At 37.3% G+C, this 272,069-nt stretch overlaps 14 protein-coding genes and 4 long non-coding RNA genes across 23 annotated transcripts; 5 read left to right on the top strand and 13 right to left on the bottom strand.

The window, feature by feature from the left end:
* Positions 1–6,702: 6,702 nt before the first annotated feature.
* Positions 6,703–33,087, bottom strand: LOC139142744 (adhesion G-protein coupled receptor G6-like). The gene is made up of 18 exons (XM_070712854.1): positions 32,934–33,087; positions 31,476–31,595; positions 23,070–23,439; positions 20,612–20,679; positions 18,239–18,458; positions 17,568–17,713; positions 14,598–14,829; positions 13,963–14,131; positions 13,488–13,625; positions 12,746–12,862; positions 12,247–12,298; positions 11,830–11,942; positions 11,479–11,606; positions 10,372–10,643; positions 9,466–9,535; positions 8,851–9,233; positions 8,165–8,242; positions 6,703–7,506 (listed from the first exon to the last, which is right to left on the bottom strand). Exons 2-18 carry the CDS (start codon positions 31,579–31,581, stop codon positions 7,436–7,438), a joined length of 2,733 nt encoding a protein of 910 aa, XP_070568955.1. The 5' UTR covers positions 31,582–31,595; positions 32,934–33,087; the 3' UTR covers positions 6,703–7,435.
* A 29,350-nt stretch (positions 33,088–62,437) lies between these two features.
* LOC139141497 (uncharacterized) lies at positions 62,438–64,976 on the top strand. Its single transcript, XR_011554200.1, has 5 exons — positions 62,438–62,619; positions 63,163–63,231; positions 64,070–64,190; positions 64,356–64,507; positions 64,910–64,976. It is a non-coding gene; the product is annotated as an uncharacterized lncRNA (long non-coding RNA).
* Positions 64,977–65,352: 376 nt separating this feature from the next.
* Positions 65,353–68,943, top strand: LOC139141496 (uncharacterized). The gene is made up of 6 exons (XM_070711094.1): positions 65,353–65,476; positions 65,770–65,819; positions 67,467–67,587; positions 67,906–68,003; positions 68,203–68,302; positions 68,802–68,943. Exons 1-6 carry the CDS (start codon positions 65,474–65,476, stop codon positions 68,928–68,930), a joined length of 501 nt encoding a protein of 166 aa, XP_070567195.1. The 5' UTR covers positions 65,353–65,473; the 3' UTR covers positions 68,931–68,943.
* Positions 68,944–69,505: 562 nt separating this feature from the next.
* Positions 69,506–74,892, top strand: LOC139141650 (uncharacterized). Its single transcript, XM_070711238.1, has 7 exons — positions 69,506–69,660; positions 70,468–70,534; positions 70,974–71,059; positions 71,644–71,770; positions 72,408–72,449; positions 74,251–74,451; positions 74,875–74,892. Exons 1-7 carry the CDS (start codon positions 69,608–69,610, stop codon positions 74,890–74,892), a joined length of 594 nt encoding a protein of 197 aa, XP_070567339.1. The 5' UTR covers positions 69,506–69,607.
* Positions 74,893–77,783: 2,891 nt separating this feature from the next.
* LOC139141495 (uncharacterized) lies at positions 77,784–81,306 on the top strand. 2 transcript variants are annotated; one of them, XM_070711093.1, is made up of 3 exons: positions 77,784–77,894; positions 78,949–79,007; positions 79,739–81,306. In XM_070711093.1, the coding sequence occupies exons 2-3, from the start codon at positions 78,987–78,989 to the stop codon at positions 80,159–80,161; spliced, it is 444 nt and encodes a 147-aa protein (XP_070567194.1). In that variant the 5' UTR covers positions 77,784–77,894; positions 78,949–78,986; the 3' UTR covers positions 80,162–81,306. The 2 variants fall into 2 exon arrangements, with proteins under 2 accessions (XP_070567194.1, XP_070567193.1); XM_070711092.1 differs by lacking the exon at positions 77,784–77,894 and having other exon boundaries at positions 78,924–79,007; positions 79,739–80,214.
* Positions 81,307–89,356: 8,050 nt separating this feature from the next.
* LOC139142742 (death-associated protein kinase 1-like) lies at positions 89,357–120,899 on the bottom strand. 2 transcript variants are annotated; one of them, XM_070712852.1, is made up of 16 exons: positions 120,686–120,899; positions 116,299–116,400; positions 110,372–110,473; positions 109,680–109,781; positions 100,981–101,046; positions 99,979–100,077; positions 99,311–99,412; positions 98,541–98,639; positions 97,659–97,733; positions 96,167–96,209; positions 95,228–95,479; positions 94,606–94,845; positions 93,722–93,915; positions 93,072–93,204; positions 92,287–92,450; positions 89,357–91,865 (listed from the first exon to the last, which is right to left on the bottom strand). In XM_070712852.1, the coding sequence occupies exons 1-16, from the start codon at positions 120,794–120,796 to the stop codon at positions 90,042–90,044; spliced, it is 3,708 nt and encodes a 1,235-aa protein (XP_070568953.1). In that variant the 5' UTR covers positions 120,797–120,899; the 3' UTR covers positions 89,357–90,041. The 2 variants fall into 2 exon arrangements, with proteins under 2 accessions (XP_070568953.1, XP_070568954.1); XM_070712853.1 differs by lacking the exon at positions 100,981–101,046.
* Positions 105,620–106,470, bottom strand: LOC139142741 (uncharacterized). The gene is made up of 2 exons (XR_011554467.1): positions 106,195–106,470; positions 105,620–105,795 (listed from the first exon to the last, which is right to left on the bottom strand). It is a non-coding gene; the product is annotated as an uncharacterized lncRNA (long non-coding RNA).
* On the bottom strand, positions 117,318–118,684 carry LOC139142743 (uncharacterized). The gene is made up of 2 exons (XR_011554469.1): positions 117,902–118,684; positions 117,318–117,506 (listed from the first exon to the last, which is right to left on the bottom strand). It is a non-coding gene; the product is annotated as an uncharacterized lncRNA (long non-coding RNA).
* A 2,189-nt stretch (positions 120,900–123,088) lies between the features above and the next one.
* Positions 123,089–136,151, bottom strand: LOC139142739 (pre-mRNA-splicing regulator WTAP-like). Of its 2 annotated transcripts, XM_070712851.1 has the most exons (8): positions 136,007–136,151; positions 135,093–135,182; positions 134,723–134,761; positions 133,282–133,405; positions 131,368–131,495; positions 130,195–130,367; positions 128,887–129,041; positions 123,089–128,400 (listed from the first exon to the last, which is right to left on the bottom strand). In XM_070712851.1, exons 3-8 carry the CDS (start codon positions 134,750–134,752, stop codon positions 127,604–127,606), a joined length of 1,407 nt encoding a protein of 468 aa, XP_070568952.1. In that variant the 5' UTR covers positions 134,753–134,761; positions 135,093–135,182; positions 136,007–136,151; the 3' UTR covers positions 123,089–127,603. The 2 variants fall into 2 exon arrangements, with proteins under 2 accessions (XP_070568952.1, XP_070568951.1); XM_070712850.1 differs by lacking the exon at positions 135,093–135,182.
* Positions 136,152–139,343: 3,192 nt separating this feature from the next.
* On the top strand, positions 139,344–150,450 carry LOC139142738 (superoxide dismutase [Mn], mitochondrial-like). The gene is made up of 5 exons (XM_070712849.1): positions 139,344–139,485; positions 145,610–145,809; positions 146,726–146,842; positions 148,673–148,852; positions 149,403–150,450. The coding sequence occupies exons 1-5, from the start codon at positions 139,457–139,459 to the stop codon at positions 149,543–149,545; spliced, it is 669 nt and encodes a 222-aa protein (XP_070568950.1). The 5' UTR covers positions 139,344–139,456; the 3' UTR covers positions 149,546–150,450.
* A 945-nt stretch (positions 150,451–151,395) lies between these two features.
* Positions 151,396–153,603, bottom strand: LOC139141649 (tripartite motif-containing protein 2-like). Its single transcript, XM_070711237.1, has one exon. The coding sequence runs from the start codon at positions 153,601–153,603 to the stop codon at positions 151,396–151,398; it is 2,208 nt and encodes a 735-aa protein (XP_070567338.1).
* Positions 153,604–156,630: 3,027 nt separating this feature from the next.
* LOC139142737 (tripartite motif-containing protein 2-like) lies at positions 156,631–159,725 on the bottom strand. The gene has a single exon (XM_070712848.1). The coding sequence runs from the start codon at positions 158,311–158,313 to the stop codon at positions 156,874–156,876; it is 1,440 nt and encodes a 479-aa protein (XP_070568949.1). The 5' UTR covers positions 158,314–159,725; the 3' UTR covers positions 156,631–156,873.
* Positions 159,726–161,132: 1,407 nt separating this feature from the next.
* Positions 161,133–185,253, bottom strand: LOC139142736 (5'-nucleotidase domain-containing protein 1-like). 2 transcript variants are annotated; one of them, XM_070712846.1, is made up of 11 exons: positions 185,095–185,253; positions 183,002–183,093; positions 172,994–173,181; positions 172,120–172,202; positions 171,718–171,811; positions 170,708–170,882; positions 169,782–169,879; positions 168,824–168,948; positions 167,668–167,847; positions 166,963–167,152; positions 161,133–161,731 (listed from the first exon to the last, which is right to left on the bottom strand). In XM_070712846.1, exons 1-11 carry the CDS (start codon positions 185,188–185,190, stop codon positions 161,637–161,639), a joined length of 1,416 nt encoding a protein of 471 aa, XP_070568947.1. In that variant the 5' UTR covers positions 185,191–185,253; the 3' UTR covers positions 161,133–161,636. The 2 variants fall into 2 exon arrangements, with proteins under 2 accessions (XP_070568947.1, XP_070568948.1); XM_070712847.1 differs by having other exon boundaries at positions 171,718–171,808.
* Positions 185,254–190,093: 4,840 nt separating this feature from the next.
* Positions 190,094–194,275, bottom strand: LOC139141494 (uncharacterized). Its single transcript, XM_070711091.1, has 6 exons — positions 194,217–194,275; positions 193,214–193,408; positions 192,866–193,002; positions 191,935–192,209; positions 190,871–191,000; positions 190,094–190,333 (listed from the first exon to the last, which is right to left on the bottom strand). The coding sequence occupies exons 4-6, from the start codon at positions 192,118–192,120 to the stop codon at positions 190,227–190,229; spliced, it is 423 nt and encodes a 140-aa protein (XP_070567192.1). The 5' UTR covers positions 192,121–192,209; positions 192,866–193,002; positions 193,214–193,408; positions 194,217–194,275; the 3' UTR covers positions 190,094–190,226.
* Positions 194,276–196,145: 1,870 nt separating this feature from the next.
* On the bottom strand, positions 196,146–197,551 carry LOC139141493 (uncharacterized). The gene is made up of 3 exons (XR_011554199.1): positions 197,438–197,551; positions 196,494–196,580; positions 196,146–196,215 (listed from the first exon to the last, which is right to left on the bottom strand). It is a non-coding gene; the product is annotated as an uncharacterized lncRNA (long non-coding RNA).
* A 16,745-nt stretch (positions 197,552–214,296) lies between these two features.
* Positions 214,297–226,750, bottom strand: LOC139141492 (sorting nexin-16-like). The gene is made up of 12 exons (XM_070711090.1): positions 226,629–226,750; positions 226,125–226,242; positions 224,002–224,088; positions 222,333–223,755; positions 220,472–220,529; positions 220,155–220,202; positions 219,438–219,653; positions 218,440–218,579; positions 217,196–217,424; positions 216,353–216,476; positions 216,047–216,096; positions 214,297–215,250 (listed from the first exon to the last, which is right to left on the bottom strand). The coding sequence occupies exons 2-4, from the start codon at positions 226,227–226,229 to the stop codon at positions 223,636–223,638; spliced, it is 312 nt and encodes a 103-aa protein (XP_070567191.1). The 5' UTR covers positions 226,230–226,242; positions 226,629–226,750; the 3' UTR covers positions 214,297–215,250; positions 216,047–216,096; positions 216,353–216,476; positions 217,196–217,424; positions 218,440–218,579; positions 219,438–219,653; positions 220,155–220,202; positions 220,472–220,529; positions 222,333–223,635.
* A 5,990-nt stretch (positions 226,751–232,740) lies between these two features.
* LOC139142731 (uncharacterized) lies at positions 232,741–245,774 on the bottom strand. The gene is made up of 12 exons (XM_070712836.1): positions 245,498–245,774; positions 244,227–244,291; positions 243,524–243,637; positions 242,273–242,437; positions 241,138–241,254; positions 240,220–240,343; positions 239,743–239,835; positions 238,118–238,341; positions 235,919–236,029; positions 235,163–235,219; positions 234,855–234,962; positions 232,741–234,579 (listed from the first exon to the last, which is right to left on the bottom strand). Exons 4-11 carry the CDS (start codon positions 242,331–242,333, stop codon positions 234,862–234,864), a joined length of 888 nt encoding a protein of 295 aa, XP_070568937.1. The 5' UTR covers positions 242,334–242,437; positions 243,524–243,637; positions 244,227–244,291; positions 245,498–245,774; the 3' UTR covers positions 232,741–234,579; positions 234,855–234,861.
* Positions 245,775–248,709: 2,935 nt separating this feature from the next.
* LOC139142729 (MFS-type transporter SLC18B1-like) lies at positions 248,710–261,524 on the bottom strand. Of its 2 annotated transcripts, none has more exons than XM_070712834.1 (14): positions 261,340–261,524; positions 259,124–259,702; positions 258,257–258,352; positions 257,860–257,933; positions 256,849–256,996; positions 255,826–255,894; positions 255,348–255,438; positions 254,768–254,904; positions 254,020–254,118; positions 252,786–252,877; positions 252,112–252,207; positions 251,451–251,525; positions 250,997–251,140; positions 248,710–250,384 (listed from the first exon to the last, which is right to left on the bottom strand). In XM_070712834.1, the coding sequence occupies exons 2-14, from the start codon at positions 259,304–259,306 to the stop codon at positions 250,300–250,302; spliced, it is 1,389 nt and encodes a 462-aa protein (XP_070568935.1). In that variant the 5' UTR covers positions 259,307–259,702; positions 261,340–261,524; the 3' UTR covers positions 248,710–250,299. The 2 variants fall into 2 exon arrangements, with proteins under 2 accessions (XP_070568935.1, XP_070568936.1); XM_070712835.1 differs by lacking the exon at positions 261,340–261,524 and adding an exon at positions 260,878–261,183.
* Positions 261,525–272,069: the final 10,545 nt, after the last annotated feature.

Below are 272,069 nucleotides of genomic sequence, written 5' to 3'. Positions count from 1 at the left end.
TCAGCTCTGCCTGGATAGGTGTAAAACTGTATTGTTGACAAGTGAATTCTGGTTTGAACCAGAATTCAAAAGTGTTGTCAAGCAGCATATTAGGTATGTCAAAATGTGTTTGCAATTAAAGAACTTGCAATTGACATACAAACAAAAACAGTGGAAAAATTAAAATTTACAGCTACTCCTTGCCCTTGATAATGGTTTGCAGATAAGAATGGACAGTCAAATTGTTCTAAATGTTTTTCTGGTTGTACTGTGCAGAAATTGTCATAACATCAACGTATAATTTTCCTGCACTGAACAGATAGAAATAACACTTATTGTTGATCTTTGGTATGTACTAATTTGGTCAAATTTGAGTGACATCGTATAATTGCGGTATTTTTAGGCAATTACTGTGGGCATTCCAATGGGAACAAACTGTGCACCACTTCTTGCAGATTTTCATATGAAGCTGAGTTCATTTAATCTCTCAACAAATCCAGCCGTAAGAGAATTTCAAAACGTTTTAATAACACACTCACATATTGATAATCCAAACATATCAAATTATCTGAATCATATAATTATCCAGATGAGTTAGAGATCAAAGAAAAAACAGAAGTGTGAGTTCAGCTTCAAAACTTGATCTGTTTATCATGCTCTGTGAACAAAGCTATATGACAAGAGGAATGGTTTTAATTTTCAAATTATCAACTTTCCCTACTTGTCGAGCAACATTCCATCTGCTCCAGCATATGGTGTATAACTATAAGTTTTACAGCTCCTTAGATACTGTAGAGCTTGCAGGTCATATCATGATTTTCGAGAACGACATGCCTCATTGGTGCAAAAGCTTTTAAGAAATCTGTGGTAGAAATGGGGACGTGGTTTGCAAATATGACACAACTGTTTCGTAAATGATGCATGACAGTATTCTCAACTTTGACCTTATACGGTAGCTTCATTGAGTTGCCAATGATTTTACATTTCAGGGCCATGCTTGACGGGTGGTAGCATGCTAGAAGGGTACGCTTACCCATTCCGGACACCTGGTACCACCACTTGTGATTGTATTCATGGTTCAACATGGCCCTTCATAATCTTGTAATTTTTATTTTGATATTTAAAGCCTCTGTAGCTGTAACTCTTGAAATTTGTTGACCTGAAAAAGGCTTTCTATTTTCTCTGGTTTTCTTTAAATTCTACAAATTTAAAGGATATAGTCTTTTACTACTGAAAAATTAGACAAGTAAATTTAAATTTTAACCGTTATTTTGATTTCCTGCCATTTTTAAAAACTGGTAATATTACAAAGAAAACAAAGCACATCTTGTCCAAGTGGAAAACATTTAGCACTATAGATTAAATGGACTACTCTCTTGTTTGTGTGAAGATGTCAATGCTTATATGCACAACGTAGAGTGTTTTTGCGCTATTTGCATAAGGTTCGCCATTTTATGATTGGGCAAACGTTTATTATTTATCTTGCTCAAATTTGCACATGCAGTCCCAGTGGATAATTTATTGTACTTGTATAAACACCCCTCATTGAGTACATTCCAACGAGCTTGTTTTTTTAGTTTGGAAATAAAATCACAAAACTATGCTAAAAGATACAGCTATTTGGCCTTTGATACTAAAGGGACCTGGTAAAATATTACCTTGTATGATTTGATTGAATTTGTTTTGACGTCATATTGCTCTATTGCCAGGGTTGGACCACGAAATCTAGGGAGGTCTAGGCTTGGTTAAGTCCATGATTTGTGAATGTTTGCGTGGAGGAGTTTCACCCAGATGGAATCTGGCAGAAACTAAGATCGCTACTATACTGTGCAGACAAAAGGTAATGCATCTGATCAAATTTCTGATAGGTTTATATGAAATGGAAGAGACACAAGAGAAATTGAACCAAATGACTCAAAGGAGGTCCTTCTGAACTTCAAAGGAGGTCACACAGTGGCACAGCAAGGAGGGATTGGGATGCTGGGTGGGGTATAGGGGTGGTGTTTAATTGATTCTCAGATTCAAAGAAGTTTCCTTTAAAATCAAGTGTATCATTGGAAGTACCAAACTGTAATACACTTGTTTTTTTAGAGAAGTGATGTGTTCACACTATGACTTTCTTTGTGACCCACTGAGATGTGAGGTATAAAACCTTACATTTGATAAGTACAGTATGTTTATAGTGTGAGATCATCAGTATGGCAGTGGAAGTGTGGTGGACTTTGAGTTGGTCAGAAAAAGAAATCTGCAAGGAGATTACTACACAATGGCAACTGAAGGGACCCATAAAGAAAACAGAGTAAATGTGTCAATCTTTGATCCCATGAGTAGTGATTTTCCATTCACTGATGGTATGAAAAGCAGAAGTCAAGAAACTATAAGAACTTCAAAGGAGATGTTTGACTCTGTTGATCACCATTTTAATCATGGCAATATTTTTTCCTAATGAAGCAATAGATTTTCATTCTAGCATTATTATTAAGTTTTAAGATTGTGGAGATTTCATAATCTCTGGAAACATTAAGCAGTGAGTCATTTAATTATAAATTTTACCATGAAATAAACTTTTTCCATTTTTCAAATCATTCGCTTATAATATGCTAAAACTTCTTTACTATTTCCTTGCTTTGACATAAGATTGGAAGTGAGGAAATTAAACTGAAATCAACATATCATGGTTTAGCAATCACTGGTGTAACTTACACATCTCACAGATACATAAAAATCTACCTTGATCAATGTCAATATATTTCTTCTGATCTTGATAATCAAATTAAAGAACGTGAAAGGTAGGGTGTGTTTATGATGTGTACCTCATTTCAGGTGAAAATGAAATGTATGTGCTATCGTTTGCAATAAATTAGTGTTTCTCCTCATGATCTCAGAGAAAGTTCAGATTTTGACTATCTTTAAAGTTTTGAAATTGTCTAGGTTATCTGTTTCACTGCTCATTATTTAATTACTTTAATCTTCTACAAGGCGATCGAATGCAGTTGAAATAATGAATTTGCAATATTTTAAGTGATAAAAACAAAGCCCTTACAATCAGCTGGCAGTGAGAGTAAAAGAAATGATAGAATTTCTTAGCTTTCTCTTTTGAGGGACTGCTTTTAATTAAATACTTATTTTAAACATTACAATATGAACACCATAGCATCAAAATTATGACAACTCTGTGACTTTTACTGACAAAACTTTAAAAAAAGTTTCAGGGAAGTTTAGTATTAAAGAGCAAAACGAATGTACAACAAACGGTTTGCCAGTATAACGTTAAACTGTCGAAGCAATCATTGCATGTTACATGAACTTTGACCTTATCTTTTCATTTAAGAAGATATAAATGGTGACCCTAGTCTGGTTCTTTGACTCATTTCTACCACTGGCTGCGCTGCAAACGAAAGTTGGGTCAGGTATGGGCTAATGCTCCAGTCAGAAATTTGACTGCATATTAATGAGCACAGTCACCTGCCAAGATCATGTGATCAGAACATCTGTGCAGTGGCAAGCCTGGAAATTAGATGACGAAACATAGAACGGTGAAGTTGTTTGCACGGCTTCACTTTTCTGTCTCAGACTCTGTTGTTCTATTATGGTATTTAGTGGAAAAACGACAATTTCGTCTATGATTTTGTCTGAGACGTCACCTGATGACCTTGGTAACCTTTGGCATGTGCGGCAAAGGCTCAAAAATAAAAACGATTTTTCGTTGTTCTCTCAATATCGACATAGGATGCTTGGTTCGGGAAACTATGGAGGTAAAATGAGTCAATGGGTATACAAAATCTAAATTCACCAAGGTAATGTAGCTCCAAGCTGGAAATAAATTCAACGCAATCACTGCACTAAGGCCGAGTTCACTAAAAATGGTGAGGGGGGCTGGAGAAATTCAGGGGATTCGGAAATTTTTAGGGTAAGTCGAGGGGGGACTTGAAAATTTTGCTCTGCCTATAGGGGGGACCTGAAAATATTTTGACTCCCAACATTTTGATGTCGTCCAGTGGTTATAATGTTAGTCATAATTCAACAAAATCTAGAACTGTTTTGTCGCATTTTATGTCTTTAATCTAAAAAAAATCTTCAAATGCATGAATGCCATTAAATTTTCGTAAAACAATTTGGCCTTGTAATGGGGCAGGAGCTGCAACTGTTGATAATTTTTCAATATGTCTATGCAATGTATCAAACACAGTTCTTGGTGTCTCTCTACAGCATGCTAAAAAACACAATATTCAGTTTGTCAACAAAGCCCGTTTTTCTAAATATTGGTGATCGAATGATACAAATGCAGGGTACAAGTAGGCTGTGTTGGCAAGCTGAATACTGGACAGCTCAACGTGCTGTAGGGAGTAGAACAAGAACGCAATTGTATAAACTGAACAAAAATATTGTCGAAATAAAAAGTTAATACAACTACTGCCCTGCTACTACATACTGGCAGTGACAGTGATACATGTAGCTCTGACTCTGATTTCGGTCATAGGACACTCAATTGACAGTGAAACATACATCTACTTGTACACAAGATCCAGCCAGACAGCAACACATAGAAGACTGGAGGACTAACAGTTACCATGGATTTTTGAATTCTTGCATATGAGACCAATCATATATTAGGAAAAAAGATGGGGCCACCATACTTGATTTTACACAAATGTACGATGAAAAGTCAGTTTTTCAAATCACTTAAAATCAATATATAAAAACATTCAAGTTCATCCAGTGAATGGAATTTTCACATCTCATTGTACAATAACACAAAAATAACACTTTGAACAGTAAAGACTCTAATTTAAGGTAGAGACACACGTTAGATGATACTTATTTTAACTCACTTTTTCACAATAAATTTCACTTTTAGACCCCACAAATTATATATTTTCTGTTAGCCCTATATCTCAACATTATGAAAAATATGTTTATTTTCCGAAATCACAGTGTTTGTGACCATTTCTCCAAAAAATGCGTTTTTGAGTTTTTTACCTAAAAAAAATTAGGTGTTACAGGACTATGGCGACTTGAGATCTTTTAACAGAAATCAACAATGGAGTAGTCTGGGGAAAAAACCGTGTCCCAGATTTTCGGTAAAATTGATTAGAACAAGAGAAATTCTTGCTGAAGTGAACGAAACCCGGTAATTTATTCAAAAACCCAGAGTTGTTACTTCACACCTATTGTGCTAAAACAAAAGGGAATAGAAAAAATCTGGGACACGGTTTTTTCCCCAGACTACTCTATTGTTGATTTCTGTTAAAAGATCTCAAGTCGCCATAGTCCTGTAACACCTAATTTTTTTTAGGTAAAAAAACTCAAAAACGCATATTTTTGAGAGAAATGGTCACAAACACTGTGATTTCGGAAAATAAACATATTTTTCATAATGTTGAGATATAGGGCTAACAGAAAATATATAATGTGTGGGGTCTAAAAGTGAAATTTATTGAGAAAAAGTGAGTTTAAAATAAGTATCATCTAACGTGTGTCTCTACCTTAAATAGAAAGATGTGTGACTAAATGGAATCATTTAATTGTTATCAAATTTGCCATAATAACACCCAAAACATCTGTGATTAAAACATTCATTTTATGGAATATTGTAACCTTCCCGTATTTTCAATTACGTGAAACATTTATAAGTGGCATCTAAGTTGTATATGTCTTGTACTTTTGAAAAAAAAATCAGTAGGTCACTGTGCTCATTTTTCACAATTTGGTAAAACGTAGCCAGAAATACACAAATTTCATACTCTCTCATGATAGTCATTTTGTGTGATTTTCAGCTGGTGCCATTGACCTGGCTAGAGCTTGAAACTCAATGCAGCTTAGACTGACAAACCCAAAAAGTCCACTGATGCTTTTAAAAATGATCAATTTAAGAACTTGTCCTAGGTATATGGCTCTACAACCTGCTGATACGAGGTAGTGTTGAATATCTACGTGCAGAACGACATATTACATGTATATTTTACTCTGCGTGCATTCCTAATATAATATGCGGCTATATGGTAATTGGGGGGGGGCTTGAAAATTTTTTAGGGTATTGAGGGGGATCTGAAAAAATAAGATTTCAATCGCAATTCCTCTAGCCCCCCCCCCACCACCATTTGTTTTGAACGCAGCCTAATACTGTTGACCAATAGCCCCCTGCTGTACCTGCTGTGACCCTATTTTCGTTAGTCTTGTCCCATGACCCATTTCTACCTCTGGCTTCGCTGCTAACGAAAATAGGGTCAGGCATGGACTATTGTAAGCATGGCTATCAATGGTTAATAGTACAAGTGCAGTAATTGCGTAGAATTTATCACTTGGAGCTACCTTCGATTTCGCATGTCCATGGAGTCATTTTAACTCCATAGTTTCCCTAACCAAGCACCCTACGTCGACATTAAATGAAAAACAATAACTTATTTTTTAGTCGTTGCCGTACATGCCAAAGGTCGCCATGGTCAGCAGGTCACGTCTGAGAAAAAATATCAAAAATCACAATCGTCATTTCACCATAAATACCATAATAGAAGAACAGAGTCGGATACTTAAAAGTGAAGCCGTGCAAACAAGTTCAACGTTCGATGCTTCGTCATCTAATATCCGAGCTTGCCACTATACACTGTACATATGACATAATGTGCTGATCACATGATCCTGTCTGAGACTCATAAATATGCAGTCAAAGTTCTGACTGAAACATTGGCCCATACCTGACCCTACTTTTGTTAGCAAAGCAGCCATCGAGCGGTAGAAATGGGTAAGGGAACCAGACTATGATGACCCAGAAAATCTCACATCAGACAGACAATCATACGATCACAGCATATGCAGTCATCAAAATCCAAATTCCTCCCTTGCCTGCTTTCTGTCTACTGCACTCTCTTAAGGAACAGTGAGAAACATTTAAGTTTAAAAAACATTTAAGTAAAGGAAATATGTTTGCTGACAGCCGCTACACTTAGAGTGCAGCACTACAGTTATATTTTGACATTAAGTTGAATTCACCCTACTAAGAACACTGAGACGAACACCCTATAACTGACCTCAGTGGAAGACGTCACAACTCCATGCTACGAGATATATGTTTATTTTGATCATGTGAAGTCTGATATTATTTAAGAAATTGAACTATGAACAAAATGCTGAGTGTAATTCGTGTTTACAGTAAGGTTTAAATTGAAAACGACATACCGGAATGAGAACCTCCAGATCTGATTTGAAGGTAGTAATTACGTCTAGCCTATCGAAAATAATATATGTGAAACTAGAGAAAGCTTTATAATATTACTTCACTATGTCTAGATATGATGTGACACCAGGTCCTATGCATGATCTTAGCGTCGTGTTTATGTAAACATGATGTTTGGAAGATACTCAGCGAAACTATTTTTGCGTATTTGGTATTACAAGTAATGATTAATTGACAGTGGTGCTGATTGGAAAAAATGGCCGGAAGCAGTTCAGCATAGAATTAGTCTTTTTGTGCCTGTCTGCCATTCCTTTCATTACTGTCGATATGATATTGTGCCGAAGTTGATGAATCTGAAAGGAAATACAGGGTAAAATTCAATTCAATAAGTTTATTAATAAGTTAAATCCATTGTGGCGTCTGATTGCTTCGTAACGTCCATCGTTCTGTGCATACATAGGTCAAGCCGAATTCAAAGAGAAAGCTAAAAGCATTTCTTCAAACCTGATAAGACTCATGAAATGTTACTTCATTGGGGGATAATTGTCTTCTGAAAATACTGGACGGGTTTTGAAGGCATGGTAGTATGAAAGTGATAATTGTAACAGTATATAAACGGACAACCGTTCGCAGATATGTAAAGTCTAGTTACCGCAACAGTGTCAATGGTGATGTACATATTGTGGTAACAGTGAATGCAAAATTTGGCACATTTATATCATTGTAATGCTCGCAGCTGTTCCTATTCCATTCATACATTTTGTCAGGAATCTATTTTTTTCATGAAGAAATAGCCACGGAAAGTGTGTTGACTTATAATCAATCCCGTTTAAATCCCCTTATCATATCGAAACGATTGAAGTTCTCTATACCCCGACGTTTTAGTTCAAATAATCGTCGATAACATTGTTATTAATCTAAACCAGCTTATTCTCTGATTCAACACTCCCAAGTATATAACGTTATGTGTAAATACTTTTAAAGATGCATCATCATATCATTACGACTTACCCAGGTTTGTTTCAGTCTTGGTAGTCTCACTCGCTTGGTTTTTCAAAGCGGATGAACTGAGTGTTTTACCAGACTCGTCTGTGTGACAGGATATCATGAATGAAAGATTAGTAATGGTGTGCAGAAGGGTCAAAAGATGAGGAAATTTTCCAGATACTGCAATTACAACTTATGAAAAAAATCAGGGAATGACAGACTTTCCAGTACATAGAGTACGGCAGTCCCGACTATTACTTGCTTGGTTAGTTATCTGTAGAAATGAAGTATTTTTCTTTCATTGGGTCAAGGTTTAACACATGCATGTTATCGGTAAGCACTGTGCTGTAGGCAATTGTCATTTAAAAGTGTCATGTCAACGCCTAACAGTTCGATCGAAGCACTTTCAATCTAACGGTAATGTTTGTAAAAAGTCTTCTGGTGAGAGTGAAGTACATTGCAAAATTGATGCAACCAACTTGTAATAGCCTCCACTGGAATTTGGAGGGCAGATATACATGAGGGAGCCTGGCATAATTTGTGTCTAGATAATCAATACGTAGCGATAACGTCATCTGTACTTGTAGTACAGATATTAGATATGTGAACGTGCGCTATTTAACAGCATCGTCTTATATAATTAGACCTTTGAAATACGCATTTCATATTTCTCTCAATATTATTTAGGCAAATTATTGCAATTCACTCACCTGTTACCGTATATCGAGTCGTCTTGGATTGACAGCAAAACTTCTTCCAGCCATTTTTTATTTCTTTCTTCATCACACAGTGGAACAAGAACATGAAGAGCCCTTGCAGACTGTTGAATATAGCGAATAGGTAGTTAAACACAAGACTTGCTTCACCAACGGCAAAAATTGCAAACACCCACGTCAGGCCAAGCAGTACCATCAACCCGACGGCTGCCCTCAACTGAGACATATAACTGTATCTTTCGTTTGCAGTCATAGCTTTTGAGTTGAGTCCACATATTTGGTAAATGACGAGACAGTAGATGATTGAGTTGAAGATGAGAACCAGACATAGTGGAGCAAGAAGCGCAGCATAGAAAGGATACCTCGACAACCAGCATCTGAGAAAACACAATATAAAGTTAAACAATATTTGTTAAATTGGTAATATTCTGATATCTATACGGACTTCGAAAAACACATAATTATCCCATACTTTATAAGCAAGTCTGTATCTAGATAAAAGTGATAGTTCTCTTTTACATTTTCCATAACTATCAATATGTGTATTTAATGGTGATTTAGGCGAAAGTACAGCACTTTATCAGGTATGAACAACTTTCTAGAACTTACATTTCGCTGTAGTGTCCATAGTTTTCTACGTCCACGGATAGAGTAATAACGACGATTGCCAGTGGAATTCCTGTTGGTTGAGTTACATTCATAAATTGCTGTGCAATGCAATGAAATGTAAATAGTGTACGATGATACGTAATGTAATATTTAATGTAATGATATTTGATGTAGTGCTATGATATGTAATGCAATGAAATATGTAATGTCTTGTATAATATTAATATAATCCTTCATTGAAACTTTGGCCCTTACGGAATCTTGATTTAAATTACAATAAAAGTATCAGTCAAGTACACAACTGTCAGAACAAAAGACAATGAAAAAATCATAAAAAGAAATCTACAAGTAACGTAAAAAGATTTTGTTACTGATAGAGCTAATGTTTAAAGTTAGAGGTTCATAACGTTACGTTAATAGACGTTAAGAGGCAACCAGCAGTGGCAGAGATCAACGCACTATTGAAATGTAAAGGATTTGGTTTCAGGAAGTTGATCAGACCTGTCCTGTAATGTTATTTTGGTTAGGCGTGGCGATGGTAATATTTTTTACGTTTACCATTACAGCTGGGTGAGTTACTCAGCATGTGCTAATGGAATAGTTCAGAGGGTCGCTGTATCTACCCTTTGACCTTATGTTCGGTGTCATATACTCATAAAACAGATTTACTCAGTTGATTTAGTTATTTTAAACAGAATAAAGTGAAATATGTTTCTAACTTGTGTTTGAACATTCTTCGTTAGACATCTTTATCAGCGTGTTGAATTTAGACTGAAATTTTGGTAAAATTTAGTAAAATACCAGTGATATAGTATTTCAGTCTTCTTATTCTCGTTGAAGATATTTTGGTTCAAACAATCAACATACTTTACAGGAAATGCTTAGTACCATATGATCGTCACTCACCCCAACCAACAAGGCAAAACTTGACCATGAAATGGACTATGTAGGTTTCGAAGACTTTCACCAACATCAGATACATGTACACTGCTTGTAGCGACATCCACAGAAAAACGGCCAATAAGAAGAAGTGTAGCAAAGCGGCTATGGTCGTACAAAGTCCGGATCTGATTGGTGCAAAGCCGACGACGAGAGAATCCACTAAAAATACCATCAACGTCAGGAAAAGAGCTGAACATAAGTTGATCAGTATTTTGTTGGCTTTATCGCTCCTTTTTCTGAAACAAAAGATATTACAATTATGTAAAAAGTTCGATGTGTATATCTAAGACAGGGCCTAAAAACACGCCTATCTGTTTAAAAGACATGAATACTAAAGACATAGTACACAAAACAGCCAAATCATTTTCTAATGCAGTAAATTTTGATTTTAATTTTTAAAATCAGACGACTATCATTATTGTAATCGCCTGAGGTATATTATTTTTCATAAAGATGAGTCTTCAACCTCTGATGTGACCTAAATGTAGCCTCTGCTGTTACGCGTTAGCGGCAGGTAGTCGGCTGAAAACATTTACAAGGAACGCGCCCGGTATAAATCTGTTGCTCCGCTAAATCTGATTTTCTCACTGTTTCTTGCATTTTCTCTCTTTTGCTCGAACCTTTACAAAAGCATGTGTCTCATGACATTTAGTATCTTACAGAAAATGCGTCAGGATGTTGATACGTTGTTCAGTGAGGGAAGGGTAAACTTGTTGTGGTCATAGCTGTTTTGGTAGAAGTGCTGTATCTGTTGAAAATCAGTCATGTAAACATGCTTCTTCTGTATATTGATTAGAATTACCAACTGCACGACATTTCACTGTAGCAAATGTTCTTACACTTTCAACTGTAATATAATTATCACGGAAACTATAAATAGTCACGCCTTAATTTTTGCTGCGGATCCGTAGCCCCTACCACTCCCTCAACGCAACCAGCAAAGGGAGTGGTAGGGGCTACGGATCCGCAGCAACTTAATTTAAACATTGACATTCGTCGTGCTCTTTGGCAAGTTGATATGTTTACTCAGTAAAAAGGTCGGCAAACTAAAGATAACTGATATTCATTCACCTGCATCCGATCAAACTGACCAGTGCCAGAGCCAACGCTAGGAGTGATATCCCGCATCCAATGTATGAGACTACAGATAGCGCCTTCTTATTGGCTGAGTCAAAGTGCTGAGTTTCGTCGTATACGTCCTTGTAAAAGAAACAGCGTTCTGTTAGTAATTCGTAATACTCTCCTGAAATGCGCCACATGCAGTTTTAAGACTAAGTTACATGAACCACAAAGGAAAACAACGAAACAATTTTAAATCGAGTCAAGAAAACGTTTGACCTTAAGTTGTAACTTAAATTGAAGAAGTTATATCATAAGCTCAGCGGGTAGAGAATAAGAAGAGAATGGGTTATTCTCACTTACAACCAATACTGCAAAATTGGTCAGATGGTTGCACGCACAGACGATAGTATTCCCGCCGCCAGCTGCATTCGATGAAACAGCACAACCTTCAGTTGACCAAGCACCTCGACCATCTGGTGACAGTGTTTCAGCGTTGAGAGCGGTCACGTAATGGAGAGTACAGAAGACGCAAACAGACAATGAGCAAAAGTAAGGTGGAAAATCTGCAGTAACGATTGTTTAAAGCACTGTTGTGTTTGAATCGTGAACATTCGTTCGTTGCAGTCTCTGTCCGACGGTCGGATTTACAAAAATGCGTTGTTATTTCTTATTGCTTTTATAGTGTAGATTGACTTTGTACAAGCATTTCCATCGATGATGATATACATAATAATTTTGACTGTTCTGGAAATTTACGAAATGACGTGTTATACTCACCATACAGACTAAAGTCCCAAAACACACAGGTGACATTGCTATTGGCTGTCGACTGCAGAAGAAGCATTTTTAATTAAATTATATTTGCATTATCGACAACACCAGACTTATTTGGTAATAACAATCTTTTCAACCATTATGGTACAACACAATAGGTTACTCAGCTTAATTCGGGAACCAGCCATTTCAGCTGGCCTTTAATTAAACACTGCGATTACCGATGACAAGCATTTTTTGGCTTAATAAATGGAAAGGCAAATGTATCCACCGATATAGCCTCATTAATATGTAAGGCGTTTTGTTTGCCATTAATGATTGAAATTTGTCGAAAAAATAAAACCGAGCTAAATTTTCTACTATTGAATATTCATATCGGTTATTCATGATGTTATATGCGGACCTATGGTCTATGACCTTAAATATTTTCGATTTGTTTATTCTACTACCCGTCAGTATGTTTGGAAATTCGATCATATTTTATAGAAATTATCACTGTTACCGAATTTTCGTGCTCCATCTTGATTTCGACGGGTTCCGTCAAGTTTGTTATATTTAAATCCCCGATACTTGCAGCAACGACGGTGCTGAGCCGAGCAGATGTTGTGTTGTCAATGGCCTGCAGAGACGATGCAGAATGATCATTAGGACATTATATAGTATGGCGATACCCAGAGCCACCAGAATGATGCGCCGAACATCCAAATAATCAAAAAAGAAGTTGACTATAAACCATTATGTAGTACGCTACATTGGCTTATTACCGTATTGCCGAGAGAGACTCCAACATATTTCGTTGCTCACGTTGTCACGTTGATACGTACTTTTTGCGACTTCGAGGCATGCCGCTCTGACTCAGTGCATTGTTTATGGAATTGTTGTATATCTCATTAAATTGGCCTGTTTGCCCTTGAGCTTGCTATTCTCTATCGACTTTTTCACTGAGGTCATTTATGGAAAAGAGATTTAGAAGCAATAGTGTGCACGTTGTCTCAAATTCAGCTGGTATAGGTATGCTTCTATTTGCTCTGATGAAGCTAGTTTTAAAATGACTTCAACATAAGCGAAGATACTCAATCGTTCAAGTATTGAAGCACGCAAACATTCTCTGTTGATACAAAAGTCCGACAAATTCCCTAATTGTCCAAACAGATGTACTTTCGACAACAGTCTGCTTTCCACACTTAAACTTGACCTTGCTGTATCTTTCAAATGTCCAAATTTCCTTCTGTGTTGCTACTCACCCGAAAGAAAGAATTTGACTTGTAGGTGATAAACTCTGCTCTTTTGACCAAGTCTCTCTCAGCTTGGTCGAGATTGTCAAACAGTGAAGTGGGCAGTGTGATTGATGTTTCTCCTTTATTTTGACCATTTACTTCTCCCTTCGAAAGTAAAAAGTTGATCATAGAAATAAAATCCCGATTTCATGGAATATGAAATTAAGTATATTAACCCTTTGACAGCTAATATTTTCCCAGCAAAATTTTAGTGCTACATTTTACCAATTTCATGAATTTTTCTGTAATCCTTTTGATTATTTTAGACCAGCATGACAAATCTGAATTGTTCAAAGGCTACAGTTTTGATCCACATTTTTGAAAAATTGCATCTCAAAAGAAATTATCTGAGTTATATTTTAAAAAGGTGACAAAACTAACTTTCTCGGTACTCAAAGAGTTAAGCAGAATAATGTTGTTACGTTTAGGTACTACGACTGACCTCTGTAAGTGACATCTTAAATGTTAAGCCATCAAACTCTGAAGCATCGACTTTTGTTACCATGACGTAAATATTTGGCGTTGTTATGGTTACCGACGTGTTATCAGTATCTTCGAACCCTTTGCCAATGTTTACAGCCAAAGCAAGTCTTTCTATAATTTTGATGAGTCTGAAGGAAGAAAAAATTAAGTTTTTCACAGCAGCGTATCGCTGGCTGTAAGATTGTTCGCGCCTCGAAAATAAAATACAAACTTTTCCCTATACTTTCCTCAAGCAAACTTTCAACGATACTCTTTGAGAATCAAAAATAACAATCGGGCGGCATCTTGCCAATTTTGGTACTAGAGAAAGAGATATGAAATTTAGAATGCCCGCCATCCCTATGTTATATAAAATTCCCCATTTTCAGTAAACCTAGCCGGTGAAAATTGTATTTACTCCATAAGCTTCAAAATGAGCCCTCATGGTGGTACGCTTAAAAATATTGTGAAAATTCGAGAGTCCGAATATCAGTCCCCGAAGTGCATTCTGTCAGATTTATGTTTCACAGAAACCATACAACAGAAAAGAAAATATCTACAATAACAGATACCAACAATTTTTCTTCTTTTTCCTTGTAAATTTCTCTCATTTACCTGGTTGCGGTCTTTCTCTTTCTCTGACCGGCCATCAACACTCCGCGATCAACTTTCAGCAAATTATCCATAATCCGCAGCATTATTTCAGCCACGTTAACCTCCGTTCCTCTTCTCCTGCCTTCTAAGATACTCTTAATGACGTCAATGGAAATCGTGACGTCACTTTCATCGAAACTTTCGGCTTCAGCGGTGAGGTTCTTCAGTTGCGTGAGGACTTTCTTCTTTTGCTCTGGAACATCAAAAGAGTTCAAGCTTTGGTAAAATAGATCAAGACGCCTATAGTTCTCTGTCGGAAATGTACATGCGCCCCGAAAGTGACAGACTCACAATTGTTTCTCAAACATAAGCTTACCTTAATAAAACTTTCAAACATTTTATAACAAAATCAGGAATGAAAATCAGGGGTCACCGTGCAATGTTTAGTCATAGACCCTCGAGATAAACTTTTTCTCGAGGGTCTATGGTTTAGTACTAGAGAAACTTCCAAGTGGTCGATCAAAAATGTTTAGTCATAGACCCTCGAGATAAAACTTTTTCTCGAGGGTCTATGGTTTAGTACTAGAGAAACTTCCAAGTGGTCGATCAAAAATGTTTAGTCATAGACCCTCGAGATAAACTTTTTCTCGAGGGTCTATGGTTTAGTACTAGAGAAACTTCCAAGTGGTCGATCAAAAATGTTTAGTCATAGACCCCCGAGAAAAACTTTTTCTCGAGGGTCTATGGTTTAGTACTAGAGAAACTTCCGAGTGGTCGATCAAAAATGTTTAGTCATAGACCCTCGAGAAAAACTTTTTCTCGAGGGTCTATGGCTTAGTACTAGAGAAACATCCAGTGGTCGATCAAAAATGTTTAGTCATAGACCCTCGAGAAAAACTTTTTCTCGAGGGTCTATGGTTTAGTACTAGAGAAACATCCAAGTGGTCGATCAAAAAATGTTTAGTCATAGACCCTCGAGAAAAAACTTTTTCTCGAGGGTCTATGGTTTAGTACTAGAGAAACTTCCAAGTGGTCGATCAAAAATGTTTGTCATAGACCCTCGAGAAAAACTTTTTCTCGAGGGTCTATGGTTTAGTACTAGAGAAACTTCCAAGTGGTCGATCAAAAATGTTTAGTCATAGACCCTCGAGAAAAACTTTTTTCTCGAGGGTCTATGGTTTAGTACTAGAGAAACATCCAAGTGGTCGATCAAAAATCTTTAGTCATAGACCCTCGAGAAAAAACTTTTTCTCGAGGGTCTATGGTTTAGTAGTAGAGAAACTTCCAAGTGGTCGATCAAAAATGTTTAGTCATAGACCCTCGAGATAAACTTTTTCTCGAGGGTCTATGGTTTAGTACTAGAGAAACTTCCAAGTGGTCGATCAAAAATGTTTAGTCATAGACCCTCGAGATAAACTTTTTCTCGAGGGTCTATGGTTTAGTACTAGAGAAACTTCCAAGTGGTCGATCAAAAATGTTTAGTCATAGACCCTCGAGATAAACTTTTTCTCGAGGGTCTATGGTTTAGTACTAGAGAAACTTCCAAGTGGTCGATCAAAAATGTTTAGTCATAGACCCTCGAGAAAAACTTTTTCTCGAGGGTCTATGGTTTAGTACTAGAGAAACATCCAAGTGGTCGATCAAAAATGTTTAGTCATAGACCCTCGAGAAAAACTTTTTCTCGAGTTTCTATGGTTTAGTACTAGAGAAACTTCCAAGTGGTCGATCAAAAATGTTTAGTCATAGACCCTCGAGAAAAACTTTTTCTCGAGGGTCTATGGTTTAGTACTAGAGAAACATCCAAGTGGTCGATCAAAAATCTTTAGTCATAGACCCTCGAGAAAACTTTTTCTAGAGGGTCTATGGTTTAGTAGTAGAGAAACATCCAAGTGGTCGATCAAAAATGTTTAGTCATAGACCCTCGAGAAAAACTTTTCTAGAGGGTCTATGGTTTAGTACTAGAGAAACTTCCAAGTGGTCGATCAAAAATGTTTAGTCATAGACCCTCGAGAAAAACTTTTTCTAGAGGGTCTATGGTTTAGTACTAGAGAAACTTCCAAGTGGTCGATCAAAAATGTTTAGTCATAGACCCTCGAGAAAAACTTTTTCTCGAGGGTCTATGGTTTAGTACTAGAGAAACATCCAAGTGGTCGATCAAAAATGTTTAGTCATAGACCCTCGAGAAAAACTTTTTCTCGAGGGTCTAGTACTAGAGAAACTTCCAAGTGGCCGATCAAAAATGTTTAGTCATAGACCCTCGAGAAAAACTTTTTCTCGAGGGTCTATGGTTTAGTACTAGAGAAACATCCAAGTGGCCGATCAAAAATGTTTAGTCATAGACCCTCGAGAAAAACTTTTTTCTCGAGGGTCTATGGTTTAGTACTAGAGAAACATCCAAGTGGCCGATCAAAAATGTTTAGTCATAGACCCTCGAGATAAACTTTTTCTCGAGGGTCTATGGTTTAGTACTAGAGAAACTTCCAAGTGGTCGATCAAAAAAGAATCGTGAAAATTTTTGACTCCAAATATCTTTCCCCAAGGCGCATTTTACGTGAAGATACAAGTACACTCTACTTGCAAGTTTTACTTGTGTGCAAAAAGCATTTCATGCATCTTGCCACACTGCCCTTGATTCTAAAGATACATGTGTCATTGTGATATATTATTTTCTTTTTGCCGAAAACAAATCAACCTAGCATAATTATCAAGATGAAAAGTGTCAATAAAATTTCCATGTTTTCAGTAATCCGAAAATTGTTCTTAAAAATTATGAGGTAAATTACTCGCGTTAATCAAAGGTGATTCAGATTATTGTAGTTAAGGTACAGACATAAAATGCTCGCCCTGAAAGATTACATGAAAGACAAATCAGTTTTGTAGTGAATACGTCAACGTTAAAACAGGGATGACATTAATAATTTGCCATAAGAGGTTGTACTGAAAGTCGTGATAGGCGACGAACATCCAATCAGATAATCTGTATCCTCGCACCTCTAGAAATATCACTAGCAAAGTTTGCCAAGTTTGCCAAATTGTTCAATCGATCTCTTCTAGTTGGTCTTTTCAGCGAACAGTCGGAAGTATCCGGGGGTTCCCATTCAGCTTGCAATCGTCCTGCTGGCGAACAAACATATGAACTGAAAAAAAATATGGAGACATCGATTTGAATCCTCTGTAATGAGAACGGCAAGTCATCCATCACAAAGAACCAATCAAGCATCGCGTTATATTTAAGGGATTATTAAGTACATTATTCTAATGTGTAGTCAAATGTAAGTGCAACGCTCCTATTGTCAGTGGACATGGATTTAACTTTAGAAAACTAGTGAGTTGTAACATCCTTTAAAGCAATCAATATAAGTGTACTTATTGAAGTCTTGAAGTTTAGTCCTAAAAATGCAGAAAATGGTTATTTTGGTTTAAATATTAGTCACTAGTTTTTTATTTCCAATTTTCATTATCTCAGTTTTTCTACTGATCGAGGAGATCTGTAAACGATCAACCCTTCCTTGCTTATAAAAGACAAACATGCATTCATTGATAAAACAACATACCGAAGTTATATCTCAAATATTTTGATATTCTTCAAGAAATGAACTCTGAAGACATTCTAATGATAAAACATTGAACTAAAACAGTACGAAAAGTTTAGTTTAGTTTACCACAGCCTGGTTGCGTTGTTGCGTTCCTGTGGACACTGCTTTACTGCGGGTGTGCCAGCTTTCTGAGACGGCCAAAGTATGAAGAGACCGCTGTCGTCCATAATCATTTCCGATTTACAACGGATGGTTTTGTTAGCTTCTCTCTCACAGGAACAATCTGGAAGTCTAGTTACCTTACTGATCAACTTCGAATCTAATGATAATCCAGTTCCTGTCAAATCTAGAAAAAATAACACCATCCAGGCGACTGAATGAGCGCTGGTAAAACAGACATAATATTTTTCGTGATATTTTTAATCAATGCTAATCAAGCATTTCATACCAGGTGTGTTCTAATGCGGTTTGCGTATTAAGTAATTTCTCATCCTACGATTTGCAGCAGTGATTTGAATGATTACAGTCAAGCTAATATACATGGGAGTAAAATGTCACAAGACGTTAGAAAAAAAATTGTTTCCGTTAACAAGCCCTCAGGAAATAGGGTAGGTCGGGAACTTTATTATTATGATTTTTAATTTTATTTCAGTATGACCTATAGCATCAAAATTCAGCAAAATCATGAGTGATTTTTGAAAATGGGGAAACAGTTATGGGACGGAGGCTTTAAATAGGATTATATATTATAGCCAAAACATGGTAATATGTGCCCGAGGGTAGGTAACCTTTTGCCATCCTTACGTCGGGCAAATGGTATCCTGTCCCCCAGGGGTACATAGTCCCTTGTTTGGGCTATAATGTTTTTATTACATGCCTCTCTTACATAGTTTTCAGTCAAAATATTTACGTTTATTGGCAAATGATAATCAATACTATATTTCCATTTTAGACGAAAAAACATTACGAATGGAATGATTTTCATTATCAAATGGCGCATTGATACATTTAAACTACTACTAGTGTTATGCGGTTTATCATAATGTTTTTATGCAACATTTTCCAAAAACCGGATTTCCCATACCAAACATGAAATTTCAAGACTTTTACATCCAAAAGTTGTCAAGTTGAAAATAGTTCCGGGTCACTTTCAGTCCAGTGGTGATTATGCGGCCCGCGAAGAGTTACCATCGAATCCTATGAAGCGAGCGACGTTCGATATATGAGGCATGTAATAAAAAGGATAGGTCGGGTTTCCGGAAACCACATATCGTTTTTAATTGGCCTTTTTAGTGGTGATATTTATCGTATTTATAATACGTTTCTTCTCCATTTAATCCTATTCAATATCTTTTTCAAATCTTTCATATGCTTCCACCACTTGAGAATGCAGACATTCTTCCAGTTAGGGAAGAACGTATTTATGTAAACATAATCCAACACGTTGTCAATATTATATATTGTAGCCAAAACATTGGACTATGTGCCCGAGGGCGGGTGACCATTTGCCCGACGTAAGGAGGGCTAATGGTCTCCTGCCCCGAGGGTACATAGTCCTATGTTTGGGCTATAATATTTTTATTACATGCCTCTCTTACACAGTTTTCACTCGAAATATTTAGATTTAATTTTGCCTTACCAATGCCTTATTTCCATCTTAGACGAAAATCCGTTAACAATAGAACGATTTTCATAATCGAATGGCGCAATGATATATTTAAACTACTGTTATGCGGTATATCAATTTTTTTCTGCAAAAATTTCCAAAACCGGATTTCCTGTGCAAAACATGAAATTTCGACAATTTAACATAAAAAAGTTGTTAAGTTGAACATAGTTCCGGTTCACTTTCAGTCCAATGATGACTATGACGTCATCGATGAGTCACCATTGAATCCAATGGAGTGCGCGACGTTCGATATACAAGGCATGAAATAAAGCGATGTATTGTGTCGCATGCGCGTGCTGAATTTCGTAAATAATCTAGACAGTTTTGCCGTTTCTTTTCCATTATTGATGTAGTCTCTTGCACATTCAGGAGTGGGGAACGCCGCAGGCTTAACCGCACTCGTGGCCATGCTTGCGGCATTCCCCGCTCGCGCCTTCGGCGCTATGCTTGCGACCTCCACCGTATGTGGGCCAGACTATACCAATAATAGAAAAAAGGCACAAGGACTGTCGATAGTCTATAAATTATCATGTGATATAATGGAATTACTGCATCCTATTAAGAATGATCTAATAACATTCTGACTAAAACGAGGCCTCCAAACAACCGTGAGACAGAAATACGCAATGCGTGTGGTCATATAATGATAAGAACAAGCAGCTAAAAACGAAGTATTCCTCGAATTGATCTAGACATTTAACAACCTTATAATAAGTGTTGGATATTTATGCAAAAGAAGGTACCTATGGTCTGTATCATATCATATCATGCTTACTTATGGAACTATATATTCACTGAATAGACATATTCAAGTAAAAGACTAGACTTACTAAAGTGGCATATAAAGGGATTTTTAGTCTCACAACAAGCGTCATCCATCAGAAAAAACTTGTCTTTCCTGTGAATCGAATAAGTTAACGGCATTTTAGCATAAGGGAATCACTTGCAAGCATAATATTACCCGGGCCTCAAAGGATTGTAAAGAAACATTGCGAAAAGTGAGTATTTATTTCCTCAGTGTTTTGTGTAGGATGTAAAAGTTTCCGCTTGCAGCTTCTTGTTCGGTCAACTCAGTGGTCAAGCTCATTGTCAAGTCTCATTTTAGCAAATCATGGCTTCATCGCATACTAGCTGCGATCGAGGAAAGAATATCTGCAGTGATGGCTTGGGACATCTCTGTTTTGTCACGGATTTCGTTGCCATCGCTCTTTTATACGCTATGCAGGAACAAGTTAACGTTCAGATAATTATTTCTTAAATTTTAAAGGAAAATCTACCGGGTCGACTGATTTAGTCCGTGGGCTGGAGGGGCCCACCGTGCACCCCACATCCCTACTACATGGATATTTTTTTGTTCTTTAGGACCTGCTGAACAAGAAAAAAGATGTTAACATTGGATATTTTGGGATGCACTACCTATCTGGGCTGGTTTTTGATTTGCATGTACCGCAAAAATGGCGAAAAATGGGTAGGGTTAGGGGGTACTATATCCTCCCCTACATTAAGTAAACTAGCATGAAATAGCACAAACCATACATTTTTGGAAAGCTCAGATTCTGCTCTTTATGAGCAACACCAATTTTAGCAAAATTACATAGAATAGGACGACTTTAAAATGAATTGTTTTGAAAATTTTGAAATTTTTTACCCAAAATACCATGTAACAATTGTGATTTACTTTTTATTAAGCAAAATTTTGACAGCTTTGTGTGTTTGACTTATTCATTTTCCTATATTAAACAAGAAAAAAAGTGTTAACATTAGATATTTAACTATACAACTACTTCTCTGGAGTCAATTTTGAATTGCGTGTATACTGTATGGGGTGTGCAAAAGCTAAGGGTAGGGGTAAAACCTTCTTTCCTTGATGAAGTAAACTGCCTTGAAATGCCATATACCTTATAGTTTTAGAAAGCTTAGATACTGGTCTTTCTAAAATGCATAAGGTTTTAGTAAAAAAATATGACGTCATAGAATTGGATAGCTTTAAATCGATGTTTTCTTGTAATTCACTATTTTTAACCGGAAGAAAATACAATAACTATATTGTTTTTATCCTTATGAAGCAAATCAAACAGATTTATGGATGATATTTACAAATTGCAATGTGCTGAAGAAGAGAATATATGTCAAAATTGGGTATTTACCATGCATTATTGTCTCTAGTCACTAAAATAGCAAGTTTTGCAAGGAGAAAATGGCAATATGACTATATGTGCACGTTTTAAAGTCTTCTTTTTAAGGCTGTGTATTAGTTCATTGCATAACAATAAAATGCCCATTCACGATATACCAATGTAGCAAAACTTGCTGTTTTAGTGACTAGAGACAATAATGCATGGTAAATACCCAATTTTGACATATATTCTCTTCTTCAGCACATTGCAATTTGTAAATAACATCGATCCGTTTGATTTGCTTCATAAGAGGAAACAATGGTTATCATATTTTCTTCCGGTTAAAAATTATACTGAATTAACAGAGATAATCGATTTAAAGCTATCCAATTCTATGACGTCATATATTTTTACTAAAACCTTATGCATTTTAGAAAGACCAGTATCTAAGCTTTCTAAAACTATAATATATGGCATTTCAAGGCAGTTTACTTCATCAAGGAAAGAATGTTTTACCCCTACCCTTAGCTTTTGCACACCCCATACAGTATACACGCAATTCAAAATTGACTCCAGAGAAGTAGTTGTATAGTTAAATATCTAATATAATGTTAACACTTTTTTTCTTGTTTAATATAGGGGAATGAATAAGTCAAACACACAAAGCTGTCAAAATTTTGCTTAATAAAAAGTAAATCACAATTGTTACATGGTATTTTGGGTAAAAAATTTCAAAGTTTTCAAAACAATTCATTTTAAAGTCGTCCTATTCTATGTAATTTTGCTAAAATTGGTGTTGCTCATAAAGAGCAGAATCTGAGCTTTCCAAAAATGTATGGTTTGTGCTATTTCATGCTAGTTTACTTAATGTAGGGGAGGATATAGTACCCCCTAACCCTACCCATTTTTCGCCATTTTTTTTGCGGTACATGCAAATCAAAAACCAGCCTCGATAGGTAGTGCATCCCAAAATATCCAATGTTTACATCTTTTTTCATGTTCAGCAGGTCCTAAAGAACAAAACAATACCCATGTAGTAGGGATGTGGGGGGTGCACGGTGGGCCCCTCCAGCCCACGGACTAATTGGCATTTGTACTAGTCAAGAAACTATGAAGTTTGTCAATTAGGTACATCAGATCAGAAATAAAAGAACAATTTCAATTTACAAACCATAGTCGACAGCACATTGTATCATGGTTGTAGCAGATATCGTCTCCCTTCATATTCGGCTGGTCATCTGCCCACCTATCAGAGGCGACGCTTAACCCACTTGTCCAAGAACATTGAATTTCGCTACGTGAGGAGCAATTGCAGCCGATCCAGTAGCCATCGTTTTTAGGATTAGCAAGGGCAGTCCCGTTTGACAAATGATCTGTTATATTCTTGTGGACGACATTTGAATCTTGTATCGTGGTCAGTTCAGCATGTATCTTTTGTATTCCACTGCCGATTTGTAGCCCTTTGCAGTAGTCAGCGGCTTCAGCCCACTCCTTGGATTCGGTTATCACGATGAACACGTCTTCAGCTGAGTAAATATGGTCTGTAATCAAATCAGTGAAAATATGCAATATTTCTGGATGAAAAAAATGTAGTTGCTCAACTCTATGTATTGACGTTAAACTAAGTTTTGTACTCATGAATCCAAACTACCTGAAGCATATTTTGTTTTGTCTACAGCTTCTAAGGGAATAATCAGCAAGTTTACACTTAGTGGCTTTTATTATTAATAACACGATTGGAACTAATTTGGAATAATTGGATGATGAATTAATGTCGATTTAATCTGCAAAATTAATCTTATCTGCTTTCCTTTTTACATTTCACACTTGTTTTTATGAGTAATTTGCGATCTTTCAACATTCAGCTATATGGCACCTAACACTTTTGAGAAATTTGCAAAATATGGAAATCCAATCAATAATATCAATCATTATTTATAGCATTTATTAAAAACATAACTACGATAGTGTTGAGATTAACTTTTAGATAAATTCTCAACTAATTTTATTTCCGTTCACAGGGATTATTGTTAACCTAAGAAAGGAAATCGAAACAGTAAGTATCGTGATCCCGTAGGCTATAAAACAAAGGGAAGCTGTATTATTTCTTTTAAATTGAGTTCTTTTTTTTCAAAGCACAGTGTTCTGTTAATCGTGACCTTGCAGCACATATATTACACATATTGCATTATGCAGTGCGATGATGATGTGGCCTCTTATTCGTAAGATATGAGTATTCATGAGGCATGTACATCCGTATCTATCGTCATTCGCCTCACTCTCTGCTCTAATGCTTACTTAGGGAGCCTACATTATTTATGGCCTGGGGGTCGGAGGAATCTGAGGGGGTCACTCAAAAAATCGAAAGCTACAAGGGAGCGTTGCTCAAAAGTGGAGAACAAGAAGAGGGGGCTACTCAATTTTGTTGATATATACTGAAGCATTTAGTGAAGTTATGAATTAATACAAAATAATAGAAAAGAACAGCAATATTTATGCTTGAGATATGTATGTTCATACCCGGTATATGTACACACACACACACACACACACACACACACACACACACACATATATATATATATATATATATATTTATATATATATATATATATATATATATATATAATATTATATATACCAGTATATATATATATATATATATATATATATATATATATATATATATATATATATATATATATATATATATATATATGGCAAGCCAAGTGTTGCAAAATTCGTGAAAACTATTTTCTGTTCATAAAACCATTTTTGTGTTCATGAATTTTATGTTTATGTTCATCAAAACCATTTTTATGTTCATGAAAACTATTTTTGAGTTCATAAAAATCATGTTTATGTTCATGAATTCCATGTTTATGTTCATGAAAACCATTTTTGTGTTCATTAATTTTAAGTTTATGTCCATCAAAACCATTTTTATGTTCATGAATTTTATGTTTATGTTCATGAAAACCATTTTTGTGGACATGAATTTTATGTATGTTTATCAAAACCATTTTTATGTTCATGAAAACTATTTCTGTGTTCATAAAAATGATTTTTGTGTTCATGAGTTCCATATTTATGTTCATCAAAACCATTTTTGTGTTCATGAATTTTATGTTTATGTTCATCAAAACCATTTTTGTGTTCATGAATTTTATGTTTATGTTCATCAAAACCATTTTTGTGTTTATGAATTCCATGTTTATGTTCATCAAAACCATTTTTGTGTTCATAAAAGCTATTTTTGTGTTTATGAAATCCACATTTATGTTCATGAAAAACTAAAATTTGCTCCACTGCCACTTAAAAATATGTCCCCTGCCCCAGTAAAATTAAAATTTCTCCGGCCCTCAAAAAATGCTTCTGGAATAGCTTTTTCGATGAATAGCTCCATTGGCTGCACCTGTAATCTCCACGTTCTCTTGGTGATACGAGACTACCACAGCAAAATGGGACGAACAAACCTGGCAGCCGGGCAATCAGCGACCTGTGCTCGCAGATATGTAACACTACACACCGTGCAAATCGTTTGAAATCACGTGACGAAGTAATTACCAGTCCGTAACTAACACGCGGTTTCACCTCGGAATAAACGTTGCGTTAGCAGCGTTTTTTGTACAGTGTATGCCAAGGATCTGTTCTAGAGAAAATTGTTCATCACCACGTCGTTTTAGGATTTTAGGATATGCTGCGCGGACGGTGTGGTGGAGGCCGTATAATGCCAGGATCGGAACACACAGACCTGTACGCAGGGGTGCATTTGATTATCTTCCTCGAGGCGCCCTTGGGTGGCCCGGGGCGACCTGGTTTCTGTTCGATTATCGTGTGACGTCATTGTCGGGGTACCTCGGGGTAGATTTCACCGCCCCTGCTCGTCAAGTCGGGGAAGTGTGGGGCACTGTATAACAAACATGGCGGACGACAAACAGACAACACTAGTGCTCATGGAGAAATATCGCCCTATTGGTTGGTACAGTTAATCAAAACAATTGACGTGACATGGTGGACTTGTTGAAAATAAACAGGCAAAAAATTGCTAATCTGTGGCGAAATCTTAGATTATGGCTGTATTGTTGTTGTCGTCTGACATTTTGTCCCCCCGGTAATGTTCGATATTCCCACTTCCCCGGGGAGCCCCATCATAACGTCATGACGTCACTTAGGGCTCCCCGAGGATCATAATCGAACGCAGCCCAGGGCTAGGTATGGGGGCCCGTTCTGGTCAAAATTATGTTTTATTAATTTTAGTATGTTAGAATTAATTTTATGTAGACTGGAATTAATTTACTAGCACCTCTAATTAATTGTATGTTTCTTTTAATTAATTTTTATATGCTTTAATTAATTTTGTGTAGTCATGCCGAATTAATTTTGTGTGTTCCAATTAATTATTTCTGCTTATCTTTGCTGTAATTAATTTTATGTAGTCTAGAATTAATTTTGTTAACATTTCAAATTATTTATATGTTTTTTATGTGCCGGAATTAATTTTATGTAGTCTAGATTTAATATATTAATTCCTTCAATTGATTTTGGGTTCAAAATGTTTTCACGTGCTGCAATTAATTTAATGTGTGCTAGAATTAATTTCTACTAGTGTCTTGAATTAATTTTGTGTTCGGTCGAGGTAAGCAATTCCTCCGACCCCCCCCCCCCTCAGGCCGTAAATAATGGCGGCTCCCTTAATAGAACTTCTACAATGGAAAATCAACAACGCCAACTCTGCCAAGTTCCGTGGAGTGATCAACACATCCGGCCACGTTACATGTGTGCTAGTTTTGTGGAACTCTGAACCACATCCGTCCGCTTTTCTCCATGGTTTGAGGACAGAAGCGTAAGACGATCGCGTTTTTATGAACTGTGCAAGTTCGATCAGTAGAGCGATCTATCTTTTTGCAACGTGCTGAAGTAAACCTCTAAAACTCATCCGAAATCTAAACTCGTCTGCTGAAATCGGAGGAAACGTGCGAAGTTGTTGTTTGCAGTGAAAGAGATTATACACGCATGAGCTTGTACAGCTATAGACAGTTATATTTAGACATACTGGAGGAGAAACGTCGGAATAATCAACAGAACCGAAGGAGTTTGTAAGCTTGAACGTATTCGAGATTGATACTGGAGCTACAAACTGTTTAAAGCCATCGTTGTTGTAGAAAGGTGTGTATTAAAGCGTCAATGCCAACCAGAAGACACGTCGTCCACTCTTACCCGGAAAGAAGGCGATGAAAAAGTTCCAATTGACACTTGGAAAAGTAGGTTTTGCGAACAGAACAGCATGTAGCCTCAAGTGAGCTATGAAGTATAATATTCGCTAGTAGCAAGTAACAGAGAGTGAGTTTTAATATGCGATATGAGACGAACAAATTTCGCCACAGTGTTAGTCTTTCGGGTTACGCTGCATGGTGCATCCTGTTTACATAAGTGGGAGTGGCTGTAAGTAACTGACTATTGTTGAAACAATTGCCGCCAGTGAAGATTTTGTAATCTTAGAAGATACTATTCCTCATATTGGTACTCCAATGGCATACAATGAACTTTTGCTCTAGGATTAATACTCCTACGCACAGCATTGAGGCAAGGTCTAGGAATTGTGGGAAATATTATAAGGCTGTTCAAGTCGAATGAGGAATTAAATGTCGCTATCGGAAACGAAAGTTTAAGCCAGAACGATCCGGAAATTCAGTTCAACCAACTCTCGGTTGATACCACTGCAATCAAGGATTGGTAGCACTAAAAGGGGCTTTTACCTTACCAGTCAGTTTTGTATGTTCTATTGTGTACAAATGATGAGTGTCACTGCACAAAACGTTTCGGCGACTACGAAAATGCTCAACAGGGTTATGAAGGTGCGAGAGCTGAAATTAAATGCAAGCCATCTGACAAAGCTCGCGAGCTGAGTAGACAAGAGTTGTGTCCCCGATAAAAGAGAACTGAGACCAATGAAGAGGTCATGTTTCACGAAAAAGGACAGGAATTAAAATACGAAGTTTCTGAATTACAAAGGGCAAGAAATATTGAAACGCTTGAATCTGAAAGAATTCACCGAGAGCTCGGTACGGAAAAGCGCGCAAAGGAACTGAAAGTGAATGGAATGGAATTAATAAGGGTCTTCTTAAAGGGACATTATTTGTATCTTTTGACTTTTTTTTCATTTTTTCGATGACTGAAATCCCTGGTCAAATCAATAGGAGACCTAAATTGTGACTATGGACGGCTTCAAGGATATATAAAACCACCTTCTTGCTGTTTACGGCAAGGTTCAATGTTGGTAAGGGCGTCCGCGCGATTTGAACCAACCGCCATTATTGAACCCAAGCACATGACCAATATTACTACGCATACGTCAACCATCAAAGTACAGCTGGAACGTGAACGGCCTGTGACCTACACACCAACTCAGTACAGCACTATGGATATCGAGAAGCACACGCGCATAAACAAATGCACGTCTCACAATCTACTGTCAAATAGTGAAACTAAGCCAGGGCATTTGCTTGTAAGTTTGATTTTAGTATCGATGACCCGGACTGTGAAACAAATAAAACCTAGACGCAATTGGGTCAATGGTAAAACTAAAACGATGTCAGATTGCTGTGGTGATAGTGAAACAGGTACAGAGTAATGCATTTTCTGTGCATTTGATCGTTGGCAAATCTTCGTCAACTTTCAAGATTTTTAGGGCATTTTCTTGCCATTACGTTGGTTCGTTTTACAAACATGACATGATCACTTGTTGAACTTGTAAACATCACACTCGGACTGAACGCACGGTGCACGCGTCGGTGACATTGTGACACCGCGCCGGGCGAGTGCTGTCATTGATGTACTGCTCGCGAGTGGAGTCACCTCTCGACACACAAGATCTGTTTGAATGTTGTTATTCTCTGTGCATTGTGTAATTATTTGTATCAGTTGAATCGCATTTCGAACCAAAAGTGAGTACATCGCAATGACAGTTGCCTGAGACCCTATACGTCGCTTACGGCCTCCGTGTCTCCGACCCACTCCCAAAAGTGGGCTTTGCGTAAGTATTGAAGCGCAGCTGAGCACATCGTGTACCTAAGCCGTGCGTACAGGTCTGTGTGTTCCCGGCGTTATACGGCCTCCACGCCATATAACGCCGGGAACACACAGACCTGTACGCAGGGCTAATCGTGTACCCAGCCGAGGTGGGTGTGCTCAAAAACGAAACTCAATGCAAGCTTGGGATTAAAAATGGGTTGTTTTTGGTGGAGAAACTGCATGCCGCAACCGAGGTGCTGCCAGCGATTTTGCACAGCCCTGCCACGCAGACGGTGACATGATGTACGTGTCAGTCGTCAAAGTACATTGCTTCAATTTCGCGATCACCTCGACAATAACATGACTGTCTACTGAAGTTTATCCCTTCATTTTACTCTGTTTTCACATTTCTATGCCCACAGGCTTTGGGCAAGTCTACATATGCATATGGAGGAACAAACGGGACGAAAAAAATCCGCCACTATAGGCCTTGTCGTCGACTTCTTGCAGCTTGTAGGCATTTGAAATGCCCATTATAAAATGTGCTCTCTAGCAGCAAAGAATAGTGTATCTAAGAGCAGGATTGGCCGTCAAGATCTCCATGAAAAACTGACCGTCAAAATGTAACTGAGCAAACGGCATCAGTAATAGGGAATCCCGAAACTGCAATACTGCGCTTTCGACTTTCACTTCGCGTGGTTTATTTTTTTTACACGCGGATGCTTACAGCGGCCCAGATAGCAGTTAGCAGTGTGGTCTGATCGCAGGTACTAGGTCACCTTGCCAACTCTGAGGTTAAAAGTAGCCCACCATTAACCCCTGACCCAAGGTTTTTCTATACAGTGTACGCAAACGGGATGGAAGTTGTCTATGGTCGACCGTTTTTTAGACATCTTTCAGTAAGTCGAACAACATTATCAACTGCTCGTTTGCAACAATATAAGGTCAAAAGATACAAATAATGTCCCTTTAAGTTTAGGAAGTTGATAATATTGATTACTTCTTGCTTACGTGTTAAAAGTTAGCTGTGCTCAATAATTGGCCAAAGGCATTGTGGGTACAAAATGTGCCTAATTTATCTGGGAAAGCCATGAATACGTTTTCAAGGTTGTCCAGAGACGGCAGTCAAGATTATGACAAGGTCAATGAAGCAATATACAGAGAGTATGGCCTTACCAGGGAGTCATGCCGTGTTAAAGTCAGAGCTTGGTAATATAGGAATGACGAGCAATTCTCCCTTTGGTGGGCTGATGTGCCATACCTGTTTGACCACTGGATGGAAGTGGCTGGCTTCCCTGCCAAATACGATGATAGCTATGAAAAGTTGCGTGAAATGATCGAGCAAATATTTGAAGGCATGCCTGAACAAATGCGAATATGGCTGAAGGAGAGGGATCCTGAAACTGTAGATGAGTTGAAAAGACCTGGTGGAATAATAAATCTGTTTATAAATTAGATACAGATCAAACTGACATGAAAAAGAAGGGAAACTTCAAGGGATATAGAAGAAACAAACACAGAAGAGAAGGAAAGAAATACGATGATTCGTATCAATGTAGTGTGAAATCGAAGGTGTTGACAAGATGTTACACCTGTGGGAAAGTCGGCCATGTTTCTAAATACTGCACTGAATAATATTCATACAAGTTGACAAAGAATCAGTATTGTTGCCGATGTGTCCAAAGTCGCTGCTAAGTGCTAAATGTCGAAGGTTATTTGTTGCAGTGTGCTGAAAGGAAGAAATTGACTCGAGTAGACGTACTAATATTTTCCAAAATGGGTTTGTCATATGATCAAAACTTAAATAACAAAGTAATAATTATGTTTCGTTATAACACTTCAAAAAATTAGACCTTGAGATTTCTGAGATACAAACACCGGGTAAACACATGACAGTTCGTAGGAATATCATTGCAAAAAGTCAACGCTCGAAACTACACGACGTGTAACGAAAAGGGCCGTACTTACCTGCACGAAATTTTATTGTAACCCCCTTTCAATAATGCTTGCTCAGGTTGTTGTTTTCGATAAAACTCAAATTTATCATCATGTAGACTGAGTATCAAAACTTCAGTTTATGGTTCTGAAATACAGTGAGCTCTGCTATGTGTGTGATGTCTTTTTAACGTGCCTATTTATTATTCCTGACATGATGTGCATCTGACTTGCGACTACCATTAAGATTCACTTTTTGTTGCAATAAATAAAGTAGCATTTTAGATTAATTGCAATTGTTGTATTGTATTCCTCAATGACATCCCTATTAAGTACAGTATCAGCTAAGCCATGGCAACCAGGCAGCAATCGAGACCGTCGAGAATGCCATATCCCATGACGTCACAAATTGTAGCAGATAATGAATACTACTTTCGACGCAATATTTTTTTACTTTTGAAAGTTCAAAACACTTGACAATAAAACAAACCGTTATTCAGATAATGACTAGTATCCGGATGCTGCTTTCATTAACCTACAGTTGAACCAACACATTTTGAACACATCACAATATTTTTTTCTTCCCAGTTTTGTATGATTTCATAATCAGAAGGCTCTTTTACTGTACCTTGACAAGCATGTTCCTTGGCTAACATCGCTTCCACTTTCACCTCTCCGATAAGAAAACTGGCCAATAGGAAGGCCACGGTGACCGTCAGGACAGTGGGTACCATTGCCACAGCGCCACCTATCGTATCGAAGCGTAATGGTATTTAACACGCTTGTTGAGTTGAGTTGGCTCACTACAATGATTAAACTGGGTTGATTTCCGCTGTAATATGATCGGGCCTCTCGGTTGGGAGCAAAGTACCACGTCACGGAAATAAAATGTACGTATGTCGATATAAAACCATACATTGGAATTAATAATAAGTTAAGCGCCGACGGGGGTTTCGACTCTCTCTGACACAAGGCTGTATTAAATACTTATTTAACGCGGAATGAGCCTGGTAAATAATTATTATTGATGATCTTGTAATAGACCGATTCTTTGCCAGTTGTCGGTGGTCGACAACTCATTCCCTTTGAAGTTTTAAAGGAGTTATTTGTTTAGTGAAAACTAAACTTTATAATTTCTTTTTGTCACCGATTTCACAAAGAGGAAGTGAACGATATGGTTTCAAATAAGAGTGAATTTGAGATAATTTGATTCTGTGATACCCTAACATTTGACATATAAAAGAATAGTCAGTTGATGGTTTCCTTCAGGTTTAGCAACGCACAAGAAAATATTTCAAAAAGTTGCGTGATGGTGGTGCATATCACCCACTTTCCCCTTCTTCAAATGCGTAGAAATACACAGTTCATAACCAGACTTGCTAAAGCGATGCATTGTGTCACGGTCCCTTTGATAGAGGGACCGTTCTGTTTTAATATCACACTGTGTAATTAACAAACAAAGAATCACAATCCTTACGTTAATTAAACTGTGGAATAACATCGTACGTGAAAAACATCAAAAGTTGTTTTGGAAAGTTCAATATTGCGCATGACAAATATGACTTTGGAGCAGCTCAAACAGTAGAAAAACGGGAACATTCAAAAAATGTGACTAAGTGAGTTTTAATGTAGAAATAGAATATCTCAATATCTGGAAAGTTGTATTCTGTCATTCATTCAACTTCCGTATTATTTCATTGCTGACAGTTTTGTGATAACACAGAAAGGGAGTTGACGTTTGAATAGTTCGCCTCGTATCACGTCAGTATGAACACATAACAAACGAAGTGAAATCATGTATGACCGACGTCAAAACAACTTATAACTTACTTCCTCATCATTTTTCCAAAATCCAAGGTTGGCTGTAGCATTTCAAAATATATCTGTATTTTGTAGTGATCCAAAAAGGTAATCACTATACGAGTGTCAAATCTTAAGGGCATGAAATACTTTTTGGAAAGAAAGCAACTACAGCATTGCCATAGGAATGAGAGAAGGTTCATCGGCGTCACACTTACTGTGAGGGCAAGATACCATGGAAATCACAAATTGTAGACGCGGGGAAAATCATTTTCTGTTTACTTACCTTAAGCTGTTACCGCTATTTGGCGTATGTTATGAAATCAAGATATCAGAGACGTTTGGATTTTGTCTGCAAATACCTTCACCGGTTAGTTATTAGGACATCCGTCTGTACAGTTACCTCTGTGCCAATATGTACGTCAGCGTCCACTCATATAACAGTCGTCATAGCCCATAAGGGACTCAGTCACGTGAGCCCGCAACTTCTCACTTTCATATCGTTTAAGGTACTAGACAGAAATTACATGGGAGAGGGCCGGTTTTTAGGGGAATGGATCGCCATTTTGACAGCGAGCAATTTTGAAGGATAATGAAATATCACGCATACCTTTGGAGGAAGGGCAATTATTTATGCAACTTTAAGAAGGCAAGATGTGGCTGATGTGGTTCATGTGATAGCTTCCAGTAACGCAAAGTCCATTACTATGACAGTAATCCGACGCCATGACGTTCTGAATAAAACGGCTATGATTAGCTTTAACGTGCATTAATATGAAAAATTTCTATAGAAGTCATCATCTAATACACAAAGGAACAACAAGGAGATAGAGTGTGCACATCAAGTATTTTAACTTTTATTTCACAAGAAAACTTATTTAAAACCCGTAGGTCAATTTTAAGCAAACAGGGAACATAATGTAGCTTTTACTTGACTAGAACCTTCAAAACGTTGAAACAGCAAGCAGATCAGTCTGAATCGTCAGAATAAAACATATTCGGTCATCGGAGTTCTATACTTAGAGAAACATTTTCAATACAGAAAGTAGTTCCCCTCGGAGACTTTGTTTATCTAAATTAGCGTATCGATAATTCAATTTGCATATAGCCTGGTTGTAATATCAGCTTGTCATGCGCAAAATTTTAAAAATATGGAAATCCAATTATCTCTAATTTGTTCAAATCGTGTTATCCGATAATAGTACGATTTTGGTCAATTGTTAAGTAAATATTTCAATTAATTGAGTATCATAAGTATCTCTTTAATATTATTTCTGTGTACTATGGGAAAAACAAATGTCAGAGATTACCTTTAAGCAAAGAAAGACAAGGGATTACTTCGTTTTTTGCAAATTTGCATATTAGCTTGTAAAAATACAGGTTCTATTTTTTGCCGCGCAACATGGAATACGATATGTAATAGTATTTCTGTACAATTAAAAAGCAAACCATAGATGAAAATAAACATTACAGCTGATATTTAATTGCCAATTGTACTTCAAGAAGTTGATAGAATTATCACCTCATTCATTTTTTGTAAAGATAAAAAAATGTTCTTCGAAAGGTTAAAAGTCAAATCAGAAATTATATGTAAATTAAGATATTATTCATATAGAATGTTACACGCAGGGAAAGGGTCACTATTTTTGTGCATGAGAATTAGGGACGGTTGCCATTTTTCGTACTAACACTTTTGAAGGGTCATTCTTTTTCGCGGAAAAATACCCCCCCCCCCCCACTGCAATCTCTCTTTAGTCCCTAAGGTATCCTCCGAAGATTGTTTTGACTCAGTCTCTTCCGGGTTTCAATCAATGCTACACGACTGGAGCACGCACATACTGCCGTATTGGTTACAATTGTAAGTGATATTGCCTCACCCAACCGTGACTACTCACACAAACTTCCTCCAGTTGGACATAAACGAATCAGGTTTAACTTATAACCGGGTGTCGGATTGCACGACTTTTTTTACTCTGCCGTAATCTTTTCTATTACATATTAAGTTTCTGTCCCCTTTACAGTCCGCAATCCTTCGACTGCATTTTTTTTCTCATGTAGGTTCCGAACTCAGGCTACACTAAAGTTTTCATCCTTTGCCAAGAATGTTGTTATTATCAGATGAAAAATAGGGTAAAGCCACTTAGTAAAATAAAAGTGCTCTATTTGGCGTCATTTCTTACTAAGACGAATAAGCCGTACAGCAAAAAATAGTGCATATTCTAAGACGACTCGGTTTACAACTACTTTATTGGTCTCTATAAAAACTAAACAACTTTATAATTATACGGTTTCCTTTCTTCCCAGCAAATGCACAGTATGTTTAATCTTCATTCTATTAGAATTTGCACATTTAATTTTCGCAGGGTCGTCAGGGTCAAAGTTATGACATCTTAGACAGAAGAGGTCCGGGTCCCTTTCTACCATGTCCGTGTCATTTCCAAAATTGGCGACGCCATACCATAATATTTCTTCCTATCATTAGCCAATCCGCGGTCAGAGCGCCATCAGTAAAAATTGTATTTCCTGGCAACCTCTACAAGCTTTCATGATTACGTACGCCATACTGCGTTGAACGCTATCTTGCTGTAAACTCCACCGCAGCACTATTCACATAACTTTTTCGTGTATTATCGTAGATCCGCGACAAAAACATTGCCAGTTGTGGAAGAGGGGTCTGCAAAAACACTTGGCATTGTACATTTCGTGGGACTCCATATGGATGTTGTTTGTGAAATAAACTACGGAGCGGAATTTTAGAAAACTGGCGACGTACATTGCATACATTGCTGACTTTCCGAGAGGCAGGCCCTGTTACAGCCGATAACATAGTAACTAACCGATAACGTATCAAACCCGATAACGTAGTAAAAATTTACTGATAACGTAGTAAATCAACCGATAACGTAGTAACGAACCGATAACGTAGTAAATTTTTCTAACCGATAACGTAGTAAAAATTTACCGATAACGTAGTAATTTTTCCTAACCGATAACGTATCAACAAATTTACGGATAACGTATCAAATCAACGTATCAATGTATTGGATTAAGTGATTCATGGGAATAGAAAAATAAAAAGTTTGTTCTCATCTCGGGGGGGGGGGGGGGGCCCGGGGGCTTAAAAACCCGAAAAAAATACGCGACGATAGTGCATAACACAATGCTGTATAAAACAGAACTGTAAACAAAATAACTTCCACTAACATTCCATTCAGAACTGTACACATATGTCATTGTTATATTAAGCTGACAAAATTGTGCATTGCTGCACTAAAAGTCAAACCGAAGAATTGTTACTACACAAAAATACTAAAGCAACACTGCTGTGCATTTATCTCTGCGTGCATTCCTATGTCGTTTTCACGTTTTTTGTATGCGCGTTCTTGTTGGTTGAAGAATTAATAAAAAAAACTGAGAAGAAAAAAACTGCGTCACCGCATCATTTATGCAATATGTCTAGGATGAGAAACAAACTTTTTATATTTCTTGGCCTTCCCAGAGTTCACTCATACATTTATATTAGGTTCCGGCATATTAATCAGTAATATGCTTACCTTTTTCAAATACACCCGATGGAGATTTTCAAGAACAAGAAAAATCGTCAATTTTACGAATAAATCATTAATATTCTTTGGTTAATCACTAATACGCAGTCACTTCTATCGGTCGACGTATCCAAAAAGTGTGCGGAATTGGCTGTCGGTGATTGCGGTATTGGTCTGCTAGAGCCAAAATCAGTCGCCAGGGGAAAAAGGTCTTCCGTTTTGTAGCTGGTCCGATTACTTCGTTAAAAATATTTTGTGATAATCACATTTATATGCGAAGCAAAGTATACCCACGACTTGCCTGTATAACTTTTGTTGCAGTACGAACGACTTACTTGATCTAAATGTTGCTACACTACTGAAATGGGTTCGGAAAGTTGTTTCTAATCTTGCTTTTACAACCATACTGATTTGTAGCCGATACATATACATTATAGTTTTCTTTCTCGGTAGGATTCTCTGTGTAAACCAACAGCCGCTCATTCCCCTGCCTTTGTTTCATCAGTATCTATACTATCTCTTTGAATTTTACTCAACTATAACTAAACTGTATAGCTACTATAACAAAATTAGAAACAACTTCCAAAACCCATTCCAGAAGTTTAACAACATTTAGATCAACTTAGTCGTTCGTAATACCATGAGAATAGCCGAAACATGATTGATTTGCTACAGAAATTTGTATCAATTTACGCTAAACGGAAAAAAATAAATAGGAGAAAAGAAAATTAAGTACGTGACAATGTGATAACAAATCTATCTATAGATCTATCTATTGACCAATTTATCGAATAGATCGATCGATCTATCGATTAATTGATCTATCTTTCTATCGAATTAATAGATCCTTCATTCTGTCGATCGATCTGCCAATCAATTTATCTATCGATCGATTGATCGATCGATCGACTGACCATCTATCAAACATCAATAGATAGATCGATCGATCTATCCATTGTGTGATCGATTTATTTATCGATACATTGATCGACCTATTAATCTATCTATCTATCTATCTGTCTATATCTCTATCTATCTATCTATCTATCTATCTATCTGTCTATCTATCTAATATTTATCTATCTATAAATCGATAAATCTATCGCTGCCCATGAATCGCTTAATCATATATTATCGGTTAATTGATACGTTATTAGTTGTTTTGATGCGGTATTGGTTGAGTTTTCTACGTTATCAGTTGATTTAATCCGTTATTGGTTCATTGATACGTTATCGGTAAATTTGTTGATACGTTATCGGTTAGGAAAAATTACTACGTTATCGGTAAATTTTTACTACGTTATCGCTTAGAAAAGTTTACTACGTTATCGGTTCGTTACTACGTTATCGGTTGATTTACTACGTTATCGGTAAATTTTTACTACGTTATCGGGTTTGATACGTTATCGGTTAGTTACTACGTTATCGGCCGTGGGCCTTGGGATTCTGTCGCGCGGCTCGCGCCTTGCCTCAACCAAGGCGCTAGCCGCACGTACAGAATAGAAACCCAAGTCCCACCGTGACGGCCAGCAAGGCTACAATTATTGTAGCTGGGCTTCACTTTCAAGTCTCCGACTCTGTTCTTCTATTATGGTATTTAGTGGTGAAATGACGATTGTCGATCTTGATTTTTTTCCTCAGACGTGACCTGGTGACTGTGGTGACTTTTGCCATGTACGAGAGTGACTCAAATATAAATGATTTTACTTTTTCATTCAATGTCGCCATAGGATTCTTGGTTCGGGAAATTATGGAGGTAAAATAACCCCATGGGTATACGAAATCCTAATTCGAAGGTAGCTCCAAGTTGGAAATAAATTCAACGCAATCACTGCACTCTTACTATTGACCAATGATAGCCATGGTTTAACCCTATTTTCGTTAGCAGCGCAGGCAGCGTTAGAAATGGGTCGGCAAGACCGTAGAGGGCAGGCACATCAGTGCAAAGCAGCACAGAGTAATATCATGGACAGAGTGGCAACAGCTATTGTTTAAGGCGTGAAGCGGTTACGTAAGCAATCCATGTTTGCCTCGCCTCACGAAGCTCTTGGCTCTCTTTTCCGAAGAGTGCCGACCATGCACCCTTCGGTAATTTTCGGACTTTCACCAATTGTTAAGCGAAAGTATGTTCGACAAAGCTTGTGTTGTTGTTGTCGTGTGGTGCTGATCGGAATTGATGTGCTGGCGAAAACGGGAGTGTTTTTAGCTTCAGGAAAGTGGGTTTTACCGTTTTAAAAATTCCTCTCATATTTTTATGGATATATAATGAGTGTGTTTGAACCAATTTGAAAGTCTTTTATCGATACTGTCTGGTTTTACTCAATGGTTTACGGTCAGTCATACCGTCTTTTACACGTGCGCCAAGAAAGGACATGTTTATGAAACTGCTGGCGTGTTATGTTTTGATTGGCGTGAGGCAGTGTTTCTGGCCTGAGAGCTCACAAAGTAACTATGGTTGCTACGCGACTGGCAGTACGATGCCATCTCGTCGTATGTTTCGCATAATCTCGTGTAATTATCAACCACAAACCAAGCCTCCAAAAAGTTTAACACCTTTTAAGCTCATTTTAATATGAAAAGCCAATAGTCTACCGAGATGACCATGGAACAAAAGGCATGCAAGTGTTGCCACTCTGTCTATGATATTACTCTGTGAAAGCAGGCAAAGGGGCCGTAAGAGAAACTTGGCACAAAAATGATGTCGTGGACCCAAGGATATGTCCCTGAAGTTCGTGAACGCACCTGAAGGTCGGGTACGAGAAATAAATAAATAAATAAATAAATAAATAAATAAATAAATAAATAAATAAATATAAATTTACAGATAAATCAATCAATCAATGTCTATTGTCTAATTCTAGTGTCTAACCTTTGATTTTTCTAGATTCTCGTTAATGATGTGATTATTTCATTTCGAAATTTTGCGCTATGGCGTAAACTGCCTTTGCGATCGTTGATTTAAACACAGGCACTGCAAAAAGTTCCCTACGTTTAACCTTAAAGCCCTTCCCCTTCTCTGAACAGGGTTTTGGATGTATGAAAATCCGACGAAACATTTCAGAATAAAATCCGAACGCTGTTTGAACATTACAAAATAAAGCCATTTAATAAAGCCATCCCTCTCAACACCACGAATTTCTTTTGTCAAGAACGTTTTTAAATTATCCACTACCCCTCAGTATATTTTGTTTCGTACGAACAACAAACGAAGGTTTGTATATTAATTTAATATTTAAAAGGAGGTGGGATCCACAACAGGTCTTTTGCTATGCACAATATATTCCGACATAACTTGAGTATATTCAAATATTCTTGATGTTTGTTGTTCTTAAACTTATGATCGCAGCCGATGCCGCAGCTTAACATAAGAGAAGGAACGCAACCAAAGTTTATTTGGCAGTTTCCAGTGCCGTAAGTGGAAAACTATCAAACAGGTGAACTATGAACATGCATCAATTGTTGAATTTGCCAAACACAGTTTCTGGGAAAAGGCAACGTTTCAACAACAAAGTCGCGCAGTTGCGCCATTCCAATCCTAACGAGGTTTCTAACTAAAGGGAGGCAGTCGTCGGAACTCTGCTAAAAGGTTTCCAGGGACCTCTACGGCCGATGAAACACAGTATCTTGGGTACGTTGGCGATTGATGAAAGTTAAAACACGTTTGTTAACAATAAATATCGTAAAATTTAAATGTTGAAGCTATGTTGACTTGATACATATAGATATCGTGCATGAAATACATTGTTTGTAAACAAGAAAGCTGCACATGCGTAATTCCGACGACTGCCTCCCTATAATAGGTTGCATTTAATTTGGTAGAATATCAGTTCGGTCACTATATTTATGACAGACACTATAATGATGTACAGGGTGTCATCATTGCGTGTTTAAGTCAGCCATCATGACTTGTCCCTTATTTTATTAACTTAAAGCTTGTCTTCTCTGCATGGCCTTATGAAACGTCAAGCTAGCTCTTTCTGCGATGTTTTGAGTTGCGATTGCAGTAAACTTTGATCTTTTAATAACTCCGAACAAGTAGAAACATGTTGATATTGAAAATTTGCTTGTTAATGTTGATGCAAGGGGATAAATGCCGTAAAAACTTAATTTTAGAAAAAAATATTGAACAAGCTATTCGCTACCCAAGGTAGGCCTTCCTGCTTTTCATGTTCGTGTGTTAATCGCACTTTTATCGATGTACTACTTAACATGTATGTCGTAGGCGGTTATGCACGGCTTGTCAGGAAGTGGCCGAATTGATTAAAATGTAAGACGCACTGTGGGAATTGAGTTCATATCATCATAGTCTATAAAATAGTATGTATTCGTGACAGCTCCGGACTATTGCCATGAGTTAATGAGATAGAAAGCTCGTAGCAATATTATATGGCATTAAATCCTTCGAGTACAACATTTCACTTACAGTAATACAGCAATGTGTATGCGCTGAGTTTGTGACATACTTATTTTGATTAAGGTCAAATACTACTTTTTATAAATATAAAATACGAGCGGAAAAGCATAATTATTCTTGTGACATCCAAGCAAACATTGAACGTCGTGGCGAATAACATCACCAATTAACAAGTCCACTTCGGACTAGTATAAAACCATCTATAAAGTATTCACCAATACAATTCTTGTCATAATCAGAAATTTCGTATAATTTATTTTTACAGATTACATACACTGCCATTTCTTCGCTAATTCTTCGCTAACTATTTTCGAAACACCTGATATCACTTCTTGGTCTTCTGGCCAGAGGTCCATATATCTTTCTTTCATGAATATGATTTTTGTTTGTGTACCGTCTATTTACTGTCTGTTTTGTGCTGTTTTGTGTCTATGTTTACAACTATTGTCTTGCGAATTCTGACCTAATGTCATTGGATTATGGATTGGTATGATTGCGATTATTTTTCTTTATCATAAAAAAGTGATTTTTCGATATTTAAAAAAAAAGGAAGGGCTGAGCACATAACCATGTTCTGTAAGTTTTATTCGAATGGACAAACGACTCTGACATCAACATATTCCCAAAGTTGGGTCAAGTTTTGTTCATCTGCAAGCGACAACAAAACGTTTCTGCAATACAGTTACGACGTCAGAACTGCACTGCCAGACTCCCTGCATCGGCTTAATTCAGACGATGCATCTGATAAACCAAGCAGGGCGTCGGTGCCAGACTTTTTACGTCTAATTTACAATGTCGTATGTAACCTTTCGTGTATTGAAGCAGCCACTGTAGCGGACGACGTAGATTGCTTACTTTCCACTGGCCCCTCGTCAAGCTGCTCTACTCAGTGCCTCTGAGCTGACCATTCTCGATCAGACCGTAGAGGGCGGTCACATTAGTGAAAGGCAGGCAGAAAGGGGTCGCAATTTGTTTTATTGGTTTAATTATTTGTTTTTTTCAGACGCATTGTAATTTTAATGCATTCACAGTTATGTAGATTTGTTTTATTTGTGACTATGTTGAAATAAATTTATCTTTTTCAAAAAAAAATGGGGGTCGCAATATAGTCTGGGCACATCATTCAGAGGCAGACAAAGGAGAGTCTGTGCACAGCATGAATGATGTCGTAGACCAACGGACACGCACATGAGGTTCGGGTACGGTAAATCAATCAATCAATCAATGACAGGCTTCATCACGTATAATTTACAGCTTCACTGAAGAAACGTTTTCTACACAGTGTTAATAATACCTTATGAACCGTCTAGCATTTTCTGCGATGTTTTGAGTTGCGATTATAGCAAACTTTGATCTTTTAATAACTACGAACATGAAGGAATGTCTTGTCAATGTTGATACAATGGGAAAAACATCGTAATTTCAGAAAAGTATTGACTTCCTCATTCCCTACTTAAGCCGAGCTTCCTGTTTTTGTTCATGTAGGCGGTCATGCACGGCTTGTCCGGAAGTGACCGAATTAATAAAAAAACTGTCTCACAAAAGGTGCGACACACCGTGGCAATTAAGCTAATATCATCATAGTCTATATAAAATGGTATGTATTTGGATATTCGTGACAGCTCCGAACTATTGCTATGAGTTGATGATATAGAGGGCTCTTAGCAATATTATATGGCATTAAATTTGCCTTCAGTCACACCGAACCAGGCTAAGGCTACTTAAGAAAATGAATCATAAAACACTCCTAGCAAAACATTTTCAGATCTACTTGTGTGCACTGACTTTGCGACGAACGTATGTCTATAAAGGTCAAATGCAACATTTTGTAAAGATGAAATACGCGCCGAAAAGTACAATTATTCTCGTGACATCCAGGCAAACATAACGTCTTGGCGAACAACATCACCATTTCGGACTATTACAAAACCGTAGACACTTCACCTATGCAATGCTTGGGATAGACATTTTCCTACTGTCGGAATAACCTGTAACTCCGTGTAATTTATTTACAATATTACATTACCATTTCATCATTTTTCTTAATATCGCAGAAAAGTGATTTCTCCATGATTTCGATACTTCGAACAAACGAAGTGCTAAGCGCATAGCCGTGTTCTGTAAGTCTTATTCTAAGGGACAAACGATTCGAAAATCGACATGATTATTACCAAAGCTGTGTGACATGTAAGACAAATATTGCACCTTTCACCAGATCATCGAATTTGACATTCTCGATTGACTGTGTTTATCATCCACAGATCTGTTATTGTCAGACTTTGCTACTTCGGATTCCACTTTGTTTTCAAAAAACTTAAAAAATAAAAACATAAATCATGCATTCACACGAGGACGAGGGATTAAGCTTTGTTAATTTACAAAGACAATATCTGGGGGTTTTCTAATTACATTGCTAATGATACGTTAATGACGATTTACAAATGTCAAATGGATATGAAATTTGATAGTGTGAAGACTGTTAGGAAACGTGAAGCTGTAAACTACAAGCTGTTTTCTCGACAGAGTTAAAATCCATATATATATATATAAAATATATTATATATATATATATATATATATATATATATATATATATATATATATATATATATATATATATATATATACATACATATATAGGGTAGTATAGATAGGGTAATAATGACAATTTTTTTCTGACCATAGTTATCATGAGTTTCCGTATGTATGTATGTATGTATGTATGTATGTATGTATGTATGTATGTATGTATGTATGTATGTATGTATGTATGTATGTATGTATGTATGTATGAAGACACGTTATAAAACAAGTAACTTTATCATTTTGTTTTCCTAGAGTTTAACAGTGACGCGGTGCAGCTGAACTATGAAAATATTGACATTAAACAATAAAACCGGACAGTTTTATTTTTCCTGAATGTTAGTAGTATCCATAGCACCCATTGGTGTCGTAAGTACATGGCGCGGAACCGCAGAACTGAGGCTTCTGTGAATCGTGCGTATTACAAAAAACTGTGATAGCGGAGTATTAACACACTATAAGGCATTCTGCAAGGCATTCTTCGAAGATGGGTAGTCAAGGAAGAATATTGAAGGGACTTATTACACAAGTGATTTTTGTGGTTCTTTGTGTGAACAACTATGTCAAAAGTACCACCGGAGGTAGGTTATATTTTGAATGGAGGTACGCGTACTTTTACCATATTAACTTCAAGCAGAGTGTCTTTCATTGCAAATTACATGTAATTTGTTTTCGTACAAATAGCTTATAGTGAGGATTACGGATTGAAGCAGTTTCATAGAAGACGGGTACGCTTTCGCTTCAGATTTCGATGTTGACACATTGAACTTGAGCTGTATAAGATGCGTTAAGTTTTATCTCGTCATATATGAAGTGCGCTACCAATAACTTGCCAACAAGAAGATCTGTCGGTCACACGTATCATAACAGTTTAAATAGCTCTGCTGGAGGACAGAATTGTCCCGAGGCTGTGTTTCGCCGGCCATGGAGTGGGGATTTGGCCGAGCGGGTTTGTCTGTGGCTTCTCCGCTAGGGTGCCGTACGTTGTGAGTTCGAACCCGATTGAAAACACTGTATATCATTACGATACTGTGATGGTGTAATGTGTAAGGCTATCAAAATAATATCTGCCCTAAAAATTTTGAGCAACCGTTCAGGGCCGTTAACGCGCATTAGTGTGTCTCAACGGATCATTCCTAACCCTGAAAGTTCATCCATGCGCGAGATGCATTTATAAAAGGTGTGCGGTCAAGGTCGGGTAGGACAGCTCTTCGTTCTATGCAACTGCCATACAATTAGAGGGAGGGGTTTTATGAGACTATGGGACCCACACATAACGGCATATTCAATATTTTAAAATATCAAATACACCGAAACTGGTGACCGCGGCCGAAACAGCTTTAGACAAACGAAGGGATGCACCCGAAGTTTATTTGTCAAAGTCTTGCAGTGATTGGAAAGCTACAAAACTTGTGAACTACGAACATGCATTTGATGCTGAATTTGCTTCACAGTAATTTGGTCGAATATTTTTAAGTTTCAAGAAGGTCGGGACCACCCTTCTCTTTAAAATATTCGTAAAAAGAGCATTTTATCGTACATCATAAAAGTAAACTGAATTTAACATGTGGTAATTCAACTAATCAAAAACCCGTATTTCTTTAAGTCGTTCGTATCGAAAAGGGAAATATGTTTTCGTCAGTTTCCTGCTAGCCTAGTGAACTTAAATATCTGATTTTCTTCTCAGAAATGGCCTTCCAAAGTCCCTCTCACATTCAGGCGATTTTGCTTGTATTTTAGAATTGGAAAATCGTAGCTATGACTTCTCAATTGTCTTACAATTTTCGACTTTCCGGCATTAATGACATACAATATCGATTTTTACCTACATGATTAGGAATGGTTCAGTGAACATACGATCCCATAGGTGCTAATTTTAAGGTAGTATGCGCCTCGAAAATGAAAGACTTAAACTTTTGCTCAATTTTTTCTCAAAGAATCTTTCAACCATTCTCGTTCAAAATCAAGAATAAAAATCGAGGTCATTCTACAATATTTTTTCCTTGAGAAACAAATTACTCAAGATTTACCGATATATGAAATTCAAAATGGCCGACACCCCTGTGTTAACTCTATGGAGCAAAATATAATTTTCTAATTTCGAAAAAGCAACAAGGTGGAATTTTGTCTTACACCAAGAACTTTAAAATGAGCTCCTACATGAGGTAGATTGGAAAAGAACTGACTGTGAAAGTTTGAGACTTCGAATATCTGTCTCCGACGCGCATTCTACCTTAATGTCACGAAAGAAAAACATTACGAGATTAATATACTTACTTGCTGAGTGACAATATACACAGACTTTGAACGTCTGTTTTCGTGGAGGATTTTTCAAAGCACATTGACTCCAAAAATCTGGCATCATGACATGGTAGGGATTGTACAAAGGATGAATGTCATCCAGATGTGTACGAAATTTCTTCTTCTCCATCCGAATTCGCAACAGCTTGTTATTAGATAACGATATTTACTCTGGAATGCATACGAGGGAGAAAAGCAAGCAACATTCTGAGCCACAACCTAGAGCTGAAGAATCGTAGGAATTTTAGAATCTAAACATTTGTCTCTGATGTGCATTCAATTGTAAACAAAAGAAGCCGAATTTCTCAAGATCTATTGGATGTTGTGCTCTATTTGACTATTTCATCTTCATGGATTAAGGCCTGTCTTTTGTTCCAGATCCGACTACACTGGAATTAACCAGTGCGACGACTAAAATCCAGATTTCTGAGCCAGTCCCCGAACTGTCTGCTTTGACCGCTTGTATCTGGGTCAAGAGTACAATGACTGAAGGAAAAGCAGCTCTTGTTTCATACGCTGTTGGTGACTCTAAATCAGAAGCTAATGAATTTTTAGTTCTGTACAAAGAAACACAACTCCGTGTCAAGGTGAGAAATGAGAAAAGATTAACAAATCGCTTTCGATTGCATGATTCTGCTTGGCACCATGTTTGTATTGCATGGACATCGACTGATGGCGGCTGGAAATTCTACCATAATGGAGTCATCGGGCATCAGGGCGGACCTATCAAAGTTGGTCCAGTACGCAAAGGGGGCATACTGATTTTAGGACAAGATCAGGACACTTTGGGAGGAGGATTCGATGCAAACCAGGCTTTCATGGGAAGTTTGACGGAATTTAACTTATGGTCCCGAGCACTGAATGGTGATGAGATCGCTGGAGTTACGTTTGAGTGTTCCATTGGCGGCAATGTGTTTACATGGAATAGTAGTAATCTTCAGATAGAGGGTACAGTGGAATTCAGCACCGAGGATCTTTGCAGTAAGTTTATCTTTTTTGTAATTCTTTGAAGAATATTTATAATGACTACACGTTGTTCATTTCACCAAATAAAAGGGAGAAAATCATGCGCTTTCCCCCAGCTTGCAGATGTGATCCCTAATATGCATGGACATGCCAGTTTTTATCAGTCTCACCAATGATTTTTTCAGTGACTTTCGCATCAATGGTTTCCATCAGTCACATTTGATGATTTTATCAGTTATGTTAATTATTTCAACAGCCCTATTGGTGATGATCGAGGCTGGACATTTTAATCCTTCGCCATAACACAGATTCACCTTAAACTCTGAAACCACGGAGAATCAATACTTCTATACGAAAATATGTTTCACTGCAATAGAAGTAAATAGAGATGACTTAAATCAATGTTCTGAAAGTACCACGTTGGATACTTTATATGTCAAACTCAAGAAAACCCGAACAATGGAGACTATTTTTATCATAATTAGATAACTTGCTACAACAGTATCTTTGCATTAGAGACTACCTTGCCGACTATCTAAATATTGCACATTTGTTTCTACTTTATTCAATTAAAATATGTCCAATACAATCGAATATAAAGGCTGTCCTGCGAGGCTATAAAAGGCATTATAGCGTACTTTCTTGTTAAATGTATACCTGGACGTGCAGTAAGTCACTGAGTGTGGAGCAAATCTTGAACAATACCAACTCAGTAAGAGCCATATATTCTGCTATTTAAATTTTGGGGTCATTACAAACACTTATCGGTTTATCTCTGATGTTTACATAGTGGGTGTAATATTTTAAGACTGCAAAATCGTACGAAGAGAACGCTGTTCACTAATCACTCATATTAACTGAAATTCTGTGGTCTGTAGAGGTTTCGTAAGAAGATTTTACGTGGTAATATTGTAGTGTTCTCATTCACTGAATACTTCCAAATTTCAAGTTAACTGCAACAGCTGATTGACAAAGATATCAATGGAAAATTATTTGAAATTTCTTTTTTCAATGATCTCTTACTTGTATTTTCTTCAGTGATTTTGCTCTGCTCCCAAAAGGCGTCATGATCCTAGACTAGTGAATCGGTGTAACCTAAACAATTGCAACGGCCGTTGACATGTCTCTGCGATCTGAATGAGTTAGGCTGCGTTCACAAATGACGCTTTGGGGAGCTGGAGGAATCGCTATTGAAATCTTATTTTTTTCAGATCCCCCTTCAATACCCTAAAATGTTTCAAGTCCCCCGTCTATATGATCAAAATGCCCCCCCCCCCAAATTATCATATAGCAGCATATCCATTAGGGATGCAAGCAAAGAAAATAATAAACATGTATTGGACAGTTCTGCTCGCAGATGTTCAATACTACCTGTTATTAGCAGTTTATAGAGCCATGTTCCTAAGGCAAACTCTTAAAGGGACAAAGTCGGCCATTTTTTCATGAATTTGGTTTGATACGAGATACTATTCATATTGTTTGACATGTTAAAAGATACTGAATAAATGGGTGACCATGCATATATTCGACTCCGGAGTGATACATGATACATGAAACCATCGCGAAAATGAATTACTACCCTTTTCAGTAATAGAGCGCGAAGCCACTGCAGTGAACTGCAATAAAACTGCTCACACTAATTAGTTTCAGCTGTAGCCAGTTGGAAAAGTCGACAACATTGTATGTCCCATGCAGACAGTTTGTCTGGGGAAGTTGAAATAAAAAAAGATTTGTACATGGACCAGTGCATGGTAATGTTACATTGTATCTTAATCTTGAACACAGGGTGCCAATCGTAAACTCTCATTTACAACTCGAGCCTGAGACAGAGCTAGTTTTGCCTTTGTACAAGCAGACTTTTTGGTCTTTATCAAGTAGCCTTGTTCAACACCAAAGTGGCCACGGCTACAGCTGAGACTAATTAGTGTAAGCAGTTTTATTGCGGTTCACTGCAGTGGCTTCGCGCTCTATTACTGCAAATGGCTGTAATGGTCATGACCATTAATTCATTTTTGCGATGGTTTCATTTATCGTGTCTAAAAGTGGGATCGAATATTTCTAGAACTTCAATTTCTAGAACCACAATTTCGCCCTCTTGTAAAAATAACCTACGGAGAACACTGCATTTCATCAGAGCACTGGATACAGACCTGTACATCAGCCCCTGTCAGAGCAATGGAACCCCTTTCCAACACAGACCTGTACCACAGGGTTTAACCAGGGTCTTTTAGAGGGCCAGTCGCAGCAGCAATCTATTTTACTGTATAGATATTTAACTTTCCCATTTATTGGGGGGAGGGGTCACTCAAAATTTCTGTAGCAGAGAGGGGGGTTACTCAAACACGTCATGGTTGGCAGGGGGGTTACTCGAAATTTTGGAGTTTCTAAAGCAATTCCTCCGACCCCCAGGCCGTAAATAATGACAGCTCCCTAACAGCGCCCCCCCCCCAACCGAAGTCTCTACCTTCATATTTCAGTCCCCCTATCCGAGTGCCATATTAATTCTGACTATGGCTTGAGTACAGAGACATGCAATTAAAAGCCGCTAATTGATTAGTTTTCAGTTTTAATCTAATGATTCGTATGGCTTTATTAATTGAATGAGAAATACACATCAAACTCCATTACACTAATAGAACTTCGATATTTTTAATTGGCTTGGCTTGTTCGTGCCCTAGCGAACATGAAGCATAGAATAGACAAGGTCAGTCATGTGTGACGTCGTTTAACACCAGAAAACAAAGGCTCTCTTCCCCTAAGTTCCTACAATGTTATTGACATTGGAAATTTGAAGGCAATCAGCAAAAGAAAACTTGCTTTATTCAGCCTTGATATGAAGTAGGCCTCTCACTGACTATGGTAACTCTTTTCTGCCAACGAGTTCAAATATCCACACATGTAGTCTAACGATACGTTCTGATCGAATTCCTTTCTCGTGGCGTCACGGGCATGATTTCATAGGAGCAGTACAAAGGGAAACTTTCAATTTCAAAAGTGTTGTGTTTATATTTGTGTAACTTGCCCTCAACATTTTGTTCTCCTTCTTGAAGTATTTCAGGAAGGAATTTACATCTGTTAGATCGTGTGTTGTCTCTATACAGACAAAAACGTCACATCACTCATCGGCAAACGACTTCACTTTAAGAAGGATCGATTTCCATCATACCTGAGATTCGAAGGTAGTATACCCACCATGGACGAAGTGTCAATGTGTCTTTGGATAAAGATACCAGAAGATAGAAAAGACAAAGGCTATTCACTCATTTCATATGCAACAACAGATTATGATAATGAGATGTCAATGACTAACTACTGTGTCCTGGACAGTTTTCATGCCTGCAAAGTTTTAGCCAGGCTGGGCAAGAAAAGGGCATATTGGTTTCATACACAACCTACGCTCGCAGTATGGACATTCTGGTGTTTTACTTGGAGAAAATCACCTGAGCAGTACTTACTCTATTTTGACGGACACCCCATACAAGGTGTAAAACACGATACCGACACTGACAATTCTAAGGATATTCCAGGTGGTGGTAATTTGATACTAGGGCTTGACCAGGACAGCGTCAATGGAGGATTCCAGGAAAATGAAGCTTATGTTGGATACCTCGAGGAGTTTAACCTCTGGAATCGTTTTATAAGTGACCAAGAAATAGAGATACTGGCACTGAGGGAGTGTAGATTTGTTTATGAAGATGCGATTGTGTCCTGGACTTCCTCACTATTCGTCCTGAAAGACGTAACAGTTGAAGACATTAACGACGGCACATCGGACAGTTCATGTGAGTAACGCATGGCCAATTAGATACTGTCACAGTGTGTATGTAGCTGTCAGTTTCCTTTGAGTTCAGATATTCACAAACCTTTTATCCTATATGCAATTGTAGCCAAATTCAGTTGTTAAGTTATACTATAGTCAGAATAAGAGCAGTTGGCAAGTGCAAGCCTAACATGTGTGATTGCGTGATAGTTCTTCGAATGCATCCAATCTCTAAATGAAAATGTTCGGGCAAACGTAGTACTCAGATATTTCAGTTTTGCTAATTTTGTTGTTGTTGTATTTTGTTTATTTAAGTGTCCTTTGTGGACTTATCCATCATTTGTTACAAAAGAAGTGCTTTCTATTGCCACATCCAGCCAGCTGGGCTTATAAGACACTAATACATATCACATTGAAGAAAAAAAGAATATATTTTTTGGAGAATGGCTTATAAATGTAGGTGGTAACCACTACTTACATTTATATTATTACATTAGTAACCACTGTAGTTGCCGTCACGTTTCCATCTCATTTCTCTGTGTAAACCAGTCTATTCCCTTTCAAAGTACAGTCTTGACGATTCTCAACAATCTGGTAAATTTCTTGATAAAGGTGACATATGAAATTCTTCTTGCACAAACAGGCCGTCCTCACGACTTAAAGGATGAACTCTCGTATTGGAAACCACTAGCAGCGAGCATCAGCGAAGCTGATTACCATAAACTCGTCGACGGAGAGCTCGACCCCTGCATTTCAAGTCAACATGCGGAAATGTCATTGATAATTGATCTAGACGGACTTCATGTTGTTGAATATATCGTTATCAATGTAACACGTAAGTGTGCTTAGATGCATTTCCCCCTGAAAAGGTTAAACAGAAAGGAAATTGTTTGACCAGATTTAGAATTCGTAGGGGAAAAGCATGCAAAGTGCGAATTGTTGGAGGGACTGTGGGTAAACCCATGTCAAGAAATACCCTTTGAGGAAATGTAATTCTGAACACAGTACGCGTGAAGTGAGTGCGAAAAGAAAAGAAAACTATAACGCGTGATAGTCTTATCTTAATCCCCTGATACTGATAAGACTAAAGACAAACGCTTAGGCCTACATGTCCGTCCGAAGAGATGGGCGGGGATAGGGGTGGATTGGTCTCAGCACAGGTTTCGGAGAAAAAGCAATCTTTACAAAACCAGTGCTACGACGAGACCAAGACACCCAAGGTTGGTGGCATAAATCTTTATTCGCAATATCATAGTCAAAGGTATTAAAATAATAACATGTGCCGCCAACTAAGCTGTTCGTGCAAAAAGGTGTTCGTGGGCAGTTTTTCGGCTGGCGGGCAAAAAAAATTAATCAGAGGGCGTGGAGGAAGAAAATGATATTTACTGTGGGCGGGGAAGAAATTTCATTTTTTCAGTGGGCGGGGAGAATATTTTTGACAGTGGGTACCGGAAAATACGAGGGAGAGTAAAGCCGTGGATGAGAACTTGAGGGGGGATTAAGCGTCTAACTTAGAGGGGAGACAATGTTCTAAGTTATCCCGCTCGCACGGTTTTGCGTTGATCTGGATTGCCTTGTGGGCATCTAGCAGGCAATGGGGAATTTCAGAAATGGAGAAGAGGACAGTGGGGACCTTGAATTGTTGTGGGGAGTGGGCAGACCATAGATACTGGAAAGAGGGAGGGCCAGTGGGAGGGCAGTTACGAACAGCCAGACCTTGCCCTTCAAATTTTGGGTCAAGGTCAAAAATAAGTAAAATCAGTATATCAGCCTTCAAAACATGTATACTGTGATGATTTTGCCAAATTGATGAAATTTACCAGTTGGCGGCACATGAAATAATCAGTACTGAGCAAGAAGAAACGCTTGCTGAAACAGACAACCGTACCCCCTCCCACCCCAACCCCTGGGGACGGACATTTTAGCCAGACCCTATGATAAGACGTTAGGCACTATGTGTGCAGATTAGGCCCATAGTAGCGTACAATCGATTTCGCTCCCATTTCTAGAGCCTTGCAGAGTAACAAAGAAATATGCATTTGAAAGATTGGACAGACGCAGGGTTAATATACTGCATTCCCCGAACAGCCAAATTACTTTCACTCCACAGATCTAGCTATCAAAGACTTTTTGTGTCACAAACTACTGTAGGTTTTCTTCACGTAAAATGAGATGCACAGCTGACATGTTCGCTAAGCCTTTTCTCAATGGGTATCATCCAAATCACATTTTTTTAAGGTAGAATGCGCCTTGGGTACAGATATTCGAGCTCTAAACTTTTTACGACATTCTCTGATATGTCACTTGTGGGAGCTCATTTTGAAGTTCTTTTAGTTAGTAAACTTCACACCGTCTTAGTTTTCACAGTGGTGGCGGCCATTTGTATTTCACAAATAAGTAAATGTTTGGTCCAAAATTTGTACGCTGACCCAATATTTTTATTATTGATTTGGTAAGAGAATGGCTGAACGTTTCATTGAGGAAGTTTGAGCAGAAGTTAATAAGTCTTCAGGTGCATTGTACATTAGAACAAGGCTATGCTCTATTCTCCTCCGTTTTGACCATATGTTTGGTTCAACGTGTTAGTGTTACAGCCCCAGTAGCTGTATCTTTTAGCATTTTATGATTTTACTTTAAAACTAGAGTAAGTTTGTGAGAATGTACTAATTTAAGTATGCGTGCATACACTTAATATTATTAACTCCCAGCTTGGACTATACAATTTTGTGTATAAAGAGTACACTCCGATTAAATGTTTGCCTAAACACTACATCTCAGCCCCGTGCGAAAAAGGAAAAACTGTGGATACTGTGCATATCTGCATTGGAATTTTCGCATAAACTGTTCAGAGTACATAGTGGTGAAAGTTTTCAACTGCGACATTGCATGTTCTGTTTCCTTTGTAATATTACCAACTTTTGAAAATGGCGGGAAATCGAAATGACTCTTAAAATTTGAATTTACTTGTCAAACGTTTCACAAATGAATGGTTTCCTGATGCAGTAAAAGCCCATATCCCTTCAGAGCGTAGAAAAACCCAAGAGAGAATATTATAGGAAGATATTTTCAGGTCAACACATTTCAAGAGATACAGCTAGTGGGGCTTTAATGATAACAGTAAAAACTGAAAGGCTTTAACCGAAACTTTTTGCGAGACCTGCGGATAATTTATGTCTATTTAAAATAAATACAATGATATTATGAGCTTATATAGTTCCTATTTTTGTTACCCTTTCAGCCATGGATGACGATATTACGATAAGTGCTTTTATGTCGGACAACTTAGATAATGATTCAGATAGTTCACGCTGCAGAAACAACAAACTCATCAACAACTGGAATGACCCAGTTGGAAACCCGGAAGTGATGTACTTTTGTCACGATTCATTCGCACAATATGTGAAAATTGCATTCCAGGCGGAGTCGTTTCAGCTTTGTGAAGTTGAAGTGTATTCAGGTACGTGTACTTCATGTGTACACGAGAGTGTGCAAAGATTGAAATTGAAAGACTTACACTTTTGTTTAAACTTTTCTCTAGAGAAACAAATTGTCCAATATTTACAGCCACTTGAATATCAACTGGCTTCCAACTCTATTTTAATAATCTATGGGGAAAATAATATTTGATTTTTTCAACTACGTCGATTAAAGCTGTACTTACTCTAGGGGATTGAAAATGAACTGCCACAAGTGGTAGTCTGGAAGTGCACTGTAAAGTTTCAGTGTCCAAATATCTGTCTCCGCCGCGCCCTCTACTTGAAAAGGGTATGGCCTTTCAATTATACCTTAAGACACCCGTTGATCTAGTAGTTTTATGATTTGGAACTTGAAATCAGGAAAAAGTTATAGCAACGTTTACAAATATGGAGGCAAATACGCGCGGCAATTGTTTATAGCCATAGAGAAATGGAGACGGCGCGAGAAATGGCTGCGAGAGCCAACGGTGTTTAGTATTATAAACGAAGTCTTTGCACTTGAATATTGCCGTTTCATTACGGGTTTCTCAACAGAAAATAAAACTGTCAATGTTTTCCCCCAAATTTTTGGATGAACTTGGATGGCGTTTGATTTACTTTCACATGTTTCAGCAAAACAGCAAGTATAGCTCTGGTGTTTCGTGCCATGGGGCCCATTTGGGGCTATGTCTTTCAGGTTAAACCTGTACATGTTATTTTATGGTAAGCGTCACCAGGCTGGAACTATATGTGAAGCCAGCATTGATCAGGTGTGCCTTCGGGACCACATCTTTTACTCGACTAATGCGACTAAAATTTTCGGAAGACCTGTTTTGCATGAACACTGTTTATTGTCCTCTTTAAGACAGCAGTCCGTTTTGTAATAATCAATTAATTACTCAGAAATTATGAGAGAGATATTCAGTTTCTTTTTCTAAATTTCTCCCTGGAAATTACAGTCTCTATTTACAACTGCACCCGATACAACGACATTACCAACTACACATTGCCTGGAAAGAATTATGGCACAGCTTTGTGGGACTTACCTTATTTAACATGTCACTACACTTCATTCATCAAGCCAACCTGCGACCATCACTCAGGAGATCATTTTCCGATCGGAAAGACGGTTGTCAGCTGTAACTTTAAAGACAACGACAAAAACTCATTCACCAGTACATTTGCTGTATTAATTGAAGGTAGTATATCAGATTAAGTCACTCTGTCAATCTCTGTTTCTCAGTCTCCGTTACCACCCCCTTTTTCTTTCTTTGTGCCCCTTTCTCTCTGTTTTTCTGTCTCTCCCGTACAGCCCAGGAATTCTCGGTGATCGATCACATGAATGTAGCCAGCGAACACACTGAATTAAAATATTCTTGCGCGCTCACAGGCTTAGGCACAGATCTACCACTTTAATTTGTGATTTTAGATCGATATATATAGTCCGGGGTCACTTGTCATGATTTTGGCTTCCGATTTTTTCGTGAACACTCTTGTCAACATATATCATTTGTTCCTTAGTATCTGGAGAGTCCAAAAAACATTGTTGGCATTTTTTCATTCCACTTTGTCAAGGTCAAATTCAAGGTCATTCGTTACTCCGAAAATTTCATAGTTTAAGCATTGTAGTGCATACAAATTCGCTATAATCATTGACTAAATTACTTTATAAATCTTCCATGGTGTACGGGAACTTCACAGCTCATAATAAATTTAAAAAACCTTATTGTTTCTGTTTTTACCATTTTATATGAATTTATATGCAATTACAAGGATATGCCTTTATTGAAGTTATACATCATTTTCCATGCATTGTGTTAAATAATGACACAGAAAGGTTTCTGACATGCAATGTGCTTGGCAACTACAATTATAAACTTTATCTTATCAATTTCACTGCATCTCCATGTAAGCCATCCGCAGTATTTCCAGCTCTGGTAGGTTGTAAAATCCAGACCTCTGTGCAAAATTTCATTAGTGTAGACAGGATTGCTGTGCAGCTAGCAGTGTACTCTTTGCTTGTAGTGGCAGTAAGTCATCCCTTTTCCTCGCATTTCTCTCCAAGTCATGTAAAACGATTTGGATTTTTTCCTAACAATAGCACGGATCAGAGACTTGCTGGTAAACATAGGCTACATGCAGAAGCCATTTATCAAAACTAAGCCTCTGCGCTAAGAAATATAGGCTATTACATATGCCTTTTGAAAATCAACTCCAATACGCACATTGTGTTGTACTATAACCAAGACACCCATAGTTAAAATGTTGATACGGAGTACGAAAAATGATTCATTAACAATAGGTTGATCCTTTATTTAGACACAGGGAGTCCGTAGGTTATTTAGGGTTAAAGACGACGATATAAGTCACATACGGTGTTAGTAGTGTCTCAGAGACCGTTATACAAAGGCTATTTACTCAATATTTTATTGTCACGGAATATTCGACATTTAGTGGTTGCATTTCACATATACAAATTTTACATAACTGACATTCCATGCAAATAACTTCGTCAAAACATTCAGTAAAAAACATATCCTCCGAAAACAGGACGTTATGCCTGATATGTCAGGAAGCAAGTGGTGAGCTTGTGTCAAATCCCACTGCAAATGATACAGTGCTAGAGTTTGTTCACCAGAGAGGTGAATTTTGTGATGATGTCTTTCCAAGAATATGTTCAAGACTCAGGGATGATGATTCCTCTTCCCTTCGAGCTTGTGTGCTATTAGGCATAGGGAATGCTATGCAAATACTTGCCACAAAGGTCTACTCCATTGAGCAAAATTGCGCTATGAAAAAGCATTAGAGCAAGGTGATAGGCTAAGCTCTGTATTAATAGGTAAAGCTCGTTGACGACCCTGTACATCAACTTTACCCTCATCTACAATGGAAAGTGCTGGTTCATCAGAACCCTAAGTTGCTTTCACTAGATCATCAGCTAGTACATACAACAAAAGCATGTGTTTTGTCTGTCAACAATCTATTTTGTCTTTGGGTCCCCGCCATGAGGTTTCTTCATTCAATACTGGGGAAAAACTACAAAGAATAGTAAACCAAGGAAAATCAGACTTGTTAAAAGTTAGACTCAGTGGTGCAATATATCCAAAGGATGCTAGAGCCATTGACATTAAATATCACAGAAGATGTTGGACCAAATACGTTGAAAATGTCTTGCGAAATTTCAACACAAAAGCAGACTTACAGCCATTGTATGTGTTAGACTGGATCTGCAAATGTCGGTAATGACAATACCACAATGCTTGCTGCAGATATCGATTTTTTTTTCATTGTTGGAAAATGCTTTAGCTGAAGGTTTGCTTTTAAACCTGGGTGAAGTACTTGATTCATATTTGGCAATACGTAAGGAACATGGAATTGTGAACCCGTCAATCGGAAATAGGAAATTAAAGAAAATTATAACTGATCACATAAAAATGTGGAATTTGGAAAATCTGCACGACGCAATGCACCAGAATTGGTTTTGCGCTATGCTACTAAAGATGCAGCGATACAGGGAGTTGATGAGGAAGGTACAGAGGAAAAGTAAGAGTACTGTTCAAAGCTGCCAAAATTTTGAGATAAGCAAAATCATTTTCACGAAGCACACCAACCAAAGGCAGTCTTATCAAAGCAATTCTCAGAGCCCATTATCAAACAATGTTATGAAAAAATGATATCACTGCATAACCTGACTTGCCACCTCCAGCAAAATAAGATAAAATCTGGAGGAAAACAAATTTATACCCTGCCCCTGAAGCTGTTGTGCATTTGATCAGATGTTCTTGTAAACACAATATATGCAAAACAAATATCGCCTATCGCAAGAAGAGTGCAATGACATGTACGGAAATGTGTCAATGTGAGGCTGATGAAAACTATTGTTAGAACTGTTCACCTGCTATAAGTGACACTTTTGTTGATGATTTTGATAATGTTAACAAGTATAAAAATATTTTTTGTAAGACACTCATGCAGAGTTCTCAAAATAAGTTTTAAAGTTGCTGTGTGATCGTATTACTTTTATAACTAAACTTACTTCTGATTAGAGATTATGACATTAAAAGTCATTGACCTTTGACCGGAAATATTAGACATCTTACTTCATGAGACAGTTGTATAAGATGATGAATCTGAAATTGCATACAAGATACTAATTGTGATGTTTTAAGATATGAAAGGCATTTCTACGAAAATTAGAAAGAAATTAATACTGACCTCTAATTGACCTTTGGTGAAGAAGTTTTATATATTCAATGCAATAACCGTTTTTTTCCAACAAACCTAAATGTTAATGATTGTAAGGAATAATTCACATCAAAATGCATATTTCCAAAAGGAATTTTGCTGCAAACTGGCCATAAAAAGTCTTTCATGGCTAAGAAAAACCTATTTTAGTTGATTTTCAGGAAATGACATTGAAATGACCTTCAGAGTTGTCAGAAAAAATGCCAACAATATTTTTTGAAAAACTTGGCCATGAAGTAAATCGATGAGCTAGGTTGCCAAAAATCTTCACTCAAAACACACAGAATGACAATTGACCCTGGACTAATATAATAGCAGAACGATGATAATAATACTATTATATCCCTCTCCCTAATTTTATTTATTTCCGTTTTCTTTCTTACCTCTAGATTCCGAAAATCCCGTCATTTCATCACCTTGCTGTGACAAAAAAGTAGCTTTGCCGGTCAACAAATCGCCTTGTGTCAACGTCTCTTGGGAGCATCCCGCGGCATTCGACAACTCTGGGACAGTTTCGTACAACGCAACCGCTACTCCAGGAGACTGTTTCAGCATAGGTTCAACGCAAGTCACATACGTGTTCCAAGATCCAGCAGGCAATCAAGCCACGTGTTCGTTCAATGTTACTGTAAGACTAAGAGGTAATACAAGATTATATTGAGTATTATCACATGAACTGGCCCGAATCGCCACCTATGTGACGTAGAACAGGACGGATAAGAAATCCGAATTACCCTTCTTGTACGTCATCAACCGGAACTTTTTTCCTGCATGCTACCGTTCATACATGCGTCGCGACACAGACAGATTTGTCGTGATCGATTCCTTGCTAACTCTCACGACATTTTTATAATTACAAAAAGGTGACCCGATAAATCCAGACATGGAAACATAGAAGGCATAATTTGTCCAACGAAATTTCGAGTCGTTAAAACAAGAGCTTTCTCGGGCGCCTGTCAATAGCCACGGCCTTTTATATTTTAATGGCTCAGTAAGGTCGCGGCTCGAGTCGAGTCGTGTAGGCTCAATGTGGACGTCGTACTTGGCGATCCTGGTTGGCGATAAAACCGAAACCCACACCTCAACGTAAGTACAGTACAGTATAATTTTCTGGAAAGCGACATAAGAGGCACAAGCATAAAGTCATTCGACTAACAACGATAAATTTCCTTCATTGCACAAAAAATTCCGTAAATTCTCGCTCGGAATCAAACTTGCATCACGGAGTAAAGCTGTAGCGAAGACATAAGCTTATAGGCTGTCGAGCTGTGTGCAGCACTGTGGAATCCGATGTACTTCGAAAGTTGACTCAGACAACACTCGAACAGAGTTTCCGTCAAGTAACAAAATTAGGATGTATCCACGGGCGAGATATGTGTCAATGCAAATTGCCATCATCAACATCAAAGTCCGTAAGACGAAAACAATGACGACCGAGACCGAGAGTTGACACCGGCACAGACCGGTGACGGCAGCGTTGTGGGCACAAACATGCAATGAGGTACACCCTGTGAACGGAATCTTTCGCGCCCGCCAAAACTTGTGTGATATTTTCAAAAGCCACGGCATCTGAGAACTACTGTTTCGATCGTGTCGTTGCATTTACTTCATAAATCCATTCGTAAATATTCTAAATAACTCTGAATACTATGGCTATCCATCGCTAACACGGTGAAAGCTATGTCCGCCGATGGCCGACTTGCCTTGACATCAGTACAGCGCGAGACAATATGATTGACACGTTCACATGACCGAATCCGTACACCTGGTTGGTGGAGATACCATTCGATGTATCAAAAGTTCAGCTTGATGGGATTTATGAGTGAAAGTATCTCCTTGGTAACGGGCCGCTTTACTCTTTAAACGAAAGTAATCCGCGAAAGTAAAACCCAAATCGCGACGAAATTCATGCAATTTGTTAAAATAACTTGATCCATCTACGTTAAAAGAAAAATAAGAAGACTGTTCATGTGATAACTAAAAAATAATCCCATGGCTTTTTTCTCTGTTTGACGTCATCGTATACGAGTGTTTTTCGCGGAGCCGCAAAACTTCTCGCCGAAGCGAGAAGTTGTACGGCTCCGCGAAAAACACTCGTATACGATGACGTCAAACAGAGAAAAATACCATGGGATTATATATAAAAATACAACACAGGAACTCCTATATTATGCTTGTGATGAAGTTCAAATGTAAAATTCGTTTATTTACTTTATCTGCGTATACATTCTCTTAACAAGATACTGTCGAATGCTTACATCGCAGACAGAGCTTATGTTTAATTAGCAATGAGTTGAACATTGAGAACAAACAGATAGTAGGCCTAAGCTTATTTGGAATATTTTCAAATATTTTCCTACAGGAGAATCATTATCCACGTTGTGTTAACGCACTCTTTAATAGTCAAATTTAATTTGTATGTAGCATTTCATGGGTGTGTTTGACGTCACATCATACATGTATATGTTGTGGAATGCCGCGATCTAAAGCTTGAATGGTTCAGCATTTGTTTGCTTGCTAACCGTAAGATTGTTCTGTCACAAAGACCTGATATTCACTTATCTAAATCGTGAATGCGAAGACTGATACACATTCAGAATAATCCTACAAGCTGTTCGCAAGTTAAGTTTGTTTGCCCTCTTTTCTAGGAAACTGTTATGTTAAGCTGAAACATTACAACTCGCTTTGGCAGGGAACAATTCGTCACGGGGACACTATTGAAATTAACTGTAGACGTGGATTTAAGACCGACAGAAATCAATTAGTGAAATGCTACGATGGGGAGATACTCGGAGGAATGCCAAAGTGCATTGGTTAGTACGACAGTTACATGCTTGCTAACCCACTGTTCTTTATACCCTACTGGTGTTTTCGGGTTTCGAATGAATTCGCTTATTTGTTGCCTGTTTGTTTCTAAGCTGCCTTATCATCAGTTTGTATTGTTTAATGCTTGTCTATCTTATGTCAATCGTCTGTCTGTAAGACTCTTCTCTCTGCCTCACCCTTTAACACCATCCACTATTTCCCATCTATTTGTCTGTCAGATCCTCTTCATTGTCTATCCTCCATTGTTCTGCACTTTATATATGCCCATCCGTCTTCCAAGTTTTCCTGTGACTATCTGTCTGTCTATCCTACTGTCTATCAGTCGATCAGTGTACCTGTGTCTGTATGTCCGTTCGTCTCTCTGGCTGTTAATTTATTTCTCATCGTCCGAATAACTATAACTCTATCTCATACTGCATTTTAAATATCCCTCCACCTGTTTCCCCCATATTGGTCGTTTTAACGTCCAGCATTTGACTATATTGTTGAGCACATGTACGTGTGGATATGTGCGCTATATAAGAACCCGTTACTAGTATAAGAACCCGTTATTGTTCTAATTGGCTGTATGAGAGGTTAGCAACAAAGTGCAGGATATGCGCCTATGGCATTGTGCGTAGACAATTGTGTTTCTTCTTTGAACCAATCCTAAACTTTTCAGATATTGATGAATGTCTCGAGGACAAACATGATTGTGACGTCGACAGCGGAACAGAATATTGTCTGAATAATATCGGAAGCTACACCTGTCTATGCTTGCCCCACTACAAACGTGTGGACGGAAAATGCAAACCAAATATCCCAGAGGGTTTGATGAAAGACGAACCGTTGTGCATCTCAGGTAAACATATGATATTTCATCATAAGCAAAACTGCATGAGCTATGTGCCAACCTGCAGGGTATATATCGAGTATTCGCACAGCCAGACCTGTGCTCAATTATACGTAGCCGCGTTCAGAACAAAATGTTTCATTATACTTGGTATGAAATCAGGGAAACGGGAAAACGTAAGCCCTCAGGCATAACTTGCCTGATGATATGTCTTGACTGACAGCACTGCACACTTTTCTTCGTCAATCAGTTAACATCAGGGTCAATAATCGTTTCTGTATACACAGGTGTATTTAAGTAGAACTTTTGTGCTTTTCACTGACAGGAAAAACGAATAACTTTTGTCCACGACAAATTGACAACGTTGGCGTTTTGTGGCCGAAGACCAAGGCGACGTGTATGACTGACTGGCAGCGATGTCCTAAAGGCACAAAAGGTATTTATTATATAGTCACAGTGTACGGTAAATGATTTGTGTCAATGGTAGAACAGTATATGAATGGACATTGGTTACTTTTTAACTGTAGCAAAACCATGAAGTTTATATGACGTTTACAAAACTTTTGCAAACAGGTCTCACCCGCAGAAAATGTGATAAGTTTGGACATTGGACATCAGCTGATTCATCATTTTGCAAATCTGAAGCTCTGGCTGAAGTTCTACACGAGGTAAGCTCACTGCACATTGTCAAAATGTGTACAATTGAGTGAAAGAAGGGTTATATCCCGCGGTTACATCTCACAACAAAATGGCTGTCTTGTCGTAACTCTGTGAACTACGTCACATAATGGACTCATTCCTTTTTCATACTGCATTTTACAGCACATAGGTGTCCCTTTTTCAAATAATATCTGAACAGGTTTCGAATGTAACATCACCTACCAAAGTTATCAAAGTGATCGACTCTACTGCCATTTTCCTGTCAACTTTGAACGTCACGGTCGGTGGTGATTTACTCATAATTGTTGACCTACTTCACCAACTGGAGGAAAGTGATCCCATGTCAACAGACATCCCGATACAAACCAAAGTGAAGTACATTGAAGTGAGTTTGTTCATTTTTTTACATTTATATAAACGTGGTTAGCATATGAGTTATCAATCAGACTCGGCGAAACTACAGGTGTTTAGAGAACTCTGAAACCATTTCAACCTCAAAAGATTCTGAATTCACCTTTGTACCAGTATAAGGTTTGCCTGAAGCTGTATTTGACACATCAGATGTACCAAATAAAGCTGCGCGCGGTGATGACTCATTTTTATGCGATAGACATAAGCAACCTGACATTGCATTCACGCACATCGCATATATCAGATAATAAATGAATAAATTATTAAATACATAAATACATAAATAAATACATAAATAAATATATATATATATATATACACACACACACACACACACACACACACACACAACACATAAGAGTTTGAGATTGTCCTGAGTTGATGCTTCTTCACATTTAAATGTGAGCGTCGATATATATATATATATATATATATATATATATATATATATATATATATATATATATATATATATATATATATATATATATATATATATATATATATTAATTTTCAGAATTATGTTAAAATAGCGGACAACTTATTAGCTGCTGATAAAACAAGCCTCTGGCAAACAATTCATGAGGTAAGTGGCGACAAGTATATCGTAATAAAATAGTTATATACAATTATTAGTTTAAGATGGGTATCATCACAAAGTAGAGACTAAAAAGGGAAATTCGCATGCCTTTTTTGGCACCACTGTTTCTTATAGAGACGGTAAGTTGGGAAATTTATTTTTAAGATGATATACTTTCGAGAAAAAAAGCTTGTAGGTATTCAGGATCTGCTCCCTATTGGCTCATTGAGAGTGGAATCAGGAAGGGGCCTCTGTTGGAGCTTCTGACCTGTAGAAAGTTCAGAAGCTAAGAGCCTCGTTCAAGGTTTTGCAACATGAATGGCATAGAAAAGGGTGCATGTGAGCATATACACGATAAAAAATTTTCCGAGGCCATAAGATAATGAATGCCCGAGGAAACGTAAGTGAAATGGAATAGAGCCCGTTTTTTTTCGAATAACTGCTCACGAAGCTGTTCAAGGTTATACACACAGAACGTTTTACCGTTTTCCCCTCAAACGTTTTTTGCTCGAAATTTGACGTCACCGCGTAAAGTTCTGTACTATAGAGAAATAAATTATTGAAAAATGTTCACCTATTTCAAATTCTGAGTGGCCCTCTTACCGTTCGCTATCTCTACGCGGTAAATCTGCACAAAAAAAGATGCTGAAAAACTTGGTTCTCTCAAAAGGCTTCAGAATTAGTCTGTACAAATAGCAAACTGAAAAAACACATTTATTGGTGACAACTAGTGTCTCCAAAAACCGTCCCTGACGGTGAATTGTCATGAAAAAACACACAATCTATGCCCTCCAAGTGCAAAATCTTTTGGAGTAATAATTGGTCTTTCACAATAATCACGCAGGAAATGGGAATAGAGAAAGGGTCTGTCAGGGTATTCCAGGCTCTTCAGATATTTTCTGATCACGTGAGCAGCTTCTTGAAGACGACAGATATAGAAGTACATCTGAAATACAACAACATTGGTAAATATTACTTAATTTGTACATTTTTTGAAGCGGCTTATAATAACGTTCTTGAATGGAGCACTGGGGAATGTAAACTAAATTTCCTTTTAGAAGTGCAAAGTAAGTGCGAACCAGTCAATCTGAAAATCTGAATGAATAAAATGGACTATACTATTCTCACAGAGTACCAAGCGTTTCAACCAAGCAAAACAAAATAAAGATGGACGCATTGACTGTGGTTGACCACCAAAACCAACAACAGAACTCTTCAGGAAAGTCAAGTGATATGCTTAACACCGTGTTGACATTTACTGATATACAAGAAGACAGCTTCGGTAAGATTCTTCTCTAAAAAGTGTTGATCATTGTCGTTCAATTAATCTTGCCTATGTTGCAATCGTATAATATATTACGACGTTAACGTTTTACTTGATTGCCAATTCCAAACAAAGTAAGTCAGAAGTTGAAAGTCTTGTTATCGTCTGTCAATTTGTGCTTATGACAGTAAACAAAGATTTTGTGATAAGTTAAGACAATGTTGCCTATCATTTGCGCATTTAAGTTTGAAGTTGAAGGCGAAGAAGAGTTAGAGTTGCTGTAAAAACTGCCAATTGATGAACTTTTGACTCTCTGGATTTGTAAGTCGGGGTACGTATGAGTAGTCCCTATATCACGACATAAACAAAACTAAGCAGCGACCAATGCATTTCGTCTAATGATCGTATACTTCTCTGCAGATGCAGCGGTCGTCATTGCATTCGTTTATCATAACCCTGCCAACGTCTTGCCGGTTAATTCAAAAAGGTGAGTCTAACTAAACGAGTCAAATTACTGGAGAAACATTGAATCTTGAAGCCCCGTTAATGCCAACTTCGGCCAATGTTTATACTTTTTGTTAGAAATGGCATCTCCAATTTATTAAAGTAAATGCCATAATGATGTCATCAAATTGATAAACAATCTTTTAATTAAGTCAGCTGGAGGTTATGATAATTTAAACTCTGATATTTATCATTCATTCATTTAATTGAGTTCAATTGTTTGCATTACTGAGCTGTATACTTATTGAGTTTGCATGCCCCTTATCTGAAGACTGGGTCATAAAGAGGTCATAGGTCATGCAAAGTCCAGATATAATTTCGACATTTTTGTCTCTGTATAGATCCTCGTATCATCAGGCTAACAGTTCCAGCAGTAAAAAAATATTTGCAGTCAACAGTCCCGTCGTCACGCTGAGAGAATACAATGGAAATGGTGTTCATCGAAAACGAGATTCATTAATTCTTCAGATTCCACACAAGATGGTGGGTCGTTTCAAATCGTCTCATATTTGGTGAAAGAGTTGTTGATTTACGCATATATTTGCCGTCGTAGATTCTATTCTCAAAAATACTCATTGCAAGATTTGCATATTTAGACTTCCTTCACTCTCTTTGGCTGAGACATGACTATGTAGGATATTTTCCAGGTGGTTCTTAAATAAGCGTTTTAAAAGCCTCAAAGGACTAGAAAGGGTCCAATTTTACGTATTTCTTCGCTTCGTACAACTATCAACTATCGTGTCATTAAATATCTTGCACAATTTTTATATTTTCAGCCTGCTTATAATCCCAAGTGTGTGACAATGCAGTTCAATAACCCTTCCAGGTGAGAAATTTCATATTAGCGAGATGGTGTGTAGCTAGTCCTTCATTTAAAATGTTTGCGCGTTTGTCATGTCTTCCATCCGCCAAACATGTGCTCCAACTTGCCCACAAGAAAATCGTGTTGTGATAGAATATTTGTACAGTAACATAATTTTCAGGCCTCTATTTGTTTACTGTTTTACTGTACGGTCCTGGTATTGGAAGTGGTGACTGTACTTGAATTTATTGCAAAGCTCTGAAACATTTTTGTTTCAAACTGACTTACATTTTTAGCTCCCATATATGCATATGTATATATGCCAATGGGAGGTATTCTTATAAGGTGGCAAAATGGCGTCTGTGTGTATGTATGTATGTATGTATGTATGTCTGTTAGTCCGTCCAGATCAAAAGCTCCTAAACTGCAATGGTTGCCGTCTTAGTATTTGGTGTACAGGTGCACCTAGGGGTGGAGATCTGAATTTGTTCAAATGAACCTGTCAGTGCCAAAAATATGCAAATGAGGGGAAAAAAAGGAAAAATCCTGCAAATGGCTAAAACTCAGTAAGCATTGGTCAGTTTAGATTGAAATTTGGTATGCAGATTCCTTTAGGTATCCTAAATGATGTGTGCACAGATTGGGGTGAAATTTGCATGTTTGTATTTTTAGGGTATTTTTTTGCGTTTTTAGTCAAAAAATCTTGTTCTCTGAAATCGCTCGTCCGATCGCTCTGAAAGTCAATATTCATGTTCCTCAGGATGACCTCAGTCAAGTTTGTGTAAATTGTATTGATATTATCATATTTGTAATTTTGGGGCAATTTTCCCAATTTTTGGTCAAAATTTTTTTTTATCCAAAAACTACTGATCTGATAGCTTTGATATTTGGTATACAGGTATCTAAGATAATATCTTGATATAATGTATTGAAGTTAGGTTGAAACTGGCTATTTTTTTATTTTTGGGTCAATTTTTGCCTTTTTGGTCAAAAAAATTGTTCTCCTAAAACTACTGTTCTGGTAGCTTTGATATTTAGTGTACAGTTTTCTAGGGTTTATGTTAATAAGATATATCAAAATTAGGATGAAATCTACAATTTTGTATTTTAAGGGCAATTTTTCTCATTTTTGGTCAAAAAATTTGTTTCTCAAAATTTACTAGTCTGATTGCTTTGATATTTAGTAAACAGGTTCCATTGTATGTTGAAATCTCTTCATGTATCTGGTGTATGGGCAAAATGTGAACATTGGTTGCATGTTATGTATTTCAGTCTATGTCAAATATTGTAAATGAAAAATCAAGAACAATATGCTGTGTGCTTGTAAAAGATAACATTTGTCAATACATAAACTGCCTTGTGGATTGAGTGTCTTAAAAATTATCACAGAAGTAGAAAAGAAAAGAAACTAATCAAATTGCTGTAACATATTCACCCTGAGTGCCTGTTCACCTATATTTAACTATTTTATCATTACATTCAGCTGTTTGTTATATCTTTATCACTCTCCATGGGCCGAGGCACACTTGAGGGGCCAATGTTATCACTCTGCGCTAGTCTGTGTTTGCAGTCTGTCTGTATGTATGTCCATGTTTCATACAATTGTTGGCTTGTTTTGATAACTATATGGGAGCGAACAGTGACATTGTCACTATTTTTATTCGTTTTCAGGGTTTGGAAAACTAATGAGTGCAAACGGATTAAGTCACAATCCACAAATGAATACACATCATGCAAGTGTGCCCAGCCAACCATCGCAGCCGTTGTCATGACGATGGGCCACAAACCAGAGGTTTGAGTTTCTAGCAAAATTAATTGATAGTATAAAAATAGATAAATATATCTCTCGAAATGAATTAATTTCTCTGAAACCTGCCATAGTCTCAAACACAGAACACGTTTTTAAGCATTACAAACACAAGTTTCTTTACTTTCAGAACGGTCGATTGGTTTCTCAAACTAAGTAAATGAAGACAGTTTGCGTTGCTTTAATGAAATATGTTTAATTCCATGAGTGCTTATAGCAATAGGACAGTGTTTATTTTTAAACGGGTACAAGCGAATGCTAAAAGCTAGTTACTTATTCAAATAGTTTTTCTTCTCGTTCCAGCCATTTCTAGTCGCTGCCAGAGATGTTATAATCACCATCGCCAACGGCATATCATTCCTGCTAGTATCCTTGTCCACTGTGTTCATAATCCTTTCTGGGTGAGTCAGTCTTCCTGAGACACATATCGGGTAATTGTCTGACAAGAACATCTATAAGGAACCATGGGATTAAAGATTGTTTTTCTCTATATCCAGTATCTTCTCAGTTCTGTTCAAAATTATGCAGATGTGTTTTTGATTGACCAGTAAAGAATGAGATAATATTTTCATTATATCCTTACCATTTCTTTGTTGACAGGTTGGACACCGAGCAGTATTTTGTCATACGCCATTACACAATATCGTTTCTGTCGATGCCACTATTTGTGTTTCTCGGCGGACTAACAACCGCTACGATGGTAAGCAATACACAACACATGCCAGTTTTATTTCAGTGTATTAAAAGGATCTGTTACATGCGTTCAAAATTTGGTCATTATGATAAGATGGCGAATGTTGCAGTTTTCATATTATAATACACTACAACACAAGATCTTAATCAGTACGTGCGCTGCGAAGGAAATATCCATGTACTTTAAAAATGAAAGGCCATTCTGTTGATGCTCGTGATCATCACACATTATCGTTATCAGTACGTGCGCTGCGAAAGTTTATGAAGGAAATATCCATGTATTTTAAAGTTGAAAAGCCATTCTGTTGATGTTCGTGATGCACTTCAGATGTAACCGATGTCATAATACTTACATATCTCTCTGCAGTTCCATACTTTTGCGTACGTTACAATATGTAATGAAATTGTTTCTTTTTCACATAACGATCAAATGTCATGGAAATGCTTCATTGCACCTCTTGGTGATTGACCATTGGTTTGATATGTTATTTGTTTATTTCATATAGGTAAACAATATCTCCACAGCAGTGGTCCAATTTTCCTTTCTCAGTACAACTGCATGGACGATGAATTTGGCGATTGAAAGTTACAGACGACTGGCATGTTACATCCATACCAGCAAATACGGCAGGTAAGATTCCAAATTGTATCATTTACATCCATTGCTGCGCCAGAGTGGCTTACTGAGTTTATTGTAAATTTGACAGACTTGTCAAGACAATGCCATCACTGCTGACAGAATAAGTCTTGTTTCGAGCATTGATAGATGTATTGATATTAATGTGAGACAGCCCTCTCGTACAGGATCATTTATGGATGTGTCCTGGAAGGAAGTCACTGAGTTGGTCGACAACTGACAATGGTTTGTAGCTGCCCGAAAGAATTCTATCGAGATGTTAAATGAAATGCGATACACGATTCCTATTCGAAAGTGGCAAAAAGTCTGCTGATGATAAACACCGACATATATTTTCATTACGAAGAAGGCTTGAACTAATATCAACGTCGCATTTACCAAGGTGTAATTGACAAAAATGAAAATACGGACACGACAATTTCCTAAATTTTTATTTGAAAAATTCCGGATTCTTGCGCAGATAAAACAAGACTAATCTACCTTCAATGACAATGTGCTTAGCCTGTCGTAACTCAGAAAGTCAAAATATTCTATGTGAACGGTATGAATTGCTTACTTGAAGGCAAGACATGAAAACTTAATAGATGTAGTGTTTTTCTTGATACTAATAAACTTTGTTATATTGTTTATCGAAGGGTTGTCTATATTTTGAATGGTTGGATCGGTCCTTTGTTTATGACGCTGTTTTATCTTTGGATTGACATAGAACTCTACAGGAATAGGCAAACGTATGTATATTTAAGCTTAATAGTTTATCAAATGCCTCACAAGTATAGCTAGAAAATTCCCTCTCGGTCCGCGGTATTATGCACGAGATATTTAAGGAATCCGAGAGGATGAAAAACTCGTACAACCGCCCATGTACTGGGTGTAAATGACAAAAGAACAGAACAGGTATGGATGTTCACTTTAGAATTGAGTATGTATGTATGTATGTATGTATGTATGTATGTATGTATGTATGTATGTATGTATGTATGTATGTATGTATGTATGTACGTATGTACGTACGTACGTACGTACATTCATACATAGGTACGTACGTACGTACGTACGTACATACGTACATACATACATACATACATACATACATACATACATACATACATACATACATACATACATACATACATACATACATACTCAATTCTAAAGTGAACATCCATACCTGTTCTGTTCTTTTGTCATTTACACCCAGTACATGGGCGGTTGTACGAGTTTTTCATCTATCTATCTATCCATCTATCTATCCATCTCTCTATCTATCTATCCATCTATCTATCTATCTATCTATCTATCTATCTATCTATCTATCTATCTATCTATCTATCTGTCCATCTGTCCGTCTGTCAGTCTAACTGTCTGTCTGTCTGTCTGTCTGCCTTTCTGTTTGTCTGTTTGTATTTTATCTGTCTGTCTTGTCTTTATCATGACGAATGAAGCTAGAATTCTGTCTTGGTCGATATCTATATTTAAGGATAATATAGAAGTAAGTACACAGACATTTTACATCATTGCATTGTTTTTCTCATTAGATTTTGGTTTCCAATGGTGCCTGTCGTCGTGGTTCCTTATGTAACTATGGTTACGACAATGAACTTGGTAGGTACTTCGCGACTTTACATAATAAACAAAGCATCGTCAGCATGTAATTTTTGATGATTGATTCGTTAGATACTTTCATGCCAGTCAGTCAATAACACTATGAAAAAATTTGCAGAGCAATTTAAATCTTTACCTATATTATTATATTTATCATATTGGTAATATTTGCGTTGATCAAGCGAATCTCGAAAATTAATGATATACGTTGTATAAATGACTCTATATGTTCTGTGAGGCGTCAGTCTTTTGTCAAGTTGGGACCTTTACGTTGTTTGAAATGTTATTGTTGGTAAATATCTCGTGCTGACGTAATAATGACGTAATGATAGTCATTATTGTCATAATTTGTGTTTTGATGAATTTAGTTTTCACTGTGTAGTCAATGTATGAATATAAAGATCACCCAACGGATTGTGTGGAATCTTCCATATTACAGACAAGTGTCATTCTACTCGTCCTCACGAAGCGTGAATTTGACCGGGAACGGAGATACTACAAATTTATGGAATGGCAAAACTTATGGTACGTTTTCATCCAAAGTCATTTTACCCCATGTTGTCCACTTCAAGTTTATTTATTTATTTATTTATTTATTTATTTATTTATTTATTTATTTATTTATTTATTTACACTTTCATTGAGCGGCCGAGTTACATGTACAGTAATTTTCATCGGGGCTGAAGCAAAATTACAATAATTACAACTACAGTGGAGCATTCATTTTCACATAATCTTTCAATCACATTTAAAGGTGTACAGAACAGTAGTTTGTTTGATTTCAATTGTTAACACATTCGACACTTTGGCAGCACGGTATTGAAAGCTACAGTGACCATATTTTGAGGAGCATCTAGGTACATAAAAATCCTGGCGAGAAGTAGACCGTGTATGATGACTATGTACATCACTATTCTGTCTCTTGAAAATTTTCCGAACCCCACGCGTTGAAGATTTGGATCTTGAGACGTGACAGTTTGATTTGTAGTTTTCAAGAAACTTTAGCTTCTCCGCTTTAGAGCTTAGGATTACTTTTCGCCTATGGATATGCGCAAGGGAAATGTTCTGTGACACGAACTGGGTATTTTTTCTTTTTTTCCAAACAACAGGGAGGACCTCAGAGCAATCATGCTTCTCCTGCCGGTGACAGCATTGACTTGGCTGCTTGGAACTTTTTCGACTCATTTAAAGGACCTGACTTCCGGCTATCTCTTCGCTGGTTTCTCGTTTACTTTGGTAATTATCGCCATTTTAATATGCATCGTAAGAGTAGCCACAGTTGTACTCAGTCCCAATATTTATGTTTGTCAACCACATTCGTCGTCAAACGTTACGTGTATAGTATTTCAAGTATGCTTCATAGCATTGGCTATACAAGAAGTGTACAATCTGCTAGTAATCTGCCAATTTCTAAATACCTACAGGGTGCATACTCGTCGTGTGATCAAATTTGACTCAAAATCTCATCAGGTTACAAAGACACCATTGGCTATGGTTATAACGTCAGCATTACGATAATCCAGCACATAGTGAGAAGGCTAACATGTGCTGGATCTACAAAAAACTGCAGAGAATTTCATGTTACTCTTTGTTCAAATTTCTCGACAACGTGCACTTTATGAACGCTATAACCAAATTGAAAATTGAAATGATATTCATGTCAAAATATTCCCGTAATCCACACATGCTGTTTTAGTGTCAGTTATAATGGTTGTCAACACCACCTCGGAATATTGAAACTGGAATCGGCGACAAATACTTCCATCGAATACGACATCTGTTAAACATTGAAGTGAGTTTCCCGTATTGCAAAAAAACAATTTGCAAACTTCAAGAATTGTAAGCCATTATTCATTATTATGGTTCGTTACAGGGATCAATGATCTTTTTGACGTTATTCGCAACGAATGCTGAGGTGAGAGATTGCTTTTATGTAAACTTAATGATAATTTTTAGCTCACGTATTCACACACGTGGACTAATGTCGCAGCGATGTCTGTCTGTCTGGCTGTCTGTCTGTTGGCGCGATATCTCAAGAACGGCTTATCGGATCAGAATCAAATTTAGTACATAGAGTGAGTTTGGGAATGGCAAAGACTGGTTAGTTTTTGGTGGGTGTGGCTTGCATATTTCATGCTCATTTGCATAATTAATTATTTTAGAAAAAACAGACATATATTGAGAATGGCTGCACAGAATTTGATGAGATTTGCTACAAATATTGACCACACAAGGATTTATCAGCCATGGAAGACATAAGGGTGTGACATTAAAGTTAATAGCTAATATTTGATTAACGTTCCTAATAAGGGATACATATCTCAATTGACTGAATCAAAATTGACGAAACTTTGTATGTATGTTGAAGATACTATGATTTAACATAACTGAAAGCCGTTAAGAATTTCAACTTCAGCCAATTCTCAATTTGCATATTTAATGACTTTCCTAATTAGGGTTATATATCTTGATTGCCTTGACCAAACTGGACCATACTTGCTATGCACATGGAGGATACTATGGTACAACATTATTGAAAGTCATTAAACATTTTTACTTCAGCCAATTACCAATTTGCATATTTATGGGACTTTCCTAATTAGGGATATATATCTTGATTGCCTTCACTAAACTTGACGAAATTTGCTAAGTACATAGAAGATACTATGATACAACATTATTGAAAGTCATTTTGGATTTTTTACTGCAGCTTATTCCTAATTTGAATATTTAACAACTTTCCTAATTCGGGATATATCTGGATTTGCTTGACTCATGATGGCTAAACATGGCAACAATTTAAATTCACAGACAACTACAATATATAATGAAGCAATATAATTACTGAAACACGTGAGCATTTTCAGTTCATGTCTGGTTAATTTGAACACGCACGCGCTCTCAGACCTAAACTAATTTAACCAGATGCAATAAAGACAATGTGAAGGTAACCAGATAAAATAATAACTGAACTGATTTTACTTTCAAAAATATGTTTGACTTGTAGAGAATCAGACATTGATCTCCCATCGACGACGTTATCCATAATCGTGTGAAACTGAGGAAAGCATGAATTTTGAATACTTTGAGTTTAGTAACTTCACTTTGATCTTAAGGTAGAATGCACCTCAGGGACAGATATTCAGACTCTCAAACTTTCAAAATTTGTTTATGATCTACCACGCGTTGGGGATTATTTCAAAACTCTTGGAGTAAGAAAGATTTTCTTTCAAAAGTCGCGAATTTTATTTTCTCCATGGAGTTAACAATGGGATGGCAGCCAGTTTGAATTTCAAATACATTTCTAAATATTTAGGTAATTTGTTTCTCTGGTACCAAGCTGTTTTGTTTGAACCATGATTTTTGTTCTTGGTCTGGTACGAATATGGTGAGAAGAGTCATCGGGGAAAGTTTTTGCAAAAGTTTAAATGATTTCGAGCCGCGTACCACGTTAACAGAAATAGCCCGAATTTCAGGTCGAAAACTCCATCGTCATGTTTGTAAAACTGCGAGCAAGTTTCAATAATTTTTGTAATTCTGTTTTGAGCTATTACACTGGAGAAATAAGAGACTATGAACCTTTGTACTGAAATAATGCAGATCTATTATGTGGTTTTAAAGCTGTGCTGGGTAAGAGTCTAAAAATATAGTTGTATAGAATTTTGCATTACGAATGAGATAGATAATGTTTTTGTCTAACTTGTTATCGTGGTTAGGTTTTGGTTGCGATAAGAGTGCGCTTTGGAAATGACGACGATGAAAAGGAGGCATTAAAAGAATACAAGCAGATGGAGCTGGACCGATTCGATGCCAGAAAACGAAATCAGAAAGAATCTTCGGAGATAAAGAAAATAGAAAAACGCGAAGAGTCTAAAGTCAGGAACAGAAAGAAGGCAATTCACGACCTATTTGATGAGGTGAGAAATAATTTACAGAGTCTGTCTGTCTGTCTGTCTGTCTGTCTGTCTGTCTCTCACTCTCTCTCTCTCTCTCTCTCTCTCTCTCTCTCTCTCTCTCTCTCTCTCTCTCTCTCTCTCTCTCTCTCTCTCTCTCCCTCTCTCTCCCCAATTTACAGAAGGTTACGTTCCTTAGGACCCTAAGTTGAGATAGAGCATCAGCATTAATGATGATCTAGTTGTTATGTAAATTGTGCGGATGGTAATAAGATTTGACTTCTAATTATAACTACGTTAAACATTCGCTGTGTTCATTACTGTAAAGAGATTACAGAGATTAAACATGCAATACACACTATGAAGATTGTCGAATGCAACACATACTAAGCCACTAACTTTTAAAGGCAGGTGACATTTCTAATATTTATTCTTTTTTTTCTACAGGCACGGAAGGCAAAGTAATCAAAGCCAACAACATTAATCATGTGACGAAGAAGATAATATTAATGTCGTACAGTTGGAAGAATACGATTTTTATATTGTATATATATTTATATTCCCTATCGCGTGTGTCTATCTATTTATCATTTGTATACAGATATCATTTATATGGACGAACATTGAATTAGATGCAAATTTGCGTAAATTACACTATTTGTCAGATGTTATTAGTGTATTTATTGCGTGTAAAGTGCTCATTATTTATTCCTTCAACGAAATTTACCTGTTAAACATAGTTTGGGAGAAAATAACAGTCAATAGTGACACGTTGTGTTTAAGTGTCGCAGTATATGAGATCTAATCTTTCACATTTGAAAAATTTGTCAGTTTGATTATTTAAACGTTGTCGGCAGTATGTACATATATAATGACACGCGGTCACACGAGCAGCTCGTGATTGTCGACGTCTCATGCATAAAAATTATATTCACTCAACACAACTGGAGGTATGCACTTGTTATACACTAGAACGCTCTACCATCATCACTATAGCAAACAGAGACAAGATATTCTTTAAAATTAGCATTGAGGTCATATTTGTTAGCTAGATATCGTTCTTGTTTTCTTGGCCCACAAGTTTTCTCCGTCATATCACGGTTGACATCTTTGATTTTACTTTCTAATTTTTCCCGAGTTTGGCCTTGAACTAGATTAGTCCTGAGAGACTTCAGACTTCACTTGAAATACTTAAAGTTACGAAACGTAATCCATGATGTTCTCTAGCTATTGAACTAAAAAAGACTAAAAGTTATCTATGATAAATGCAGAAAGTGACATTCTATCCTGAATAGTACGTAGTTATCTGTAAGACCTCGATATTCAGACGCAGACAAGCTTCTTTAGGAATATCTGATTTTTAACTAGGGCTCATCATGATATCTATGTATGAATGTATGTATCTATCTATCTATCTCTATCTGCCAACCGATCGATTGGTCGCACATCAATCGCTTTTCATCTGATCGTACAGAGAATGTAAAACCATTATCGTTTAACGTTTAATTGGTTTTTTAAACATTGTAAAAACATCTTTTAGTATTTATTTAAACCTCTGTTTTTATTTTTCTGAACAGTTTTGCTTTAAATAATATACTTGTTTCTAGCGTGATGTCAATTTTCTATTCTATTTGTGGAAGGTTAGAACGTTCCTCTATTAAGTCTAATTTCCACGTTGCAGGCTGTGTATGCGATTTAAGGGTGCATTACAAGTAATTGACCTTTTTAATCTAACAAGTCTCTGGTGACACTATGGTAACCCAAATGTTTCCCTATATCGAGGTTTTCTAAAAATATATAATTTACGGGGGTTCTGAGACTGAGCTTATTAACCACTAGAGAATTGTTAGCTTATAAAGGTCAATTATTTGTCTTGGAACCTTAAACAAACGTTTTGCTCTGAACACGATTGGAACTATGTCGGTTTCATCTGCAAATATAAGCTCCTCTGCTTTTTTTAAGTTACATTCTTGTTTTCATGAGTAATTTGTAACATAGTAACATTCAGCTATAGGGCACCTAACACTATTGAGAAATTTGAACAATATAAAGACCCAATTCTCCCAAATTAATTCCAATCGAGTTTCTGGCACAATATATTGCCATCCTTGTACATATTTATATGCGTCATATATCTTTAAAACATCATTTTGTGGATAGCTTTTATACTATTCAATTTGGTGTGTGTTTCAGTCTGTTGCAGCCAAATTGCCTTTTACCTTTTGATGCATTTCAAGCTGGAACAGCTATTATTCTTTGATCTCTAAATTCAACTTTGTTTATACCTTTTAAGAAATTTGTATATGGCCCTCTAGAGGCCAGGAGTGTGCCTCCTTAAGATGTCATCGTCTTTGAGGTTGTGACCTCAATCAACAGCTTGAGGTATTTGAAAACAGGGTGAAAGCATGGTGTGATGTGGCAACTTCGTTCAGAGAGCTGATTAGTTTCTAGGTTTTGTTTGAATGATGCTGAACCAACAAATGGAATGAAACGTCAACCGCCCGGTGGCTTTAATTATATTGGTAAGCTTTAAGCTGTTTTCAGTTGTGTATTTTGATACAGAAATTATGAAGCCATGCATTTTGAAATGGACCAGGTTGGAAACATTCTGTATGAGCAACAGAGATTGTTGTGTATGTACTTCTCATTCCAAAATTTTTGTATTTCTTTATTTTGGCGTCGGAGCACATTTGACAACATTGGCTATTTGAAATGAATTTTGGTTTTTACATGAACAGTGGTACATTTCTTCAGTCTTTGATGTACAAAATGGACACGTACAATGGAACAATTATTTGAATATTATGAACATCTTCATATGCATTTTGGCGCTGATTGTAGGTTTTTTCTACTGTCACTGTGCATGTATTTCCTAATATTTATTGTTCCTTTTAGTTAACGTGTTAGTCCAGAGCAGTGCTGACCCAGAACCTACATAAACAGACTGAGCCAGCCTAGCAGAAATTAAAGAGAAAATAAGTAACGACTGAATGGAATACTGTGTGTCCTTTGAAGATATTCAGGTCAGATTATTTAATTTATTATCATAGAGGACTAATTCAATTAGCAACAGAGTCACAACTGGGTAGTTTTCGTCAGAAGATGTCACCATTGCAGTACGCAGAAATGGCACCTATACAAGTCTTTATTTGAAATATTTCTCATTTTGTTTGAGTATGTTATCGGGCATCGTGCCTGCTGTTTCGTCGAGTAAATAAATGTTCCATTACATTATTCCTGTTTTCGAAACTGCTTCATAAGCACGCCGACGGATGAAAAACTCACAGGTACACTCAGAAGAAGCCCTAGGTGGCACATGCGCAAAAACATGATAGGCTGATGCGTCACACAGGGGCAAAGTCTGAAGTGCGTACATGTTCGCAGTAGCATTATAAATATCGATTCGGACTAATTAACATACAACTAAAAGCGAAAGAAGGGTTGAATACACCATTGGCCATATTGAGGTAAGACGAGATCTGTTGAAAATAACTGTTGTATTTAATCGCAACAAGTTGTCTATCGAATAGATTGACACGACTTTGTTCGCTGAGAGGATTTTCGCATTGTGCTGCTAAAAGCTTTCCCCCAAGGTATCTCGGCAATGCTATAGCTTACAGGCGGTTCTAAAACATATGAACTATAGCTGAACTAGTCTTAAATATTGCTAGGTACCGATTACCTGAGATCATACACAACGACATACCTTGGCGAATTTATTATACACTGAACCTGATAATCTGATTGAATACAGGTTTAAAGGGGCAGTCCTCAATCCCTGGTTCTTGCATTAGTTATGGTTGACATTAAGTATTCACATGGTGTTAGCCCTTTGTTTTCCTTTTAAATTATTATGAAGTTTGTCAAATTATTTTAGATAAAGCTGATAAGAACTTGCTTCGAAAACTCCTGATTGTAAACTGATCTTATGATTGAAGTGGCTGCATAGCCGTTATTTTCAAAACGTTCTACCTTCAAAGAAAAGCCCACCTGACAACAGAAAAATCGTTTATCGTGTAGGCTGATACAATATATAGCGTTATTTATACGGTAGTAAACAGGACGGAGGTCAGAAAAGTAGGCCGGAATATTGACATACGACATGCCATTATGACTTCACAGTGACCATGCGATGTAACACAGATTTGAGCCGTTCAGAAGTTTGCCTATAAAGGTCACTGACAAAAGGAAAGAAAGACGATAAAGTTTTTGATGTGGAAAACTACTGAATTTTTATGTGATCTGTAGAATTGCTGGACGAAGGCGCAGCAATTACGTTTTCTTTTTGGTTGTTACAGTCAAATTGGGGCCAAATAAATGTAAAAAGTTTACATTTCGGAAAAAGAATTGGTGCAAATTAATGTTCAGAGTTGCATGGGCTGCATTGGGAGAGTAATTACACACAATAATAGATTTATTTACGAGGCTAAGTCATCGAACCGGAAGTCATGATCAGTTTCCCTTGAAAGTCATCGAATGCGTTATTGAAGAGCAGAATTTCAATATCGTGCTTGTTTCCAGGACAACAAAGAATCAACTTCATTGACAGTGTGTAGAAAATGGGAGGCATTTACTCAAACGTAAGTAACTTAATTTGGCTACAAACTCGAATAATTTTAACCGTCTATGCTATCGAAGTTAATATAGAATGGATTTGGTTGGTTGGGTTTTGATGCCTAGGTTAGTAACTCGATAGTTTGGTATTCATGTTTATTCTTATGTTCACGAAAGCATGTGTACGTATGTCATGTTCGTATGATGTTAGAGTATAATGCACCTCGGGGACAGATATTCAGATTCTCTCACTTTTACAATGTCAGATCGTTTGGTCTATCACTTGCGGGGGTCATTTTAAAGCTTATGGAGTGACATGATTAAGTTTTAACCGACTAAGATTTTTGAAAATCGGGAATTGTTTTGTTGCTCTTGACGATAACACCGGGATAGTGTTCGTTTTGATTTTCAAAAATCAGTAAATAATGGGTAATTTGTTTCTCCAGTACAAATTTCACATGGTGACCGACCGTTTTGATTTTGAACGGTTGATAGTTTGCTTGAGGGAAGTCGGGGCAAAAGTTACAGCCCTACATTTTCAAAGCAAGAACTTATTTCCCCCTGTGATCACCCTCGTGTTCTTTACTCACCTGAGTCACTATTTTGAATCGAGGTTCACTGCCTGAGCTTTTGAAAACAACAATCTGAGCGTTCCCTTAGTTGGAATTTTTTGGAATATATTTAATGCGTTCCTCACTTTCCTTTTAACAAACATATAAGCCATTTTTGTCTTTTTCTGTTTTGTTTTGTGCTGTAGGAGCCAATGGAGGTGGCAGGCGCTGTTTGCTCCAAATGCGGCGAAGATCTTCCACAAATTAGGGGTTGGCGTGACATTAAAATTAAAAAGATCTACGGTAAATGGACGCATGAGTTTCTCGGCGGGATGTACTACCGGGAGAAGATTCCCACAGCTAAACATGTCTGCAAGACGTGCTTCTGGACTCCGGAACACATTTTGAAAAAGCGTGAACAAGAAGCCGCCGAAAGAGCTCGAGCAAAGGCCGAAGAAGACAAAGCCGAGACTATGAGACTCCAGGCGAAAGCCGAAGCCGCGAAAGCCGAGGCCTTAAAGGCAACAGCCGAACTTATGAAAGCCAAATCTTTATCTGACATCAATACAAAAGAAAATGTCAATGAATCTCTTATTCGTCACGACAAACATATCATTGATATAGAATGAGATCTGATTCACTGTAAGTGTGGGTCATATAGTTGTGATGCAATTAGCAAAAATACCCCGTTCTCGAAGCTGCCTCCTTTAAAAGCATTCGCGTAGGCGGCCTGTTCTCGTTAAATGGGGATGGTGATAAACGTTCATATCTCCACACATGTGAAATTATGACTTCAACTTTCAATTTTAGGATAATTAATTACTGGTATATGTTGGAGAAGACAAGTATAAATTATTTTGCATGTGTAGAATTTGTATACTTGAATGTATGCTAAATCTGCAAAGCAAGTGTATTTACTTGAATTTCATGCGAAAAAAACTGGGACCTTCGACCAATATGGGAACTTGTGGGCTCCAGCGAAAATATTTTGGTTTAGAGAGCTAAAGATCGCCCTCACATGGCAAAGTACTGCATATGCTCTGAGAGGGACAACACTATCTGACGCTTCCTCCGCGTCTCAATTTACATATCTGTAGGAGTGTAAAACTGTTTTATCTCATATCCGATGAATTGCTTTTTACCTAAATATCTTGTAGAGCAAATTTAACACCCTTAGCTTTTTTATTTAATTAAGGTTTACTTACGAATTGGGACTTTTCATCCTAACATTGACCTGCTTGGCGGCTGTATGTTGAGAAAAGGTTCATTATCTATATACTTGAAAATATGCTAAATCTGCGAAGGAAGGAAGGAAGTTTATTTATTTTAGTTTGAAGAGAAAACGGCGAAATTCGGCCAGTGTGGGAACTTTTTCGCTAAGGCGGATATTTTTGGTTTGGTGTGTCCAAGATCGCCCTCACGTCACCAGTACTGCATCTGCTTTGATAGGAGCAACATTATCTGACGCTTCCTCCGCGTCTCAATTTTTACATCTAGGTGTATAAAACTGTTTTATCACATTTCCGATTACTTCGTACCTAAATGTCTTGTAGAAAGAATTTGACACCCTTAGGTTTTATTGTATTAAAGTTTGCCTAAGTTTTGAGGTTTTTCATCCAAACATTGAGTTTCAAGGCGGCTGTATGTTGAGAAAAAGTCCATTATATACTTGAATATAAGCTGAATCTGTAAAGAAAATTTACTTACTTGAATTTGAAGAGAGAACATGGGAAAGCTCGGCCAATGTGGTAACTTTGTGAGCTCCGGCTGATTTGAATGCAGTGGCGTGCCTAACAACGCCCTCACACGGCCGAGGTCTTAACTAGCCAAAGTCAATATCGTATACATTACAACATTAGAATAGCTTAATATATCTACTTGTATAAACAACTCTGGTTCCGATTTACAGACCGATGCACAAATGTTATATGAACAGTATGTGGACTAAAAATCAAGGCACATCTGTGTATGCAGCGCAAATGCCAACAGTATGTAACAAACTGGAATAACAAACAACAAATGAGTGTCGTTCAATTTTATTGGCCATGAAATACTCACTGGTAGTTGGTTTACAATACTGTAGTTCATAGAAAGTTTCAAATTTGTTAATTAAAAGGTAATTCTAACTTTGTAAACTATTTAAAACACTGACACTGTTTCTGACAGTAAATTACGGTAGTTAACTTGCACATCATTTGTGTGTCAATTTGAATAATAGTTTATGTAGGTCATTTCCCCCACACTCATCATGACCTGAGTTCAATTAGTCTAGAACATTCCCAAGGTCACTGCCCTTGATGACCTCACAACCTTGAATTCAATTAGTCATGTTTGGAATGTTCTGGAAAGTTGATTAGTTGTGTAAGGGAGATAATTTTAGAACAGTAATTAGCATGTCAATAAAAGTTCTAGATTGTTCTTACATGCCTTTATAAAAGGGACGTGCACAGCTTCCAGTCAGACTTTTGGGATCGTGTCTCTTGTGTGTTACTAAACTCCAGCAGTAGTCATTCTCAAGACTTTTCAAGACCTTCACTGTCAACGCTGGATTTATACTGTGGACTTTGTGCAGCTTCAAGCCTGCAAGCCAAAGGACTGTTCATTCATCCGACTGACTGTTACAACTCTGAGACTGGAGCTTTGCCGTCCCAGCTGAGATAAGTAGTCTGTACACTTTTAAAGCTTGTACTCTATCCCTGACTTAGCAATTAGTTTTATTTTCGTAATAAATTTTGTTTAAACGTTAACTGCTGAGTTCACCCTTTTGTTCGTTTTCTCTGCACATAACAAAATTGGGGGCTCGTCCGGGAGACGAATATTTTGAGCCGTTTGACAACATTTTGACAGCCTTTTCAAAACTACTGTATACTGTGAACTCAGCGAAATTTAATCATGGCGGAATTCAAACCAGACGAATTTATGGATGACCTTGATCAGGACACATTTAATTCCCTCAGAAAAGACAACCTCATAGCACTGGCAAATTTCCTTAAAGTAGAAGTTAAAAGATCTATGCGCAAGAGGGAAATACAGTACCGTATTGCCAAACATCTAGTTGATTTAGGCCAATTTGAGGAATCCACCCTGAAAGATTATGAGCCCGAGTCTACCTCTGAACTCAGAAAATTAGAATTAGAAATGCAGACAAATTTGGAGATCAAGAAACTAGAATTACAAATGAGAGAGAAAGAATTACAAATGGAAGAAAGACAGAGAGAAAAGGAGAGAGAATTGGAAGAACATCGACTACAGTTAGAAATGAGACGTTTAGAGCTTAGAAAGTCAGGAAAATTCTTCCCTTCAGACAGTTTTGACATCACTAAGCATTTCAGGTTAGTTCCCCCTTTCCAAGAAAAGGATGTTGATAAATATTTCCTTCATTTTGAGAAAATTGCTCAGAGTCTGGATTGGCCTAAGGAGTCCTGGTCTATGCTTTTGCAGAGTGCTTTGGTGGGTAAAGCCAGAGAAATTTACATTCAGTTGTCAGTAGAGCAGGCTTCAGATTATGATTCTGTGAAGGAATTAATCTCAAGGGCTATGAGTTGGTGCCTGAAGCTTACCGTCAGAAATTTAGGGATTGTGAGAAGGTGAAGGATCAAACTTATGTTGAATTTGCTCGAACAAAAGAACAACTGTTTGATCGTTGGTGCTCTTCCGAAAAGGTCAGTCAGAATTATGACAAATTACGACAGCTTGTTTTGATTGAAGAATTTAAGAGGTGCATTCGGAGTGACATCAAGACGTTTATCAATGAACAAAAGGCAGATACATTGGAGGTTGCTGCACGTTTGGCCGATGATTATTCATTGACCCACAAATCTTCATTTCTCAGCAAACCATCCCAGTCCTTTCCATACAGAAACAATGCAGGTAAATTTAACTCCTCCTTTTCATCCAAGAATTTCTCAAAGGAAAGTAGGAAATCAAATGACAACAGTTCACAAAATTTAAGTAACACTCCCACATCATCAGATCCAAGTCTCAATCTCCTTCTGACAAACAGTTCGGTACACTTTCTTGTAATTATTGTAAGAAAGACGGCCATTTAATGTCAGAGTGTTTCAAATTGAAAAGAAAACGTGAAGGTCAAAGTGGTCAAAGTGGATCTAAGCCCACCGGCTTTATTTCTTCATCAACTCAATTAGAGTCTAATAATGTGTGCAACACATTTTCTGAGGTTAAACCCCTCTCATCCCCAATTAATGAGGTCAAGGTCAATTCTTCTCAAGATAGCATTATGGGTATTTTCGAACCATTTATTCATGATGGTTTTATATCACTTTCTAGTGATTTCTCTTCCGCTACCCCTGTCAAAATTTTAAGAGATACCGGGGCGTCCCAGTCTCTTTTGTTGGCAGATACCCTGCCGTTTTCTGAAAAGTCATTTTCAGGTTCTAAAGTTCTTATTAAGGGGTAGATTGTAATGACTACATTCCTGTTCCTCTCCATAATGTCTATTTGTCTTCGGACTTTGTTTCTGGACCTGTGGCTTTAGGTATTAGGCCTTTTTTGCCTTTGAAGGGATTCACCTTCTTCTTGGAAACGACCTTGCTGGGGACAAGGTCATTACTAATCCACTTGTGACTGATAATCCTACTTTAGATCAGGATCCAGAGCCAATTGAACAAGAGATACCGATTTATTTCCTTCATGTGCCATTACTCGAGCCATGTCAAAGAAAACTTCCGAGAATCAAAATACTCTCAAAAATAATGTCACAGATGTTGACTTAAATGACACCTTTCTCAGTCAGGTGTTTGACACGGATCATTCCGTTATCCCTCGTGGATTTGAAACTTCCAGTAAAACTTCTGCTGACCAAAGTCAGACATTTTCTAGATCAAATCTCATTGCAGAACAACACAAAGACCCAGATATTTTGTCTTTGTTTGACAGGGTAGATGATGAAGGTAAAACTTCAGATAGCTCTGTTTCCTATTATACAAAGTCTGGTATTCTCATGCGTAAATGGAGACCTCCAGATGTTTTGGTTGATGACGATTGGGCTATAAAACATCAAATTGTGGTTCCAAAGCCCTACCATGCTGAAATATTGCGCCTAGCCCATGAAACCCCCTGGGCTGGTCACTTAGGAGTCAGGAAAACTTATCATAAAATTCTCAGTCACTTTTATTGGCCTAATCTCAGGCAGGATGTAGCACATTTCTGTAAAACTTGTCACACATGTCAAATGGTAGGAAGCCAAATCAGACCATTCCAAAGGCCCCTTTACAGCCAATTCCTGCATTTCAAGAACCATTTAGTAGGATACTAATAGACTGTGTTGGGCCCCTACCAAAAACAAGATCAGGAAATGAGTACATGTTGACAATTATGTGTACATCAACTCGGTTCCCGAAGCCATACCACTGAGAAATATAAAGACAAAGACTATAGTGAGAGCTTTAGTCAAATTTTTCACTTTATCTGGCCTCCCTAAATGTGTCCAGTCCAATCAAGGCTCCAACTTTATGTCTGGAATTTTTCAACAAGTAATGGATCAGCTAGGCATTAAACAGTATAGGTCATCCGCCTATCATCCAGAAAGTCAGGTGCTCTTGAGCGATTTCATCAAACTTTGAAAACTATGATTAGGACTTATTGTTTTGACACAGAGAAGCTGTGGGACGAAGGAAATCATTTTCTGCTCTTTGCTGTTAGAGAGTCAATTCAGGAGTCTCATGGTTTCAGCCCGTTTGAGGTTGTATTTAGACACAGAGTTTGTGGCCCACTCAAATTTTTCAAAGAGAAAATCCCATCAGATGATAATGATTTTCTGAATATTTTACAAGATGTTTCATATTTTGGTACAAGTCATTCTAAGGCATGTGAATCAGCCAGAGAAAAGCTTGAGTCATCTCAGCAGTCAATGAAAACCAAATATGATAAAAGCACCTCAAAACGGAAGTTTGAACCAGGTCAAAAGGTTCTTGTTCTACTTCCAATTCCTGGCAAACCACTCCATGCTCGTTACTTTGGGCCTTACCTAATTGATAAGAAATTGAGTGATTTAAATTACATCATAATAACACCTGACAGGCGAAAACAAAAACAGCTATGTCACATAAATATGCTTAAGCCATATTTGGATAGGGATAATCCTACTATAACTCAGCCTGTCAGTGCAGTCAGTTCAAACCATTATGAAGATAGTGATACTGAAACTGACTTGAGTGAAAATACTCTAAACTCAAAGCTGGGCTCGGTCAAGCTTCAGAACTCAGAAATCCTGGAGAAGCTGGAATCTACAAAGTTGGCACACCTCCAGCCAGAACAACAACAACAGGTAAAAGAACTGCTCCACGAATATAAACACCTGTTTCAAGATGTTCCAACGAGGACAAACGTCATCTATCACGACGTTGATGTTGGGGACAGTAAGCCTGTAAAACAACATCCATACAGACTGAATCCAACAAAAGCGAAATATCTCCAGGAAGAAGTCAAATACCTGCTGGACAATGACTTTATTGAACCCAGTAAAAGTAACTGGAGTTCGCCGTGCATACTTGTTCCCAAATCAGACCACAGTTATCGTATGTGCACGGACTTTAGGAAGGTCAACACTTTAACAAAGACAGACACTTTCCCAATCCCGAGGATTGATGACTGCATCGACCGAGTGGGAAAAGCCAAGTATGTGACGAAATTTGACCTACTGAAGGGATTTTGGCAAGTCCCTCTGACGGATCGTGCTCGTGAAATATCCGCCTTTGTTACACCGACGGATTGTTCCAGTACAAGGTGATGCCATTCGGAATGAAGAACTCTCCGGCAACGTTCCAACGGATGATCAACGACGTCATATCCGGGCTAGACGGGTGTGCAGCTTACGTTGACGACGTAGTCCTGTATAGTGACACCTGGGAGGAACACATCAAGCTCATGCGAAAGTTCTTTGAGAGACTGAGCAAAGCAATGTTGACTGTCAACCTTGCCAAATCTGAGTTTGGTTGGGCAAGGGTAACTTACCTCGGACATACTGTAGGACAGGGTGAGGTAAAACCTGTTGATGCCAAAATCAGTGCCATTTCAAGTTTTCCCATACCAAACTGCAAACGACAACTGATGCGCTTTCTCGGTATGGCTGGTTACTACAGAAAATTCTGTCCAAATTTCTCCACAATTACTGAGCCTTTGACTAACTTACTTAAAAAGAAAGTAAAGTTTGTTTGGTCAGAGCAATGCCAACAGGCATTTGATACACTTAAAGCCATACTGCAAAGTGCCCCAGTGTTGTCTGCACCAGATTTCATTTTGCCATTCAAATTAGCTGTAGATGCTAGTGATACGGCTGCTGGTGCTGTTTTATTGCAAGAGGATAGTCATGGTATAGATCATCCTGTTTGCTATTTTTCACGCAAATTTAACAAATCCCAGAGAAACTACTCTACAATCGAAAAAGAGTGTTTATCTTTGATATTAGCTTTACAGCATTTTGAAGTTTATGTTACTTCTTCAAATCAGCCAATAGTGGTTTATATTGATCACAACCCTCTTGTTTTTCTGCAGAAATTTAAAGGCAAAAATCAGAGATTGCTAAGATGGAGTTTAATGTTACAGGAGTTTAATCTTGACATTAGACATATCAAAGGCAGAGACAATTTAATTGCAGACTGTCTCTCCGTATTTAGAAATTATTGTTGTTCACTTTCAAGAAATTTTATTGTTGTTCACTTTCAAGAAATTTTACTTTAGAGTAAAACAAAATTTGAGTACTTAAATCCTTTTCAAGATTACATTTGTAAAAGAAAGATTTTTCTTTGAAAAATTTTCTTTTTTGAAGAGGGGGTGTGTTATGTAGGTCATTTCCCCCACACTCATCATGACCTGAGTTCAATTAGTCTAGAACATTCCCAAGGTCACTGCCCTTGATGACCTCACAACCTTGAATTCAATTAGTCATGTTTGGAATGTTCTGGAAAGTTGATTAGTTGTGTAAGGGAGATAATTTTAGAACAGTAATTAGCATGTCAATAAAAGTTCTAGATTGTTCTTACATGCCTTTATAAAAGGGACGTGCACAGCTTCCAGTCAGACTTTTGGGATCGTGTCTCTTGTGTGTTACTAAACTCCAGCAGTAGTCATTCTCAAGACTTTTCAAGACCTTCACTGTCAACGCTGGATTTATACTGTGGACTTTGTACAGCTTCAAGCCTGCAAGCCAAAGGACTGTTCATTCATCCGACTGACTGTTACAACTCTGAGACTGGAGCTTTGCCGTCCCAGCTGAGATAAGTAGTCTGTACACTTTTAAAGCTTGTACTCTATCCCTGACTTAGCAATTAGTTTTATTTTTGTAATAAATTTGGTTTAAACGTTAACTGCTGAGTTCACCCTTTTGTTCGTTTTCTCTGCACATAATAATAGCTTTAGAATGGTGACAGTTTATCAACCAGCTTTAAATGGCCAGGTAATTGCCTGTATCTTCCTACAAATCATGCCTGTTGTACAAATGGTTGAAATTTAAAATGCTTGTCCCTAATGCCTTGAAAACAGGTCAACAATCATTCATTCATAGCCATGGGTTTGGGCCAAACCATTGTATTGAAAGGGTAAATGCTTCATTTCTTTGGTGATTCACATAATTTTATCATTTCAGTTCATCAATCAATGGGGTTTCCAATAATCTTAAATACGTTAAAACAGACTTCTCAGGGTCCAGTGAAGACAAATTAATCTTTGATAATGAGAATTTTAATGAAAGCATAATACTATCACTGTCAGTAAGATATTGCACATCTTGTTCTTGAAGTATAAACGGTATTGCACAGCGATTTTCCAACATACAATACAGCTTTCAAAAAACAAGCAATTTTGTTCACAATCATTTACATCATTTAGTAAGTATAATTATTCACCAAATGGGCTGAATTTTCAATCAATAGACATAACATGACATAGAGTGTATGCTATTGTTAAAAAGTTCATTTTTTTGCCTGATATTCACATATGCAGAACTAAACAGCTGCTGTTATCATCAATGGTGACCTTGACAACCAAATGACCTCACACTCGCAGTTATTCGTCAATCTAAAATGGTCATTAATTTTGTCTCTTTTAATGTTAAACTTCTTTAATAAATTGCAAAGATTTTACAAACTGTAAAAGCTAAGGAAAAAAATGTAAAAACTTTCCATGTAAAAATTATCTCCAAACATACAAATATTAACCTGCATTGTTCAATTTGTTTAGCTCTGAAAGTTACGTTTTTTTCACAATACATTTGACATACATATAAAACAGAATATCTGCCACTTAAAATAAATATAAAACTATCAAACACTTTACAAATAGGACAAGTATAAGGCAGAACTTGTTATATCATGAAAAAATAAATGCATATTTGAACCTTTGTACACCCAGTACTGAACAGTTACTGCTGTGGACCGAAATCAATCTTTCAGCTGCTCTTGGAAGTTGTTGCAATCACCGTCCGTGTTGCAATATTGCAAATAGTTTACTAACACAAGCATGAGAAACACAAACAAATGCTCCTTTGGAAATAAAACTGTCAGAAGTATGTTGTTCCTGTAGACTTCTTAGCATTGTAACTTCAACCTGTTCACCCCCCCTTTTCCCAGTAAACAGGTCCACACTTACCATTGATCACAATGGCTTCAGGCCAAACCATGGTGGTGAAAGGGGTGAGGAAGACTCAACTTTTAATGATGTTTTACTGGTCTATAGAAGCCTGTGGAGTAAACTGTGTTCTTGTTCTGAAAGTAAAAATTTTTTGGGTTTTTTTTTCCTTTTGACACACAGCAGATATTGAATTTCAAATACTGGTACATTGAGAACAATGCGCAATTTTTTTGAATTCAGAAATTGGCAAAATGACTCCTGACTTTCATTCTTGATCATAACAGAAAATGGTTCAAAGTTGCACGAGGGATCTCATTGCAGAAATTATTGACCATAACTGAAGTGACTGCAAATTCAATGCATTAAATATAATAAATAAGTACAACATGCAAATAGGAAGAAATGAAAACACTGAAGCCATGGTGAAGGATTGTGACTGAAAAGCACAATTTATATCTTTGTGCTCTTTTTTTGGCAGTATCGTGTATCAACTAACTATGAAATGTCTTCTTCAACTGTTCACCCAAATTCCCGGTAAACAGGTCCATAATGACCATTAATAGCAATGGGTTTGGAACAAACCATGGTTGTGAAGGGGTGAAATCAAGCCTGAAGTCGGAAAAATGTTAATGCGGAGTCTCAATGAGTCTTCACTGTATATTGTTGGGAGGGTTGCTGTTTGTTGGAACAGCATGTACCTGGTAAACACCTGCATCTGTATAACGATGTTCAACATCACAGTGCCATTATTTGTCCTGTCAGCACACAGGGCAGAATCACTCACTCAGCATATTTAAAGGTGCCAATCAATACAACTGACATCTTAAGTAATGCAAAAGTGATGACAGCAACTTTAACCTTTAACCTTTTGAACCCTCTTCAGAGAGAATATCCACATGATGTCATAGGTCAGCGTTCAAATGATTAAAACTCAAAGCTGTATTCAATATGGAAGCCCTCAAATAACTCCTTCAAAACATCGTGCCTATCAAGCTTTATCAATGCTTCAACAACTCTGGCTACTGTTGAGTTAGGGCGACTTTCATAGGATTTCAGTAGTTCTATGGTAGGATGTTTTCCTTGGTGAAAGGCAATTGTAAACTGACTGATTTCCAGATTGCTGTAGTTGAGCTCTGACGCCAGTACTCTGTAGTCAGCCAGAAGTCTGTGTGAGGTATCATCCAAGTACATGGCCATTTTCCACCTTGCAGAAAATGGTACATGTTTAAAGCTGCCATGCATTGCAAACTGACGAAAGTCTTGGACGGATAATTTGTCTTTGATAAATTGCACACGATTACTCTCTTGGAACAATCCGACTATTTCAGTATCCGATGTCGGAGTTTTTGTTAGTTCATCTCCAGCTGCCACTGCTGTGTCATCAGTGAACCATCTCTTCACTTGCTCAGTGCTGATTCGCTGGCGACATTTGCATCTCAACGTTTCCTTCTTTACAATTTCACTGGAAACTCTCATGTACTCATACCGACAAAGGTTGCCGGCAGACCTTGGACACTTTACACAGACTTGAAACGACAGGCCGGGCACCCACTGACCTATCAAGTCCTTCAACTTCTTACTGATGCTCCATCGGACGGAGCAGCACCAACTGGGACTTGGTTTCATAGAACTCCGATGCTCATTCTCTAGTGGACTATACACGACATTCACAGTGATATCACTATCCACTTTCCTGAGCACAAAATCATGGCTTTCATCCAGCATAAACACACTACAGTTTTTGTACAATTGAGCATTCTGAGGCCATATCCTGAGACACTGGGCGACCAAGCGATGGTGGAGTCCATTCGGAAGAAACCCGTTACGGAAGTGAAAATACAGTGGAAACTGGCAGGAGATGGTGTTCTCTGGAAATAGATTTTCAGTGTCTATTTCAGTTTTGAGAAGTGATGGCACAAAGTACTTTTGTACATGCTCACTTGTTGCATCTTCAGTTGAGTTTATACATGTAGCATCTTGGTGTTCTGCTACGCTCCTGGAAACAATCTCAGCATTTTCCTCTTCTCTACCTTCTTCCTCTTCATCATCATCATCATCATCATCATCTTCGTATTTGACACAGGGACATATCAGGTCAAATTTCTCCATAATATCCAGAAGGACATCTCGCTGACTGTTCAGATTCAGAGCATCCCACACTGAGTCAACCAACTGAATGTGCAAAATTCCCTCCTTATCAAGTTTATCCCAGTACTGACGACACCGTGGATCCTGGCATTGGTATTGTTTGACAGTGATGATGCTTTTGAAGACATCAATCAGCCACTGGGGATCCAGAATGACTAGGTTTTCTAAGCGTGGCTCATTGAAGTAGATAATATCTCCCAAATCGTGATAAAACTGTAAAATTACTTTTACATCATCGATGTCTTTAATCATGATGCTTCTCGCAATCTCTTCCACTTCTTTCAAACTCATAAACTTCACTCCCTCATCTTTCAACTTGTTCACCTTCTCTTCCAACCTCAGCCACTTGATGGGCATCTCCTCTCCCATCCAGCTCTGTTGCCTGGCGACATTATACAGCTGTCGCTGTAGCGACGACAGTTGGGGATCATTATCTCCTGTCCTGGCTTTACAGGAGTTGTCAACGACAAACTGTTCGGCAAGGACATGCTCGTGGGCAGCTTGGACGTGTTCGCCTAGATACTTTCTGACATCTGTCAAAAATTCTTTGCTCATCCTTTCTTGCTCATCTGCCCTTTCTGATTCCGATAATTCTGCATCCTGAAACATCAATGTGAAAATGTAAATTAGTTTCAAGTAATCAGCATTAATTGTAAATTACATGGGAAGAGATGCATAACTCTTTAACTCTAACCCTGCCAGGCAGTACCAATTCCCTTTCTCCTGTAAGTAAGTAGCACTAAGCCAAGTCAATACATATTTTCATCTACTCGGCATGGTGTGTTACAGGCAGGTTTTGTTGGTAAAAATTGTGTTCACGTTACATATCTTTTCAGGGGCCTTTAAATTTTCAAGTCTTTGCTAAAATGCAACATACAAGACATGTTTGCCCCATCAGGGGTTTTAGCCAATGTGACCAGATGGTGACATATGAACTTGGTAGGATAAAGGTCAAACTTTGAGTGCAGGAAAAGGATACTGTATAGCTTAACTATATGAGTTCTTGAGAATGATACCATACCTGCACTAGCTTGTCTTTGTGGGTTGCAACAAGAAAGACAGCTGGTGAAGCTGCCTGTGACTTGTTTTGTGCTGAACTCACTCCTGAAATATCACCGCTGTCAAGAGGTTTTCTTGGTGCAGAGACGCTGGCATGGATGGAGTTCAACCAAAAGTGGATGTAGTCTGAATGACAATGTTGACAGAATATAGACAAGTCTGTTACTTGCATCAAAGTGAATTAATGACAATGACTGATAAATCCCCAAAAAAGTCATTAAAAATTTTTGGAGACAGTGTATCAGTAATTAACCAAATATTTTCTAAATTATTCTTGTCATTGTTGTTTTATTTATCAAGGGTTCAAATTCATCACGTCAATTAAATTTGAACTTATGCTTTAGGTTAAAGATTTGACTAACCCTGAAAAATACTGAACATACTGTAGGACTTTGTACATAGTCAGAGTCAGGAAAATACATCACATCCCCATTTCTCTAATGCTCAACTGCTCTGTCAGCCATTCCTCACATCAACATACCCTACTTTACACACACACACACACACACACACACACACACACATACACACACACTCTTCTCTCTCTCTCTCTCCCTCTCCCTCTCTCTCTCTCTCTCTCTCTCTCTCATATAAATATATACACACATTATATACCCTTTCCGAAAGTTTTGTCAAGTTTGTATATTTAGTTGGTTTGTTAAATCTCCTAGGATCTCCTTTCGTATGGTAAATTTGTTTAAGTTTTGAAAAGCGGGCGTGTAATTCATAACACTGGGATGGATTTACCTTTGACCTTTGAAGTCGTTTGTTCGGTATGTATTTCATGTACACCATGTCTCATTTCCGGTGACACAGAAGAGTCTAGTGGTTGGGTTGCATCAAGTACAAGTATGTAAATCGCTCTGTTTGTCAAAAACACCTGAAATCACACAAATTGATTTCAATTTTATACAAACAATCCTATCATAATAACATTTGTCACAGCCAAAATTAGACCTTCTTAGTGGTTGAAAACAGACATATTCACACATTTACAACGTGTAATTTCCACTCAAACAAACTGTGACACAATACTTCTGCAGTGGGTAATAGTATAACCAGAAAATGATTCATGATGTGTTGGTATATTCCCGCTTTGCATTAGAAGAAATCATATCGTGGAAACTGAAAACAATATCCAGAAATTTAACAAAGAATACTTTATAAACAAACTATTTGAAGACTGAAGCATCATAAATTCAGACTTTTTGCTGTGCTAAAGGTAGGATTCATCTCTTCAGCATGTCCATCCAACTGTTGTAAAAATATGAGGAACATGACCTTTTCTACTGGCATATTCTGAAGGACTAAATCTCTGAAACACGACATATATTTGACGTTTTCTTGCACAAATTCCCATTTCTATTTCAAAAATTGAAATTTATCAAGAAAGATACCTGGTGTGTTGTGTAGAAGACACTCTGACCACCAAAATCCCAGAATGACAGGGTGATCTCTGGTTCACTATCCAAATCCTCTTCATCAACATCAAGGGCGCCCTCTACGGCCAACTGCTCTATCATCTCAGCTATCTCATCTGGCAGTTCCTCAGTTTTGGGAGATTCACGAATGCCAAGTGATGATGTTGGTTCTGCAAATAAGAGTGAAAATTTCATAATCAAACAATGATTTTACAATGTTTCTGACCTCTATGTAAATGACAGAGGTATGCTGCGTACAGTTCAAAAAAATAATTCAACATCATCCAACAGTGCTACAAAACCTGCAGTCACTTGTCATGAAACACAAAATTATTCTAAAAATCTTTTCTTTGGACGAGGCTCAATTTCCATGGTAAACATAAAATGTACCTAAGATTTGGTTCTTTAATTATCTAATCCAGTATGGCCATAATGACTATACAAACTGAGCAAAATTAGACTACAAATTGACAGCCAATCACTGTACAGAAGTTGAAAATTATACAATGTAGGAGAAAAAAGAGTTAGACTATCTGAAATAATGTTCTATTTTATTTTTTACCTGATATATTATGCAATACAGGCAAGTGTCACTATATAGCAGTCACACCAAAACTGAGCAAATGATTCTACAATTATCAACCTGATCATGATACAAAATTTGATTATCATGAAAAGAGAAAGAAGAATATCTCAAGAAAATTTCATTCACAATTTATTTTATAAATACAATACAAGAGAAATCATTCATTACCACAAATTTTCTGTCGAGTAATGTGCTATTCTACTTTGCTGGTTTTGACCAACTATTCAAAGAAAAATTGTTTATGAAATCATCTTTGACCAACACGGCTACTTGCCTTTATGAAGAGGGGAAGAAATGTCTGCTGTTTCAAGGAAACCTTCATCTTCAGAGCTACAGACGTCGTACTCTTGTTCTGGCTCCAAGTCTTCTCTCTGGTCCCGCTCCTCCTCCATTTTCTGACCTTCTTCACCAGAAATTGGCTCAGCTGAAGAGTCATTCCTCAAAGCAGCTGCCACTAGCCTTGCCACAGTGCTATTGAAAGTGTTGCCAGAGAGGGCGCTGTTGCTGGTGTCATCTGTTCAGAGACAATGAAAAGCGTCTATCAATTTTCCGGACAATGATAGTTACTTTGCTACATACACTGCAAAGATGTTTGAACCTAAACATCAATATTGTTTGGGAGGTGGTGTGAATGCACACATTGGCTGTGTCGTATATGAAATTTATCACTTTTCAAGCCTTTAATCATACCAAAGTACAATATGCAACAATATACTATTTACTTAGTCAAAAGGCTATACTTCAGGTAGAGGTGCATTCACCAACTCATTGAGCTGGCCAGCATTGCATGTCCACCAGTCAAAATTGACAGAATCGGTCATCACATTGAATGAGGCTTATCCTCATGAACAGCACAACATACCACATGACATGATGTAAGAACATCTGTAACTTACCAGCTGATGCTGTTGATTTCCACTCCTTGATATCAACAACACATGCTGACGGATCAGTTTCAATTCCATTAGTGCTGGGTTCATCACATTGGAACTCCTCGCCTCGTAGACACTTTGCCAGGCTGGTTTTACCAACTCCTTGCTGTCCTACAAACATCACTCTGGCACGGTAGACCTTCTTCCTCCCTTCAGTGCAGGCCTTCTCATAAATTCTTCTGACCTTTGGACCTCTGAGGTCAATTTCCCTGGGTACTAGAATGACCATCAGGAGAAGTCCATCATAAATGACAAATATTACTCATTCTGACAAAAAATACAATGCTAAGGACAAAAAAATTGGTCCTTGACATTCAGCAAAAGTGATGCGGCAACACTGTTTTCTTCTTCTTTTTTTCTTCCTTATTCCTAACAAAACTGGTTTGGCACTATTGATGCAACAGTTATTGTCTTTTATCACTGGCTGCATAATACTTCCATTTTCTTTTTAGCATTTTTTGACAAGGATAGCTGTACTGATCAGTATGTGAACCCCCCCCCCTCCCAAAAAAAAAAGAAGTGACGCGCAGGCTCTCGACAGCGGTGACCAGAAACGATCTTTTTTTGGCCTAACAAAGAATACACTTTCAGTCTTACCATAATTCAAATTATTAAGCTATTATTGATGAAAGACTCCATAGGTGTTTGACAGAAATATAAGCTGACCAAACTTGACTCACATCATTGTAATCTTAAATACCTGTACAACAGCAGGTGTTAACACAACATAATGAAAACACCCAAAACAGGTAAACCAAGACACTTATTATTCACTGGTACTAGCTTTTAATTTCAATTTTCGCACTGTACTCTCTATGTTTTAGGTACACATCACATACATTCCAAAATGTACAAAACATGTACAATTAACACCACAGTGATGAATGTAAAATCCAAACTTACCAACTTTTCTGTGCTCTGGCTCATCTTTGTCAACATCTTTTGTCTGTGGAAAGTGGAGAATGCGACACAAATATAATTTGTAACAACGGTAGTTTCTTTGTCTGATCATGGACATCACAACCAAAGACATTTTCAGATCACTTTCTAAATATCATATTATGTTCATCATCACTAAAATCTGGCAAATAGTCGCATATTTATATATTGATAATTTCTGTGCAGTTTATTTATCTTTCATCATGCAAATTGTGATGAAAATTCACCAGAAGCAATATCTGAAATAAAAAAAGAATGTGACAATGGGCTTACTCATGAATAAAATATCACATTCTGACTACAACAGAGTTTTATGCAAAACAGACGCTGAAGAAATCACGTTATAGCAGCACAAACAAATACATGTTGATAAGCATTGCATTGAAGAATACGTATATTTCCTCAAGATTTCAACATGCAGTTTGTTTGTACTGCAGCCTACCCAGTATTTGAATTCCAGGTTTCAACTACTCAGCAGATACTCCTCTGATATTTGATGGTGCAAATTTTGTCAACAAGGGACTTAATGAAGACTTCTTTGTGTAGAGGACAAGAGTCAATCATAATTTCTTAGTTTGTAAGCCAAAAACATGATTTGACCCCTGAGGACTGGGTCAAAGGTGTAAGGTAACTCAACACGTGATTTCAGTATGATAACAATTTTTTTTTTATATTTGTTCTGCAGTATTGAGGAATATTTAAACAAAAATAATTCCCAAATCATTATTTTATGGACAAGACAGTAGGAGTTAATGTAATGGCTAAAATTGCCATGGCATTGCAAAGTAGAAACAATAGTTAACAACAACACAGCAAGAAAACTACAGGGAGATTTCAGTATATGCCTGTAACAGTGTCTAAGAAATAACCTCTGATACAGGACCTGTAATACAGGAATGTATACAGTGATGTAATTTCTGAGTGTATCCAGTGCTGTGACCACATGACTGAAATACTGGTGTACAAACAGTGGTGTGTCAGTGTTGAATTTACAGGACCTGTTACAAGGTCTGAAAATTTGTCAGATTTCAGGGGTGTATATTTTCAGAAAAATGGGCTAATTTTGATGACAGAAATGAATACAAGCATAATTGTGTGCACATTGAAAAAAATTATTGATTACAGATCTGTATTCACAAATTTCAGGCCCTGTTACATCACTGTGTCTACAGCATGGTATATAGCCATATCATCACAGCACTGACCACAGACCTGTACATCAGCCCCTGTCACAGCAATGGGACATCTTTGCTGACACAGACCTGTACCACAGGGTTGTGTCAGGGTCTGTACAGGGCCTGTCACAGGGGCAAATGTTGTTTTACTGTGTGGTGGTAATCTCTTGCTTCACTGAGAACGAGACAGGATTGGAACTCTAGAGGAAACTGAGATATGGGAACTCTGGAGGAAGAGTGATCAACTCTCTTTGGCTGACACCAGAGGGCAGGCTACTCACTTGTCCTTCCAGGATTATTTCTACGATTTCTTCGTGTCCTTTGTTTTGTGCAAGGTCAATTGGTCGCATGTTAAGCTACAAAACACGGAAAGGGCATCAAGTCATTACAAATTAAACAGATGAGCTACAGGTTGAGAGGCTCAATAGCTTGAAGAATAACAATAAGTTTTGGCAAGGTACAGAAATGTGGCACAAACAACATTTCCTGTGTTCTTACAATCAGGACCTGAAGAAAACTTTAACAGCACTTCTCAGCATGAAATGATGATTTCAAAGATGACTGAGCATGGAGATTTGGTCAAAATTTAGACAGGTACAGAAAGAGGATAGCTTCTTGCCTTGGCTTTGGAACATTTATTGAAATTTTTAACACCATTACACAAAGGGAACCTTAATAGATTCCAGGGAGGTCTATGGAATTTACCAACTGAACCATTCTTCACAAGATGTTCAATTTTTGAAAGGCCTGTTTACTAGTTTTTCTCGATCAATGATTTTAAATACCAGAACCTTGTAATTTTACACAGTGACGAAAACAGATGAACATGCTTTTTCGACAGGGAAATGTCAATCCAGCGCCCTTCTGATTGAACTGTAATACAATTAAACATTCTCATGGAGGAAATGGACCTCTGTATAATTATATATTATGAAATGAAGCTTGGACATACTCAGACAAGTATTGATTTCCACTGTAAGGATGTGGCCCAGTCTTTTTACTGTATGTCTTAAAAGTTGAACCAGGGCAAAGTCATGACTCCTATCACAAATTTTTTCACATTCATTGTTAAATTGTGTTGCTGCGTGTCTGATCACATTGTTTTGATAACATTTACTTATGAAATGAGAATACACTCTTCGTACTACATCATGCCAGCTTACCTTATTCTTGCATTGTGTATTGCACCCATAATCCAACAGTACTTGGACGGCATTTTGATGTCCACCAGATGCAGCAAAGTGCAGTGGGGTTTGGAGTCTCTGTGCCATCAGAAATGAGATAGTAATGGTATTATTGAGCAGTTCTAAGAGCCTTTCTCAGCAATGACAACGCAATGACAACACAATGACAACACAATGACAACGCAATGACAACGCAATGACAACACAATGACAACACAATGACAACACAATGACAACGCAATGACAACACAATGACAATGCAATGACAACACAATGACAACGCAATGCAATGTGGAGAGAAGTAGTAACTGAGCACCTCTTATTTTGTTGAGCTATAGAAAATATCAATGAAAGCAAAGATTGACAAAAAATTAAATAAAAACTAAAAAGGGAAGAAGCTGAGTAAATGAATATTTAAGTACAAGGAAAGATTGGATTTCAAATTTGTGATAACATTGAGAAATTTATCGATGGCACTTTATTGATAGGCCCAACATGAATATGTGCAAGTGAGATAAAAGGCAGAAAGACACATACAGACAGACAAGATAGACTGACACGAAGACAGAGATAGAAAGAGCTAGACAGACAGACACAGAAAGACATACACAGACAGACAGAGTCAGAACATTGAAGACCTACATTAAACCTTAATTTTGTACATGTGTGTCCAGAAGTTGAAAATTAACATAGTCATGGCAAAACCACTGTGCTACACGTGAAAATTGAGTGACTGTTTTAGAGTGTACCTGGGATGGTCTGTTGATATCAGCTCCAGCCTTTATCAGCAACTCCATGACTTCACTGTGTCCCTGCATTGCTGCTAAATGTAATGCAGTTCTACCACTTCCCTGTTGGTAGTCAGATACAATGTTATCAAAAACAGCCTCTACATTCACTTCAATCTTTTCCAACTTTCAGATAATACCCTTTCTGTACATGAATGCACCAGCACAGCTCTAAACTGTTCACCCCAATTCCCTGTACACAGGTCCACACACACCATTGATAACAATTGGTTTGGGAAAGACCGTGGTAGTGAAAGGTTAAAATATCTCATAGAACACACTCCAAATTACTTTTTAACCTAATACACTGTTCTGAAAGCTTTACATAGGACTTGCATTATTTCTTTTGAATGACAAACAAAGTTAACAGGCTGTTTAAATATCACCTGATCTTCAATTTCATGCTAATAAAGAAGTGAAAGATGATCAAGGCTGAAATTGTTTTAGTGTAATTAATTAACGTTACTTTCAAGACTGGTCACTGTAAAAATAATTTTACTTAATCTTTTGTAAATTTCAGTAGAAGTCCAACAATTTTCCTTGAATGATGTAACCAACTTTTGTACATGGTTTGTACAATGGATTGGGTAAGGTTTTCACAATGTTTTATCACTGACCTATCACCTTACCTGTACTATATCAACCTTGGCTCCACCCGTTAGAAGGGCTTGTACCGTGGACTTGTGACCTAGCTGTGATGCCATATGCAATGCAGTGCTTCCAATACTCTACGAACAGAAAAATAACAGTAAACTATAGATTTGAAAATGTGATCCCCTATCAACCCCAGCACACTCTTTGTGTAATGAAATGATTCTAACTATTTTGTAACCTAGCTGTGATGCCATTTGTGATGCAGTGCTTCAACAAAGAACGGTGCAACAAGATTTGAAATTTGATCCTCCATCCACACTAGCACACTCTTCATGAAATGAAATGGTTCTCACTATTTACTTCTTTACTTATTGGAAATTAAACAGTTTACTGAGAGAAAGAGATTCTTAAATTAAATATTCTGATGGCTATAAAAACTTTATCAGATTTTTGTAAATGTACAATCTTACGTTATGTTGCATGACTAAAAATCCAACTTTCCTAAGCAATATGAATGTAAAGATGAATGTATTTTTTGTGGCCTTTGACTGGCAAGATAACATGTTGCTTTGAGGCAAAAATACACCCCTGTTCATTTTCAGACACTCAAATTTTTACAGTACTTTTCTGGTCTGTTTTGTGTTGATTAATTTTTGAAACCCGCGGAGTAAGTAAAGAGTAAATAATCTTGTTTTTGCCGAAATCAGAACTTCCATTTCTCGCATTGTCAACACTGGGATCTTGCCCAATGTTGGTAAAGTTTAGGTACCTTGAGTTACTCTAACAGCAAAATTTGTACAGTGAATTTGATTGTAACTCCTGATTGTGAAGGATAATGATTTGCTGTTTTACAAATGTTTGAGCAAAATTTGTGATACTGTCTGTTTCAATGTGCCCACTACCTTAAAAAGAATTCAACTATAAGTGACAGCTACCCCAAAACAGATGAAATTTATTACAGTGAGCCGGTACTCATTCAAATGGTATAGCGCCCTCACATTACCGTACACACCAACAGAGGTACAGAATGAACTTACAAGGGTGGGAGCTGGTAGTGAAATGCCTTTAGCTGTGGCCACCTCTGATGCCATTTCAGCACAACTCTACAAGAATATACAATTTACAATATATGATGACTTACAAAAAATTAACATGAAATTCATGAAAAAAGTAGATGCACATACATTAAACACACACATACACACTGAAAGTTTAAAGTTTAGCCCCAGTATTTGTAACTTTCAACCTTTTTTTATGTTCGAAATTACATATTATTCTCTTACATCCATCGTGAAATGTTGTTCAGTAAAGAAATAAGCCAAATTTGTGCTCCTGTAGTGACATACAAACGCTAAATATTGCCCAATCGAGTTGGATTGCCGCGCGGGTTTGTTGACAACTTGTAGGCTGTGCACGTGATCGAGAACGCCGATACTGATGACATCATCGAGCCTGCAACATTCCTGGGGCCTTGCCATGCCACGCCACACTGCCTGGGTAATCGCCAATGGTCGCCGGCTGAATGACCTGCGAATGGTTTTATTTTGTTCTTCTCCGTTCAAATACGTACTGCTACTGTATTTCAGAGGATACAGAACTTTGGCAGAGGAGGCTGACATTCTATTCTGGTACTGTGTGCGTTATATACGGATTATTCAAACTGCAGTCGGCAGTGCACCGATGCGCACCCTGCAGTTGGTCACTCAGAACTCCGGGTACCCATGTGTAAAATCAAGACGACACTATATACACTTGGCTCACTTCTGTAGGCAAATACCTATAAAAATTGAGTAACTTGAAGTAATAAATTTCAGCTGATTGTCGCTTTAGCGGCAAGGTGATTGCGAAATCGAAGCAACATAGTTTGGCAATGTATGGTAAGCAGTCGAATGCAGTGAACGCGATGGCCTTTGGCAGCAAGTAAGGGAACCGTCAGTATTTACAACCTGGGGGTCATTCAAAAATTGAAAGTTATAAGGGGGTGCTCAAAATGTTTTTTCTTTGTCTTACTCTGTCCTCAATGAAATAATGATTAGTTGATTATATATATTTTAATCTGATACATATTAAATAAAAAGAAAATAAATACTCTAACAGTACAAATAAATATCAACTAGATGAAGGAAGGCAAAAAACTACAAGTAGGTGGTACTACTAGCAATACTTATTATGAAAGAGAAGATAGTGACGATGAGAATGATATCGTTGTTCATGTACGCAATGGCACCAGCGACAGTAAAGATGAGGATCAACACTGGTGATGATGATGTCACACAGTAGTTTTCTGCAGTCGTTACCAGGGTTGGAAGGAGAGGCTGGGTCATGGAGAAATGTTCTCGACAGATATCACTATAAGTGCACAGGATCTAGGACAAAACTGAACTGTTGTGAATTCATCCTTTATATTATCATAGAAATGTATATTTTATTTGACTTGAGTTCAACAACCATTTGGACATTTAACCATACCATAATGACATGCTACCCATCCAAATTTAACAATACTATATGGTCGGAGACTGCTTATTAGGTGAGCTTTTATATCTACATATTGTTACATGGGCTCAGGTAAGCCAAACTTTCTGTTAGAGAGGGGGTTACTCAAAGTCATCATGGTTTCGGAGTTTCTAATGTTATTCCTCCGACCCCCAGATCGTAAATAATGACGGCTCCCTAAACAGCTGTGAACGCCTGAGTCAGAACGATCGGGACCAGTATACACACTGCTGTATCTCAGCGAAAATTTAGAAAAAAACAATGGAGCTACTGCTAAGAAATTTACAGACTCTTGGCTCTTGATGCATCAGTTACTGAGCTTTTATACTGGTAATAAGGCATTCTGAATACAGCGGTACATTTCCTCCCAAACGAGAAAGGATATCACGCGGGCATTCTGCAATGGACGCTGTCAATTTTACCTTGCTGCAGGCCCCACACCAATCTCGGCCCGGCCGCCCGCTGCACTTGTACAGTCTACCACCTCCATGTAGTACAGCCTTACAGGACTAGTAGCCGGCCAAACACACAAAGAACAACGTCGCAGTGTAAAATCCGTAGGTCAGAACCGTTGATCATAAATTTTCAGAACCAGTGATGTTTAAAAGTTTTGTATTGATCACTTCATTTAGGTTTATGTGAATGACTTTCTCATCGAGCTGCCCTGCTTTAAGGATGACGGTCAGAACATGGTCGACTATGGTTTGACCATTGTAAACCATGGTCATTGACCATGTTCGACCATGTTTTGACTATCAAGTTGACCATGATCGACCATGAAATGAACACGTTTGTTAAATTGACACCATTGTCAGAACATGTCAGTGGTGGTCAGCATTATGATAGTCACATCACAGTCAGAATATGGTCAAAAGAAATCGTTGTCGTATCATGGTCAAAACATTGCCAATTAAAGTTCACAACGAACATGGACAGACCATGGTCATTGTGAATAAAGCTGCATTGCAACAGTAATCAGAACATGTCCAGAACATGGTCAATGATTGACAAAACATGGTCAATGATGGTCAGAACATGGTCACCAGAGGAGCCAATGATGGTGGTCAGAACAGGGTCAATGATGGCCAGAGCAATGGGTAATGATGGTCAGAACATGGTCAATGATGGCCAGAACATAGGTAATGATTGTCAGAACATGGTCAATGATGGTCAGAACATGGTCACTGATGGTCAGAACATGGTCACCAGAGGAGCCAATGATGGTGGTCAGAACAGGGTCAATGATGGCCAGAGCAATTGGTAATGATGGTCAGAACATGGTCAATGGTGGCCAGAACATAGGTAACGATTGTCAGAACATGGTCAATGATGGTCAGAACATGGTCACTGATGGTCAGGACACTGGTCAAATTGGTGGTAAGAACATTGTCTATGATGGTCAGAACATGGTCACCGACCAGTGGTCTTGTTTGGATATTGTTGATTGCCAAAACCTGGTCAGTGATTGTCAGAACAGGGTGATGGTCAAAACATGGTCATTGAAGGCGTCTGCATAAATGTCAACATTATACAGCTACAGAAACTGAATATAAATAATTCATTTCAGTCAATTTAATTATGTGTAACATTGCATTGACTGCAATTATAGTCAACATTGATAAAACACATATCAAAGATCATATAATGACCCCAACAATTATACAGGGATAAAGTGATAATTAAGGCAGCCTGTGAGTTCCCTCATGCAAAGACCTATTTTCGGACTTAGATTTTGGCAATAAAATGTGAATTTCACCTAAGTGTCACCTGAAAGCTGCTTTTTTGGTACACTGATCACTTGACTTCAAAAAATGGTATAGAAAAACAAAGACACTTTGACGTCTACACAATTCCGATTATCTGTGGTGAGTGACGGTTCAAACTTTAGTGTTTAAACTGACAAAGTCTGTAGGTGTATACTTTCACATATAACTAAGACAAACACACTTTTTAAAATTTGTCCCTCAACTCTTTTTTGACAAAACATACTCAACAAACCTGACACGCTTTGACAGCAATGACTACTGACAGGAATAAATATAATAAATGCTAACATGTACATATTGACTTAAAGCCACAGTAGCTGTAACTTTTGATATTTTCACTATTTTTTGTTTCACATTATGACCTTTTAATTAAAATAAAAATAATTCTGAATCATAGTCACCTATTTACTGACCAATACAGTACATGTGTGTCGATTACAACAGCTTGCAAGTGTACAGACTTTTAATAGGAAATCTTGTTCTATTTTTGTAAATTTGTTTTTAACAACTTTTTTGGAGGTTCATTAACCCTTTCACCACCATGGTTTGTCCTAAATCCATTGTTTTCTATGGTAAAGTTGGACCTGTATACAGGGAACTGGGGGTGAAAGGGTTAAAAGGTAAGTCATGTGACTACTGTGCAAATAATTAATGTGTACTGTAGTTGACCATGTTCTCTTTCATCAGGACTTTTATACAATATATATGCTTTGTGAAATTTACTAATTCTTTCAATCAAATATAATAAGGTACAAAGAGTGTCTTTTGTAGATTGGATCATTCAGAACCTTCTCAAAATATATTTTCTGCACCAACAGATATTCAATGATGTTGACAAAATGCAATAAATCTTCGTTTTAATCAAGAGGACGTGAAAAAGACCAAAATTTATAAACAGAGAATTTTGTGAATACATTTGATACATATTTAAAAAGTTGATTTTGAGAAAAGATTGCATAACAGCCAAAAGACACATGCCTGAAAAAAGCCTAAAAGAGATGTTTATACCTTATCTAATTTCTGTCATGTAGACTACTCGACCAACTCTTAATATTAGGGTTGAGAAATCGAAAACTTTGTATTGGCAGAATACTCAGAGAGCTGAAGCATCATGAAACAATGTACCAAAGAACATTATTATTATATGTAGATTAGTGATGCTTACACCAAAGATACAGCACGCTGTAGTGACAGCAAAATTTGTGCATTTGTACCACACTTTCAACATTTTGAAAGTTCAGATATGTACACTGAGTTGTGAAATCATCTGTGTAAACATGGCTAAAAACATAATTACAGATGGACACCTGAAAAATATTGAGGCAGACTGTAAATCAGCACAGATGTATAAATTCTGAAATACTAGCTTCATAAGAAACAGTAGTAAAAAATAAAACAGAAACAAAACGTTAAGTTCAATTTAGGGTACGATTTATTTTATATGCCAATGTTTTTTTCATGCCACATAAATATGTCTTCATTAAACTTTGACTTGAGAAGGTTCATGTGAAATTAACATTACTGTCAAAGGCAGCGATTTAGCTTCTTTTCTCTGAATTTCTCATCCCTTCACAGTACCAGCAACGAATTCTGAAAAATACGAATGGTTCAGGAAATAGTGTGAGTCTTTACTGTTTGACTGCAATTTGATGAATGAAATCAATAAACATTATTAGTTGAAAATGAGACAATAGTTACTTGAAAAACTAACTCACAGACACCAACTGCATAAACATTTATAATCATATATTAATAATATTTAAAACGGACAAACGATCTGTAAAACTCTCGCAATTATTTTCCATACACTATTTTCCAGCATTGTTGTGAATTGAAAGTGAATTCCGTACGAATCATTACTCAACGAAACTTAGTACATGTAATTTAATGGCAATGTGCAGTTGTACGTTTGTACACAGTCCCTCTGGATAGAGGAACTGTGGTTTACTGTGGTTTGTATAACGAAAGTCTATGGTTATATCAACTTACCTGCATTTGTGAACGGCTCGCAGACGCTACAGACAGTTCCTGGCTGCAGGTCACTCCGTGCTGCACGTAAGCATACCGGTACAAGTTACTGGGAAAATATAGTCGGCATCTTTACCTGCTTTTCGCGTTCACAAATTTTGAACTCCGTCTGTCCCTGGTACTCTATATACATTTCTGCGAAACTATGATGTATTTCAGCTAGTGATTCCATACAAAGATCGCCAAAATTTCTGCCAGAGAAGTCCTGATCACGAATACCAAGTCAACAGTACAGAAATCTTAATTCGCGCCGTTCAAGCCTCATGACCTTCCCGGAAGTGAGATCAATAAATCATTACGCGATTGATAACGTAGTTCCGTTTTTAAACGTTGGAGTGTGACTCTCTATCGGCCCTAATCCCGTACAATTCAAACCTAAAATAGCAATTTATTTATTATATTACATTATGAAAATGGTTATACTAATGATTCGAAATGGTCAAAAGAGTGTACAGTTCTTTCAGCATGAAGATTCAATATCAATGCGCGACCTTAACTTGGTAAACCGTGACCTCTGACTAAACATGTCAGCTGCTACCAGCCGGATTCGGCTCACGCTTTGACATTGCGTGTTGGATTTTTATTCGGCTGATCAGCTCAGGATGGAGTGCAATATATATAGCTCTGGCGCATAAAACATGGACAAAAATTGTAACCTCAATCCACGTCTTCTGAAGGCGAGATATTGTTGGTGGCATCGATGATCAAGTGACACAGACTGTCTGTATGTACCGTATGCATTAGCTTCAGGGACTGTGCTTATACTAAACATTGAAAGCATTGACATTTGTGTACGTTTCAACAGTAAAAGGTCCTGTTCTATTGAAATTTTTACGGTACAAATTTGCAGTAACATTATATAAGTCTACGACCCGTCATTGTTGCTCGTTTTGAAAGAGGTGAACGGACGTACATTGCGTCCGTAACAGCACTAATTCTCCCTTTTATATACACAGAAAAAATGTTCCTGTTTTGACAATTTGTTTTGTTTTCGTAAAAATTCAGCTGTATGATCCAACCACGATTTACAAAACAAGATCATCGACGATATTAAGAGTTTGACTGATTATTACAGAGACTCAAATCTTGTGTACGTAAGCTCAAAACTCAACTCTCAGGTTAGGGACTTGCCTCATGTCTTGTCTGTGGGCATCAGTAACTTAAAGGTGAGGTGATCGCCAAACTACGGTATATAGGCCTATACTTGAAAAACTGATGCTTTTAAAAGCAGCTGAATTGTGCACAACCACAAGTGAAAATCTGCCTGTTCTTGTAAGTTTAAAACTTTGGATTGTCAGTCGTGGGAAAATAAATGAAAAATTCCATTGTTCATTTGGAAAATTTACTAACTTTTTGTAATCTTGTGAGTGAAGTCATGTGTTTGTCTGTAATCCTGCTGTGATGAATGAGAAATCTATCGACTTTGGCAAAATCATTTTTCTGAATACATAATGATAGTGGTGCTGACAGGTCTCCCTCCCTGCATTGGCATCCGTGCAGCTGTTGTGACAGTTCCTACAGTCTGTAGAACCACATAAAATGACATGTGCATCAGATCAGTTGCACACATCATGACGGTTTAGGGAAAGATTGTGACCATCAAACATGGTCAAATAATTTACAACGAGGTGATGATGATATGACTGTGTTTCATAGTCACAATCTTTTCCTTGACCATCTAATGACCATGTTTTGACTGTGACCATATGACCAGTCAGTCATCATCAAATCATTGTCAATGTGATGACCATAATATGACCATGTTTCATTGTCGTTATTTTTTTCTTGACCATGTGAAGACCATGTTGTGACAATGAGTAAACGTCAGTTGATGATTGTCAAAACATTGTCAGTTTGGATGACGGTCAGCAGTCATTGTCACTGATGGTCAAAACATCATCGACCATGGTTGACAATGTAATGGCACGTTATGATGGTCACCAGGAAAGCAGGGTGCGTCTATAATTGTCCCGGGCATTGTCCATGCAAATTTGGGGCCTGCCTTAGCTCCCTCCGATCGTCTGTAGACTACAGCCAAACTCACAGTCCTGAGCAAATTGTACAGTTGTGAAAGTCAGATATATGTATCATGAACTTTATACAAAAATATATAAACAACAGAATCAAACCATGAGGTTAGTTTGCTGTCGGGCCGGGTGCGCAGGGGACGACTTTGCAGTGAGGCCGGGATCTCTCTTGTGTTCGAACTTCTAAGCTTACAATGCCTGGACTCCATCGCATCGCAGCTAGCCGATAATTGTACTACTGTAGTCCTTGTGAGGATTAGATACCCGTTACGTTCGATATTATTTTGAAATACTTTTAAATTTAATAAGTAAGACTTTTGTACTGCATTCAAGATATAATTTTTTCTTTCTGAGCGTTTTCAATTACGCCGTACGGCAACGATATGCGAAGTTGATAGGCTGTGTTGCCTGCAGCGTAGCCGGCCTGGCCGTACACAAAACTTCGTTTGAGTAGACGGAGCAGAATCAGTCCCGTCATTTATTTTAAACGAAATTTTCATTATACTCCATAATGGAAGAAACGACTAGTTCAATGATTACAATGGTGAAGTGTTGAATTTTTATTCATATATGTTTTTCTCTCTCAATTCATTCAGCAAACTTGATCTCCGTACCATCGGTCACAACGTGCAGTGCCTTGCATGAAGCTTACAATCGACTGCCTCCGTCTTTAGTTTAGCTGTTCAAGACGTTTGTTTGCACGGCTCATTATAGTCGGAACAATCTTTAAACACTTACATATTTATATCTTTCCGGCATTTCACCCAACTTTCGCGCGTTTTTAGCTGAGTCTCCAGTTTCGATGGACCAGACCTTTTCGAAGAGCGTATGGTTTCTACGGACGCCACTGTAAAACTTGCGTAGATGTGGTTGAGCATGCGCGGTGGTGTGATTACGTTTCGTTTCGTGTGTCAACAAAGCTGACTTCTGGTCCGGACAAGAAGTCATTTTTCACTCCTTTTACTGTTAATCGTGAGGCGGGCTGGGCATGCAAACCATGCGATTCAGTATTAATTATGGTCTACTTTCACATACAAAGGATGTCATTTTAATCAAAAATATGAAAAAAAATGTTAAAAGTTACAAATACTGGGGCTTTAAGAAAATTTTCGGAAGGGAAAAAACCTTAATTTTGTGCCATAAATTATACAACATATACCTTTGTTATCAAAAGTCATATGGCTGATTAAGTCATCAAAATTATTTCGATTTTTTTTAGTGATGCATCATGCAGTTAAATAGTGGAACTAGCAATGAACATAAAAAGATTTTGAGACATGCCCTGTGTTTATTCCTTGTGCCCTTGATAACTTAATGAATATTCATGAATATGAAATGAGTCACACTAAATACTGGAATTTCCCCTCCCAGCATCATGTGCACTGTTTCATATCACATGACAGTCACATGACCACTGACCTTGTCTGGGACATTGACATCACTGCCAGCTTGAAGGAGCCTCTCTACGATGCTATACTGTCCACTGACAGCAGCCCAGTGAAGGGCAGTCCTGCCAAATAACTGATATATGAGAGTAAAATTAACAAAGAAAACAAAATTTAATGATTTTACATACAGTCTGTGCGCAATTTGTATAAATCTTTTCTTTGAAACAAGACAGGACCGCTCCCTTGTACAGGGAAGTGCACTTCAAATCTTATATTTGTCTTTGATCCCTTTTATGGTAAACCTCTTCTCCTTACAGCACAAGGCCATGAATACAATAATAGATTCATTTGTTTGTACAACATTGCTCATAAGCATTTATCCTTGTCAACACCCATAGACTTAGACAGGATGACCCAGCATGACCTAATCTATATGAAAGTACTTTCATTTTTCTTTCAAAGTTGTTGCTTCTCATTTATGTCCCGTTCTAGGTTTACAGACTTATCATTTCATTCAGTGAAACAGATACCTGAAAATCAAAGTAAAATATTGATGTTGTGCCAAGCAGTTCTGAACAAATTGATGAAGAAAGATTATCAATCGAAATATATTTGTGTTGCATCAAGAAGGTGAAACTGACAAACCCTTATTGCATATATCATTTATATATATGCCAAAGGATTGCACAGTTATATACATCTGATGAAGGGTGCATAACTCACCTTTGTTCTGAGGTTGATGTCACATTTTGCATTGATCAAAGCATCTACCACGAAAAAATGGCCGTATTGTGATGCTAGATGAAGGGCTGTCCGACCACTAGACTGGAATAAATCAATCAATCAATCAATAATTAAATAATGCTTAAAAGTTTATCAAAAAATAGTAACACTGTTTTCATAAATATAATATTGAGTCACTTGGCTTTCCTCTGTGGAACAAAACACAGTGTCACCTTTTGAAATCTGTCCACTAAACATGATGTTTTAGGACTGTGAGGGACAGCATACCCATGTATTTGTAAATCTTTGTTTAAAGTTTGTTAGATGAGGGAGTTTTTTCTCCTCTGCAAAGAAATGTTTGTTCACAGAACAAACAACATAAGTACTTTCAAGAATTTCACGCATAGCTCCTGGTTAAAACTCCTGGTTAAAATTTTACCAGTTGGCATTGAAATAAAATGTTAACAGATAGCAGAGGCACTAAATTAGAATGCAAAGAATTCCACGGAAAATTATGACATATTATTTAAGAGTGACTTGGAGATTCCTTTTTATACTAGCTATTAACTAGTCACGTGCTGCAATTATAAATAGCAAATGGGTCACTTCCTGAGCTGTGGTACATGTAGGTATGCTTTCTGCTGTGGTTATTTTTATTCAAGGTCAAGTGGAAACTGGGGACATACAACACAATGCGGAAAAGTATTGACTTAACACTGAAAACTGACAGATCAAACAATTGAAAAAAAGAAGTTGTGAGAATTTTGTATTTATATAAAACATAAGTTACATCGTAATAAAAGGATCATGCCAACTCTGTAAAATAGACTTTGAATTGAAATGACCAGTAACTGTAATGTTGATGATTTTTTCACTATTATTGTTTTTAATGTCAAGAACAATTTCTTGTTCTACTCCCCAAAGCATGTTGAGATACACAGTATTCAGCTTGTAAACCAAGCCTGTACATGTGTAGACTGCATTGTTATTGTTGACAAGTGAATTCTGGTCCGGACTAGAATTCACTTGTCAACAGTAACAGTGCATAACTACAATGTATATAAAGAATTATAGGCTGTGTTAACAAGCTAAATGCTTCAGTGAGTAGAACAAGAATATGAAATTAAAAACAAAACAAAAACAGTGTAAAAAGTATACAAAGTTACCACCTGGACATTCCACCTCTCATGTTGAATAAAATTTGAAGGGAATTAAGCCGGCTTGTTTGTTGTTCATTGCTACATTACACCATTTTACAGTTTTGCCCTTGAAAGTTAACACTTGTAAATAAAAACTTCAGCAAAATCAGTTTGGCAAATTACGCTAATTTTTGTTAAAGGCTTGATAATGATAAACAAAACTTTCAAAACTACTTCATAAAAATAACTAAGTTGGGTTTAATAGTTTATTTCAAAATGTGGTAAAAGTTGCTCAAAGTATTGCTTGTCAGAAGCATCCCATAGAATAAACAAATTGTCCAATATGCTGGATAGATTCTCACTTTCACTTTTGATGAAATCAGACTGGGGTATGGTCACTTACAACAGCAAGGGGTTATATATTTTGTAAAACATTAATGAAAATATTCTTATCTCTGGAAATCATTGCATACAAATGTCATGATAGGCAATAGGGAAGTGATTATTTCTATTTGATTGAAAACAAAATAGGTAGAGTATCATATATAAGGCAAAAGCTGTAACTTACAATAATAAAATAACTTGTTTTCAATTTATTAATTCTGACACATACATTAGTTCCTCTAGAATACAAGGTGCTACCCTTTCCAACAAACCATATTATGTGCAATTTTGCAATTAATTTGTTGACAAATAAAGTCCAATCTAGACTTAAACCAAGTTGCTAACAATTACACTGGGTAGTACACACATTGCAAATTGTAACGACATGTTGACTTCAGGGGCAGAACAAGAAAGTTGCTACTATTTCACAAACAGTAAAGAAATACTGGGAAGTCCCAATGCAGTTAAAGCTACTTCAGCTTAAATTGTCCATGAAGTTGAACAGATCCTGTAACCTGATCCGAATCCTTCAACTCAGATCAGGAAAGCAAGACTCTTGAAATCTGTTCCGGAAGATTGCCAGCATCATGTGTATGAAAAGTACATGCTGTGATTTCCTGAAATTAATGTGCTGTGCTTTCAATTCTCTCAGATTTTGAGAAATGACTATCAGTATGTCTTGAAAGTTTCACTTTTACACTGCTGATAAACTGATAAAAATTATCAAAAACAATTGTGGATCAATATGTTACACAGCATAGTTGTCATGAAGTTGCCATGGCAGCACTGTGATTCTTGCCTTCAACTACTACAGTTACATGTTTACATTTTTTTAAAATATTCAGAATAGAATTACAACATTAATTTTTTTTATTTTATGACTGTCACATGACTGTATACACATTTTTCTTTTCCTGAATCTGTGAGCAATACAGATGGGCGGCGGCCCATTACTTGAGTAATAAAACATTACAACAACAATGCTGTTAGAATAGTGAAACTGAAGCAGTCATCTCATATATGAAGAATGCTGAAAGACTCAAAGAGAATTCCTTTGTTGCCAAGACATTTACATGGCACTCATTTGTCATTATGCATCTCATGGCTGTGAGTGAGATAGAGATCATGCACAATTTTCGTAAAAATTCTAAAGTAAAAAAGTGAAACTGTTTACCAAAATGCCATGCAAACACAGCAAAACTGAAAGAAATATCTACAAAAAAGTTAGAGATATTTCCCAAAGTTGATTTTTACAAAATTTTGGAAAAGTAATCAAAGTATACATTTATAAATGGACCTTCAGTAAAGCAAAGTAAGAAGATTGGAAATGTACTGTTTTAATTGATGTACATAAAAACAAAGGTTAACTAAGAATATAAACACAGTACAATGTATTACTAAAACAAGTGGAGCAAATGAAGTAGCAAAAGGTCTATTAAAAATCCTTTTTTTTCTCTCACTTCTATTTTGCATTAAACAAGAGTTGCCACTGCATTGGTCAGAAAGAGTTATGATAACGAAAGCCCGTCATTTGTCACAATATTTTCATGATATCATTTCCAAATTGTAAGTAACGTTGTCATCCTTACACGTAATGTGGGACTTGGTTCAAGTCTGTGATTATGTGAAATAAAGTCATTTCAGTAGGTTATAATGCAATTGTCACTTTTTGTGTGAAAACACTTTATGATCAAACTACACTGTCTTGGCACTGATATTTCAGTGCATTTGAGCACGTGTGGAGTGAATGAGATCGGCATGAAGTTTCTCCCTGATACATGAGATCACTCCACTACGTCATGGTCAGATAGAAAAGTTGTGAATTCTCTAATACATGGCATTCACTAAATCATTTTTTATTCACAGACTGACTAAGTCTGACATACTAGTAATCTGTGTCTGTAACTCTATATAACAATTGAGAAAGTATTACAGTACATGTACATGTATGTGACTAAAATTGTGCAGCAAAGAATTTTATCTTACAAGTCATCGTTGATGACACAGTCCCCACTTGTTAATGGGTACTTTGATTACAGGTCCTCAGAGAGGATAGAGTCCTCTTCATTAGGTCTGTGATAAAAATACTTTTGAATGAATTCGCTTGATACATGTCTGAGTTGTAGTTCAGGACATGAAAAAATCATAATAAAATGGCCACACGGTGGCCATATTGGATCGTATCACAAAACAAATAAATGTGCATATGTATGACATAGGTTAATGTCCTTGTAGCAAATTTGATTAAAATTCGTTGAGATATGCCTGAGTTATGGCTTTGTACATGAAAAATCATAACAAAATGGCCGCACAGCAGCCATATTGGATCGTATCACAAAACAAATTAACGTGCATATGTATGACATTGGTCAATCTCCTTGTACCAACTTTGAATAAATTCGCTTGATACATGTCTGAGTTATGGTTCTGGACATGAAAAAACGTAATAAAATGGTCACACGGCGGCCATATTGGATCATATCACAAAACAAATCAATGTGCATGTGTATGACATAGGTCAATGTCCTTGTACCAACTTTGAATAAAATCTGTTGAAACATGCCTGAGTTATGGCTCTGTATATGAAAAACCGTAACAAAATGGCCGCATGGCAGCCATATTGGATCGTATCACAAAAAAAATTGATGTGCATATCTATGACATTGGTCAATGTCCTTGTACCAACTTTGAATAAAATCAGTTGAAACATGCCTAAGTTATGGCTCTGTACATGAAAAAAATGATAATAAAATGGCCGCCTGGCAGCCATATTGGATGGTATCAAAAAACAAATCAACGTGCATCTGTATGACATATGAATTAATCCTTGTACCAAGTTTGAATGAAATCGCTCCAGGCGTCTCTGAGATATCTGCGTGAACGGACGGACGCACGCACGCACGGACGCACGCACGCACGGACGCACGCACGCACGCACGCCGGACATGACCAAACCTATAAGTCCCCCCGGACGGTGTCCGTGGGGACTAAAAATTACATACACTGCATGATTGCCTTTAATCATATTTAACATGGTCAGAATCAGACACTGAAAATATAAACAATAACTTAAAATAAATCATTAGATAATGGTCAATCATACCCATGGTCATGCGGTCGCCCATACACACTTGAAAAATGAAAATTTTGGGTTGCCATGTCTAACCGTTGTCAGTGTCCCGACCAGCCCATGGTCATAAAAGATTGCAATGTGCCTACTGTACTCAGTGAACTAACACAAGCCAATGACCCCTCTGTATTCACTGACCAAAAATGTGTGCTACTGCATGTACATTGTACTGGGTGTAAAGGCACAGTGGTTTTGTTAAAATTTGTCCATTGTATTCCTGTGACTACTTGGTTAGCATGAAGTGTATATCAATATGCAGCTTATGGTAGCACCAGTTTGAGTAAAACTGGATGATATTTTGTGAAAGTAAAATGTAGACACAGGAGACGACTGAAGATTAGCGGAAACAGTGGTTGTGAATTAAAAGAGATTTTCCAATAGGGGGCTCTAACCCTTAAACCTGACCCTAACACTGGGTTACTAACAATTCAAACAAAATTTCATTGTGTCTACTAGTCTTCAGTCTTGTCCAATACCAGGTACAGTACTACACAGTACTACACAGTAGTGTTTGGACATTAAATACACAAAAATCTACTGACTCTACATTATGTAATAGTCAGCTGGTCAAAGACTCAAAAACCCAATCAAACTATGATTTTGTTTGGATCTCAGACTACAATTATTGTTCTGCAAAGTTCATCTGGTCAAGCGTGGATTAAACTAATGAAGCATAAAATGTCCAACAGTGCATATTTACAAAACATTGAACATTGTAAGGCCACTGAAAATACTGTAAACATGGTTTTTACAGACTACAGCTGCTGTAACAGTCTAAGCCAAGTTGGTAAAAACACATATTGTTTTGGCTCAGTACCGTTTTTCACTGACATGGCTTGATCATGGGGAAGTGATATTATCTTATTCTGCCCAAGTTCATATTTCACCATCAGGTCAAGTTGGTTAAAACTAGTGAAGCATAACATGCCCCATATGGTGCATAACAACCTGAACATTTGAAGGCCCCTGAAATACTCTATAAACACATTTATGGACTAAAGCTGCTATAACAGACCATGCCAAGCTGGTGAAAAAATGTGTGGTTTTAGCTGATCAATACCACTTTTTACTGACTTGGCCAGTGTTACTTTCTGCAGAAAAAGGGTCAAAATATGCAATGGTTTATCAATAAGCAGCTTGTGTTTTCCACAGTTAACTTTTTTCATAGGTTAGAAAACAATCTGTATGGTTTTTTCATACATGTAGGTTAGAAAGCGAAGTATATGGTATTAGAGATCATCAGACAAAAAGGAAAGCATACATCATCTACTCACTTTGGACTGTGTATTGATGGGGCAGTCTTTGAGAGCAACCAGAAACTCTACAACATCTGTACTTCCACACTTTGATGCCAGTTGAATGGCATTGTATTCACCCTGTTGATATGGATAGAGTGACCAAAGTTAAACAACATTTATACTTTCAGTTCATAGTATTCCACCACAATGAATGAGAAAGCTTTTCACAAGTACTTGAAAGTTCAAGAACCAAATCAACTCTATTAAATTATCCCTCAATAAATCAAGTCATGGTTTGTTTTGGTGTAAATCTTTTTTGCTGACTCTCAGAATGCTTATTAAAGCTCAATTAGCAAATAACTTTTAGTGTAGTTTCCACTGTTGTAGCTCAGTTTGTTCTTCTTCCAAAGTCATGTCAAAGGGAGATGTTTAAACTGATCATGTTGACGCATCCTCTGCGTGTGTAATACTGTCTGATGTTATTGTTGACAACTGAATTTTAGTCCCAGATTAGAGTATATTTACAATATCACACATTGATGTATTGATGTTCATGATGTATTTCAACATACCCCTTACCGAAATTTTAGGCCTCCCGCAAACTGTTACTGCAAATTTGCCGCAAGCTTTGCAGTAATTTGCAGCAAACTATTTGCCGCAAATATGCGGGTGGTTCATTTTTCAGATGCAAATTAGGTTTCTTGTGAACTTGCTGCAAATATGCAGCAAACTCCCTGCCGCAACGTTGCTGCAAACTCTTTGCAGCAAATTTGCGGCACAATCCTTGCAGCAAACTTGCGGCAAATTAATTTGAATGTTACTGAAAATTTGCCGCAAACTCCATACAGCAAATTATTTTATTTGCGCTGACCATTGTTTCTCGTGAAACTGGTATTTCAGAGTTTAGTTGGATAAAACACATCTTGTGCTGTCCACAGTCGGCCAATATATAAATATTATTTATCCAACTTAACTCTGAAATACCAGTTTCACGAGAAACAATGGTCAGCGCAAATAAAGTAATTATAAAACAAAAGATGACAGAGAAAAAAAGGTTAAATTCAATTGTGGTACAATTTATTTTATATGCCATGTTCATTTCATGCCACATAAGTGTCATGATCATGTCAAGATTTTCTTTTGACTTGAGAAGTTTCATGTAACATTTACATTACTGTCAAAGGCTGCGATTTGGCTTTCTGTTCTCTGAATTTCTTGTCCCTATAGTGTACCAGCAATGGATTCTGAAAAATATAAATCGTTCAGGGAAGAGTGTAAGTCTTTACCGTTTGACCAAACATTGTAAATTTCATGAAAGAAATCGATAATTATTTGAAAATGAGACAAAATCAAGTTGAAAAATTGAAGCAGAAAATGCATAAATATTCATTATAAAAATTAAATTAATACTGATTAAAATGTCCGACAACGGACAACTCGCCGTATGTTTTTTACATACACGACGGCGACAATCTGCAAAAATCTCAGCACTTACTGTAAGTAACTGTTGTGAAACGAAAGTGCATTCAGTATGAATCAGTACTCAACGAAAATTTATCTTTAGGTAAAGATTGCAATACAACGATTACAGAACATAATTATAGCGATCGATGTACAGACGAACGGTACATTGACTTACATTTCTGAACGGCTCGCAGACGCTGGACGATTCCCGGTCCGGTTGCAGGTCTCACCGTGCTGTGTGTAAATACCGTACTCAGAAAATATAGTCGGCATCTTTACTGCCGCTCGCGTTCACAAATTTAGAACTCCGCCTGTCCCTGGTACTGTATACACGTTTTTGCAACTATGTGATATCATTTGGCTGGCGATTCCATAGAAAGATCACGAAATTGTCCACTAGAAAACTCCCTGCTCACAAGTACGCAGCCGACACTGGCCGATGGTACTAAAATCTAACTTCGCGCCGATCAAGCCTCATGACGATAACGGAAGTGCGATCTATAAATCATTACGCGATTGATAATGTAGTCCCGTTTTTAAATGCTGGAATTGACTCTACATCTGCACCAATCCGTTATATTTCATACTTAATATAGCATTTAATTTATTAGTTTAATGAAAATGGTTATTTTTATCATAGAAAGACTAAAAAGAGAGTAAAAATTCTTTCAGCACGAAGAATCAATATCAATGCGCGAACTGACCTTGATGAACCGTGACCGGAGAGTGTAAACATGTCGGCTGCTCGCAGCTGATACACAGTACGTGTTGGACGTTGGTGAAGCGGCGCTTTGAATTTTCGTACAGCGACTCGGGATGGAGTGTAATCCTAAATCTCAAATTTGTGCTCGGCAATACAACTCTAACGCTGAAAACATGGACAAAAGCCTTTTACCTCGACCCATGTTATCAGAAGGCGAGATTTTGTCAGCGGCATCGATGGGACAGACTGTAAGCTGCAGTACTGTATACATGTACTATATTGATGGGATGAATAGCTTGGAGCACAGCCACTACTCTGCTTGGAGGTAGTAGCGGAAACATTACTGTACAGATTTGCAGTAACAAAAGTCTACGACGTGTCCTTACAGACCATCATCAAACGCACATTTCGTTCGAAACTGTTTGCATTTTGGTATCATTCGCAGAAAATACAGGGTGTAACTTGCAAGACAGACAAGTCCCTGTTTCAAAAATTTGTTTCCCTGAAAATTCAGTTTTCGATCCAACCATAATTTACCCAACCAGATTGTCAAAGGGCACTTTTATTACATCATGTCACTACAGTATATACTATAGATGCACTCTATATCCATGCAATGCTTTCACCAGCATAACTGAAGCTGTTCATTATCTAGCATTACCAGTTATTATAATTTAAAAGTGGATTGTCTGTTATGAAATAAAGGAACATAAAATATAAATAAAAGATCATTTTATGTTGCTTACACATGACTGGTCACGAAGAGCAACAGTACCCAGTGTGTAGTGTGTACTCCCTGGTAATGAAATAGTGGGAAATATGTCAATCATGTGTTGCTGCATATTTGCAGCAATAATCTGGTTTGCCGCAAATTTGCAGCAACTTAGTCGTTTACCGCAAATTTGCTGCAAACTGACTTAAGGGTTTGCAGGAGGGTCACATCTACCTGCAAACTTCTGCAACTCCTTCCTGCAAGCTATATGCTTGCTGCATATTTGCAGCAAACTTACGGCAAATTTGCAGTAGAAATAATTTTCGGTAAGGGACTTTACAAAAAAACTATATAAACATTTATATATCCTAGTTCCACAGAATAGAACAAACAAAAATATACGTGTACTATCAACAGCAACAGCTTGTAATTGTCACTTTAATCCAAAATAATTTCACATTTGTTTTGTCACCACTCTACAATCATTTATCAAGATTCGCATGGTACACTTACAAAACTGTACACAACTCTCTGAACTAACTCGTCTTCATTGAATTGAATAATTTCTGACGTTCACATGAACTACTCCTATAAACTTGAACATTATAATGTCTGAAAATATAAATACTGTAATAAACGTGATTTTTTTAAGCTGCTTCTACAAACCAGGCCAGGTGGGAAATACCAATGATTTTGGCTCAATACCACTTTTTACTGATTTGGCAGATGGGGAAGTGATACAGTCCTGCCAGTACAAGGGTATTCTGTTCTTGTATCTCTCCTACCTTCACAAAAATACGCTGGTTCACATATATGATTTCTTTTCAGTAGAATATTTATCAAAAGTTTGACAAGCTCATGAATGCCAACTAGCCTCATCTCTTTTCTGGCCCGTATATGCCAATGGACTTCCCATCTTCTTGGAACACAACTACAACTATTGTATTGTATTGTCACTGTTATTATCCTGCTTCTCATTGAAAGTGATAGACCACGGTCACTCCACGTGGAGTGACCGTGCACAGACAGTCTGTAGTCGTGACATTGGCAAAGATTTACAAGTAAGGAATGCATGTGTGGGTGTCAGAAAAGGTCACCGGATATACGGTACGACATCGCCCCTTGCAGACATACCGGTAGTCTCTCTTCGTCATGTCATGGATGGGTCTTGTGCATGCACTGTGTGAGCAGTCGATAACGTTCACAGTCCCTCTATCAACCAATTGGTAAGGCCATATCAAGGCAAATACACAAGCGCTAAAGCAGCTCAATGTAAGCAAACCGTCACTGATGCAACCAGTAACATCGACGGGTCGGGTTTGCTTGCATTGAGTCGAATGTTTGTGGTTACAGCATGGACGTACAAAAATTTGTACAGTACATAGCTCAATGTTATGGTCTGGGTATTTGGGTCGAACAGCAAAACCAGGTTTTGCCGTCCACCCCAAATACTGTACCCAGGCAAAACCCCAAGCTACTGAGTACTGCAGCTACATGCAGCAACCGTACTACAGAACAAAAAGCCCAGCACAACAAAACCTTACCTTTTTATCCGTGGCAGTTAGGCTAGCTCCCTGAGCGATCAGCTGTTGAACCGCTGTCAGGTTATTGCCCTCTACAGCAGCGAGTAACTGACAATCCAAATATTTCTGCATGATGTCCACAGCACAGCTATGATTTGCAAATATTCTGAGTTTTTAGCGCTCAGATGAAACACCGCTATACTTAGCCCATTCTGCTCCGAACAGCTCCTTCCAGAAAATACTACACTACAATACAATGACAAGTCAATAGTGTTGTTGATTATGACAGTTCTACTCAGTACTTGTCGCGTACGTACGCGTGTGCAAGTTACAAGCCGTCAAAAATAACAACGCAGACTCTCTGTTTACGTTTCATCTGAAATACATTGTGCACGCATCGATCTCCGTCTAATCTGTGTCGATTGTCCGTCACAAGCACCTGTCAAACTGTATTCACTCGACACGGTCACGGCCAAACTCGTAGAATGATCACATGATGGTCGATGGCATCGCGTTTACGAGCGTAACCACAGGGAACAGATGAAAGGACCCTGGGGTGGGGAGGAGGGTTTTTGTGCAACGGTTTACCTTATTTGATTTTATTAATTTTGACTGTGATATTTCAAATAAAGAGTTCAACTCCACACCGTCTGACTGCTTTATATATTACCGACAAGTCCTTATCTCCTCTCCAACTTGTGTATACACCACTGTAATTGCTCCGAAAACATTGCCAACTTGCTAATCCGCTGTCCGTATCAGCGGATTAAGTGGTTGAGTCAACACCACAGCCGTCACACACGTAGTAAAATAAGGATTTTTAACTACTGTGTGACGGCTGTGGTGTTGACTCAATCACTTAATCCGCTGATACGGACAGCGGATTAGCAAGTTGGCAATGTTTTCGGAGCAATTACAGTGGTGTATACACAAGTTGGAGAGGAGATAAGGACTTGTCGGTAATATATAAAGCAGTCAGACGGTGTGGAGTTGAAATCTTTATTTGAAATATCACAGTCAAAATTAATAAAATTACTTGTAGCAATAAAGAAAACAGTCAGACGGTGTGGAGTTGAACTCTTTATTTGAAATATCACAGTCAAAATTAATAAAATCAAATAAGGTAAACCGTTGCACAAAAACCCCTCCCTCCCCACCCCAGGGGACTGATTTCTTTCCCCTATGGCGTAACGCGTACCTGAATGATGAAACGGGTAACAGTGAAGGGTCCATTTTGTCCAAGGGGTGTTACATGTGATGAATAACAATCATTTGGAATGGCACTGAGGAGAATATCTATACAAAGTCTTTTTTATCATTATGAAACATTTTTTTTTGTAATTGCGTGTGGAATTTAAACGAAATTGTTGCATCACGCACAACGTCAGTGCGTCATGAACCATCATAACTAAGGTTTTATCATAACCATTGCGTCCAGTACCCCTGCCCTTGAGCTGTGTCAAGTCCAAATGTCCCTGACACATGTGACAACAGATATTTGCATTTACTGCGAGTAGCGCCCTCAGTGCTCATCTGACTTGCGGGAATCCCCAACTTTAAAATAAAAATAAGTTGTGATACTAGTTCTTGTGGTTTGCTGCTTGTTAAATCCAGCCATATCTCATGTGTTTGTCTTAGTATTAGATGAAAAAACGTCACGAACACTTTGCAAATGGTTAACCAGTCGAGAAACGAGGATATTTGCATAGCAAGTTGGAATATTATGCGCATGCATGGCTTCATTCACCCCTGTGTGTGACTGGTGTAGCACTTTTATAACAATGCATGTATCAAGAATTAGTAGAATATGGTATGTAAAATTAATGGTTTTGTATGTGCACATCTATATATCCATATACCTATGTACTCGGCACATTTTTAACTGTTTTCTCTAGTTTTTTTTCTGAAAGAATGTTTTGTACAGATGTTTATGTTTTGTCTTTTATATTTTATATAAATTTTCAGTTTTTATGAGCATATTCTTGAAGTAAAGCTCAAATTGAGACAAAATAAAATGTGTGTGTATATATGTATAAACATTAATTTTGAGGAACAAAACAAGCCATGGTAAGATAATATGTGGGACTTTATTCAACTGCAATTCCATTATTCATTTTAGAGGTTCTAATAGCCATGGGCTCAGCCATGGCTACAGCCATACTAACCAGCAGATGTGAGATCTCAGTCCTACTACAGCTGAGGTTACAAACATGTTTATTTTACTCTGGCAGGATGCTGCTACAGCAAGATGGGCACTGTACTTGCCGTGTGATGTGGTGCACGAAGTAAGGCAGGGGGGTGGGGAGGGTAAATAGACGAGGAACACAAAGATACAAATTACACAAGACTATGTTTTTTGGCTCACATTTTTTTCATTTTATTGATTCATTGAAACTGTAAGTGGAAACAAGACGGCATTTTCTCCTACAAGCTCAGAAGCAACAGCAGATGCACATGGAAAAAAATACTGAACATTACATGACATTCTTCAATGTAAGTAACAGAGTACGACTCTTACAGGTTTTGAAGAAAACACTTGTTACAGATCAGTCAAGTCGTGATGGCCTATGCATTAAGTTGGATGGGAGGAGAGGTAATGGATAGTAAGATCGTGGAAAACCAGATATTATCATTCAGTGTATACTTCACATGGTTCTCTATATCAAGTGGTCACTTAAGTCCCAGACACATCAATTTGAAATTGAAATATAACTTCCTAAAAAGATACCAAATATGAGCTGAAAAGACGTAATCAGGATAATGACTCTGAAATGAGGAAGAATAATCGGTGCGACACTCCTTTGAACTCTTGGCTGGTAATATGATGGTTAAACCAGCCTTTGGCTTTGACTGAGCCATATCGGCCAGCACCTCAATGAAAACCCGTAGACTACACTGCCTTCAGTATTGATGGAAATAATAGGAGTTATCAATAGTGAACTGAAAAGACAGTGAGATTGACGAAGTATTTTGAAGTGGACAAAGGGTTTTGAAATGTAAAAGTGTAGCATTGTGACACTGAGAAGCATGGTCTTGACAGCAATGGAAAAACTATGAAATGGAAAAATTCTGCATTGATCTTGATAAGCTCACCCAGAAAATTCTCCTTGGAATTTTGAAATACGGATCAAACGCTCACCCCACCTTTCTATTCACAAAATCCCTGCTGTCCATCCTTTCATTCCCATTTTCTTGTGTGGAGGTCAAACATTGGCATAGAAAACATAAATATTGGGTGAAACCACAGTGGCAAAGGGTTCAATCTTCCCTCCCAAACAACCGGTGGCATTGTGGGTGCATCATGCGCAGTTTCATCCAAGTTCTTATGGCAATTTCCCCGTATCAGTATATGATTAAGCCATCCTACTGAAAACAACAGTATGTACTTAAATCTGGTTTATTTTGGCCTATGTTTCAGACATACTACCCATGCCATCTGTTTTCAGAGAGAATGACATACACAGTAGGCAACTATCAGGTGTAATAGATTATCTAACAAGTGAAAAGACCAATACTGATACAACAAAATATTTATTTCAGTAACTTCAGAATTAACAAGAACAGAAGACTAGCTGACCTGAATATTGTTCAATCAAATAGCACATACAGTACTAAAGGTAAAGATATAAACTGCACAGACTTGAAATAGATATTGTGTTACCAATGACGTACATGTTGCCGAGGATTGCCAAGAGTTCAGTTCTGGAATGGTAAATTCGCAGATGCCATCAAATGTCATTTCAAGTAACGTGACAAATGTATAGATTTCAGATTTTTATTCCAATATGCTCTGCAGACAAAGCTCTCCTTATAAATTTCATAAGGAATATCACTGACCATTTTGATATGTCATTATATGTGTGTAGTAGGAATCTAAAATAATCGTGACAGGCAGCTAAAACAAAGCAGGTGACTTAGCAGTCCAGTTTAGGAGAAAGAGCTTGTTAAGGTACTATACCTGAAACAATGCAAAGCTAACGAAGGGTGTTATCATGAAAGGTGGATAACACACTGGTTTTTGCATTTTCTTTAGGATGACGTGCAAATGGAAGATGTGATGTTCGCTACTATGAAGTTACCTTTTGTCAGACAGTCACAGGAAGCGGACAGCGTAGGGACTCTGTCCTATTAACCAAAGCTGCATATTACATTTGTGTTTAAAACAGTAATGAAACCACAGGCTGAATTCCAAAGAACAATTTCAAAGAATGAAGAAATCATAATTTATGTCTTAAGGAATGGAAGGAAAAATTCTCCACATCTGATATACCATCAAGTGTCAGAACCATTAATCAAAATTAACTCAAGCTGGATATCACAGTATCAAAATTTACTCCATCAAACACCTACGCTAGCACCAAATGCCCATCTCATGAGGCCTTCATCAGTTAACACTGACATCCCTGCCACATAAATGTTATTAGAAAGTGAGTTATATAAAATCTCTACTAAACGTAAAAAAATAAAAAGAAAGTTACGGAAAAGAATATCACCAAAGTAACCAATGTGGTCCAAATTTATTTGCTGACATCCTACAATCAAAACATGAGCAATTGAGAGTGAATTTACTAATGTTTGTTACCAAATTTACAAAGATTTGTAATTTACTTTACCAGATTCTTTCAACCAATGGTTCATGACAAGTAGGGAAAAACAGAGACTGGTGCATTTTGAATTTATTTATATGATAAGCCAAGACTTTCAGTTTTTCGCTGTATAACTCCAAACTTTCGTCAACAGAACTCATAGCTATGATATGATACAAGATATCAAGCCCTACATAGCGTAGCAGACAGTATACAAGATGAACAGTGATATTATGTACAATCTTCAACGTCTCGTTGTTTCAATCTCAAAATATTCTGAATAATTTTGCCCTTCGAGTTGTATCAGTTCAGGAAAGTCAAATGTTTTTTGCAGCACTATCAACTTGGGCAAGCCAATAAAAAGCAAGCAGATTTAACAGATTGATGCAACCATGGCTGTCATGTGTTATTGTAACACACCTCATCCAAACACTCTATTGTGATTTTTGAATTTACGGTCACATGGTAAAGATCTTTTTGACGCTGATACATGCAGAGAGCAAGTTACCGGTGAACAGTTTCTGAAAAAGTTAATTGATTAACAGTTTAGAAATATCAATTAACAGTTTAGAAAGACTGTTGATTGGGGAAGTTTGAAAGCACCATCTGCACATGCACAAATTCTAGAAAGTGTAAAAGAGAGGGAGTCCTTTGCAACCAAGACACGGCAACTGATGACAGCTGAGGAAGTTCTTGATTTTTGCCTAGAAAATTGGATGAGGTGTGTTACAAAACACATATTGACTGGCTATATTTGGATCACAGCATACTTTTGTTTTCCCTCAAGCCAGAGAGTTGCCCAAAATAGTCTGTTTACCTTGGCCTACAGCCTTGTGACACAGACTGTCTTTGGGCGATGTAGGGTTGTGTGGAATCATACACAGATATTTACAGTGACCATGCAAAAGCCCCTTTAACGTTATCACAGACACCTTTTAGGGTAGAATGGGCCTCGGGGAAAGATATGACAACTCTCAAACATTTACAATATTTTTTTTGGCCTATCACTTGTGGGGGATCATTTTCAAGCTTTTGGAGTAGATAAACTTTTCACCAGATTAGTTTTGTGAAAATCAGGTATCGTAGGGATGGCAGCCATTTTAAATTTGAAATATCCGTAAGTATAGGGAAATTTGTTTCTCTAGCACCAAACTTTGAACGGTGACACCCCCCCCCCCCCCCCTTTTTTTTTATTCTTGATTTGGAAAGAGAATGGTTGAAAGTTTGCTTGAGAAAAATTTCAGCAACAGTTTGCATCAGCCACATAAGTACCAGCACCCATACATCCCATACAATGATATTCTCACTTCAGATTCACACTCCATTGTGCTGCTTGATAGACCACAAAAGCGTAAGTTTTCACCTTTTCCCCCCAATGTATGTCAAATTTTCCATGAAGAAAATATTAAGATTGTATAAGGGCCATTGAATCATGTTTGTCCGTGATGGTAATGCAATACAAAAGATGGTATCACTTCTGTTGGTCTAGCACTGTCACTAAATAAAATGCTGATAATCTCAGAGATGAACCAAGGGGCTTTGTAAAGCTGCTAAACTCTATCATTCCATGAATACCAAATGCACCCGTTTTGATGAAGGCTTATTCTCATAATCACAAGGCCTTTGATAAATGTGATCAGAGACAAACACTGTATAAAGTCTGTTCATAAAACAAAACACACGGCCACTACAAGGTCTAGTTGTTATAGTTCTGGTGGGAAAGACACACAGGCCATCAGACTGGGTTCAGAGTACATTTAGCAATAGTTCAATTAACATATACAGAAAGTCCACAATGATAACATGCAAGCGAAGTTTAACCTTGTATAAACATCAACGGGTTAAAAAAAATCAGAGAACTATGAAAGCGCAATTTTGTCTCAGATACAACAGTTCAGTTTAGTAAGCTGGCAGCATACTCAGTCACAACATCTTATCTCTATGCAGGCCTAATCGCTTTTCAACATGCTTGGTAAAATTTCTGCAAAATAGTGTTGAATTTTCAGTAAAAAGTTTTACAATACAGGAAACAAGGAGGATTTAACTTCATGAGCCAATTTCTGGAAACTGTTTCTACCAGCAAAAGTTTTTTTTAATCGAGTATTTTTCAACTGTCCCATTTCAATGTTTCCCTGTCTAGTACAATTAAAAAAAACCCAGAATTTTAGTGTATATAACAAAATGGAACAAAAAAACATTACATCTATGAGGATAGGTCACCAAAATGGGGACACATTTCAGCAATAAACACTGATTTTCAGTTTGTGTGGTTTGCTTAGAGAACTGAAGCATTCTTATCACAAGGTCATAAATGTTTGGGTTTTTTTCTTTTTCCCGAAGAAAGATAATGGCTTTAATCACTCTCAGTTGCACTTGAAATTTTTGTTGGCTTTGATAAGCCATTTTGTTCAGAGTGCTCAACGGAGTCTATTCCTTCCCCAGTTCGTTTGACCGGTGAAGTCACTTCAAACGGATCTTTGCTTACAATATCTATTTCACGGGGACTGTCTGCATCACTAAAATACTCAGACGAGCTTTTATTGTTATGTTTGTGATAAGTAGGCAAAGCGTCCTCCTCCTGAGAACAGCCCTCGCTCCCCCCGGCTGTTGTCTGTTCTGAGCGCGTCTCATTTTGAAACGCACTTATTTCCTCAGAGTTTTCCTGCAGTTCACTGAAGACTTTGGCAGTAGTTCTATTTACCTCGTTATCGTCAGGGTATGTTACCTCGCTTTTTGTCCTGCTGGAGCGAGTCGTCTCCTCGCTCTCCTGAGAGCTCGTGTCCATTCCCTCCACTTCATCGTCATTGTCAGACGTCCCCGTGTGATTCAGCGTTGATTGTGTTTGATACACCTGGTCTTTTGTTGTTGCTGTTGCAGTCTGTTGATTTTCGTACCAATTTTTTGCCCCACTGTTTACATTGACAGTAGTTCTCTCTACATTCTGTTCTGACAGGGAGTTCGGGGCATTTGCTTTGCCTGTGTTGTCCATGTTGTATTTTACACTGTTGCTGCATGTGCTAGCGCCCTCAGCGGCAGCTTTCAGCTGGCTTAGTTGGTGCTTGGTCTCCTTCAACTGTTGCTGCAGTGTGTGAATTGTGCTCTGCATTCCCTCCACTTCTTCATCAAGCTGGATTACAAAGTCATTCAATTCTGCAAAAACGTGACATAATAGGTACAAATTACAATATTTCATAGATCTGATGACATATGCAAGTAGTTCAAAGAGCAGACACCTATGAAGCAATGTCATGTGTATTAGATTACTCAGAAATTTACAAGAAACATAGAAACACAATCAAAGACAGAAAGTGATACTACTAAAGTGATACTACTAATTGTGTAATTCTCTCAGAATGTCACACTGAAGAAATTTGTCAATATTATACTTTGGCTTGGGTTGTTTACTCCACTAATAATCCTTTTTTTTAGCAGTAAGTAAACTGTAGAACAGTGGGCCAAACTACTCTGTGTACTGCTTAAACATTTGCCTACAAGCCATTTATTTCATGAAGAATACCTTGAGTCAATCAAATTGCAATTATACAAACTATTTCAATCTGGTATCTCACAGCCATTCCTAACAGTTTGCCATACAGGCAAGTACACCACTGCAACGCCAACCATATAAACACTCACCATCCTGACTGCTTTTCAACTCCTCACTGTACTTTTTCTGCAGGGCTAGCTCTGCTTCCAGCTGGGCAATACGACCCTGAGACAACTGCCTGCCAAGCTCCTGGTTTTCCTGAATCAGCTGCCGGCACCTGGACATCAACTTCTTCCCTGTTTGGCTGTACAATGGTTGAGAAGGAAGAGAGAACAGACGTCCCGGCAGACGGGAAGACATTTTGTCAGTATGTCAGATGTACACAGAATTGATTACTTTTCATGACAAATCAAAAAGTGAGTAAATTTCATTAGTTCTGTCAAAGATGAAGATCTTTTGCAACTTAAATAGAACTTGCTTTCTAAATCTTTCCACAGTTTGTGGATGCTGACTAAATGAACAACAACACATCCAATCTTATTATCTACCATCAAGAGGCATGTAACATTCCTAGACAGCTATTCCTGGATTTTTTTGTATTTTTTATTTTGTATTTACGTCTCTACTGCAACACAAGATGAAGATGATATGACCATTTCTAAACATCATGAACACAGAAGAGTTCACCAGTAGTGATCCTAATTGTTTATGACATGATTACATCTCTTTGCCAGTTCACAACGCAACATGACCAATAACTTCTGGATGCTCGATTCATGTTACCATTCAATGGCTATCGATTTATGAATGCATTGCTTGGCCAGAGAGGCAGAATGAGTAAGACAACCAACATATGAAGACTGCTGATTGGTCATTTGTTCTAATCCTTTGTGATGCGTGCATAAATTATGTTGATGAGTATGACAGTAGCTATGGCAAAACTCAATGAACATTTCACATGACAATCTAAAGATGTGATAGAATTAATACCAAATCACATATTGTACTTTCAAAAGACTTACATAACTGTCAATGAAATTGGAGTGGATAGACTTAGACAAATCACAGTAGAAATGTATACCATCATCATTAATATGTATTTTTAGAATACATGATTCCATACAGATTCACCATTGATAATTTGCCATCATGGAGTTTTACATATATAAACAGAGCTTATTCAATATACTTTGCATAAATAAATATCATTACATCACATTACAGTAGGAAACGTGTTTTTTGATTAATAATAAAGTTTGTCATTTAAAAATTCATTGGCACTTTGTTTCCTAAAAAATTCTTTGATCAATATTGAACTCTCTCCAGCAGCTAAACTTGCTTTCACTTTGTGATGGACTATTTCCAGCTGGAAAGTCTATAACCTTTTGACAAAAATCTGTTTGATATTTGTGTCAGAAGACTTGATGCGACTGAATACTTTGATTTTTTTTTATTACCTGTCAGGGGTGAATTTCCAGGCACTCATCTCACTCTGGGCTTGTTCCAGCTTATCCTTGCCCTCTTCCAGTTCTTTCTTGATCCTTTGAAATAGGATGTTGATGGCCGGATCAAGGAGAATTGAACGCAGCTGGGCTGATGATGAATTCTGCTTCAACTCCGTTAGCTGGGTCTGCCGTATCAGAGACAATATCACATCAATTTTTTTTCTGTAGAATTTTGGTAAATTCATAGGTAATATTATGCAATGAACATTAAGCTTCTAAATCAGTTATCTTTATTGATGGCTGACTTTTAAACAGCATTTACTGTTTAAAAGAGCAGTTTGTTTTGATTTTCTTTTACAAAGGCCAGATAGCCATAGATAAATAGAAAGCTATGCTTTTCATTTGCTTCAAAGAGGCTCCCTACTTCCTCCAATACTAAGTTTGAAGATCAGTGAGCATGTTTTTTGTGCTTTCAAACATCACATCATGAAATACCAAAGTTTGCTTGAGTCCATGGTGGGCCGGGATGGGGTACATTATTGCTAACATTTTATAGTTTTGGCGATGCCAGTAAAATTGTAGATGTAGAAAACATCTGGGGGCAACAATACTGGATAATCGGATACATTATCATGACATTGCAAAATTCACTGGTATTGACAAAGCTACAATATAACATTGACAAACTAATTTAGCCGAGCGGTTCTCTCTGTGGCCTCTCCGCTAGGCGACTGATGCCGTATGTTGTGGGTTCGAACCCGATTGAAAACTAGCCGTATTTTCTCACATGTTATCATTGCATCAAACAAATTGACTGATAGATGAGAAATCTAGGAGCTTTTGATTAACGAAATAACATGAGTAATGCCTTTAAAGAACAAATACAATAAACATGATATCGAAGATGATAGTGCTTCTTGAAGGTTTGCTGGTATGGATGGGAAAACAGACAACTATCCTATTTTACCTTGTACACTGAAACATGCACAGAAGCAAGAACCAGAAATAGGTATACACACACAAAGGAGTACCTGTATATCTATGTGTGTACATATGTAGATTATTATTTGTACTGCTGTCATGTGAGTTCCTTTGAAGGTAGGGTTACAGCAGTAACCAAAAGAGACAAAAAAACACCTGAAATAGAAGGTAACAACACTGTGTTGTGTGAGAGAGGTTACTTACCGCATATTCCTGCATTTCTTGTTCCTTGGTTGTCAACCTCATGACCAGGACATTCTCTCTTCTGGTGGAATCCTGCTGTTGCTGCTTCAGTTTCTCTTCAGACTCGCGGAGACCAGCCAACTCTTCATCTAAAAATTTGAAAGTGGACGCCTTTGTATTACACAGCATAACTAGGAATACAAAGTGCTTCCTTGGGAAAGGTAAATCTCAAAGGAAGGGTTTTAATCATTTGTGAAAACACACTGTATATTATTTCAACATATTTTCCATCTACATACGTCGCTCATTACAGAACACCAAACCAGCAGTAGAAAGCAATATAATATTAACAGAATAACTCATGTGTGAACATTTTCTTCTTCTGTTATCATTGGTACTTGTTGGCACTGACTATTTAAATGGCTAAAGTCCTCAATCTTCCTTTGTGTGTTTTCTCAAGTAAATCAATTTGTTTTCAAGATCAGTGTCTTTCTTAAATGAGGTCCCTGGGTAAACTTTACCATGGTTCAAAAGTCATGTTACCAGGCCTCCCCTTTGTAAATCAATACAATCACACTCAAAAGTGTACCATGGTTTTCACACAATGTTAGTGTGCCTGTATTCCCAAACCCCAGCTAAAAATACTGAAGGTAAAGCTGATAAACAACCTGTGGCTTTATCACCTTTAAACCTTGAGTGCAGTAATTTTTCCAACCAAATTTTAGTGCAATATTTTACCAATTTTTATGAATTTTTCTGTAATTTTTTCATAATTTTTGACCAAATGGACATCACATTTCATCAGCCACATTTTTTTATCAAAATTTTGGCAAAACTCTGAAAAAATTTTACTGGAGTATATTTTCTAACGGTGACAAAAATTGACTTTGGCACTCAAAAGGGTTAATATCATATGACAGTACAATCTACACAAGCATTTGACATTTTCTGAAAAGGATCTGCATCCCTCCTGCTATACATTAAAATCTGCATTTCACAAATACTTCAAGTTGAAGCCCTATTAGCTTTATCTTTTCTCCATTTTTTTATGAGATTGTCTGAATTCAAATGCAACTTAGAATGTAAACATGTCACTGAAATGTGATCACAGAATGTTTTAAAACATTGGTGACAAACGCACAACTTAGGTTTTCAACACTAAATCATATTTGAGTTGCAACGCAAAACATGACTGCCACTAGTATACCTGTAAGTGCCTGAACTATATCAACCAAATCCATCACCAAGGATTGAAAGAGTGACATTTTCAAAGACATAGGAATTCAAAACATCTCGCCATAGATTGGATGGGGTTTTTGGTAAGCAGAATGCAAAAAAAAATACAGTTCATGGGGCTTTAAGGTGACTACAGTACATATGAAAATAGGAAATTCCATTACAGCCATTTTAAGAAAATTCTTTGTTTGCCGTCCTTGGATTTTTGAAAAACTTACCAGCCAGCCACGGAAAAAAACAAACACAGACAAAAATAAAAATGCAGTGTTTCATCTAGAGAGGGGGATGGGGGATTCCCCCCTCCGTTGACTTGTTGGCATCCACTTGTAATTTGTCAAGGGGACGAGTCCCCCATGAAATGGTGCCAGTCACATCTTAGAGATACAAGTAGAACACATGAAGTGGTGAAATCCCCCCTAAATTTGCAGGTAAAGGGGTAAATGCCCCCGTTGATGCCATCCTGGATGGAACACTGCAAGTGTATTAACATAAGCTTAATTTTTATTTGGTTTCTGTTGGAAAAATAATATTTTTATTTGCAATACTGTTAACATTGTCCTTGTTTTCTTAATTTTCTCTGAAAACCTACCAGCACGTGGACGGCAAACAAAAAATTTTATTTAAAGCACCTAACTTAGAATTTCTCAAGGACCATGCACTGGAAAATGTGTCAAATGAGCAGTGAATTGGAATACTCACTGGATCCAAGTGAATCATGGGATGCCCTGGATTCCAGGGTATCAATGTACGACTCTTGCTTACTCCAGCGGGCAAGTAGCTCATCTTTACTCATCTGCTTCAGGTCATCTTGACTTAAACGCACCTGAGAGTCAGAAAACATCACATCAATAGATTTAAGCTGCATAGGCAGAGTAAATTGCAGGTTAAAAATTCAAGAATCCTGCATGAAATATTGTTTTGGGTAGACCATCACATTGGCAAAGTGCTGTTAAGAGCGAGAAGTTATGAGAAAAAAGGGAAGCCATTGCTTCCTCTTTTCTCCCCAATTCTGCTACACAGCACTACGGTCATCTATAAAGTATGGGTGACTCAAACTGAACATCATATTCATACAGAAATCAAGACACCTATGTCAGAAATAATATGATCTTTATGGAGAAACAACTGATATTTTGAGATGTCCAAAAAGTTAGCTGAAAAGAATGTTTCTGTTAAAGATCATTATTGCAATATTAAGACACAGATAACTTCTACAAACTCAACTAGTTTTTCATTAAGTCATTGAGCAAATTCAAAAAATTAACTTTTCAAAGAAATGCCTTAAATCTTTGCATTATGGTATTTTGTATATTTTTATTGAACTAAAACAAAGTCTTGGTGGCTTACGTTTTTCCTTTAAAAGCTAACATACAAAGACATAGAAGTGCACTAGAATTCTGCATTTACTATTTATGCATATTCATATTAGTTTTAACCCTTTTCCTGCCAAGTTCATATTTCACCATCAGGTCAAGTTAGTTAAAAATAGTAAAGCAAAACATCTCCCATATGGTGCATTTTAACAAATACTTGAAGATTTGAAGGTCTCTGAAGACAGAGATACTGTAAACTTGATTTTTACAGACTAAAGCTGCTATAACATACCAAGCCAAGTGGGTGGAAATACACATGTTTTTGGCTCAATACCGCTTTTCACTGACTTGGCAGATGGGGAAGTGAAACTATCCGGCAGGTAATGGGTTAACCCTTTTCCTGCCAAGTCCATATTTCACCACCAGGTCAAGATGGTTAAAATTAATGAAACACAACACATTCCATATGATGTATTTTAACATAATACTGTACATTTGAAGGCTGTTGAAAACATAATACTGTAAAGTTGATTTTTTGTGGACAAAAGATGCTATAACATACCAGCCAAGTGGGTGAAATACATCATGTTTTGGCTCAATACCGCTTTTTACTGACTTGGCTGATGGGGAAGTGATACAGTTATTACTGTCTGGCAGGTAATGGGTTAATGTGGACTATTCAATATAACAATTTGTGCATATACTAATTCTAGATGTTAGCAGTGAAAAAAAAAGCCTTGAAGTAGATCATTCCAGAAATCATGGCAATGTTCAATGAATAAAACAGAAAATCCATAGTTTGTAATCAATAATTTGTTAGTACTTACCCTTTTTGGTGCTGGTTCCCCTTCTGACATCGTCTCTTCCTGATAGAGAATGACAGAAAAATATGACATATCAAGCTGCAGTGACTGTTAACAGAATCACAAAATTCTAAGTTTGAAATTTTGAAAGCATCAGCATTACCGCTGTACGATGTTCTATTAAACAACAGTGGCAGGTTGTCAACCACATACAATCTTCAGATGCAAAGAATGATTCAAACTGTTTCTACTATACAATATCAATATCATGTTGACAATATATGCATAAGACATTTGGTCTTAATTCTCATGCTGGACCTCTATTGAGGAACCAGCAACGAGTGTGAACTGCAGAAAAGAACACAAATTTTATCAGGAACTAAATTCTACTCACAGTTCACTGATGTCGTCATTTATCTGTCCTACTTACAGAAGTGTTGATAAAATGATATTTGAAAGGTTACCACTCAAAACGCATATATACCTGAAGCAAGGAGGTAGGGAACGAATCACGACCTTGCTTTAGGACATCTTTCAAAACACAATATACCCCACACACTCCATAGTGCCACCACACAGTATACGTCAAATATCTGTCAAACTAGGTCAAGTCAGCACGGACTCGTAAAAATTAATCACTGGGAATATAATTATATCATATCACTTTTATAATATAAACATGTTCACTTCCGATTGTAGTTTACACTGTGTCGTAACGATCCTTTACTATCTGATTCATATTACGCGGCGCTGTACACACACACCTCTACTACAAACTATCCATGTACCAGTTGCATTTCCGACGCACAGTACGTACCGAACGGTTGAGCAGGTGCAAGTGTCCCGCTATTCCGAATAGAGCGGAAAATATGGATCAATATCCTCGAATTCTACTCCAAGACAGTTAATAGAACGATCCTTGATTGACTCCTCTGTGTCAGGGAGCGCATCAAACACGGATTCGTGCAATTTACGACTCTTGAAAATGAGTTTGTTTACTATGCGCGCGCTCTCGTTTGTTTGACCAACACAGTTGAAGGAAGTAGTTGTGGGACAGCACCTGCATGTACAGGGGCGTCGATTCGAATAGTATTTCGGACAACCAAGGTAACACGGATCGGTTTTCAAGAAAAGCGGGTATTTACAATAAACATGTTATCGACAAATACTGCATACTTTGGTCTAATCGAGAAAACCCCAGGAAGTCACTCGGACCTCTCAAAGATGGCGGAAAGGTCACAATCACCCATCCCACTTCACGACATCATAACGCAAATACGCAAAATTTGACACAGCCAAACAACTTACCTTGCAGAATTATAGCGGTTTAAAAATTCCAATTTTACAAATCTACTGAGATTCAGTTCACTCTTGAGTCAAAGACGGCATATTCAAATTTTAGCTTGCAGACGAGTACCCACAATGGAGGCCGCCATGTGCAAAGAATGTAATAGGTACTGTTTGTTGTTTCTCAACTCCAGTGGACAGCTAGCTCGTGCCATTGATGACCCGCCCGCCATGTGAATTGAAAGAGAAGGCCACAGCCCCAAACTCTTGCCAACCCGATTGGGAAGCTCAAGTGAATTCTGTATGTTCGATTGACAATTTCAGACTGGACAGGGACTTCTAAGACTTCTGTCAATACAGCCCATTAAAGCAACATATTTTAAAATAAAGGCCTAACGCTTGAACAGACGACTTTAAATTTTCTTTTTTAATATAATATAGGGCCTAAAAGATAATAACTCAAGTCCAACGAAACTAGAACCGTGGTACTTGCGAAGGTTTTGCAGATTTGGAATATAAAAACTCAGGAGAAAAAAAATACAGCGTACAAGTTACCAAACAAGATATTTCAACATCAAGAGGAAATCTCTTTCAATGATGAACAAGTGAAAGAAAAAGTTACAAATTCTGACGAGTTGGAAGTGCTAGTGATCCCCGCCGTATATATAAGCTTAGGCCTACCTACAGGTAAAACCAGTCACGGTTTACTACACTTGTAAAGGTGACCATGTGCTAGTTCAAGGTTGTACTTGTGACTTCGTATAAACCTTTGGCCGGAACAGTGAATACATGTGACGCCGGGTCGCGTAACGCGCCCACGAACATCCACTTGCCTACCGTAAGCTTATACCTTCTCCAGGCTGTACAGAAAAGAATGGATGTCTTCCATAAAATTTGACATGTAGACGAAGGATTATTAAGGCTAAATAAGAAATGAAACCTCTTGATATTTTAAGGATTGGTCTTTATATCTTCGACGGGCAAACTTCAGGTAGGTAGGTAGGTAGGTAGGTTGGTTTATTCTGTATTCCAAGGCCTTTGGCCCATAATACAACAATAAAAAATAAAGGAATGTACATTTCAAAAATATGTTATCTGTGTCATAAAGTCTAATAAATTAAACAAAGTATATAAATTAACTATTCAAATCATTTAACTCGTTACGTAATTTCATAGCATGAAATATAAAAGCAGCTAAACTTTGTAAGATTTGATCATTTTGTTGGGAAAGTAATTCAATGAACTTTTCTGATGATGGCGATTCAAAATAATATATTTGTAAATACTTTCTCCGCAAATTCTGGAAAAGAGAGCAAACTAACAGGAAATGATATTCGTCCTCTACTTCGTTTGAATCACAGAAAGTGCACAAATCGTTGATCTCTTTCAATCCCATGTTGTCTATCACTTTCAATACGTAAGTTATGTGAAGAGCAGCGAAACCGTGCAAGCATTTGCATATGGATGGGAATTTTAACAGCAAAAATATATTTCTCAGGCTCTAAAGAAAGCTTAAAAGTACGATATGATATTAACTTATCCAAAGTACAGATTTCACTATACCAACTTGCAAACAAAACTTTTTTAAAATTTTTAACAAATGTTTCAGTAAAACTCTTAATATTGTTCACACTTTGATTTTCCCATACATTTTGAAGGTTACATACCACCAGAAGTTCCTTCACCTCATGCACCCATGTTCGTTTTTTCCTTGTTCCAGACATTTCAATATTGTACAACATGTCATAGCATTTCGTTGGATACCTGTACTTTGGCATATTTACAAGTTTACAAGTACAGCCTAGTATTGAATTTTGCAGCGCATGTGTATAGCATGGAGGTAGCTTACCTCCATGTGTACAGTGAGGCTGTATTGAATTTTGCAGCGCATAATCCTTTTCTGCAAATACTATCAACTATAACAACAACAACAATAACAACAACAACTTTACTGAGTCCAAATATATTTTTATTTTTCTTCATCATCATCGGAGCCTTAGGCCCCTATGGTTATACCACGCCAGGGAGACACACATCGAAACACGAGTATTTATTTTCGCTTTCGAGACTTGTCAGATTTTCCCGATGCAACACAATATTCAGTTTGCTGTCACGAAGGTAAGCTTTTCTTGTCGTGAGGATATATTTTTCTCGCAAAAACCGCAAGTTTTTTGTACGATCAGTACTTTCATTCGGTATATTTTGCTTGTTGACAGTCGATCAGATCATCTTATAGATAATATGAACCATCCTTTTCTTGCAAGACAAAGAACAAATCACAAACAAATCACGTGACTGCTGAGGGCAAACATACTCCGAAATGTTCGATGCTTTCTTTGTTACAAGTTTTACAGTTCACAGATATGTAGCCATCCATGTCGAACCTAAGTCTTGCAATGAATGTACTAAAATCAATGAGCAGGAATCATCTGATTTTGTTTTGGGGTGAAGGATTAAGACCTGGTAAGGAAAGTAATGTCAGCAGATGGAGAAAAAAATATATTGATTCCCAAAAAATTGTTCCGACAAAGAGAAGTAAAAAACTTCGTTGCGATGCACCTTTGAGAAATCTAGTTTTGTGTGGGCGCGCCGCCAACGTCAGCGCTGTGCGCGTGTGAGTTTTACGCGAACACCCGTAACAAAAGTATGTGACCTTGCACAATGCTTTTGTTACAATGACAGACCCTGGAAAACATATTTCAGGGTTTGTGTCACAATATAATAACATTCAGACGATCGATTGTTCTGCCGTAAGTATACCTGTTGGATTTTAATAACTCTTTCTTCAACCAATTTATTTGTTAACATTTTATGAACGTAATATCTTTTGTCAAACGCTTCTTCCACAGCTAGCTTCAATATATCGGACAGTTGGCTAACTTTCGTGAAAGTCGTATTTTTGTAAAAACAATTGAATGATTATGGGGGAAGTTCCGCTTGAAACCTTGAAGTGTGACTGCCAATATTTTCCAAATAGCTATATAGGTATTGACACTACTAGGTGGCTAAGACGTTTGACTGATTTCAAAAGATGATTAGCGACAGTTTTATCATCGAGGTGGGGATGATTTTTATTGTAGGAAGGTTAGATCATTACATCCATGGTTAGATCGAAGAAATAAACGCAACAGACCTATATATTACCGAACACATCAACCCTGAGAAAACAAACAAAATTTCTGTCATTCGGCTATTCAAAATGACAATGACAATGCTCCAAGTTATAAAAAAGCTTTACCTAAAATTCCACTTTCGCTTGACAGTTTTTGTCAGCCCGATTATCTGTCTTTTTGTGTCCATTCAGTAAGATTTTACCTATCCCGCCCGGCATTAGAAATAGCTTCCTGAATCCGAACACAAATACGATTCCGAATATAGGTACAAACGCAACACGGGGCTCAAGTTGCAGACGGACGGAACGATTGCACTGTTGTCTGATCCAAACAGTTTTAAATTTATCCCCAGATCACCATGTTATCTAGGGCTTGTATAGCTCGAAGGTGAGTACCATGAAAACTATGCAAAGGAGCACCGAAACATCGTAAAGTTTGGATTGCTTTAATTTGTGCCGAAGTGAGATTGAAGGTACCGCACTGTACTCATGGACCTGAACTTCGGGTTCGTGCACCCACGGTCCCTCTGAACACGCGGTGTGTACCGTTAGAGTTCAGATAGCATCGCACCAACAAGAAACAAATATGAACCAGTGAATGTTTCCATCTCAGTAGCTGCTGTCGATACATCTTCAACTTCTTATTTGCAATTGTAGAATTTATCAACGGATTGCATAGTTTATACATGTAAGATTGCTGTTCGAAACTGGCTGGAACTGCATACTGTAGTTTGCGTACGACAAGGCTGTGATTGCAATTCGTGCCGAGTATTACTGGCGTAATGATAGTTGGTTCTCTTGTGGGCTACATGGAAAGCTCATTCCCGTCGGCCACCCCACGAAATAATGGTACAATCCGGGGGAGGGGTAGCTCCGACCGTGGCACTACATGATGCTCCTTGTGTCTAGTGATGAACACACGTGGGCCCTTGGAGTATTATGCAGTGTGAACATGGTGTGAAGTAGCTGTATTTACGTAGAAGCCCCCCAAGCACCTTGCTGCGGTTCCATCGCCCTACCACTCCCTGTCTGGTTGTTGTGGGGAGTGGGGGCTATGGTTTAGTCAATTGAAAAAGTGCACAGTCGTGCACGATGAAAATCTTGCAGGGGAAAGTGAGCATTTTTCTTGCAATTCTCCAGTAAAACAACAAAAAAACATTAAATCCGGAGTCGGGGTGCATCGATTGCCTACCTATAGAAGGATGCCTACATAGATGTCCATTTTCCTCTCTGTTTAGTCACTTTTTTGAGTTTTATCGAGCGGCTGCCGTAGAAAAATCCGCCATCATGGATATTAAACTGTTGACCTATGACGTCACATTCTAACATCGGGATCTCAACAAAAACACATGTTCTTGGTCGATACTTTGTTTAGTATGCAAACTTCAGCTGCGTAATCAAATCTACTCTCCAACAATATTTTTTTTCAACACTTTAATTGCTGTAAACGTGTTTTTAGCTACTATAGACTATAGTCTATAGAAGCTATTGGGATGGGTATCCGTCCGGCGTCCGTCGTCAGTCTGTATGTATGTATGTATGTATGTATGTATGTATGTATGTCCGTTTGTGAGGCGTCCGTCCACTCAAATATCTTGAGAACCGCAGTACTTACTGATTTGATATTTGTTGTGTAGATGAAAAATACGATTTTGAGAAACTATTTTTTTTAATTTTTTGATATTGTTGAAAATAGGCAAATTAATGCCAAAAAAGGTGTTTTTGGTAAAAATCTTCTTCTTCATAACCGCTGGTCAGACAGCTTTGTTATTTGGTATACAGGTCCCTAGGGGTAACCCAACTTAGACTTGTTCAAATTGTGATGAAATATGCAAATGTGTATTTTTAAGGAATTTTTTGTCATTTTTGGTCAAAATTTGACTTACATTGTATGTAATTCTTGTACTGTATAAACCCTATCAATTCACCCAGAAAAAAATAATTAATATGATTTTAAATAATTGAATTAATTAGGAAATCATCAAAGCCAAAATAATTTTAGTGTAGAATTATCAGAAAGTTCAACTTTTTTTGACAGTTCATAGTGAAATGCTTACCATCTTGGAGGATTAAAACATGTAAAGGCAACTTTCCTGAATCCCAACTTTGACATATTCTGAACCGTCATTTATTGTGCTTTATGTTATCTAAAAGAAATTGCTCAAAATAGTCAATAGAGATAGAGATAGAGATAGAGAAAGTTCTAATTTCCATTTATGGTTGACTTGGTAAGGATAAAATAAAATTACTTTTTGAGGAATAAAATAGAGTGGTCAATTAAAAGAGTGGTCAAAGTGATAGGGTTTTTATGGTAAAGCTGGGCTGTATAAAGATTCCTCATGTGCTATTTATAGCAATTATGCAATCTGTGTAAACAGTACAATGAAAGTGTAACATGATTCCTTATAATGCTTTTGATGACCTTGAACTTCTTAAGTTTCAAACCTTTGTCTCTTCAGTGTGCTTTCTCTGAGTATGTACAGTCTCAACTTATTAAACAGAACTCACAATGTTAATCAAAGATATCCACCTTCTTCATCAATACATGTGTCACAAAAGGTTATTCTCTACATAACTCAACAGAGCTCTGTCAACTGTTGAGTTGCTTGTTCTTTCAAAACCGCTGGTCAGACAGCTTTAATATTTAGTTTACTTGTCCGTAGGATGACCTTAGTGAGATAATTTCATACAGTCAGGAAATACTTAATTTTGTATCCATGTCTATAGTAGCTTCAGGGACTTTGGCCCTATGTTTTGTGAGACCCCGATGTCAGAATGTGACGTCATAGGTCAACGGTTTAATATCCATGATGGCGGATTTTTCTACGGCAGCCGCTCGATAAAACTCAAAAAAGTGACTGAACGGAGAGGAAAATGGACATTTATGTAGGCAATTCCTTCTATAGGTAGGCAATCGATGCACCCCGATTCCGGATTATGATGTTTTTTTGTTGTTTTTCTGGAGAACTGCAAGAAAAACGCTCACTTCCGCCCGCAAGATTTTCATCGCGCACAACTTTTCACTTTTTCAATTGACTAAACTGTAGCCCCACTCAACAACCAGCCAGGGAGTGGTAGGGCTACGGAACCGCAGCAACCAAGCACCTATTTGTTGAAGTGCGGTAGCAAGTTCCTGTCATTGACCGGAGAGAAAGTTTTTCTCTAGGGTCTATGTTTCTGCAGACAGAACTTGTAAAACATTAATTGTCCATTCAAAATGCCAGTTGGCATTTCATAATTTTCGTCTAACCGGTTTGTAATCGAAACTAAGCACCAAAATAATGAATAATGAATATGACACATGACATGTAGCTCCACATACACAGGCATTCGTTACCTTAGCAATGTCCATGAGCAGGACTACATCAGCCAGGCTAACGTAAGAGAGAAATCACCAAGGTATGAAACAGGCCTGATAAAAAAATGGGGTACCTTAGTTTTCAACTGGCCGTTTTGGCTGCCAAAACAAACGAAATACTACATTCATCTACCTTTTTGGTTACAAATTTTCATCATCTCCTATTAAAGAAATCAGTGTACTAAATTTTTCAGCCGTTTTGAAGGAATTCCCATATTTTGAGACCAAGCATCACAATTTCGAATGATCACAACCAATTGGGCAACGTTAACCTTATTATCATGACTTTTCATTCTGGCATGTCATGTGTGTTCAGTTACGATGAAAATGCAGGAGTGGCACTGACAGTGACATTCATGGTACTGGTGTGTGTTGTTGATTGTTTGAGATTCATTGCCTTTCATGCTCAAATTAAGATTATGTTAAGAGCAGTAATAAGGCAATACTTACTTTGATCAGTTTTGAGGCCTACAGAGGTTACTGTGAAACATTTCTCCTGCGTCTCCATCTTAGCCAATCATATGTGCGGCAATGAAATGTCATAAGGTTGCCCGATCTGTTGTGATCATTCAAATTGTGGTGTCTGGTCTCAAAACACGGGGAATCTTGTGATTTTTAAAAAGATGGTGGAATTCTGCAACCAATGAAGAAAATGAGTGTAGTATTCTGTTTATTTTGGCGGCATAAACAGCCACTTGAAAATTTGGGTTGCGGATTTTTAGCTCCCATAGCCATATGTATATATGGCAATGGAAGCTATTCTATAGGCTAGGAAAATGTCTGTATGTATGTATGTCTGTATGTCTGTATGTCTGTGTGTCTGTATGTCTGTATGTCTGTATGTCTGTCCGTCAACATCAAAAACTCCAAAACCGCTGTACATTTCATCTTGATATTTGGTGTGTACATGGATGATGGGCTGTAGATGAGATTTTGTTCAAATGAAGTTGTCATTGCCAAAAATATGCAAATTAAGTGAAAAAATGTAAAAACAGTCAAAATTGAAAAAACTCAATAACCACTGAGCAGATTACATGAAAAATTAGCATGTAAGTACTTTGGGCTGACATGAAATGATTGTGCGCATCTTGGTCAGTATCTTGGACTTGCGATTTTTCATGAATTTTTTTGTAATTTTCTCCCATTTTTGGTCAAAAAATCTCCTGCTCTGAAACCACCAGTCCGATTGATTTGAAACTTGGTATGGAAGTGCATAGGAGTGACCTTTCCCAAATTTGGGCAAATCGTGGTGAAATTTGCATATTTTTAGTTTACACGTCCATAGATTCCCATGTATAAGGCAGATCTCCATAGACTCCCATGTATAAGGCCACAAAAATAAAATTTAGTTTCTCATCGTATTCATATTGCAAAAAGGATGCAGTGACACAATTTTTAGTCCCAACGGATGAAGTCCAGTGAGCTTATAGATTGGGTCATGTCCGTCTGTTCGTCCATCCGTGAGTCCATCCGTTCGCGCAGATATCTCGGATATTTTGACAAAATGTCATGTGACCTTGATGACCTTTGATCTCAAATATACATATTTGTCCATAACTCAGTAACCACAAGGGCTACCACCCTTCATATATGGTATGATGGGACAGCTTATGACGCCACATGTTGTACCTCATTAATTATGCACATATCTAATTTTGAGCGAGCCAATAGAGCTAGAGGTCTGATTTTTGGTATATAGGGATAACTTAGCAATACAATTTTTTTGACAAAATGTCACATGACCTCGGTGACCTTTGACCTCAAATATACATATTTGTCCATAACTCAGTAACCACAAGTGCTACAGCCTTCATGTATATGGTATGATGGGACACCTTATGACGCCACATATTGTAGCTCATTAATTATGCGCATATCTAATTTTGAGCGAGCCAATAGAGCTAGAGGTCTGATTTTTGGTATATAGGGATAACTTAGCAAAACAATTTTTTGGACAAAATGTCACGTGACCTCGGTGACCTTTGACCTCAAATATACATATTTTTCCATAACTCGGTAACCACAAGTGCTACACCCTTCATGTTTGGTATGATTGGACACCTTATGACGCCACATACTGTACCTCAATAATTATGCGCATATCTCATTCTGAGCGAGCCAATAGAGCTGGATGTCTGATTTTTGGTATATAGGGATAACTATAGGAGAGAAATTTTTTGACTAAATGTCATGTGACCTCGATGACCTTTTACCTAAAATATATGTTTATGTCAATAAATAAGTAACCACAAGTGCTATGTCCTTTGTATTTAGTAGGATGGGAGACCTTATGACAACACACGCTTTACCTCATTAATTATGTACATATCTAATTCTGGGCAAGCGAATAGAGCTAGAGATCTGATTTTTTGGCATATAGGGATTAATTAGCAATATAATTTTTTTTTTCAAAATGTCATGTGACCTCGATGACCTTTGACCTTGATTATACATATATATGCATATCTCAGTAACCACAAGTTCTATACCCTCCAATTTTGATAGGATATTAGACCTTAAGATGTCACATCTTGTACCACGTTTATAATGCACATATGTATTTCTTGGCTGGCCAATACTGCTAGAGGTCTGATCTTTTTTCCCGATTTAGAACCATAACTTAGACATGCCTCATGTGTTTCAAATTGGGAACAACGACATAGACCTATGTGCCCATAGATCTCAACATATACACTCCAGTGATACTTCTTAATGACCACATTTTCCTGCCCCATCAAGACTAATACTCCTATTACAAGTGGGGACTATGTCATTGTAAATGACTTGTTGATTTAATGGTTGTATCACAGTATTCGATATATCTAATTCTGTATTTTTTCCATTTTATATTCTGAATAATTACATTAAACATATTTCACTGTCTCCAGTACATTTCATTTAAGTATTTTCACTTCATGCACTTTATCCCTTTCACACATGTTCAAATATCTGACCAGAGAACAAACACTAAATAGTCCAGGATGGGAGCTACAGTGTCATTGACGCTATTTTTTTTTATTAGGCCTATAATTTCAAACCATGGTGATTTCTTTTTTGCATTAGGCTGTTGAACATAGTCTTGCTCACTGACATTGTCTAGCAAACGAATGTCTGTGAACATGCCTGTAATGTACATAATTCTCTTGTTCTGCAGGCTGTTGAAAAACCCCTCTGTATTGGGTTGTGCAGTGGCAAGAAGCAAACATACTCTGCCTGACTTACCGTATGCATACAGTGCTCTTACCCCGGTCATTTCTGCTGAAATCATGGAACTGCATCACAAAAAACATCATCAAACATATGTGAACAACTTGAATGGTGCTTTAGACCAGCTGACAGAAGCACAAGAAAAAGGTGAGTTATACATAACATTTTTACAGTACACATATTGGCTGCTTGACCATGATGATGGTAACAGCATACTTTTGTTTCCCTTAGGGCCTGTGAGTGGCATAAAAAAATTAACTAGACTTATCAGTAATATGTGTTCAGTCTGGTTTGTATAGGTTATGCTTTCAAACTTGTCCAGGTTAGGGGCTGTCAATACTTAAGCTGACCAATGACCTATGGAATTTCTTCATTTACAGGGAAAGTGGTAAGAGCTCATTTCATTTTTTTCCCAAAAATCACAAAACGATGTTCAAATTGGTTCATACAGTCAGGATATGTAACAATATTGGGAGAAACACAGAAGTGTAGGGCCTTAGAGCGGCTAAAATTAGTTGCAAAAGAAAAGAATTAAAAATAAAACTACTGGATCTTGATTTCATCTTTAGATTAAAATTGATAGTGTATATTTGAACAGAGAAGGAGAGTGAATGAAGAAATAACCTGGTTGTGTATCAGCTTTAATTATCGAGGGCCCTAACAGTTGTCCAAACTGTTACCCAGTAGGGTAATAGTTCCAAATTCTTAACCAGCAAACTTGCTGTCTCCATGTACCAGCATTCAAATGATGTGTATCATGTGACCATACGTTGACAAATCATGACAGAAATTCTTGATGAGATGTTACATTCAGCAGGAAACTTACTTCACTAGCAGGTTTAGCTGGATTGTATTTAGAAAGGAGACTAAAATTGACTTTAGCATTCAATTAAAGGGTTAAAACAATACGGCAGGTTAATTGACAGGATATACATGTAGATGCAGCAGACACTGACATCAAGCAGACACTGACTTCAATCAGTGACGTACTTTGGTAAACAAATGAATTGTTCAAAAAATGAAGTTTCTCTTATGCGCAACTGCTCCACTCTATTCTTGCCAGGTGATGTTTCCAAGGTAGTAGCCTTACAGCCAGCCCTCAAGTTCAATGGTGGAGGTCACATCAACCACACTATCTTCTGGCAAAACTTGTCACCTGATGGCGGTGGACAACCCACTGGTAAGGTTATGTAATCAATATTTCCCTTTCATAATGATTGCTTCTAATCAGTGACATAACTTTGACATATCAACTTTGCAGACAACAAAATACCCCAAAACTTTCAGTGTTCTTTATTAATCCCCCTAATAGGGTAAACCTGTCCCCCCTCTCCACCTCCCTTTTGCTTTGTGTAAGTGAAGCACTGCATCATCAAATAATGGTGGGCAACTGATTAATCCTGCAGTGGTTTTGTCCATCCACTCCCCTCAAACTATCAATCTGTAGCCTCTCCATTCTCACCATGCCTGTGCCAGTAATCTTTCATTCCCATTATTCACTGATTGTGTTTATCTTGATATGGTTACCCTGTGAGCATTTTTCACAATATTACAAGATAAGTTAAATTTTTGTGTTTTGCACATATTGTTAACACATTGGTGTGCATATTTGGTATGAAAAGATTCTCCAATGAAATAAAAAGCATGTAGGGTTATCATTATTAGAGTTTTGTCAGAAGATGATTGTTAAGGTAGAATGCACATCAAAACTCAAAGTTTGAAACCATTGCACAAAGTGCAAACAACAATTCTCTCACATGAGATAATCCAGATTTAAAATCAGCAGCTATTGGGCAAATTATGTTATTAGAGAAACAATCACTGAAACTTACCAGTACATGTAATTCAAAATGGCCACTGTTCCTCTGTATCATTATAGAGAAATTTAACTTTTCAATTTTCACAAAAGCAAGAGTGTGAAATCAGCATTTACAGCAGAGGCTTAAGGTGGTTGAAAGGCTAGAGCGTCAGTTATAAATTTCAACAAAACTATTAAAATATAAAAGTAGTCAACATTCTCTGTGGAATAAAAAAAACTAGACATTTGGGCACAAAGGCATTGCAGAGTTATAGCCTGTTAAAACTTCTGAAAAACTGACCAAATAAGAAGAAGTTGGGGAGTCCTTAGTGTATTAACTAGGTAGAGGTCCCCTAGCTGTTAATAAAATGTTTGAAAAGGGAAAGTCATTATTTGCTGTTTTTCAGGAAAGTTTGACAAGGTGGTGCTGGCATTCAGAGTGAGTGACTGCTATTGTAAATGCATTTTAGATTCTTTGAGTGTCAAAGAGGTGTCAAAAGTGAGATTAACCAAAAAAAACTGCTCTATGACTTCAAAAGAGGGGTGCAAATATGGCTTGTTTTCAACATTTTTGACAGAATAACAGTTTTCCTACATAATTGTATACCAATTTAATCCAACTTTGAAATGAGATATGGACATGGAATTTTTACAGCCTATTAACAAGGTTACAGATAAGATTTGTACGCACAATTTCCTGTATTTGAAGTACTTTTTGAAAAATCACATTTTGAAATTTGAAAGAATTTTTAATAATTTTTTGATATGTAAACCCTGTAAAATCATAAAAACAAATTTTATTTACAAATCCTGCCGTACAAATCTTACAATAAATAGTGTCAACATATTTATAACTAATTTGGTAATATTAATACTATCCAATTTTTATTAAATTCAAATATGTAAAAAAAATATGAAAAATTAAATTTTAATATTTACTGGTGTCATATTTCAAAATCATGGCTGCAAATATACAATTTTTATATTCTTTGGAGAAAATATTAACTAAGGGAGTTATCCTGAAAATTTGAACTAAATATCTTGATTCTAACACTTGAAACTTGACATTAACTCTGAGAAAAGAATTGGTGCAAAAATAGCCTTTCCAACCACCTTAACTTAATATAGTATTCCAAAATGTGCAATAAAATAATTTGTTCCTGGGTGGATTCAGCCAGTAACACCACCACCACTGCCTATCTTTTAAAACAGGGGACTTGTTGCATGCCATCGTACAAGACTTTGGTAGCTTTGACTTGTTTGTTGCTAAGATGAGTGCGGCCACAGTTGCTATCCAGGGATCTGGCTGGGGATGGCTTGGATATAACAGAGATACTGACAGACTAACCATTGCTACCTGTGCTAACCAGGATCCATTGGAAGCTACAACAGGTGAGTGTATAGATGTTCATGAATGTTTCGGTCTACATACCGCAGATTTAGCCGAGCGGTTCTCTCTGTGGCCTCTCCGCTAGGCGACTGATGCCGTATGTTGTGGGTTCGAACCCGATTGAAAACTAGCCGTATATCTACCCACTGGGGCAATTGGAACTTAGGTAGGATGTGCCTCAAAAGTGAAACTTTCAACCATTCTCATACCAAATTACGAGTTAAAATCAGAGGTCTCAGTGCAGTTTGGTACCATAGAAACAAATTATTTAACATTTTCAATTTGCAGTTGAGTATTTACAATTCAAAGTGGCTGCCATCCCTATGTTAAGTCTATGGGGAAAAATGAAAATTTTGGATTTTTGAAAAACAAAGACTAAACATTTTTCTTACTCGAAGATCTTATGGAGCCCCCGAAAGTGGTAGATCAGAAAAGCATTGCAAAAGTTTGAGTCTGAGTATCTGTCCCCAAGATGCATTCGATACAGACAGTTGTGTATAGTTATTGTATGATAATATTTGAGCCAACATTTTTTTTTACTTCTTTCACTAGGGTTGGTTCCACTGCTTGGAATTGACGTCTGGGAACACGCCTACTATCTCCAGTACAAGAACGTCAGACCAGACTATGTGAAAGAAATCTGGCAGGTAGTCAACTGGCATGATGTGGCTCAGAGATATTCCAACGCCAAGTAAAACATGTCTTTTCAATGCCATATGCCTTCTAATAACACACAACCCGTGTACCGATATCATTTGAGTGTTGAACTTTTGACGCGATGTTTCCTCTGAGCTTTCAGAGATTGCTTGGTGTTATACAATTTTTTTTTTCTGACGGGTAGAATAAAAACAAAAACAAATCTCTACTTCAAATACCGTACTTCTTCCAATAAATATTACTCTTGAACTAACAAGTTGACAACAGTAGTCAGTTTTGATAATTTGAGAAATGACAGTCAGGGAGCTGTGAGAATTAGGACTCTGCAAATAGTGTATTGAAAAATGTTGTATCCGTGGTCCATTTATAGGAAAGCTGAACCAAAGCATTTCATATGATACCTTCTACTCTGAGTTTGTTGTAAAAAGTTTCCACAAGTTGATATACCTGCTGTGGGCAGGCCAGCACACTGAAAACTTCAGTGGTAGGCATTTGTGATACCTTCTAGGCTGAGACTGTTTAATAAAAAGTTTCCACAAGTTGATATATACGGTACTGGTGTTCACGTCGACTTCTCCATTTGAAATTTACAAAACCTCTAATCTTCTCTCCTCAGAGAATAGATACTGATGTGTAATGTGAAAGGGGACCACTTGATTTTCAAAAAATTAAAAGTGGGAGAATGACTGTAGCAGGTATCGTTCATGTATTCATCTGCTTGATTTGAAAAAAGCATGTTAAACATACTGACATTGCTTGTTCCTGTTTGTTAATGAGTGTGAATGAAATACATATGCTTTTATCCCGTGTTATAGTATTGGTTACTATATTGCAGTGGTGTAAAGGGATGACGTTGCTATGTGATTGAAAAATCTTTGGTTTATGCCTTTGTAGATAATCTTTGAAAGGTAAAAAAAATAAAAGATTTCAAATTCAAAAGAAACTTTATTTAGTATTTCAATTTTTTCATGACATGAATTCATGTGAGCATTGACAGAAATACGATTTAGACATATCAGCTTTCAATTGACAAATGCCACAGTAGTGCACCACACTTTGATTGTATTCAACACTTTGACATCCTGATATTCAGAAGCTGAAAGTTCTTCTGTGAGAGAAACTGGTGAATTTCTAATCGTTTGCTCAATACTGGTAGTCAGATTTTGGCATCCAAAACTGTGTGTGTGTCCAAGCATAAGCACTACATGATCTGTTGAGGTGTTCTAGATAGATGTGCTTGATTATTGCTCACTGTGTGCACTTGTCTCAAGTCAGAAATCTATTTAAGGGCTCTATGAAGATTGATTTTTCTTGAACAAAGTTTTTCATCAACAGATATGTTTTTATTGAAGACACAACATATTCATGAAGTTCTAAAAAAAAAATTGTTTACAGTCAACAAGAACAGTATCTATATAATAAGCAGATCTGGAAATAGATACCCAGACCAGAGGTCTTCAGTTACAATATCAAATTTTTATTTCAACAACAACAGAGACAACAACAACATTTTGCAATTATTGCTCATCAGGTCTCAACAAATTCTTTGTACCCTTATCAGTATACAAAATTTATACATGCAGTAACAACAAGGATATATCATAGCAGAAATGAGATACGTAATCGCTGCTTGATGTATCCAATAACTTCCACTACACTGACAAACATTGTTAGTAGTGACACAAATACATGTACTGCAAGAGTTATTAACAGAAATAGCATGATACCACTGTTTCAAGAACAAACAGCTACGGTGCACAAGGATCGCTGCCTTTTGTTGATGATCTTGTTTTAAATTTTGAGGGAAATATTCTACTCTGTCATTGCCACAATGTGAATCATATTTATTGGCCTGTTTGATAAATGGAAAGTTTTCAAAGTGTTTGTCTTACTGTACAAAAACTTTAATTCTGTTATTTTCTCTGTCTGCTACAACCACCCTACTTGGTTTATCACTGGTCAGTGCTAAACCAGTGGGGCAGTTCAGCCCATCTGTGTCACTATCTATGCGACAGACAAACTTGCCATCACAATTATACTTCAGTATGTGGTGGTTGTCACTCACATATACATGTCTGTCGTTCTCTAAGGCTATTCCCCTAGGGTACTTCATCTGGCCTTCCCCATTCTGATTTCCAAAGGAATACAAGTATTGGTCATCGGTGCCAAATACCTGAACACGGTGGTTACATGAATCGGCGATGAATACCAACCCACTATTTGATGCGGTGATGCACCAGGGCCATTTGAATTGGGCATGACCTTTACCCTCTGACCCAAATGACTTAAGGTATTTGCCATCTTGTGTGTAGACCCTGACACAATTACCACCACAGTCGGTCACATAGACATTGCCATTCACAGGACTGACAGCCAGCCCTTGAGGGGTTTTCAACTGCTCTTGCCCAAAACACCTGATAACAATGCCGTTCTCATCACTGACAACAACTTGCCTATTCTTATCATCTAAACTGAAACACAAATTATCTTCTGTGACGGTTACATCGCATGGTGAGTAAACACCTTTGAAATTTTGAAATTTGAAGATTTTCCGAACACTGCCTTCTCTATTGGTTATTTGTAACCTGCCATTATTCCTATCAGCTACAACAAAGTCTGAGTCCTTGTTGACTGCAACACTGTAGGGTTCACGGAATTGTCCTGGACCACTGCCTTTGCGACCAATTGTACGCACTAATCCTTTAACAACAGGAATGCTGATGAGGCTACCAGGAATTGGTTGACTTCCTATCGCCATGGATACTTGATATTTGCCATCTTTTTGGCCTTCAACCATTATCCCATGCGTTCCATCTCCATTATCTTTGACTGTGATATTTTCTGATGACGCATCTGGATATACTACCTTAGCTGTCACCGGTTGTCTTGGTACGACTTGATTTCCATCAGAATCTTTGGTAATTACCAGTAACTCCACCGAATCACCTTTCAGGAGCTGCTTGGGAACATTTTGAACAGAACACTGAGAAATGCACACATCAGACTTCAATACTCCCAGAATGCTGTGGGCAGGGGGAATTTCATGAGGATGGAACACTACTTTCTCTTGCTGCTCTTGTTTTGGATTTTCCATGGCAAGGAGCTGCTGTGTGCGATATTCCACATCAACTTTAGTGGAGAGACGTTGGGCAGCACTCCCATGATGCATCAGTGTTTCCATATAATGGCATGTACTCTTGATACTGCCATGTTGCAGTTCCACTGCATCAACAGCCACGCTTGCTCTCTTTATTTTTATTTCATAGCTCTTTTGTAGTTGTCCAGCGAGATTCTGCTCTTCTTCCCTTATCTGTTGGATCATGTTCTCTGCTTTCATTCTCAACCTGTGAACCTCTGTATCTCGTAGTGCACTCAGCTCACTGAGTAGCTCCTTTGCTTCAGTCTCACTTGATTCAACTTCTCTCTCCTTTGTTTTTAGTTTCTCCACCATTGCTTTCATGTCTCTGTCATAGTCCTCTGCCGCATCAGTCAAGTCACTGTGGATGTGTTCTGGAATGCGATGTTTGACAATCGTGCAGTCACTGCAGATGGGGACCTTACAAGTCTCACAGAAGAATTTCAGTTCATTTTTCAGGTGGACAGTGCAGTAGTCAACAGCTTGTAACGCCTTCGGCCTGGTCTGTATCTTCTTATGTTCTTCAATAGTCAGCACGCTGTGTGTCTTTGTTGCTGGTAGATTTTGATGTACCTTAGCACAGTTGCTGCAAAGGTGACACTTACCGGTACATTCTTCACAAATCAATGTTGCTTTGCCTTCCTGACACACTGTACACATCAGATCATGTTCCTGCACAGCCACTGACAGTTGCTGTATTTTCTCGATCAAATTATCCACAAAGAAGTTACCCTTGATGGCTGGCACACCCCCATCAGGCACCATATGTTGCTGTCTGCATTCAGGGCAGATCAGAGATCCTCCACTCTTTTCAACCAGAGTGATCAGACATTGCTGGCAGAATGTGTGCAGGCAAGATAGAATCTTTGGAGTTTTGAACTGCTCCAGACAAATGCTACAGCACAGGAAATCTTCATCAATCTCCTCTAGTAGTTTCGTTTTGGTAAATGCAGTCGCCATTGTGTAAGAAAATCAAACAGGAAAAATGCCTCTGTGTTGAGAGCGCCCCCTTAGGTTGTTGTCAATGTATAAAAAAGAAGTCACGCTGATTTGCTGGTTTATATTACATATTCTGAATGTGTGGTTTTTGCCATGTAACTAGGGGGTCTTGCTTGACCTATATTTGTTAACAATGTTTGCTGATCAATGACCTCAACAACGTTCTTATTTTAAGTGTAAATTCTTGAATTGCTAGCTCAATGGATGTGTTTGGATTTGTAATTTTTCATTTCATGAACACAAAAAGTAATGTTATAGAAAATTGACATTCATGCATTGCAGACTCCACAGCCTGACTACAACTTTAAATTGGGCAGTGTACCTTCAAGAAGGAAGTAGTGTACACTCCTTGCCAACCACTTCATACTAACACCACAGATATTTGACATCTCAAGGTTACCAAGCTCTTGCTCACAGATTGTTTTATGGCCAAGATGGATTTGATAAAAATCGATGTGCTCATTGTGAGTAAAAATCAGTACGGGTGTATTCTGTAAGTGTATGTGGTTACTGATGTCACAGAATTGACAAGAAGTTCAACAGACAAGTTCCAGATATTAGAGTTGAAGGTTTTTGTTTGGTGTGATTCATTTAGAATCAAAGTCTGAGTCATTTTTTTTTTTTGCCAATTTGATAGAAATACCGAACAGACTGCACTAAAGCTGTTCCTTTGGAAAAAAGAAACACTTGGCACCGCACAAACATGGATGTGTTATGCTGTCATACGCTGACCATTTGAACCATACACCTTCAAGAGTCTATGTTTGCATAAAATTGTGGTGTTTTCAAGGAATGAACATAAACTGTAGAATTTCAAAGATTGGACGTTGGTGGCGTGCTCCACATTTGACACTGCCCTAACAACTGAGGGCGCAAATGTAGAATTACAAAGATGTGCAATGCTTTTCCATTATATCACAGAACCATAGTATCTTTACACCTCTGGCAGTACCATATAATTTTTCACATTTTGATTTTATTGTAAGCATGGTCTTTCACAGTTTTCAGAGAAATTTTCATCATAAATACTTTGCCTAAACTTGTTGCACTTGAAATTGTTGTGAATACCCGCCATGTTATTGTCCTTTGATTGTGTGTGTGTTCATGTTACATCAGAATACACCTCAGGGATCAATAATCTGACTGAAATATCTGATAATTAATAACTGCATATAGGCTTGCTGAGTCTGTTCGCATAAAAGTCTCAAAACAGAGTAAACTCAAGGGCACTTCCACAAACTGTTGTGTTGATAATAAGGTGATCGCGAAATTGAAGCAATAAACTTTGGCACTGTAGCATAGAATAGTGGGATAACATCAGCTTGGCTAGCCAGTAACTACTGCATATGTCTGAGAAAAGCCAAGAACAGGGTGAGTAACTGTGAGTCAAGTGACCAGTGGGCCTGTCTAAGGTGTATGGTCTATGGCTTGTGTGATGTCATCTTCACACATTTATTTAATTCTTGATTCCCAGTCTGATAGTCTTCCTGGCCTGATGAAATTTTGGTTTTGATGATGTAATTCTGAATTCTGACATTTTATGCCCCTGTACTGATGTACTGTTTCATTCAGCCATCAGAAACATCCAGACAACATTCACCTGTCATAAAGAAACTCTTTATTGGTGTTTCCTGAGTTACGATTAAACATTAACGATGTCACCAGCACGATTATGGAATTAAATAATCATAGAAGTAAGGACCAAAAATTGCACCATAACTTTCGTACTTCATCACCCCTTTACCACATATTCATGGAAATAAACCAGTACAATTGAAAGCAAAAGGATCACCCAAATAAACGATGAACAAGCTAATTGTTCAGACCTCAGAAACCAATTTTTGATTCAGTAAAATGTATTAAATGTGACTGCATCTCAATGAATGCTCCTCTGTGCCTACTTTGTAGAATCTGTCATTGAAATAGTAAATATTTGAATAATAAAAAGTTTATCATTGTAAATCATACATGTCAATGGTTGAGGAACAATCTTTTTAAAATTTGTATGACTTTACTTTCTATAAACTAAATTAGTTCATGCATGGTCTTATTGTGGGAGTTGTATGTAAGTATTTTAAGCACAGAGTGGTACTGTATGTGCAAATTTGAAGAAAATGAATAATGAATGGTGCCATGTTACAGCTGTCCCCAATGCAAATACAAATGCCAACAATAGCTTGGAATGGTGCAGTGTACAGTATGTAACACTGGGAATTCTCTGGGAAATGAAATTTTTTAACATTATACATGGCACTGAATGTCTTCTGATTTGCTTATGCATGCTGTCTTATGTGACAACTTATGACAGTGGCAGGCAATCACTCAGCTTTGTGAAAATCAAAAATTTCTATCCAAGGATTTGATATAGATTGGGAATAAACATAAATGACTATGGAACTTTGGTAACATTTCTGTTCTTCACACATATGGTCATTTTGGTTCAAACAGTAGGAAAAAATGTGAAAAACACTTAAGAACTAGTGAGATTTTCTTGATATACCGGTATTGCCTTTAACAAAGATTGCTCACCGTGTACCTTTATCTTGAGTCAGAAATCTATTTCAGGGTTGTAATTTATGAAGTTAAACTTTTCTTACAATTGGAAACATGCCTTTCTTCAAAGAAACAACATTCATCAAGTTCTAAAAAGATTTTCTTCAGAGTAAACATATGCAGTATCTTCATAATAGTGAGATTTTGGATATAGATATACCTAGACCACAACTCATCTTCGTTTATAATACTGTAAAAATATTGATTATTCACTGGGATTTAATTTCGCTTAACACAAAGTCCACGAAATTAAATCCCTGTGAAAATGTTAAATAACAATAGAATTTATTGTTTTACTGGCAAAAAACTGTGAACTTAAATCCTACTGAAATATCTTGAACATCAAAATACTGAAATTAAATTCTTGTGAAAATTAATGATTTTACACTATCAATTTTTAGTTTCAATCAGAAGAATCAATTTCTACAAGTATTTTTTTCTGCAGATGATGCTGAGAAAATTCTCTGCATTCCAATCAGTGTTTACAGCATGCTTGCGCGCAATAATGATATTCTTGGGAAAATGCAGCACATATTGCTAAATTGTGACAGCAATTTTTCCACAATGTCAAATTTCAGGATTTTACTACCTGACATTGTAACTTGCCTTTATCCCTATCAGTTACTAAAACATCATTGTACCTGTTGACTGTAACACACTGTGGGGGTAATAGCACTGTCATGGAGCACTTCCTTTGCGACCAATTGTACCCACCAATCCTCCAACAACAGGAATGCTGACAGGGCTACCAGGAATTGGTTGACTTCCTATTGCCATGGATACTTGATATTTGCCATGTTTTTGGCCGTGAATCATAATCCCATGCGTTCCATCTCCATTATCATTCACAGTGATGTCTTCCAATGATGCATCCGGATACGTTACCTTAGCTGTCACTGGTTGTCTGGGTACGACTTGATTTCCATCCGAATCTTTGGTTAATACCAGTAACTCTACCGAATCACCTTTCGGGAGCCGCTTGGGAACATTTTGAACAGAACACTGAGAAATGCACACATCGGACTTCAATACTCCCAGAATGCTGTGGGCAGGGGGAATTTCATGAGGATGGAACTCTACTTTCTCTTGCTGCTCTTGTTTTGGATTTTCCATGGCAAGCAGCTGCTGTGTGCGATATTCCACATCAACTTTAGTGGAGAAAAGTTGGGCAGCACTCCCATGATGCATCAGTGTTTCCATATAATGGCATGTACTCTTGATACTGCCGTGTTGCAGTTCCACTGCATCAACAGCTACACTTGCTCTCTTCATTTTCATTTCATAGCTCTTGTGTACTTGTTCAGTGAGATTCTGCTCCTCAAGTCGAATCTGTTGGATCATGTATTCAGCTTTCATTTTCACCTTCTGTACAGCTGTATTCTGCTGTACAGTCAGTTCACTGAGTAGATCTTTTGTTTCATCTTCACTTGATTCAACTTCTCGCTCCTTTGTTTTTAGTTTGTCCACCATTGCTGTCATGTCTCTGACATAGTCCTTTGCCGCATCAGTCAAGTCACTGTGGATGTGTTCTGGAATGCGATGTTTGACAATTGTACAGTCAGTGCAGATAGGCACCTTACAAGTCTCACAGAAGAATTTCAGTTCATTTTTCAGGTGGACAGTGCAGTAGTCAACAGCTTGTAACGCCTTCGGCCTGGTCTGTATCTTCTTATGTTCTTCAATAGCCAGTACACTGTGTGTCTTTGTTGCTGGTAGATTTTGATGTACCTTAGCACAGTTGCTGCAAAGGTGACACTTACATTCTTCACAAACCCATGTTGCTTCACTCTCCGACTTCTGACAAACTTCACACATCAAATCACATTTCTGCTCACTAGCCTTTGAAAGCTGCCGCACTTTCTCGATCAAATTATCCATGAAGAAGTTACCCTTGATGGCTGGCACACCCCCATCAGGCACCATATGTTGCTGTCTGCAATCAGGGCAGATCAGAGATCCTCCACTCTTTTCAACCAGAGTGATCAGACATTGCTGGCAGAATGTGTGCAGGCAAGATAGAATCTTTGGAGTTTTGAACTGCTCCAGACAAATGCTACAGCACAGGAAAGCTTCACTGATCTGATTCAGATGTTTCATTTTATTGAGAATAGCCTCCATCGTAACTGGTAAAATGAGGCGGGAATCATTCGCCTTTGGAAATGGAGTCTCCCCAAAGTTATCATTATTTTATAAAAAAAGAATTCATTCTGATAAACTGTACCAGGGGGTATATAACATTATTCTCAATATGAAGGTTTTTGATCTGCAACTAGGGGGCCTGTTTTGACCCGTACTTTTTTTATAGCAATATCTGTCGAGTAAAAACAAGGTCATAAATATTTTTTTGTGAATTTTTGAATTGCTTGTGCCTTAAACTTCTTCACATTGGTCAGCTTTAGCTTCAAAAGTAGAGAAAATATCTGGTTGAAAGTTGACATAACTTTGTTGAACTTGCTGGGACTGCACGGTCTGATTCCAATTGAAATTGCACGCTGTAATGACAAAGTCTTAACGCTACTTGTCTTCACATGATCAATGTACTTGCTGAATATACTCTACAAATGTGAATGAATTCCCTGTCACCTACATGTACCACTTTTTTGTCAACACTCTAACCACTAAAGTTCATAGTTTTAACCCTTCTGTATGGTGGAAGAAGACAAGGTTATCGACAACTTTTTTATAAATAAATTCGCAAAGATTTTTGAAAACAAACAAGCTCTTTTTGAGTGAGAAATAAGGTTATTTGTGAATTTGTGCAGTCACTGGTTTGAAAAATAACGTTTTCAACTAAACAAATATTGCTTTTGAGGAAGAAAAATTGGCAGTCACATTAAAACCCAGTACCATAGATGAGCAGCTCAAGATGACCTTATTATGTTATTACTGTGTTTCTTGGACCAGATAAGTTATCTACCTCAAATGATACCGATATTCGGATCTTATCATATACGTAGATTCACATACCCATGTAAACCTATGGAAAAAGGCGCTCTTACAGGCATGCAATAATTTGCCGTATCACGCCCAGGCACACTTTGCCCAAATAAGGTAGTGTGCGCGCATTTTCGAACTATTTCGTTGTTGTTGCTACGCGCGTTGCTATCCACGTACATTCCATTCGAAAGCACGTCAGTGCGAGATTCGAACCCGTTTCTATGCACTTCGCTCGTAGTTTTGAAGCAAATTGTAGACAGTTCTAATCTTATTCCGATCAAAATTGGTTTAAAACAAGTGTTTGATAGTTTCCTCTCAATGTTTTGCTGAGAAAGTGTATTTTAACGAGCAGAAACAACTACTCATCAGTGCTCATTCTGTAGTGACATTGGCGTTCGCATAGAACAAGCTCGCGACGCGTTCCACAACAGAACAAATGATAACATCGTACATATTAATCCGCAAAGTTGCGTAGCTCATGGTTTTTTAATGTACGCCTGTAACTTTAACAAAATTTTATTGATAAATACTGAAACATATCACAACCGTTCAATAAGGTATATGATAAAACCTTTACGGCCCAGATACGGGTTTTGCGGACCTCGGTCGACGTACGGCGTACAGGCCCTCGCACGCTCGGGCCCTTCCACCGTACAACCTCGGTCCGCAAAACCCGTATCTGATTATGTTTTGATGTCATATTCAACCTACTTTATTGAAAAAATCTTCAGTCTGAGCTTGAAAGGAATGAATGCAATCTATGTATTCAGGGCATTTCTACCAAACTCCAAATCTTTCAATTTGTCATTGCACTGGTCTATGCCAAGGGTATTTGTGAAGTCGCTGTAATTTTTCTAAAGCTGTTTATTCTCAGTATTTAAATCTGACAGGGCTGTTTTGTTTCAATGAACAAAATCTGATTGCTAGTATTTGCTGCTTCACTGAATCATCAGATAAGTCACACAACATTTACCCATATAATAAAAGTTTTTATTGGTTGTTCCTGAGTTATGTTAAAAAACATTAATTACTATCATAACCAAACTTATGGAAGACAACAATCATATGAAAAATATATCAAAACATACACCATAACTTTCAATACTTCAATACCTCTTTACCCTGTATTCCTATGACAGAACACAGTTGAAATGAATGGGATCATACAAATAAACATTAGAAATTTTATCTTTGGACTTCATAAAAACACTTTGGTGCAGTAAAATGTAATAAAATGTGAACTCTACCTAAATGAATGCCCATTTGTGTACATTTCTCAAAATCCCTCATTAACATATTAAAATTGTTGAATGTAAACAGGTTATCAGTACTTATTTTATATAAAATGCCATGTCTTAAGATAATATGCGTCTCAAAAGTGAACAACTTTTGCTCAAACTTTACTCAATGATGCATTCAAGCATTCTCTCACCAAACAATAAAATTAGGGGTCACCTTGCAAGCTTTGCCTAACATTTACCGATATTTGAAATTCAAAATGGCCACAATCCCTTGTAAACTCTATGGGGAAAAATTTAATTTTCAAGTTTTGAAAAACAGAGACAGTGAAATTTTTGTTGTCCAAGAGCTTTGAAATGAGCCCCTCCAAGTGGTAGATCAGAAAAGAATTGTAAAATTTTGAGAGACCAGATATCTGTCCCTGAGGCACATTCTATTCTAAAGGCCTATGGGCTGCACTCTTTTTACATTTCCATCATGACTTGCCTTTCAAACTACAATTTGTTCATGTATATAGTCTTGTTGTAAAATGTGCATATAAGAATTGATAACCACGCATGGACTGAAGGTGCATTAGGAAATTTATAATAAAAAGATGTCTTATTCACATATGGCTGCCTGAAAGCAAATTTGCAAAAATAACACATGGGGCGTGCACACTTTAGAATCCTTACAGAAACAATTCTGTCATCCATTGGAACACATGGTGCAAATGCCCTCCACTTAAATATCGTGTGCTATGTTTTCTTAGTTATATCACCAGTTTTTTGACAGTCAAAAACAGCGCAAACAGTCAAACTCACTTGCTCATTCTGCTATATATGAGTGTTGTTGTACATCTGTAGCAGGTTAGTAAAAAGAACACACAAAGAAATGACACAAAATTTTGGTATCCAGGAATGTCAAAGAGGTGCAGCCCATATGGGCCTATCGTAAATGCCCATTTATACAAATTTTGACAGGATCCCATCTTGTTTGCCAGTAGTCACAGCTATTGGTCGATCATATGAAACTTAAAAGTTTGGACAAAACATGCTAGCTGGTGCCTCCTTTTAAGACACAGACTATTGTCTTCACGTAAAAGTCTCTTGATTCTTTTCTTGTTTTAAGATTTATTTCAGTATAAATATCTTAATGTAACCGTTAAAAAAATTTCTGATGGCTATGGCAGTAAAAATCACAGGATAATGTCATGTAAAAAGGTAAATTTGTATGTACTTTTTGTGAATATGTCCTTCCTGGTTTTCATCCTGTCACCTGGAGAGTTATGGAGTTGCCAGAGCCTTTGGAAGAGCTGGATAGAAGCCAGAACGATTCTTTTCCACACTGAATGTTGGAAATTTGTGATCCAGTGGTAGATCTGTGAAAGAAAAGGAAAATTCCTGTCCTTTAAAATACTTGTGAGAAGCTGTTGAACAATTTAGAAAACTACCGGTAGGGTTTTTTTTTTGACAATTCCTTGCGGTCAGCATGTAGCGTTAACCCTTTCTTTGCCAGGCCTGTCCCTTATCCATCTACAAAGTCAGTGAAAAGCTGCATTGAGCAAAATCCACTTACTTGGCATGTGTGTGTTAGAGGGTCAGGTCAGTAAAAATAATGTTTACAGTATCTGCTTTTTTAAGTCCATCAAATGTTCTAGCCTTTGTTTAAATAAAACATTTGGGACAAGTTATTTCTCACTGGTTTTAACAAACTTTATCTGATAATGACAGATGAACTTGGCAAGATATGGGTTGATAGTGACTAGTGGATGTGAACAATTTATGCAAAAGGATTTTTCTTGGAATTTCAAAGTTGCAAAACTTTGTTAATCCAAGGTCTAAAAATAATTTTGCTGCATAAGATGTGTGTGATGCTGTCGATTTTGATCCAGCTTCCATTAGAACTCCCCATAAGCTTGTGTTATACCTTTATAATATTACATTTATCAACTTCATATCAAGTCAAGTAAACATAGGGCCAAAGTCCCTGAAGCTACTATACAAATTAAGTATTTCCTGACTGTATGAAATTATCTCACTAAGGCAGGGTTTTACATCACTTTTTACTTTTGAGAGTCCCTGGGACCCCTGGTGTTAGAAAATGGGAGTCCTACATCAAAATATGGGGGTCCCAATTTATTTCAAAAGAATATTTTATTGTTTATCCATGCCATGGTCTTCACTGTGTTCAATTAGTGTTATAACACACGGCAAATGGTTGCGCATTTCTTAAAATTATTCTTACATGAAAATTCTAGTTCATACTGAGTTCCCTCATTGATCAATTCAAAGAACACTATTCATAATTGAAATGATCACATAACTTTAATGACAAGTTCACAAAGTTGTGAAATTTGAACAAGTATTCAAATTTGTCAAATTGACAACAAGGTAATTTCATACTCTGAAATGGCATTCACCTAGCAAGTCCAGTAGGTTGAGTTCACACTCTGCCAGCAGCTCCTTCAGCAAATAACCTAGCATTGTTTATGAAGTCAAAATCATCTGTGATGGGGCCAACCAGGTTGATGAACATTAGTCTATTAAGCCTTTGAGGATTGAGTCTATTTCGTGCCCACTGTTTGATGGCATTTTGTACTGAAAAGCCCCTTTCACATGGGGCAGAGGACACTGGTATGACAAGAGCAATTTTAGCAAGAATGGCAAGATCAGGATACTCCTCTGTAAAATCAGTTAGCAACAGCTTGATATACATATCAAAATTCAGTGCGTCCGTGTGATGATCTTGTGAAGTGTTTGTAAACAAGAAAGTGTGCCCTAGCTCTATCAGCATCAATACCTGGTGTATTGTTATGATGATTCAACAGTTGATCAAGCTGGTTGACCCCATAGTCAGGTAGGTTGGCCAAATTTTCAGGATATCTGTGTGGGTTTAGAATTACATCAAAACATTCCAGAATATTCATCTCATCATCTGGAAATCTGCAATCTAAATTCTGCAGTAGTTTGTTGATATAATTTTCTCGTACACTACAGAAGCTCTGTCTGAGTGGCTGATTGTAAGTGATTTGAATGTTTTTGTATGTGTTTTTCTGACCATTGCCAGGAACATCACCCAAAGCATTAAAGACTTCTCTGACAGTGTGTGAATCATTAGTCATTGTATTCAATGTGTCCCTAGTAGACTGAACACTTTTTTTGATATGGGATAGGTTGACAGAATCTTTCTGAAATGTAAGGCTCAAAATTCAATCACAGTAAGGACATCAATCAATAAGGCAGTGAATAGCAGAAACAATGAATTGGAGACAAATTTCAACAGCCCATCAGCCTTTCCCCCTTTTTTGTCACTTGCAAGTGCCAAGGCAATTGGCTCAAAACTGATGAAAATCATCTTGACAGCTGATTCAACCGACAACCAGCGAACAGATGTAGGCTCAGTTATTTGTTTTGCCTTCCCATTCAACAGAGTTTGAATTTTTCTAAGTTTGTCATATCTCACACTAGAGTCATTAAAGTATTTATACAATGAATGGATTATATTATGATATTCTTTGCAATATTCAATATCTCATTCTCTGCCTGCTTGAGAAGCAGCAAGATTCAATCGATGTGCAACACAATGCACTTGAACAAGGTTGGGATTTCTGGCTTTTAATTTTGCACCCAACCCGTTCAAACGACCGGTCATTACGGCCGCCCCGTCTGTTCCCAGTCCATATATTTTGTCTACGGCCGCGTCACAGATTTCTTTCCTAGTCAAAAATTCAATCAAGGCGTTTTCGATCCCTGCAGCACTGGCAATTTGCTGGTTACCGAGGAAAGAAACATTCGCCTCGCCATTCTGAATATATCGAACATATATGGCAAGTTTCTTATGAACGGTTATGACGGTTATGTCACAAGTCTCATCCAACATTATACCGATGAAATCACTTGCAAGTTGCATGTATGCTATCAATCAGGGACTTCTCGATCACACGTTGAATACACTCTTCAAACTCCATAACTATCTGAGGACGTTTGTAATATTCAATGTCTAAGCCGTTCAGATTCTGTAGATGCATGATGTCAGTGAATACATCGCACGGAAGGTCACGTTTAGCAATCAGGTAAACAGTACGTAATTGTGCAGCGTACGCCTCGAGTTCGTTACTCATACCCTGCACCTAGGTACCTGCCGGTCCTCTGCAGATTTGCGAGCAGTAGTAAATTGTGACCTCAAGCTTAGGATTTTAGCACTTGTGAGATGACTTTTCGAGTCCTGATGACGAGTGAGAGTTGAATGTTGAAAATTAGAACAACCTTCCGTGAACGGGCATGTAACATTCGATTTCAAACATACATCGCATTCCATGACGTTTCGCTCTTCAGAATATCGAAGCCATTTAAATCTATCGAGCCAACTTCTGTTGAATGTTCGTAATTTTGCTGACTTGGCCGGGGGATCTGATGTATCAGTATCGCATGGCGTAGCTGCTGTTTCGGCCTCGACCGAACCTACATCGTGCTGGTTGCTGCGGCCGTCGAAAAACTTTCGCAGATCGGCTTGTTTTGGGTATTTGACACAACCCGCCATAATGCATAAATATGTATTGATCGCCGCAAACAAGAAATCGACCAATTAAGAATCAGTTTACATTTTGAAAGTCACTTTTTACGGTAGTAAAATTTGTTTCCGCGGGTACCATTGGTCATCAAACAGTGGAGGCCAATGTACTACGGAGCATTCTATTAAAGTATGGGGTCGGTAAGGTTTACTGGGATGTGTTTCACGTGTTCAGCAGCTTCGCGAGATATACACCAGCAACAGATATTTGTGCGTCCGAAGGGACGCGTAGTTTAGTTTTTGAGGGGTCCTGGGTCCGGTTTTATGCGTAAAGGACGCAGAAATGCGCGTCATGTAAAACCCTGCTAAGGTCATATTTGGGACATGTAAACCAAATACTAAAGCTGTCTGACCAGCGGTTTTGAAAAAACAAGCGACTCAACAGTTGACAGAGCTCTGCTGTGTTATGTAGAGAATAACCTTTTGTGACACATGTATTGATGAAGAAGGTGGATATCTTTGATAGCTCATTTCAGGATGGCCTGACCAAAAATGGAAAAAAATTCCGTAAAAATACAGATTTGCATATTTCATCAGACTATATTAGTCTATAATAGCAAATAAACAAGAGTTAATTACATTCTAATTAAAGTAAACAAGATTTGCTTAAATCAAGATTTACGTCATAATAAAACAGCATATCTGTCAGGTTATAAAGAATCTTCAGCTGGTTATCTATATCTGTATTTTCATCCTATTAACCAAGCACATTTTAACTTTCAAATTAACATTGAAAGTAAGTTCTGTTGAATAAGTTGAGACTGTACATACTCAGAGAAAGCTCACTGAAGAGACAAATGTTTGTAACTTAAGAAGTTCAAGGTCATCAAAAGCATTATAAGAAATCATGTTACACTTTCATTGCACTGTTTACACAGATTGCATAATTGCTATAAATAGCACATGAGGAATCTTACAGCCCAGCTTTACCATAAAAACCCTATCACTTTGACCACTCTTTTAATTATTAAGACCACTTTATTTTTTTTCCTCAAAAAGTAATCTTATTTTATCCTTACCAAGTCAACCATAAATGGAAATTAGAACTTTCTCTATCTCTATTTATTTGACCACCCTATCATGACAAACTATTATGAGCAATTTCTTTTAGATAACATAAATGGTGGTTCAGAATGTATCAAAGTTGAGATTCAGGAAAGTTGCCTTTACATGTTTTAATCCTCCAAGATGGTAAGCATTTCACTATGAACTGTCAAAAAAAGTTGAACGTTCTGATAATTCCACACTAAAATTATTTTGGCTTTGATGATTTCCTAATTAATTCAATTATTTAAAATCATATTAATTATTTTTTTCTGGGTGAATTGATAGGGTTTATACAGTACAAGAATTACATACAATGTAAATCAAATTTTGACCAAAAATGACAAAAAAATTCCTTAAAAATAGACATTTGCATATTTCATCACAATTTGAACAAATCTAAGTTGGGTTATCCCTAGGGACCTGTATACCAAATAACAAAGCTGTCTGACCAGCGGCTATGAAGAAGAAGATTTTTTACCAAAAACACCTTTTTTGGCATTAATTTGCCTATTTTCAACAATATCAAAAAATTAAAAAAAATGTTTCTCAAAATCATATTTTTCATCTACACAACAAATATCAAATCAGTAAGTACTGCGGTTCTCAAGATATTTGAGTGGACGGACGCCTCACAAACGGACATACATACATACATACATACATACAGACTGACGACGGACGCCGGACGGATACCCATCCCAATAGCTTCTATAGACTATAGTCTATAGTAGCTAAAAACAATCACATACATGTATGTGATATACAGAGTAGAAATTGCAGTTTTGGTCTGTTTGTTCAAAATTTATGCAAACCCTTGCTTAACCCTTTGCACCCTGATCCCCTGGTACTCTATGACGTCATGGACAATTATGTCCAAGCCGGGTTCAAAGGGTTAAGATTTACCATGTCAAAGGGAGAAAGACATCAGACTGGAAGTAACAGATTGGATTATTACAATGCAAGTCAGTATGCAATAGAAATGCTATATATTACCTATTATGTATTCCAATCCAGGCACAGCTATATCACTGTATGTCTTGATAAAGTATCCCCAAAGAGTATTCATGGCTGCAATCCCTGTCTGATTCTCATTTTTGCCATCACCTGATATGTTGTTATTGGTTGTGAAGAAAGACCCCCACTTACTGGAGAGCAAGTACTCAATTTCCAATGCATCTGGAAGCTGTAACAGGGAGAGCCTATATTCATTATCTTTCTGGGTGGATAACACATTATTTTGACCCTTCAACCTAATGTCTCTGTATACACAATTTTACCATAAGTTCTGTAATAAACAATGAGTTAGGAATGATAGCAAAGACGGCAGCAAAGGTTATTTTCACTGTAAGTCTTTTGCAGAGGCTCTGTACAGGTCAAAATATTTTTTCCATTCACAAATATAACCAAATAAAATGTACGAATGTGTGCGTGCATTTCATACCAACATGATATCATACTGGTGATGTTTACATAAAAGGCAGCAGCCTTTATGTGATCAGTTTGTTTGGACAAAAAGGACTCCACACAGTATTCTAACATCATTCACCGTGCCGACATTGCATCTACTTTCATGAATCTGTCTTGTACAAAGTCTGTAGATACACTACATGCAAAAGACACATCTATTCAACATTTAAAATGTTAATGAAAGACAAAAGACATAATCAATGTCAAAATATTTCAGTCTTCTCCACTCACGCTATATTTCTTTCTCTTGGGTGGAGGATTATTTGTGTCTCCGTCTGATCCATCATTTTCTTTGTCACCGTTTGTGATTAAGCCCTCTGCTTGCATTTCTTCCAAGATGAGTAATGATGACCAGTTTAGGGAAGCCATCGGGAACACATCAGATCTCAGGCTGTCTCCGACATAAACTACCTGGTTGAGATATTGTTATCAAATAATAAAATGATACATGTGTATCTGTTGCAGTCAGTCAAATCCGGGAGTTTGGAGGATTTACCTGATAAGTTTATCTTGAAATACAGGTTTTAAAAAATATCAATATTACACAAAAGTCTGGAATTCATGCCAAGTCATCTATGACATGTCATGTATAATTCAAAGTACATGTTTATTCCTTTGCTATTGACAATCTGTTTTTTCTCCTCTTCATGCACTGGTTTTGATGTTTTAGCTCTAGCAAAATAACAATTTGGACATTAAGGTAGTATGCGCCTCGAAAGTAAAAGACTTCAATCTTTGCTCAAACTTTCCTTCATGAAACTTTCAACCATTCTCTTACCAAATCAACATAAAAGCAGGTGTCACCATGCAAAGTTTGGAACTAGAGAAATAAACTAACCAACATTTTGCAATATTTGAAATTCATTTAAAATGGCCACCATTCCTGTGTTAACTCTACGGGGGAAAACTAAATTTGGATTTTCGAAAAACTAAGCCAGTGAAAGTTTTTCTTTCTCCAAGAGCTTTTAAATGAGCCCAAATAAGAAACTGAGAAAAGAAAGAAAAAGAGAAAGAAAAAAAACTAGAAATTTATGAGTCAGACTATCTGTCCCCGAGGCACGTTCTACATTAATATAAAGAGATGAGAACTAATTAAATCAAATGAATCCAAATATAGTGTGGATCAATATCCTTCAATCTCATTAAAGAATTCATGAAATTGATGAACAGTAATGATTGTCGTACACTACAGGGAATGCTTAAAGTTGTGTTAAACGCTGCTACAGTTATTGCATGTTATGAACCTCCTATGACAAAATGGTCGCAATATATGGGCTAGATGCACGTCTACACACACTAATACACGCACACTCACAGAGTAAAGTTCTTCAAATGTCAGGCAGATTGACTATCAAAATAAGGATAACTAGCTTTGCATATACTTTACCTTTGGATCATCTTTACCCGTCAACTTTTTCAACAACTCCAGAAGTGCCAATGCGTTTCCTTGGGAGTATATATTGTCAGGTTCTAAAGTTGTAACAATGCTTTCAGCTTGTTCCACATCATCAACTGTATAAGAATGCAGAATTCACATCAATAAGGTTACCATTCAAAAAGATACTACATTACTTTCAAAATGAGAATCTTCCCTTTTACTGATACCAGGGGTAGTTACAGGTAACACTATTTATAATCAGTTTTATTCATCACATTTACGGTGAGACACAATAAATTCAATGTTTTCATGACCAAAGTGAATGATAAGTACCTTGAAGAATTGAGTTGACAATTATTGAGTTAAATACTTTGCTGCTAAATTATGTTGTTCTGTATATGAGTCACTATCTATGGATCTACGTTCTGTACATGATTTACTATTTATTGACCTACATAAAGATTCCAATTGAAACCATATCAGAGAAATCCACAAGGAATCAAGTATTTTGAACTTTGCTTTCTGATATCCAGATCACTGATATATTGCCATTTCCATGTATTTCTGTCTTTGCATTTGAGTGTTAATCTGAACAATTTTTAAGAACTTGAACATCTTGTTCTGGTAAGTAGGAATTCAGTATATTTGTTCAGTCATGAAACTGATCCACTCATTCTCCATACTCAAAACTCACATCCAAAAATGTGGCAGGAAAAATGTGTGTATAATTATAAATAGGGTGAATACAGAAACTGATCATTACACAGTGTTTTTGCTAAGGGCGGTAAACAGGTAAATGTTACCGGGGTTCCCCAGTCATTTTACCAGGGTTCCCCTTGGTATATCAATGCAATCAGATTAGGGGACAGCAGCAATGTTACGGGGTTCCAAAATCATTTACCAATATTCCCAAACCTTAGCAAAAACACTGTTACATACAGAATAATGAGCACAGACAAAAACTTACCCAGTTCATAAAAGGGCCTTGTTTCAGGAGTACCAGTGAAAAACCCTGGTTTCCTTGCATATGTACAACAGACATCAAAATAGGATTGCCAGTCTGGCCTGAAAATTTACAAATAAACATGAATCATCTTTGCATCTCGTAGAAATATTATTGTATCATTGGGCAACAACAAGAGAAGAAAGCTCTTCCTGTGGTTCTGAAGTATTTTCTGAATAAAGATGCTGTCAGGTCAGAGGTCACATGTTATGTATGAGACAAACATGTGATAATTATCTTTCAACTGATTGGCTAAATTGACAGTCGGCAAACTATCAACAATTGTGATATTGATGAGTGAGCAATAACCACCTCACTGAGAATGAATCCGTATAATGGCTCCCCCAAAAAAGTAAACTTAAATGCAAAAGTTTTTTGGGCAATGAGTATTGCAATAATGCTGTATAAAACAACAGATTTGTCAAGATATTCAGTATCTGTTGTACAGTGTCCATACACTCACAGTTACCATCAAATTCAAGGCACTTTTCTATGGGACTTTTTCAGCAATTTAAGGCAAAAAAACTATTTTCAGATATCATTAATATACCATTTTAGCTTTCATTTTATTATAATATTGTCAGTTTTGAAAATTTGTGGTCGGATTATCAATTTTCCATGGCTTTCCAGGACTCAGTTTTCATTTTCCAAGCTTTTCAAAGAGCTTTGAAATTCAAGACTTTCAAGGAACGTACTGACCCTTACTACAACCAACCCAAGCTCTAGTACCTGACACTAACAGTAACACTGTTACATGTAGTAAGCTAGCAAATTTCACATGTGTTTTCAAACACAGCTCTAGCAAACATGTGAAGTGACAATGGGAATGTTGTTGTAATCTCTTTGCAAGTAAACTGAACTGTAATATTTTATCAACACAGACTGCCTACCCAATGATGTATTGCAGTAAATGTCTTGCATAATCCACATGTGAAGTTGTGCACAAAAAGACAACTTTTCCCGCTGCTTTCAAGCTTTTCAACCAATCCTTCATTTCTTTACTGCACTGCTGAAAATACTTCTCTGGATTTTCTTTTATTGGCGGGAAGAAAAGCCCTTTGTTAGCTACAAAATAAGAATTCAATAATAATAATTTATTAGTATTTTGAGTAGTTGATCAAATGTAATTACAGATGATATAATACTGCAATTATGTAAGCAATACAAGCAAATGTTAACCTTGGTGCACTGGTATTACTAATCTGTGGTTTGGTTGTTGGCAATGATAATGCCCTTTGAGTTAAAGGTATACTGTCACCTGTTCCAATTTTGCCACAGTTACCATGGAAAGAGAAAATCTAGCCAATCACAGATTTTAAGCAGGTGGCCGTTTTTAAAAACAGCGCCCTCACATGGGCATTTTGAATACCAAGGAATGCCTATTTGACCATATATGGGCATATTTAGATTACAGGTGACTGTATACCTTTAAAGTCCATACGCAGAGTATATCCAGACAGAAACTTGTTTTGTATTGAAGTGCATCAAGACATATAAAAGAACACTTGCATTTCCTTGTTTGGTGAGCGGAGATAAAAACATGATAATGGCGACTGAAAAACGCACACTTCCAGTGACATCCCCCTCCTCAGTTATTTGCTACAGTAAAGCAATAAACCACACTCAATGACAGAATATCATGAGATTTTAACCAGTTCATGACATATATACAATAGCGAGTGCACAAATGAAGTGAACTGGTTAAAACTGAGTGTTATACCCATTGCTGGGGTGGTTTATTGCTATTATATCATTACAGTATATTGAAATTCTGGCGTGAAATGTCCTTAACAAAGTCATGATACTGGAATATAATTTCTGACAAGTCACAGCAGTTCTTGATGATATTAAATCTTTGTGATATCCAAAAAAAGTTCTGACAAAGTCATCTTGGTATTACCTGCAAAATTTTCTCTGTTGTAACTGTAACCATAGCACTGCCACATATCAGAAAGGAAGCTATAATACGTCTTTGGTCTTTTACCATCTGCCTGCTTGACAAATGAAAAAGAAATGATTCTGAAAACCCTTTCAGGGTAAATATGTAGAATGAACATTGATTTGTCTAAACCTGATAAAAATTGGAAAAGATTTTCTCTCATAAAAGGCAACAAAAATTGTTTTTGAACCCATTTCTTCAAGATGGTATTTTTTCACACACATGGCTTCTGGTATATATGAATATGAGATTTTAATTTATGAATGTTAGCTCTCAATGAAATTTATTGTGAAAGATGTCATTATCAAGTCACCAAAAGTACAAATACTGAAAGGATTGCAATGAGGTGGGATGATCACCTACCTTCTTATCAATGATATCAACCATTCTGGCACAGAGAACAGCACCTGTCATGTCAAAATAGTTCTCAAAATACCTCATGTCATCTGGTTGAAAAAAGATAAAGGAAAGTTTGTAAGATTGCACCTAACTGATAGATATTTGTGGATTTTCAACAATCTATGCTGTTCTGCTGCTTGTGTGTGAACTCATGTTGAACTTGAAGCCTGCGGAGTGCATAGGTTTTCACTGTCCTGTTTTCGCAAAGACAAAAATTTAATTCTCAATTCTGCACCAAAGATTGAACACGGTGAATAGGAGCCATTTTGAAAATTAAATGTAGCTTACTTTTACATAATTTGTATTTGCTTCATTAACAGCAAAACTTGTTTTATCTGAAAATGCACAAAAACTTAAAGGCATGGCTTAAAATGATATCCTACCGTAGGATTGAAATAAATTGAATCTGAGTCTCCAAATTAACTGTACAAACTTGTACAAATTTTTTGCATGCTTTTTTTCCTGTTATAATGCAGCTGCACTTATAATGACTCATGGCTTGCTTGGTAAAATTAAAATTTTGTGACAATCTTTATTGATATATTTTTAACAACTCAATGTACACAATCTACATGAACCCCCTTTTTTTAAAGACCTGTGTCAGGCGTCAGATTGTCTTGTCAGGAAATGTGCTTACTACATTACAATTTCAATGGAAAACAATAGGACACCAATTATAATCCTCTTACAGACTGGAACAAACTTGACGGCAGATCCTGGGGATGAAGTCCCCGGCCTGAAGCACAAGATGGCATCAGCTGAGCAAACTTTGCAAATTTGCAATGTTAGATATTTCGCTAACAGGATACAATATAGCCTGGAATAATATGTTACATACCTGTCTGTTTCAACGTTTCTTTCAATTGTTGAAATTTATCTGGTGACCATAGTCTGCCTTTTCCATAATCTGTCTGTATTTCTTCATCACTGAGGATTCTAGTGCCATGGCTAGCTTTGAGAATGTGACCGTCCCCTGACAGCTTTAACAGATCTCCTGTGATCACATCAAACACCAATCCTTTGGTCCTGGAATGGACAATTTGCTAAGTGAGGCTGGCATTTATGAAACACTAGTACAGAATCGGTGTACATTGAAGGCATACATGTACAGTGGTTGGAACTGCGCTCAAACGTCGCACGGGACCCATACGACCCATACGACCAACATAAACACTGTATCCAAGGTACCATGGTGACTAATGAAGTTAAAACATGTCTGTTATAATCTACATCGTATAATTTAAATGTTGCAGCTATGATGATGAGGTGCATGATAGATATCATGCATGAAATGCATTGCTTTGAACCACACTGATAAGAAACTGGTGGTTGTGGTTAATTAACACCAACACATGACAACAAAATTAACTGCACCAATCATCATTCAGATGTTGTTGTTCAAAGACATGTCAGCATTTTACACTTCCAACAACCCAGTCCATATTTAATGAGCAATTTATCATACTTTGAAATTCAAATTATACATGTAATTTTGTGGTTGGATTTTCACACTTCTAAACTTTGTCACTTAGCTCAAAATTAATTGGTATACACCAGAGAAGTCTGTCATCATTTTATGATCAGCAAGTACTCAGGAAAGCCCGCTCAATTGTTTTACCTAGTAAGCATACTTTATCGACAGAATTTGACACACTTCCCTCTGGTTGGCGTTTTAGCTGCCGCGCTTGCAGGTCAAACCAGTGCAAGTAAGTTGACATCATTCCCACTGCTGTGTGGGGCTGACAAGGCTGGTATATTCCGATGTTAAAGGGCAGTTGTTATGTAGGTCATTTCCCCCACACTCATCATGACCTGAGTTCAATTAGTCTAGAACATTCTCAAGGTCACTGCCCTTAATGACCTCACAACCTTGAATTCAATTAGTCATGTTTGGAATGTTCTGGAAAGTTGATTAGTTGTGTAAGAGAGATAATTTTAGAACAGTAATTAGCATGTCAATAAAGTTCTAGATTGTTCTTATATGCCTTTATAAAAGGGACGTGCACTGCTTCCAGTCAGACTTTTGGGATCGTGTCTCTTGTGTGTTACTAAACTCCAGCAGTAGTCATTCTCAAGACTTTTCAAGACCTTCACTGCCAACGCTGGATTTATACTGTGGACTTTGTGCAACTTCAAGCCTGCAAGCCAAAGGACTGTTCATTCATCCGACTGACTGTTACAACTCTTAGACTGGAGCTTTGCCATCCCAGCCGAGATAAGTAGTCTGTACACTTTTAATGCTTGTATTCTATCCCTGACTTAGCAATTAGTTTTATTTTTGTTATGATTTTTTTAAACGGAAACTGCTGAGTTCACCCTTTTGTTCGTTTTAAAATTGGGGGCTCGTCCGGCCGGGAAACAAATATTTTGACAACATTTTGCAAGCCTTTTCAAAACTACTGTATATTGTGAACTCAGCGAAATTCAATCATGGCAGAATTCAAGCCAGACGAATTTATGGATGACCTTGATCAGGACACATTTGATTCCCTCAAAAAAGACAACCTCATTGCACTGGCAGATTTCCTTAGAGTAGATGTCAAAAGATCTATGCGCAAGCAAGAAATTCAGTTCAAGATTGCAAAACATTTAGTTAAATCTGGCCATTTTGAAGAGTCTGCCTTAAAAGATTATGAGCCTGAGTCTTCCTTCGAACTCAAAAAATTAGAATTAGAAATACAGGCAGATTTGGAGCTTAAGAAATTGGAATTAGAAAAGGAAAAATTGCAAATGGAAGAAAGGGAAAGGCAGGAAAAATTACAAATGAAAGACAAAGAATTACAAATGGAAGAAAGACAGAGAGAAAAGGAGAGAGAATTGGAAGAACATCGACTACAGTTAGAAATGAGACGTTTAGAGCTTGGACAGTCAGGAAAATTCTTCCCTTCAGACAAGTTTGACATCACTAAGCATTTCAGGTTAGTTCCCCCTTTCCAAGAAAAGGATGTTGATAAATATTTCCTTCATTTTGAGAAAATTGCTCAGAGTCTGAATTGGCCTAAGGAGTCCTGGTCTATGCTTTTGCAGAGTGCTTTGGTGGGTAAAGCCAGAGAAATTTACATTCAGTTGTCAGTAGAGCAGGCTTCAAATTATGATTCTGTGAAGGAATTAATTCTCAAGGGCTATGAGTTGGTGCCTGAAGCTTACCGTCAGAAATTTAGGGATTGCGAGAAGGTGAAGGATCAAACTTATGTGAATTGCTCGGACAAAAGACAACTGTTTGACGTTGGTGTTCTTCTGAAAAGGTCAGTCAGAATTATGACAAATTACGACAGCTTGTTTTGATTGAGGAATTCAAAGGTGCATTCGGAGTGACATCAAGACGTTTATCAATGAACAAAAGGCAGATACATTGGAGGTTGCTGCACGTTTGGCCGATGATTATTCATTGACCCACAAATCTTCTTTCTCAGCAAACCATCCCAGTCCTTTTCATACAGAAACAATGCAGGTAAATTTAACTCCTCCTTTTCATCCAAGAATTTCTCAAAGGACAGTAGAAAATCAAATGACAACAGTTCACAAAATTCAAGTAACACTCCCACATCATCAGATCCCAAGTCTCAATCTCCTTCTGACAAACAGTTCGGTACACTTTCTTGTAATTATTGTAAGAAAGACGGCCATTTAATGTCAGAGTGTTTCAATTGAAAAGAAAACGTGAAGGTCAAAGTGGTCAAGTGGATCTAAGCCCACCGGCTTTATTTCTTCATCAACTCAATTAGAGTCTAATAATGTGTGCAACACATTTTCTGAGGTTAAACCCCTCTTATCCCCAATTAATGAGGTCAAGGTCAATTCTTCTCAAGATAGCATTATGGGTATTTTCGAACCATTTATTCAGATGGTTTTATATCACTTTCTAGTGATTTTCTCTTCCGCTACCCCTGTCAAAATTTTAAGAGATACCGGGGCTTCCCAGTCTCTTTTGTTGGCAGATACCCTGCCGTTTCTGAAAAGTCATTTTCAGGTTCTAAAGTTCTTATTAAGGGGGTAGATTGCAATGACTACATTCCTGTTCCTCTCCATAATGTCTATTTGTCTTCGGACTTTGTTTCTGGACCTGTGACTTTAGGTATTAGGCCTTTTTTGCCTTTCGAAGGGATTCACCTTCTTCTTGGAAACGACCTTGCTGGGGACAAGGTCATCACTAATCCACTTGTGACTGATAATCCTAGTTTAGATCAGGATCCAGAGCCAATTGAACAAGAGATACCCGATTTATTTCCTTCATGTGCTATTACTCGAGCCATGTCAAAGAAAACTTCCGAGAATCAAAATACTCTCAAAATAATGTCACAGATGTTGACTTAAATGACACCTTTCTCAGTCAGGTGTTTGACACGGATCATTCCGTTATCCCTCGTGGATTTGAAACTTCCAGTAAAACTTCTGCTGACCAAAGTCAGACATTTTCTAGATCAAATCTCATTGCAGAACAACACAAAGACCCAGATATTTTGTCTTTGTTTGACAGGGTAGATGATGAAGGTAAAACTTCAGATAGCTCTGTTTCCTATTATACAAAATCTGGTATTCTCATGCGTAAATGGAGACCTCCAGATGTCTTGGTTGATGACGATTGGGCTATAAAACATCAAATTGTGGTTCCAAAGCCCTATCGTGCTGAAATATTGCGCCTGGCCCATGAAACGCCCTGGGCTGGTCACTTAGGAGTCAGGAAAACTTATCATAAAATTCTCAGTCACTTTTATTGGCCTAATCTCAGGCAGGATGTAGCACATTTCTGTAAAACTTGTCACACATGTCAAATGGTAGGAAAGCCAAATCAGACCATTCCAAAGGCCCCTTTACAGCCAATTCCTGCATTTCAAGAACCATTTAGTAGGATACTAATAGACTGTGTTGGGCCCCTACCAAAAACAAGATCAGGAAATGAGTACATGTTGACAATTATGTGTACATCAACTCGGTTCCCAGAAGCCATACCACTGAGAAACATAAAGACAAAGACTATAGTGAGAGCTTTAGTCAAATTTTTCACTTTATTTGGCCTCCCTAAATGTGTCCAGTCCGATCAAGGCTCCAACTTTATGTCTGGAATTTTTCAACAAGTAATGGATCAGCTAGGCATTAAACAGTATAGGTCATCCGCCTATCATCCAGAAAGTCAGGGTGCTCTTGAGCGATTTCATCAAACTTTGAAAAACATGATTAGGACCTACTGTTTTGACACAGAGAAGCAGTGGGATGAAGGAATTCATTTTCTGCTCTTTGCTGTTAGAGAGTCAATTCAAGAGTCTCTTGGTTTTAGCCCATTTGAGCTTGTATTGGACATACAGTCCGTGGCCCACTTAAGCTCGTTAAAGAGAAATTCCTATCAGACGATGATAATTGTCTGAATATTTTGCAATATGTGTCAGATTTTCGTACAAAGCTCTCTAAAGCATGTGAATTAGCCAGAGAAAATCTTGAGTCATCTCAGCAGTCAATGAAAATCAAATATGATAAAAACACCTCAAAACGGAAGTTTGAACCAGGTCAAAAAGTTCTTGTTCTACTTCCAATTCCTGGCAAACCACTCCATGCTCGTTACTTTGGGCCATACCTAATTGATAAGAAATTGAGTGATTTAAATTACATCATAATAACACCTGACAGGCGAAAACAAAAACAGCTATGTCACATAAATATGCTTAAGCCATATTTGGATAGGGATAATCCTACTATAACTCAGCCTGTCAGTGCAGTCAGTTCAAGCCATTATGAAGATAGTGATACTGAAACTGACTTGAGTGAAATACTCTAAACTCAAAGCTGGGCTCGGTCAAGCTTCAGAACTCAGAAATCCTGGAGAAGCTGGAGTCTACAAAGTTGGCACACCTCCAGCCAGAACAACAACAACAGGTAAAAGAACTGCTTCACGAATATAAACACCTGTTCCAAGATATCCCAACGAGGACAAACGTCATCTATCACAACGAAGATGTCTGCGACAGTAATCCAGTGGAACAACATCCAGACGGACTGAATCCTGCGAAAGCGGAATATCTCCAGGAGGAAGCCAAGTATTTGCCGAACAATGACTTTATCGAACTCAATAAAAATAACTGGACTTTGCCATGCATACTTTATGCCAAATTCAGTGCCATTTCAAGTTTTCCAACAACAAATTGCAGGAAGATAGTCATGGGACATCCTGTTTGCTACTTTCACACAAATTTAACAAATCCCAGAGAAACTACTCTACAATTGAAAAAGAGTGTTTATCTTTGATATTAGCTTTACAGCATTTTGAAGTTTATGTTACTTCTTCAAATCAGCCAATAGTGGTTTATATTGATCACAACCCTCTTGTTTTTCTGCAGAAATTTAAAGGCAAAAATCAGAGATTGCTAAGATGGAGTTTAATGTTACAGGAGTTTAATCTTGATATTAGACATATCAAAGGCAGAGACAATTTAATTGCAGACTGTCTCTCTCGTATTTAGAGTTTATTGTTGTTCACTTTCAAGAAATTTTACTTTAGAGTAAAACAATTTTGAGTACTTAAATCTTTTTCAAGATTACATTTGTAAAAGAAAGATTTTTCTTTGAAAAATTTTCTTTTTTGAAGAGGGGGTGTGTTTGTAGGTCATTTCCCCCACACTCATCATGACCTGAGTTCAATTAGTCTAGAACATTCTCAAGGTCACTGCCCTTAATGACCTCACAACCTTGAATTCAATTAGTCATGTTTGGAATGTTCTGGAAAGTTGATTAGTTGTGTAAGGGAGATAATTTTAGAACAGTAATTAGCATGTCAATAAAAGTTCTAGATTGTTCTTATATGCCTTTATAAAAGGGACGTGCACAGCTTCCAGTCAGACTTTTGGGATCGTGTCTCTTGTGTGTTACTAAACTCCAGCAGTAGTCATTCTCAAGACTTTTCAAGACCTTCACTGTCAACGCTGGATTTATACTGTGGACTTTATGCAGCTTCAAGCCTGCAAGCCAAAGGACTGTTCATTCATCCGAACTGACTGTTACAACTCTGAGACTGGAGCTTTGCCGTCCCAGCTGAGATAAGTAATCTGTACACTTTTAAAGCTTGTACTCTATCCCTGACTTAGCAATTAGTTTTATTTTTGTAATAAATTTTGTTTAAACGTTAACTGCTGAGTTCACCCTTTTGTTCGTTTTCTCTGCACGTAACACAGTAAGGATTCCCGAGGCAGCAAGTAATATTAAACTATGATGCTACAGTACACTACCGGTAGGGGCGGAAGACTAGCTTGATCAATTTTCAGAAATGTTTGAAGGTAGTAAACACTGAGCTTTGATCCTTGGCGCCCTCTTGTTGACTTGTTGTCATCCTGGCTTAAAGGGTGAGTCCTGCCACATTTTGAGACTTTTTCGTTTGACTTGGGGCATATACTATAGTTCTGGTTGTCAATGAAATTGGTATTAATAAAACAAACATTTACACACAAACTGAAGCTTATTTGAGCGGTTTTAGACGGTTGTATTATGTTATTTCGACGAAAACACGGGAAAAGTTGCACTTTTCGATTTCCATCATGGCGACATTTTCCGGAAATTGCCGAGCTCGCCCCGTTTTGGCGTAAGTAGCTGTGACGTCACTAATAGAATTGGGTGATGGTGACTTCGTGCATTGACTATTGAGATAGTGATAATTTCATGAGTGAAAGCAGTGCAACTGAGAATATCATCGTCACAGAAGATATGACAAAGCTGTTCAGAATTTACAGGCCTGCAAATTTTAACAGTCGGAACCTTAACTTAAACGAGAACAAGAGCGGAACTCTTGCTGACCGTCGCGTCAGTGACAAGCCCACCGTGACCACAGTCAAACACACCAGTGCACTACCGTACACACAACCGCAAGCTAACAAAATATAAATATAAGTCTGGAGTTGCCATCCCACCTTATTATTACTTCTCAACACAAATTGCCTCGTTCAAAATCTGTATATAAAAATTTGAATTACACCATGACGCTTGTAGATAAATGTAGTAGAGATCAAGTTGAAAATTGTCCACCGTTCATAACACGCATCTTTCCTATCATTCAACAGCTGGAAGTGGAACAGGCTGAGGGTCATGTTAGCATAAACACCAAAGGTAGTATTCTCGCCGCAAAATCTTCAGTTTGGCGTTATAAAACCTCACATGAACATTGGCACTTTTAAAAATATGTGACCGTAAAGACATGTCTAGCCAAATTCTCGGGAAGAGATACATTAAAATTGACATGATGTAAATATCGGGCACACTGGTACCCGAGGCCGGGCGGCTCAGCCGGCCATTTCTGTGACGGAGCATCCGTTTTTAGGGTCTATGGACGGAGTGATCAGCTACGCTTCCGCAGTTTTTTTTCTTGATTAAGTGTCAGCGATATAAAGCACAGTGTTCATTGTTTCATGACTGCGAAATTCTCAAAGTAGCTAAAATATTTTAGGGGAGACTTAGTCGAGCAGAAGGGAACAGATGACGACAACGCGACTGCTTCGTCAACAGTATAAACTTCTTTGCTACACGTTGTGTCACTGTTACTGGCAGCGCCGTGCTGTATTATACACAACCTATCGTTCAGTCTCGCAAAGAGTCAGTCAATCACTACGTAAACTTTTTAGGAATATAAAATTAGATATCTCCTAACGTTACTATTATAGAGTCACACATGCATGGGATCTAGTACTTGTATTCATTTATTTATTTCCAGTCACTTTCGTAAAGCATCTGAATCGGCGATCAGTCTTGGGGATGTAAACACGGCCATACTTCTCCGCGGCCCCCGCATCCTTGACATGTTTTGGGCAACCTGTCGCAGTCTTGCTGCTGTTCTCGCACTTGTCCACAGTTGATGATGATACACGCGAAGCTTTCTGGTGACAATGGTCGTACTGGTACGGCATTGCGATTACATAATCGATGTAGTAACTCCAGGAACAAGTCATCGTTGATGACACAGTCCCCACTTGTTAATGGGTACTTTGATTACATGTCCTCAGAGAGGATAGAGTCCTCTTCATTAATTAGGTCTGTGATAAAATACTTTGATACAGATAGCACTCAATGGCCAAGAATGACCTACATACAAGAAGACCTACATATGTATGACATAGGTTAATGTCCTTGTACCAACTTTGAATAAATTCGCTTGATACATGTCTGAGTATTATGGCTCTGTACATGAAAACATCGTAATAAAATGGCTGCCTAGCGGCCATATTGGATCGTATCACAAAACAAATAGACGTACATATGTATGACATAGGTCAATGTCCTTGTACCAACTTGGAATGAAATCGGTTGAGATATGCCTGAGTTTTGGCTCTATACATGAAAAAATTGAAATAAAATGGCCGCCTGGCGGCCATATTGGATCGTATCACAAAAAAATAGACGCCGACGTACATATGTATGACATAGGTCAATGTCCTTGTACCAACTTGGAATGAAATCGGTTGAGATATGCCTGAGTTTTGGCTCTATACATGAAAAAATTGTAATAAAATGGCCGCCTGGCGGCCATATTGGATCGTATCACAAAACAAATCGACGTGCATATCTATGACATTGGTCAATGTCCTTGTACCAACTTTGAATAAAATTGGTTGAAACATGTCTGAGTTATGGCTCTGTACATGAAAAATTGTAATAAAATGGCCGCACGGCAGCCATATTGGATCGTATCACATAACAAATTGACATGCATATGTATGACAGTAGTCAATCTCCTTGTACCAACTTTGAATAAATTCGCTTGATACATGTCTGAGTATTATGGCTCTGTACATGAAAACATCGTAATAAAATGGCTGCCTAGCGGCCATATTGGATCGTATCACAAAACAAATAGACGTACATATGTATGACATAGGTCAATGTCCTTGTACCAACTTGGAATGAAATCGGTTGAGATATGCCTGAGTTTTGGCTCTATACATGAAAAAATTGTAATAAATGGCCGCCTGGCGGCCATATTGGATCGTATCACAAAACAAATCGACATGCATATCTATGACATTGGTCAATGTCCTTGTACCAACTTTGAATAAAATTGGTTGAAACATGTCTGAGTTATGGCTCTGTACATGAAAATATCGTAATAAAATGGCCGCCTGGCGGCCATATTGGATCGTATCACAAAACAAATCGACGTGCATCTGTATGACATATGAAGTAATCCTTGTACCAAGTTTGAATGAAATCGCTCCTTGCATCTCTGAGATATCTGCGTGAACGGACGGACGCACGCACGCACGCACGGACGCACGCACGCACGCACGCACGCACGGACATGACCAAACCTATAAGTCCCCCCGGACGGTGTCCGTGGGGACTAATTAAAGTCTTATCTTACCGTACATCTGCTTCCGAACCGTGTTTATTTCTAAGTCAACGGCACTCGAAAATGTGCACGGCAAGAAAACGCTTGTCTGAATGCCTCTTTTCCGACCCTTTCTTGTAATTTTGTCAAATGCGGCTAATACATCATCCTAAAATGCAATAAACTGACAATGGCTGCAGTTACTTTAGCCACCAAAGGCGTAACTTCTCACCATGTTGAAGCCACAGCGGTAAGCATTCGCTATGGCCGAGGTGAACACACTCACTCGTACATTCTATTAGTTACGTCATTTCCGGTGGCAATGCCCGCGAATTCCGAAACGACCCGAATGGCAGCTAACTTCAAAGTCGCACAACATATTGCATTTTAATAATATTTAACCGCGTCGTTTCATCGGGGTGATGCATTTATTTGATAAAGTAGGGGTGGCAAAATCATATAGCATGGCTCATTTTAAGCAAATTAACTTTGAATTTATGCGGGACATACACTTTAACTAAAACATGCACATGGTGTACAGATACTTACATGAAGTCTTTGTCAAGTTCAAATGGCTCAAGTAGTGACTTGTCGTGGCCTTTCTTTTCAACCATGTTTTTGGCCAGGCTGTAGTAAATTAGCTTCAGGAAGGAAAGAAAAGAAATTCTTTGATCAATATGGAGTTCAAATACATTTTTGTATCACACTTTTATTGCCACAAATGTGATGTAAATCCTATATTTACAAGCAAGCAATAAAAATATTATTATTATTATTATTAATACATGTTTCCAATTGGGTGAACCTTGCCAATGATTGCCTTTGCTGGTTTGGCCTAGACTCGCCCACCTCATTTGGCTTTCCCCTGCAGTGCTTACTGGCTGACCTAGCAAGCCTGTGGGCCATAACGTTCACTTCACAATCTGTACAACAGCCTACCACTAACATACAGTCCAAGACTCTGAAGTTTATTCCTTGAAGTTATTCTGTTTGGGTATGTACCGGTACATCCCAACAGACTGTGAGAAAGTCTTCCTTTGTGGTATTATGATATGGAAGGATGAATATTTTGTTATCCACTTGAAAGTGACAGCAAAGAGGGTATCTGATGCCAATTGATTACAAAATGGTATGTCCTTCAAACTGTAAATAATACTCCAGCATTATTACATCATTTTTGCACTACCAGTAGCCTCCTCTCTCCTTAATGTTGTGTAAACATCATGGCCTCTCACTTTTACCATGTCTGACAAATTGAGTCAATTTTAGAAAAATGAAGTCTTTACCACCATTTTAGCCTTGAAGATGACCATTTATCATTAATTGCTATTACTATTGTACTACATTTCAAACTAGCTGTGATATCACAGCAGTGCTAGTGGCAGCTATCGAACACGCTCGGGTCAAGGGTCACTACACAGTACTGCTGTGAGCCAACCCACAGGCTTTTTTGGTAGTTTACTAGGACACCGATCGGTGTTGCTGAGTTAGCTCGCAAAATAATAAAATAGATTAATCTTTGAATAAATGAACCTGTACCTACTGTGTCACTGACTATCTGTACGACTCATCTCATATTCCTGCTAACTATCCAAACTGTGACAACATGTATTTTTGACCGTTTTTCAGCAAGCCGTTGATGGTTCCTGCTCAAATTTGAACTTTTGATCTCCAAGGTATTCAGTGCGTTGTACACACCAGCGTGTAAACATCACAGAAACCGTCAACAGCTCATGGGAAAATGGTTGAAAATATGTGTTCTTATCGTCAAGGTAGTTAGCAGGTGTAGAGAATGAGTCTTAGATTGTTAATGATAAAGATGATACAAGTTTATTTCTTCAAAGACAATATATTTCATTATTTTGCAAGGTAAATCAGCGACACCGAACTATGGGTTGGCTCTTAGCGGTACTGTGGCAGTGACCCCTGACCCGAGAGTGTTCGCTGCGATATCACAGCTAATTTCAAACACATGTGCACTTGCACATTGCACGGGGATTCACAATATAAAGTGATTACTACAGGTTAGTAGGTATGAGGGGGCCTCAGGAACTCTTGCCTAACTTACTGCAAATGCAATAAAGATCGGTACTAGCTCCAGGATTTTACCACGGGTTGTGGATTGGACGGCAGAACTTACCACAACCCATAACCTAGGCAAAACCTCGAGCTTCTGTACTGCAACAACAATTACACTAGAGACTATGAAACCTGCTTGGCAGAAGTCCGAGTGACTGTAGTGTGCTCAATGTTTTGCCGAGGCGGTATGGGTTGGACGGCAAAGCAAAACCATACAACACGCTAGGCAAAAACTCTCGAGAGTAACTGTACGCACAGCAAATGTACTTGCTGCAGGACACCTGGGGGCACTACAGTAGCTCAAGGTTTCCCCTGGGGTCGTGGGGTGGACGGCAAAAACCACAGGCGCTTGGCCCGTCGCTTCGCGAATCCTCTATGTAATGCAAAGAGAAAGATCACATAGGGGATTCGCGAAGCGACGGGCCAAGCGCCTGTGGCGCCTGGTACATAACGTCTTGCTACCTTGCCCTGCTACCACAGCATGTATAGTACATCATGGTTGTATGAAGAACCCGCAAGATAAAATCACAATAACTGATTTGACCAAAACCAAACATACTTACAGGAAAAACTTCGTTTAGTTTATATTTGCATATCGTATGATCCAAGTCGAAACCTATGACATCGAAGTCGGCCAGCGAAAAGGAGTCAGCAGCCATGTTTGAACGGGATGAAAGCGAGGCCAGGTGATTCCTCGATCGAGAGTATGTCACGCGACGTGTCCTGAAATGTCTTGTAATTGTTAAAGCGTATCCTTTAGAAATAGAAAGTCTGCAAGCTAGAAGTGACGGTACCATGAAAAAGTCGATAAAACTTTAGGTTTGAAATAATACGGGCATGTGATTGGGACAGACCCTTGTTCACAGTTTGGGCACGCGCAGTCTAGTCTTAGCTCCCGACGACCTCGCGATCAGTACATAACTTGGCAACTGCGTTGTTACACGGTATATTGTGTCACCGTATTTGCATGTTATATAACATATATTGTACCCGGGGTCAGAAGGCGATATTAGTCATAACAAAAGTGTAAAAAATTTACAAATTATGATTATAAAATTGTTGATAAAAAGTAATGTTTCTGTCACCATTGTAAGCTTATACTATTCAAAAAGTACCCAACTGCACTCGAATCCATTGGCCAATTGATACCAAACTCACAAAGTTCTGGAACAGACCCTGTTATTAATACTAAATTTATGATTGTAAATATTATTGATAAAAAGTCCTAATTCTGTCATTACCTACACGACAGTCTACTCAATGCAAGCAAATTTATGATTATAAATATTATTATTGATTGTAAATAGGGCCTATTATTGATAAAAGTCATAATTCTGTCATTACCCACAGGCATTCTAGGCCTACTCAATTCAAACAAACCGTCACTGATGCAACTTACTAGTTGCAACAGTAACGGTTTACTTAATTGAGTTGAATGTTTGTGGTCATCACTGTATCCTACTTGCAAAAGTACCCAACTGCTGAATAACGATCACCCAGTTGTGGTACAGACCCTCACAAACGAAATCCAGCTGTAGCATTGAATTGTAATGCACGGCCTCTCTTTACAATTTGTGTTTTGAAAGTGTAGGCTATTTATGATATGTAGGCTATATCTTGTTTTAAAAGCTGAGTCCGTGAGTCCGATGTAGTGCTTTGTATTAGTGGCTTTGTATACTACTGAGGGCGTGAGAATGGGCAATCTTCTTTTTTGCGGCAGTTACATACTATGTAGGCCTACTAATTAGGCTACTTGTTGGTTTGTTGTCGTTGTGTATAGGAGGTGGTTGTTATGGGCTCTGATGATACTGCCCATATTTCTTGTACAGCTGTAGCTGACTTTGACATTGTATTTATTGAAGATCTTGTGTGATGGAATGTAAAAGAAGATAGCCCATTATCCGAGAACTGTCTCACGCCCTTTTTTTTAGTATAAAGGAAAACATGGCAGTTTTTGAACAGAACTTTTCACAGCCATAAGCGAAACAAAACAATTTTTCAATAATGCTTTCCCTCAAGCTAGGTGAGCACAGGAGTTAAAGTGAGCAGAAAATCTCAAAGGTACATTACGAGGACAGTAGGCCTAAACGCCATAATCGAAAATCATAATTTCAAACACTGAAAGCCCTACTTACCTTCTCAATATACTGCTCTTTAGAAACACTTTGAGACTCATTAATTAACATTTTTGGAAGTACCAAATTTAAAGAATAACAACGTAACCAAACCAAGGAAGCGTAGTACATATGTACGACGAAACTATCGTTTCATCGAAAGGGAATGGTATACATATACTTACCTTGTTGGCAGTTTTAATACCGAAGGGGAAAGTGAGAATCGTTGTGCGATTAACTCTGACAGTGCCGAAAGTAACGATAAATCTACCTGGCTATACCATGTGAATAAATATATACTCGTTCAAAGTGTTACTCAGCTGATCATGTGTATCAAATCACTGAGACTGCTTTGCTCCGTTCAATAGCTTTAGACTCACGCGGTGATTTTATTTTCATAATGCTCGACCTGTCCGCAGTATTTGTAACTCTGGATCATCGCAGTTGACTACATAGCATCGGAAATAATTACACCCACACATTATACAAAATCTCGGTGTCACGTTTGACTTTGACGGTTTCAGGATGAGACATGTCAGTATATGTAAATCAGTGCATTTGTTCGACATAGAATATATAGGCACATGGAAAATTCTTAACCTGTCACTTGATACCGGGTGCATATCAACAATACCAGCCACAGAAGTTACAGTCCATGCATACAGAATGCTGCAGCACGACTAACAAGAAAGCTCCCTTGATGACTTATCGAGCAGAGAATTACATTGAATATCATCTTATTAAATATATTAAAAGGTTCAGTGTCTAGAATAACTCCGTTCACTGATATACACACGTGTTTCCCGTCAGACCTTCAGTTCATCGGACAAATTAGTATTACTATATGCGTGACACCATCACAACAAGCAAAATCTGGAATGAACTTCATTAAAGTGCCTACATCAATAAAATAGCTGACAACTATGATAGCTAGACAAGAATGGCTACAAGCGGCTACAAACGCCCTATACTTAAATGACTGAATAGCTATATGGAGTTCAGTACCATTGAAGAAATGCTTCCATCGCTGTAAAACAACCCCATTACGTTATTAATTCTTTTAATGAATAAAACACATGAATGCTGTATCTGAACAGCAACTAAATATCCTGATATATTTTGCTCATACATCAACTTTGAAGACCAGACGTCAGCATATACGTAAAAAGTTGTTAAGCAACTTTCAAGTCAAATCAACACTTCACTTTTGTATTCCTAATTTTCTGTGTCATAAATATGAATCATGTAGTAGTCAGAGGTAACTTTCAAAAGCAGAACAGAGCATCGATAACAGTCCCATTGTGTTTATCTCTGTTATAATGGGTGTAAGTGTCTTTGCGTCTTCTTCCCCATCCCCGATATTTTCTGACTATTTTTTTAAACAAAAACACTTCTTAAGGTTCCAAGACATTGACCTTTTTTAAGCTAACGATTCTCTAGTGGTTAATCAGCTCAGAACCCCCGTAAATTATAATTTTCGGAATGCATAGATATAGAGGAACATTTTTGTTACCATAGTGTCACCATTTTTACATAACTATCACGTGATAGGTAATTTGCATAGCCTTTCAAAAATCGGTTTTCTCTATGTTTTGTTTCAACGCTTTGAGATATGTGGCTGAAATTTGTGTGATGGAAGCTGTCCTAAGGATCTTCCAAAGAATGTCTCAGAATTTTTCTTAAACCTTCTTAACAATTTTTATGAAAAACTTCTAGAGCGATGAATTAATCCTACTTAATTTCTTTAAAATTGTGCTAAAAAAACTAAGCAAGATATAAAAAATCTGAGACACACTTAAAAAGAGCGTTGTGACAGCTTGCATTCCAGGAAGTTTGAGTTTGATATTTTCAAGTATTGAGACAAAACATAGGGAAAACGTTAACCGATTTTTGAAAAGTTATGCAAATTACCTGTCACGTGATGGTTATGTAACGAATGGTGACACTGTGGTTACCAAAATGTTCCCCTATATCTAGGCTTTTCAGAAATGTATAATTTACGGGGTTCTGATGTTATTAACCACCTGAGAAGTCTTTGATTTAAAAGGTCATTGTTCTTGTATTGTTTGTTTGGTTTCATAATGGTATAATATTTATTCCAGATTTTTAGTTATGTAAACCATACCCATTTGAAAGCAAGGTCACAATGGCGAGGAAAATAAACCACTGTTTTTTTATAATAGCTGCAAACGGCCATGGACAGTTGGAATTGAATAGCTGCTGACTATCTCAACGTCAACAATTACAATCAAACAATACTACAGCTCCACACTCAATCAAAACGCTAATACTAAAAATGATATTCATCAATGACATTGACCAACGTGTTTTTTTTGGTTTTTTTTTGTTTTCAGAAATCGAAAGTACCTTCTTCCTTGCAATCTAGGAAATAAGTTGGCCGTTCGCTTGTCCTTCTGTTATCAGTACACCCAGTAGTAAAATCTAAGGGTGACTTGCAAGGTTATAAATTAAATGAACATATGAAATTAGGTTTACAATAACGTCATTATGATCTGTCAGTAATATTTAACCGATGCTTTACAAAAAACCTGAAATTTTGTTGCTACTCACACAAGTTCAGTTCCAAACACACGCTCTCTCTCTCTCCTCTCTCTCCTCTCTCTCTCTCTCTCTCTCTCTCTCTCCTCTCTCTCTCTCTCTCTCTCTCTCTCTCATACCGTTCATTCAAACAATGGCAACAAAAATAGAGATAATAAATATTTTATTATCCCATTAGTATTCTTCACCGAGTAGATACGGAAAACGTTGAAATTCACGCTGATTGAACACTTCGATGTGCATGAGATCTTTATAAATGCACATGTCATCATGTTACAATGTCCGACGAGAAGCACATTCATAAAGTAGGGCTTTTACACCTTCCTTGTCGGTCGTCTGAATAATTATATAAAATGAATTCATACAGATAATACGTACAAAATACAAAAGGTCTCGGTATACTTCTCGTTAGAATAACAATGCAGCGACTGACGATGATCACTATTATAATGAAGAGATATATTACCGATATACTAGGTGTACAATACTTGCATGTGTCTGGGCTCAGTTACACATTTTTCAACCTTCAGTGTGTGCGGACGTATCTTTCATACTATATAACACTTTCAAGTAACTTCATAACTACAGTACATGACAAGCTGATACATCGAAATATATAAAATGATAAACTAGTGGACTGTCTTGTTCAATTCCTATATACCTAAAAAAATCTTTGATAAAGTAGTACGCGCCTCGACTTTTAAAGACTTTGCTCAAACTTTCTATATAAGACCATTCTCTTTGGAAATCATGAAGAAATATATTTTTTACTATAACCCAAACGGGATTCGAACCCCCAAACACTCACGGCAACATCGCCTTAGCTGCTGGGCCTCACACAAAAACCAGTCGGCTATACCGTTTCCAACCCAAAGAAGTTGGTCACAGCAACCGACTTAGATGTTACAATCCTGTGCGCGACCGAGCAACACAGTGTGCATGGAAAGAAAAATCAGGGTCACCGAAAATTAGTACTAGTTGAGAGTCTAAGGGTCTGTCCTCGAGGCGCATTCTACCTTAAACTAGGATATGATATCGCAAACAGCATTGATATAGAGTTCTACACCCGATTTTGAAAACTTGGTCATCTCTATCGAAACCGCTTCACAGAATGGTACAATTCCCATGCCTGTAAGATATAAAGTTTACCTGAATTAACTTTTTGACCAAAGAAATCTGAAAGCTTGATCACAGGCTTGAATTGAACAAATACTCTACATAATTAAGATGCAGCATATTACAAATTGCTATCAGGCAGACCGGAATGTGTGCAAGTGCGAGCGTCTCTCTGTCTCTGTCTCTGTCTCTCTGTCTCCCTGTCTCTCTCGGAAACAAAATGAAAACATAAAACGGACTTAACAATTTTGTTAATGAAAATCGTTTCTCATACTCTCCCTTGCCATTTCCTTTTGACTTAAAAGTATTCATAACTACTAGTTTATTTTAGTAAGCATTTTGGGCTAGCAAATGATTGTAAGCTTATACTAAAATACATATCGATCACAGCTTTGTTATAGTTCCGTCTTCAACACAAATCTGAGCTGTCATAGTGTCAAACCAGTACAACTAGCACGTAGGATGTTTTAAAGTTTCTAAGCCATTGAAGTTTACTTTAATCTGAGAGCCAATCGACTGCATTATATATGAACAAATATCAAAAACTGACCGATTCTTTCTTCTTTTTCCATGTTTATGTCGTCCTTCGCAGTCTCTGTTCCTGATTTGGGAAGTCCCGTTGGCTTTGTCCACCAAATGCCTATTCTTACTCCTTCTCCTTCAGTTTCTAGCAGAGACTCCTTGTCATTACGAATTAGAAAACAATAGGAATGAATTTACGTAAGAAAATTGGCAAAAATATATAAGCACGGTCTTACATAATTTTTGCTTCTCAGTGTTCAAGTCTCTTTCTATTGATGCCTATCGATTTGCAGACATTCTCTGGACAAACATTAACAATACTGGTGATTCACTAAGGCAGTACACACATGAAATTGCTCCCTCGAATAAATGTGGAAGTTTTCGGCTTTAGAAAATGGGTGTTTATATAAGGAGCTTTGCATTAATTTGACTTCACACACTTTTAAATAATATTTCATGCTGATTCGATTATCAGCGGAAGTATCCCTAAACTATAGCGTACATTAAACAATTCTCAGAGAAAATACTCATTGTAAATTGCGATTACGGATATCAGAATTTGGAACAATACTGTGAATTATCCTAGAGCCATGTTTCTGTCATTGACAGGAAACGGGCCGACAGAGTTCTCTCCGAATTTATGTTCACAACTCTCTCTTAAGATATTGTGTATATGTACAATATGACCATAGGGAAGAAGTCTGGTAACTGGATAGGTGGGTGCAGTTTGGTCAACTTAAAGTCGTTTTTCCATAGTCTTCTTTGATTTAGTGAAACGTATTTGTAACAGATATATTTCATCTCCCCCCCCCCCCTTCAACACCTAATTACGCGTGGTCCCCGCAAAGTCAGTCACAAGATAGGGTTCACGGGCACACCGTTGTAATCTGCCCGTTACGTTATCAATCTATCACCAGCACGTAGATATCACAATCTCTAGCTCTACAGTCATTAATAACTCTAAATTGAATTTTAAGAAACCTACAGCGAGTAGGTTTTTCAAGAAAGACATTTAACTTTAGACATTTATCTGCCAACTTTAACTCTGAAAATTTTAATATCATTTTCTTAAGGTACCACAATGTTACCTACCTTATGATCATTTACGTAAGTATCATCAATTTGTTCTTGTACAGGGTAACTTGGTCCTGAAGTATCCTCTTCGATCGAACGATCACTAGATTCGCCACTCTCCTCCTGTGGAAATGAAACCTCCTCTTGTAAACCCGAATTCGTAAACCCGTCTGATAAAGGTCTCGTTGGTGTTTCCTCTTTCATCACACATTCAGACGAACCAATTCCTTTGTGCGCTGGAGTTATACGTCTGTTCGCACTGGAAACATGTTGTTCGTTTGCCGACTTGTATCCTAGAAAGTAAAAGTTAAAATGACGACAGTGTTGCTTTTTATGTAAAATTAAGAAGTATTGATACTTTCAATGGCTTTTAAGTTTACAGATGAATTAAAGACCTCCGTAAAATCGGCAGCGACTTTGTGTCTTGCAACACAAACTTTAAAAGCTCAGATCCGTTCAATCCCATGGACTATATAAATTTCAAGTATGTGACATTGTAGTTCAGAGCTAGAATATTGCAAATCATAAGTTTTATATATCAAGGTTTGTCAACGAAAGCAAAATTTATGATAAAAACAACGACATAAATTATACAAAAGGACATTCAAACGTCTATCACCGAACGTTGAAATTACCTTCAAGTTCCTTTAGTAGCAAACAACTTAGACGAAGTCTATTTTGAGAAAATAAACCAGTCAGTTGCAGGATGGATTGTTCAAATGCGTTTAGTTCACCATCTGTAAAGCTGAACTGTTTTGTTGCGAAAATTTCATATTACAAATGTACTTGAAAGAGAATGTGGACAAAGTCAAAGTATGTTTAAAAGACGATTTTCAAGCTGACATTTACAGTAAGAAATGAACTCAATATGAAAACAATATTGATACAACAGTGTCATTTGTAAGTTTATACATACTGGTGTTTATGAATGATACAGTTTCTAACATACCTGCCGAGGTGGTCACTTGTCCTTGATAGCCATGCACTCTCTCTCTGAAAAATAGTGCTCCTGTCCCTGGTTTCCGACTTTAACACTCTTCGCATGAACGGTAGTATGGTATGTAGTCTCATTTGATTTATGCTTACCTAAAGAAAATATCAAGCGAAAAACAAATCACTGTATATACACACATTTCCTGCGTATAATATACATGGCGTTTTAGAGATTCATGGATTCAACACAGTAAAACGTAACTGTAAAATCATGAGCATATGTGTATTCTTGATGCATGATACAGTCCAAATACTTATTTGCATAGTATAACAGGCCCGGTGACAATGAAGTGTGTAAACTTACTAATCAGTATTGTATCTTTTATGCCTTGCATCTCTCTTGATAACCGTTTGTTTTCCTTCTCAAGAGTTGTTATTTTATTCATCATTTCTTGCATTTGTTCTTGAGTTCCGGTCTCGTGGTTTTCATTTGAGAAAGAACCAGAGTTTACGTCTCCCGGCACTCGCACAGAATCCACGCCTTGTGGTTCAGGGGCATCTAATTGATCCAAAAATACAACACAGGACTATTATGTGAAGGACTGCAGCGAACTATTCTTCAAAGGCTTTCAAGAGAGACAAAGATTTCACAAAGAAAGCCCTCAACACTTATGTAGCAATGTATCCTCAAGGACACATGCGTGCATTCTCAGACGGTGGTAAGATTTTACTACGGAAAACAGTAACAGAATATAAGAATAGAAACAAGATCTTCAAGGTCAATTTAATATGGAATGGCAAATAATCATGACTTACATTTCAAGGCAACTGTTCGGAATGCAATGGCTGTTCTATTTTACAATGCACAATGCATCTTACTCAGTCTATGTATTTTCATCACAACTCGAGCATTTCGGTACATGACAGCAAATCTTGGCCATTATCTCAGCATTTGGTTATATTATACAGTAAGTAGTGCATACTTTCGAATGTATGGTAGACATTTCTCATAATAATTATCGGCATTTAATTAACACTCTAGTGATTTTAAACTTTCACCTGGTAGACATTCGTCCGTATGTATGTATGTATGTATGTGTGTGTGTGTGTGTGGTGTGTGTGTGTGGTGTGTGTATGTATGTAGTATGTATGTATGTATGTATGTATGTATGTATGTATGTATGTATGTATGTATGTATGTATGTATGTATGTATGTATGTATGTATGTATGTATGTATGTATGATTGTGTTTACTACTGATAAGTACATCGATTGTATGTTTCTGTGATCTCATGCCATTTGCTTGAAACAATTATCCAAAGATTACAGTGAGATACTAACAAGAAAAAAACATTAGGCAACGTACCATTTGCCATCGGTGGCGCCCTAGGCATTTCGTCGGCAGCAACTGTTGACTCCACCTGAAGTGACCGATACACCCCTATTATACTTGAATGGCACGAGCGACCTTTATATTGCATGTAACGTAAAGGATAACGGTCGTAAGTATTCAGTGCATTTTATGACACCACTCTGGCCCTCACACATACATACATACATACATACATACATACATACATACATACATACGTACGTACGTACGTACGTACGTACGTACGTACATACGTACATACATACATACATACATACATACATACATACATACATACATACATACATACATACATACATACATACATACATACATACATACATACAGTGCGTTTCACCAAGGTACCGCAACTCAGCGTATGAGACGGACACGTACAAAACACACGATTAGCTTGGGTATCACGGACACATTTCAAAGCCACCGACTCATCGATTAATTACAGTAAACCAGCATGGGGAAGCCACTGTCTAGACTGAGAGATAAACAGTTGACTAGACTTGATCTACAATGTAACTGTTTCTTTTACAATTTCAGCTAAGAGTTCAAGAGGTGAAGGTATTCTCAACAGAAACTAACTAAAAAGCCACACATTGTAGATCAAGTGTATCTCTCAGTCTAGACAGAGCGGCTGCCCCATGCTGGTTTACTGTAATTAATAAATGAGTCGGTGACATTCCAATGTGTCGTGATACCTAAGCTTGTCGTTTGTATTGTACGTGAAATGTGTCCGTCTCTTACGCTGAGTTGCGGTACCTATGTGAAACGCACTGTACGTTTCCACTTTTATTAGACAGTTTTTCAAATCTACGTACCTGATCATAGTCCTCTCTGCTCTTCCAAACCTTCTGCGAAAAAATTCTGAACAATAGCACTGTAAAAGACATTTGAAATTTAATTTGTTTTACACGTTCACCTTGAATTATATGTATTTCACGTGTTTTATCGTGTTACAGCAAAGGAATCATATCAAGTTCACTCTCAGATAACTTTTGATTGCGTTACAAACTCATTACTAGATGTGAAGAAGTTCCGTGGGGCCTCAACATTCTATAGCAATTTCATTATTTTGCCTGTTTGCCGTGCGTAACTAATTGTGAAGGGACTCACCTGTTACGTAAATTAACGCTATCAACCACATTTTTAACGAACAGATCTAACGCCTGTCTTCTTTCTTCTATTTTTTTCTGCAAACAGCAATGTCAGTGTCAGATTTGGCATCGTAGATTGAAACTATATAGCACCCATGATATTCGGAAACAGCAAACGTTTCTGTCGAATTACACAGCCTTCACTAAATGTGTTCAGAATCAAAGTCAATCGTGTTTCAATGTTAGCGTTTCTATAAATTGTTCAGTAAACATGTTGTAGGATTAGAAGTTATACATTCAAATGTCGGCAACAGAGCAAGCAAATCGAAAGATTTTGAGAAAGTTTGATTAATTGCATATGAATATTACATTATAATATATTTTGTGTAAAATTGATCGCTTGAGGGGGAGGGAAAGCTGTACAGTTCGAATATTTTGAGACTTTGCAAAATTTCACCTCCTCCGTCTCTTTGTTTGCACCGGAAAATATCACCGTTTCCCCTCCCAAGCTAAAAAAACTCAAGTCTTCTCCAGAAAATAGCACCCTTATTTCTCCGCTGCACTGTGTTTGCCGTGTACATTGCCCTTCTTTCGGCACACTACAGAATGACATTCTTCCATCGACTCGGCCTCTTTCAAGTTGCTCTACCGAGAAAAGCATGAAACTTTCCCGTCTGCCATTGATAAAAAAATGCTTGTTTGCTCGCCTTCTCCCGCCCGTTAATATGAAATGGAATCTCCGCCCCATCCCATCCGATCACTTCTTTTTTCACGAACAGCTGTTGACATTCCCAGAATTGATAAAAAAGCAAACCTCGCGAATGATTGTTGAAGAATATCTTCCCAGGAAAATCAAAGTTCACGCCCCGTGAGATCCGTTTTAACTGGTATGATGGGTTTGCAGATATATCGAGCAGTATAGGTGTTAGTTGAGAGAGAGAGAGAGAGAGAGAGAGAGAGAGAGAGAGAGAGAGAGAGAGAGAGAGAGAGAGAGAGAGAGAGTTAAATAAAAGGTGCATGCTGTTGTAGGAAAACAAAACGTCTAACGTGAACAAAGCGATGTGTGAAAACTTTGATGATAAGCTCCCAGAACGATCAATCGTTCTCTGAAATTAAGAAAACGTGATTTGCAAACATATTTGATTTCACCTCCACTACTCACCTCTTTCCATAATGCTTCAAATTCCTTGTATCTCTTCCTGACTTTCCGATTCCGTCCTTCTAATTTCACTTCTATTGTGTAAAACACCTATATGGAGTAGCAAATACTGAAGGTTGAACTAGTTCTTGCTATGTTCTTGTGTTTCACAAGCTCGCTTTAGCGTCAAAGTTCACATACTGCAAGAGTACGCCTCGGGCACTTTTTTATGACTCTCAAACTTGTGAATGCTCATTTTGAAGCTCACGGGTAACAAACGTTTTCACCGACTTACTAAGTAGATTTTGTAAAAATCGGGAATTTTATCCACCGCAGAGATAACGCAGGATGGCGGAAATTTTGAATTTCAAATATCGATAAGGGAGCCATCATTATTTACGGCCGGGGGATGGGGGGGGGGGTCGGAGGAATATCGTCGGAAACTCCGAAATTTCGAGTAACCCCCCGCCAACCATGATTTTAAGGTATCAGTTGCAATGCAACTTTTGTTGAAAAAGACGATACTAGAATGTACTGAAGGTTGAAGTAGAGGCTGCTTTATGAACGTTTTGATCGTATTATCCGGCAACTTATAGAGGGCGCACTGTATATCATCCCTGTAAGAGTCTTCTACGTGAGTACTTGGTCTGGAAACAGTGGGTGTGACAAAAGTCGTCATACAAGAATGAGAAACCAGTAAAGCACTGACGGAAATAAACGGCGCACTGAACGAAAAAAGTTTAGGGTTCTTTTCTTGCTCCTCGGAATACTGAACGCACTTGCCAGGTAAATTCCTTTTGATTAGGCTATGGCTGAGCATTATTTTTGATATACAAATTATTTGTAATATACAGAATCGGCTTTCAATGTACGACGTTGACTATAAACATCGCGCAAAGAACGTCATAAAACAGGTAGGTATATAGCGATGTAGGGGAAAATCATTTTTGTATACTTTGACTACTTACGGTATCGACACCGCCTGTTTCATCCAAGTTATCGCCTGTAATCTGCACCTCCATGATGCTTGAATAGCTCGTAGCATTGGTATCACTTGCTGTGTAAGACGACATTTTGAGCTAAGTCCTATCATACAGAGACGGAACATACAGCAAGAAAAGAAATAGCATGACAGATTGACATAGATAAAGGAAGCGAAAACACACATAAATGTGTGAGAGAGAGAGAGAGAGAGAGAGAGAGAGAGAGAGAGAGAGAGAGAGAGAGAGAGGTGTTAATACGCACGGAGTAGGTTTAGGTGAACAAGTAAAGCCAAAGAGAAGAAAGGGGAGATCAAGTTGAGGTATATTCGAACAGAAACTAGTTGGGTAAAAGAAACGTGTTATCTGAGGAAATATTGCAATAAATATTTAACAACCGCTCAACTGTTCACGCTGATAATCACAGCCGGGTTCCCATGTGACTTTAGTTGATTATGGTACTACACCTATAAGGTCCATACGCTCACAGTCGCTTATGGATGGCTACAGGCTACAGGCTAGGGTGAAGGTCCTGTAACTCAGAAAAAAGGGTCCTTACTGTATAATTGCCCACAGGCGACTGCGCATATGCTTGCATACGCTATGTCCTACCTGCTATTTCCGTACAGTCGATCTTTGGAAGTGAAGGAACGTTTGTCACCTCCAAAATCACCGATTTTGCTTTATCATTGAACGAAGAATTTCTGCCAGCGTTTACAGAGCTCAAACAGTAGTTGGATGAGAAGGGTGTATAATTACCTATATTAACAATAGAGAAAGTGGACTGGCTGGTACCTCGAAGTGAGTGTTGTGAACGTCAAAAAGCCATCATTGGAAAATTATCACGATGTTGCGCCCAAATGGTCACGTCGATGTAAGCGTAATACATATGGAAACTAAGTCATATATAGGGAGGGTGTTCAAGGGGGATCCCCTTTTATTTTAGGTGTATTATGTCATTCATCGTCCCTTATTTATTCATTGGTCAAATTATCTAGGGTGATTTAGATCTGTCACATGACCAGGTATACATATCGTTAAACCTGACTTATAATCGACCCCACTTAGCTGCATAGAAACGGCCAAGGGACACTTCAGGGGGTAGTAGAACATTGTTACTATGGCGGAAAAAATCAATCAATGTTTGAAATATCATTATAGTTCAACCATCCTGAGGATATAGGGTAGGCAATGCAACAGAGTTTGAGAGGAAATTTTAGTCGGGCGGACGACAAAAGAACGCTGTTCAGCCACCTGTTTGATTTGCTTTGCATAATCACAAGTGTGTCGATTTATCTGGATATGAAACTGCGATTTTGCTAGTATCGAGAGTCATGGACAATTAATGATGCACAAATAATATATTAAATCTCATTTCCGGGTGGAAGCAAATAATTTATACAGCTTAGGACATTGATGGAAATCCCCTATTAATCCCCTATTAATATACGAGGAATACACTTTTATTCGATTCCAAGAACATTTTTGAATAACTTTTTCTTATATGAATTAAAATGGTAATAAAATGTTTGGCAGCACTAACCAAAAACTTGCACGCTGACCGTTTCCTTAGTAATTGTCGCTGACTTTTACGACGACTTGGTTCTGGCCGTCATTAACAACCATGATCTTTTGACCCGGACTTCTGACCTTGAAACTATACCGTAGAAAAAAAGATGATATCTACACGAGAACTAATTTGCCTACTTTGAGATTTACAGTAGAAATCAAAATGTCCCCGCAGATAGAACATGTGAACTTTTCTCCAATTTCACATTCCTCACAATACACTAAATTATACTATCTAATCATTCAGGATTAATCGCAGGTCACATGGTTGTTGAGACGCAGGATTAGGTTTGAAAAGATGAAAATGCAGTAGGCACTTCAAACAGACACTCTCTGTGAATGATACGTGAGTGCGAAAAGGCGGTGTGAATTTATGTGTCATAGATAGTTAAGAGAAATATGTACATACATCGATTGAAATCACTGGCTTTCAAACCAATTCTTACACGTCATCCAGGTGTTTTATTCCGTTCGGGATGTGCGTCTCCAATTTTTTGTTTCAAGCGGGGTGTACGCCAAAATTCGCTTTCAAATTGGGGCTGTCTTTATGCCTAATTGCAGTAAAAAAGCCGTCGGAGTGAACACGATGCATGGCCATCAGATGTTGACTCATCTAGGGCAAGATTGTCCAGGCACTAACTTCTACTTGATAAGCAGGGGAAGCTGACGCAAGAGTACCAGTTTGTGCTTGTAAACAGAGAGAACACCTTTCACCTTTCACCTTTGCTTCGTAATCTATGGGTCAAATTTATGTTTGCCATAATACGTGAAAGACTATTTACTTTTTCATACCAGCGATAAGTGCTACCGGGTCTTCTCTTTCAAACTATGAAACAGATATGGATATTTCGTATATTAAGCTGAAAAACTTACACTCGCAGCTATACACAAATACCAATATACTCTAAAAGAAGAGGCCGCAGTTTAACATTGAAAGCCTTTTATTACATGCCTCCATGTGAGTGCAAATCAGTGCATTGATTTCAATAGGAACATCCGGGGAGTTAGCGGGCGTGTGAACGATGTACTGACTGGTTTCCATAGTTACCCGGTCCGGTGAAGCCCTTCGACGTGTTCGACTTCAATTTAGATGAAAAATATCCAATCGCGCACTGCTATTTTGACTTTCGTTAAAATCTGTTTGATGCTGGTCGATAATGGTAAAATTGTTTGAGAATGCCCTGCATGTAACTAAATGTCATATAGCGTTAACTGTGAAGAGGCATGTAATAAAAATATTATTGCCTGAATACATGGGTTTATGTGCCCTCGCAGCAGGAGACAATTTGCCCTCCTTGCGTCGGGCAATTGTCACCTGCTCTCGGGCACATAAACCCGTGTATTCAGGCAATAATATATAATAGTGTGCCTTATATAGTATTATTCAATGCAATTCTCGCTACTTGAAATAGCTAAATAGCTTTTGTCTTGTGCTAGGGAGCAAACTGTATGATATTAGAAATGCAACACATTATGACAGCATTGAGTTTGAGATGGTGATCTCATACTAACAAAAATCACCCATCTTTCATCTTTTTAGGCATTTCTGGAATTAAATACCTGTAGACCCTAAAAGCTTTACTCTTGCTTTCGTAATCTAATGCGTTTTACCTGTAGAAATTGCCATGTGGCAGATCGACCGCCTTAACTTTTATGACTCACTTAGGTGGCAAAATCGTATAAGGTACCAAAAATAAAAACGTATAAAAATTAAATCACCATTTGCCCGAGTCAGTTGAAACTAATTCATGTTTGATGGGCTTATCAATTACATTATATTGTCACGCCTTCGGTAAATTGAAGTTCTGTAACCGCACGATGTTGACCCTCGCCATAACAACATAATTTTGCCGATCTGCATCATTGTGCCAGCTTGAGGTTTGCAAACATCACAAACAAACAGACAAATAAACAAACAAACAGACAAACAAACACAGACGTATTCCTTGAAATGAGATAGAATAATAGGCAATTCTATCACCAAATTGTTAGGAAGTTCAGATTGCAGTCGGATTTAAATGTATGCGAGGTTCTTCCGAAATGTCAGTTTTCTTAAAATTGCTGAATATTATTCAGAATCAATCAGATGAGCAGTCAGGGTCAATTATAAGAAATATAAATATAAACCCTGGCTCCAGCAAATTAGATGACAAGATTCCAGCTAAGCATATTATAATTTTCTTTATGTGATCATATTTTGACAGTTTTGACCAGGCAAAAACAAAATGAACGAAGCCAAAATTAGATTAGTGGATGCTCTAACCATAAGCCTAATATGTACGCAAAATCCAATAACATTTGGTGACGTCACTTTGATATTTGTGGCCCAAATTATAAAGTCCTAAAATATTAGTATGCCTTAGCCGTCAATTTTTCAGCATATATAAATCAAACAAAGTACGACCAATGATATCAGGAGCCTGATCAAATTAGTCCATTAGGTTTTGACAAATGACCCAATAAATGACCAACTTATTAACCTTCACCACAACTATAACCTGACCATGACCAATCTACCTCTGACGTCAGAACAAATTCAGCAGTAAGTTTTGAAATACAGGCCTTATTACAATAATTTGTAAAATATGCAAAAAGCTCAAGCTCAGTGTTCCATACACATCAAACTATAACTGTGGTCAGTTACGAAATCTGACCTGATAACAATAATTTATAATTAAAGCTGCAAGCAGCGTTGGCGGGGCCCAAGCGGTTAATCATGTGACCGATCCAAATGTCTTTTATAAACTTGAAAGACATAAGCCTAACGATGACCTGAGTAACATTTCAACTGAACTGGTGTTTTACTTCTCAAGAAGAAGCTTTTTAAAGAGTAAATTGGTATTTTTCGAAAATCCAATATGGCGGCCAAATCACGTGACCGATCAAAATGCCTTCGCAAACTTGAAAGAGATCACACTTAAGATATACTTGTCAAATTTCAGTCCAATCGGTGCATTGGTTCTGGAGAAGAAGATTTTTAAAGATTAAATCACGATTTTCGCAAAATCCAATATGGCGGCCAAACCACGTGACCGATCAAAACGCCTTTCGCAAACTTGAAAGAGATCACACTTAAGATGTAACATGTAAAATTTCAGTCGAGTAGGTGTGTTGGTTCTGGAGAAGAAGATTTTTAAAGATTAAATCACGATTTTCGCAAAAATCCAATATGGCGGCCAGACCACGTGACCGATCAAAACGCCCTTTGCAAACTTGAAAGAGATCACACTTAAGATGTTACATGTCTAATTTCAGTGGAATCGGTGTGTTGGTTCTGGAGAAGAAGATTTTTAAAGATTAAATCACGATTTTCTTAAAATCCAATATGGCGGCCAAACCACGTGACCGATCTAAACGCCTTTCGCAAACTTGAAAGAGATCACACTTAAGATGTCACATGTAAATTTTCAGTTGAATCGGTGTGTTGGTTCTTGAGAAGAAGATTTTTAAAGATTAAATCACGATTTTCTTAAAATCCAATATGGCGGCCAAGGTCACGTGACCGCACGCGATTTTATTCGCCAATTTTTAAGACCTTAGGTCATGTTTGCTATGTAAAAAATTTCAAACTGACTAGACCCTAGGTCAGCAGAAAAAGGCATTTTTAGGTTTTTGGAAAATCCAATATGGCCGCCAGGTCACGTGATCAATCACAATTTTAAGGATAACATGCACTAGTACCCATTAGTACCTATTAGCCCTGTAAGTTTGAGAACTTAACGTTAAGCGGTTCCTGAGATCAAGAGGGGCAAAAAAGCGGCGGAAGAAGAGGAAGAAGAAGAAGCGGAAGAAGAAGAATATTGAACTCCTACGAAACCAATAGGGGCCCAGCCGGTAGGCTTGGCCCCTAATTATAAGGCACCTATCAAAGCATTAGCACAAGTTTAGCTGATCATGACCTGTTAACCCTGGAGTCCTCGCAAATTCAGTCTAAAATTGCAGAAATGTATTTAATTTATTGAAATATGCTAATAATTACTACACCACACAGATCAAATTTGCAGATCGAGTACGATTGAACATTACCATTAACATCAAATACCTGAGCTCAAAACAAATGTAGCGTTCTAGATCTGATACGAGGCATAATTACAAATTGCATCAAATACACACATAATTATATGCCGTGCCTACTAAACCAGTACCATTAACTAATAATTTAGTCAATCGAAATAGTTTGAAATTCGTATGCCTAGAAAGTTTTTGTACGGCAATTATTGAGATATTGTGCGTGAGCAAAGATCAGTGAGTATGCAAATTAGTGTAGATCGTGCAAGTATAATATCCAAGAACCAATAAGATCTACAGACTTCAATGTATAAACTAGATTCCACTTTGTTAACTTTCGCTGAGAAATTTATGAGATATGATTGGAACAAAAGTTTGTCATCAGAGGCTACACAACAAGACCCATTATATTTGGCTAGACTCACTTGTTGGAAAAATACTAAGTACTTTGAAAGAAGAATTTTCACACAGCCAAACATCATGACACTGGATATGACAATTAGTACAGCATGAGTCTGCCTGTAAGCTGATTTCAAAAGAACTGAAGCAATGCAATTGCAATGACTGAAGATGTTACAAGATTTACCGAATGTCTTTCTATGGGTTCTTGTGCATCAGCAATGTTGAATAACTTAAATGAAAACCTGGAAACTGACAAAGTTTGATAACCATACTTAATACGTGGAAAAGATTAACATTTAATAATATTGATCGTAAGCGTCAGTGTAAAGTGTTCTGCATAATCACATAAATTTTACGACCAAATAGCTGTTTAAATAACTGGTAAAATCAATACATAGAAAAATTGTTCATGCAGCAAAAAATTCTTGACTTGGACTTACCCTTTCAAGTCACATAGTACCGGCAGAATGTGGAAACGTCGTACAGTATGCATAAAACATTGATGGTATTATTTGGTAAAATCAGTGATAACTGTTTAGTTATCTGGTAATCCTAAAGTTACATTGATGGAAAGTCACCCAAGATCCACGTCGAGTGTGTTAGCTGTAATTTTCGCTTTAGTCGAAAATCAACAGCCTAAATTTTTTGAAGTGACTTGCGAAGTTCGAATGCATAAAACATCGGTTTCCTTATATCAATATAATACTCGAATAAGTTGATATTCTCTTCCATTGAATCATCTTGTCATTTTTGGAACCATGCTCCGTGTACCTCTGTCTAGGCTACACATCACTAATAATGCTAGATCTCATTTAGCTGAAGGTAAAGGGGCACTGAAGTTTCAGTGTCCACTATGTAAACATCGACATTCACCACCTGCGAGCATTATCAGGCCTCAAGCAAATATTGACAAACCACTACGTACACATGAAACAACTAAAATTAGCTCTGTGCCGACCCTGTGTTGGCCAAAATTGACAATTTTTCAAAGTTTGCAAACACCCCTTTCTAATGCGGAACAAATAGCTGTACAGTATCAGATATCTCTATCTGATCCCCCTTACACTAGCGAAAATCAGGCTTACACGCCTTCCTTCAAAGTGTATTGTACTTCCTCAAATAAAAGAGATTTATTTTCAGAGTAAGAATTGAAATGGAGAGACTATTTAAAGATTTGTAACCGTCCTTTTAGGAAAATTATCTCAATGTGCTGTTAAACCAACTTACATATTGGCATTTTGTACGATGCAGTATTTAGATTCAGCTTTGACACTGATAACTTTAGTCTATAATCTCTTCAAAGTACTCAAACCACTCGCATTATTGAAAATCTCCCCTCGTACCGATTGAACAAATACGGTAACATTTTAAGAGACATAAAATGCACGACTGAGAAAATTTATCATAACTTTAAAAAGCCCCAGCCATGAAACTTTATGCAGCCACAGTGGAGGGACTTTGATGCAGCAGAACATTTAGAGTGTTTGTTTACCTTTCAGAAAAAGTTGAAAAGGTGACTTGTACTTTGACCGTCTGGTAGAACTAATTTGCAGCCACACACTTAGACCTATGGCACCTGCAGGTCTGAAAATGGTGATCTCACCGTCAAAGAATTGTGCACACCCAATGTGGAGACACTTTTGTTACAGGGAGACAGCCTGAATGTCACTATTTGTAAGCAGTAGGGCACTGTATATCTAGTGCATGGTACGGTTTACAACCTCATATTCCAGGTAATCGAATAAACCAGAAATTCAGATAAGTACCAGAAAACCACTGAAACCAAAACGAACATGAATGTAGTAGAAACCTGCTTTCCTATAAGTATGTATACATGTATTTATTTGCGATGCAAATATAAGATCAGCGTCATATATTACATCCCAGACGTAAACAGTTTGCTTCGATCATATACGGATTAGTCCTACATCCGCAAGAATACAATGTTGTTTCTGGAAAAATTACAGGACCAACCACAGATACTGCATACGAAATAAAAGATTGAAAGCATTTTCCAAGTTGTCGGATGTAGATTTCTTCAGCATCATGATGAACTGCTTACTTTTCGCATTTTGTCTTTTACAGCATGTAAGGAAATGGCCAGACGGACTTTGAACACAATGTGAATGTATATTCAGTTGTTTTTGAGAGGAGTGATGCTATTGGGCAGACCATGCGGTATGAGGAATGGGCGGCAGGAAGCTTGCTTGGGTAAAGGGCAGAGCTGAACTTTTCTTATGGAAACTAGTGGGTTGGAGCCTGTGAGAGAATATCTTTCGTATCATAGCTGGAGGACAACTGCAAGTAGTTGTCATCTTCCTCTAAAAATTTAGACATCCTTAAAAATATCCTATATTTCCATGCATAAACATTTCTGTGTGCTGCTATTCAAAATAAGCTGGTCGGCTGACCTCTAAAACTAACAACGTAAATCTAATGGATGGACGGCAACCATACACATAGGCAGATTAAATGCAATTGAAAATGTATGCCGATTTCTTTGTTGTGATTTAAAATGTATTTTGTTCTTCATATAGATCTTGACATTCTGCATATAGTGTTATCTATGGATAACCAAATCATCGGCAGTGATCTCTACAAGCAGATCCACTTCACAGTTGTTATACAGATCCCATGTTGACAAACTTTGAAATATATTCATAGTGTAGCTGATAATTAAACATGTTCATTTCCCTATCGTCATCCATGATCAAAGCAAATTTGCTACGTACAAAGTGAGCTTGTCCTTTAAGAATTATTTATGTGTTTGTCTTAAAGTGCATGGGGTGGAAGTTACCCTTACGAAACAGAATGTGTAATTCTATAGAGTTCTATATATGGCTTATAGATATTGTACAGATATCGATAGTTCTTTAGAAGTTTATAATGTTTTTGGCAGCGTTTCCTAGTATTTAAATTCTGCAGAAAAAAACAAGATTCAATATTCTATAGAAGATTTTGCTTATGGGTATTTCCACCTTGTTCCAGGCTAATGTGTATTCATTTTATTTATTTATTTATTTTATTAACAGACAAAAAAAAAAAAACAGAGACAAATCAGTAACACGAAGCTGACAAAAAATTAACAAGCAACAAAGAGAAACAACGCGAAAAATCTACACAGCAGAAAAAATGAAACTTCACAGCTCTACACATAATTTTTTCCATTTTGACAAATGTTTCTCAAGAGTTCCATTCTTTACAGCAATATTTTTTTCTACATCCCTCACTGTTCTAACCGCGTGAAGTTTAAAATGTTTTGGCAGCGTTTCCTATTAAATTCTGTAGAAAAAATAAGATTCAATAGAATTCTATAGAAGATTTTGCTTAAGGGTATTTCCACCTTGTTCCAGGCTACTAATGTGTACTCTGCATATGAGCATGGTTTGTCTTTATTTCTGCCTTGTACCAGGTGACCTGACGGAGGTACAGAATGTTTATCAGGTTTTTACAATCCACTATGCCCTCAAAGTGTAAGTTACTTTCCAGCTCCCAGCAGCCTTCATACTCTAAGTAGGATAAGATATGGATGAGAAATAGGGTATGATTTGAAACACTGATCCGCAATCTCACAAAAGGATCTGGTTTACCCTACATATTAAACAGAAATTGAAACCATTGCAACAAGGAAGTAAAACTGATACAAACAGAACAAAGCCGCTGCTTATTCAGTGAATACGGTGGCAGTATCGAGGAAGTCAGGTTTAACTGATGAAAGAACACTAGCATAGTTTTGAAATACCAAGAGGTGTAATTTTGAACACTGGATAAGTTTAACTTTACATGCACATTCAAGCAATATTTGATTTTTGTTGCTGTGAATTTGATATTGTTCACACAACCAAAGATTGTCAATTTGTGCAGTGTATCTCTACAATACATGGGTAACAGAAATTTTAACAATGACCATGATAAAGATGTCATCCATACCAGCTTGCTTTACTAAATCATGAAGGTAGTGTTGTATTTTCTCTGGTCCCACTGCGTTCCAGAAATCAAGAACTGTATGCAATGATAGGAATGATGTGTAGTCCTGTAACCCTGATTCAAAATAAAAGTGACATGATAGAGGTCATAGTATAATCAAACATTATCCTTCATCATAAAATTGGTACACAGTTGTTGATTCAGCTCTCAAACAAAACGGGAAAATGAGACAATATTTAAGTTTAGTCGTCACTTCTATGTTGTCATAATAAATTGATTGATTATGTATTTGTGTGTGCCTTCAAAGGTCAAATACCACCAGCATGTACTGACTTCTGGCATTTTTATTTCAAAATTTGGTATTATTTGAAATTTAAAGCATCTTATTCCAGACAGAAACATTGCGAGTGGTAGTCAAACATATCTTCACCTTCTAAATACAGCTAGAACGGATAATAAAGCAGCAGTATAATTTCTGGACCCAACAAACACATATGCTAATGAGCTTGAGGCTGCTGTCTTGACCCGAAAATCTAAGCTGCGGTCAATGGTGGAGTAAAACATAATTTGATTTTCACATCACACATAATCAACAGTATTTATACTCATGGCTAATTTTGAGGCTTTCCATGACACAGAATATCACCACAATAAGTATGATGCTGTCTTTTCAGAAGCATAATTTTGATATATACAGTAAAATAACTAAGATGGTAAGCACCGACTTTTGCATCAAGTTACCTCTAAAAGGTTGGCGCTACTTGTCACTGATACCTTGATAAATGTTTAAATATATCCTCTCATGATATGTTTTCAGAGAGGTGACTGAATGTCACAACATTTTGTGGCACAATTATAAGGGTAAGAACTATTGTGGGCTGCTTACCAAAGATTAAATTCTTGTTGCGAGTCTTAAGGTACCAGGACCTTCACGTCTCAAAAAAGATTAATAACTGTCGATGCAGGGTGATCTCATCATCAAAAAATTGAGCACACCCAATGTGCAAACACATTTGCTGTGGCCTGATAACCATGGATGCGTATGGGGCTCTGAACATCCCTTATATGGTACACTACACACATCATATTCTAAGTAATCTGATAGACAGCAAAATGGGCATAGACACACCTGCTTTTCTATGTATGTTTATGCAAGGATCTGTACTTGCACAGCAATACATGAGCATTTTGTCTCGTGTAATCCCATGAATACTCGCGCAGGCAGTTCCTATTAGTCTTCTCAAAATCAGGGCAACACTTCACAAGAAATTTTAACTTTAAGGAAAAAAGTACCCACAGGGATAACTAACAAAACTGCAAAAAAGAAGGCATTTCTAGAGAAGATCGTTTTTCAGTGTGTGCATTTTTTCTCATACCAACGAGTGTCAATATTTCATAGTCACGATGAACTTTGATCAAGCCAGTACTGAGCAATTCAGTTGTTTTGAGGAGGAGGTTTGTCAATGGGGAGGGCAGGACAATATAGCGAAATTGAAAAGTCTCGGCAATAGGAACTTGGCTTTTGCTGGGAAAGAGGACAGAGGGGAATACTAGTGAAATGGAGGGCAACATTTTCATATTGCGACAGGAGGACAGTTGGAAAGAGCTTTCACTGTCCTTAAAAGTTGCAATTTTCCTCAAAACATTTCTCTTCCCCTCGTCCAAATCAATTCTTCTTTCTGATAAAAGCTAATCACCCCATTCTGTTACGTTTTTATGTTCTCATCCTTCAATATATTTTGAAAACATAGTTAAAAATTATATTTTATGTCATGTATTGGATTCTTGTTATTTGTTAATGTCAAAGTAAATGGTAAGTTGTATAAAGCACATCATCTTGCAACTTAAATACTTCAGTTTCTCCGTTGCTGATTTCTGCTCCACAGAAACAAAAAGAAAAGGTTGACACAAAAGGTTTTCAAGTGTGCACGCACTGACCCGAAATAACTCTATTTTGGCCTCATGCAAAAATATTTGTATTTTCAATGTCTTGAACGAGCTACCTGGCTGCCCCTTGAAATAATAATCGCGTACAAAGATTGAAAATAATCACGATAACAGGCAAAACGAAAGAATTTCTAAAAGTACTTGAACATGTCCTTTATTGCTGGTAAATTTTGGTTTGCAACTTTTCATTGTCACTTTATGTTAACATAAGAATTGCATCGCTGAGTTGTTGATAATCTTGGATCTCATTGTGTGCTGATATCCTCACATAGAGACATCCTTGAACAGATTTGACAGGGACCTGCCAAAAGCAAAAAAAATAGAACTTGGCATTACTGCTATTTTAAGTTGTTATCAACCAAAAAATTTAATACTAGTTTTCTAAGGTCTCTGAAAAAGCTACTGTGTTCTACAGGTTACAGAGACTGGTGTCTCTTCTTCAGCAATCTTTAATTGAAAGTTCTGGAATACTGCCACAAAACAATGGAAATCAATATCCAACTATAGAGTGTAACAGCACAGTCTGATAAGTCCCTACATGGCATAACAATACCTTTTTGCAGTTACGTCAAAATTGTATTTTTTGCGTAAGTTTCTGCGATAGGTTATCTTACCTCAATGTCAAACTGGTTGAAGAGCTGATTTTGAATAGTTTCTGCCGTATTGTAATCACAACGATTGCCTCTTTGCAGAGTGCAGAGAGTGATATGTAATTTGACCAGCCCATTGCACCTTTTACAGGCAACAATGACATAATGGTTTGGAGAAGAGTGAGTTAGATACAGCACTCAAAAAACGATTCAATGAAAAGTTAGTTACTGTTGTACATGCATAATGTACAAATGACAACAAAACAATTAGGGCAAATACCTACTTTCTTACATGAAATTATTTATAGCTGATGTTGCATTTCACTTACCAAACATGTTTTCAGGTGCAAGTACATACATTTGCGTTACAATTTTTTCTCAACAAGTCTAGTTGTGGGATCATTAACCAGAACACAGGCTTTATATCTTTGCCATTGCACGAAAATACAGCTTTTAATCATTTTGAAAATTTACGTAGGGAAAAGATTGTTGTACAAAATTTGCTAATTAGTACGGATACCAGAAGGAATTATATACAAAAGTTGATATCTGTTTGTAAGTTTCCCATGCGATGTTCCTGTCTGCAAACTGATTACAGCGGGGAACTATTATCAGTTTTTTTACAATTCACTATGCCTTCAAGGTGCTATCTGTTCCAATCCCATTGGAATCTTCCTTCTTTATGAAGGATAAAGTGGGATTGGGAGATTGTACAGAGATAGTAAAGGTAATAAATAAGGAGTATGATTTACATCATGGAACACTCATTTTATCTCACAAGACAATGTATTTCAACTTATACACAGAAATTGAAACCATTGAAACACGGAAGCAAAACTGATACAAACACAACAATTATCAACCACTTATAGGAAATAAGTGACTTTAATACGGTAGTGGCTGTCATTACATCACACATGATCAATAAACCGAGCAATATCACATCTTCATGAATTTTTTTCGGTTGTCAATTGATATTGTTCATACAACCAAAGATAGTCAATTTGTGCAGTGTATCTCTACAATATATAGGTAATTCAAATATTAACAATGACCACGAAAAAGATGTCATCCATACCAGCTTGTTTTGTTAAATCATGAATTTACTGTTGTAATTTCTCTGGTCCCACTACGTTCCAGAAATCGAGAACTGTATGCAATTATAAAAATGATGTGTAGTCTTGCATTCGTAATCCAAACTAAAATTTGACATGATAGAGGTCAGAGGTCAGGATAATAAGTAATCGTAATTCTACACCAGATTGAAAATGTCGACACCATTATTACACAATACGGGTAAATGAGACCATAATTCACTTTAGATGCCATTTGCGTCTGGTTGAGTACAGTTGCATGACTTAATTGATATGAATATGTACCTAAAAGGGCTGAAATGGCACTTCTGACCTTTGGCATCATTTTTCACTTTTTTACGGTTTGAAAGGCGACTTACAACAGACAGGAGTTTGATATGATTGGTAGTTAAATATATCCTTAACCTGCTATACGGCCAAAAAGATAAATAAAAGCCGTGACTTCAGCTGGAATGCACCTTGGGGACAGACATTTAGACTCTCAAATTTTCAACATATCTTATTTACCACTTGTGGGGGCTAATTGCAGAGCTTTTCGAGTTAGAAAAAGTTTTACTGTCTTAGTATTCGAAATTATAGTTTTCCTCATTGATTTAATACAGCGATGGTGGCCATTATAAATTTCAAGTATTGATAAATGCAAGGTAATTTGTTTCTCTAGTCCCAAACTTTGCACAGATACCAATTTTTTATTCTTGATTTCGTAAGAGTATGTTTGTAAGTTTCATTGAGGAAAGTTTGAACAAAAGTTTAAGTCTTTCACGTTCGGTGAGCGTGCTACCTAAACTACATAACTCTCATATGCTAATAAAAGCTAATGACTGCTCTTTTGCAAAACTAAGGTGGTATATGGTACAGTAGAGAAATTCATAATTTGACCATCACATCACACTTGATCAATAAACTGGTAGTTTGAGTTTTTACTTGATTTTGAAGTTTTCCACTTGGAAAAAAACAAAACAACCTGCAGTTTTACACTTGTAGAAGAATTTCTGACATATTCAGAGAAATACTTAGATAGATAGCTCTATGTTGGGAGTGCGCAGTTGTTGTTTATACAGGCTCTGGAGTAAATAAGGCTGCGTAGCCAACAGACATACAAGTACGGCTATTGGAATAGCCTGCATACTGACCATGCATACTTAGATATGCACACGGTACACTAGTGTGACCTCTAAGAGGTTAGGGTATAGGTCACCAATGTCTAACTATATCCTTTTACGAAGTGTTTACTTAAAAGTGACTGAATGTTCTCTTATCACTGACAATGTCTGGTGGCAAATGGTGAAATACAGTACACATTTATACTGGCAATAGCAGAGTGATTGGAGTGCTTCTGTCTTTAAAATGCACCTGGGTGTTTAAATTGTGTTTCAGTGTGATTTTGTGAAATAATTAAAGACATCTTGGAGATAACATTTGCAGTTTTTGTAGACTTTTGTTTTTTTAATAACACATGGAGATGACGCTTACCTGACCACATAAATACAGCACTGAATCCACTTCCAAAGGCTTTGGAGACAATTAGTGGTCGCACAATACTATGAGACAACCCTTTGGACTACAGCCATTTATGAACAAATGCCAATGTAAAAGTCATTTTACATTTAGATCAATTACTAGGGCCATGGGCACCCACCATCATGAATATTGGCACTTGTCTGAAATTGACAACAACAAATTTAGAAATTCAATGTAATAGATATGTGAAAAATTGAAATTTGAGGAACATTTTGCTTACTAATTAAAATTTAATACATATAATTATATTATTGTAGTTATGATACCCTCATATCCCTTTTGCTTATTTTAGCCATGGTAGTTTGACAATGCTTTCACTAATTTTTTAGAATTGAACTTTTCAAAACGCACAGAAACAAAAACAAACAAAATATGGTGACAGAGAAAACTGAGAGTACAAACTTAGAGACAAACATATCTTCTCGTATATGATTTTTGCATTGAAAGACATTCAATAGTGACAGTCAACAGATAGTCATTGAGGAAGGTCTCCATTTAGGCTTGTTCACAGATTTTCTTAGTGTATATGTTTGTATACATCAAATGGCGAGGAAAAATCATAGAGTCTTTACAATTCTGTAGACTGCCTCACCAACACCATCTAATATCCATTTTAAGCCTAGCACGCTTTTTGAATCCCCTTTGATACAGCCATAGTTACACTCTCTTACGTTGACTTTGAAATGTACACTTGCTAGAGTTTTGCAATATAGCGAGCTCTTCTACTGAACTCTCTGCACACACACCAGCTAAGAAGTAATATCATACAACATATAGACCGTGCAGATTATAGTTTCTGTTTTACAGCCATTTCATCGTCTTACGAACTATTTTGAGTGAAACAAGCAATTAAGGTAAATAGGAACATTTTTTTCAATTACCGGTCACGGCAGATATCAATCAATTCTTTGATTTACAGGACGAATGGGATGATACTATGGGATGATATATAAATACATAAATTAGAAATTTATTTAAATTAAAATTGCTAAGTGTCTTTATTCAATGTTAAAGCAATGTGAGCTCAACATCTGTACCAACTTTCATGAAATTTGATTAACCATTTCTTGACATATCAGCCAATTACTAAATATCTTTGCATGCCATAACACGACTGGAAGATCAACATCTGTACCACGTTTCATCAAATTTGATGCAACATTTCTAGATATACTAGTATACCAATACACCCAAGTTTGGTAGCATAAACCTTTATTCGCAATATCATAGTCTGACGACGTATAAAACAATAGCACGAAGAAACCTGTGCTGAGACCCTTCTCTGTGGATGAGACAAAGACACTTCTCGTCCCCACCCCTGGGACGGACATTTTTGCTAAACCCATGGTAGGGGTGATTAGAATGGATGATGACGTGGCCAAAAGTACCCACTGCTCCTGATAAGAGCCGAAAATGCCTTGCTCCATTCAAGGAAATAGTACTGCAGCCAGGTCAAAGTACAGACCTCCGTACGAGCGAGGGGGTATTCTAGCCGCTGTACCATTATACCACCGCTAACACACTCACAATATCTCTTATAATAATAATAAATATATTTGATATTTAACATATTTTGATACTATACTACGTAACGATAAAAACTTGATATACTAATGACACTTTTCATTGATTGTATTGTGTTTGTATTTCTCAAGACAAGATTTTATGCTTTTTCTTGAATAACGGTTAGATATCGACAATAAAACTATCCAACAGCCCAAAGTAAATTTCTAAATACTAAAAGAAAAGCCAGGTCTGCGTTCAACTAAAAGAAAAGCCAGGTCTGCGTTCAACTATAGACAGTAGAAGGGGTAAGTTTTAACATCTTGCTTGTATCTTGCATGTATACACTTTGGCTTGCATTACCTCGGCTAGCTCTTGCAGAGATCGAATTCTTCATTTCCACTCTGCTGGCAGTTACGATCTATGCGCTTTTAAAAAACACTTCTATAGCCGTTTTCCAATCAGAGATGACTCCTCTTCCGCACATCCCTGGCCATCATAACCGAATGCTTTCTAATCTTACAATGTAATGGGGAGAACTGCTAGAAGGAAGAGATATGTAACCTTTGTGATGACATTTCATCAATATCCTCAACACGTCATTAACTGCATCTGTCTGATGGGCTCAGTTACATGTTTCTCGCTGCTTTCAAATTCCTCATCCTTTTTTAATGTAAGCGTATCTTTCATTCCATAAGCCCCTTATAATAAACACTAGAGTAACTTTATAACTACTTACAAATCCGACAAAATATAAATTCTTTCACTTTAACTTTCGAAACATTTTCCATATTTATGTTGACCTTTTTGTACAATGCAAACTTGAGTCCCACTCCTAACATCATGCCGAAAAACATTTTGTCCAACATAGGTAGTACAACGTAATATGCGTAATGCCGAATGTTCTTGTTGCAAACTATACATATTCGGGAAACAGTAACATTGCGTAATGTACATAGTGTTTTGTCTTGGCAAATCTAAATAATCTGTTCTTTAACATTATTTAGCGAAACAAATGAGAAAAAGTATTTGTTTGAAAGTGAAAATATCCCAAAAATGACAAACGAACTGAAAAGTTGACTCTTATATACAACTCTTTATATCCTTTCAAACAATCCTTTGTCTAGCTATGCCGTGGCAGTGGGTATCGTTTTCAAGAAGAGTATGACATCCCTATAAAAGAATTTCAGTAGAACTTCTGCACAATTTCATACTGCATGGAATTTTTCCTTTCGAATACCTGCGAGATATGAAGTCAAAATGAATTAATTAACATATTTATTTGAAAGCGACTCATTACATAGGAGAATTAACGTTTAGACAACATAAAAATGAAAATCAAATGAACACGATTGGAATTAATTCGGGATAATTGGATCTTCATATTTTTCAAATTATTCAACACTGTTAGGTGCCATATAGCTGAATGTTGCAATATTACAAATTACTCATAAAACAAGTGTGTAACCTAAAAAGAAAAGCAGATGAGCTTACATTTGCAGATTAAAACGACTTTACTTTACCATCCAATTATCCTAAATTAGTTCCAATCGTGTTAATACTATTTTTTGTTGAATCTACCTCTAAGACTTATCAGGGTAGCCAGTATATCAACACACCATTTCATTCTCTTTACATTTTGAGGGGCGTTCATATATTTTTATCAACATTTTCCAGCAAATCTTCACATGGATGTTATTCTTTTGAAAGGTAGCAATTTTTTCCTGCTCAGGTTTTCAATTTCGACTTCCCCCTCTGAAATGTAACGGTCACTCCTTTTCAACTTTAGTGTACGCCTCATTTTACAGTACGATTTTCTTGATACAAATACTGTGACGTAGGTGTGTAACTACTTACAAAACTTCGATATAATCGGTTTTAAGTGAATACTGAGTAGCATTAGCAGATCGTCTTATCATACTCCGTCTAAATCTGTAAAAAACGTCATTCTATGACCTATGCCACGGAAGCAAAACAATGTTCCAAAAGTGTTATTAGAGGATTAGAGGGAATAAAATAGTGAAAACTTCTACCACCTTTTTGATAAGTCCAGCCTTTACTTCACTGTATTATACAGAGAAAACGCCTGTAAGATACCACATCAACTTGCATTAAAATATGAAAAATATATAAAAAATAGGATATATATATATTTCGTTTGCGAGCTTTTAAAATACTTATGCCATCATCGTGATATTTAAGTTAGCGGATCTTGCATGTGATTAGAGTGTTCTGTATTGCGCTGAACTAAAGAACTTGGAGCGAGGGTCCAAGGTCTATTATGATAGGACCATGTCAAATGGACTGCACTTTTACTGCAGAAATAAATATCCACTACTTACCTCTTCTTTTTCCTTCGTCCTTTCTTGTCACATCTTCTGTCTCCGTCCTTGTTTTGGGAACTTCTGTTGGCTTCATCCACTGAGTTTTGTTCCTGTTTCTTTGGCTGCCGGACTCTATCAGTGACTTAAACCACAACAATAATAATATGTCAGGAAACAGTAGCCACTTAATATTTTCTGGCCAAGAGACATGAAAATAAAAAATAAAATTCACGATGTTTATTTGTGCTCTGTTCTGAATGCATTTGTCTTATAAAGTTGAAGTTAAAGTGGCGTTTGTGGCTATATCACTTTTACCGCTGGAGCACTTTAGACTATGCGCCACAGTTCCGATTGTGATAAATAGACAGACAAACCTCTGTAATCGTTTCATTACCAAAAGCAAAGCCGGTCTCTGAGATCGAAAAAAGTGCCCTTAAGCATGGCTTATATGTTTGTATTAATTTTGAAATCTGTATTTCCAATGAACTGTGTTGTTTCAAACTATCTCTTCTCCCTTTCTAGACGTAATTGTTGATCACATACCCTTTCTGAAGCTAGTGATCTGACCACAACCACAGTAAAAAATAGTGGTATGTTGGCTCTTTTTGAGTACATAAATAAAATATCAGAGGATATATATGTGAGCATCATGTACAATTCTACAGTCTCAACCTCAACAAAGGGGTGACTTGACATGTAATTTTAAGAACCTCGGGTAACAGACGAATACACTCAAATGAAAATAGCTAAACTCGTGAGATGTAATGTTAAGGCTGAATTTCCATCACCCTGTATAGTTCTATGCCTGGTATTCCAGCAATTCCGTAATTTACTGTTATGGTATCTACCCGGACTATCTACCTCTTGATCACGGATACTGTCATCACAGGCCTCGTTGATTTGTCCCTGTATGGGGAAATTTGGGCGAGGTGTAGATCCGCCTCTTCCTCGTGCGGAAATGGTAAGTGTGATTGCTGTGAAGGTCCGGTAGATGTACACAGCTCTGACACTAGAGTGCCAATTTCCTCGTACTCTGGACTGTCACGTTTGTCTAGCCGCAGAACATATTCTTCGTTTGTCACTCCGTGCTCTAGAATAATGAGATTATATAAAGGTTTGTTTCAGGAGGCCCGACAAAGAAAAAAAACAGACTGTTTCGGCGAATCATACTATGCCCGAGAGAAACACACGTATGTGCTGTTCAGAGAATATGACCAGTTATTATGTGTTTTGTAACACCCTTCATCCAAATTTTGTTCGAACTGTGTGAACCAAACAGTTTAGAGTTTCCGAATTAGTAACAACGACTGACTTTTTGCAGGTATCAGTGCCAAAGTGACATGTACCGTTTGCCTGTAAATCGTCGAATCACGAAGGAGATTTTGGATAAGGTGTGTTACAAAAAGTGACAGACACCTTGGTGTGTTTGTTGACCGATAGGATCAAGGGCTTCCGGGAAATCTATTACCACAGCCCGGAAAATTCGTATTCACGTGATTTCATTGCCGCTGCAGTACTTTATTACGTGAACGACAGTGTATCTTCGCACTTTAAGGAAGGGGCTATGTGGGCTATGTGGATATTTAAAAGTGAATTAAGAAAGTGGATTACCGTGGTAGATTTTTCAAAATAAAGTGGCAAGATTATTTTCTGAGCCAGCAGTTTTTCTATATACTTTTGATAAATACATTATTGTATACTTTTATCGCATGGTCAGCACTACCAAGGTCATTTGCAAAGACCGTTAGAACTCTACGCTGCTAGAAACAGCGATGTCTCAGTCCTAATCAGTAGCCTCAGGCTGACATATTCTTCATGTCTGCAATGCCATGTATCTAAGAAAGTGGAGGCGGGAAGGCATTTACTCATGGTGTTTCTTGTCTACTCACTGTACCCTATAGCATGATTATGCAATCATAAAGACAATGAAAATATTTTTACTTTTTATGTAGTCACTCACCTAAAGCAAGGCAAATTAAACAGACGTCTTATACTACTAGTATATGCATGCAACTCATTCCGTAAAAGCACACGTACATTAAACAATTACGAGCAATATATTATGAAAGAATGGTAACAGCAATGACAATTATCTCTTAAAATACCTCGTTCGGCGATCACGTATCCATCTATTGGGTCCTTTGGTTTGCATGATCACGTCCTTCTCCTGAATAAATGGTGTTGCGTCCGTGACTCATCTGTAAGTTATGTGCACGAATGTTGAACTCCGTTGGTCCTTGTCGACCTGGAGAGAACAGGGATCAATAAATAACTATTCTTGAATTTTGGAGGCGGCGTCATGGCTCATGTGGCTTAATATCAGAGAATAGAAAGTTCAACACTTATCATGTGCCACAATGCGTTGACAGCATGGGCTGCATCCTTTCACTTTGCGTCCAATCACTAAAATAGCCATACGGTCGAATTTCTCTTGTTGACCACTTTGCGGAGATGTACGGCCCCCCATCCCCACATGTCCCTAGGTTTGTAACGAGATAATAGAAAATGTTATCACGATACAAGGGACCCAAACTTTTCTCTAAGCATGCAGCATTTCACATTGATAAAGATTACATTCAGATTAAAAATCCAGATAAAGATATAAAAAAAAACTTCCCGCATGATGTGAATAATTTAATGGAAGTAATAGAGAGAGCTACTACCTCCATAATTATCCTTGCCCACCTTGCAGTTTTGAGTCACTATTCAGTTGCTTGGTCGTTCCTGCTGGTGACCTATCTGTGTAGTGGTGAGTAATGTTGATGAAGTGAACACCGGAAGTACCAGTCTTTTCACTCATCGACTTAATCCACCGAATTTACCCACAAATTAATCAATTCTCGTCTGCCTGTGAAGCTGATGCTTCACAGGCAACCGTATAACTTACATAGTGGATCAGTAACTGGACGGGAGGAAACATGCAATGCAGAAACTAGTTTAGAATTTTTGTTCCTAATCAGTAGAAGACAGCGAAAAATAGGGTAAAAACGGAGGTTTACAATACTGAGTCTCGATAGCATTTCCCCATGATCGCGTGCAAAAAGTACAACATCTAATTTTACGAGGCAAGCTCGGGAAAAATCTACAAATCCGATATACGTACTTTTCGTCATACTCAGAAGTCCATCTTCTATCCCTTGAATATGTTTTGATATTCGTTTTGTCTCCTCCTTGACACTTTCAATTTCATTCATCATTGCTTGAACTTGGTCTTGCTGTAGATTAATATTCCCACGAGTAAACTGGTTGTCAGTTGAGGAGACGGGGTCTATAACGCTAGCCACTCGCGCTGAGTCCCTTTGTTGATGTCCAGAGTAATCTAAAATGTAATGGTAAACAAAATGGAACTATGTTGCAAATAATTGCATTACCTACCCCTGGGTTGCCAGAAATGCATCATCACAGTGCATGTTTACTTCTTTAACCCTTTCACCACCATGGTTTGTGCCAAATCCATTGTTTTCTATGGTAAAGTTGACCTGTATACAGGAACTGGGGTGAAGGGTTAACCTAAAACTGAAATTCTCGACTGTCATTCAATTTACAGTAGCAAATATTAGACTAATAGTTCGAGAAAAAGTTTAGATAAAAAACAATCCCGTGCTTTGAAATAAAACATGATTTTAGTGTTTTCTTAATTGTTCAGGATATGGCGAAAATAGTCATTTATAACGTGTCAAGGGGCTTCAAAACAGTTTTATTTGCAACAAAATGATTTTGAGTACATAAATAAAATATCAGAATCACAAATATATGACATGCACATGTATTTAAATTATATATGATGCAGACAAGAACAGAAAAACATTAGCCAACAAACCATATTCCTCTGGTGGTGTCCGGGCACCTCGCCAACAACAGGAGCTACCTGAAAAATGATCGACAAATCTTTTTTATTTTTCAATGACCTTTTATTTATCCGTTACATCCTAACATTATTCAGCGTGATTGATTGCACGGCCGATCATTATAAGATGAGTAAAGTCTTTGATAAAATGGAATCGGTTTCATAGTAATCTGAGTTACTTGACAGAATTTTAATTTGTTCATTTCAACAAAAAGCAACATGTAACATTATGTGATCATGAGTACCCGACTAACTCTCACGGTGAAATGTTTTGATTGATATTTCTATACCTGCTCATCATTTCTTGACTCTTCTGGATCTTTCTTAAAAAAGCTCCGAACAGAATCGCTGTCAAGGAAAATCAAAATGCACTTTGTTATACGGTTGAAATATTACTTTTACCACTCTAGCTCAATTACTATGAATATTCCCTTGCCAAGATTCCATGGATGAATATTGTGAAAGAAGAAAGTTTTTGCCGGCAAAATGTTGCGCTCACTCGTTCTGTGTATATCAAGTGTCTGATGTAAACATTCGGCCCATATTTTAAAATCTCGCTCGAAATAAATTGAAATTGATAATGTTTAACTTTTCCTTGGCAAAAGAGGAATACCTAATTTAGTTTGTCTTAAATTTCGACAAGTAGCAGTCGAGGTTTTAAGTTTTATAAGCCATAGCATCCCGTAGCAATTCTAAATGTTGTGCGTATGTGATTATGATACTCATGTACTACATTTGATTCTCGGATTAGAGGATTTTCGACGAAATAATTTTAGTTGGTTTTGAAAATAGTTAAAAAGCAGAATCAAAATTATTCCGTTTGGCGAATCGATGTATGTCGTTAATTATTTTGAGTAATATTTTTTTTATGTTGTTTGTCGATTATAGGATAGGTAGACAAAAAACAATATAGGCCTAATCACAGAGTAACATAGACTATCTATCTTTCTCTATGGCCTAATTGATGTGTGCATGGATGCATGGCTCAGTTAGGCAAAAGCAATGTGTGCAGTTAGGAAAATTAACAATCGCCAGATATATATGACTAAGTAAATGTACCTTGTGCATACCAACTAAAACGATTATACTGTTAACCAGTGGCCAAGATTTGATTGTGTGTTAGATGTATAGTTGGAGGTAGAGGCGACCTTTGACCTTTTTCAATAAATACAACAGCATGCATGTTTCAGTCTAGGTCATACAAAGTTTTTCGGACATCATATAATAATGTACATTCTCCTAATATGAGAAGTAAAAAGGGCTTTGGTGCCCCTGGGCCTAATTTTTCCAATACAAAGCTAGCTATACCTGTGCGTTTATATATGTCTGATTATTGATATCGAATGTCCTTGACTGAAGGAGGGTGTTTAGGTCAGGGTAAACATGTGAGTCTATGGGGTGAAGCAGTACTGGTATAAAGTCAAACTCGCATTTTAAGCTTTCAATTTTGGAGCGAGTGGATAATGCTTTTCTAATTGTAAAAAAGAGTCACATTTTAGGTACGGGTACCAGGAAGGGTTACATTTTACATGGCGGACATCTTCCGATTTCCTCCGCATTGCCGGCCCCTCATAAGCTGAAGGCTCCCTCTGACATAATTACTCGGTATATTAAACGGGTCGGCAACAACTTTTACGTGAACGTGCACGTGTAGTATTTACGTTTGCATTTCCGTACTAAACATTCGCAAGTAAAAACATTTGCTACATTTGGCATGTCGTAAGCCGCCCATCCACACGGAATGATGCACGCGTATCATTGTGCTCTGTACTCCGATACTTGCGAGTAGAGAGCACCGTGATATGCGTGCATCATTCAGTGTGGATGACTATCGCCCAATATCACCTAAATGAACGTATCTGTATTGTTCCCATGACAAATGCAGCTGTCAATATAAGCACATATCATTTTTTGTACGTGTTAAGCTGAAATGGAAAGAGTAGTCTCCCGTCAAACCGGAACGCCATCTACTTGAAAAAAGACTTACGTCACTGCAGAAATTCCTGACGTATCTCTTTCACGTTCATGTAAATGGATAAATCGTGTAGCAGAGCTAGTCTCGGTACCAAGACTACACTTCGGGGCTCTAGTAACCGAGACCAGTAGCTAAGTCTGTACCCGACATTACGAATACGTTAGGGAATAGCTTACCTGTTACGCAGTTTATTGTTATCAAGCAAATTTTGAATAAGCAGTTCTAAACCTTCCTTCCTTTTCTCTATTTTTTCTTGCGAACAAAGAAAGTCATGTTAGATTTTTGTTAATAGTTTTAAACTAGTAGAAGTAGCTCACGCTTCGGCCATCTGATATGCATATAGTACCGGAGTACAATAATATTAAACAAGAAAAGTGATGAATGCCTGAACGATCAGTACCTCGGCTAAAATGATCGTTAGGCTTAGTTATTTATCATCTGAAAAGTAACTGGTCCAGAAAAATCATTGATGAGACTGTCGAGGTAATTAACTCACGATCTTGATGCGGCAAATATAGCACCCTTGTGTACAATGTAGTTTTCGTGGTCACTAGTATATGAATTCTTCACTCCAGGAAAGGCAGCACTTCATAGAGCAATTATTTTACAGTAACATGTCTTTTATGTAGATGGCTAAATTTCATTATTAGTATTAGTCACCCAAATTGAGGAACAACATTGATAATCTTCCCATCCACCCCACACAATCTATATACGCTCTGCTGCCCTGTTGGGAGGTAGCTATTATAAGCATATATTGAAACGGAATGGTATTGTGTTCTTCTCTCAAACCGAAGACCGTGCTTATTCTACAGGTTGAGATATATGAAAATGTAATTAATAATGCAAGGTCACACACTTAATTGAGAACTAGATCCTCAACTACCATTCCAAAAGGAATAAAGATGTTTTACCATATTTTGATGAAATTAATTGGCATTTAAGCGCTCGCATGCGCTCTCGAAAAAGAACAGATTCCGCAGAGAGGGAAGTAAAAAAAGGTTTCCAGAATTCGCAGAGTACAAAAAAGTAATTCGAGGGAGGCAGGGAAAAAAAAATGCTCCAACGTCCATCTGCTAGATTTTTTAGAATATCAAGAATATTTAGAATATCTAATGCTTACAGGGGCCTTCGCCAGTATTGAACCAAAAGCGACCAGCCGACGACAAAAGCTCTCTACACTGCCCTTCCAATTGGCAAACTCGAAAACCAATAGATCACACTATCTGTTCACCCATTGGCACTTTCAATGTTACACATCGAACAAATAAATTAAAATTTCAGAAGATGATAAAATTTCTGTCAGCTCTTTGCTACTGGGCTCGGTGACCCACCCTCTCTGCTGTGCGTGGCGGTACACTTCCACCAGGAGAAGAAGTGAAGCGCCACGCCCAGTAGAGACGCTGAGTTACCAAGACCATTTCCCCTCCTGTTGATAAGGACACAATTCGGTTTGCAAAGAAATCGTAAAATCGCCTTCTACCTGAAAATTCTTTGTTGGATGCCCAAAATAAATGGGTAACAAACTGTATCATAATTGTCGAAAAGGTAAAGCTTCCCCGGGAAATCAAAGCTCACACCTGGTAAGTCCTTTTTCAACTGGTGGGATGATGGGTCAGTGGATAGGTAGAAGGTATTTGAGAGAGAGAGAGAGAGAGAGAGAGAGAGAGAGAGAGAGAGAGAGAGAGAGAGAGAGAGAGAGAGAGAGAGAGAGAGAGAGAGAGAGAGAGAGAGAGAGAGAGAGAGAGAGTGAGTAAAGATGTACAGTGCGTCGAGAAAGCTGGCAAGGGTATAAGTGAAGAGGGCAACAAAGTAATTGTTGTATATTTTGTCCACATAACTCACCTGGTCCAATAATGCTTTAAACTCGCTGTATCTCCTCTTGACTGTCCATCTAGGTCCATCGCTTTTCACTTCTATTGTGAAAAATACCTGTGTTGAATTGCAAACACAACAAAATAAATGAGCAATAAAAAGTCCTATCAACCGATACTACTGCGGTTATTGTACCTTGCTATACTATAGCTTTACATCGCAATGTCAGCAGTTCTTGCCTTTGATTCAAAAAGGACATGTCAATATATCGCCCCCAAGGTCAGTGAAGAGTCCTATGAACACAAATTTAACACTCGTACCGTCAAGAATAGGGTGACAGCATACTGGATAGTGCTTATAAAATTTCATTTTAGTCTTGGGTTAACAAGCACAGTACGCCGTGTTAAGTTCAGCGCCCCCTTAACCTGTAATATTGACTGGTATCTTTTTGAAAACCGTTTCTCTGTCTTCATCAAATTTCTTCCGTCAAAATAACAAATGCCACTCACAATCTATTTCATTGGAATCACATCTATGACACGGTCTTTCACGCGAGGTCTTGCTGTCTCTGCCAAGTTCAATTTCAAATTTATGATCACTTACAATAAATACGAAATTTGGTGAGACGATATCTTATTTTAAATTTTGTAAATTTAAATTTAGAATACAATGCTGAGTGCTAAAATTGAATTCAGAATAGCAAAATAAAAAACTGCAAACATTAATTTTGGCATGGATTGGACACCACAGTATGGCGAGTCCCATGTAGTAAATTGTTTATAAGAGGGAAGGCAGGCAGCTTCCACAGCAAGTCCTCTCTACATGTCTGTGAAAGCCTTTTGTTTTACACATTTTATTAAGTCATATTTAAAGATTCGCGAAATCTTTCGCTAAATCAAAGGAACATATGTAATAATAACAGAACCCTAGGGCATTGCGCAGCATTTTGAGGTTACTAAAGTTTTTTACTCGTGCTGCGGCATATCATGCTGTGTGAATGCGTGAGCTATCGAGTAGGCGAATGATTGGGTGAATGATACCCGTATGTACCAAGGTCCTACTTTGTAATAATTAACAGTTTATGCCTTACCCCATTCAAACTGGTTAATTCAGAAATTTTCGATTGGATTCGAAAATTTACAAATTAGTAAATCTTTACATATATTTACGGGTCAAAGGTTCGAGTAGGTCGCGCTCAAGCCCTTCACTACAATCGCGGCGGGAAAGAACAGAACAGATAGCTAATTTACAGGGTTTACGTACATTCCTTTAAAACACGTAGAAATATAAGCAACAAAGAAATACAAATCACGTATTACATTTTATTATTATTTCGCGAAGGAAATGGAGCTTGTCGGAACTGGCGTGATCGCCAGGAAAAGAAATAAGGGCTATTAACAACACTGCTGCCTAAATTACATCGAAACTTTTAGAAACGTGATTTCTCTCTTAATAAACTATTAAGTAAGCTGTGGTTGTCATGGCTATCTTCTTTGAAATCTTTCTTTGATGTTTCTCTTGATAAGCACAGCTTGCAGACGACCATTTTCGGTTTGCATATAAGATACCAGTTGTTCACAAAGAAAAGTAGTCCGGGTCGCAAGTCCTCATTAACATAAGTTTAGGGACTGGTCACTTTCTTCGGCCTTGGGGATGGTGGATTCATGGGGAGTCATTTTGTTTTGATTTTGGTGATGAGTGGGGGGGGGGGGGGAGTCACCATGTTTGTGAACTGCCTAATGGGAGGAGAGGTGTCAGTGTGTTTTTGAATTTCGACACGGGCTCATACTTGCTTAAAATGCATCGTGCCGGTCACGAATTCAATCATCCAGTTTGCATTTTTCGGCGCGAAAGCGCGTAACTTTAATAAATCAGACATATTTTTTACATATTTTAAACCTCTGTCGCTTTGGAATAGGTCGTGTCACTCTGTTTTTTGTTGTTGTTGTTGTTGTTGTTGTTGTTGTTGTTGTTGTTGTTTTATTAATGTTTTGACGTCGGCAAAAAATAATCTACCCCCCCCCCCCGGCCGAAGAAACTGAGCAGTCCCTTATGGCATGATGTTTTAGTATCGCACTGCAGTGCAAATGCCGATGGTGCGCGTTCCGCGATGCAAGTAACCTGGGGTACATATGGTGTAATAATATACTTACTGTGCCGCTACCATTTAATTCCTTCAAGTTATCGCCTATGATATGTGCCTCTACGATTCGTGCTCCCATCACGGTATCAGTATCGCTTGCGATGAAAGACGACATTTTCGGCTATCTCCTGCCAATCATATACAAATATAAAAAGCAGAATTAGTAAAGCTGACGAAGCTAAACGAATGGCCACTGGCAAAGAAAACGGATGGAAATACAGAAATAGACAGAAACCAAACGACAAAATTGGGGGGGGGGGGGGAACAGGGAAAAGTCATATGAGGCCGACTAGATGTAGCTGGAGAGAGTGCAACCAGAGAGGGGGAAACTTGTAAAAGCAAAGATGCCATATTCTGAGACGAAAATAATGAAATAAACCCCTGTTATTCAACGCAAGCAGGATGCTGATTATCTTGGAAAAATCTGAAACAACGACATCGGGACTCTATTTGGCCACGCCTTAGAGATAATGTTCATATATGCAGTTGTCGGATGGTAAGGGTGTATAATTACCTGATTGACAAAAATAAGCAGATACACGCCGGCTGATATTCTAAAGCGAGTCTGCTCAACACCAAAATCATAGTTGATACGCGTTAGCGCTGACGTTACTCTCACAATAACCGTCGAAGTATGCGTCTATATTTCGATTTTTTATTATAAAGCTGACTGACATCACTGGAAACCCCCTTTTCCCAATTTGACGGCATACATTTATTGGTCAATATTCTCTCGAACCACTTTGATCGACCCCCAACTAGCAACGTAAAACCCCGGCCAACAATCTTTAAATATGGCTATCGTTTTCAAAAATCTGGTCTCGTCAAACATTAACTGAGCACCATTTACTGTGAGCGATCAGACATTATTATTTCTTGTCTGCTGAAGTCAGAGCAAACTACCAGGTGATGCCGAATGTATGGCAGCAGTCACATGCACAAATATAATGTTTACGAAGTTTTTCACTTGTTGATGAAACACAGCGTAAGAGCACAAACAGCGTAATATATCGTCCTCATTTTAACCAACCTGAATACAACTGTTCACAACGACCTACAAACCAACACCAAGGTTTGTGTAACATGACGCACAACCACTTGTTGATTGCTCGACATGTAACTTCGTTATCGTCACCAAAGTGAGTAGTTTTCAGATGTAATATAATGCGATGTTGTCTTTTTGCTATCGACAATATCATTCATAAATCATATAACGCAACTAGAGTTCTGGATGAAAGAGTTATTGTGCAGTTCTCGGACGTCCCCTATAAATATCAGTGGACGCGGAAAGTACTGACCTATTCTCTATAATCCAAGACAAGTTCATAAAATACCAATGGTGATAAAAACATTTAGCGACAAATACAATACTAGCAAGATACATAAACCAGCTGTGTCTTGAGTACTTACATGACTTATCACCCTCGAATTGAGTAACAAATGACATTGTTTTAGATTAGCAGTTGAAATGCTTCATCCAGATAGAACATGGTAAATTCTCGTTTCTCCAATTTTAAAAAGTACTAAAAAATGTACTAAATAAAATGTTGGTCTCATCGTCTTAATTTTCACCCTTATCTTAAGAAATACCATTGTGCATTCGTAGAAATCCGAATTTGTTGTTTATTGTCAATGAATTATGGTAAACGTAAACCAGTAACAGTATAGGATATGGGCGGCGACAAATTATACAGAAAATAGTCGCAAGACTTTAGATTCCTCGAAGACACCGAATTCTTCCCTCTGATTATTCAGATCTTTAACAACGCAATGAGTTGTTCAGATGTTAACTACTTATTATGACTCTGTAAATAGAAACTGTGCATGATACGTCTCTCTATAATGTAGACATTTTTTTCTGTCTGTAAAAGTTGAGAACTTGAAGCAATTAATACATAACCTTACCGATTAAAGTGACCGGCTATTTCGAAGTTTGACACAACCTTTTAATTATTAAACGTCACTCAGATCACTTAGAGTGACCGTGCTCAGATGTTGTTTCGTTGTTGATTCCATTCGTGACAAGGGTCTCCAACTTCTCATGTCACCGTTTCGGACAGTATGTCGAAATTTGCTTAAGAAAGAGTAGGTTCCAAGTGTTGTATGATGACGTATGCTTATATGAGCTGATACGGTGAATACAGTGACAGTCAGATGTTGGCACGGTGACAACAAGCTTGTTCCAGGTACCATAAAATAGGAATTTTCCACGGACAAGCAGTCTGAGAGGGGTGCTGAGCTAGAAATATTATTTCCTCTTAGCGATTGAACACGCTGTCGATATACTTTCATGTATGTTTCAGGCTTCGCATTATATTGATTAAATGTTGATAACAGCAGTGTCGTAAAAGTACACCATGCTACCTGGTGATAAGTGCAACTATTCACCCTTGGCAAATGAACAAACACAAACTGAAAGCAGTTTACTCTATCTGTCGATTCGCTCCATTTAAAAATTAAAAGCATGAAACTGCGTACAGGCTTGTTCATTTAAAACGATTAGAACTAATATGGGATAATTGGACGGTGAAGTAAGGTCGTTTTAACCTGCAAATGTAAGCTTATCTGTTTTTCTTTTATGCTTAATTTGTAACATTGCAACACTCAGCTATGTGGCAACTAACACTTTTGAGAAATTTGCAAAATATGAAGATCCAATTATCCCAAATTAGTTCCAATCGTATTAATTGCAATTTGAAGCATATAAATAAAACAAGCATTTGCACAAGTTAGTAAGATGCCAGTTCACGTTTGATGTTAAATCATTTTGTCACGCCTCCAGTACTGCATAAGCAATGTAACTATGCAACATAATCCTAAGAGCCTGACGAACGTTTAGGGTCTTTGTGAGAAATGTCCTTACAGTGCCTTTCTCATTATTGCGTGGTTGTTTCATGCCTTAACCATGTTTGTCAGTAGGAGAAATCACAGTAATACATTATACACAGTATTCGGCCGAGGGACACAGTCCGTTTTGGGGGTGACTCAGGCCCGGCCCGAGGGGTAATCTGTAGGAAGTATTCAAGGGGAGGGGGCCAATCACAGATCCTTTCGCAAGAAATGTAGCCCGGAGACAGCTTGAAACCATCACATAAGTTGTTTGACATAAAACAAATGAACGGAGTTTTCCCAAGCAAAACAAACACACACACACACAAAAGAATCACGGGCGGGTTCGAGATTGATGTTTTTAGTTGTAGCCTAACCTCTGTTATTTATAGAGACTAACTTCGGAACTGCGTCTGATGAAACAATAACGACAAAATTACAAACAGAATAAGCTTATGCTATACGATTTTGGAAAAGCGTCGCCAAGTATTTTTGAAAAGCAAATTATGTTGTGAAACATGGCACAAATGTATTTGCAATACGGAAGCATTGGATTTTACCCGAATCATTTTATTCTAATAGCCGGCAATCAGAAAATAAAGACATATGCATAGTTGATAAAAATAGCCAGTGATATAGTCGAAAATAGCACACCCCGAATGTAACTTTTACACATTTAATGGTGGTGCATGTGAAAAATATAGTACGACTTTCGTGATAAAGTTTTTATATGTGTACGGCTGACAGCATGTTTAGCTTTATATTACGACTATACACTACGATGCCATGATGATGTAGGCTCGTTATCGCGTTTACTCTAAATAAAACACTACTTAAAAATAGTGGGTTCATTTAATACACCTACAAAATACATCAATTGAAGCACTTACCAGAGGTTGCAAATGGGGGCTGCCCTGAGATTATGATTACTTCCCCAAAGAAATTAACTGAACACAAATGTCAAATGTGGCTGTTCAGGCAAAGTGGCTTCTGTATGTCACGAGTACTAAAAATAATTGCCTGCAATCTCACAATTTTTCGCGCGACATACTAGTTGTAATTACTACAGAAAGTTTTAAGTTTACTTGACATTGCAAACTGTTATTTGTAACTTTCAGTTTGGCCAAGAATAGTTGGCAGCTGCAGGCACTTTAATTTCTCACCGGGGCTCGCATACACCTATCTTTAAATTGTGGTCTATGTGTTAAGATACTGTTTTCAAAGCAATTAATCTCTGAGGGAGAATATACAATCGAAATAAAACATAAGGTTTGCTCTTTTTTGATCAAAGCAGTGTTTTGCCCAGAGTGCGTTCTTGCGTCTTTTGACGCAAAATTAGCGACAATGTCCCGCAAAAATACCGGACATGGGTCACAGGGACGCACTAAAATCAGGGCTAGAATTGTAAGTCCAGCGTCCACAGAGAGACTACTTTTTTAGCTACCAAATTACATACTTGATAGCCCATACAGTTATTGCTTCTCTATTGAGACAATGAAACATTTCAAATTTAGTCTATTTTTTTCGTCACAATGTAAACACTATTGGAAAATCAGTTATTCTGTTACAGTCTACGATTCATGGTATGATCGAGGCGATGTGCGTCCACTGGGCAATGCAGCCTTGGGGACAAACTCATACGATCCCGATAACCAGACAATGATTTCGGAAGCGGAAGGCTTGTAAAAAGAACAACAAACTTTTCACAAAGCAAATTTTATTGACCACCAACTTTGCATGAAACGTTTACTTGTAAATATATGCTTGTACAGTGAAGTACGGAGAATCAAATTTTCAGTCACTATATAGGCTACAGTATACTAGCCCGGGTACACCAGGCATCAAACGGAATTGACTGTACGTGTATTTTGGTGTACTGGAAGCTCATGACTTCACCTAAAAATATCATCAACCCCACAATTTTGTTTAAACACTATATCCCTGACTTTCAAAGTAGTAATTTGCCTTAAATTTACCAAGAAGGAATCTCATACAACTCTCTGATCGTGTGCAAGCCAGAGAGATCGAGGTCACCATGCTGAATTCCTTATATAGTCAAGACCCCCTAGCTCGATTGTAGCTGATCTTAAAACAAGAACCACCTAGCTTGTCAAAACAGCTCTATGGCAATGTGCTATTGCTATCATGAGGATCAAGGAGTTCTCTCAGATATTTGTGTTTTCAAACTATATTTTTTGCAATTTTCAGAGAAAATTGTCAGTCATTGGAGCAATTATAGAAAAGAAGAGAACTTTATAGCAGTAATGAAAAAACCCAGGTTACAATGTGCATCAAACTATTGTCTTCAACCACTTCTAGTTCTGGAGTCATAAGTGTAATGAAGCACGTGCACCTTCTTTATTTCTGTTAAACACATGTAATGCAGTAACTGGCAAGAATCCCTATACAAGAAAAATGCGAATGAAATTGATTTTATCATGATGATGTCTTGTTTTACAATTCAAAACTGTAAATACAACCAGTTAAAATGACTTTGTCACAAACCATTATAGGAGACATCCAGCAATCTTAATTTTACTATGAATGTATGTATTCATGATATCAAATTTTCGATGGAAAACAACAGCCATACATGTTTACAATACCTTTCTGCCTTGGTGACTTTGCTTTGCATGCTTCGCTCACACACTGTCCCCCTATTGTAACTCAGTGTCCCCCTATTTTAACAATCATGGGACACTGTGTCCCACCTTTACAATTCCTGGGCAAAACACTGCAAAGTATCATTCAAAATTTCATGTAAACATTGAGCAATTTCAAGTAACTTGAGAAGTCTCTGGACAGTAAATTGTGATGATTGCTTTAGCACTATAGTCTCTACTCTTGAGGACCTAATGAGGCGTATACATTGCAATACCACCACAGCAGAAAAATAAATGAGATTGAGTACCCTTCCAACATGCTGTTGACATTTTGTATGTTAGCCTTACAAATCATCTCATAAAATCAGTGATGATAGGGTACCAATGTATTTTTATAACCACTGGCAAGCCGACAGTTATATTCACCTCGGGCGGGTCTGAGTGTCAAGTTTGAATAAAGTACCCAGTTTATCTCTAAAGTTCACTCTGGCTAATAATTTCACTGCAGGTGAAGATGAAAAGCCTAAATTTCAGTAACAGTATGCAAATCAGATGTATCCATAATATTACAGCTTCCTTGAGTCAGTAGAATGGTCAATGTTTGATCCCCTCTTCCATCTAATTGCTTTATCACGCCTTCAGCTAGGATGCTGTTCTAGCTAAACCTAATGCTAGGCATCCATATATGTTTCCGGCATCTGAAGGTCAGTTAGGCATTGAGGTTTGTATGTGTAAGCATCATTTATCCTCTTGGAGCATTATCAGGCCACTCTGGTAAAGGCTAATATCAGGGGTCCCACTGCTGACTGATGATGTCATACCTGCCACAGACAAGACACAGAGGCCCTGTAATGGCGGCACAGTTTTACTTCAGATATGTGTTGTACAATATCAGAAGGCCTATAATTTTGCAAAATCATTTTCTGAAATGTCTGTTGCTATCTGAGCCCTAACATTTGTGATGATCCCTTGAATGCTGACCTGTCAAGGTTTGCCTATTTAATGGAGACAAATTTTCACAACATTGCCATCAAAAGCTTGAACAAAATCAATTACCAGATGAGTGTTAACGGAAACTATAAAAACCACCTGTTTTCATCACATTTGAATCTAATAAAAATTATCTCAAGCAAAGAAATATGTCATTACTTATAACATAACTTACTGTGTTATATGCAAAATGCCATGACTAAGTTCGGTTTTATACTGACTTCATTTAATTATCTCTCCTTTTTGTACATTAGCTAGTGGTAATTGAAATTTTTGATCTGCATTGATTGAACAGATAGTGATTAAAGAATAAAAATGCTGACCTAACTGGGACTTGTTCATCAAAATGTTTAATAGTCCCACTAATTAAAACTTGAATGGTGAAACATAGACATGGTTGTTTAAAGTGACTCAATTGTACCTTGACCGACTGTCAGTAAAACTTGGAAAAAGCCACAAACTTTGACCTATAACACCTGCATTTCTAGAACATGGTTAATAATTATTGATGGTGATCTCATCATGAAAAATTACTGAAGCCCACCCAATGTGTAAACACATTTGTTAAGGGGGAGGGAGGGCAGTGACACTGACATGCATGCATGAGCAATGGGCTTCATGATAAACATGCATCCGTATACATTGGTTTCATGGTAAGCTGTAAACCTCATATCTCAGTAATCAATTTGACAATACTTTTCACAATAAATATCCAGTTTCTGGGAAAAATAAAAATGGCGTTGTTTGCTTAAAAACGGTACATTTTTTTTCACCGTCTACGCTTTTTATCACACATGCATATGAGTCACATTTCATCAAGCACTTGAATTCAGTTGTTTTGGAGTGGGATTGAGTCTTGCTGATGGGGAGGGCAAGACCTTGTCACAGCAAATAGGTAGTAGGAAGCTTTGCTTTGAGGGAAAGGGAAGAGGGGAACTTTTCTCACAGGGAGAGGGCTAACAAAGAGAGAGGGAAAGCTAATGGGTAGGACAGTAACATTTTCATATTGTAGTAAGCCCGCTGTAGTTGGAGTAGCTTTTGCTTCCCTGATTTTCAACTTTCTTCAAAACATGTTAAAATAGTATAAAACCATGCAAAACATCTCTATATACAATTTCTTAAAATCAGCTTTTGGTGGCTCCTGAATATAACAACAATGTGATAGATAGCTTAAAAATAATCATAATTACGTAAAACACGTCTCCGAAAATGCCTAAAAAGATACTTTGCTGCCTACAATGACTGTAAGATTTTGTTGTTGCATTGATTTAAACAGTTTCTTTTTTATATATAGACTAGAATTACTGTATATTGAGAAGTAGATGTAAAAGACTCATGCAATTAGCAATGATCTCTATGATATAGAAGTTTAATAGAATTCCTGAAAGCTTCTACACAGATGTCTGGTTTTAAAACTTTAAAATCATTTCATAACCTGATGATCAGATATGTTTCAATTCATTCAATATCCACATAGAAAGGCATGATTGATGGGAAGTTGTGTATGTTCTCACAGTTAGAAAGTGTTGATATTTACACAGTATTCCACAATGTGATCTCTACACTAGAAATTATTCAAACCTACTAGGTTACTAGCTTGTACTCAGTGCGGCTGCCTTTGTCTGTTTGTTTGTTCTGGCATTGCAATGTGACCTCATGGAGTATATGGCTAACAGAAAAGCTCCAGAGGAGCAAATTAAATCAAGGAGCTTGAGGTAGTCTCTAAAGGTGGCAGAAAATGTTTATCACATAAAAGCATTTCCATATGCAAGAAAAATAACAAACACAGAAGTCCATAGAAAGTTATTTTATGCTGTGACTAGCAAGGACCTGCATAGACACTTTAAAGTAGAAGTTATTATGCTTCTGTAAATGACTAAAATGTACAATGGCAACTTAAATTCTAATTTTCCTGATTATTTTTTATTAGCCTGAGGATAGCTTGAGGATTGCATCGCTGAGTTGTTGATAATCTTGGATCTCATTGTAGATGTGTGCTGATATCCTCACGTAAAGACATCCTTGAACAGATTTGACAGGAACCTGTCATAATAGAACAAAAAGTTGGTCTTACATGTAATTTGGGAGCAATCAAAAAGTTACCAAAACGTTGTGCAAGTTAAGGAGACTGGTGGTTCTTATTTTAAACCATCCTGAATTGAAAATTCTGGAACTCTGCCACATAAAATTTTGGATACACTGTCCAATTGAAGACTGAGTGCTAGCCACATGAGAAGTCATTGCACGATCATAACTTGCATGAAGTTACTTCAAAATTGTTTTGCTCTGTTAAAGTTTCTGCAACAGGTCTATCTTACCTCAATGTCAACTGGTTGAAGAGCTGATTTTGAATAGTTTCCGCCAATTGTAATCACTACAATTACCTCTTTGCAGAGCGGCAGGTAGTTGGACCAACACCATTGAACCTGGGCGGTAACAATATAAACAATGACATATGGTGTTGGGAAAAGAATGAGCCAGATACTGCACTCTGAAAATGATTCATTAAAAAGTTAGTCACTTCTGTATATGCTTTATATACAAATGACAAAAAACAATAAGAGCATGCATATATATCTACATTCTTACATAATATCATTTATAGCCTTTTTTGCATTTTACTTACCAAACATATTTTCAGGTGCAAGTAGTTGTGTGTTCCAATTTTTCACAAGGAGCCTAGCTGTAGGAACATAAATCAGAACATAAGCTTCACATCTTTACAATTGTCCAAAAGTACAGCCTGTAATTATTTAGGAAATTGTTACGCAGGGAAAGTATGGTTGTGCAAAATTCACTTATTACTACAGATACCGGAAGGAATTGAATATAAAATTTGATATGTGTTTGTAAGCTTCCCATTCGATGTTCTTATCTGCAAATTGATAAGAGAGAGGAACTAGTATGTTGTTTTACAATTCACTATGGCTTCTAGGTGCTACCTACTTCCAAACTCATTGCCATCTTCCTGCTTTATGAAGGATGTAGTGGCGTTGGGAGATTGTACAGAGATAGTAAAGATAACAAATAATGAGTATGATTTACATCATAAAACACTGATTCACAATCTCACAAAATAATGGATTTCAGCTTACATAACAAAAATTGAAACCACTGAAACAAGGAAGCAAAACAGATTCAAACAGAACAAAGCCACTTATCAAAAGGAACAATTAGAGTGACTTTCATATGGTAGTGGTTGTCATGACATCACATATAATCAATATACCCAGCAATATATAATACATCTTCATGAATCTTTTTGGTTGTCAATTTGATATTGCTCACACCACCAAAATTTTGATAATTTGTGTGGCATTTATCCACAATGTATGGGTAACTCACATTTTAACAATGATCATGATAAAGATGTCATCCATACCAGCTTGCTTTGCTAAATCATGAATGTACTGTTGTATTTTCTCTGGTCCCACTGCATTCCAGAAATCAAGAACTGTATGCAATGATAGGAATGATGTGTAGTCCTGTAACCCTAATTCCAATAAAAGTTGACATGATAGAGGTCAGAGGTCAGAGTGGTAATTAATCATAATTCTACACCAGATTGACAATGTTGACACCACTATCACACAATATGGTTATATGAGATGTCAGTTGATTCTGGTTGAGTATAGTTGCATGACTTGATTGATATGAATGTCTGCCTGATATGGTTTTTAATGGCAACTCTGACCTTTGGCATTGTTTTCATTTTTTTTGATTTATTGAAAGGCCACTTACAACCGACAGAAGTTTAACACATGCTGATTGGTGATTAAACATATCCTCTAGCTGCTATACTGCAAGAAAAGATAAATTAAAGTTCCAAGACAAGAAATTGACTTTTTAATCTAACAAATCTCTGGTGGTTAATAAGCTCAGAACCCCCGTAAATTATACATTTTCTGAAAGCCTAGATATAGGGAAACATTTTGGTAACAACAGTGTCACCATTGTTTACATAACTATCACGTGACAGGTAATTTGCATAACCTTTCAAAAATCGGTTTTCCCCTAGTTTTGTCTCAATACTTCAAAATATCTGACTCAAACTTGCTTGAATGCAAGCTGTTACAACGCTCTTCCAAATGTGTCTCAGATTTTTTATATCTTGCCTAGTCTTTTGGAGCACAATTTTAAAGAAATCAACTAGGGTTAACTTCACCATGGAGGTAGAAGGAGAGAATTCCCCACTCTGGAAGTTTTTCTGGCAAAAAATTGTTTTAGAAGGTTTGAAAAAAATTCTGAGACATATGTTGGAAGATCCTTAGGACAGCTTGCACTCACACAAATTTCAGCCACATATCTAAAAGCATTGAAACAAAACGTAGGGAAAACTGATTTTTGAAGGTTTTGCAAATTACCTGTCATGTGATAGTTATGTAAACAATGGTGACACAATGGTAACCAAAATGTTCCCCTACATCTAGGCTTTCTGAAAAACATATAATTTACGGGGTTCTGAGCTTATTAACCACAAGAGAATTGTTAGCTTAAGAAAGGTCAATTTCTTGTCTTCGAAGCTTAAGGTAAATGCACCTTGGAGACAGACATTTAGGCGCGAAAATTTACTACAATTTTTTTCTGATCTACCACTTGTGAGCGCTCATGCTAAAGCTCTTGGAGTCAGAAAATTTTCACTGTCTTAGTTTTTCTAAATTTTATTTTTTCCCCTATTGAGTTAACACAGTAATGGCAGCCACTTTGAATTTTGAATATTGATAAATCTTAGGTACTTTGCCAGAGTTTTTCTGGTCCCAAACTTTGCAAATTGACCCCTAATTTCTATTTTTGATTTGGTAAGAGTATGGCTGAAAGTTTAGTAGAGGAAAGTTTGAGCAAATGGTCAAGTTTTCACTTGTGAAGCGTATACTAACCTACATTAGCTTATGGCTGCTCTTTTTTGAATGGCAAGGTGGTATAGAGTAGAGTAATTCATTGACCATCACATCAAACTTGATCAATACCAGTAGTTTGAGTTTATACTTCATTTTAAAGTTTTCCACACCAGAAAAAAATGCAACTTTGTGCCTGTAGAAGCCAAGAATTTCTGACATATTCAGAGAAATTGCTTGGATACTAGGATTGGAGGGCTCAGTAGTTGTATACACTGCTTCTTGAGTATAGTAAAGAGGCAGCATTAGCCAACAGCCAGACACTCACTACATACACTTTGGGTTATTTGGATAGTCTGCACTGACCTTATGTATATAGTGTGACCTCGAACAGGTTAGGTCACAGATACCTTGGGCAATTTCTAAATATATCCTTCTATGAACTGTTTACTTTAAAGTGACTGAATGTTATCTTATCACGACAATTGGTGGCAAAAGGGCAAAAATAGTACACATTTATGCTACTACCAACAGCATGATCAAAAATAAGAGTGGTTTAATTCCTTCTGTCTTTAAATGCACTTGGTGCTTATGTTCCAAAGTGATTTTGTGAAATGAACAAAGCTACCAGGGAGATAAGATAATGAATTTACAAAAGATAACTTGGGGCTGCGTCAAGCGCTACTTTTGTCTGCAATTTTTGTAGATTTTTTTTGTCTTTAACAACACATGGAGGTGACACCTACCTGACCACATATATTCAGCACTGAATCCACTTCCAAAGCCATGGGAGATAACTAACGGTCGCACAGTACTATGAAACTTCTTGTTCACAAACATGAAGCCACAACCCTTAGGACTACACATCCATTTATGACAATTGCCAATGTAAAAATCTGGATTTAGATCATGTAAGTTGAGAGTCAAGGCACCTGGGCCATGGGCACCATCTATCAATATAGGCACTTCTCTGAAATATAGAACAACAAACTTAGAACAAAGTCAAATTGAATAAATTTGTATGAAAATACATCTTGAAATACTCAAATTGTTTTTGCTCAATAAAATGACTAAAATTCATGTATAGTCTTGAGTTTGTAAAATTGAAGTGTTGCATATCAGAACATATGGTTTTGCATTTTCAGCATTTTTTCCTCATTCATGTCTGGACAAATGAATCACTGTAGAAATTTAAAAAATTTCAACAGCAGCAAATGAAACAACACCTTTTCTTTCAAACAATGTGACAAACACACTTTTAGGAATATTACTTTCAGATTGGTATTCCAGGTTATGATTTCAATCAAATTAGTTTTCCTAAACAATCTTTTCAAAAGTTAATCTTCTCTAACAAAAACAAAAATTTTGTAATGATAAAACTTTGTGAGGTACAAAATTACACATAGCCCTATCCCTGTTAATATGTGGTTTGTACGTAAAAAGTGAAAAGATATATTGTAATTGTGATTGAAAACAGGTTTTCATTAATATCAAGCACAATACCTAGTCTCACCTCAAATGTACCATGTGATTTTCTATATGAACAAGAATACAACTCATGCTAAAATCATGACAGATTCTTGTAAACTATGCAAATGTCCTTGGGCAATGCCAGCCTTATTTATGTCCCGATACATATACGAATACATTTCAAATGTTAAGCACAGTATGATACAGGTATGAATTTTTTTATTACATGCCTCGTATATCGAACGTCGCACGCTCCATAGGATTCAATGGTAACTCATTGATGACGTCGCGGGCCGCATAGACATCACTTGACTGAAAGTGAACTGGAACTCCGGAACTATTTTCAACTTGCTAAATTTTTGATGCAAAATTTTAAAATTTATGTTTTGCATAGAAATATGGTTGCATAAAATAATTGATAAACGCATAACAGTAGTTTAAATATGTCAATGCGCCATTTGATTATGAAAATTGTTCCATTTTTAACAGATTTTCACCTAAGATGGAAATAAAGCATTTGATTATTATTTTGTCAATAAACCTAAATATTTTGAGTGAAACTGCGTAAGAGAGGCATGTAATAAAAACATTATAGCCCAAACAAGGGACTATGTACCCTCGGGGCAGGAGACAATTGGCCCTCCTTACGTCGGGCACGTAGTCCCATGTTTGGGCTATAATATATAATATTAACTGAGACTGTAGAGAAAGGTGAAGTGGGTTACAGCGTGAGTAAAAGTTAAACTCAGCACTGAAGTCTATGCAGGTACCAGGCCAGAAAGTTGGTAATCCTAAGCACAGCAACTGTAAGGTGTTTTTTTTTTACTCCAAAAGAGCTATATCATATTGTTCAACTTAGAGTGACAATGACAAAAAATCAATTAAGTGTTGATTTAATTACCTGTCATGGCAGATGTCAATCAATTCTTTGATTGGCAGGATGAAAGGGGTGTTACTAGGAATGTGATCGAACACAGCCAGTTTGGTTCCAACTCTGAAAGTGCCACGTGACAAATGTTGAAATACACAATTATAAAAACTTTAATTATCAATAATGATTACAAAATGAACACCAGGCATTTGACTTGATTTCACTTGTAAAGTAAGAAATCCTTGTACAAAGAGGAAAACACATGAAATTAATATGCGCCTTAAATATTACGGCTAATGGAGAAATACTGAAAAGACTGATCATAGCTACTTGATGTGTCTCAAGAAAGTCCTTAGTTGACATTCTCTTGCATCTGATTTGCTTCACTGCTCATTTTGCTAGTATTCAGAATGCACGCACACTAGTACACAAGTCTAGTCAGTGGGAATGTTATGACCAAAATATTTATCCAAAAAATGAAAAAACTTAAGGAGAAATTTAGTATACTTTAAAGTTTCCTTGACAATGTTGATGATGTCATCTTTTCCAGCCAGTGGGAATGTAATCGTCTCCTCTTGGATAACAGCTCCAGTCTCTTCAGCCACAAACTTCAAGAGTTTTTTCACAGCACCTTGGAAATAAGTTCAAACAAATTATACTTATCCACTGTATTTGACAAAAATGTTAAAAAGCCTTTGGCAGTTTAAATTGTAAATTACTGGATCAAATACTCGTGATTCACTTTGATCAAGATATAAGCATTGCTGAGTTAATTACAATGAACTGATGCATGATTTTATGAATACCCGTTGCATCAATGATAAAAGCCAATGGACTCGGATCTTCCTCCCTAAAAAATGACTTGGAATGACTTTTTAACATTTTTGCATGTTTCACATTGACATTACTTTTTTCCAGCACACCTACCAAATTCACAGGTATAACATTTTTCCATTAGATGAAGCAATTTTACATTTCAACAATCTTTTTTAGACAGTGTGAAAAAAATTCAAATGTGGCAGTTTTCTGAATTTTTGAAATGATTTTGAAAATCGCCATACATAGAGATGAGGACACTGTTGTAAGGCATATTTCATTTTTTTTCAAACAAAGATGAGATACCTTCTCAAAACTAATGCATGAATTTCATAATGCCAATGTATTACATGATACAAGTCATGTAACCTCACTGTAAAGGGCTTTCACTGTGCAGGAAGAACCATAAATTAACTTTGTAAAATATATTTCTCATTGACATCAAAGACTTGTGTTATTGCCTGTTTCATCAGTTTTATTTGTGGCTGACACCGTCTTTTGCTGACAGTTCTGCGTGTGTATTAAGACGCTGTACAGAAAAATGGAGAAAATTATCAGCCAGTAACTTTGCCTCTACAAAGTCCAATGACATAATCGTTATACACATACCATAAGTGATGTTCAAACAGTAAATGATGTCACCAGGTTTGAATTTTAGACTTTTTACCACAGTGCTCATACCACTTGACACATTCTGTACCAGGACCAGATCTGTTCTGTCACATCCTATGGGAAGAGAAAAGTTGCATAATAACAAAACGGTTTTACTTAAAAGTGATTTCAATTTGCATAAAAAGAAAATGATCGTATCATGAAGAACATGATTGACCTCAATTCAGACGCCTGATGACCTTTTACATCTGGCAGGGATTTAGCTCTGAATATAGTTCAAAGGTCACTAAGATGATGTACACAGGTGAAAAATGATACATACATGTACACTATGGACATCATCTGAGCCAGTTATATTGCTGACTCAAGGAAATTTAAAGAAATTCCTTGATAGACTAAACAACTTTAGAAATGATTTGAATGATAGAACAGTTTGTACATGGGCAGCAATACACAGGTGCTGCCAACTGGAAAATTTCTTCAATTTTGCAAAATCATCACAAAACATGTTTGATGGCTGATATACCAATTTTACTTATTTTGAACTCGACCTAAAATTTGGAGGGGAAAGTAGAGCTATTTGTACATGCCCTCCCACTGGCATACAAGGAAAATATGTCTTCACACTGAATTTTGATGCCCACTGCCCTCCATGTATCTATGGTCTGCCCGCTCCCCAAAACAATTCAAGCTCCCCACTGCCTTCTCCCACTACTGAAATTCCCGATTGCCCACTACATGCCAACTAGGCAACCCAGATCAATGCAAAACTTGTGAGAAGATAGCAGCATACCTTTGAACATTGCTCCCTCTAAGTTAGATGCTTAATCTCCCCTTAAGTTCTATCAGCCACAGTTTTCCCCTCCCTCTAAGTATTTTCCGGTGCCCATGCACCGTCAAAGATTTTCTCCCAGCCCACTGAAAAAAATGAAATTTCTTCCCTACCCACAGTATAGATATCGATATTTTCTCCCTGCCAGCTGATTACGTTCAAATTTGCCCGCCTGCTGAAAACTTTGCTCAAACACCTTTTTCCACAAACAGCTTGGTTGACAGCACGTAAATACACCATGATCAGGCTACTGCATCTACACATGTGACTTGTTTACTAGTAAATTAACACAAGACTCGCCTACAAATTTTGACAGCCTCCGTGTCACATGTACCAGGAGTGGAAGGTTTTCTCTGTCCATATATCTCACAGACTGCCTTTCAATGTAATATTCCCATTTATGTTTGGCTTCTATGGCTTCTTTGAGGGCACCACCAAATGCACCATGATTGAGATAAGTAAATCCTGACATGAAAGAAGAATTACAGGAAAGTGATAAAAGAGATGACAAAACTAAGGATGTCAATGATATGGCAATCATGCATGCACTTAATCCTTCAATGGTCATAATCTTAATCTGCTTTCCATTAATTGTTAGAACAGCTAAGTTATAAGAGAATAATGCTATCTGGCAAAATCACATGTTTTCTGCCTAGCTTTCAAACTCTGCACTGAGGATTTTTTTATATTGTGTAAGATGTTAATATCCTATACATGTAAAAATTCATAGAGGACCATGATGTCACTTGGCAAGTAAAGAATTTCTCAGGCAAGCAGAACACATTCAGACATTATATTAGTAAGGCATTTATCTTAAATTTGTAGGCAAGATTGCTAGGGTATCACAAATGTAAACACAGGTCAAAGGTCATCAATTCCAACAAAGAACCATGACTGCATGGCAGCCACAAGAAATTGACATGCCTGGAGTAATTTGATGATAATTCATTCCTTTATGCACCTTGGGGAGATCTTCAAGGACTAAATCATTCAAATACTACCGGTATTTGGTATTTGGTCTTGCAACTATGCGGACTCATTTTTTGACAAGTTTAATGCTTGTGGAGTCAAATTCAAAGTTTGAGGTGCTACATGTACGTACAGTTTGCCAGATTAAATTCAGTTAAAAGTATGTTGTCAAACTTGCACACCAAGCTATAAGGACCTGCACAAGATTTGTATGATATACTTATATCATCTATGTCATCTACGTACTTGCCATGACATCAATATAGTCTTATTATGGATGTTTACTTTCACGATATCACAATTACACCTATGGTTTTCAAAATGTCTAGAGTGCAACAGAAATATTTGACAAATTCAAACTGCTTTAAAAAAGACTGATCATCAGTAATGATACTCTTGGATTTTTTATCTGTATTTATCTTATGGCAACAATCATTGATAAAATGACACCATGACAATTTCTGGAATATTCTTGGAACTTTTTGGCGAAGCTGAGTGTTTAGAAATTCTTCTGAGTTAAAAACAGTAAAAGTCTTCAAAATTGTAAGAAATGTTTCAACAAGAGAGACAAGGCCATATTACCTCCAATAGAAAGTGCTTAGCTCTGACAGCTTTGCCAAACTCAATCACCTCACCAGCGGCATAGTTGTCAAATGTTGGCAGACTGATTGGAATGTGTGGCGGTTTGTAATCTTCCTGAAATTGAATGATGGTCAATGTTAATTTACATGAATGATGTCATGTTTCATAATTAAACTGAACTAGGACATACTTCTTCCTCTGTCTGTCTGTCTTTCTGTCTGTCAGCCTCACTGTCTCCCTCTCTATATATTGTATTGTCCAATAATGAAACAAGATACACAGACAGACAAGGTATAGATCGAGATATATTTCCACTGGAACAAATAGTAATACTGCCCTGATTATTGAAGTATATTCATTACTTCTACACTCATGATGATTTGTGACTGTGAGTTGCAATCAAACAAATATAAATACATTGAAGTACACCCTAGCTAGAGGTTAGAAAATGTAAATTAAAAGGAAGCTCATGATCAGGATAGCTATTGTGCATGCACCCTGAAAATTTCAACAGAATACACAGCATGCAACATTTTCTGGTGAAAATTCAAAACTTGAAGTACTAGGTCTTTTCTTAGATGCATGGTTCTTAGTCCCATTGAAACAAGTGAGTAATACTCCAGCATTAGTAATTACAGAAGATTATGGGCATTGAGGGCAGTAGACCATATTAATAATTTACTTGACGTATTAATGGACTCACCTCTGATGTTTCTATAAGTTCCTGTACATTGGAAGAATGGAATGACCCAAAGTCACGCCTTGCAGCTGGTAATAAAAGATAAAAATTCCACTGATTTAGAAAAGGTTATAATTTACAACTGTGATGGTTATTATTAAAATATATAAATTTCTTCTATAATTTTGCAATTCATGTAAAAACACCCATTGCGACTGTTGTTCACTTGTCAGCACTGATCAACATAACTCAGGTCATCAACCTAATCTTTATTTGTATTGATGCTAAGTATTACCATGAAAGAAAAAATATATTGGAAGACTTGTTGGGGCCAGCCAGGTGACTCCAACCAAACTTCTTTCCTGGGGGTGCAGTAAGTGCCATATTTGACTTCATCGGATTTTCACTGCAGAGAAGAAATATGACTGGGGAACCCCGGTAAGTGCATCATGATGACCACCATACCAGTCTGAACAAAAACACTGTGAATCATTTAAAGAATATATTGTTACTTCCTTGACAAGCTTGGTACAACGGAACCTCTATTAAAACAAAAGAATTCTCATAGAGTTTGTATATCCCTCTTCTGTGTCTGAGTGATTAAACACATCACAAGTGTGGATCAAATGAAATTTCAAAATCCCTTGAAAAGTGCATGCCTATTCACAGCCAATACTTTGGCTCTTTGTTGATGGTGGCTGCTTGCCAATTACAGTGTTTGCCAATTTCAAAATTACAGCATGACAATTGTTTGTGGTATAAGAACTAATAAAATGCCCATTTGATATTATCAAATGTATCATTGTACCATGGATTAACACAATATTTATAAAGGACAACAGCAGCCTAAATTTGGTTTGTAAACTGTTCTTTACCAGTACCCTCGCAATCTCATGCAAGTAAACGCTGTCCATTTTGGTATTGATGTTTCACACCTACAAATTTTTTGCATGGATCGAGGTAAAGCACACAGTGCAGACCACTCCCTCAGATCCGTAGCCCAGCCACTCTTTGACTGTTTGTATTGCAACAGTCAGGGAGTACGAGTGGCAGGACTACGGATCCGCAGCAAATCGTGCAACACTCCCGAGGGAGGGAGTGGTACGGCTACGGAACCGCAGCAACCCCAGCCCCTGACCTACTCGTAGGGCTAGGTTGTCTACTGATCTGCTTTGCTACCCTACTACCGTAACGCTGAGAACAAACATACTCGTTTCGGGAACTAACTAAAGATGGTACACTTCACTTGAAAAGAAATAGTATAGTCTATTCAGTCTATTCATTGAGATGCTCACCCTGTGTACCACTAGCACTAGCCATTTAGGTCACTTTTTGGACCGGACGTCACCCTGCAGGGAATGGAGCGAGAGGGCAAAATGATTCGACTTATGTGCTTAACAACTCTATCGAGTTCACTTGCCATCGGCAGAACTGACAGATCGACTGAACCTGCTCTGTTTTTCACCCAATCTCTCGTTTTCCCCCTCCTTCTGTGGACGGTTGACCGTGACTTCAGATTGGTCTCCCCGCTCTGGTCATGCTCATGTGATGTTGGAAGGGAAGCTGCAAGAGCGCCCTCTGTGTCGAGTGACCAAAAAAGTTGAGAATATATTTCTTGGCGGTGATTGGTGATGGTGCCTCCCTAGGCCCTCATCACGTACAATTGCTGAAATTGCGAGATACTGCAATGTGACATGAATAAATGAATAATTCGATCAATGTGACATGAATAAATGAATAATTAAATCAATCAATCTATCTGCCAATCAATCTATCTTTAATTCTTTCGGACCAACTACTGTAAGATCTGACTTTTTGATACAATCAACGTATCACATCAGATTGCAAAAGATTAAATGCGAAAAGATGAAAATTTCAGTGAGGCCTGGATGTTATAAAACTATTTGAACCAACTCGTGAGGAATGTCAAAGAGTTGAAAAACGATTAACTAAAAACATATCCTCGTTGCCTATGAAATGGTGACAAGTACATGGTGATGTAGGTTTCAATGGATTGTACAGCTGCTTTATCCTTTATTTAATTCTTAGAGATTTATTTTTCTATTAAAATATTTCATAAATTTACTATGTTTCTGCTTCCCTATAGTTAGTTCAAGCCATTACTCAGCCCGTCATAACAAAAAGGAAATCATGACCCACACAGAGGGCTAATTTAGGTGACAAGTGTTTTCATGATAGAACTATCAAAGCGAATGTTTATCTTCATTGAAATCACACAAGAACCAAAAAACCACGAGTTTCACCAGCATCACAGACAAACTTTCAAATAGGCATTGTTAACTCAACCTGGGGATCTGTTAGAACAAAGATAAAATAATTCCAAAAATATAGTGTATGGTCTAATGCTAAAGAAAAAAAATTGTGCTTTTCCGATAACCTGACCTACCCTATTTTTTGCCTACCGATCCTTAACTTCTTAGAGCTACGTAAACTCGGAAGTAAAACAAGATAGAAAAAACACAGTATCACGTGTTCGTTACCAGGCATTTGATTTTTGCTTGAACGAGGACGTCTTTTATGTTTTTATTCCTTTTATATGTATGGAAATGTTGTAGCCAGTGTTCGATCGCCCTGAACCCCTGAAAACTGCATATTTTAAAATAAAATATTTTGGGAAAAAATCCCTGCCGACCTACCTACCGTATTTTTGAAAACCATGTTATCGGAACAGCACAATTTTTTTGCCAAATGAATCTGCTCAACTGTCGAGAAAATTATCACCACTGACATTTCGAAAATTGCCATCATTGCTGGAAAGAGGAATTGATTGAAAGGAAGCTGACAAAAGGACAGAATGCAAAAACGTAAATCATAAACATGTCGTCGTCATACGTCACATCCTGAACAAGACCATAATTACTTTAAAAAGTAGCAAGAAGACTTTTATTTTGACTTGTTAAAGTTCAAAATTATGATAGATAAGCTTAAATAAAGAACTATTTTTGTAAAAAGGAACCATACATTACCATCATCCAATAATGTTGCACGTGTAAGATAGAGTAGCTGTACTGTGATATACAAATCTTTATAGAAATATCTTTTCAAATTGTTTATAAATTTCAGTTACTTGCTTTTGCCGAAATTTTCACATGTGGAATAATCATTTATGTCTTAAAATCGTTTCGTTGAATTTAAACACTGGCATGCTAACTTAGATATAAAATAATCGAGGCCAGTAATATCCTTAAACGAAACGAAGCAATATATATGCGTGAATCTAGTGTATCGAAACACAACACTCAATGTATTACTAAAAGCTTCTACAAACCGTTGGTAAAGCTGTTTTTGTAGATATGGGTTCATTCTTTTGATTACATGTTATTGAACAAAACATACAACAAAGAAGACGATAATTCTTTCCTAGACAGCAGGCTAGGGGAGGGGAGGTGAGGGGGAGATGTTAATCATTATTTTCAATCAACAAACGTACAACATGGTGATGAAGGTATATATGTATAATTGTTGTTCTTGTCACCAAATTTTGTCCTGGCCGCTCCAATGCCTTCTTTGATACACAGGAATGTCGGCGGAAAAATAACTGTTCCGGGCGACTTGTCTCTACATCCATGCAACGGTCCGGAGGCGTTTACGAGATACACGATGTACGTGAAGCACTTACAGGACAACTTATTCCATCAGGTACTAGTGGAAAGCAAGACTATAGCCTTACTTGAGAAAACACACTGTTTGTTCACTTACCAAGATAGATCACTGTTGAATGCTGAATGGTTGAACTTGACGCTTTAAGTATAGAAACGGAGGGACACGTTCACGAAGCTGAACGCTGATTGGCAGAAAGTTAAGACGCAACTTCCTCCTTGTAAAATGGGGGCGCTCCTTTTCGCTATAAAAGAGCAAACCGTTCTCTGGCTGAAGTCACCCAACTTCATGTAGAAATATTATGACGTTATAGAAAGGCCGATACGCAGGACATGCAATGCTGTCAAAAGTTTGCTTCACGTATCATGTTATGAAGGTGTCTGCGAGAGCAATATATCCCTTGACTGACACGGCTGCGGCATTCAAGATGTATGCTCTGTGCGCGAAATCTATACCACTGAATACCGTTGCACATTGCAAACCTCAGCCGGGATCGTGGGAACCTGATCAGGAAGAGACCAGTTATTTTTAGGGGGAAGCATCAGGTCTTGCGAAGGCAAAAGAAAGAAACGAATTACGCGTACAATAAATTTTACTTTGCTATAATAAGGCATGTCAGCTGTCGGTCTAGTATCAACGGGAGTGCAAGGTTCAGAATCAGTGATTGAACTAATCATTCCGTGTACAAACATTACACATGAAACCCCCTCTCTCTCTCTCTCTCTCTCTCTCTCTCTCTCTCTCCTCTCTCTCTCTCTCTCCACACACACACACACACATACACACACACTCTCACACACACATACACAAAAGACATTTAAAGCAGGAATTACGTGTGTACACAAGTACAGTGTGTATCATGCCAGTCATCACACTGACAAATGACTAGGTTTGAAAGTATCTTTTAATATTGTTTTAACAATATAATACATGTCACAGGGTTGAAGTACAAATACAGTCAAAACCAGTATCAGTACATGTTGTTCATCATCTGTAGTTTATTACTAGTCCCATTACTTTGAGCAGTGATATGGCACTTGTCCATTTGGAAGCTGATTGAACGGGCACAATTTGTTTTTGCTGTGTGCATTCTGTACATTTCTATGAATGAATTCCAAAAATCAATACATCAACAAACACTGCAGAATGTTGCCTGAGATTTATCTGATTTGTAATCACAAAGTTGATTGTTCTGACTTAATGAAGAATTTGATGTAAAAAGTTGTGACATGTGGTTTTTGTACTCAGTTCAAGGAATTGGCTTCAGCTTTACTATTAAATTTGAAAATGAAAAAAAAATAAAAATATGAGTCTTTAGTGATAGTCAGTTTGTGTTGAACTTGAGTACAGTGACACATTATCTTTGTGAGAGTGCAAATTTATGCACAGAAATAAAGGACAAACACAAATTAATGACATATTTCAATTTCCTTTTCAGCTTATCACCGTGACACTCTTGCTGTGGTAGCTTGCAGCAATCATGTGTTCAATTGAAATTACCCTTTGAGCGCCAACGTCAAATTTTCTCACCTTTATAAAATATATCACAGTCAATTTTTCTGAGATTTTTGCCCAAATTTTGATAAAAACTGTAGCCAATAAAACATGATGTCAATTTGGTCTAAAATTACCAAAAGATTTCAGAAAAATTCATAAAAGATTGACGAAATGTGGCAGTAAAATTTTGTGGAAAAATTACAACACTCAAAGGGTTAAGAGACTGATTGACCCATAGAAGAGTGCAATTGATGAATTGTATTGCAGAATGACCACATAACATGATGGCATTCAAGCTGAGCTTTATCAGATTTGAGTTTCCTAAATATCTCATGACACTCTTTCCTTGGAATCTTGAAAACATCAATAAAATCAATGTTTATAATAGTGATGAAATATTAGCAAATAAATATCTGTAGTAAATATATTTTAAAACGAGAGAATATCTCTCTAAATTTGATTCACTATTATTGCTTTTGATATGAATACAGACATTTCCTGAGTTTAATTATTTGTAAATATATTTTTTGTGATTGACAAAATAATTAAAGCTAAAGTAAATACAACTTTTGACTATTTCTTCTATATTTTTGATCTATGTATTATCTAGTTTCTTGATCTATAGCATGCTTTGAACACCCAGTTTTAAGTTTGCCGATGCGACATGTCAGTCTGTGACATGCAGTGCCATTGTTGGCTACTGATTTCAAGTGCAGACCTGAATTAAGTTATCAAAACTAACAATGCAGGACGCACATGTACAGTCAATGTTGGCAAGCTGAGTACTGGGTATTTGAACACACTTTGTGGAGTGCACTGAGAAACTGTTGCTTACACATGCAACAAAAACCTAAAAACAATTGTCAAAGTGAAAGGTACAAGAATGTAACCTGTCCTCCACCATGGTTTGGCCCAAATCCAGTGTTATGAATGGTGAATGTGGACCTGTTTACAGGGAATCAGGGGTGAGAAGGTTAAATTATGCTGACAGCAGAGGTGACCTTTCATCAGTGTCAGGGTTGACAGATGTCACAACACTAGCTTGCTGCTTTGCAACTCTCCTCCTGAAAGTTGAAAAGAGAGAGATATGTCAATGCTTGAGACAAAATTTTGTCACTGCATAAAAACAATAATCCTTTTTGCAAATTTTTTATTCTTAAACACTTGAACCAAATCAGTATAAGACTAACATGTTTGTACGATCACAGATATAAAGATGGCTGAGTTCCAACTGTTGTTTTTGGCTTCTCTTTTGGTAATTTCTGCCAGCTTTTATGCCTTACTTTTATGTCTTGGAACACTTGCATATAGCTAATCCATGATATCAAAGCTATCTCTCATTATTACTTCAAAAGGAATCTGAAAGCCACTTCAAATTCTACATAACCTTGAAGCTATATTTTCAGTAACTTTGTCTCAAAACATGATTTACATCACGGATAAGTTGCTCCCAGGATGTATCTCTCATCCTTATTTCACTATCTTTTCACAGAGATTTTTGACTGAGATTTCCCTGTGACTGTGTTGGCTGCAGTCGAATGGGAGCCCCCTACCATCGCACCCCCACCCCATGTACTGTCAGGGTTACCGAGCCTAAAGAATGTACTTCCATATTCTACTGACGGCTTAAGAGATGATAAAACAAATGTTTACAAATAAAAAGACTGTACACCTACCCTTTCCCACACTGATACTCCCACAGACAGAAAACGGCCAGTAACAGCGCCACCAAGAGGTAAAGTATTGCAAATACAGTGGAAGCCCAGTCAAAACCGACAGCTTCTGATAGTGCTCCACCGGCAGTTGGACCAATAAAATTCCTAGATGAAATTTGAGATAGTTTTGTGAAAGCTATGATACATTTCTGAGTTAAAAAGAACTAAATGGCAAGTTGAAAACTCTTGGAATCATATTGAAACTTCAAATTACTAGAATAAAACATACATGTATAGAAAGGCATGCAGTTTGCTGGCACCAATATTAACCAAAATGGCCAATCTCTGAAAATGAATAAAATCAACTATTTGGCTATGCATCTTTTACCTCGAACTAATCTCAATCCTGAGAGACTTTCAACTGAAATTTACTTTGATTAATTGCTGCATAAAATTAATAATACAAAAAGCTCACCCTAATGAAAAAAGACCATTGTAGACGCCGGAAACTACACCTTGGGTTCCCATATTGTCTGGCATTCCATACCACCTAGGTAACAAACAAAAAGTAAGCAATGTTATTTCAAAGTATCTTTAACCCTTTTCTTGCCAGACAGTATCACTTCCCCATCAGCCAAGTCAGTAAAAAGCGGTATTGAGCCAAAACATGGTGTATTTTCACCTACTTGGCTTGGTCTGTTATAGTAGCTTTAAAAAAAAAATCAAGTTTACAGTATTTATATTTTCAACAGCCTTCAAATGTACAGTATTATGTTAAAATAAAACATATGGAATATATTGTGTTACATTAATTTTAACCATCTTGACCTGATGGTGAATTATGAACTTGGCAGGAAAAGAGTTATACTTGATGATGATAAATATATGTACATCAGAATGCTTTCATAGATAGCATCTATTGAGGCTAGATAAAGTGGGATGATAGAATTTAGAAAAAATTCTCACACAGTCTTGCAATCATCAACTCTAGACTGAAAACGGTGAAGCATACATTGGGTGGAACACATCTCCAGTAAGCTGGGGGGACTGGTCATAGGGATGTCTGTACTGCCCACTATGGAGACATGTCCCTACATTGGTGATAAAAATGATTTTGTGAAAGCCACATACACTACCTTGCAGTTATGAATAAATCATTGAAAGCTGGAACTACAGAACAGCCAAGAGATATGCCCAGCACTGTCACTGAGAATATCACAATCCAGAGCTGGCTGTAGAACAAGAAAAGGAAAAACAATTTACATTGTGAATTAAAATAAAAGTAACGATATCAAACATTTTTTGTCAATATTAATATGATGCACTTATCTCTTAATGTTGTCATGATAGGTTTCGTATCACAACAATTAACCCCTGGACATTCATCAACTGAAAATTTCACACTCTTCATTTGAGGAAAAGTTTATGGATAGGTTTAGGTAAGGGAAAGGATCCAATCAGTGAATGTCCAGGAGAAGCTGTCCAAGAACACCATAGCAAAAGCCAAATCCTTGACATGGTATGCGGAAGACTACCCCCTGGTACATTCAACATCTGCAACAGTTCAGGCAAGGGTTTGGGTAATTATTCTGTGGGTAAATATCAAGGGGGAGTTGTCCTAGGACAGCATTACCTCAAGGTGACTGTCCTCAGCTTGAACCATAAAGTTATGGTAAAGATCACCTGGTAAATTCCTTTCATTCATAACCTGTGAAAGTGCAAGTTATCAGTGCGATTGTACACTTGGAAAGATGAGCTGATTCTAAAGTTGTTGTGGATGCAAAATTCTAATTTAATCACGCTTGCATACCTTTTTGTGTATAATAGTGGTGAAGGTCCAATATAGAGATAGGCAGCACCACAACCAATATTGCCAATTATCATCAACAACTTGGCAATGTTCTGAAAATCAAAAGGACCAATTGAAATTAACATGAATTATTTGTCTGACATCAATGTAGGTATATGTCAATATCATCGACAAAGTGATGGCTGCTATGGTTACAGAATTTACCTATATAACAATTGCATTGTTGTACTTGATAGTTGAATTTGTGTCTGTGTTAATGAACGGATTGACAATAATGTATTTGTATCTTTTGCATATTCCACATTGACCAGACAGATACTAAGAGCATTTAAGCAATTGCTATACACAGCTTTCCAAGAACTGAAATTGGTTCACAATCCTGACACTGAAAAGCTGTCAAAATTAAAGGGACAAAGTCACCCATTTTTTCATGAATTTTGTTTGATACAAGATACTATATATTGTTTGACATGTTGAAAGATACTGATTGAATGGGTGACCATGCATACATGTATATTTGACCCTGGTTTTAGATACGATACATGACACCATGGCGAAAATGAATTAATGGAGATGACTATTAATTCATTTTCGCCATGGTTTCATTTAATTTGTCTAAAATTGGGGTTGAATGTATGCATGGTGATCCATTCAATCAGTATCTTTCAACATGTCAAACAATATAAGTAGTATCTCGTATCAAACGAAATTCATGAAAAATGAGCGACTTTGTCCCTTTAACAGCTTTTATAGAGTAAAATTTGTTGAATATCAATTGAAAAAAAGCCAAAGACAAACAAAGTAAAAAATTACTAGGCTTGAGTAAGAGCAGAACTTTGCCCACAACTGATCCAACCTACACATCTAGCTGGAAGTGATTGTTTGCAGTGAAACACCACAGCATACCAATAGTGACATGGATATTGTCACTCTTAGACATATTCAGAGAAGATAAAATCTAACCGGTGTTTGATGGTCCCCAGACCAGTGGTGACTTAAAACAAGTGTTCAGGTGAGCTTGACTAATAACCTTGTATCATGTTACATTCTCTATTTTAAAAGTCTGTAAGAGTATACTGCAACTGTTTCCAAGGATCAGTTGAACTTTAGAATCAACAATGTGAAGCAAAATATTCGGTAGTGGGTGCCTGTATATCTGAGTATAGATTTGCTCATCCAAGAAATACTGTATACTTTATGAAGTATAATATTATGCAATTATAACGGTACTTACCAATTTATCGGTAATAATGCCATTGAAAAACGCTGATACTGCATAGGTTGCTGAAATGATGAGAAACATTACACCAACCATAGTTGAACTTAAATTGAACTATTAGAGAAGAAAAAAAAACAAAGTTTGTTTTACAGAGTGTAGTCAAGATATTCAAAATTAACACAAGTAAAAATGTATACATGAAAAGATGTAAACCCCATGTAGATTACACTCCCTGCATATTTTCTTACTTGCTACAGAAGGTAAATATGTGTGATTTTCTCTTAAGAAAATAACATTAATGCCAACTGGTCCCACCACTGCATGAATTACACAATACCTCTCTGGATTAATACATGTACTGATAAATCATTTCATACTAGCAGAATATTTATTTTGGTACAAAATAGCACTATATGATTAGGCATTAAATCCCATACTCAAGGGTGAAACAATATTTTTCTGTCTCCATTTTATGACCTCATATTACCAATACTCCTGTGCACCATGTTGCTAACTATGCAATTTTGTTTGAAATATAAATTGTCTGCACTCTGTACCTGATCCTGTTTATATTTTGCCTGCAGGATAAAACTATCTTTTGGCAATTCGATCCCTACATGTACGCATCAATTTTCTATGATACTGTTTGCTTTTCCTAAAATCTGAATGTCCCTTAGTAATCGTAGAGAGATTATAAAGACAGAGAATGAGAAATTGAGTTTGAAGTCGATAACACTGATGACCCTGTGCATAAATACCTTACCTGTTGTAGATGTTTAGCAAATGTAGGATTGAGGAAACCCAATGCCATGGAACTAATCAGGACACATGCCGATGTTACAAGTATCGATGGAATGGACAGTAACTGCAAAACAGATCCTGATCCTGGTTTTGAATCCTCTGAAAAAATTGTAAAAACCAATAACAGTAAGTGAAAGGTTCATCCTTGTCGGTTTTAGAATTATTAAGGACTAAATTTTTAGGAAGTGTTTGCACATTTTCTATCATTTGAAGATTGTTTACACCAGTACAATTATGAAAATATGTCAAAACAGTGATAACAAAACAAGACTTCAATGACCCAGTAGAGATCCAGACAATTGGTGACATGACTTAGTATTCTGGTATCTACCAGAAACAACAACTAATGAAGTATGGCTACAATTTTGAATAAAGTGTAGCAATTAAAATATCTATGGAATGCGACTTAATATAAAGGTTGATTTAGAGAAGAAATTTTTTGTGACCCAGAACATTTTGAAACACAGCAATGCTAATTCCTGTGAAGAATATCTGAGAAAAACTGCATGTCACATTACATACCACATGACCTTTGACCTTACCTGTTTGCTGAGGCAGTATAAAAAAGTTACCAAGGGCAACCGCTATTGTACAAGATCCAAGCACTATAAAGGGTAACGTGTAACCTCCAACCTGTCAAGGAATTTAAATGCTGTGTCAATTAATGTGTTCATCATGACACTTTCCCTGTAGTCTGTCAGTGTAATAGCTATATTAAAGTAATTTATGCCTGCAAAACTTTGTCTTCTGGATCTTATAACAGCTATTTCTGCACTATTCATTCATTCATTTATTCATTCACTTATTAATTCATACACTCATTCATTTATTTTCTATCTCATTATTTATAATTGCATAATCACAATCTTAGGTACTACAGCTGACATGAAACGATGGAAATTTAAACTGACCTTGCAACAAAATTAAACTGTATTTTCTGCAAAGATATCAAAGTAATGCTATATGAGAAAGTTTCCCAAATACAAGTAGATGAGTAATGATTACTGATCCTGACCATACCTGATACAGATACCCTCCCAGTGGAGGACCAATCATGTAACCCAAACCGCAGAAAATTTCAAGTATTCCCTAGAAGAAAATGAAAAGTAAATAGAATTCATTTCATGGCCAGGTCTGTGTTTGGTAGCATAACTTGAAGTCCTATTGACTCTACATAGCTGTTTGTTTCTGTAAGTCTGTTGATGTAACACACAATGAATTTTCTCCAGCTCTGATTTATATCTTCTTGGGTCATATTACCACTGCATTTGAAAAGCAACTTTTGTTTGTGAGAGTTTCTTGCTGAGCTCCAACAAGTGTATCAGATAAAGTAGTAGACAAGCATAATTCCCACAAAGTATTTTTTGACAATAAATAAAGTCTAAGTCACAAATAGGGTACTCATGTACGTCAGTTCCACTCTGAGCTGAGTGACTGACAGGGACGCTGTTGGGAAGAAGGGCTCAGTCCCTTTGAAATGTTACGGATATTACAAGATCAGAGCGGAACATTGATCTAAATTTAAAAGGTAATAGAAAAATTTGGTTCAAATAATTGACTCAATACAACTATTATATAAATCATTCAAATTGTGTAATTTTAATAATGTTTTTGTATTTTGACTGTTTTTACTCTGCAGAAATTTTCATCATTTTTAACCATTTATGTTTTTAGTCTAATTTGATTGTTTTTACATTTTAAGTTTGTCATGCTTTGCTGGTATTTATCGATTTAAATGTGTAAAGCGCACTGAGATGTATGTGTAGTGCGCTTTAAAGAAATAAACATTGTTATTATTATTATTATCTCATATGGGAAAACAAAGAAACACTGTCACAATTCATTCCAAATGTTTGGATACTGTAAAAATAACAAGAATTATGGTACATTGTAATATTTTTCTTTATCAGTTATCAGTATATATATAAATGCTAAAATAAATATTTTATGGTAAAAGTACAGGAGATTATCATGTTTTCTGAATAATTCTTTAATTGTGATATGGCAAAAATAGAAATTGTGCATTTAAATTTTAGTACTCACAAAAGTTGTGGATACGTGATCAGGGAATGTCTTTGCAATGATGGCGTAACCTGCTGTATCTGATGCCGCTGCCCCAACTGCCTCAATGGTTCTCACAACAAAACAAAACACAATGAATTCAGTTCCTGGGTCAAGTTTATTCAAAAACCTAAAAAGATAAAGAAAATCTTGAATTAATTTAGCACCATAATTTAATAATTACACCAAAAAATGAGAAATACTGAAGTGAATTTGGATTGTAATGATCGACAAAGTATTTCTTGTTGTTAAAAAAAACACTATGGAGAAATCAAAATCAGAGTAAGGAAATGTTTGAAATTTAGTTTTCTTTCAATATCCATTATTCAATATGTCATTGTTGCCACATGGTATGTTCTACATACTGTGGGCACATCTTGGTTCATATAGCAATATATGAACCTGTCCAAAATTTTATGACCAAATAAGGAAGTCCGAGCTCGGAACACACCCTATGATTAGATATTGGAGATATGGGTAGATTATGTAGATTAAAGCATGACCTTGAAGCATGACCTTGTGAAACCTTTTAAAATTGATCATATTTTGTTCATATAGCTACAATACTCATCAACATAGTCACAGGGACAAATTCATGGTGAATGCTGAAAACCGTTATAATGTGTTAATGATATCATGTGAAATTAATCTTCTTAAAGATATGGCAGAGACAGAAGGAAATATTACCAACAGCCTGACCATAATTATTTTATTCAAAATATGAGTTGGAAATTATTACCGTATTATTAACTGCAAAGATTATTTCATTTAGCGCAGTCTGTCTTGACACAATTATTGCATGTTGCAGTCACTGTCACAACTCTGCAATTCTTACTTGTAGATTGCTTACACATTGTGAAAATAGATATCTTGTACATAACAATCACATTTTCACTGTCACTTTGTGGAAAATGCTTGTGACTGATGGCAGGAAGCTTGTGAGATTCGTTCAATAGTTCAAAGAATAAAAGGATTCATGAACTTGACACTGACCCAAAGATTATTACGCAGCAGCCACACACAAATGAACCTGAGAGAAACATGAACTTGGAACCAATTTGTGGAAGCTGAAATGAAGAAAAGAACAAATTTACATGTTGGCAGTAGCAGTGATAGATGCTAAAATTGACAATGTTGAAACTAATCTTGATTGTACCTTAAAGACAATTATCATGACATTTCTGTTGTGCATTGGCTGGGAACCTTTAAAGTTTCTGACTTTGATGAGTAGCTAAGTATTAGTTTCAACAAATTTCCTGTATGCCGTTTCTAATTTTACAGTGCCTATTTCACAAGACAGCAGGCAAATTTCTGTCGAGAAAATTTCAAAAACAAAAAGCAATTACATGAAAGACATCAACCTCAAACTGACACTGAGAGCAGCACTTACAAATTTGCCCAGTATCGGTGAGACTATGAATCCAACCAATGCAAAGCAACCAAAGACAAGGCCAACTACAGTGTCAGAGGCTCCCATCTTATTGGCCTGAAAGGAAATAAAATATTTTTTCAATAATTTGTATGACTTGATCGAGAGCTACACCTATATTTCTGAGCTGCACAATTGTCATCATGTCTGGCAGTTGCTGTAAAGACGTTTGTGATTTATGACAAATGTACATGTTTGTGCTGTATGTGAGTTTGAATGAGATTGCAGAATGTTTCCACCAAAAGGTTACATGCTATAACACAAACAGTACATTGGCCAACAGTGTTTTAATTGCCACAAGTCACACCTACTGGTGAAACTGGTTTCTGAGAGCAATACTTTATACAACATGACAAGCCATTTACTGTGAGCAAATTAACTTGCATCGGTTTTGACTTTCTTAAAATGACCTTGGGTGAATGTGACCCAAGGTCATGAAAAGATTGTTAACTCTATAACTGTCACAAAGAAGGGACCTTTGGCCTTGGAATCACAACAAAAGGGGTTGGAGGAATGTCTGTGATTGGTGGATGTCAACAGGTGTACACCAAGATGCACAAATGAAACAGCCTATGAGGTTTACTGAGATAGGTCCAAATAAGAACAGCTTGTAGTAAGACAGGGCAGTTCATAATATGTTGGGAATTATAATGTCAAATTATTGGTTCAAGGACCCAACAGACTGAGACCTGTGTCAAATTCACATATTTATCTTATATAGTGAAATATTAAAAATGTAGCAACAACAAATTACCTAACAAAATACGGTGTTAGTCAATACCCTGACTCAGCAAAGAGTTGAATACAAATACAAGTGTAAAAACTCACCTCTATAGGAAAGAACGGTGCAAGAATGCTGAAACTTGTCAAGTCTGCAAGATTGGCGATAGAGATGCTAACCAGTGTCAAGATTTGTCTCTTCGTAAAACCTTTACTCTTTTGTTCGTCGTCCACTTTTGTATCATTCTGAATGTTGCCAGAGTTATCCTGATTCTCTGCATTTGTTTCCATGGTTATGGATATTGTATTGTCTAAACAGACCAGCCACGAATTAACTGTTACGATGACAGTTGATGTTTATGAAGATATCTCAACTTTTGTGATAAGCAGAGAAAATATTTCTGTATTATAATATGTATTTCTTGATAAAACTTAAACTTTTGCCTAAAGTTGCTTGATAATTTTTTTCAAAATGTTTCACCTGTACATGTCTCGCTTCAAATCTTAGGTTACACCACCATCCCTCCATCCACGGTGGTTATGCTATTTGACAATCTTTGAAATGCTATCACTTCTCTTTAAATCTCTTTGTTGATTTTTGTGTGATGAAAAGTTGTGGCATAACTTGAAAAATATAAACGATAAGGTTTTTGTACATCAGCTCAAAGCTGTCTACGGCTCTGATTTCTGTAAAACAAAGGAAACAAGAGGCTGAGGTTATTGTAAATCATCCAATGGAGAAGTTTGACAATCAAAATATACCAACTCTTGCACCCTAAATATAAAAACTTGCTTTTTACAATAATTGTCAAATTTAAATGAATTTATCCATATCATACACACAATAGGGTGTCATTCTACTTTGTGCTAGGAGGCACAAGTGTCCCTGATTGTACCTTCTCTGATTGTCAGCTTTTCTGTAATGAATAATCATAACATTTTTTATTTTTTATTCAACAACAAAAATTTTATGCATTTAGTGATGAATCTAGTTGAGTTAATTTGAAGCATATATTTTATTTCTTTAATAGGGACATACGCAACAATTAGCAACTCGTGACTCATCCATTATATTTGTTCTATACAACATTGGTCACACCACCAAAGTGACCATGATACAACAAAAGCACTTTCATATTCCTTTGTATCAAACTCCAGTATGACGGAAAAACACAAAAGAATCTAGCCTCTCAATTGAACACATTGTTTACAATATGTTATAATCATTGTTAGACTGGAATTCAGTTGCCAACAATAATGAACACATACAGGCTATTTTCTATGAACACTGGGCATTTTTTACTTGATTTTTAGAGTAAATTACAAAAAACAGAATTCTTCAATAAACATAACATAAACATATGAAGTGACTTGTTTCTGCAATCATACTGGCATGTTGTGCAATATTTTGATATGAGTCTCTAACTCTTTATCTCACTGGTATGCTGACATGAATATCTATAAACGCCATGAATCATGGAGAGAATAATTTTCTATGAGAGGACAGGTTGTCATCTGGGCAAAATATGGTGTCCTGACATCCTTACTTGAACAATAAATATTTCGCGTAGATCAGCTTTGCGTTCAAAATCTCCAGAATGTGTATTCAAAGTATCTGTATAAATTGACTTGTAGTTGGGAACACTTCCCCTGAAGTTTGATGACACGTGATATTCACCTTCAACAGGTTCCTGCATTGGGTTAACATATGCCATACCCATAGACAGTGGAGGACATGCATTCCCCTCTCCCCATACTATCTGCGTCCTAATTCAATGGTGCAACACTTAATAAATGGAGGTTACCTCGAGGATTAATAGTAGTTATGCGGACAAAATGAATGAAACTATAACAACCCTCACCATATGAAATCCAATCCACAGGAAGTCAGGCTGTCATTGCGTACTTTACCATTATTTGATGGTCAGAAAGCATTTACAGGTGTGTGTGTGTGTGTGTGCCAACTGCGATGTCAACAATCACCTGTGATATATTCCGCTTTGCGTCTATGCGCCCCATAGACGTGTGTACATATGCCTGAGAAGACTCAGGCATATATATACACGTCTATGCATGGAGCGCACAGACGCAGAGCGGAATATACCACAGGTGACTGTGGACATGGTGGCTCCATTTTACCTGCGTGTAAACCACAGGCGTGATGTTTTCTGGGTAGTTTCTATAAGTGTAGTTTATGCTACGTTCCGACGTTCTCGTCCGTAGCCTAATCACCTAGGGACGAGAACGTCGGAACGTAGCATAAACTACACTTATAGAAACTACCCAGAAAACATCACGCATGTGGTGTGAACACTAAAACTTACCGATTCAAAGTCCCCTTGAGCCTTCGACCGACACAAGTGAAGTATCGCATCCTCATCGGCTATTATGGACCAACCATATTGATCATCGGTTGTGCAATCACTGGGGCTATGTTATCACTTGACTCGGAAGTCTACTCTATGCACTCGTACGATTATGACCCCGCAGCCCGGGTTGACCTCCGTCTCCTCGATTGACCTCGTACTCTGTTACAGCGCCCTCTATACAGAGATCAACTCAAAACATTTGTTTGTATACGATACGGTCAGCATTAATTATATTCCATACACCGTACATTTCGAATAAAAACGCACATATATAAATGTGCCAACAACAGAATTATTTGTAGTACTCCTTGGGCTTAATCATAGGACCAGTAAATTGGTCCGATTTTCAAACAATTCGGTAATTTCAGCAAGATTAACGTTTGGCTGGCCGAGTACAAAATGTGAATGGTTTGGCTCCAATACCTTAGTCAGCAATGCACACAAGACTAACATGGAGGAATTCCTCCCGATCGGGTATTTTATTTATTTCACTTTATATGTCCATGGAATTCCCAGTACAATAATAAATAAATGTATAGATAAATAAATATCATAATACAGTGTGAAGAAGTGACATTTTAGTGATGCATTATCATGCAAAAAATAACCACAACCGCTCAATAGAAAAGTGATTTTATCCACATTTTGCGGAGATCAGAAATGAAATACATGCCATCATAAACTTGACATACACTCGTATTTCCACTGCGTGATAAACGTTCTATAAATCCGTACATTTGTTTTCTTAGAAGAGCATCAAAGTTGCACAGCCCATTTGTGACAAATACGGAGCTGGCACTACTTCGTCTCTCATAACCCCCAAAATATGGGCGGCATTGTTGTCGGCAACTTTCAGTTTCTCATGACATCAGCAGAATATTTGAGCCAGAAGTGGCCACTGTACAATTTGAAACAATACACTTTAAAAATTCTACATTTCGCTTGAAAAGAACACAAGGAAAATTTCCTAAGCAGCATATTTGCTGACACACAGAATGCTCTCCTTTGTCGCTCAATATCGCTGTCGTCTCTACAGTGATTTGATAACAAAAACCGAAGATATTTCTTCCTTTCGATAAATCAATTTTGACACTATTCAGATAAACAGCGGGAGTGTGCTTAACTTTAAAACTATCTGATGTGACACACAAACATTCGGTCTTTTCTGTATTGAAAACAATGTTATGTCTCAACTATAATTGCTGCAAATGATGAATATGATGATAATGTTGGTGAAGCAGGAAACAGCTTACGATCTAGAATGAACGGACATCGCAGTGGAGTGATTCGATCTTTGGACATGCAACTTTATAAGCATTTTAACCAAGATGATCACTCTACTTTGTCTATGCGTGTTCGTATTCTTGAAAAAATATACTATCCAACCAACAGCCCAACACTTAGTTCACCATTCCGTAGACAGAGAGAGCACCACTGGATTAGACAGTTAGGTACCGCAATGCCTTATGGTTGTAATGACAACATCAAAGAAATATAGACAATCTCTCAAGTCCTGGTTGCTAAGAAGTGAGTGTGATGGGCCTTTTTAAATTTTGAGTCTTCTGTCCGTAGAAGACGTAGTCATAGACATAGGCGTTACCATCCGCCTAAAGTGAATACATCTACCTCCAAATGCCATGACAAATTTCATGAAATGATTTTTTTTATCACAGAAGCCTTTAGGTCTCCATCACATTCGTACTTCATTATTTGCTCTTTCCATCAAGGACTTGAGAAGGTTGCATGCCTATGCATTGGGATTGTCTTTGACAGATCCGAACAAACAACCATACAGACTGGTCAGTATTATTGCTGATATTGCACTATACAGACTATACAAGCCTGTTCGTGCAGAGTCTATGAATGATAAACATCGTCATTTCATACATCGTCAATTTACAAACGAAGGAATTGATGCCATTAATATCAGCAATATACTTCACAACAAAAAAGTTACATCAACTATACCTGTATACTTTAAGAACCAGTCTGTACCTATTCTGGCATATCGGTACACCAAGACAATCTCCAATAAAATATTCAATTACAATAAGGCATTGCGGCACTTTAAAAAATGATGAATTCCTTCAGACACCATCATCCTGTGACTGCTCTACATCATCTCCTTTCAAATATACTGCGATTGGCCACGTCATCACTGGTGACCTGAATGTGGTTGAACATCACTACCTTCGTAAGATATTATCTTGTGGACTAAGATTCAGAGAACCTCGCAGGATCAACTGGAACCATAATTTTAAGATCATTATGGACTCTGTTGAAGAATATGCCAGGAAATGGGCTAAAAGGGAGGATGTAGAGCTAGACACACTGTCAGAATAGGTCAAATCATTCCGTGGCCGTATTAGTCGACTTAAATCACATATTTGCAGAAGACCCTATTCTGTATTTAAAGATCCCGATGGTGTTAAGTGTTTGAATGATATCCATGACAAATATGTTGCCGTCCCTGCTTATAAAGCTGCCAATAACATTGTATTTGTCTGTAAGAAGTATTATTTTGAATGTCTTATAGACGAACTTGGTGTAACTAAGACCTCCACCAACTCCACCTACAGACAATCAATGTTCAACAAAACTGAAATTTTGACAAACCATAAGTCATTCATGGATAATTTTAATATTACAACGAAGGATGACCACAATAAGTTTCCTAGTTTATACTGGATACCAAAACCCCACAAAACACCTTACAAAGCTAGGTATATCGCAGGGTCTTCAAAATGTTCAACAACAGAGTTATCGTAGATACTGACTTCTGTTCTTTGTACCGTTAAACGGGGACTTCAGCCACACTGTACGTGATGTTGTCTTTTTCTCGGAGTGGTATAAATCAAATGTGCATGTGGATATTAAAAATTCGAAGGAACACTTAGATAATTTGAAATCAAGATTTTTGTCAAAAATAACATCAATAAAACTTTCAACTTTTCAACATTGTATACCACAATACCACATGATAAATTGAAAGAACGCTCGAAAAACATCATCAACCCAGCATTTTTCTACAAAGACGGTTCACGCCGTTACAAATATGTGGTATTAGGGTATAATTCTACATATTTTGTTAAAAATAATACTAATGCTAAAGTTTTTTATACCGAGAAAGATATTATCAGTATGCTTGATTTCCTCATTGACAACATATTTGTTGAATTTGGATAAAACATTTTCAAACAGTGTGTAGGAATTTCTCAGGGTACTAACTGTGCTCCCTTGCTTGCTGACTTATTTCTGTTCTCATACGAGGCAGAATTTATCCAGAACCTAATCAAACAGAAAATGGTCTCTCTAGCTAGAACTTCCAACTTAATATTTAGATAAGTAATATTCCGCTCTCACCAGCTTATAAGGTATACATTTCCCAGCTTATTAGATATGCAAGAGCATGCAGTTCATATGGTGATTTAGTAGAGAGACATGGCCATCTCTCTTACAAACTGTTATATCAAGGTTACACCAAAGAAAGACTTGTCTCTATATTCAAACGCTCATTTGGCAGGTATCGCAAGCTGGTGATAAATACAATATCTCTCTTCGACAAATGATCGCTGATGGCATCGGTGACATTGGGCCTTAGTTAGTGACCACTACCTATCTGACTTACAGATTGATATATGGCGGGTGCCACATGTGGGGCAGGATGCGCTTACTATTTTCGAAACACCTGACATCACTTCTTGGTCTTTTGGCCATAGGTCCATATATCTTTCTTTCATGAATTTGACTTTGTTGTGTGTATCGGTGATTTACTGTCTGTTCTGTGCTGTTTTGTGTTTATAACTATTGTATTACGAATTTGACCTAGTGTTATCGGACTATGGATTGGTATGATTGCGATTATTTTAACTTCAATCAAACTTAGACAGTGAGATCCGTTATCTTCTGTATGTGCGTGTCGGTGTCAGACAGAGAGAGGGAGAGACCGGGGGAGTGAGCGACTGGCCATTGAGCGACTGGTCCACCATCCATACGTAATGTACAACGGTAGAGGGCGCGGTACTTTTTAGTTGACTTTTCTCGGCTCGATTCTGTCGCGTTCACGATATCGATAACTCTCGAATAAATTTTATGCAATGTCATTAAAATACCCGAAGCCCCTTCCTTCCGTAAGCTTGTCGTCAGTGTACTGCATTCTGCTTGATTACTTATTTACTTGTTTCAATGCTTGTTAATGCATTCTTTGAATATCACCACGAGCCTTGTCACTTGCACGGCAAATCTTAATATATGTCTAGAATAACATAGATCTATACTCCTTTTGATGCTAATGCCAGGTCATATGTTTTATGACATCCGTTATTTAATTCAAGCGTTATTAACAAGCTGCTCTGGAAAACTTTCGGGTAAATTCCCGAATTCGGCTTAGTTCATCTGTTTTATATGAAAATATCTCACTTTGACTTAATGTGAAAGTCCAAGACTCGATCTATTTCTTCTTTTACCCAAGTTACTCGGTGAAACATATCGGCTACAGAAGGAAAATATATTTCGTTTGGAAATTGGACTGAAGACTATTCCAGATTGCCATGTACATAGACATCGAAAGTAGGATTCGATTCAAATGAAAGACAGTCATTAAGTTCTCAAATGTGAATTAGGACATAACACAGAGGAATAAAATCGCGCAAGACGATCAGCTATCAGGACTCGAACTGTTACCAATGGATAGAATACTTGTATGCAAACAATACTTTACGTGAATTTCAACGGTCGAGTTGCTTATCACTCAAACATACACTCACTTTGTTGACGTAAAAACACTTGGTTTCAATCGCTAAGTTCCCTTTGCAGTAATCAGTGACTTCACAGTCACCTGTGGTCTATTCCGCTCTGCGTCTATGCGCTCCATAGACGTGTGTACATATGCTCTCCTTCTCAGGCATATGTGCACACGTCAATGGGGCGCATCTAGACGCAGAGCGGAATGCACCACAGGTGACTGTGGTGACTTGTTAAAAGTGAATATGGGATCAAGAAATGAATTATGGCAAATGATCACACGAGATGAAAGTCTGAGTTTTAGATTTAGCGTAATACAGACGGGTTGCAATTATGCTTACTCTGACCCCCTGTTGTTATCGATGACGTCATGGAAAAGAGAACTCTGAAGCCCATGTCTGAAGCCATACTTTTTTCCGAAAGTCACACGCCCTCAACACGCCAAAGAACAATTATTAGCACGTGCATGTTGCCGTTTTATGGTTCTTTACGTATAGTGAAATATTTGTAGATAAAGATGGCAAATATGCCAAAACAGTTGTGGCTGTGTTTTACCTGGTTCCGCATAAATCAAAAAGGGACGATATTAGTACTACTCTGATGCGGCAATCTTGCAAATGTCCCGTTTTTCACTGCGTCTGATTCACGGTAATAGTTCAGTCGCACCAACGGTTTTCACATTTTTTAAATATTCCAGGTATTAAAGGGATACAGTAGTCGGAACTGCGCTCAAAGGTCGTATGGAACTTATACGACCAATTTAAACACTGTATCCAAAGGTACGATGGTGATTGACGAAAGTTAAAACATGTCTGTCATAATCTACATCGTGTAATTTAAGTGTTGCAGCTATGATGATGAGGTGCATCTAGCACGAAACACATTGTTTGTAAACAAGAAACTCGACGGTTTCCCTTTAAGTTACCTTCAATATTGTTTGTTTGTTTTTTTGTTCTGAGTGTCACTTAATATAGCAATAAAAGTATTTCCATTTGGTTTATATTGATAATATGTAGATTGGTTAGATTACGTGTGAATAGTGTATAATATGAAATATTGCCGAAATAAAGCCTGCGTGGCGGTCCTTTAATTTGAAACTGCTATTAAAGGAAGGACTTGAGGCATAACAGCTCCATGCTATTCCCAAGTGAATATCGAGATGCTTGTCCCTTTCACTGACGCCCTTTTCCTGCGTCGGAGTTTAAGTTTTCAAATCTCATTTAATTAAATAAACACCTAAAATGTAGTTTTGTTTCCGAAAGTCCTTTCTTCCGTCGTGTTGTGGATGCATATAGTCAAAGGCATAGTAAAACATTCATGTTGTTTAGCAGGATCTGCACGCTGGGAGAGACCCCTCGATTTCTTAAGTTTTGTAAGGTATGGCGTGCAATCAGATGAGGTCAACTGAAGGACTCAGCAGCTGAGGGCGGTATATTACTCTCTCAGGGGGTCAGAAAATGAATTTTTGTGTCAAGGCCGCAAATTGCGGGCAAACTCGGATACACCTGAAGGCAATGTGTGAAACAGAACATTTGTGAATGATGTCGGTAAATTATAATTTGTATAAATAATTTATGATCACATCTAAAAGAACTGATAATTAAAGCGCAACGGGTCAACATCGTGAATGTTGAATCGGTTTTAATTAGGATTTCGGATGTATGACAACTCAGTTTGCTTTTCCCTCTAAAAAGACCCGAAAATACGAGAAAAAATTGATCAACAGATGGTGGTTCTTGTTATAAAAAAACAGATTAGTTTAACTCTTCAGTTAAAGAGCATAGTTCGCTGAAGTGCGTATTACTTTGTACGTATACATGAACGTTTATGGTCGAAGATAGCTGTGACAGGGAGTGCCAGTTCTACGTGTAAAAAAAAAAATTAAATGGTTTCTAAACGTTGGCAGCCTACTGCAATGGCACATTGTGCACTTATCGACGGCAACTTTGAAACGCGAACGATCCACCACATAGTTTTAAAACATGATGTACTCAAAAAAAAGAGCAAGAAAAATATCAAACGAAAGGAATGTGAAGTAAAAAGAGAATAAACTCGTTCACTGGTTCATAAAGAAGTCATCAATACGATGTCCTTGCCCGATAACATATTATATCAATTTACAATGTTTTTAGGAGATGGTTTTTGAAGATGTAGGCCACATAAGTGTGTCACTCGAAAGGCACAACCGTAAGGCAGACTCCGTTGAAAAGTTCCTATGGATATTTTATGGATTGCGGTTTAGTGAACACGACACGGCAGGATGTGTGCATGACTTAGGGAGCCTTCAGTAATTACAGGGGGGTGGGCCGGGGGAATTTCGCGAACACCTGTACCGTAAAATGTGACCCTCCCCCCAATCCTCCTGTCTAAAATGTGACCCTCCCCTTGTCCGACATTCTAAAACTTGACCCTCCCCCCCCCCCACCACCGCGGTATTCTCCCCGGGAATAATTAAAAAAGTATCAGCTAATTTACATAACAATTGGTTCAATTGTTATGTTAGGGACAAATTACAGAGGGAAGGGCTGGTGTTTTTGGAGGGACAGTCGCAATTTATCACGCAAGAATTTTGAAGAGATATGGTATTTCATACAGTTTAGGGAGGGTCACCATATTTTGTGCAACTATAAGAAGGCAAGATGTAGCTAATTTAGTGCTTCATCCAAAAATATCAAATCATAATACATGGAGTCTATCAGGCAAATTATTGACAATTTACCCCCACAAAACATGCTATATCTGTATTTTATATATGTTTGATAATGTATTTAAATGTACTTTGCTTGAATAGGGAAGTAAAATGTGCATTTGTGTACAAGAAATTGATTTCTGAATTTCATCTAAAAATTTGGTTCACTATGGTGTTTATCATGAAATTATGAATAGTTTTTTACAATACAAAAATAGGTAAATCTTTGCATTTGTGTACTCTTGATTATTGATATTAATTTGCTTGATTAGACTAGAGTGGTTACAAGTCTATGGTTGTGTAAGAAATTTGATTTTGGAATTTCACCAAATGTCATTCAATACACTATGCATTGGGGTATATGATGAAACTATGAATATTTTTTTTTCAGTACAAAATTAGATAAATCTGTGCATTTATGTATGCTTGATTATTCACATTATTGTTCTTGATAGACTAGAATGGTTACAAGGCCATGGTTGTGCAAGAAATTTGATTTTGGAATTTCACCAAAATGTCGATTCACTATGCATAGGGGTCTATGATGAAACTATGAATATTTTTTTTCAGTACAAAATTAGATAAATCTGTGCATTTATGCATGCTTGATTATTCACATTATTGTTCTTGATAAGACTAGAATGGTTACAAGTCCATGGTTGTGCAAGAAATTTGATTTTGGAATTTCACCAAAATGTCGATTCACTATGCATAGGGGTCTATGATGAAACTATGAATAATTCTTTTTCAGTACAAAATTAGATAAATCTGTGCATTTCTGTATGCTTGATTATTAAGATTATTGTTCTTGATTAGACTAGAGTGGTTACAAGTCTATGGTTGTGGAAGAAATTTGATTTTGGAATTTCACCAAAATGTCAATTCACTATGCATGGCGGTCTATAAGTGTGTGCGTCTATTGTTGGTGATTTCCTATTTAGGAAATATCACACGGACAATCAAAGTTTTGGCCATAATATCAGCTTCTGTCAAAAGTGACCCTCCCCCTAAGATAGGTTTATAAAAAGTGACCCTCCCCCTTGAACTGTTTTCTAAAAAGTGACCCTCCCCCCAATTCCCCCGGCCCACCCCCCTGTAATTTTGAAGGCTCCCTTAGATTTTGAATGGAAAAATGTCAGAGATGCCGAAATCCGAGAGCAAACCAGCTTCACTCCGGTTGTTTGTGTTTACGTGTGGTTTGTCAGAATGCAGTCCTCAAAAAAGTACTAGTTCAACACGTGGTAACCAAGCTACCAGGCCATTTTACAACAACCGCACTGATAAGGACTTAATGAAAGGAGCAATTATGGAGCTCTTGTCTGCATGGACAATAAACAATATAGTTGAAACTTCTGGCCATCTGTCAACAAAGTACTTTATTTCCCATAATCAGCCGCCGAGACCATATATCCGTGCAAAAAAAGAAGCAGGTCACAATATGAAAAGAAATATTTTAGTGAAATTATTAATTATGATAAAGGTATATTCCATTCATTATCTTCACCCCGGTGTTCTGCTATCATTGATTAGTTTTCGGATAAATACAATGTACAGTTGTGCTGGGGTGAGTAGAAAGGTTGTGACAGTGAGCGTGAATATTCAAGCCAATAGGATGACGTTACGTAGATTATATATGAAATAGCTTGACCACTATCGAGTTATATTGTACTGATACGGACGGCGATACAATTCTCACAGTTTCAAAAACAATTTTCGGTAAGTTTGAGTTTGTTTTTCCTGTTTGCTATACTTTGTAAGCTTGTACCAGTGTTCACGTTGGAAAATTTGACAATGTTTTACATGTTGTTTTGATGTGCTTTCTTACAAATTTGAACTACACTATCATCTATGTATGGCAGAGCCCTATGGACTGTCATTTTTTACATGCTGAGTTACAGTTTTCTTGAAAGCAGACAACAAAAATATCGACAGCGTTTTAGATTCGAAAAAGTGTAAATCTGTCGCTATGTAGACCTTCCAAATATGAAAATCCCTATATGCAAGCATGTATGTAAGCATAATTTTCGTCTGCGTATTTTACATCAGAAAATCATCTGACAATGTACAAGAAGTTCAACTGCTTGAGCCTACAATCCACATGAAATCATCCAACAGAGCATATTGCATATTTATTGTCTGCGATTCCTATTTGTTGCTACCTATAACAGTACTACTACCTGGATGGTAATATATAAACGATATCGTGCCATCTATCTTGTACATCTGTAAGATCTTTCCGTCCGAAATCGTATATTTTCTTCGAACGGGCGTTGTAGAGTATGTTGTATCTGTCAACTGTACTACACAAACATCTGTTTATCGTTGAACTATGTCAATATGCTGCACGATATCCATTAAGTCTGATATTTGATTACCACAATAGAAAACTCCGACAAAACTTCAAATATTGTCCAATTTTCCTCTCCTGTTCATTAACAATAATGTTCCTGTCATTCAAATGACAGCTCCATGTTATTATGATTTACAAAAGAAGCTACGAGTTTCATTTATGAATAAATATGCAGATGATCATATTTTTTTACTATCATTGTAGCGGTTCATCGCAAAATGAAGAGCTTACTCCTGGTTCTGTGTCTGGTAGCAGCATGCTCTGCCCAAGCCTGTGAAGAGCAATGCAAGGTGTGCTTCGAAAACTCTGCAAATTATGATCTGCAAGCCTGCATGAAAGACTGCTCTCGCAATCCAAACTTCTTCGACAGGGATTGCAGCGCCCACTGCGCCAAGTGCGGGACGAACGCCCTCAACGACGAATGCCAGGCCCAGTGCAAGAGTTGTTTCGAGTCCAACGAAGGGTACGACATTGACACCTGTTTCCGTGACTGCGACAAGGGTGTCAACGACAAAGAGTGCAGCAACAACTGCGTGAGGTGTGTGTTCGGCATCTACTCCTCGTGTTTCGATCAGTGTAAAGCCTGCCACGACAGATACGGCGAAGGCTATGATATCATCAACTGCTTCAAGGACTGTGACACCAACCCTAGAGGCAGTGACGGTGACTGTTCAGCTCATTGCACCAAGTGTTAAAGCTTTAGAAAACTACTGTCGTGAAAAATGATATTATTTTCTAATTTAGAAATATTTTAATTCATGCATTGTTATTTTTCAGGTGCTTTTTTGAATATGACGAAATAAAAGATTGAGTTCAAATCTTAACTAATTGTGTGTGTTTTTGTCTGCATACGAATTTATGCGTCAATCCACAACTTTGGTAGATTTTGTGAAAATATGAGTA

This window comes from Ptychodera flava, chromosome 10 (genome assembly GCF_041260155.1).
Source record: "Ptychodera flava strain L36383 chromosome 10, AS_Pfla_20210202, whole genome shotgun sequence".
Lineage (NCBI taxonomy): Eukaryota > Metazoa > Hemichordata > Enteropneusta > Ptychoderidae > Ptychodera > Ptychodera flava.
The sequence above is the reverse complement of the archived record's forward strand: the minus strand, read 5'-3'. Positions and strand labels throughout refer to the sequence as shown.

Bases quoted from the DNA above. Each gene is read 5' to 3' on its own strand.
- LOC139142731 (XM_070712836.1), bottom strand. From the start codon at position 242,333: ATGGACAGAGAAAACCTTCCACTCCTGGTACATGTGACACGGAGGCTG. The intron at 241,255-242,272 runs GCGAGTCTTGTG...CTCTTCCCATAG, and splicing joins GAGGCTGTCAAAATTTGTAG to GATGTGACAGAACAGATCTG. The intron at 236,030-238,117 runs GTAGGTGTCACC...TATTGGAATTAG, and splicing joins TGCTGAATATATGTGGTCAG to GGTTACAGGACTACACATCA.
- LOC139141650 (XM_070711238.1), top strand. From the start codon at position 69,608: ATGACGCTGTTTTATCTTTGGATTGACATAGAACTCTACAGGAATAGG. The intron at 70,535-70,973 runs GTAGGTACTTCG...TCCATATTACAG, and splicing joins TGGTTACGACAATGAACTTG to ACAAGTGTCATTCTACTCGT. The intron at 71,060-71,643 runs GTACGTTTTCAT...TCCAAACAACAG, and splicing joins ATGGAATGGCAAAACTTATG to GGAGGACCTCAGAGCAATCA.
- LOC139142736 (XM_070712846.1), bottom strand. From the start codon at position 185,190: ATGGCTGCTGACTCCTTTTCGCTGGCCGACTTCGATGTCATAGGTTTC. The intron at 171,812-172,119 runs GTAGGTGATCAT...TCATTTGTCAAG, and splicing joins TTGATATCATTGATAAGAAG to CAGGCAGATGGTAAAAGACC. The intron at 169,880-170,707 runs GTAGGCAGTCTG...GTAAATTTTCAG, and splicing joins TTACTGCAATACATCATTGG to GCCAGACTGGCAATCCTATT.
- LOC139141495 (XM_070711093.1), top strand. From the start codon at position 78,987: ATGGGAGGCATTTACTCAAAC. The intron at 79,008-79,738 runs GTAAGTAACTTA...TTTGTGCTGTAG, and splicing joins TGGGAGGCATTTACTCAAAC to GAGCCAATGGAGGTGGCAGG.
- LOC139141494 (XM_070711091.1), bottom strand. From the start codon at position 192,120: ATGAAAGAGGAAACACCAACGAGACCTTTATCAGACGGGTTTACGAAT. The intron at 191,001-191,934 runs GTAGGTAACATT...CGTAATGACAAG, and splicing joins CTTACGTAAATGATCATAAG to GAGTCTCTGCTAGAAACTGA. The intron at 190,334-190,870 runs GTCAGTTTTTGA...TATATCTTACAG, and splicing joins GGAAAAAGAAGAAAGAATCG to GCATGGGAATTGTACCATTC.
- LOC139141649 (XM_070711237.1), bottom strand. From the start codon at position 153,603: ATGGCGACTGCATTTACCAAAACGAAACTACTAGAGGAGATTGATGAA.
- LOC139142738 (XM_070712849.1), top strand. From the start codon at position 139,457: ATGTTATCTAGGGCTTGTATAGCTCGAAG. The intron at 145,810-146,725 runs GTGAGTTATACA...TATTCTTGCCAG, and splicing joins GACAGAAGCACAAGAAAAAG to GTGATGTTTCCAAGGTAGTA. The intron at 146,843-148,672 runs GTAAGGTTATGT...CTTTTAAAACAG, and splicing joins TGGCGGTGGACAACCCACTG to GGGACTTGTTGCATGCCATC.
- LOC139141496 (XM_070711094.1), top strand. The intron at 65,820-67,466 runs GTGAGAAATTTC...ATTCGTTTTCAG, and splicing joins CAGTTCAATAACCCTTCCAG to GGTTTGGAAAACTAATGAGT. The intron at 68,004-68,202 runs GTGAGTCAGTCT...CTTTGTTGACAG, and splicing joins GTGTTCATAATCCTTTCTGG to GTTGGACACCGAGCAGTATT.
- LOC139142737 (XM_070712848.1), bottom strand. From the start codon at position 158,313: ATGGAGGCTATTCTCAATAAAATGAAACATCTGAATCAGATCAGTGAA.
- LOC139142744 (XM_070712854.1), bottom strand. From the start codon at position 31,581: ATGGTACCCACTGTCCTGACGGTCACCGTGGCCTTCCTATTGGCCAGT. The intron at 14,830-17,567 runs GTGCGAGGATAC...TTGATGTTCCAG, and splicing joins TGCTAGTGATATTTCTAGAG to AGCAAAAGAAGAAAGTCCTC. The intron at 7,507-8,164 runs GTAAGTCGTAAT...ATTTCCTTTCAG, and splicing joins CAAGACTGAAACAAACCTGG to ATTCATCAACTTCGGCACAA.
- LOC139142742 (XM_070712852.1), bottom strand. From the start codon at position 120,796: ATGCAGAAATATTTGGATTGTCAGTTACTCGCTGCTGTAGAGGGCAAT. The intron at 93,916-94,605 runs GCAAGTAGCCGT...TCTTATTTGCAG, and splicing joins TTCTTCCCCTCTTCATAAAG to AACCAACATCATCACTTGGC. The intron at 92,451-93,071 runs GTAAATCCATCC...ATTGTCATTCAG, and splicing joins AACGACTTCAAAGGTCAAAG to ACTACATCCACTTTTGGTTG.
- LOC139141492 (XM_070711090.1), bottom strand. From the start codon at position 226,229: ATGTCGTCTTTCATCGCAAGCGATACTGATACCGTGATGGGAGCACGA. The intron at 224,089-226,124 runs GTAAGTATATTA...AATTCAACACAG, and splicing joins AATTAAATGGTAGCGGCACA to GTATTTTTCACAATAGAAGT. The intron at 223,756-224,001 runs GTGAGTTATGTG...TCATCCCACCAG, and splicing joins TTAAAGCATTATTGGACCAG to TTGAAAAAGGACTTACCAGG.
- LOC139142739 (XM_070712851.1), bottom strand. From the start codon at position 134,752: ATGTCAGAAGGGGAACCAGCACCAAAAAGG. The intron at 131,496-133,281 runs GTGAGTATTCCA...TCAAATTTTTAG, and splicing joins CCATGATTCACTTGGATCCA to ATGAAGAGTTGGCTGGTCTC. The intron at 128,401-128,886 runs GTGAGTGTTTAT...ACGTTTTTGCAG, and splicing joins GTTGAAAAGCAGTCAGGATG to AATTGAATGACTTTGTAATC.
- LOC139142729 (XM_070712834.1), bottom strand. From the start codon at position 259,306: ATGGAAACAAATGCAGAGAATCAGGATAACTCTGGCAACATTCAGAAT. The intron at 255,895-256,848 runs GTGAGTACTAAA...ATTTTCTTCTAG, and splicing joins ATCACGTATCCACAACTTTT to GGAATACTTGAAATTTTCTG. The intron at 250,385-250,996 runs GTAGGTGTACAG...TTCAACTTTCAG, and splicing joins GAGTATCAGTGTGGGAAAGG to GAGGAGAGTTGCAAAGCAGC.